Source organism: Aquarana catesbeiana, linkage group LG02 (assembly GCF_042186555.1).
Source record: "Aquarana catesbeiana isolate 2022-GZ linkage group LG02, ASM4218655v1, whole genome shotgun sequence".
Lineage (NCBI taxonomy): Eukaryota > Metazoa > Chordata > Amphibia > Anura > Ranidae > Aquarana > Aquarana catesbeiana.
In genome coordinates, this window is record NC_133325.1 from 546,880,268 (window position 1) to 547,092,885 (window position 212,618).

Sequence of the window (212,618 nt, forward strand, 5' to 3'; positions counted from 1 at the left end):
TAAAACTTTTTTTTGCATTGATACATGTCCCCTGGGGCAGGACCCAGGTCCCCAAACACTTTTTATGACAATAACTTGCATATAAGCCTTTAAAATGAGCACTTTTGATTTTTCATGTTCGTGTCCCATAGACTAACGGTGTTCGTGTGTTCTGCCGAATTTTTTGCCTGTTCCGATGTTCTGGTGCATCCTTAGAGGTGATCAAATACCACCAAAAGAAAGCTCTATTTGTGGGGAAAAGAGGATATCAATTGTATTTGGGTATAGCGTCACACGACTGCGCAATTGTTGCAAAAAATGGCCTGGTCATCAAGGATATAAAACCTTCTGGGGCTGAAGTGGTTAAAGGGGTTGTAAAGGAAGTTTTTTTTATCTTAATGCATTCTACAGTATGCATTAAGATTAACCACTTGAGGTCTGGGCCATAGCCGAATGACGGCTACAGCGCGGACCTCAATCTCCGGGAGGCTGTCATAGGACGTCCTCCCCTTTCCTTGTTCCCCGTGCGCTCTCACGAGCGCGCATCGGGGAAATTCTGTGCTGGCCGTGTCCCTTGGACACAGCCAGTCACAGATCGTGGTAAACGGCCAATCACAGCGGCCGTTTACAGCGTGATCGGCGGTGCCAATGAGAGATGATCTCAAATGTAAACATATGAGATCATCTCTCATTGCCGTCTCTCTCTCCTCACACAGAGACCGCATGTGAGGAGAGAGAGGATAGCTGCAGCGATCTGTGCCTTCAGTGAGTGAAAAAACATTTTTTACTGTGATAAAAGTGCCCAATCAGTGCCCAAACAGTGCCCCATCAGTACAGTGGGATCTGTGTCAATCAGTGCCCACCTGTGCCAATCGGTGACCACCTGTGCCAATCGGTGCCCACCTGCGCCAATCTGTGCTCTCCTGTGCCATTGGTGATCAGTGTCCGGACATCTGTGCAATCAGTGCCCACCTGTGCCACCTCATCGGTGCCCACCTGTGTCACCTAATCGGTGCCCACCTGTGCCAATCAGTGCCCATCTGTGCCGCCTCATCAGTGGCCATCTGTGCCGCCTCATCAGTGCCCATCTGTGCCGCCTCATCAGTGCCCCACTGTGCCGCCTCATCAGTGCCCATCTGTGCCGCCTCATCAGTGCCCATCTGTAGTGCCTCATCAGTGCACATCTGTGCCACCTCATCAGTGCACATCTGTGCAATCAGTGCACATCTGTTCCGCCTCTTCAGTGCCCATCTGTTCCACCTCACCAGTGCATATCTGTGCCATAAATCAGTGCCCATCTGTGCCACCTCAGTGCACATCTGTGCAATCAGTGCCCATCTGTGCAGCTTAATCAGTGCACATCTGTGTAGCCTCATCAGTGCACATCTGTTCCACCCCATCAGTGCCCCTCAGTGCCACCTCATCAGTGCCCCTCTGTGCCACCTCATCAGTACCGCCTCATCAGTGAACATCAGTGCAGGCTTAGCACACACCTGTGTAGTCGCATCACCACCAGCAAGCATATCCAAAAGAGGCTTTTCCGCCGAGGAGGCACACCAGATACTTTCCCAGGCCGACAAGAGCAACGGGGAGCTCTCATGGTCGGATTCCATTTCAAACTCCGATTCTGAGTCGGATGTAAATTATGAGCCAGTCCTCAGTAGTGGAACACTGAGTGACTCAGAGGAGAAAGATATTCGGCCCGCCAAACGAAGGCGTTCTAGTGAGGAGGCAGTGGCATCCACCAGCACCGCAGTGCCTTCCACCAGCACCGCAGTGCCTTCCACCAGCACCGCAGTGCCTTCCACCAACACCGCAGTGCCTCGGCAAGAAAGGCCAAGGACCCATGCCAGCCTTCCCTATGCCCTTCAAAACCCCTTGTGGCTTTCTCCTAATTCAGGAGAAGCCAACATTCCCCCTTTCACTGCCCAGCCAGTAGTCCAGGTGGACATGGAAAATTTTTCCCCAATCAATTTTTTTTATTTAATTTTTACGACATGCTATCAACAATTGTGGCCCAGTGCAACCTTTATGCACAGCAATTTATTTGAAATATTCCATTGTCCTATTATGCCCGTCCCTACGAGTGGAGAGACCTAACGGTGGAGGAGTTGAAGGTTTTTTTAGGCCTCACATTTTGTATGGGACTCATCAAAAAAACACCTTGATTTCCTATTGGTCAACCCACCCCATCTACCACATGCCATTCTTCTCCAAGGTAATGCCCAGAACCAGATACCAAATGATAATGAGGTTCCTTCATTTCAACGATAACACCCAGTGCCCACCCCGAAATGACCCAAATTATGACAGGCTTTTCAAAATTTCGGCCACTTCTAAATTATTTTTCTGAAGTATTCCCCCAGCTGTTTACCCCGGATCAACACATATGTGTGGATGAGTCCCTTGTTAAATTTAGTGGCAGGCTTAAAATCAAACAATTTATTCCCAGCAAAAGGGCCCGCAATGGGGTGAAGGTATACAAATTATGTGACCGAGTCACAGGGTACATGTATGCCTTCAAAGTGTACGAAGGGAAGGACACCCAGCTGCAACCCCCTAATTGCCCGGACTACTTGGGATCAAGCGGGAAAATTGTTTGGGACCTGATATACCCCCTACTGGAGAAAGGCTACCACCTGTATGTAGACAACTTTTACAAATCTCTGCCCCTGTTCCACAACCTTCACCGGAAGAAGACGCCAGCATGTGGCACCATAAAAAGGAACCGGAAGGGTTTTCCTCAAAGTCTTGTCAATAAGAGGTTGAGGAAAGGAGAAACGGCAAGTCTGCGGAACAAGGAGATTTTGGCAGTGAAGTGGAGGGACAGAAGAGATGTCTACATGTTGTCTTCAATCCACAATGATACCTTCGTAGAAATCCCTAAAAGAAATGGCCCCATCCAAAAACCAAAATGCATTTATGAATATAATTTGTTCATGGAGGGAGTCGACTTCAATGACCAAATGTTGGAACCATACCTTGCCACAAGAAGGACATACCATTGGTATAAGAAAGTCGCAATTTATTTTTTTCAATTGGCCATATACAACTATGTAATTTACCGCAACTCCACCCAAAACCCCAAACGCTCCCTTGGCTACCAGGAGGAAATTTACACTGCCCTTATATTCCCGAACAGCCCCCCAGAAAACATCCAATCAGATGTTCTTAGTAGACTCTCCGAACGCCACTTTCCAAATAGACTCCCTCCCAGACCAATAGGCCAACGGCGTAAAAAAAAATTTAAGGTAAGTACCAGAGCAGGAGTCAGAAGAGACACATCATATTACTGTGCCCAATGTCCTTCCGAACCAGGCCTCTGCATAGGTGAATGTTTTCGCCGTTACCATACCTCAATAAATTGTTAGTGAAGTATGGTAAACGTAATCCTCAGTTCCTGCCTTCACACCCCTTAAGTCACTGCCTGCTCTGTAACTGACCCTGGCTTGTTATTCGACCACGCTTCTGCCTGCTGATTCTGTACATACCGCTGCCTGATCTGGAACTGACCCTGGACTGTTATTCGACCATGCTTCTGCCTAACAATTCTGAACATAACGCTGCCTGATCTGGAACTGACCCTGGACTGTTATTCGACCATGCTTCTGCCTAACGATTCTGTACATACCTCTGCCTGATCTGGAACTGACCTTGGACTGCTTGACCATGATTTCTTTATCATACATCACGGGACACAGAGCACCATAGTAATGACTATCTGGGTTTATATGCTACCTTTAGGTGATTGGACACTGGCAACCAATAGTAAGAAGGTTCTTCCCATATAACCCCTCCTATACAGGAAGTACCTTAGTTTTTTGTCAGTGTCTTGAAGGTGATGGTCACAGCTGTGAAAGCTCTTTCTTCAGATAATGTCCCAGTGAGGATGTTATAATCGGATCCATTCGGATGGCATATCCTGCTAAAGTGGATGGTACCCGAGCCCTGGTTCAAGAACAGGGTCTTGCCTGTAATGTAATGTTTCCTTATGAAGCTGGACCCTTGTGATATGGTATTCCTGGTCTGTTATTTGCCCAAGGAAACCTAAAGGGTGCTTTACAGGTCCAGGGGTGTGGACCCTAAACAAAAGGGGACCCAGTCCCTGAAGGTCCTCAGTGGCGTTACCCGCAGTGATGGGGGAAGATTGGGCCTATCTCAGGCCCTGCTGCGAGGATTGGTGAGTGCTTCCTTTGGCGGCCTCATTTTTTACATTATTTCAAAGTAATGTTATGCAGATTGTCATGCCAGATTGTAGTGTCTGTTTGTGTCCACTGTGATGGTTCAAAGAGCAGTTGCACTCAGACTAAAGGTTCCCGCTGGGGACAGGGTCGCGGCGCGTGCACAAGGGTAGCGCGCACGTGCAGTCGGCGCGTGTGTGCACAGCCCGCTCCCTCCTGTGCACGCTCTAGCGTGCGCAATGGCGGCATCGCGGCCGCGTGTTACCCGCGGGCGTGCGTGTGCGCAGTAAGTCCCGGGCGTGCGTATGTCACGTGACGGCGCACGCACATATAGGGAAGTCAGGCCCCTGCGTATGTCAGTGCTGTTCTTTTTGGCTCAGATGAGCCAGGAGCCGGTCGCAGTGGGACACAGAGCTGGGCACGTGAGTCGGGCATTTGCAAATTTTGTAAGGAGGCTATAGTATTGGCTTTGGTACAACATATAGCACAGTGAATTTTCCTCAAAAATCTGTAAGCGATGTCTTCCAGAAAACGAGGTGTAGGGAACAGGGCTAATCCAGGGGTTAAAGTGACTCCTTCAAAAACAGGAGGAGATCAACCTCAGGCTACTACAGCACCTGTCTCCCCTGAAAGACCTGCGGCATTTGGCCTGGCTGAGCCATTGCATTTGTCAGGCGTTGTGGCCACCACCAATATCCCTGCTTCGGCTTATGTTACTAAGGATGACTTAAAGTCAGCTCTCGCTGGTCTTGAAGGCAAAATAGCAGGTATGATTGCCTCAGTAACACAGGGAGGGAAGAAACAAAATAGATCTCCCTCTCCTGAGCCTGGTCCCAGTGCTGAGTCACTTGAGCACCAGGACTCCCTCAGCCAATTGGGTCCTTGTGATTTGGATCCTGAATGTGCAGAGGATTTTGAGGAGGTGGCCATAGGGGATAAAGATGCTGAAGCAGAGGAGTCCTCAGAGGGGGACTCAGGTTCTGCGGAACCGTTGTCAGCTTTGCAATCCCAAAAGCTGTTTATCCAGTCTTTAACCGAAATGGTGAGAGCAGGTTTCAAGTTGCCCCCTGTACAAGGGCCAGAACTTTCCTGTTCTACATTGGGATCCTTGCGACCTCAGCAAGGTTCTCAGGCGTTTCCTGTGCATCCATTATTGGAGCAGTTGATTTACGCTGATTGGGAACATCCAGACAGAATATACTTACCTCCTAAAAGGTTTTCTTTTTTGTACCCGATGGAGGAAAAGTTCAAAAAAGGTAGGATACGCCTTTAGTGGATGCTGCTATTTCTTCAGTAAATAAAAGCTTAACCTGTCCAGTGGATAATGCCCAAGGATTTAAAGATCCAGCGGATAAAAAGCTGGAATCCTTGCTAAAGGCCTCCTTTGCGGTGGCCGGATCAGCAGTACAACCAGCTGTTGCGGCTATTGGGATCTGTCAATCCCTGAAGGACCGTTTTAAAAGACTGGTCAGGAACCTACCTGTTCAGGAGGAATATTCTGATGAATTAACAGAACTTCTTCGCGCTTTATGTTTTGCAGTAGACGCATTAAAAGACTCAATCCAGCAGATGTCTCGCTTTGCGCTACTCTCAATACATATGCGCAGAAGTTTGTGGCTAAAGAGCTGGTCAGCCGAGATGCCATGCAAGAGGCTACTCGCGGCTTTTCCCTTTCATGGGGAAAGTTTGTTTGAAGAAGATCTGGATAAGTATATCCACAAAATCTCAGGCGGGAAGAGCTCCTTGCTTCCTGTGAAAAGAAGGAATAAGCAGCCTTCCTTTAAAATTCCGAGCGCTCCTGGGCCAGGCGCATCTTCTCCCAAGAAGTATCGATGGCCTCAACCACCTGTCTTTAAAAGACCTCAAGGTCAGAAAAGAACTTGAACTCAGAAGCCAAATAAGGCCAATGCCAAGTCCTCCTTGTGAAGGGGCGCCCCCACTATTACAAGTGGGGGGCAGACTGCGGCAGTTCGCAGATGCTTGGGCAGGGTTGGTACAGGACAAGTGGGTTATCTCCACTATAACGCAAGGCTACAAAATAGAGTTCCGATATTTTCCCCCAAATCAGTTTCTGAGATCAAGAGTTCCTTCGGATCTAATGAAAAGAAAAGCCTATTCCTAGCCTTAGAACAGCAAAAAAGGCAGGGGGTGATTGTCAAGGTTCCACACAAAGAAAAGTTCAAGGGGTTTTATTCAAACCTATTCACAGTGCCGAAGCTAAATGGGGAAGTAAGGCCCATTCTGGACCTCAAATCCCTCAATTCCTTTCTAAAAGTGCGAACCTTCCGGATGGAATCAGTTTGTTCAGTAATGGCATCTCTAAGAAAAGGTGACTTTTTAGCATCCATAGACATCAAGGATGCATACCTGCATGTGCCGATTTTCGGCCAGCATCAAAGGTTTCTACGTTTCTCAGTAGAGGGGTGTCATTTCCAATTTGTAGCACTACCGTTCGGTCTGGCTACGGCCCCTCGAGTCTTCACAAAAGTGTTGGCTCCGGTATTGGCTTCTCTAAGGTCCCAAAAGATATTGGTGATAGGATATCTGGACGACCTTCTGTTGAAGGACCAGTCCTATTCCACCCTGTTAGAGAACGTTTCAACTACAGTTCATGTTCTGAGATGCCTAGGTTGGATTCTGAATATGGACAAATCAGCTCTTCATCCAGTTCAAATACTAATATATCTAGGCTTGATCCTGGATATGACCCAGGAAAAGGTGTTTTTACCCCCCTTGAAGGGCAGCTCAATAGTAGAGCTGGTCAGGAAAGTCAAAAGGGTAGAAAGACCCTCAATTCGATTGTGCATGAGACTGCTGGGGAAGATGGTGTCATCCTTCAGCGCAGTTCCTTATGCGCAGTTTCACTCCAGGTTGTTCCAGAGAACAATCCTGGAGGCTTGGGACAAGTCTGTCCTAGCCTTGGATCATCCAATGTCTCTATCCCCAAAGGTAAAGCAGGACCTCTCTTGGTGGTCAAAGACCAGCAATTTAAAAAATGGGAAGTCCTTTCCACCAGTAACTTGGAAGGTGGTAACTTCAGACGCCAGTCATCTCGGCTGGGGAGCGGTATTGGAAGAGGCCTCCGTACAGGGAAAATGGTCCCAGGTAGAAAAAACCTTGCCGATCAATCTGTTGGAAATTCGAGCAGCTCGCTTGGCCCTCGTATTCTGGACGGCCAGGCAGCGGGGGTCTCCGGTCAGAGTCCAGTCCAACAATTCCACAGTGGTGGCATACATCAACCACCAAGGGGGTACGCGGAGCTGGGCAGCCCAAAAGGAAATAAATAATATTCTGACTTGGGCAGAGAGACACGTGCCATATCTGTCGGCAGTCTATATTTCGGGGGTGGACAATTGGCAAGTCGTCGGCAGTTGTTACCAGGGGAATGGTCCCTTCACCCCGAAGTTTTCCATCAAATATGCCAGTGTTGGGGGATGCCAGAGGTGGATCTCCTGGCATCCAGGTTCAATGCCAAGGTGGACAGTTTTGTGTCCAGAACCAGGGATCCACTTGCCGTGGGGACGGCTGCATTGGTGGTTCCCTGGGATTGGTATTCTCTCATTTACGCCTTCCCTCCGATTCAGATGCTGCCGCACCTGTTACGCAGGGTACAGGTGGAGCAGAAAACGGTAATTCTGGTGGCCCCACGATGGCCAAGGAGGTCTTGGTACTCACAGATTGTGAGGTTGGCGGTAGGGGACCCATTGTGTCTTCCATTACGCCCAGACCTGCTGTCCCAAGGTCCCATATACCATCCTTCTTTACAGTCGCTGAATATGATGGCATGGCTATTGAGACCAAAGTACTGAGAGACCATGGTATCAGTGGTTCTGTTCTGGCTACTTTGATAAATGCTAGAAAGCCAGTGTCTAGAAAAATTTACCATAGAGTCTGGAAGTCATACATCTCATGGTATGAGAAGAGAAGATGGCACCCTCGCAAGTATACAATTGGAAGGGTTCTTGCCTTTCTGCAAGCAGGCATTGACTTAAACTTATCCTTAGGAACCATTAAGGGACAAATTTCGGCCTTATCGTTTTTTTTCCAGAGGCCAATCGCGTCTCATTCTTTAGTACGAACCTTTATCAAGGGAGTACTACATTTAAGGCCACCAATTAAACCGCCCTTGTGCCCATGGGACTTGAACTTAGTGCTTTCAGCTCTACAGAGTCAACCCTTTGAGCCTATTAAGCGTATTCCTTTGATCCTACTGACTAGGAAATTAGTCTTTTTGGTGGCTATAACCTCAGCAAGAAGGGTCTCTGAGTTGGCCGCCCTTTCTTGTGAGAAACCCTTTCTGTTTACTCATCAGGACAAGGTGGTAATGCGGCCACGCCCGGATTTTTTTACCCAAGGTGGTTTCCAGTTTTCACTTGAATCAGGATATCGTCTTACCTTCCTTCTTTCCTAACCCTAAGTCTAAGGAGGAAAGATTGCTCCATTCACTGGATGTGGTGAGAGCTATCAAGGTTTATTTGGATATGTCAGCCCCTTTTCGGAAGTCTGACTCTTTTTTTGTTCTGCCTGAAGGTCCTAAGAAAGGACAGGCAGAAGCTAGTTCTACAATCTCTAGGTGGATTCGTCAGGTCATTATCCAGGCCTGTGAGTTGAAACACAAGGTTCCACCTCGATATCTCAAGGCTCACTCTACCAGAGGAGTTAGTACGTCATGGGCAGTGCGCCAACAAGTGTCGATGGCTCAGATTTGCAAGGCGGCCGCTTGGTCTTCGGTTCATACATTCACCAGGTTTTACGGACTGGATGTTAGATCTCAAAAGGAGACGGTTTTTGGCCAGAGCGTGCTGCAAGCAGCTTTATAATTTGGAGCCTAAAATAAGGGGGATTTAGGTATGTTCCCTCCCCTCAAAAGCATTGCTTTAGGACATCCCAGATAGTCATTACTATGGTGCTCTGTGTCCCGTGATGTACGATAAAGAAAAATGGATTTTTAAAACAGCTTACCTGCAAAATCCTTTTCTTGGAGTACATCACGGGACTCAGAGGTCCCTACCCTCTTTTTCTGGGATCTTCATTGCTTGCTAAAAAACTAAGGTACTTCCTGTATAGGAGGGGTTATATGGGAGGAACCTTCTTACTATTGGTTGCCAGTGTCCAATCACCTAAAGGTAGCATATAAACCCAGATAGTCATTACTATGGTGCTCTGTGTCCCGTGATGTACTCCAAGAAAAGGATTTTACAGGTAAGCTGTTTTAAAAATCCATTTATTTGCCTGCCTCTTGGACTGATCTTGTACCCTGCAACTGGACTAGTGAGATTCAACACAGAGGTCTCACATATCTGAGGGGCTCCAGAATTGTTTTTCTGGATGAAGAAAACAATTTTTTTTGTTTTCTCATTCCTAGATTAGGGTCTGGAGACTTGGAGGCTTCAAAGAGATTTGGGTGGGAGAAGCCTCTACCCCTGTCCCCAGTCTGTCCTGAACGAGACCCTACTTCTGCCTGCTGCCTGTAGGACTTACTGCCATTATGTCCCTGCCTGTTGCACTGACCACACCACATGTTCCTGCCTACTACCAGGACCAATATTTATGGCACTTCTGACAATATCTCTGCCTGCACTAACCCTGGACTGTATATGGACATTATCCCTGCCCGCTGCCTGGACAATTGTGTTTGCTGTTGCTAACCAAGTCCCTACCTGCAGCCTGGACCAGTGCTATCCTCCTGTGTACAACTGCGCTACTACAACCACAGGTAATCTTTTGTTTACGCTTTGCTCAGCATAATGTATTTTGGGGTGTAATTCTTGGTATGTGCATGCTATGTGTCCCTGGAACACCTGACGGTGTTCCTTGCATGTTGGATTTCGGTATGTGGTCAGGCTGTGTAGAAGTCTGACACAAGTGGTATCGCCATACTCCGGAGGAGTAGCAGAATGTATTTTGGGGTGTCATTTTTGCTATCTAAATGCTATGTGTTGGAGATATCTTATAAAACGGACAACTTTGTGTAAAAAAAAAATGCGTGTTCATTTTTTTCCACATTTTCCAAAAACTTCTAGAAAAAACATGAACTGATCAAAAGACTTATTATGCCTCATATATTATACGTTGGGGTGTTAGCTTTCCAAAATGGTGTCATTTTGTGAGTGTTTAAAGTGTAATAGGTGGTGAGAAATGAGATGTGTAATTTATGCTCCTAGAACACCTGATGGCTCTCCCTGCATGTTGGGCCTCTGTATGTGGCCAGGGAGTGAAAAAATCCCACACATGTGGTATCGTTATACTCTGAAGGAGTAGCAGAATGTATTTTGGGGTGTCATTTGTGGTATGCACATGCCCTGTGAGAGAAATAAGCTATTGCAATGACAATTTTGTGAAAAAATAAAAATATAAAAATCTTAACATTACAAAGAATTGCGGGAAAAAATGACAACTTCAAATAACTCACCATGCCTCTTACTAAATACCTTGACATGTCTACTTTCCAAAAAGGGGTCATTTGTACTTTCCTGGCTTGTTAGGGTCTCAAGAAATGAGATAGGCCACCAATACATCAGATGTGATACATTTTTTATGATTTGCACCATAGCTTGTAGACTCTAAAACTTTCACACAGACCAAATAATTTCCACTAATTTGGGGTTATTTTTACCAAAAATATGTAGCAGTATAAATTGTGGCCAAAATTTATGAAGAAAAATTAACAATTTACAAAATTTTATCACAGAAATTAAGAAAAATTCGTTTTTTTTCAAAATTTTCGGTCTTTTTACATTTATAGCGCAAAAAATAGACAACCCAGAGGTGATCAAATACCACAAAAAGGAAGCTCTATTTGTATGGAAAAAAGGACAAAAAATCATTTGGATAGAGTGTTGCATGACTGAGTAATTGTCATTCAAAGTGTGAGAGCACTGAAAGCTGAAAATTGGTCTGGACAGGAGGGGGGTTTAAGTGCCCAGTAAGCAAGTGGTTAAAAGCCTTCTGTGGCGGAGCAGCTCCACCACCTATAACACCTGACTCACTTGAGCTCAATAGATTCAAGAACCCAAGAAAACAATTATAAAATTCTATCATGATGGTACAGGGTACCTACTACCCTGGCTAGAATTTTCCCCACTGCTTCCAACAGGTGCTGGAGAGGGTGTGGAATGAAGGGAACATTCCTCCACATTTGGTGGGAGTGCCCTGTGCTAATACCGTTTTGGACTATGGTTGGCAAACACATATATGATGTTCTGGGTATAGATATCCCAGCTCTGCTAAAACACTTTCTGCTCCAACCCATGCCCCTGTCTCGCTGCAAACGAAGTGACACGTACCTCGTATGTGAGCCTGACGTGCAGAGGTAGACCTCTCGTACAGCCCTTGTTCCCAGATCACTGGAGTTGAGGACAGTGACCGTAGGAGCACAGTGGGGTATGAGTGCCTGGTGGATTCTCTGGAATCAGAGATGACGTCCGCTGGGAGCCACTGGAACTGGCTGGAGTGCCGGGTGCAGATAAGCCGGATGCAGGTGAGCTGGATGCAGGTGATCTGGATGCAGGTCAGCAGGCTGCAGGTAAGCTGGATGCAGGTCAGCAGGGTGCAGGTAAGCCGGATACAGGTCAGCTGGATGCAGGTGAGCTGGTTGCAGGTGAGCTGGATGCAGGTCAGCAGGCTGCAGGTCAGCAGGCTGCAGGTAAGCTGGATGCAGGTCAGCAGGGTGCAGGTAAGCCGGATGCAGGTCAGCTGGATGCAGGTGAGCTGGATACAGGTCAGCAGGCTGCAGGTAAGCTGGATGCAGGTCAGCAGGGTGCAGGTACGCCAAGAAGCAGCAAACGCACATGGGTGTGCACAGCAGGCAGAAGCAAGGTCAGACAAGCTGGGTCATACACAGCGGATCAGATCAACAGAATTGGCAGGCAAGGAATGGTCAAGTTCAGGCTGGTTCTGGTAGCAGGAGATCAGGCAGGCAAGCAAACAGGATCAGGGTCAATGGAGAGCCAAGGTTCAGGATTGGAGACAGCAGCGTAGTCAGAGAGCCAGGTCAGAAGGTGATCAGATGCAGATTACAGGAACAGGAAACAGGTGAAGCTGCAGATCAAACAGCAAGAGCTGAATGGTGGAAGCCCCTCTTAAAGGCCACTGGGCGCCAAAGCCGCGTTACTGTGCGCGCCGCACGATCTCCGCGATCGGCGCACGTCTGTTCGTTACTGGGGACCTGTTGACGGGGATGCGCCTGAGCCCTGTTGCAGTTCTGGAAGTAGTGTGTCCATGACATTGCCCCCACTTAAGGGCAACCTCCGGGTTCCCAAAAGAGCTCTTTCCTGTGGATGTCTGCGGAAGAAGGCCTGGATTAAATCTTGGGCATGCACATTTTGCTTAAGTTCCCATGAGTTCTCCTCTGGTCCATACCCCTTCCACTTGATTAAAAATTGAAGTTGGTTACCTTTCCTACTGCAGTCTATGACAGCCTCCACTTAACTGGAAAAGGGCCAATGAATTTGGGTGCCAGCTTTTTTGAAGGGCAAGCCATCTTGAGGTTGGTGGTAGATAACCACACCTGATCACCTGGTTGGAGACGTAATTCACCTCTTCTCTTCCTGTCATAAAGCCTCTTGTTGGTTGCCTGCGCTTTGGCCATTGCTTCTTGCAACAACTTGTTGCTGCGACCCAGGAATTTGACAGTGCTTTGTACTGCTGGAACTGGAGATTCCGGGATAATGTTAGGCAGGAAGACAGGCTGGAACCCATAGTTTGCAAAGAATGGTGACTGACCTGTGGCTGAATGGCTGGCATTGTTGAAAGCGAATTCCGCTAGAGGCAAAAGTGCTACCCAATCATCCTGGACAAACGAGGTAAAGCAACGCATGTACTGTTCCAGGGTTTGGTTCGTCCTCTCAGTTTGTCCGTTAGTCTGGGGGTGAAAAGCAGATGACATGGAAAGCTCAATTTTCAGGATTTGGCATAGTGACCTCCAGAAGCGGGAGGTGAACTGGACTCCCCTGTCAGATACAATGTTGGTTGGTACCCCGTGCAGCCTTACGATCTCCCTGACAAACACCCAGGCGGTTTCCAAAGCAGACGGAGTACTCTTTAGGGGTATGAAGTGGGCCATCTTAGACAAACGGTCAACCACTACAAAGATAGCTGTATGTCCTTCAGAAGGGGGTAGTTCCACTACAAAGTCCATGGAAATCATGCTCCAGGGTCTGTCAGGAATTGGTAGTGGTCTGAGGAGACCCCAGGATTTGGTCCTGGCAGACTTGCTTTGGGTACAGGTGACACATGATTTGACATAGTCCTTGCAATCTTCCTCACGCTTCGGCCACCAAAACATGCGCTGGATTAGTTCACGAGTTTTGTGAACCCCAAAATGTCCAGCCAGTGGATGGTCGTGACACAGGCTCAGAACTTCTGTCTGGTAACTTTCTGGCACAAAAATTTTGCTGTCCTTCCAAAGCATCCCATCCCTGGGTATCAAGGTTGATCCTGGAGGACCGGACACCCCCTCTGAGGCTTGTTTTAGACCGGACATCAGGTCCGGCCCTCAGATAAAGCCCTCAGATAAAATGGTGTCAGGGACTGAAGTTTCCTTGGGGTCATCGTACATCCGAGAGAGAGCGTCAGGCTTGATGTTCTTTGATCCTGGCCAGTAGGTGATGTGAAATGAAAATCTGGAAACGAATAACGCCCATCGTGCTTGGCACGGCTTCAAACGTTTGGCAGTTCGTAAATATTCCAGATTTTTATGATCCGTGTAGGTAAGTATGGGATGTGCAGCTCCCTCTAGCATATATCGCCTGTTAGGTACCTGGAAGTTGAGCCCGACTGGTAGAAGAAGACCTCTCTTAAGCGCTGGTTCAGGAGCCACTGGAGTGGGAACAGTGGTCTCTTGAGCACAGTGGGTAGGAGTGCCTGGTGCGGGTTCTTGCGGTGGCCGACACAGGAGCTGGGAAGACGTCCCTCTGGGATGGCTGAGCTGCGGATGCTGGCAGGCTGCAGCTGATCAGTAAGCAGGCAGGTAGATGATATGGCAGCAGCAGAACCTGGAGCTGGAAGAGCAGGTTGGAAGCAGCGTCACAGGACACAGGCAAAGCAGAGTCAGACAGTCCGTTTGGCAGGAGATCAGGCAGGTATATGGCAGGAGGAATGATCACAGAATAGTCAGGCAGGTGTTTGGCAACAGGTCACAAGATATAAGCAAAGTCAGGCAAGCCGGGTCGGGTTGGAGATAGAAGAATGGTCAGGCGTAGCCGGGTCAATAGCAGATAACAACAGGCAGGATACAGGAACTCAGGTGCAGAGCTGCAGACGAACAGCACCTGATGGAAGCATCTGACAACCTTTTAAAGAGTCCTTGGCGCCAAATAGCCCTAGCGCGCACGGGCACGCACCGGCGCCCCCCAGTGGGGAATTCAGCTGAACTGCCTTGGAAAAGCCCCTCGTGCGCACGCATTTTCGCCCGACGGGCACCGGCACGTCCCTGACATTGCCCCCTCCCAACGGGCAGCCTCCGGATGCCCAGACAACTCTTCTTTTCAGGATGAGCAGAGAATTAGGCATGGATCAAACGTTTAGCGTGAATATTGCTGTCAGGTTCCCATGAATTATACTCTGGACCATACCCTTTCCATTTAATCAAAAACTGTACTTGCCCCAGTCTCTTTCTGTAATCGAGGATGGCCTCCACCTCGTATTCCTCATTTCCGTCCACCAAGACAGGTTCAGGGACCCTGGTGCCCCTATCAGGAAAGGGATCAGTCACAGCAGGCTTCAATAGCGACACATGAAATACAGGGTGGATTTTAAGTGAGTCAGGTAAACACAGTTCATAGGATACTTCATTAATCTTCCTTTTCACCGGGAAGGGCCCAATAAACTTAGGAGCAAACTTTTTAGAAGGACAAGTTAATTTAATGTTATTGGTAGACAGCCATACCTTATCACCAAGCTGAAGGTTTAGATCTCCTCTTCTCTTTTGATCGAAGATCCTTTTACTGTCTGCTTGTGCCTTGGATACCGCTTCCTGTAACATCTGATTATTGTGACTGAGAAACTGTAATGTGTCTTGGACCGCTGGAACTGAGGATTCTGGAAGAAAATCAGGTAAAAAAAGATACATGAAAACCATAATTGGCAAAGAAAGGAGACTGACCAGTGGCAGAGTGGCTGGCATTATTATAAGCGAATTCCGCTAGGGGCAGCAGGGACACCCAATCATCTTGTACAAAAGATGTAAAACACCTAATGTACTGCTCCAACATCTGATTTGTCCTTTCTGTTTGTCCGTTAGTTTGGGGATGGTATGCTGAGGACAGGGCTAGTTCAATCTTCAAGATCTCACACAGGGCCTTCCAGAAGTAAACTGCACCCCCCTATCAGACACTATATTTGCAGGGACTCCGTGCAGCCTGACAATCTCCTTGATGAACACACGGGCCGTCTCTACAGCAGAAGGCGTCCCCTTTAAGGGCACGAAATGGGCATGGTAGCTCAACTATAAAGTCCATTGCTATCATCCTCCAGGGTCTATCTGGTATGGGCAATGGCCTCAACAGTCCCCAGGCTCGGTTCCTGGAGGTTTTATTCTGGATGCAAACAGAACAAGAGCTGACGTACTTCCTGCAAAAGTCTTTCAGATTAGGCCACCAGAACGTGCGTTGCACGAGTTCAAGGGTCTTACGAACCCCAAAATGTCCTGCAAGTGGATGGTCGTGAAGCAAAGTCAGCACCTTGACTCGGACGTTCTCCGGTACAAATATTTGACTTCCTCTCCATAATAACCCATCTCGAGGTGTTAAAGTGATTCCCTGGAGACTTTATGGTTCTGGCGATGCTTCTCTGATCAAAGACAGAAGATCCATCTGAAGAAGTAAGAAGTTATTTGCCAGCAGAATGGTGTCAGGTACGGAAAGGTCTTTAGGGTTATCGAACATGCGCGTTAGCACGTCTGGTTTTATGTTCTTAGTTCCTGGCCGGTAAGTGATGTGGAAACAGAAACGTGTAAAGAATAAGGCCCATCGAGCTTGTCGGGGTTTCAGTCTCTTAGCAGATCTTAAGTATTCTAGATTTTTGTGATTGGTATATATTAGAACCGGGTGAACTGCGCCCTCCAACAGATACCTCCACTCTTCCAATGCTGTCTTGATAGTGAGTCATTCCCGATCACCCACGTCATAATTCCGCTCAGCCGGCGAGAGTTTCCTAGAGAAGAATCCCACGGGATGCATCAGGTCCTTGTTGCCCTGCCGTTGAGAGATGACTGCACCCACGGCCACTTCGGAAGCATCAACCTCCAGGATAAAGGGTAAAGATGGGTCAGGGTGACTGAGGATCGGAGCTGAAGTGAAGCGCCTTTTCAATTCTTCAAAGGCCTCCTGAGCCTCCGGACTCCAGTGAAAATGACAGTTCTGCTTGGTTAGCTGCGTGATGGGTGAAATGATGGCAGAAAATCCCTTAATGAATTTCCTATAGAAATTTGCGAATCCAATTAAGCGCTGCCCAAGAACATGTTCCCGATGTTAAGTGAACTGGAGAAAATTAAAATGTCATCCAAGTAGACGATTACAAAGATGTCCAGGAAGTCTCTGAATACATTGTTGACAAGATACTGGAATGTGGCAGGGGCATTGCAAAACGGGTCCGGAAAGCCGTCTTCCATTCATCCCCGGTCCGGATGCGGACCAGGTTGTAGGCTCCTCTTAAATCCAGTTTGATGAAGATGATGGCAGACCTCAACTTCTGAAACAATTCAGGTATCGGGCAAACGGGTAGCGGTTTTTAACCGTGACTTTGTTTAACTCCCGATAGTCCACACATGGACGAAGAGTCTGATCTTTTTTGGAGACGAAAAATATTCCGGTACCAGCTGGGGAGGTAGAAGGTCGAATAAAGCCCTTTTCGAGATTCTCATTAATGTATAGCTTAAGTGCTTCTTGCTCTTTTTCAGATAACGGAAAGATGCGCCCGAAAGGAATCTCGGCCCCAGGGAGCAGCTCAATTGGCAATCATAAGGACGATGGGGTGGCAGGGAGTCTGCTCCCTTCTTACTAAATACATCCGCAAACTCCCGGTAGACCTCTGGTATGGTTTGAAGCAGATCTTGGTCAACATCCATGCAAAGTAAGGTGGTAGCAGATTTGGAGGGTTCAGGTAAACAATGTCTTTGGAAATAGGGTGACAAAAACTTGACTTCACCGGTAGTCCAATTAATGTGGGGGTTATGGGCCTGGAGCCAGGGCATGCCCAAAATGATCGGGAATAATGGAGAGGAGATAACGTCCAGAGTTAGGATTTCTTTATGCTGGGATAAACAGGTGGCAGACAGAGGAAGGGTTTCTTGAGAGACTTGTCCCGATCTTATGTGGGACCCATCGGCCAGAAAAACTGAGAGTTTATGAGTCTTGTCTTTCAGGGGAAGATCTTGTTGAGTAGCAAAGGCAGAGTCAATAAAGCAGCTACATGCTCCAGAACCAATGATGGCGTTGACTTGAATTGTTCTTCCCTGGAGCTGTAACGAGAGATGGAGAGCAAGTTGAGTTGCATTGGCGGTCAAAGCGGATAGACTGGCCAGGGTAGAAAAAAAAACACTTACGGGTCTTGACCGGGCAGTTGTTCACGTAGTGGCCTGCTCCACCACAGTAGAGGCAGAGGTTTAGCTGGCGTCTGCACGCCCGTTCTTCTGGGGGAAGAGTAGAACGTATTAGTCCTAGCTGCATTGGTTCAGGAGCATCAGGTGTTGGGGTGGCTGGGTTGGTGCAGGCGGAAGGTAGGTATCGGGAGGCAGGACCCGGAACCCTTGCAGTCATCCACATTGGGCGTGCTTGCTGGGAGGAACGTTCAGACCGGCGTTCACGAAGGCGTCGGTCAATCTGGATTGTTAGAGCAATAAGCTCCTCAAGGGTATCGGGCATCCCAACCCGAGCAAGCTCATCCTTTAGACTCTCGGATAACCCCATGCGGAATTGATGGCGTAAAGTTGCATTGTTCCATTGAGTGTCCACGCTTCAGCGACGAAAGTCCGTGACATAGTCCTCGGCCGGTCTGCGGCCTTGCTGGAGCGCGAACAGAGCTGACTCAGCGGTGGCAGTCCGCTGAGGATCCTCGTACAACTGGGCCATGGCTTCGAAGAAAGAGGGCAAGGACTGGATCTGTACAGAGTCAGTTTCAAGCAGGCGGTGGGCCCAGGTCTGAGGTTCTCCTTGTAGGAGGGATATAACAAATCCCACTTTGGTAGCCTCTAAGGAAAAAGTCCGTGGCTGTAGGGCAAAGTAGAGTTGACATGCGCTGCGGAAGGCCAGGAACTTGGTTCGATCACCAGAAAACCTTTCTGGGATGGGGACCCTTGGTTCGGGTGGGAGCATGACCACAGAGGGAGAAGAAACAGCCTGTGCTGGGGCAGCTGCTGAGGCAGAAGCCATCCCTCCAGGGCCACTGAGGTTCAGGACTTGACCCTCCAGTCATGTAGCTTTCTTGCAAAGTCTTCACGGCCTGGGTGAGTGCCGCTAAGTGCGTACAGATCTCCTTAATGGGAGAGGTCTCTCCTGCAGGCTCAGTCATGGCTTTTTGTACTGTTAGGTACCTGGTAGTTGAGCCCGACTGGTAGAAGAAGACCTCTCTTAAGCGCTGGTTCAGGAGCCACTGGAGTGGGAACAGTGGTCTCTTGAGCACAGTGGGTAGGAGTGCCTGGTGCGGGTTCTTTGTCAGGCGTAGCTGGGTCAATAGCAGATAACAACAGGCAGGATACAGGAACTCAGGTGCAGAGCTGCAGACGAACAGCATCTGACAACCTGATGGAAGCATCTGACAACCTTTTAAAGAGTCCTTGGCACCAAACAGCGCTAGCGCACGGGCGCGCGCGAAAGCGCGCCGGCGCCCCCCAGTGGGGAATTCAGCTGAACTGCCCTGGAAAAGCCCCTCGCGCACGCATGTTCGCCGACGGGCACCGGCACGTCCCTGACAACGCCATTCTTTGAGCGCGGCCTTAATGGCCAGAAATTCACGGTCACCTACATCGTAATTCTTCTCGGCAGGCGAAAGCTTCCGGGAGAAGAAAGCTATGGCGTGCATGAGGTCCTTGAGTCCTTGACACTGAGAAATAACTGCCCCCACGGCTGTTTCTGAGGCATCAACCTCAAGTAGGTAAGGAAGAGAAGGATCCGGGTGGCTCAAGATGGGGGCAGAGGTAAAAAGTCCCTTTAGGGTAGAAAAGGCGGCTTGAACCTGGGGATTCCACTGGAATCGGATGTTTTGTCTTGTTAGCTGGGTGATCGGGGAGATAATTGCAGAAAATCCCTTGATAAACCTTCTGTAAAAATTGGCGAAGCCAACAAAACGTTGCACCCTCTTCTTATCCGAGGGTGCAGGCCAGTCCAGGACAGCTATAACCTTTTGTGGGTCCATCTTGAACCCCTCTGTGGAAATTACCAGGCCCAGGAATTGGATACTCTGCTGCTCGAACTCGCATTTTTCTGGTTTGGCATATAGCCCATGCTGACGGAGTCGGCAGAGTACCATCTTGACGTGTTTCCGATGCTGATCCAAGGATGAGGAAAAGATCAGGATATCGTCTAAGTAGGCTATGACGAAGATGTCCAGATAGTCTCTGAAGATACAATTTATCAGGTGCTGGAAGGTAGCAGGGGCATTACACAGGCCGAAGGGCATCACTAGGTATTCATAGTGGCCAAACCTGGTATGGAAGGCCGTCTTCCACTCGTCCCCTGCACGAATGCGAACCAAATTGTAGGCCCCACGAACATTGAGTTTGGTGAACACAACAGTAGTTCTCAGCCTCTAAAAAAGTTCAGGAACCAGGGGTAAGGGATGCTGGTTCTTGACCGTGACCTTGTTCAGCTCCCGGTAGTCCACACAAGGACGCAATGAGTGGTCCTTCTCCACAAAAAAGATCCCTGCCCCAGCCGGAGAGGTGGATGGCCGGATGAACCCCCTCTTAAGGTTTTCATTAACATATTCCTTTAACACTTCCAACTCCGGCTCAGACAGGGGGAAAATCCGCCCGAAGGGGATTTCAGCTCCGGGCAGTAACTCAATCGGGCAATCGTAGGAACGATGAGGAGGAAGTGTCTCTGCCCCTCGTTTACTAAAAACGTCCAAGAACTTGTGGTACTATTCGGGTACCGCTGAGCGTAATTCTGAGTCAGCTTCCAGACCCAGCAAAGGGCCAGACAACTTGGGAGGTAATGGCAGACAGTGTCCTTGGCAGTAGAGAGACTGAAACTTGATTTCTCGGGAGCCCCAACCAATCAGCGGGTTGTGGGCCTGAAGCCACGGTAGACCCAAGATGACCGGGAACAAAGGGGAAGCAATTGCATCAAACTTAAGCAGCTCTTTGTGGTTTGAGACAGTAACTACAAGCAGTGGAGGAGTCTCTTGAGTCACCTGGCCAGATTTAATTCGGGATCCATCCGCCAAGAAAATGGAAAGTCCTTGAGCCCTGTGTTGGAGTGGAATGTGTTGTTGATTGGCAAAGTTTAAATCAATAAAACAACTGCATTCACCAGAGTCTATTATTGCAGTAACAGACACAGTCTTTCCGGACAACTGAAGGGTGATGGGAATCGCCAGGTGAGTAGAGGGAGCTGGTTGACTGTGTGATGGGATGGGTGAAGATTTACGATACTTGGCAGGACATGAATGTACATAGTGGCCAGGTCCCCCGCAGTACAAGCAAAGGTTGAGCTGTTGCCGATGCAGATGCTCTTCAGCGGATAATGCGGTTCTCATTAGTCCGACCTTCCCAGATTTATGAAAGTCCGGTGTTAGTTTGGTTGGTGCAGGATTAACTGGGACCGGTCTGAGAGGAACAGGACGAAAGGTTGTTGGCACTTGGGGTAACAACCAAGTTGGTTGAGTCTGCTGGGTCACCCTCTCCATCTTGCGTTCCCGAAGACGACGGTCTATCTGAATAGTTAGGGTAATCAAGGATTCCAGAGAATTTGGTACACCGACCCGAGCCAGTTCATCTTTTAATTCTTCTGACAAGCCTAGGCGAAACTGGTGCCATAAAGCTGCACAATTCCAGTGGGTATCTGCGCTCCAGCGCCTAAAGTCTGTTACATAGTCCTCTACCACTCTGCGGCCTTGCAGGAGTGTACTAAGAGCAGCCTCGGCAGTGGAAGTTCGTTGGGGGTCATCATAAAGAAGTGACATTGCGTTGAAGAAAGATGACAAAGAGTCCAGAGAAACATGGTGTTCTTCCAGCAGGTGATGAGCCCAGGCTTGTGGATCTCCCAGCAGAAGTGAGACAACAAACCCCACCTTGGTGCTTTCCCGTGAAAAGGTTAAGGGTAGTAAGGAAAAGTACAGCTCGCATGCATTGCGGAAAGTCCGAAACTTGCTTCGATCCCCAGAAAACTTCTCCGGAATTGGGACCCTAGGTTCTGGAGATGACATCATTACAGGGTGTGTGGGGGAAGCCTCTGACGACAACCCACTGAAAGGAAGGTTTGTAATACTCGTCCGGGACTGCACTTGTCTCTCAAGGTGTTCATAGCTGTCCTGGAGGGATTTCACCTCTTGAGTGAGGACAGAGAGCAATTGGCAGATTTCATCAGTAGCGGAGGTCCCTCTTGCAGGCTCAGGCATGGCTGTTTGATACTGACACGTACCTCGTATGTGAGCCTGACGTGCAGAGGGAGACCTCTCGTACAGCCCTGGTTTCCAGATCACTGGAGTTGAGGACAGTGACCGTAGGAGCACAGTGGGGTATGAGTGCCTGGTGGATTCTCTGGAACCGGAGATTACGTTCGCTGGGAGGCACTGGAACTGGCTGGAGTGCCGAGTGCAGGTAAGCTGGATGCAGGTCAGCAGGCTGCAGGTAAGCTGGATGCAGGTCAGCAGGGTGCAGGTAAGCCGGATGCAGGTCAGCTGGATGCAGGTGAGCTGGATTGGATGCAGGTCAGCTGGATGCAGGTAAGCTGGATGCAGGTCAGCAGGGTGCAGGTAAGCCGGATGCAGGTCAGCCGGATGCAGGTCAGCTGGATACAGGTCAGTAGGCTGCAGGTCAACGGGGTGCAGGTACACCAAGAAGCAGCAAATGCACGTGGGTGTGCACAGCAGGCAGAAGCAAGGTCAGACAAGCCGGGTCATACACAGCGGATCAGATCAACAGAATCGGCAGGCAAGGAATGGTTAAATTCAGGCTGGTTCTGGTAGCAGGAGATCAGGCAGGCAAGCAAACAGGATCAGGGTCAATGGAGAGCCAAGGTTCAGGATTGGAGACAGCAGGGTAGTCAGAGAGCCAGGTCAGGTGATCGGATGCAGATTACAGGAACAGGAAAGAGGTGAAGCTGCAGATCAAACAGCAAGAGCTGAATGGTGGAAGCCCCTCTTAAAAGCCACTGGGCGCCAAAGCCGCGTTACTGTGCGCGCGCACGATCGGCGCATGCGCATTGGCACACGCCTGTTCGTTACTGGGGACCTGTTGGCGGGGATGCGCCTGAGCCCTGTTGCAGTTCTGGAAGTAGTGTGTCCATGACACGAAGTGCCCTTCCCCACCTCCTCAATGCAGCATAATGCCTTATACCAATACACTGGAAAAGCTTGCATATTCCAAGCGAGCTCGATTAAGGAAGGTGGGGGAAATCATGGAAGTAGAGAACTGGCTCACTACCTGTAGAGATACCCGTGAGTGATTCAACCTTACATGGGTAGCCTGGAAAACCCACGTACATGACACAACTATAGCCTCATCTAGTTTAGACGTTGCATTACTTACTTTAGCGGATCCTTCCTTTGGGAGACTTGTCCAGGCGAACCATCCTTCAACAACTACAGGCTCTACATAAAAGTAGACCCAACACATCAACGAATCCGGTGAGAACTATTTCACTTACTTTCTTCTCCTTCCCTATCTATTTTCTACTATCTTTCTTCCCCCCTCTTTTCTGATTGTTATGTTTTTTACCTTATTACATTCTTAGGATACCTGTGTATCCACTTTTTGAGCTACCTAGACGGTCGACTGGCCTAGGCACCTCGAGTTCTCTTATGACTTTTACATTATGGGAGCTATGTATGCAATGACTCTAGGTCTAATGCTTGTGAACACCCTACCCCCTTCCATTTTGGAAGAGAGGTCTGTCCATATAGATCGAATGTCTGGGACAGGAAGGGTGCTCTTATGGTTATTACAAGTAGATATGTCTCCCTGTTGATACGGTTGTCCGCATTTAGACCATGCTAAATGTATACCCCCGTATCCCCCATTCCCCTTTGCTCATATCCCTATTTCATTTCCCTCCCTTCCTTTCCCCACAACCCCCCCCTCTCCCTTTCCCTATCTAAGTTACTTTGTTGTGATAACAAACTGTTTATAAAATTTAAATATTAAAATAAAGATTATATAAAAAAAAAAGCCTTCTGTGTGCAGCAGCCCCCCTCAGCTCCCCTAATACTTACCTGAGCCCCATATCTTCCCAGCGATGTTCACGAATCCCTCGGCCATCCAGGACTCTCCCTCCTGATTGGCTGAGACTGGCTTGTTAATTGGCTTGTTAATATAGCTAAAAAAAAATTGGGGATTTTTTTTTTATTCTCCTCCGCTATGTGTCTCTCAGTCTTTTTTAGCCGTCCGTGTTCTTACACTTCTTATTGCATTCGTTGTAGTGTTGAAATGCTGAAGATGATCTATCCCCTTTATATTTTTTCAAGGCCATTTTTTTCTCTTTAACCCGTACGTCATATGGCATCCTTGAATTTGAGCAGTAATATCTGAATTATGCCTGCAGTTACAGACATCATTCAGATATCTTCTGTTTCAGCCAGCGATTCCCTACACCATAAGAATGATCATAGCTGCTGTTCAGCCGCTTGATCGTTCTTACAGGTGGCAACAGGGGACTCCCCCCCTCCCGCCGCCCTCCGGTGGTTTTCCGGGCTCGCCACTGCCATCGCCGAACCGGAGAAGAGATCCGCCAGCCCCGGATGCTGACCATAGAGATTTCCAGCAGACCAGATGGTCCCCAGAGTCTCTATGATTGTTCGGAGGCCGGGCGTGATCTTATGACGTCACGCACGGCCTCTGCATTCTAAAAAATGGCACCCGCCTCGGCTGGGAAGCCGAGATCATTTTATTTTTTTATTGATTTCAGGCTTCCCAGCCTAGAGGTGAGATGTGGGGACTTATTGACCCCATATCTCACTGTAAAGAGGACCTGTCATGGTTATTCCTAATACAAGGGATGTTTGCATTCCTCGTAATAGGAATAAAAGTGATTAAAAAAAATGTATAAAGCAAGTGTCAAACTAGGAAAAAAAAGTAAAAATTTAAAGTGCCCCTGTCCCCGTGCTTGCATGCTGAAGCGAACGCATACGTAAGTCGCAGCCACATATGTAAATGGGGTTCAAATCACACATGTGAGGTAGCACAGCGAATGTTAGAGCAAGAGCAATAATTATAGCCCTAGACCTCCTCTGTAACTCAAAACATGTAACCAAAATTTTTAAAGCGTCACCTATGGGGATTTTTACATACCGAAGATTCATTCCGCGAGCGTGTGCAATTTTGAAGCATGACATCTTAGGTATCTATTTACTCAGCATAACATCATCTTTCACATGATGTCTATGGACCTCAAGTCACATCAAAGTCGGACCAAAGTAGTGCAGGGTCTTTGCGACTTGAAGTTGCACAGATATGAACGGTACTCATTGGAAATCATGGGGGGTACGACTTGTCAGGTGACCTTGCAGCACCAAGTCGCTGGACAAGTCGCACAAGTGTGAAAGGGGCCTAAGACCTTTAAGAAATTATGGGCCTTTCATGAGTGTGCTGTCCCCTCTGCCCAGTCAATATCAGGATGAAGTCCCCAATTATAATGACATTTCCCTGCCCTGCTGCCATTTCTAACTGAGATAAAAGGCCCAGCTCCTCCTCTCTTCAGGTTAGGGGGCCTGTAACATACTCCCACTATTGTGAAAAATTGTGCACTTAAGCGCTGTGAACCAAAAATATTAAAAAGATAAATAAATGATTAAAGCTGCAGCTATTTCAAAAGTGTACTGATATCAACATATAGTGCTAGATTAATAAATAATGCACTAAAATCAACCTTCCAATATTACATAAATTTATACACATTCTCATGGCATAAAAACAATAAATGTAAAATATAAAATAGCAGCCGTGAAAGTCCAATATGTGAACAATTAGTCACCACCACCAGTTAGTGGGTGTACTGCTCACCTAACGGTTAATTAGTTGATTGCCAAGAGGAAGGAAAAAACACACGCATCTATTTTGATTGATAGAGGGATCCCTGGAGTATTATCCAGATAGAAGCTCACATCAGAGACTGACAATCTTCATATATAGTGGATAATTATATCATGACTTCTCCGAATACAGTGATTCTCAAAGAAAAATTACGACATCATCATTGCACAAGTTTGCTATGGGATAGTAGAACAAGAGCTTTGGATAGCTACACTCACATTTAACTTGATAGTGTAACGCTTATAGAGCGGTCAGTGCAGACAGCAGAATCCTTCTCCCTCCACATCCAGCACATTCAAGCACTGTGGGTAGTGTCACTGGCTCCTCCCGACCGGTTTCATCACCTGTCATGTGATTTTTTACAGGTTCACAGGTTGCCACTGGAGTCCTCTTCCACTCCTCCATAACGACATCACGGAGCTGGTGGATGTTAGAGACCTTGCACTCCCCCACCTTCTGTTTGAGGATGCCCACAAATGCTCAACAGGGTTTAGGTCTGGAGACATGCTTGGCCAGTCCATCACCTTTACCCTCAGCTTCTTTAGCAAGGCAGTGGTCGTCTTGGAGGTGTGTTTGGGGTTGTTATGTCGGAATACTGCCCTGCAGCCCAGTCTCCGAAGGGAGGGGATCATGCTCTGCTTCAGTATGTCACAGTACATGTTGGCATTCATGGTTCCCTCAATGAACTGTAGCTCCCCAGTGCCAGCAGCACTTATGCAGCCCCACACCATGACACTCCCACCACCATGCTTGACTGTAGGCAAGACACATTTGTCTTTGTACTCCTCGCCTGGTTGCTGCCACACACGCTTGACACCATCTGAACCAAATACTTTTATCTTGATCTCATCAGACCACAGGACATGGTTCCAGTAATCCATGTCCTTAGTCTGCTTGTCTTAAGCAAACTGCGGGCTTTCTTGTGCATCATCTTTAGAAGAGGCTTCCTTCTGGGACGACAGCCATGCAGACAAATTTGATGCAGTGTGCGGGGTATGGTCTGAGCACTGACAGGCTGACCCCCCCCCACCCCTTCAACCTCTACAGCAGGGATGTCAAACTGGTGGCCCTCCAGATGTTGCAAAACTACAAGTCCCATCATGCCTCTGCCTGTGGCAGTCGTGCTTGTAACTGTCAGCTTTGCAATGCCTCATGGGACTTGTAGTTTTGCAACAGCTGGAGGGCCGCCAGTTTGAGATCCCTGCTCTACAGTAATGCTGGCAGCACTCATACGTCTATTTCCCAAAGACAACCTCTGGATATGACGCTGAGCACGTGCACTCAACTTCTTTGGTCAACCATGGCGAGGCCTGTTCTGAGTGGAACCTGTCCTTTTAAACCGCTGTATGGTCTTGGCCACAGTGCTGCAGCTTAGTTTCAGGGTCTTGGCAATCTTCTTATAGCCTAGGCCATCTTATTTAGAGCAACAATTCTTTTTTTCAGATCATCAGAGAGTTCTTTGCCATGAGGTGCAATGTAGAACTTCCATTGACCAGTATGAGAAATTGAGAGCGATAACACCAAATTTAATACACCTGCTCCCCATTCACACTGAGACCTTGTAACATTAATGGTTGTGGGAAAAGTTTGGGACTTTAATTGAGGCCATAGACATGGTGGAGATAGATTCAATAAAGGTACACATTTATTGTCATAAAATCATGAAACAAATCAATAACAGAAACCACATAGGTAAAACACATTATAATAAATGTCATTTCATGTTTGTTCATACACACTATTGAAAGTATGCATGCAATACAGGCAACTGGGGGTACATCCGAGTATAGTAGCCAAGTGCCCCACAGTGGTCTGATTGATCAGTAATACATTCTAATGAGTTCATAATGGTACAAAATTGTGTTAACAATACTTGCAAATGAGACAGTGAGACCAAACATTGCATAATCAGAACAAAAAAAGAAATTGTGAGGAATTTCATCGGGGTGTGGAGAGACATCCCAAGACCACCCAAAATGCCCAAAACAGATGGTAAAGGGGGGCTTTGTATCTGCATCCCAAAATAGTAATGCCCGACGCGTTTCGTGTGTTTCACACTCATCAGGGGCGGGTGCTGATAATATATCTACAAGATATAATAAAATATTATTAGTGGAATATAGTGGAACCTATCCAAGGGGGGATAGAGAGGTGTATCCCGAAATACTTACAAGGACTCACTGTAAATGAGGTATAGTACGTATGGCACTGGGGTCAACCAATCTATGCCGGGAGCTGAGGTGATCAAAAACAGCGTGCTGGCAGGGCATACATCCAGAACTCCCCAAAAGAACACGGGACACAGCAAGGGGGTGTGCGTGGTAAGTCAGAAAAATGGAACCAAAGTGGCCACCAAAAAGCATCTGAAAGGATAAGTAGTATTGAGATGTCATGAGTCTACAAAGATACATGGTATCAGGATATCATGATGTTCATACATATTGGAAAGTGATATCTAATTTGTGGGGTGGTCACCCAGGTGTGAGATCATTCAGCCCGGCATATTCAATCATTATGTCTGGACTTATGCTCTAGAGACACTGGTCTCCTTTGCATATCAGTGAGAGAATTCAGCACAGATTTCTGTGCTTTGAATCCCTCTCCATTTGAGGTGTATGTCCTGGGTCTGTTTCCGTCTTTTGCCGGGAGCTGCGATGCGCTCTGCGGGCCTATGTCCCCTCCCTCCCCCTGTGCTTTGCCTTGGGGGGAGGGGGCTCCCCCACAGCGCATCGGCGCCACGCCTCCTGCTTCCCGTGTGCCGTCTGGTGTTGACGCCCACACGTCAAGCATGTGACGTTGCTATCTTAGCCGGCTTGGCGGGGGAAGTGAGCGTCTGTCAAGGGCGGTCTTTACCGCCGGCGTCGGAGCTCCTCCTCTCTCTAGCCGTGCCTGCGTGACGCTGGTGGCGGGCAGCGTGCACGTGTGTGGAGCGGTATATCTGGCTTCCCCAGGCACAGCTCCCCATTGCCTTCCAAACATCTGACGCTGCAGTTCACCTTACCATTCTCCAGCAGTGGCCTTGGTAAGCTATTTTGGACGATTGTTCACCACCCCACAAATTAGATATCACTTTCCAATATGTATGAACATCATGATATCCTGATACCATGTATCTTTGTAGACTCATGACATCTCAATACTACTTATCCTTTCAGATGCTTTTTGGTGGCCACTTTGGTTCCATTTTTCTGACTTACAACGCACACCCCCTTGCTGTGTCCCGTGTTCTTTTGGGGAGTTCTGGATGTATGCCCTGCCAGCACGCTGTTTTTGATCACCTCAGCTCCCGGCATAGATTGGTTGACCCCAGTGCCATACGTACTATACCTCATTTACAGTGAGTCCTTGTAAGTATTTCGGGATACACCTCTCTATCCCCCCTTGGATAGGTTCCACTAATAATATTTTATTATATCTTGTAGATATATTATCAGCACCCGCCCCTGATGAGTGTGAAACACACGAAACGCGTCGGGCATTACTATTTTGGGATGCAGATACAAAGCCCCCCTTTACCATCTGTTTTGGGCATTTTGGGTGGTCTTGGGATGTCTCTCCACACCCCGATGAAATTCCTCACAATTTCTTTTTTTGTTCTGATTATGCAATGTTTGGTCTCACTGTCTCATTTGCAAGTATTGTTAACACAATTTTGTACCATTATGAACTCATTAGAATGTATTACTGATCAATCAGACCACTGTGGGGCACTTGGCTACTATACTCGGATGTACCCCAGTTGCCTGTATTGCATGCATACTTTCAATAGTGTGTATGAACAAACATGAAATGACATTTATTATAATGTGTTTTACCTATGTGGTTTCTGTTATTGATTTGTTTCATGATTTTATGACAATAAATGTGTACCTTTATTGAATCTATCTCCACCATGTCTATGGCCTCAATTAAAGTCCCAAACTTTTCCCACAACCTCCAAATAGGGATGGAGGCCCATTCTATATGTGCCTCATATAAAGTCCCAAACCTTCCCATTGCTTCCTTACATTAGGGATGGAGGTCCATAGACTGGACTGACAGCCCCCCTCTTTTTCCCTGTCACCCAGGTGTGAGATCATTCAGCCCGGCATATTTAATCATTATGTCTGGACTTATGCTCTAGAGACACTGGTCTCCTTTGCATATCAGGGAGAGAATTCAGCACAGATTTCTGTGCTTTGAATCCCTCTCCATTTGAGGTGTATGTCCTGGGTCTGTTTCCGTCTTTTGCCGGGAGCTGCGATGCGCTCTGCGGGCCTATGTCCCCTCCCTCCCCCTGTGCTTTGCCTTGGGGGGAGGGGGCTCCCCCACAGCGCATCGGCGCCACGCCTCCTGCTTTCCGTGTGCCGTCTGGTGTTGACGCCCACACGTCAAGCATGTGACGTTGCTATCTTAGCCGGCTTGGCGGGGGAAGTGAGCGTCTGTCAAGGGCGGTCTTTACCGCCGGCGTCGGAGCTCCTCCCCTCTCTAGCCGTGCCTGCGTGACGCTGGTGGCGGGCAGCGTGCACGTGTGTGGAGCGGTATATCTGGCTTCCCCAGGCACAGCTCCCCATTGCCTTCCAAACATCTGACGCTGCAGTTCACCTTACCATTCTCCAGCAGTGGCCTTGGTAAGCTATTTTGGACGATTGTTCACCACCCCACAAATTAGATATCACTTTCCAATATGTATGATCATGATATCCTGATACCATGTATCTTTGTAGACTCATGACATCTCAATACTACTTATCCTTTCAGATGCTTTTTGGTGGCCACTTTGGTTCCATTTTTCTGACTTACCACGCACACCCCCTTGCTGTGTCCCGTGTTCTTTTGGGGAGTTCTGGATGTATGCCCTGCCAGCACGCTGTTTTTGATCACCTCAGCTCCCGGCATAGATTGGTTGACCCCAGTGCCATACGTACTATACCTCATTTACAGTGAGTCCTTGTAAGTATTTCGGGATACACCTCTCTATCCCCCCTTGGATAGGTTCCACTATATTCCACTAATAATATTTTATTATATCTTGTAGATATATTATCAGCACCCGCCCCTGATGAGTGTGAAACACACGAAACGCGTTGGGCATTACTATTTTGGGATGCAGATACAAAGCCCCCCTTTACCATCTGTTTTGGGCATTTTGGGTGGTCTTGGGATGTCTCTCCACACCCCGATGAAATTCCTCACAATTTCTTTTTTTGTTCTGATTATGCAATGTTTGGTCTCACTGTCTCATTTGCAAGTATTGTTAACACAATTTTGTACCATTATGAACTCATTAGAATGTATTACTGATCAATCAGACCACTGTGGGGCACTTGGCTACTATACTCGGATGTACCCCAGTTGCCTGTATTGCATGCATACTTTCAATAGTGTGTATGAACAAACATGAAATGACATTTATTATAATGTGTTTTACCTATGTGGTTTCTGTTATTGATTTGTTTCATGATTTTATGACAATAAATGTGTACCTTTATTGAATCTATCTCCACCATGTCTATGGCCTCAATTAAAGTCCCAAACTTTTCCCACAACCTCCAAATAGGGATGGAGGCCCATTCTATATGTGCCTCATATAAAGTCCCAAACCTTCCCATTGCTTGTAACACTAATGAGTCACATGACATCGGGGAGGAAAAATGGCTAACTGGGCCCAATTTGGACATTTTTTTACTTAGGGGTGTACTCACTTTTGTTGCCAGCGGTTTAGACATTAATGGCTGTGTGTTGAGTTATTTTGAGGGGACAGCAAATTTACACTGTTATACAAGATGTACACTTACTACTTTACATTGTAGCAAAGTGTCATTTCTTCAGTGTTGTCACATGAAAAGATAGAATAAAATATTTACAAAAATGTGAGGGGTGTACTCACTTTTGTGAGATACTGTATTATCACTATTGCCTCCACTAGTACCCTCTCTGTCCTCCACTCACTGCTGGCTATTGCAAACCCCCCCCCCCCACCTAGTTTAAAAGCCCCTCCAACTTCTTGGCCCTCATCACCCCCCTCCCTAAGCTTCTGCTGCCTCTTTGGTGTGGCTCGAGGCACAGGAAGTATTTCTGAGAAAACCACCTGGAGAGGTCCCTCTCTTCAATTTATTCTCTAACATGTACATTGTTTTTTTTTTTTTTAATTTTATCTTCAAGGTGTGTATTGTGTGAAATGTCATTTTCTATTTAGTTTCTTATGATCATAAGCACAATGTAGTGGCTACAGTATTTTATTGAAATACTGCAATCAGGAAAAAAAAAACACATTATGGCCACTAGATGAAACTGACGTTCACAGGAAATAAGTGGAAATTGACATTTCACACACAGTGGACATATTATGGGGATTATTTGTGACACCTGTGTGAACTTTAAGACATTAGCACAGCTAATTTAAATAAATAGACCCCAAGAGCTGAAGAGGTGTTCTACCCTGCGCATTAAACATCTGTCAATCTTATATCCGATTTATGATTGAAGCCTGCAGATGAATACCAGTGAACTAAATCTTACCAGCCTACACACATACTTTCACATTTACACATAGGGGATTTAAACAAGAAGAAATCATGGGGCATGCACAGTACACACATTAAGGTTGATGTTCAAGTGGGGTGGTTATGTTTTCAATGTATTTTTGGAATTCTACAGTAAAGTCCTGAATCCATGAAAATGGAAAAAGGTAGACTAGCATGCTGCCTTGTCATTGCTACTAGAAAAAGTCTGCTTCGTATGTGGGCAATAATCCCAGAATATAAAATAGAGTATTTTAAAACATTAATGAAACACTTCAAGAAAAAGCGTTGCTTATCCGATTTACGAAGTTTTTATATTCCATATTTTACCAAATCAATTTGGTTATTGTCCACTGTCCCCGGTTATAGAAATTTTCAAATAGACATCATTTCTTTACCTACAAACACCACCAATGAGTGGCTCAGAAATCCTGTTATGAGAGAAAAATGTAAACTACTATTGCTGACCCTTCCTTCTGGATACAGTATGCTAGTTGCCCAGCTTTAATTCTTAACTATTTGATTAACTTTGAGTCATTAAACCAGAATCTGTTCTTGGCCGATGATATTTCTCAGTTAGTGATTACACTAGCAGAAAAGCTAGGGCCATGTAAGCCTGACCTACTGTAAGTCTTACAGATGCAAGTAAAAAAAAAAAAAAAAAAACTCTGCTACATTTCAACTAAACACATACCAAAGATTTATCTTTTTTTTAATTTAATCTTTTTAATTTGGGCCGCCCAAGTACCAGTATTTTTTAGGATGTGTAGTGCTAAAGTATTCAAGACCATTGATCGTCTTTTGCACAGCAACACTAATAAGAAATCAATTTTATCTATATACATTTTTTTTAGTTTTGGATAGAGTAGGAAAGGGTTAAAGCCCAAAAGATTTTTATTGCTGTCTGTTTCCCTATTAGGAAGGTGCACACTCTCTATTTGTACTGGTGACCACAGGCTGGGACTGAAAGTGAGGGAAAACCCCACCAGAAAATCACCAGGACAATAAATGGGAAATCTTAGGGCCACTTTTTCCAGTGACAACTGTCTGTTGCATGTACAGGAAAGCATAAATGAGGGGAAATTTCTTGAAAATATTACCCATGGAAGAAAAAAAAAACCGGAGTTTTCAAAGTGTCAGTAAATCCTGTTGTAAACCCAAAACTGGTACCACATTAACAAAGCAGACAGCTCCTGTGCTCCTCTGACCCTGCAGTTATAACACGGCATAAGCAAAGCCTGCAGGGTTAATAACCCTCCTTCCCCGTCCTGATCGCAACTGAGTGGGCAGATGGCTTGAGCATGCAGTGCCAGCTGAACTGTTCTCTGTGCTGTGTCTGACATAAGCATGACATAGAACACTGAGCAGTTTACTCCTAGATAAAAAAGGTGCTTGCACCTTTTTTGTTAATTATGGATGAAATACACAGATCAGCCATAACATTATGATGACTCACCTAATATTGAGTATGTCCCTCCTTTGCTGGCAAAACAGTCCTGACCCATTGCGGCATTGAGGCCACTAGACCTTTAAAATGTATGCTGTGGTATCTGGTACCAAGCTGTCATTAGCACATTCTTTAAGTCCAGTAAAGTTACGAGGTGGGTCCTCCTTGGTCCTCCTTGGATTGGACTTGTTTTTTCAGCACATATCATAGATGCTCAGTGGACTGAGATCTGGGGAACATGGACGCCATGTTAGCATCTCAGACTCGTTGTTTTCCTCAAACCATTCTTGCAGTTTGGCAGGGCGCATTATCCTGCCATCAAAGAATACTGTTTACTTGAAGGGGTTCACTTGGTCAGCAACAATGTTTAGGTAGGTGGTACATGTCAAAGTGACATCCGCATGAATGGTAGATCCAAGGTTTTCCAGCCATCAACAAAATTTAAAAGAAAATGTTATTCATCAGACCAGGCCACCTTCTTCCATTGTTTCATGGTCCAGTTCTGATGCTCAGGTTCCTATTTTAGGCGTTTGTGGACAAGGATCAGCATGGGCAACCTAACCGGTCTGCAACACCATACACAACATACCGCGATGGCCATTTTTTCTGCTTTCAAAACCAACTTCATGGACAACATGTTTACTTGCTTCCTTCTATATCCCACCAACTTTCAGATGGCATTGTGATGAGATAACCAAATGTTATTTATTTAACCTGTCAGTGATCTTAATGTTATGGCTGATCGGTGTATGTTACCAGCACAATGGCAAGCTTAATTTAAAGTGCAAAACTCTTTATTCTTGTTTGAGAACACAGAAGAGCAACATTTCGGGACCACATAGGGAGACCTCCTCAGGTATGAGATGATTTTTGTTAATTGGGAGCAAAAACTGCACCACATTCCTAGCTTAGAAAAGTCACACAGGCATAAAACCTGTTTCACACTTTGTTAACTGCACCCCCACAACATCCCTAAAACCATGTCCTATAGCTGTGTATGCAGAAGACTGGATGACCACCTGGTAAACTTTGAAATGCTATAAACAGAGGACCAGGTGGCGGCCTTATACTGCTGGGCTACAGAGGCCTGGTGCCATACTGTAAATGCTCAGGAAACTACCACAACCTGATAGAGTGGCCCATAAAAGTGCAGATAAGTTAGTCCTTGAGAGTGTAAGCTCTAGCAATTCGATTTATTATCCATTGAACAATAGTGAACATGGAAGCAGGATTTCCCTTGTGAGGTCCTGAGGACAGGGCAAATAAGAAATCCACCTTGATCAAATCTTTTGCTTTGAGGTAGAGTCTTATGGGTCTATGTCCAGGCAATGAAGAGTGGTATCCTTCGGGTGCTTTGGAGGAGAGCATAAGAATGGCAAGTCTATGTCATCTAAGGGCATATCCCTAAAGGGTTCAAAGGATGATTTGTGCAGGGAGTGGTAAAAACCAAGTTGAGATCTCAAGGAAACACAAAGTGCCGCAAGGGGGGCTTGGTGAGAGCTACACATTGAATAAAGGGTTTTAACCACTTGCTTACTGGGCACTTAAACCCCCCTCCTGCCCAGACCAATTTTCAGCTCTGACGCAATTTGAATGGCAACACTGAACCCAAATGAAATTTTTATCATTTTTTTTCCCACAAATAGAGCTTTCTTTTGGTGGTATTTAATCACAGCTGGGATTTTTATTTTTTGCTAAACAAACAAAAAAAATGGAAAATTTTGAAAAAAAAAAAAAAAACATGTTTCATAGTTTGTTATAAAATTTTGCAAACAGGTAATTTTTCTCCATTGATATGCACTGATGAGGCGGCACTGGTGGGCACTGATAGGCTCTGATAAGCACAGTTAAGGCGGCACTGATGGGGACAGATAAGGCAGTACTGATGGGCACTGTTAAGATGGCACTGATGGGTCCTGATGGGTGGCAATGATGGGCGGCACTGATAGGTACCACTGATAGGTGGCACTGATGGGCACTACTGTTGTTGAGGCACTGATAGGTGGCACTGGTGGGCACTGGTAGGCGGCAGTGTTACCTACTGCTAGATGGCACTGGCAGGGGGCACTGAGGAGCTGGCAGCAGCTCGCCGTGATTGGGACTGATGTCCCTCTTACAGCTGCCGGTGAGCAGCTTTTTTTTTTCTCCTCACGCTGTCAGCACAAGGAGAAAAAATAGCCGATTACTGTCTCTTTTGACATCACATGATCATCTGTCATTGGCTGACAGCTGATCACCTGGTAAGGGGTCGGGATCAACCCCTTACTCCGATCTGTGATCCAGCGAGTCTCATAGACTCACTGATCACAGAGCGCGCCCTGCATGGGGCGCGCAGGCCGCTCGGGCACGGGAGGACGTCAATAGACGTACTCCCGGCAAAGCAGGTCCGCGCTGTAGCCGTCATTCAGCTATAACGCGGATCTGAAGAAGTTAAACAAGGAAGATTAAGGCCAGAGGTTTTTGAAAAAGAATGGTCCAAGGCCAAATAGAAAACTTCCATATAACAGTATACAATCCTATACCAACAGCTGATCCAGGGAAAGGCAAAAAAATAAATAAAATAAAGCTTAACCAAAATTTGCTTCTGCAGGGGAAAAGAATCCTTCTTAATTTCCCTGGATCAGTTATTCCTGGTGCTAATACCAATAAATATAAGTATCCAGTTATATTTTGTGCATTGAAGAAAGAATCCAGGTCTTATTTAAAACAATCTACTGAGTTGGCCAGAACCAGCTCTTGAGGGAGTCTATTCCACATTTTCATAGCTCTTACTGTAAAGAAGCCTTTTTTTTATTTGGAGGTTAAATCTCTTTTGCTCCAGATGTAAAGAATACCTCCTTTTACTTTGTGATGACCTTAAGCCCAGGTTCACACTGAGCTGCGGGAATGAAGCCGTGCGAGTTCAGCTGAACTTACGCGATTTCACTCCCACTCGTCAGTCCCGATTTTGGGCGTGATTTCAGAGACATCTGTGCAGGTTTCTGCACAGATAATGTAAAATCTCAGCCCGAAATCCCAAAAAGTAGTACAGAAACGACTTTTTGAAATGCAAATGCAGTGTTGCCGGCAATTGCCGCCAATTTGACATGTGATTTGACATGTCAAATCGTACCAATGGGAACCAGGACTTAAGCAGAGTTCCACCCATTTAAAAGTCAGCAGCTACAAAAAGAGTAGCTGCTGACTTTTAATAATCAGACACTCACTTGTCCCACGGTCCAGCGATGCGGGTGCAGGAAGCCTTGCTCCCCTCCCCCTCCTTTCGCGGTGCCAGCATTTTAACTGTGGGCGCCCAGCTGTTGCTTCACAGCCGGGCGCACACTGCGCATGCACAAGCCGTGCTGTAAATGGCAGGGCAATCTTCTGGAACCTGTGACGTTTCCATCTTGATTAGTAAAGCTGTCCCTTGCACCATACACTAGGTGTTCTCCGACCCGGGAGGTCGATATGTGGCTGTGGTACAGGACGTCTTTCACCGTAAAATGTCGATTGTAAATATATATTTACCCCCTCCTATCCAAGTATAAGTGCTTTATGATTTAATGGTGAAATGTGCCCCTTTTTCTAGTCTACCTATGCTACTCATGGGAGATTTCAATCTCATTCTAGACCCTACACTAGAATCCAAATAGGCCTGCCTCGGCTGACTTTGCTCTTGGATGTCTATGTCTGGTCTCTCTGAGCTATGGCGCTGGAAGCACCCTAATGTTACGTCTTATTCTCATTTATCTTCCACCCATAGATCCTCAGCTAGAATTGATTTGGCGTTTGGCAATCCTCCTCTGTTAATGTATGTTCATGACTCTGAATATCTGACCACTGTCCTCTGTCGGTTACCCTGACTCTCCAGTTAGGGGGAAGGAGGGGTGGCTGGAGGTTGTCGCCAGACTGGTTGCAGGATGACCAGGTAACTTCCCAGGTACAGCGCTCTATTATGACATACTGGTCTACAAACGTTGGCACGGCAGAGCCAGTATTGGTCTGGGATGCATTTAAAGTTGTGGCGAGGGGAGAATGTATTTCTGCAATTAAAGCAGCTAGGAAAGATCAGGACGCAGAGTGCGAGATTCTTCTAGCCAAAGAAAGGGAGTGTGCCAGTGTACATGCAAACTCTCCATCAGAGACCACCTATACATCTCTGCTGAAGACACGGCGACTTTTGTCAGTGCACTTCTCCGATCTGGCCCGCACTGAAACTGGGAAGAGGGCTGAGTCCCTTTTTGCTCAAGGGGACAAAAACGGCAAACTGCTGGCCCTTTTGGCGGCGGATCAAACAACGCCTGTCAGTATCCCTGTTATTAAAAACATTGGGGGGGGGGGTCCCTGGTCACGGACCCTGCCGGTATTCTGGAGGAATTTGTGCTTTACTACACTGCTCTTTATTCCCCTATACCGTCATATGACATCAATGACCTAGACAAGTTGTTCAATGAACTCTCCCTCCCTAAATTATCAGACTCAGACCAGGGGCGGATCCAGAGCCTAGTCTCGGGAGGGGCACTGCCAGAACATTTTGCGGGCAATTTGTTGGGGCAATGGCTGGTGTTGGCGCTTCAATCATCACAGCGCCATGGTTGATATGGTGTCAGGGTGATTGAAGCGTATTATTTCTATTATTACATTGTAATATAAAATTAAATAGTTCAACTCACCATAATGCAGAATCAGTGGGAGCCCTGAGAGTGTCACTTGCTACTGTCGCCTGATACCAGATGCAGCGTGTCACTTGCCACTGTCGGCTGCCACCAAATGTGGATTTTCACTTGCCATGTCACTTGCCACATCCCCTGCCACCAGATGAGATTTGTCACTTGCCAATGTCGCCTACCACAAGATGTGGATTGTCACTTGCCAATGTCGCCTGCCACAAGATGTGGATTGTCACTTGCCAATGTCGCCTGCCACAAGATGCGGATTGTCACTTGCCAATGTCGCCTGCCACAAGATGCGGATTGCCACTTGCCAGTGGCTGTGTACCAGAGTCAGGGCGGGCAGTGAGAGATAATGTAATCTCTCTGCTGCCCACGCCTGCACAGCGATGGCGGTGTTCTGTCAGAAGCTGAGCTGTGATGATGGCGATGCAGGTTGAGAGATGATATCAGAAAGTCGTTACTCATCAGAATATACAACCAAAGTGATGTTGCATTGCGCCCATCTTGGTACACCCCCACTTGTCAGCAGTAAGTTAGAAGTAGGCAAGCAGACATCTTTATACACCCACCAGAGTCTTGCTTTTCACAGTTATTTTTAACAGTAAACTCAGCTTATTTAGTTAAATATAAGTTGCGTTTACTGTTAACAATAACTGTGAAAAGCAAGACTTGTGTGTATAAAGATGTCTGCTTGCCGACTTATAACACTAGGCTTACTGTGGACGAGTGCGGGAGTACCAAGATGGCCGCGACGCAACATCCCTTCATTCACATATTCAGAAGGGGAGCGGCTTCCTGACAACACCTGCCTGCTTGCCTCGCTCAGTCACATGCCAGCCCGCCGGCATGATTGCTCACTCACCAGCCTGCACATGCGCTCGCGAGCCAGCCTGCTCAGTCACCCACTCATTATTTTCTCAGGGGGAGCAATTGCCCTGTTGCCTCCCCCCCCCCCGATCCGCCCCTGACATTACCCTTCTAGATGCTATTATTTCAGATACTAAGTCCCTGAAAAAAGTCATAGTTTCTATAGGCATAGAAAAGGCCTTTGACTCTGTGACTGGCGGTATATACACAGAGTATTGGAGAGTATGGGATTTGGGCCTAATTTCCGGCGATGGGTCACTTTATTGTATAGCGGCCCTCGGACGGCAATTCAGTTGGGGCTCTCGGTTTCTGATCCCTTCGAAATCAGTAAGGGTACTAGGCAAGGATGCTCCCTTATCCCCTTTCCTGTTTTCCTTAATGATGGAGCTTATGGCGAGAGCGCTATGTCAATGTAGTGAAGTGGGTCCAATCCAGGTGGGAACTATACAGGAAAGCCTTGCACTATATGCTGATGACTTGCTCCTTTTCCTCAGAGACCCGGGACTGTTCCTTCAAGCGGCTTGCAAATACTCGACCAGTTTGCCTCCTTCTCGGGTCTTCGGGTGAATTGGAGCGAGTCTTCCATATTACCGCTAGGTCCGGAGGCATGGAGTGCAGCGGATAAAAATCTGCTGCGGTGGGTTTCCTCTATAACCTACTTGGGGGTAAAAATTACAGCTCATATTCAGGATTACATGTCCCCAAACTTTCATCCATTAGTCACACAGCTTAACCAAAAATCAAAAATGTGGAAACAGCTGCCCCTGTCCTTACTAGGGCATATAAATCCTCTAAAAATTAAGTTCCTGGCGGTAGTTTTATATTTAAAACACTCACTCCCCAGTGTGGGTTCCCAAATAATTTTTCCACAAATTAAATAGTATTATTGGATCCTTTCTGTGGTCTCCCCAATCATCTCCCATAGGAATAAAGGTATTAGAAGAACCCTGGGGGCAGGGAGGGGTTAGCACTGCAAGAAGTATTACCTAGCTGGTCAGATGGTTTTTGCTAGACGCTGGCTGTTAGCAGATGACGGGGATAGTCACGCTTGGCTTTATACAGAGGCCCGAAATCCAAAATTACCATTAACTGTGTCAATGAAAGCGACCATAAAAGCTTGGGAAGTAGCTACGAACGTGACCTCCCCCAGCTTTATCGGTGTTACACCCTCTGCTCCATTATGGATGAATCCTAACCTACCCAATTCTACTCCCTGCCTGACCCCATAATTTGGGCTAGTAGGGCTGTTAAGGTGCTAGGGGACATTACAAGGGAGGGTGAACTCATAACGTTTGATCAACTAAAGGCAAGACATGACCATCCTAACTCATATTTTTTTCGATACATACAATGCGCCATGCATTTCAGACACAATTCTCCACTGGGAAAGTAGAGGCGTTACCCTCTGCCCTCGAGGATTTGTTAACGGATGAAGAACTAGTTAAACCTTTGATAAAGTGTCCTTCGCGCTAAATGGATAATAAAGTGTAAAATAATAATATTATTAAATAATTGCAGCAAAATCTAGGTGTTCACAACAACACAATGTGATAATATTCTAAAAAGAAGTGATTTTGCGCAATATTCTAGTGTATAAAAAATAAAATTGATCTAAATGGCATGCATACAGTGCACTAGAAATAAAAAATCTATAAATAACAATAGTGAACTATGTGATATGTGAACATTCAGTGCAGGGACAATATAGTCTCACATGAATAGTAAATTATTATTATTATTATACAGTATTTATATAGCGCCAACAGTTTACGTAGCGCTTTACAACTTGAGGGTAAACAGTACAAATACAATACAATTTGATACAGTAGGAATCAGAGGGCCCTGCTCCTTAGAGCTTACAATCTAAGAGGGAAGGTCAAGAGATACAAGAGGTAATAACTATGGGTGATGTGCTGATTGAGAAGATAAATGTACAGTTGTTAGGTGGGGGCCAGATAGGCTTCTCTGAAGAGATGAGTTTTCAGGGATCGTCTGAAAGTGGATAAAGTAGGAGAAAATCGGACGGATTGGGGTAGAGCATTCCAGAGGATGGGGGAGGCTCTGGAGAAGTCCTGAAGGCCAGCATGGGATGAGGTGACAAGGGAGTTTGAGAGCAGGAGGTCTTGGGAGGAGTGAAGAGAACGATTAGGTTGGTATTTTGTGACTAGGTTAGAGATGTAGCTGGGGGCCAGGTTGTGGATGGCTTTGTAAGTTATAGTTAGTATCTTGAATTTAAATTGGTGACTGAGTGGCAGCCAATGGAGAGATTGGCAGAGAGGTGTGGCAGACGCTGAGCGGTTTGTGTGGTGGATGAGCCTGGCAGCAGCGTTCATGATGGACTGAAGTGGGGATAGCCTATTTAGAGGTAAACCAATGAGGAAGGAGTTGCAGTAATCGAGGCGGGAGATGACCAGGGAGCGGATTAGAAGCTTTGTGGTGTCATTGGTTAGGAAGGGGCGTATCTTGAAGATGATGCGAAGACTGAGGCGGCAAGCTTTGGATAGTGATAGAATGTGGGGTCGAAAGGTTCATTCAGAGTCCAGGATTACACCTAGGACCTTGGCGTGGGGAGATGGGTTGATAGTTGAGCCGTTGATCTTGACAGGGAAATCAGGGGAAGTGGCACCTGAGGGAGGAAATATCATGAGCTCAGTTTTGGATAGGTTGAGTTTGAGAAAGTGATGTGACATCCAGGCTGATATGTCTGCTAGTAAGTTGGTAATGTGTGAGGAGACAGATGGAGAGAGCTGGGGGGTGGAGAGATAGATTTGGGTGTCATCAGCGTAGAGATGATATTTAAAGCCGTGGGAGGCAATCAACTGACCCAAGGAGGTGGTGTAAATTGAGAAAAGGAGAGGTCCAAGAACAGAACCTTGGGGGACCCCAACGGAAAAGGAAGAGGAGAGGAGGAAGTAGAGTTGTAAGTGACACTGAAGGAGCGGTGGGATAGGTAGGATGAGAACCAGCGAAGAGTACAGTCACGGAGACCGAAGGAGTGGAGTTTTTTTTTTTGAGGAGGGGGTGGTCCACTGTGTCAAAGGCAGCAGAGAGATCCAGGAGAAGTAGTACAGAATAGTGTCCATTGGCTTTGGCCATTAGTAGATCATTTGAGAGTTTAAGGAGAGCAGTTTCCGTGGAGTGTTGAGGGCGAAAACCGGACTGAAGGGGATCAAGAAGTTTATTCATGGTCAGATGGTCGCTTAGTCGGTTGTAGACCAGTCTTTCAAGAAGTTTGGAGGAGAAGGAGAGTAAGGAGATGGGACGTAAGTTGTTGAGATTGGTGGGATCCAGTGAGGGCTTTTTTAGTATGGGGGTGACTAGCGCATGTTTTAGAGAGTTTGGGAAGATGCCACAAGAGAGGGAGAGGTTGAAAATGTGAGTTAGAGAGCGTAGAATCGAGTCAGAGGGTGAGCGTAGCATTTGCGAGGGAACAGGATCCAGGGGGAAAGTGGTTAGATGAGTGCTAGATAAAAGTTTAGCAACCTCAGTAATAGTAGCAGGGTTGAATAAGGGAAGTAATGATTGTGTCTGTGGACATGGGGTGTTGCATGGGGGAGGTTTTTGCGCATTGGTGATCTCCTCATGAATTGTATCAATCTTAGTTTTGAAGTGATTGGCAATCTCCTGGGCAGTGAGTGAGTTGGTGGGTGGAGGCAGTGGAGGACAGAGTAGAGTGTTGAAGGTAGAGAAGAGTTGACGTGGACTGGATGAGAAAGCGTTAATGAGTGTGATAAAGTAGGTCTGTTTGGCAGTGTGAAGGCAGGAGTAGTATTTTAGGAGGGCAGATTTATATTGTGTGAAGTCTTCCTGGGTCTTAGTCTTATGCCACAGGCGCTCAAGAGCGCGGCTACATTTTCTGAGACTTCTGGTGTCATCTGTTTGCCAGGGTTGTAGCAGTCGGGGCCTAATTCTGCGTGTAGTGAGGGGGGCAAGCTTGTCTAGGGAGGAAGACAGTGAGCTGTTGTAGATGAAAGTAGCTAGGTTGGGGCAGGACAGAGGTGAGATTTTGTCATAGAGGTGATCAGTAGCACAGTAGAGAAGAGAAGGGTTGAGGTGGCGAAGGTTTCTACGTGTAATTGTTAGGCGGTTGGAGGGAGAAGAGGTGGAAGACAAGGAGTGAGCAAAACTAATAAGGTGGTGATCAGAGAGTGGGAGTGGATTGTTGGAAAGGTTGCACGGAGTGCACAGATAGGAGAAGGCAAGGTCAAGGGTGTTGCCGTTGGAGTGGGTAGGAGTCTGTATCCATTGCTTCAGGACAAGCGATGAGGTTAGACTGAGAAGTTTAGAAGTAATAGTAGTGTTAGTGTTGACAGGGATGTTGAAGTCCCCTAGAATAATTGTGGGGATTTCAGAAGAGAGAAAGTAGGGTAGCCAGGCAGAGAAGTCATCAAGAAAGGCTGATACTGGTCCAGGGGGCCGGTAGATGACAGCAATTCTTAGAGAAATGGGAGAAAAAAGACGAATGCAATGTGCCTCAAAAGAGGAGAGTGTCAGAGAGGGAGGTGGGTGAAGAACCTGATAGGTGCTGCATGGGGCTAGAAGGATTCCCACTCCACCTCCCTTCCGTCCACTTGGTCTTGGGGAGTGAGTCCAGAGAAGGCCCCCATGGGAGAGGGAAGCAGGAGAAATAGTATCCGATTCACGAAGCCAGGTTTCAGTAATGGCAAGTAGGTTAAAGGAATTTGTGATAAAGAGGTCGTGAAGGGCAGTGAGTTTGTTGCAGACAGAACGTGCATTCCACAGGGCACAGGAAAAGGGGGGGCTGGTTTTGGAAAGAGGAATAGAGACCAAGTTCTGTGGGTTACGGCTCCTGCCAGAGGGTGTAGGGGGATGGGAGCAATGGGCAAAGACAGATGATGGTGGTCCAGGGTTTGGGTTTTATCAGTGTATGGATGTAGAATGAGCGAGAGTTGGTAGGAGCAGTAGTAGGGAGAAGACAGAAGGCAGGGTGATATGTATAAGCAGGCGGGTGGAGAGGGGGGGTGAAGGTAAGAGAGTTTGAGGAGAGAGGAGAGGAGTGTCAGAAGCAGTGGTAGAGAGTGCATGTTACAGAGCGGAAGGAGAGCCTATTAGAGAGACAGGGTCACCTGCAGTCTGTTAGCTGCTTTCCAGTGCAGATTGCTGTATTTGTTTGCTTTGTGCAATCGCTGAAGTGCAGAGATTGAAGTGCATATCACTTGTAGAAAGAATCACTTAGAGAAAGAAGCCTTAACGATAGAAGCCCCTGCAATGTGCTCCCCGAGCAATGTGCTCACCCCTTAAGGATGCTCAAATATATACTGTTATAAGGCTGGGGTTGAAGTTTGTTAATTAATCATGAGTGACTATAAGAATGCCTAACAATCAAAGTGGACTTTTTGCTTCAAAAGTCAGAATAGCGAGAGGCCAAGATAAGATCAACACATAAAACTTAGGTAAGAAAGTCCAGAGCAACAAATAATGTCATAGTTGTGCGCACAGGGCAACAGATAGAGAAGGCCACATACCAGAGACACACACATACAGACAGCAGGCAGATCCCAATTTCAGTTAACGGTGGAAGATGTGGGTGAGCTGACACATACCAGAGACACACACATACAGACAGCAGACAGATCCCAATTTCAGTTAACGGTAGAAGATGTGGGTGAGCTGACACATACCAGAGACACACACATACAGACAGCAGGCAGATCCCAATTTCAGTTAACGGTGGAAGATGTGGGTGAGCTGACACATACCAGAGACACACACATACAGACAGCAGGCAGATCCCAATTTCAGTTAACGGTGGAAGGTGTGGGTGAGCTGACACATACCAGAGACACACACATACAGACAGCAGGCAGATCCCAATTTCAGTTAACGGTGGAAGATGTGGGTGAGCTGACACATACCTGTAAGAGGCAGAGAAGGAATGATCAGGTGAGGCAGAACTTGAAGCAGAGATTGAAGTGCATATCACTTGTAGAAAGAATCACTTAGAGAAAGAAGCCTTAACGATAGAAGCCACTGCAATGTGCTCCCCGAGCAATGATCACTTGACTACTAAATGCTAAAGATCATCACTTAATTAAGGTTAAAAGGCTAAAATGTGTGCAAAAAAGTTCACTAATACCATATGTGATGATAAAAGAGCAGTGAAGGAATAAATCAAAAACAATCAAAGTGAATAAAAATATATAAATGTGAATATTAGAAACTAGTTTAGTCCATATAAAAATCAATCAATAATTCATAAAAAGTCTCTTATGTGTGGGATTTTGAATAATTGAAGATCATCTACTGGTGATGTAATATGGTTAAATCACCCATAAAGATTCCATATAATGACTTCTAAGTGTGGTCTCACAGAACTCTCACCTTCAAGCTGGTAAATATTAGCATTAAGGATAAGTTGATGTAATTGCTGATGGGTTCTGTCAGTGAAGCCCGTGGGTCTCTCCCTTAAATTCCTCCGTCGATATCTCCTGTGAATGCTCCGATATTGCAACTCCAGTGGCGGGAGAGAAAAGAGGAAAAAAAAAAAGAGAGGCCTTCACTAGTGTAATAGCGTATAAACAGTAGGGGGATGTTTATTAAGTGTCTAAAAATTGGACTCTTACACTGTGACAGCTACAAGAGGCAAAGTGAATAAAATGACAGTCTGGCGTTCTCAGCGCCCTCTCACTGGTCTTCCTGATGTGCGTATCGCTCCAGCCACTCCCTACACGTTACGACACGGTCAGTTAAACCTTTAAACCTTTAAACAGTTTAGTCATTTCCTGCTTATGTGAGGTTCTCAGTATTCCAGTGCCTATGAATCAAAGAGTTTGTCTCCTACGTTTTATTGGAAGCAATTGTTCCTTCTCTAGCTCATCGTACCTTACTCAATATAGGGTTGTTTTATGGTAGGAAAGCCATCTTATTGCATTGGAAGAAACCAAGTGCTCCTACTGTGTCATGCTGGAAGGGTCTGATGAACTCTGTAATCCACCTATATAAAGCCACATATGCCTCCAGGGGCTGTAAGAATTTTTTTTACAAAGTTTGGCAGGCATGGCTGGACTCCTTTACTACTGTGGGATGACTTGCCTTTTTCAACTAGAGGATTACACAGTCCCATAAAATAGGAGATGGGCGGTGGTAATTATTATTAACTCTATGACTGTCTTGAGATCTATGTATATCCAGTTATCCTAAAAAGCTATATCCTGAATTCAATTGAAAAAGTGACATTATAAGAACATTGTTGCGGTTGATTGGTGTTCTATATCTCCTGGACTTGAGCTGATGGCAAGAGTTAGGAGGGGGTGGGGAATGTTTGCTGCTCCTTGGGTTAGTTGAACTATGTTAGTTCCATTTTTGGCCCTGTGAGGCTTATGGGACAGAGTGGGTATGTTGCCTTCTCTGTTCCTAGTGTTTTGTTATTGTTGCTGTATAACATGAAAAATTGAATATAAAGAATTTAAAAAAAAATAGTAACTGATGTACCCCAGTGCATGTTTTTTTTTTTTTTTTTTAAAAGCAGATATATACCTTATTTTATAGTGCCACCTCTCTCCTCTCCAGGTCTGACATCTACAGCAGGGGGGGCTAAGAATCCCCCGCTGACGTCAGCTAGGACAGGAAAGAAGAAGAGAGGCGTTCACGTGAGCGCTGCTAAGAAATATGGTATACAGCTGCTTATTGTTTCAAAAAAACATGCACGGGGGAAATAGTTAACTATAACAGAGGGGATTTTAACACACGCTCAGTATTTTACCAGCAGAAGGGGAGGGCCGGGGAGTGATCGGAGCTGATGGACAGGGATGGAGGGGGATGAAGAGGACAGAGGAGAGCTGCGGATGACGGAGGCACGTAAACTGACCACAGTGTCAAGGCTCAGCAGCCATGATAAACCGTGGTCAGTTTACAGAGGGGAGGGCAGAACCAGGCAGGATCAGCCATGGATTTCACTTTCATTTACTTTCTTTTTTTTTTTTTTTTAAGGGTTACAAACACTTTAATTCAAGAAAGTATTTTGAATGCTTTGAAAAAAATAATTTGGTATTGCATGATATTATTAAAAGCCAAGTTCACCTTTGATAAAAAGAAAATGCAGATCTTAGGTGCAATGCCAGGATCCTGTGGACTCTCAGCACACTGTTTGCCCTACCTCCAATACAGGCAGGCAGTTACTGAATGGCAGCAAGAATCAATGGACTATGAGAGCACTCACCAGTGCCCTCGCAGCTCATTGAGAGCTACAAGCCATTGGCCACATAGGCTGACAATAGTTGTAGTTCATTTATTCACAGACCTCTGACTGAATGACGTAGCCAAGTGGGCAGAGCCTGCACAGCCGCGCTCTTTTTAAATTGTGACGCCGATGAGGGGAGAGGATCCCCCTCCCACTGTCACAGGAAGAGGGTAGTAGGAGGAGAGGAGGAAGGAGCAGGAATGTGTTATATGGTCCTGCTCCAATGCAAGGAAAGCATCGAATATTGTGCAAGTCTTCGGCAGGAAGAATGTTCACCTGAGATTTTGTTGTCACTGCCTTTGACCTGGTTTCTGCCATAGCTATGGGTGAGGGAGTTCCCCTGTGGAATACTCAAAGATTAGGGTGTGGAATTTATGGTAGGTGTGTCCAGGAGTAAACAGCAACCCAAGTGTAGACCATCTTGTAGCGAGATCCTCAAGGCGAAATAACAGGGGGGGGGACGCCTTATAAGGACCCTAGGTGGAAGTGGCGGTAACATGTGCAATGAGCTGTGTGATGTAACACCTGGTCACTCAGCTCTGGGTCACTGAATTTTAGTGCCAAGTTTGAAAAGTTTACACTGTAAAGTGTAAAACATTCTAAACCTAATCCATTTTTACAGTATCGATCAGAAATACCAGGTAACCCTGTCTTATCTGTCTAGAACATATATAGAGTACAGGCTTTGCCCATCATAGTGGGCATACCCTCAAAGGCATCTTCAGGGTCTGGGTTTCATAGGGATGGACCACAACACAGGACCTGTATAGCACCTTGTGGCTGACTACAAGCACTGCACAAGGTAGTGCCAAGGGTAAGCCCGCAGGATCCAGTGCCTGAAGCAACATTACAAGTTATGCTGAAGTTACACTGATCCAGATGCACTGCTTCAATTGTGGTGTTATAAGACAGTGAAGGAGTTAATTGAAGAGTTTATTGAAACATCTGAGGTTAAAAAATAAACTATAAAAGCCAGTGGAGAGATTTCTCCATAAGATGAGGCCAAGCACCTTATGACCCTAGCAAAAAACTCAGGACTCAGTGTCCAATCAGCTAAAGATAGCAGCCTATAACCCAGGGTGTATGAATATTCAGCTTGTGACCTATACTGTATGGTTAAGACAATGGCATTTTGATATATTATTTGATATATTATAAAGTGATATATAGATTGTTAAATGTTTGTATTATCTTATAATACAAACAAAAATGTTTGAATGGGTTTATTCATTAACCATCCTCTAAAGGCTGGCACACACTGGTTAAATATTGTCCGGTTCAACAGAAACCGGCCTACATTCGGACAGTGTGTACAGCAGCCTGTCCAACAGAAGCCAGTCTAGCGACCGACTTTTGTCAAATGGGCATGCTGGAAAACCAACATCCAATCAGCACTCACAGCCTGTGTTAGTACAGCAATGTATCAGTTCCTTTTAGCTAGCTGGGATAAACAAAGAAAAAAACTGACTATGCACCTAGCATAACCAGAAAAGACAGAATTTAATTCTGCAATCTATCTTATTAGCTGGTCAATTTTTAGCAACTACTGAACTGTTATCACGCTTTTGATAGACTTGTTGTTTGAATTGCATATCTAGACTTTAATAATCGAACCATATTATAGATAGGATTTCAGGCCCTGTTAAGGCAATTGCCACTAATAATAATGTGGAATTTAATTTCTCAAATTAAGTTTTTGTATTGAAAAGGACTTTTAGTCTCTAGAATATATACTAATTATTTTCTATTATGCATAGTTTATTTTTCTTATGCAGATGGCTAATTGCAAAGGTATAATGATCAACAATAATCATGTCTTAAGAAGATGGTTAGGCTATAAAACATTTACAGCTTTGGTGTTTCTGTTTTGGTGGTGTAGGGATACTAATCATTACAGTACAATAAAATATAAATGTATATCTTCATTTTGTCTATAAAAACTTACATTTCATGGACTGGCAGACATGTCTTCTTCATCTCATAAAGACACAAACAAATATAAGGAATGGAATTTGACAGAGTTTTATTTTGTTGCCAACACAAATGCAAATACATGATTAACAAAAATGCTAGTAATAGACATAATAAATATGAAATACCCCTACCAGTGAGACAATACATAATGTAGCCTTTTTTACATTCCAAAAAACTTGCTTGAAAATCACAGTACTGTTCAGAACTACACACCAATGTGCACACAAAGTTCAATATCCCTGAGTTTTAAAACACAAGACATAAGTTACATCTACGCATGTGTGCCTGGTTATACAAATATACAGTACTTCTCTCTGAGATTTGACCATGTGTATACAGTTTCATTAGCACAGAGAACTGCTTAAAAATGCTCTTCTGTTGCATAAAAGTCAGTATATAAAACAAATACACATAAAACTGTTTTAACAGTGCTTTCATTATACCCGGAGCTGAAGCTGAAGTTTAATTTGCTTATATTTTGCTACATGCTAATAAAATAAAAATACCCAATATGAAACCCAATGATATGTGTTTTTTTTTTATTTTTACTGGGTTTCTGTTCAGTACCAGATCATACAGGCAGGGTGTAGCACATAGCTTCCTGTACTCCTCTCAAGAATCAGCTTTCATGAAAGCACTGAGTCGGCTCCTAGGAGGAGTCACACAATCATCAAAAAAGCCTTTATGGGTGGATGTCAGTCTGAAGCAGTTGAAGTTCCTAGGCAGCCTGTATTTACATGCAGACTTCCCTAGGCAAAGCTCAAATGTGCTGCTGAGGCTCCCATGACTGAAAAGACTAATACAAAAAATGATGATGCCAAATTTCCTCCATCCCGGTAATAAGGTTAGCTCTGACTTGTTGCATCTTCTAATGCACACTGTATGAAACTCACAATGTGAAACGAGATGAGAGTAAGCAATTACAATACAGGAAAGGAACCATGTACAACTAAAAAGTAAGCCTGGAGTTCAGCCTTAATATAATGTGTAACACAGGCGTTGACAAATTGTCAGTCGTGGGCACGTGACTGGTAAATCATAACCATATCTGCCATTCCACCAGGTCTGGAGCAAGTCCATAGCAGTACCCTATCCACTCACTCGGAAGCGCGCAGCTCTAAGCCAGCAGTCCCACCTATATTTTCTTAAAGTGTTACTAAACCCAGGACCCTGCATTCACTATATCTGATCTCCCACAGAACATGTAAATGCAATAGGTTTAGTGAATATAAACTGATAAATACCTTTTTCATCAGCAGTTAGAGCAGACTTCTACCAGTGTCTTGTTAAAGCTTGTAGGAGTTTTCATTCAGCCTCGACTGTCCTATAAGGCTGCAGGACCCCTGACCCTCTGTCTGGACAGTGCTGATTGGCCCTGTGCTGATCACATGCACTCTTCCAAAAGAAGAAAAAAACTCTTTAGCAACACACACTGAGCAGGTGCAGCTTGTCCCCTAGCCTCTGTTCCATCAGGAGACGGTTTGGGGACTGTGGAAGGAGGAAGAGGAGGAAGAGGATGAACAGAGATGACAGGATCAAACAGCCTTTTTACACAATTCAGAGGATTAACCCTTTAGGTTCCTCAGTGAGTATAACAAGTATGCTTTAACTGCATATACAGACTGATTTTACTGTTGTGGGTTTAGTAACACTTTAAAGGGGTTTTAAAGGCAGAAGGTTTTTTATCTTAATGCATTCTATGCTCTAAGATAAAAAAAACCTTCTGTGTGCAGCAGTCTCTTTCAGCCCCTCTAACACTTACCTGAGGTCCCTCAGTCCAGCGATGTCCACAAGTGTCTCAGGCGTCCGAGATTCTCCTTCCTGATTGGCTGAGACACAGCGACGGCGCCATTGGCTCCAGCTGCTGTCAAAGTCAGCTAGCCAATCAGGGGAGAGAGGGGGTGGCTGGGTAGGGGCTCCATGTCTGAATGGACACAGGGAGCTGTGTCATGGCTGTGCTCATCCCTCCCTTCTCAGTACTCAGCTGTCGGTTAATTGACAGCACCCACAGTGCCTCACCTGGTGATCATTTCCTGCTCATTAGCCAGCCCCTTCTGGCTATTTAAACTGCCTGGTTCATTTCTCCTATGCCTTCGGCTTGGTCAACATATTTGAAGATTGTCTGCTGTGTTCCTGTTAAAGACTCGCCTGGCTGATGTCCCTTCTGGTTCCTGATCCTGTTTGCTGTCTCCGACTACGCTGATCTCTGGCTTCTGGATTTACTGGCTTGCACAGACTATCTGCTTTGATTGCTGAACCCTGGCTATGTTTTGATTACATTTACTATTTGTACCATTTTTACCACTATATTAAAAGGTGTGATTTTTACTGCATTTTCTGTCTCCATCTGATTCATGGTTCCTGACAAGCTGTGACTCAGCTCGGGTGCCCCCATAGCAAGCTGCTTGCTGTGCAGGCACTGAAAAGGAGGGAGAGGCCAGGATCACAGAAGAGGGACCCGAGAAGAGGAAGATCCGAGCTGCTCTGTGCAAATCCACTGCAACAAAGCAGGTAAGTAGAACATGTTTATTATTTTTATAGGAAAAAAAAAAAAACAAGACTTTATAATCACTTTAAGCCTATGCTTTCTGCCCCCTCTTTCTCCCTGTAACATTCAGGGTTGCTGAGTAGCGGCAAAATGTGTACTGGGGGATATCATGGCAAAGCAACACTGGGAAGCCATGCTGGCTGCTGTGTGTGTGCAGACCCCCATTCAACCACACACCCAGATTCCGCTCACCCTGTGAATGAGAGGCAGAATAAAAGGACAAACTTTACTTGGCCAGCTACAGGGAGGACTGAGGTGTGAAAACTTCCCTTACACTTCCTTATAAGGTAGACAAAGGTAGAATCTCCATCTAGGCAGCAAGCACTGTGCTATTACATGATTTGGAGATGTATTATCTTCCTTACTTAAGCCTTTAACTGCCTTGTAAATTTTAAGTGACAAACAACAACATGAGCACCAAATTATGAAAGTTAACACTGCTAATATATCCCCAGGATTTTACTAGTTAAAGTTCTGACCTGGAACTAGCTTGATTTCCTGGATTCCAGATGTTTCCCCAACTCCTGAGTATCCCCATGGCAGCCTCCCACCATTTTGACGTGCAGCACACAGTCTTGCCTATCTTTTCTCGAGCGTGGCACTGTGTTCCAAGTGTGGTGCCTATAGCAGATTGTGTAGATGGGAGTAACAGGCAAGTAATGGACCAGGAATGGCAGGCACAGGGGAATGCTGGAAGCTGGGCACAAAGGGCATATCAGGGTACACACAGGTCTACATCAGTTCATACACGCAAGGTGCCATTGTGTGAACTCTGCTTTACATACTGCTGACTCCTGCCTTCTGCACTACAGTATTCTTGACTTCTGCATTAAATGCTATTAGCCTCTGAACTCTGCATTACAAACTACAGATCTTTGCAATGTTTTATATTTCACTGACCTTTGAAGTCTGCATTACTAATTAACAGAACTTTGTTCTACTGTCTATAAACTCCTAAATTCTTCAAATCTTCACAAATTGTTAATGGAGCCTTCATAGGTTATCTTCTTAAGAGATCTTTGATCTCTTCATATTATTTAGGTAGATCGCCACCTCTTTAAGGTTGCCTTTCCTTGGTGTAACATAACGTAATGTCAACTTTGTTAAATATTTTACCAAGTGTCATTTTGTACACATCTCTGTACCTTTTTTTGTATATATTCTATACATCTCCCCTTAAATAATTAAAACAATAAAATGATACAAATAAAAATTACAATTATGGGATCCATTGCTTTGAAAATGGCTAAATCTGTAAATTACATAACTGTAACAGTTAAAAAAACATATTCTGATAATATAGGATGACTGCTACCAGCTTGCCTTTTTAAACAATATATAAAAAATTATATAAAAGTGCCCATTGGTGTGCAATAATATCCGTGTCCAAATGATGAACACTGTAACACAAGCAAGTCTGTAATAAGAAAAAAAATGGAGACCGGTATTGCTGGCCCTCCATTGCAAATGCTAGTTGCCTAGCTTCAACACGTTTGAATCACAGATTTGGAACAATAATGTTTTTTTTCCTGATTTCTATACTTGTTCCAGGTCAGTGATTCATAAAGTCTTAAAGACACAGCATTAAAGGTAAATCCCCCCACACACACCTTCCTTAAAAAAACCTAACTACACTAAAGCAAACTATTTACTAAAACTAAAAATTAGTAGCATTTACCTGACTCCTTCTCGTACCTGTTTCCCTTCTCTGTGCCCAACCCCCCACCCCCTGTGCTTTTGCCATACAGCATAACACTTAACTTTTAAAAAGTTGCCAGGGTGCATCTGCGAGGCCATGGCTATGTCAACAGTGCATCAGGGAAACAGGAAGTGGGTGGGGGGTTAAGTTTAAAACCAAAGTTTTCCTTGTTGCTAGAACTTTAGGATCTCTAAGGCTGATAATGCAGAGCTGAATGATCCACAATATTATGTTTGGGGTGGAAAGGTCTCCTTTAACATGACAGCCAGGCAACTATCAACAGCCTCCATATATTTCTTGTGACAGAGTCACTTTGGAGTTGCTTAATCAGATCCATTCAGGGCAGAAACACAGAGTTAAGCTAACTAAAAACATGACATGGTGGTCAAAAAAAAAAAAATGATCAAAGATATTTTCATAAACGTGCACATGCACTGGGCACACATACCTGGCACTGGCAAAATCCCTGCAAAGCCAACATATTCAATTTTTGGATATGTCTACCATCCATAGACTGCCCGCTGAAGAACATCTGCACAGCTTGCCTTCCGTCTAAATGAATACATTTTTTTTGATCCAATGATTATGAACTGATTTAGGTCATGCTGACCTCATGTCTATAGATAAACTTAGTATTTCAGCAGCATCTATGAAAAAATCCACCTCAGACAGTACATTAATGAAACATTAATATTTACCCTACATTCATTATAGACATTAGTCAAGTATCCTTATTCAGATTCAGTGCGAATAAAATATATTTAAGACATTGACACAAATATAAATTAATATACATAACACGGTCTACTAAAACCACAAACAAAAAAACAAACAAAAACAAAGCAAAGCACACTGGAGTATGGATTTCATAAACTGTCATAAAGGTTGGTTATTGGTTAAACTAGATAGACTTGTGTCTTTTTTCAACCAGACTAACTATGTAACTATATATATAAACGAACATAGGAGCTGTTAAAGCTCATCTTAAGACAGAAATAAAAAGGTGTACATGAATGCTGCTCTGTATTCATTAATATACATTTGTTTTACAAATCAAGCAATGTACAGAAAGTACATTTTTTAGACTTGGTTTTAGCTTTTTGAGCTCCCTGTACAGCAGAGTTAAAACTGGTTGAGGAAAGAGCAACATAAGCAGACATAGTGCTGTAGTGCTTATTTGCTAACAAGTGCTAACAAAGACATGCTGAAGAGAGTGGGGTGACAAAGAGATTGGTAATCCGTCTTCTGCTTCTCTTTTTACTGCCTAGTCACAGGCTGAAAAGGCACAAAATCAGTAAGTTTTACTGCAGTAGCAAAAAATCAGGTCTCCTGCCCTAACAGACAGATGTGCGACAGAGCTGTGAAAATTCTAGAATTGATTAGACAGAAATACAAATTCTAAGGCAGGTAAAACATCTTCAACGTATGTATTTAACTGTCAGGTTTAAACCACAAATCCAAACCATTTTTGTTTGGGCAATTCCACATTTTACAGTACTGTAGCATGAAATTGTAAAATAAAGAAAATCAGAAAAAAGCAATATCAAAGAATAACAGACGATACTTGTTCTTCTGTGTTTGTTATTAACAATGACATTTAAGGTTGCTGGAGCTTGAACTAGGATATTCACGTTTGACTTTTCCTCTTTGGTAAGTATATGTCCAATACTTGATTCATGATCACTAATGCAGGGTAGAGAGGCAAGACAAGGCAAACATACCATGCAGGCCCCTTGATTTGAGCCTGAAACCAGTCTGAATACAAACCTAGAAGAACAGTGGTTGTTGCAAGTAGATATACCAAAAGGCCACAAGTGGCATGGTAGAGCTTGAGACGGGATACTGCAGTCACCCGGGCCAGTCGTGGACAGAGTAGACCAAACCCACACACAGCCTGACAACATGTGGCTATCAAGGTAATTAGACCAAGGATGCTGTGCCATGAGGTTAAGTGTGGCTGTTCACTGCGGTTTTTACTGCATACTATAAAGGATATTCCTGTTCCTGCCAGGACAGGCACACACAGCTGTAGGAGCCAATGGAGTCGAGTCTTAGACTTTCGAGATAAAGGGCAGAGAGGTGAAGTCTCTGGGGATAACAGCAACACAGCTTCTGTCATACAGAGGCAATACTATAAAGAAAGGAGAGATAAATAATATAATAAATGACATTCATGTCAAGATCAGCATTTTTTTCTACCACACATCTACTAAAATGAAGGAGTAAGAAAAACATGGTCTGTCTTTCATATTTCAAAATTACCTGAATGTGATTCTAAATGCAGAACATTACACAGATCATCTGCTCTAAATATAACTTCATTCTTATTATTGTCTTTTTTTTTTCTTCTAGGACAGCAAACCGGAAACGTAACTCTGTTGACCTGGCCTCTACTGGGCTGCGTAAGGAAGCACAAACAAGCGTAAAATGGCTCTTCCTTCTTAAACCATAAAACAAAACAGAGGGTGCACCGGCCGTACAATATCCTCAACAATTATCCTTAATAAAAAAAAAGTGGTAAGTATTATACTCACAAACTGACAGATACATCAGAGCTTGTCATATAAAAACAGAAACTTCATCATTATGTATCGTGGACTTGAAGTTGCTGTTTTTATAGTTTAAGCTCTGATGTATCTGTCAGTTTGTGTGTATAAAACTTACCACTTTTTATATATTAAAGAGAATTGTTAAGCATAATGCACTAGGCTGTTTTGTTTTCTGGGCCCACTCAAGAGCGCAGGAGATTTTTGTTTTTGCTCTTTCTTCTTACCCTCAGTGCATACACAACTCTGAAAACTCTAACAGGATAAGCTAAGGATGTCAGTGCTGTTCTGGGAGATTCCTGGAAAATGTTTTTCTGGTTTGACTGATTAATCTTCAGGACAGCACACAACAGTATACACCAGATAATAATTAGAGAGGACAAAAACAGAGCTCTTTGGATTAAAGGCAAATACTGAATTCTTTGGTAGGTTTTTGTTGCTGTAAGGACAGAAAATAGAAAATATTTCTAACTGGGATAGAGATAAAAAACCTATATATATATATATATATTTTTTTTTTTTTTTTACTTACTAGCAAAATCCTTTTTTTGGAGTACATTACTGGACACAATGCAGGCTATTATTCATGACTACCTGGGGGATATATATATATATATATATATATATATATATATATATATATACACAGATATAGAGATAGATATATATACATATATATATATATATATATATATATACACACACACACACACACACAGTGGGGATGGAAAGTATTCAGACCCCCTAAATTTTTCACTCTTTATTATATTGCAGCCATTTGCTAAAATCATTTAAGTTCATTTTTTTCCTAATTAATGTACACAAAGCACCCCATATTGACAGAAAAATACAGAATTGTTGACATTTTTGCAGATTTATTAAAAAAGAAAAACTGAAATATCACATGGTCCTAAGTATTCAGACCCTTTGCTTAGTATTTAGTAGAAGCACCCTTTTGATCTAATACAGCCATGAGTCTTTTTGGGAAAGATGCAACAAGTTTTTCACACCTGGATTTGGGAATCCTCTGCCATTCCTCCTTGCAGATCCTCTCCAGTTCTATCAGGTTGGATGGTAAACGTTGGTGGACAGCCATTTTTAGGTCTCTCCAGAGATGCTCAATTGGGTTTAAGTCAGGGCTCTGGCTGGGCCATTCAAGAACAGTCACGGAGTTGTTGTGAAGCCACTCCTTCGTTATTTTAGCTGTGTGCTTAGGGTCATTGTCTTGTTGGAAGGTAAACCTTCAGCCCAGTCTGAGGTCCTGAGCACTCTGGAGAAGTTTTCGTCCAGGATATCCCTGTACTTGGCCGCATTCATCTTTCCCTCGATTGCAACCAGTCGTCCTATCCCTGCAGCTGAAAAACACCCCCACAGCATGATGCTGCCACCACCATGCTTCACTGTTGGGACTGTATTGGACAGGTGATGAGCAGTGCCTGGTTTTCTCCACACATACCGCTTAGAATTAAGGCCAAAAAGTTCTATCTTGGTCTCATCAGACCAAAGAGTCTTATTTCTCACCATCTTGGAGTATCTTGGAGTCTTTCAGGTGTTTTGTTAGCAAACTCCATGTGGGCTTTCATGTGTCTTGCACTGAGGAGAGGCTTCCGTCGGGCCACTCTGCCATAAAGCCCCGACTGGTGGAGGGCTGCAGTGATGGTTGACTTTCTACAACTTTTTCCCATTTCCCGACTGCATCTCTGGAGCTTAGCCACAGTGATCTTTGGGTTCTTCTTTACCTCTCTCACCAAGGCTCTTCTCCCCCGATAGCTCAGTTTGGCCGGACGGCCAGCTCTAGGAAGGGTTCTGGTCATCCCAAACTCTTCCATTTAAGGATTATGGAGGCAACTGTGCTCTTAGGAACCTTAAGTGCAGCAGAATTTTTTTTGTAACCTTGGCCACAATTCTGTCTCTGAGCTCTTCAGGCAGTTCCTTTGCCCCATGATTCTCATCTGCTCTGACATGCACTGTGAGCTGTAAGGTCTCATATAGACAGGTGTGTGGCTTTCCTAATCAAGTCCAATCAGTATAATCAAACACAGCTGGACTCAAATGAAGGTGTAGAACCATCTCAAGGATGATCAGAAGAAATGGACAGCACCTGAGTTAAATATATGAGTGTCACAGCAAAGGGTCTGAATACGTAGGACCATGTGATATTTCAGTTTTTCTTTTTTAATAAATCTGTAAAAATGTTAACAATTCTGTGTTTTTCTGTCAATATGAGGTGCTGTGTGTACATTAATGAGGAAAAAAAATGAACTTAAATGACTTTAGCAAATGGCTGCAATAAAACAAAGAGTGAAAAATTTAAGGGGGTCTGAATACTTTCCGTCCGCACTGTGTGTATGTATATATGTATATATATAGTCTGGTCAAAAAAAAGACAAGAGGGAAAAAAAAGTCCATTTAGTTCAACCAATAAAAGGGAAAAAAAAAAAGCATACAATCCTATACCCACAGTTGATCCAGAGGATGGCAAAAAAAAAAAACCCAGCAAAGCATGATCCAATTTGCCCCAGCAGGGGAAACGATTCCTTCCTGATCCCCCAAGAGGTAATCGGATATTCCCTGGATCAACTTTACATATAAATGTTAGTATCCAGTTATGTTATGAACAATTTGGAAATAATCCAGGTCTTTTTTTAAAGCAATCCATTGAACTGAACAGAACCAGCACTTGAGCGAGTCTATTTCACATTGCTCTTTTTGTGAAAAAACCTTTCTGTATTTGGAGATTACAGTAAATCTTTTTTACTCCAGACTCACTGTATGAACCACCTATGAATTTATACATGTTAATCATATCCTCGCTTAATCTCTTCTCAAGATAGAATACATTAATTTCCTCATAGCTGAGCTCCTCCATGCCTCCTATTAGTTTGGTTGCCCTGCTCTGTACTTTCTCCAGTTCCCCGATATCGTTTTTGTGAATTGGTGCCAAAAACTGAGCTGCGTTTTTTAGATGAGGTCTTACTAATGATTTGTACAGGGGTCAAATAATATCTCTCTCTCTGGAGTCTATACCTCTCTTAATATAAGAAAGGATTTTGCTTGCTTTGGAAACCATCCTTCTCCACAATTGATTGCCCCAGTTGTACTCCTCTTAGTATATAGGATGCATGCATATTCTTAGCCTCCAAGTGCATAACTTTACATTTATCAACATTAAACTTAATTTGTCACATAGTTGCCCAAATAAACAGTGCATTGAGGTCGGCTTGTAAGTTGGAGAGGTTCTGTAAGGATTTTATTCACTGCATAGTAAAACGTTACTTTTTAATATATTTATAAATGATATAGGGTCTTGGATTAAAAGGGTCCCAACACTGAACCTTGGGGTACACCTATAACAACCCTAGACCATTCAGAGTATAAATATAAATCATTAACTACTCTTTGAATACAGTCTTTTAGCCCTAACAATTAGAAACAATGGCTTTGAAATGACAGAGCTAAATTCTTTTAGGCTCTCCGGGTGTAAGCCTTCTGGTCCAGGTGCAATATCCACCTTAATGCCTTCTAAATATTTGTGGACCATATCAATTTTAAGCCATTTTGGATCATTTGGGGCTGTATCAATACCATCCTCATTATGGACATTTTTTTTTTAAAATATATTTTTATTGAAAAACAGGTTGTTCAAAACAGTACATCGGATAGTCATACTGTATACAAATACTTCAAACATTGACAAAATTACAATCCAGGGAAAGGGTCATCTGAATAAAATGAGTACCTCATCACAAAACCCATGTGATCTAATAAAGTAATAACCCTGATTGAGAACATCAAATCCTGTCACATTATTGGTATAAATAACAGAAAAAAGAAAAAAGAAAGAAATTAACAAAGAAAAAGCAGTGGGTATAGTTAGGAGGGGGTGGGAAGGGAAGGCTGTCTGCCTCTGGCGGATTTAAGCCACGTTAAGACTTATCATAAATAGTTTACGTGTTCGAAGCCATAATTTCCGCATAAGCGGCAGTATATTTAAAGGCGAACCAACAGGACCACATTTTCTTCTTCAGGTCAGATTTTTTTTTACTGGAGTAAGTTAAATCTTCCATATATTATAAATGATCCACTTCACTCAGCCATTGGCGTAAGGAAGGTATCTTGGGAGTTTTCCAAAACCTAGGAATGAGAGCTTTAGCAGCGTTTAATAGATGTGGGGTAACCGATTTTTTATATGATCCTGTTGACTCCCCTGTACAATGTAAGAGTACATACCAGGGGTCATTGGGGACTTCAGAACCCTGAATCTCCTTAATCCAATATAAGATAGTAAGCCAAAAAGGTCTGATCAGAGGACAATACCACCAAATGTGAGCATGCGATGCAATTTCCACGCAGCCACGCCAGCATAGTGGTGACTTTTGAGGGAAAATTTTGTGTAGAACTGCAGGCGTGTAATGCCATCTAGTCAAAAGTTTGTAATTGACCTCTGCAACCTTAGAGGCTATCGAGGATGAATGAGACAGTAGGAAGATAGAAGTCTTCTGATGGTCTGTCAGATTCCTTTTTAATTCCTTTTCCCAGTTATGAAGAAACTTGGGGTAGCTAGTGGGCGTAAGTGATCCTAATGCTTGGTAAAAATAAGAAAGAGGCCTTTCCACCGGGAGGTCATCCACAAATGCTGATTCAATCGGTGTTAAGCTGGCTGTAGTGCGCAAGGGTTTTGGAAGGGCCTGAATGAAATCTGATAATTGAAGATATCTCCACTGATCCATTAGCGACATAGTCAGTGTTGAAGTGAGCATAGATAGTGGCACAATATCCGAGTCTTTGACAACCTGGTGTAATAAAACATCGTTCCCAAGGTTCCAAGAGTGGAGTCTAGGATCAATATTCCCCGGTGGGAAATAATTGTGACCAGTCAGAGGCATAAGGGGGGAGTTGTATTGCCACTGCTGAGTTTTGTATAACAAGTCCCAGCATGTTAAAGTAGAACGCGTGAGTCGGGACGTAGTAGAAGATAGGGATCTAAATTTCCTTGGAATCCAGATTAGTGTGTAAAGGTCAGTACCCCCGAGTGCTATCTCCAGTGACACCCAGAGTTTCGAGTCCTTGTGGTATCTCCAATCTGAGATCCTAGATAGAATTGTTGCCAAATAGTATCGTTTAATGTCCGGTAAAGCTAAACCTCCTGTACTTTTAGATCTAAAAAGGATTGATCTGTCAATTCTTGGGTTACGTCTATTACATATATATCTACTTATAATAGTTGTTACACGTTTAAAACAACCTGCTGGAATTTGGAAAGGTATCATTTGGAACAGAAATAGCAACCTGGGCAATATGTTCATTTTGACCACACTGATCTTCCCCAACCAAGAGTGTGCAAGGTGCGACCATTTTTGTAGATCCGTTTTAAGTGTATTTAATAGTGGCATAAGATTAGCACAAAATAGGGATGATAGATTAGGGGTAAGAAATATACCTAAGTATCTCATAGCCCCTCTCTGCCAGCTGAATGGGAAAGACTTCTGCAGAATGCTAGTTGTCTCTTGGGGAACTGAAATATTCAAAATTTCGGATTTGGACATGTTGATCTGGAAGTTTGAAACTTGGTTATATGTGGAAAAGGCTTGCATTAAATTGGGTAAGGTAATTTTGGGTTGTTGAACGTAAAATAAAATGTTGTCCGCATATGCGGCATATTTATGTTCAAAGTTACCTATCGTGATACCATGAATGTTTGGATTATGTCGTATTGTCGATAGGAAAGGTTCAAGTGAGAGGGCGAATAAAATAGGCGAGAGGGGACAGCCCTGACGTGTACCGTTGTGTAGGACAAATGGTTCACTTAAAGTACCATTTATTCTCAATTGTGCCGAAGGGTAGTTATATAGGGCTGATATCTGACTTAAAAGAGAGGGGCTAATACCCAAATGGGCTAGGGTCGCTAATAGGAACCCCCAGTCCACCCTGTCAAACGCTTTCTCAGCATCTGTTGATAACAACAGGGTGGGCTGGGAGATCCCGCGAACATGTGCAATCAATTAAAGGGTACATAAAGAATTGTCCCGTGCTTCTCTACCCGGGATAAAGCCTGTTTGCTCCGTGGAGACCCATTTCGGTACTAGAGGGAGGAGTCTATTCGCTTTAAGTTTTGCATAAAGTTTAGCGTCCAAATTCAAACGGGAGATGGGGCGATAGCTACTACAAGCGCTTGGGTCCTTCCCTGCCTTCGGAATAACGGTAATGTGAGCATGAAGGGTTTCTGTCCTAAGGGAGCCACCTGAGGGAATCGAGTTAGCATATTTGGCTAAGCCCGGAAGTAAAATGTCAGCAAAGGAGCGGTAGTATGTAACTGTTAAGCCATCTGGGCCCGGCGCCTTGCCAGTGGCCATGGTCTTAAGTGCTCTACGTAGCTCTTCAATGGTAAATTCCCCGTCTAGGGTAGCTAAAATATCCTCAGGCAACTTAGGCAGATCGGCCTGCTGCAGGCAATCCTGTATAAACCGATTATCCAAAACAAAACTAAGTGGGGGTGATCCCATCACACAGATTAGAAGTACGCCTTCTGTATCTCAGCACCTCAGTAAAATAAGCTATAAATTCAAAAAAAAAAAAAAAAAAAGAAAAAAGGTAAAACAACACTTGCTCCATAATTGTGGATAAAGTGTGCAATCATAACATAACCTATAAAAGTATACTTGCGGGTGCTATGAAAATGAGAAGTCATCTGGGTACAATGTAAGTGAAATCAGAACAGAAGTCACCCAAGTTGGGAGGAAGATCCAGGGGAGCCAGATCTGCGATTGTGCTGTACTTTTTGCCAGCGTGAATCAGAAGGGACATTGAGTGAAGGGATGGATTCTTGCCAACCTGGAAGATCCGGGGGAGAGATGTTAAGCTCCGAACAGAATTTTTCCAGATCCTCAGGGAAGCGGAGAATTGCTGTCTTGCCATCCTTGTGGGCGATGAGGGCTGATGGAAAACCCCAACGATAATTAATAGAGGCTGTGCGAAGCTGTTCAATAAGGGGACGCAGGGCCCTGCGTCGTTCCAATGTTTCCCTAGCAAGGTCAGGGAAGAACAGAAGGGATGCGCCATCAAAATCCAGTGGTGTTTTTTCCCGGGCCTTCTTCATAATTCTCTCTTTTTCATCATAGTAATGTAGCCTGCAGATAACATCTCGGGGAATATCAGAAGACAGGTTGCGAGGGCGCAGAGCTCTATGTGCTCTATCAATTTTCAGGGGAAAGTCTGCTGGCTGGCCTAGCAGGCCGTTAAATATACCACGGAGGGAAGGCAGATCATCGTCACCTGTGGCCTCCGGCAGACCTCTTATCCGTACGTTGTTCCGCCGATTGCGGTTCTCCTGGTCCTCGATCTTATAGAGAGCCATCCTGTGCGAGATGGAGAGGTTGCGGGTAGTAGTCCGCAAAGACTGTATGGCGGCCGCGTGACGATAGAGGCGCAACTCTGACTCCTCCACACGTTCCAACACGTGTGCTAGGTCTGACCGGACAGCTGAAAGTTCTTTTTTGATAGAGCGTTGCAGGCTAGAAAACAGGGTGGCCAACTCCGTTTTAGTGGGAAGATCGCTAACTTGCTAACTTCGGAGTGTTGCAACCTCCGAATTCCTGGAAGTGCTTTGTTCCCCTTCCGAACAGGCCGAGATCGCCGGAGAGTGTCTCCTGGTTGCAGATCTGTGGCGGGAGGAGGAGCTCGAGCCAAGTGGAGAGCGGCCTAGTCCATCCATGCCAAGAATGTCCTCTGATTCCGCGGCTAGGTAGCGCTTTATGGAACCAGAGGGGGTTCCTTTTTGAGGCAGGGATTTGCCTGTCCTTTTCCCCATATTGTATTGGGTTGGAGCAGGGTGAATTCCTGGGTTGAAGCGGTTATATGCGATGCCGCCGCCGGAGCTCAAGGAGAACACGTCTTCACCGCTGCATACCGAAACCACGCCCCCTCCCTCATTATGGACATGAGCACCCTCATACTCCTTTGTATACATAGAAGTGAAGAAGGTATTTAATAAATTTGCCTACTCATTGTTCAGAGTTAAACAAATTTTGTAAAGGGCATATATGCTCAGATCTGACCTTTTTACTATTAATATATTTGAAGAATTTTTGGGGTTTGTCATACTCTCTTTTGCAATCTGTCGTTTGTTTTGAATTTTTGTGGCCTTGATTTCCTTTTTACATATTCAGTTATATTCGTTGTAACATTTAAACGATTATAGTGTTCCTTCATTTTTATATTTTTAAGGGTCTTTTCTTATTATTTATAGCTTTTTTTAACTTTGGCATGAGGAACATAGGTTTTATTTTTAACCTTTTAAACTTATTGCCCATGAGAATATATTTTGCAGTGTGTTCACATACAGCATTTTTGAAGAATTGCCATTTCTGTTCATCGATGCCAATATTCCCTCCCAGTTTAAGACTTGGAGAGCAGCCCTCATCCTTGGAAAATTTGCTCTCTTAAGCCTCGTACACATGATCAGATTTTTCGCACACAAAACTTTGGACTTTTGTCTGAAGGGCGTTGGCCCCAAACTTGTCTTGTATACAAACGGCACACAATCGTCAGCCAATAAACCCGAACGTAGTGACGTACTAGACGTACTACAAGCCGATAAAGAGGAAGTTCAATTCTCATGCGCCACCCATTGGGCTCCTTCTGCTAATTTTGTGTTAGTAGAAGTCTGGCGAGTGTCGATCCCTGTTTTTCAGTTCGTGCTTGTCAGTTCATTTCTAAACGGCCGTTCATCAAACAGACATTGCAGAATCGGAGGAGATAACGTGTTATTTATTATTGGCCTTGGAGTTATTGCTTAGACCCAAGTCCAGCCCAGGAACAGGAGGAGGGGGATTTCTTGCACCAAAAATTGGTTGCTTTATTAATCGTGACCAATTATGTCATATGCCATTGCTGCGGGAGCTCCAGGAGAATAATCCGGATGATTTTCGGAATTATCTCCGGATGGCGGACCCCTGCTTTCACCAACTCTTGGCATTGTTGACCCCCTATATTAAGAAGCAGACACATGCATGAGGCTTTTATTTTATTTTTTGGTTGAATAATGATTTTATTTGGTATATTTTCTATATTTTTGGATGCATAGAATGGACTTTTTGGTTCTATTGGCAGATAGCATGTCTAATTTTGTTTTCTTTTTTAACCGCTTCAATACTGGGCCAATTCTGACACTTTGCTCCTACATGTAAAAATCATCATTTTTTTGCTAGAAAATTACATAGAACCCCCAAACATTATATATGTTTTTTTAGCAAAGACCCTAGAGAATACAATGGCGGTTGTTGCAACTTTTTATCTCACACAGTATTTGCGCAGGAATTTTTCGAACGCGTTTTTTTTGGGGAAAAAAACTGTTTTGTGTTTAAAAAAAAAACAAAACAGTAAAGTTAGCCCAATGTTTTTGCATTTTGTGAAAGATGAAGTTACGCCGAGTAAATAGATACCTAACATGTCACGCTTCAAAATTGCACACGCTCGTGGAATGGCGCCAATGTTCGGTATTTAAAAATCCCCATAGGCGACGCTTGAAATTTTTTTACTGGTTACATGTTTTGAGTTACAGAGGAGGTCTAGGGCCAAAATTATTGCTCTCGCTCCAACGTTCACGGCGATACCTCACATGTATGGTTTGAACACCGTTTTCATATGTGGGCGGGACTTACGTATGCGTTCGTTTCTGCGTGCGAGCACACGGGGACAGCGGCGCTTTAAAAAAAAAATTTTTTTTTTATTGTTAATTATATATATATATTTTTTTTTTATTTTGACACTTTTTTGAAGAAAAAAAAAAAAATTTATCACTTTTATTCCTATTACAAGGAATGTAAACATCCCTTGTAATAGCAATATGACATGACAGGTCCTCTTAATAGTGAGATATGGGGTCAATAAAACCCCATATCTCACCACTAGGCTGGGAAGCCTGAAATAAAAAAAAAAAAATAAAACGATCGCCGCTTCCAAGCCGAAGCGGTGCCGTTTTTTTGAATGGAGAGGCCGGGCATGACGTCATAACATCGCGCCCGGCCTCCGACGATCATCCCCCAGATGAAGGCACGCTATCCCTGTGCCGAAGACGCGTAGGGGAGGGGCAGGAGGAGCTACACAGACAAGCAGAGGATTATATACCACACCGCACGCCAGACGTTTGTTCCTGTATCCCTGTGTATTATACTATGGATAGGATGGTGCACTGACGCACCAATACCTTGTGAGTACCCTCCTGGTGGGAAGTGGTTTTAATTTTAATACATTTTTGATGGTATTACACTATGGAGTTTCTTTCTTTCCCACATATGTTACCATTGATGATTATCTGAGAGAGGTGCAGATCATTCCCAACAGATCCCATATGAGCCCAGGAGTGGCTCTACTGCGTGTATAGACACTGTTTAATCACTGTGTCACACGCTCAGAGGTGAGCGCATGAGCTATTGGGGGTCACTGGAGGGCACCAAAGCATGCCGTATTTGCACACCATATAGGAAGAACACGAGGAATGCCTATATATAATTTATTTGGACACTAATGCCTGCACTTTATATATCATTTTTTTTTTGATTATTTTTGGACATTTAAAAATTTTTTTTATCATCACCTGGATTTTTTCACGTTTTGCATGTCGCATGTTATATTTATTCACTGTTTTTCATAAATGAATGGCACTGATTACTATTGAATACTTTTAACGTGATTTACAGATAATTTATATATAATTTATATATTTATATTCACTGGTTTTCATTAATGAATGGCACTGATTAATGGCACTGAATATTATTATTTTTATTTTTAACGTGATTTATAAATTTTTCGCTACAATATTATTTTAGGTGTTATCTATACTTTTATCACGTTATTTTTACCTAGCACATACACAATTATTTATTTTAATTTTATCACACAATTCTCGTTTGAAAATCTGATCGTGTGTACGAGGCTTTAGTGTTTTTATCTTTCCGGTATACGCTTGTTGTTTACAGATAACATTAAATCAAATCATGTTACGATCACTGCTACCCAGATGTTACATAGTTACATAGTAGGTGAGGTCGAAAAAAGACACAAGTCCAACCTATGTGTGTGATTATATGTCAGTATTACCTTGTATATCCCTGTATGTTGTGGTTGTTCAGGTGCTTATCTAAAAGTTTCTTGAAACTATCGATGCTCCCTGCTGAGACCACTGCCTGTGGAAGGGAATTTAACATCCTTCCCTCTCTTACAGTAAAGAACCCTATACGTAGTTTAAGGTTGAACTTCTTTTCTTCTAATTTTAATGAGTGGCCACGAGTCTTGTTAAACTCCCTTCCGCGAAAAAGTTTTATCCCTATTGTGGGGTCACCAGTACGGTATTTGTAAATTGAAATCATATCCCCTCTCAAGCGTCTCTTCTCCAGAGAGAATAAGTTCAGTGCTCGCAACCTTTCCTCATAACGAATATCCTCCAGACCCTTTATTGGCTTTGTTGCTGTCAGGAAATGTTCCATCCGCTGGTAATATCTGTCATTTGGCATGCAGTACTGAGGTCCACCAGCAGGTGTCTCCTGGCAGTTTGGAACTGTCAGGAGAGCTTTTCCCTGCTGATGTTATGTCATCTTTGGGCCGCAGTACTGGCGTCCACCAGCGGATGGATCCTGGCAGTGTGGAGCAGACAGTACCTCCTACAATTATCCAAAAAAAGGGGATGGTGATTGCGCTGTGATGAAAGGGGAATAGGAAAAGGGAGAGTCATAGTGTGCGGTATAAAAAACGGAAAGCGCACATAGCGTGATCCCATATAAAAATACAGTTTATTGAGTAGAAAAAAAAGTCCCATAAACTTACATTTAAAAACCGGCTGGGGGGTAATACATCCACGAGGATCACGCTATGTGCGCTATATGCACTTCTATTTTTTAGTGTCTTTATATGTTTTTACATATATCCTTACATTTATATATCTGCATCCGTGAGTCCTTTTTTTGATGTATCTGACTCATGTACTCAGGTTATTTGGCATTTACTGTGTATGCACTTTAGTATAGTCCCCCTCTCCCTTTTCCTATTCCCCTTTCATCACAGCGCAATCACCATCCCCTTTTTTTGGATATTTTTTTTGCCTGTTTGGAGCAGTCTTTAGGTGTTGCAGCAGTGTCCCTTTAGAATAGGCCTTCGTTGACAGCGCAGGAGTTATCACTTTCACACCTCCTACAATTAGGTGTCACTTGAGGCCAGTCACAGGCCTATAAATACCCAGCAAGCACTCACATGTTTGCCTTGGTTTCTTTCTTGTGTCCTGACCTGCTAGCTTGTGATCTGATCCTGATTCTGAATCTGTTCCTGAGCCCTGAACCTGTGACCCGTGTATCTGATCCTGTCTCCCTGTCCTGATCCTTGTCCTGTCCCACCTGTTACCTTGCATTCCTGTCTGCAGTCCGATCCATCCATCCTCTCCCTGTCCCGTGTTCCTTACCCCATCTGCTGATCTTCCTGTGTATGACCTTGGCCTGGCTTACGTTTATGTTTCTGGAACATCCCCTGTCCATCTGCTGATCTGCTGTGTATGATCCTGGCCTGACTACTGTTTATGATCCTGGCATTTCCCATTTATTGTACTTATCTGTCTGTTATTTGTGGGTCTCTGTCTGTTGGTTGGTTTTTGCACTGTGTCATATTGGAGGTGGTTGTACTTATATTATTCACTTACTTTAATAAACCATTTATATTTTCACTTACAAGTGTTTGGTGTTCCTCTGTAGCTAGCCACGCAGTTCTGGTCACACCTGGTACATGACAGTTGCCCTTCTTTGTACTTGCTCCATTTCCAGTACATCCTTCCTGAGGACTGGTGCCCAGAATTGGACAGCATACTCTAGGTGCGGCCGGACCAGAGTCTTGTAGAGCGGGAGAATTATCGTTTTATCGCTGGAGTTGATCGGCACTAATTGGGACTCTGTTCACTTATATCAATCAATGCCCGATGTTCAAAGGCTGGTATCAATCTCCCTACCTACGCTGTCTGACGCTGGAAGGCTGATGTCGGATGCCTGATGTCCGACACTTGATGTACGGCGTAGCCCGGGCGGTCTGTTCGGGGATGTTCTCTGGCATTCATTGGCATTCATCTGGCGTTCATCTGCTCATCTGTTCATCTGAGCTCATTTGCTGCTATTGCTGACATCGGATACTGGTCAAATGTCTGCCTTTACCTGTTAAATCCATCCACCTCTGACTTCTCTGATCGTCCCGCTGTGATCTGCGCTCTGCGGTGCTATCCCCGGCTATCCTCGGCTTCCCCTGACATCGGGTACATCGGATGCCTGTCAGTACCTGCAAGTACCTGATAAGTCACGTGTTTACGTTTTCTGCCGTGTGCTTTGTGCTGTGTGCTATGTACTGAGGTGGTACGGGATCGCAGTGACTGCCGATACTGACACTGCCTGCTGTGGAAGCGGAGCGGGTACGGGGGGTGCTTTCTGCCTCCTGTCTCTTGCCTCCTGTATATGGTGCTTTGCTACATAATACATGATACACGATACATGCCATATGATAAATGCCATACAATATCCTGTGTGACCTGGACTGGATTGCTAACTGCTAATTGCTAACTGCTAAACTAGTGCTAACCAGTGCTAACCGTCTGCCAACCGTCTGCTAGCCAGTGCCATATATTTGCCATACGATATTTTGTGCCACCTGGACTGGACCGGGCTGCTAACTAGTGCTAATTAGTACTAACTGCTAACCGTCTGCCAATCAGTGCCATATATTTGCCATACGATCTCCTGTGCCACCTGGACTAGACTGGGCTGTTAACTTATGCTGACTAGCACTAACTGCTAACTGCTAACCAGTGCTGTAAATTTGTTGTATAGTTTTTTTTCTCCCGTTTTCTTTTTGGAACGATCTCTTTACACCTCTTTTTGCTGCAACGGAAGGAGATGCCAAGGGGCTCTCGAGCAGCCAGGAAGGCGTTTGGCACAGGTCCTGTCACACGAAGTGATCTGCTCACTGGTTTCTACCTTGTGCAACTGCTGGCAGGCTCTGTATCCCAAAGCCCTGCGATACCCGTGGCTCTGGTACTGCGTGGGCTGCCCTCAAAGCCCCTTGAGCCTCACCAGGGGTCAAGTCTCGTAGATAGTCGAGAGCCGCGAGAACCACGAGAGCCGTTGAGCAAAGTTGAACTCCGCAGTCAGGTTCTGACCACCATGGGGGACAGAGAGGGGGTGTTGCAGCCTTCTGGATTGTTGAACGCAGCTCCCCGGGGCCCGCATCCTTCGGCCGAAGCTGGGGACGTGGGGATACCAGACCTGGGCTCACAGATCTTCATACAGACTATCTGCTATCAAGGACAGGAGATCGAGACAGGTGAGCTTGCTGGGGTGTCTACTGCCGGGTCTAGTCAAAAAGAAATCCCACCTGTACACCAACCAGCACAACTAGCACATAAGGCAGACACAAGTGTCACTAAGGGAGCTAACAGGACTAATAATATTATATCTATGAATACAGATACCAATATGCAGACGGGGTTAATACTTGACGGATCTTCAGGTCAGGAAAACCAGTCTCCATACAGCAATCTGCATATTGTGCTCGGGAGACTACACCAATAGTATCTAAAGAAATATTGGAGACAACTGGTACAATTGGTGCAATTAGTATAGCTGGACCTATTAGATCTGCTGTCCCGGCTGTGCTGTCTATGCTGGTTGAACATAGTACAAACGCTTTTTTATCCACACTCTCTACCAAGGCAGATATGGACCGCATGACTGCCACGCTACAGCAAGTACTTAGAGATGAGTTCAAGGAGATCAAAGAGTCATTGCACAGCCTGACCTCTAGGGTAGATTCCATTGAACAAACCCAGACTGCAGCTGAGCAAAAAATTGAAATCTTGGAAGCTAAGTTAACAGCACAATCACATCTTTTACACACTATGCAACTCCAACAGGACAATTTAGAAAACAGGAGTAGAAGAAATAACCTTAAAATCCGGGGAATACCTGAGTCCATAATTGCTAAAAATCTTCGCCCTACGGTCATTGCCATATTAAACAAAATTTTAGGGAAGGAGCCGACAGCGGACATTGAGCTGGACAGAGTTCATCGGACACAGGGTATGGCCCCTCTGACAGATGGCAGACCGAGAGATACCCTATGTAGGGCACTTCTATAGTATCAAAGAAGAGGTTATCCGTAAGGCATGGTCTTTGGGTACTATCGATTACGAAGGAGCAACTATACAGATTCTACCGGATCTTTCAAGATACACCTTACAGATGCGTCAGAATATGAAGCCCCTTCTAGAAAAATTAGAAGAAGAAGGTGCTACATATAGATGGGGTTTTCCTTTTTCCCTGCACATACAGAAAAAGACCAACAACAATTTTTCGTACTACGTACACATACCCAATTGCCCGATATGTTCGCTAAGCTGTCTATGACACCGATTTTGCTTTCTGATTGGACTCATACTGACACTGGTCTGATATAGTAATGCTGAATTCAGTTTAAAATGATATGTTGTCTTATATCATTAGCCATGATATCTAACTAATGCCCCCACCCCCCCTCCAGGCTCCCCCCCTGCACTCCCCCGTCCCCTTCACCCCTCCCCGCCCACCCCCTCCTCCTCCTCTCCTTTTTGGGGGGGGGGGAGAGGAGGGGGAAAATGCTTCTAGATGGTTTGGAAGCGATATTCCTATTTTAGAGGGGGGGAGTGAGGTGGAGAGTGGGGAAGTGAACCTTTTTCTCCCCCCCCCCTCCTCTTAGGGGGGGCCGGGGGCGGGGATGAGCCATGGAGGGTATCCGATATTATTTAAATATGAAGGGTAAACACTATGAAAATGTTGCCTTAAAGAGACGGGAGTACTGTGGGATGGATGGTGGTGGGGGGGAAGGGAGGGAAGACAAATGCAAATAATAACTGCTGTAAATGGAGTATAAGGTATGAATATTCAGGAGTCTGTTCTCCATCTTTACGGACAAAAGGGAAGGAAGGGGGAAAAGGGGAAGGAAATGATGGAGGGTCTTTTTCTCCTTTTTTTTTTTGTTGTGCTGTTGGTATATAAGCATCTTTGAATGTTTAACGCATTAGCTATTTTATTCCTGCTCTGCCCACTTTTTGTTATGTCTGCGATTTTGGATTTTAATCTTATTTTTTAATAAAGATGTTTTTGCATGGAGTGCGGCAGTCTAGGATTTTTCTATGTCCGCAGACTTGAGCATAGCCAGCACCCAGCACTGTGCAGTAGGGCGGGAGTACTTACGAAAGCACGAAGACTACACAAAGCGGCATTTCCTTTGTATTATACTGCCAGACAGTAGACTGTCTGAAAAAATTGGGGAAAAATGGTCTGGCAATTACTTGAATGAGTTCCCTAAGTACTCTCGGTGCAAACCATCTGGTCCCGGTGATTTATTAATGTTAAGTTTCCCAAGTCTAATGAGGATAAACACTGCAGTTTTGGTTACAGAAGCCCCCCGATTCCTTCATGAAGACTGAGGAGAAGAATAAATTCAATAGCTTCGCTATCTCCCCATCCTTTGTATTCAGATTTCCTTCCTCATACTTTATGGGGCCAATATGGTCTGTCCTCCCTTTTTTACTGTTTACATACTTTAAAAAATTTCTTGGGATTTTTTTTGGCTCTCCTCCGCTATGTGTCTTTCATGTTCTATTTTAGCCGTCCTTATTACACCCTTACATTTCTTGTTGCATTCTTTATAACGTCTGAATGCTGAGGATGATGCCTCAACCTTGTATTTTTTGAAGGCCTTTTCCTTTGCTTTTATATGCACTTTTACATTGGAGTTAAGCCATCCAGGACTTTTGTTCGCTCTTTTAAATTTATTACCCAATGATACATTGGCTAATGCCCTTATTTAATATGCTCTTAAAGCAAACCCATCTCTCCTCCGTGTTCTTTGTTCCTAAGATTTTATCCCAATTTATGTCTTCTAGCAAGGTTCATAGTTTAGGGAAGTCGGCTCTTTTGAAATTCAGTGTGTTTGTATTCCCCTTATGTTTCCTATTTGTGATTTATACTGAAGCCAATTGACCTGTGATATTCTTCTATATGAACATTAATAATAAGCTCTGCCTGGTTTGAGATTACCAGATCCAGCAGAGCATCATGCCTAGTCGGGGCCTCTATGAACTGTACCATAAAATTGTCTAGTAATACTATAGGTTTATAATTTTAACTTTTACTGTTCCTGCAGTACCATTACTCCAGTTCCGGGTAGTTAAAAATGCACATTTTTATCACTGTCCCAGCCCTTTCTATCTGTGCAAGGAGCCAAGTCTCCACCTCCTCATGAACACTGGGTGTCCTTTAAAAAACGTCAATGATTATCTTTGTAGGCGAAGGGACACTGGCAAAAAAAAAACAGACAGGAAGTCCTCCTACATAACCCCTTCTACTCAGGAAAACATGACTTTACCGAAAGTGATGCAACGCGCTTCCGATCGTGCGCACTGTTGATGGAGAGGACAGGCATGCTCCTTTCTCAAAAATTGAGCATAAGAAAGTAGCGTGAGAAAGTGCACACACTTGAGAAAAGCGTTGCATCACTTCCGTTGACGCCACACGCCACTGCAGTCCATGTGCGTTCCAGCCCTCCTTCCTGTACTGATCCACACAGAGTCGGGGAACAGCTCCCACAGGAGACACAAGCGAAACAGTACCCGGACTAGCATGCACAGAGACTCGCTGCTGCAGAACCATTCTGTCATGCTGACATATACTTGCCTCCAAGTGAGTGTTTTTAATCTTTGCTTCATTAAATGCTTATTGTCTACAATTTTTCTACATGTTTTGGAGTGTGCTTCCGCTTCCCTCATGAGGCCAGCCCTGAGCTGTAGGCTGTGTATTTTTCCTGCTGGATACCATCATCCGCTTAAACCCATCATATGATTCCCTTGTGCCATATTCATCCCCTCTGTCATTATTTATGTCTACCTGGGATTGTCCCAAAGCAATGCACATGAGGGGAGGAACACAGCAGCAATGGTGAGGCCCAAAGAAACTATTCAGCAGTGCGCAACACACTGCTGGCAGTACCCTCAGTGGCCTTTATGTCAACCTGGTAAAACCCTGTAGAGGTATGTAAACAGGTTGCGACCTTGCAAACCTGAGCCACTGACGCCTGATGACGGATAGCCAACACTTCTGCTAGAGGGAGCAGTCAGTCAGTTGAAATGGTGGGCGTAGGCCATAGGCTTGGGAAAATAAGCTGATGAATCCAACATGAAGTAGTCAGTTTAGTACCCTTCCTTGGACCTTTAGGAAAAAACAAACAATGAATCTGACTGCCTGATTGCAGCAATTTCAAATACATCTTGACATTTCACATCTTGACATTTCGCACCACATCCAGTGTATGAAGACTTTTATCTCCCAGCGACTGAGGCATGGAAAAAAGGCAAAATAATGTCCTGATTAAGATGAAAGTTTGAAACTACCTTCCGCAAAAATAACAGTTGAGATTAAAGGACTACTTTGTCATGATGGAGTTCCAAAAACGGCTCCTTGCAGGAAACAGCCACAAATTTGGATACCCTTCTTGCTGAACTAATAGCCACCAGAAAAAACTTTTGAGTCAAAAGAACCAACAGGAGATCCTGGATTGGCTCAAAAGGTGGTCCCTGTAAAACAGACAAGACCAAATTTAGATCCCATGGAGGTAAAGGTGATCTGACAGAACCCTACGGGGCACTCCCTTAACAAAAGTATGTACTAAAGAATGGGATGAAATCGGTCTTTGGATAAAACTGCCAAGACCGAAATCTGTCCCTTGATGGTACTCAAAGCTAAACTCAATTCAACTCCTGATTGGATAAATGCAAAACCCAGTCAATCACATATTTACAAGGATGACATTTTTTAGCCTCACACCAGGACACATAAGACTTCCAGGTCTTATTATAACTCTTCTTGGAAGAAGCCTTCCTGACTCTCCATAACGTAGGAATGACCTTGTCAGAAACTCCTCTCCTTTCAATAGCCAAGCCGTTAAATCCAGAGACTGTAAACAAGGAGTTCCTTCCACTTGAATCCTGCACAATAGACACAGAAGAAGCTGGATCGGAAGGGAAAGCATATAATGAGAGAACTGATCCCACAGTTTCACTAGGGCAGCTACTGCAAAAGTCTGCGGGCCCTTGTCCTGGAAACAAAACAGAAGATCCACATGCCCGTGCCCAATTGCTAACAAAGAGTCCTTAATACCTCCAGGGTGGAGAGACCACTCCCCCAGTGACAAATGCCAGTGACTGAGGAAGCCTGTCTGGCAATTAGCCACTCTGAGGGATGTGGCCTGCTGACAGGGTCAGAGAATGAAACTGCGCCCAAGCAAGGATTAGATTAGCCTCTTTCTGGACAGCACAACTCAGGGTGCCCGCCTGATGACTGATGTATGCCACGTTCATTGCATTGTTTCACTTGATTCTGACCAAAGGCCCCTGTAGTTTAACTGCCTAGTCTAACACAGCAAAGCTGATAGCTCAAAACTCTTGAATGGTGATGTGGGTAACAACCTTTCTTAAGTAGACCAAGTCCCCTGAACTGAAACGTGACCCAGAACAATTCCCCATCCTGTCCGGCTGTCATCTGTTGTCTGAACCTTCCAGGAAGATGGGAAAAAAAAAAAAACTTTCCTTCATCCCAAATTCAGAGGAGACATCCACCAGTTCAGCGCCCATACCATACAATACTAGGACGCACAAAGTGGCCAATTAGGCCTGATTGGCGACTTCGTATCCAGGGCCTACAGCTCGGCTTCCTCATGTTGATTCCCCGATTGCAGCCCAGCTCCCTGCTTTCTTACTGCGGTGGGTCCGTCTCCACTGCTACTCCAGCACAGACTGGAATCCCCTGAGCGGTTTCACACCGAGATAATATATGCCTGTCACCCTGGACATTTTTTTGCGAGGGCATAATCATTGTTTTTACTTGTCCATTGTTCAGTAAACAGTGCTACACCATTGGCAAATTGCAACCTATTCCTCCCCATTCCTTTTCTCCGTTTCAGTGTTCGGGTTCCCCTGCCTGCTCCAGGGGCAACCTTGCTCATACCAGCAGTGTCAGACAAAGACTTTTTAATTTTATTCATCCAAGTGTACAGCTCACTCCTGGACTTTTACTTTTCATCTTTATACATGTGTTTACACAAATCCCAGATTACAATATATATTAGAGGTCGACCGTTTATCAGCGGCCGGTATCGCTAACAAACTTACCGATATTGCTCCAAGTGGTTGTACCGGGGTGATACTTGCAGCTGCAGGCATCACCCTGGTACTATTCTTTTGAGCGGCGGTCGGCTTTCTTGTAATAACAACCGATGCGGCTAAGCAGCAGCTCGGCCGTTATCACAAGTAGCAGGAGGGGACATCCCCCCCACCCGCCGCCCAGCTCGGGTGTCCCGTCCCAGCAGGCTGGCCAGAGACCTGAAAAAAGTAATCCGCTTTGTTCGGGTCTCCGAGCTAGTAACCCAGAAGCGATGTCATGACATTACTTAAGGATTACCCTCATCTTAAAGGCTCCAGTTTTAAAAAATAGAAAGTATTTATAAATGTGATCTTGGCGTTTTGAACACTTAAGTGATGTGGAGGAGCTTGGGGTCGATAAACTCCATGGGCACAATTCAAAATCCCTGCAATCAAGCAAGTTCATCTGTGATATGAACTGTGTGTGTTAGTGCATGAGACTGCACAGTCTGAGTACAGACGAGAGGCTGCAAGAGAAAAAGTAATGTGCTTTAAAAAACTAACAAAAAATATATAATTTTTTTTTTTTGGTGGACTGCAAAGCTGTGCAGAGTGGAGTGACCACGAGTATGGAGAGTCCACCAATGTTTGAATTTGCAGTGGATTGGTGCAAGTGGTGCCTGGCAGCACTGAACCAAGTTAAAGAGGAGAGCAAGCCAACCCTTAGGCTACTTTCACACGGAGGCGCTCTAGCGCTAAAAATAGCACCAGTAAAGTGCGTCACCAGTGTGAATACACCGCTCCTAAGCCGCCCCTGCCCACTGAAATGAATGGGCACAGCTGCTGAAGCACCTGCAAAGTGCAGCAGCGCTACAGGGGCGGTAATAACCATTTCTTCGTTCGTAAGGGGGAGTTAAAAGCACCCGGCTAGCGGACAAAAAGCGCTGCTAAAAATATGGTAAAGCGCCGTTAAAACCAGCAGTGCTTTACCGCCCCAGTGTGAAACTGCCCTTAGTGCAAGGAGAGAGCGGCTGGATTTTTAAACCTGGGAGAGAGGTGGTGTTGCCCTTGGCCAAGTAGGCCAGCTATTAAGGTGCAAAGTGCTAAGTTTGAAAGAGGATGCAGTCTTGGAGGCTCTCTCAAGACTCTGAGGCCAGAAGGCTGTTTGCAGTGCAGTGAGTGGGGGCATGCTGTTTCCAAGTACCCTTTGTCACAGCTTCCAGTACAAAGTGACATGGCCAAAGGTTTGCAACAATGTTTGGGAAGCCTGATTTTAGTGTCAGAAGTGACCGACAGGCTGACTGGAGTTTGGAGAGGTACAGTGGCTTGCGAAAGTATTCGGCCCCCTTGAACTTTTCAACCTTTTGCCACATTTCAGGCTTCAAACATAAAGATATAAAATTTTAATTTTTTGTGAAGAATCACCAACAAGTGGGACACAATTGTGAAGTGGAACGAAATCTATTGGATATTTTAAACTTTTTTAGCAATTAAAAAACTGAAAAGTGTTGCGTGCAAAATTATTCGGCCCCTTTACTTTCAGTGCAGCAAACTCACTCCAGAAGTTCAGCGAGGATCTCTGAATGATCCAATGTTGTCCTAAATGACTGATGGTGATAAATAGAATCCACCTGTGTGTAATCAAGTCTCTGTATAAATGCACCTGCTCTGTGATAGTCTCAGGGTTCTGTTGAAAGCGCAGAGAGCATCATGAAGACCAAGGAACACACCGGGCAGGTCCGTAATACTGTTGTAGAGAAGTTTAAAACGGGATTTGGATACAAAAAGATTTCCCAAGCTTTAAACATCCCAAGGAGCACTGTGCAAGTGATCATTTTGAAATGGAAGGAGTATCAGACCACTACAAATCTACCAAGACCTGGCTGTCCCTCTAAACTTTCAGCTCAGACAAGGAGAAGACTGATCAGAGATGCAGCCAAGAGGCCCATGATCACTCTGGATGAACTGCAGAGAACTACAGCTGAGGTGGGAGAGTCTGTCCATAGGACAACAATCAGTCGTACACTGCACAAATCTGGCCTTTATGGAAGAGTGGCAAGAAGAAAGCCATTTCTCAAAGATATCCATAAAAAGTCTCGTCTAAAGTTTGCCACAAGCCACCTGGGAGACACACCAAACATGTGGAAGAAGGTGCTCTGGTCCGATGAAACCAAAATCAAACTTTTTGGCCACAATGCAAAACGATATGTTTGGCGTAAAAGCAACACAGCTCATCACACTCAACACACCATCCCCACTGTCAAACATGGTGGTGGCAGCATCATGGTTTGGGCCTGCTTTTCTTCAGCAGGGACAGGGAAGATGGTTAAAATTGAGGGGAAGATGGATGCAGCCAAATACAGGACCATTCTGGATGAAAACCTGTTGGAGTCTGCAAAAGACCTGAAACTGGGACGGATATTTATCTTCCAACAAGACAATGATCCCAAACATACAGCAAAATCTACAAAGGAATGGTTCACAAATAAACGTATCCAGGTGTTAGAATGGCCAAGTCAAAGTCCAGACCTGAATCCAATCGAGAATCTGTGGAAAGAGCTGAAAACTGCTGTTTACAAACGCTCTCCATCCAACCTCACTGAGCTCGAGCTGTTTTGCCAGGAAGAATGGGCAAGAATTTCAGTCTCTCGATGTGCAAAACTGATAGAGACTTACCCCAAGCGAATTGCAGCTGTAAGCGCAGCAAAAGGTGGCTCTACAAAGTATTAATGTAAGGGGGCCGAATAATTTTGCACGCCCCACTTTTCATTTTTTTATTAGTTAAAAAATTTCAAAAATCCAAAAGATTTCGTTCCACTTCACAATTGTGTCCCACTTGTTGGTGATTCTTCACAAAAAATAAAAATTTTATATCTTTATGTTTGAAGCCTGAAATGTGGCAAAAGGTTAAAAAGTTCAAGGGGGCTGAATACTTTCGCATGCCACTGTATGTGGTTGCCCGTAGCAACGGCGGTGATGTCAAGTCTGCGGACCACGTGAGAAAAGTATTGTTCCCAGAGGGTCGTGGCAAGTTGAAAGCCACAATGCATCTAAGAGTTTGGGTGAATCAGCAAAGTAAATGCATGGAAGAGACTATGTGACTGATGCCCCAGTTGAAGTCCATGTGGACGAAACGCGTCGGCCGAGCCTTACTCTTCCCTACACTTGTAAAAATGAGAAAAAAAAAAGAGGAAAAAGGTACCACAGCCCATGGAAACAAATACCTGTTAACTGAAGGCTACATTTATTCGTCAATTCTGTGGTATAGTGGCTGAGACTAATCAAACATTAGTAGACAATATTCATTTCCTCCAGCCACCCACTCCAAACTTTGTCGAATTTCAGCTGGCAGCCTCTATTAAGATAAGTATCTTTATATAATGGAAGACTATCATTAACCAAACGTTTCCACTGAGCACTTGAGGGGGGATAGGATTTTTTCCATTGAAGTGCTATGGTTTTCCTAGCATAAAATAGAAGCAGGCCAATCATCGTGCGTTTAGCTGTAACAGGAACTAGGTTTTTTATTAGGCCCAACATACAAATCTCCATTGACAGTGGTAAATTAGTCAGTGCAATTTTATTGATTAGAGCAAGGACCTCCCTCCAAAATTGTTGTATCTTTAGGCAATACCAAAAGATGTGAGAAAAATCTCCTGGGGTGGTTCTACATCTCCAACACTCAGGAGAATGTGCGGGATTTATCAAATGAAGTCTATGTGGGGTAAAATACGCCCGGTGTACTATTTTAAATTGCACTAATTTATCACGTATAGAAACTAGCGAGCTAAAGGGGAAGTCCCAAACATTATCCCAATCGTCGCTATTCAAAGCTGGAATGTCACGCTGCCAACGGGACAAAAGGCCGTCCAACGGTGGCAAGGACACATAGATTAGATGCTCATATAAGTGAGATGTAGGTTTTTTAGTACAACCGGATCTAAGAATGATCTCCAGTTTAGACTGTGTTAGTATACAGGACGAACGTGGGAATTGGGCTTCAAATGCGTGCAAAAGTTGAAAATAGCGGAACTGATAATGTTGCGGAAGGTTATACTGAGAGGAAAGCTGGCGAAAAGAGAGCAATGAAGTGCAAGACACCACTTGTGAGATTAGTATTATACCGTACCTAGTCCATGCCTGAGGGTCTATAAATTTATAAAAATGTGGTAAATTAGGGTTTAACCATAGGGGAGCATTAGGGGAAATTTCAGTCTTGATGTATTTTTCAATGACTAAACCCATTTTCCAGGCCCGTAGGGTAGTAAGCATAGAGGGAGTTAATAGGTATGGGGCACATGGGCCTCTATAAATTAAATATCGAAGGGATTCCCAGGAGCCCGCCACCGTGGCCTCCAAAACGGAGGCCACGTTGGTTTTATCAGGATTTAACCACCAGGCCACTGTCACAAGCTGTGTCGCCAAGAAATACTTGTAGCAATCCGGAAAAGCCATGCCAACCCGCGACAGTGGCCTCATCAATGTCGATAACTTATATCTGGGTGGTGAAGGGCCCCAGAGAAACTCCGAGAAACGTTGATTTAGTTTAGTAAAAAAGGATTTAGGAATCCACTGCGGGGAATGGCGGAATAAATAGATGAATTTGGGAATGACCTTCATTTTAAGCAAGTTAACCCTTCCCCAAACCGACAGGGGCAGGTTATTCCATGCCTTGAGTTTAACTTTCATGTCCCCCACTACCGGGTCTAAATTTAGTTTAAGAAAATCTGAAGCTTGTGCGGAGACATAGACCCCAAGATATTTAAAGGAGTCAACCCACTTCAATGGGCTGTCTGGGGAGGATGTAGCTTTGGCTGCCTGATCTATTGGAAATAAAGTAGATTTTGATCAGTTGACCCGAAGGCCGTTACTGTGGAAAATGTATTGAGGAGTGACAAGGCACCCTGAAGGATGGACCCGCATCCCCGAGAAACAGAACCATATCATCAGCGTACAGGGCTACCCTCTCCTCTAGCATGCCAATACGGAGCCCCTTAATATGAGGCGATGTACGAAGGGCCTCTGCAACCGGCTCCATGGCTAAAGCAAATAAAGCCGGAGAAAGAGGGCAACCCTGTCTAGTTCCCCGAAACAGTCGCAATGGAGTTGAAAGTCTGGAACCCAAGCGAATCGATGAGGTGGGACACCTATAGATCACCTGCAACCATGATATAAACCGTAGTGGAAAACCCATTCTACGTAGAGTCTCCCACAAGAAGGGCCACTCTACTGTATCAAACGCCTTTTCTATATCTAATAAGGCAATAGCCCTTTTACCAGAGTTATTGTGTTGAGCATGAATATTGGTAAAAAGTCTCCTAAGATTGACATCAGTGGACCTTTTGGGCATAAATCCTGTTTGATCGGGGTTAATGACCGAAGGTAGTAGTGGGTATAGACGGGTAGCCAGCAGTTTGGTTAAAATTTTTAAGTCATTATTTAATAAGGCTATTGGTCTGTATGAGGCACATAGCTCTGGGTCCTTGAGGTCCTTATGGATCAAAGTAAGATAGGCCTGATGCATTGAAAGGGGCAAATCACCCTTAGATAAACAGATAGTGTACAATTGGGCTAATATGGGTGCTAAAAGTGCTGCGTGTGCTCTATAGAAATCTATTGGAAGGCCATCCGGCCCTGGCGCCTTTCCCATAGGGAAGGACCGTATGACCTTTAAAACCTCTGAAGCCGTGAAAGGGCGTACCAACGACTCTCGTTCCTCATCCGACAGCCAGCCAAGTGCCAACGGATCTAAAAGATTTTGCAACGACTCTGGCTGGAAGTCGGGGGGAAGAGCAGAGGTATAAAGAGTTTGATAGAAGGTATTAAACATTTGTAGAATTTCTACCTGAGAGGTCACCGTATCCCCTGTTGGAGATCGCAGACCCGAGACCACTGTGGATGGGTATTCATGCTGCGCCATCATAGCCAGGAAACGACCATTTTTGTCTCCCTGTTCAAATAGCCGCTGCCTTCCTTTGTGCATATCCAATCGCGTAACCTCCGTCAAATGTAAATTTAGTGAGCTCCGGGCAGCATTTAATGCATCGAAATGAGCTATTGTAGGATCTGCACTGTAGATTACTGTTTGATCCTCTACCATCTGTTGTAACCTATAAGTTTCCCGGCCTTGCTGCTTCTTGACACTTGCGATAGTTGAAATATATTGCCCTCTAGTATAGGCCTTGAATGTATCCCAGACCATCTGTGGAGTTGAGGAGCCTTCATTAAGATCCCAAAACTCCGCTAATCTAAGTGGGATAGTGTCAGCTACCTCGGGGTGGGAAATCCACTGTACCCCCAGCCTCCACAGGGCCGCATCACGACATACAGACGAGCGAAACTCAATTACCAATGGGCTATGATCCGACAGCCCGCTAGGTAAGTACTTGGCCCCTATTACATCTGTCAGCAAGGCTGAGTTGGAGAAGGCCAGGTCAATTCGTGAGGCAGTCCTGTGGGAGGCCGAAAAGCATGAATATGCCCTAGTGGCCGGGTGTTTCCATCTCCATATCTCCTGCAGCCCCATTGCCTGTGCCCATGTAGATAGCTCAGAACTATAGTTTTTAGATGGGACTGGTCTATCCAAATCTGGGGAGATAGTAGAGTTAAAGTCGCCCATCACCAGTAATTTCGCTGGATAAAAGGAAGCAGCTTTTTCCAAGACCTTATATAGCAAATCGTGTGTAAAGGGTGGGGGAATATAGATGTTTATAATTATGTATCTTTGAGACCAGTGTGAAAATACCACAATTGCAAACTTGCCCTGAGGGTCCGTACAGACATCCTCAACCACACAGGGAAATTTCTTATGTATTAGAATTGAGACCCCTCTAGCATAAGAGGAGTAAGTCGCATGGATAGCCCTCTGAATCCAGGGTTTTTTAAGGGTTAAAACCTTGCTACCTGTGAGGTGGGTTTCCTGTAAAAGAATGAGATGTGGAGAGTGGGTTTTTAAGTATCTTATCAGCAGTGCCCGTTTGAATCAGGAATTAAGGCCTCTGACGTTCCATGAAAGGACCGAAAATTTTTCAGCTAGGGGAGTAGCCATATAGGTTTAAAGAACCATGACCAAATAAAATGACAGGAGGAACACCATTTAGGGTAACTCACAAGCAGCAAAGTCTCTACATTATACCAACATGTACCAGCAATGTTAAATTTTTGAAACAAATTTATACAAACTAAAACAACAACAAAAAACAACATAAAACAAAAAATACCCAAGCACGGAGTGCTTATCCTACTAAGTCCCATCTCCTCTCCAGAAAAAAAAAAAAAAAAAGAAAGGGAGGAGAATTAGGAATAGTTTTACCCAAAAAAAAAAAACAAAAAAAAACACAAACTACAACTATATATTGCAGATATACCCCTAAAAGGGGATATCGTACTACGGTTTGTTCAGGCACCCTACAGCTAAGTGGGTGTGGGTGTAGGCCCATCCAAAAAAAAAAAAAAAGAGGAAAAGAAGAACGGGGAAAGTGGAAAGGCGGGGAGGGTGGAAAGGCGGGGAGGGTGGGAGGGTGGGGGGGAGAAGGGGGGGGGGGAGAAATTCAAATAAGTCAATAAATCAAAATGAAAATAAAGGATTTGGGTTATGGCTTGACTCTCGGAATAAGAGGCAGTCCAAATCCAAGAGGCTGAGCAGTCCAACTCCAAATAGAGTGCATTTATTTAAGCATTCATTAAAACCGCAAAATAAAGAAGGGATTTTAGACTTGTATAGATGAACTATAATGGTAGGAATATTACCCACAGCACATATGTCACCCACGACCATCTAGCCAGGATGTAGCGGCCTCCGGATTAGTAAAAAAATGTGCTCGGTCACCGTCTACAACTCGGAGCTTGCTGGGATATAATAAGCTAAATTTGAGACCCTTATCTTTTAGACGTCTTCTGACCTCGGTAAAGGCCCGGCGTCGCTGCTGGACTTCAGGAGAATAATCAGGAAACAGCATAATTTTTGCATTGTTGAACCGCAGTTCTTGTTTGTCTCTAGCTGCAGCCAGTATCCCATCTCTGTCCCTGAAATTCAGAAGTCTTAGTAGAAGCGGCCTAGGAGGGTTTCCAGGGATTGGAGGGGTTGGTGGAATTCTGTGTGCCCTTTCTACCACAAATGTAGGAGGCATGGCAGGTAGATCTAACAATGATATGAGGAAGGACTCCACAAATTCAGCTGGTTTATTACCTTCTGTTTTTTCAGGAAGACCTATATCCTTAGGTTGTTTCTCCTCATGCGATTTTCTGTGTCCACCGACTTCTCCTGTAAAGCCTTTACCTGCAATTGCAGAGCACGAAGGTTCCTGGAATCTGCTCTGGTGTCATCCTCTAGCTGTGAGATCCGACTCTCAGCCTCTGCAAAACGGGATCTAAATTTATCCATGTCGTGCCGAACTAAGCTGATATCAGAAGCCAAATGGTCTATTTTGACCATTACTTGGTCATTCCCTGCTTTAATTGCTGCCAGCAGCTCAGCGTGAGAGGCTGCGTGAGAGGCTGCAGATGAGACAGGATCAGAGAGCGTCTGTGTGCCGACCGACATGTTCCCTGTGGAGAGTCTCGTAGATAGTATCGTGGCGGCAGCAGCAGTAGGCTTAGCAGGCTTAGCGGTGCTGAATGCAGTGGAGGCGGAGGCGGTGGAGGCGGCGGAAGCGGTGGAAGCAGTGGAGGACCGGAGCCTGCCCGGAGATATGGTAGGACCTCGCGGTGCACCGAGGGCCTTTTTCTTTCCCAGGGTGCCTAGGTACAGCCGAGTCTAAGGAGAATCGGAGCTGAAGGTCAGCCCTGTCAGCCCTGTCAGCGCTGGAGAAATTTCAGGATGGATGTTGGAGCGGAGCTCAGCCCGCACGCGTCCTCTCGCTCTCTCTTACATCACTTGTTTTTACCTTTTTTACGTGATCACGCTTTTTATATTGTTTGTTGATTATTGGTGATACCCAATAAACATACGTCATTTGATCTACACTATTGGCGTTTTTTACATCTTTTTGGGAACCACCCATACTCTGGAGACTCTCCTGTGGCCGTGACCCTTCCTCAGTCCTTGGAATTGGCATCTACGACAGTGATTACAGAGGAAAGATCCCCTCGAGATCCGTGGTTCCTGCGAACAACCATCGTCCTTCAAGGATCTCTGAGCCCGTTTGATTCGGTGTCACCGGCATCCGAATCCACTTCCTCTGGTAAGCGTATTTCATCTATACCCATTATATGATCATATTATCTATGAGACACAGAGGAGAAGATTCCTGCACCAGTGCAACATTCTGTATACAGTTTATTCTTGGACTTTTCATTGTCTGACCCATGGCCACACATTGGGACATTATTATATCTTATTCACCTTATACCACGTCAAGCCATGGGCCTTTACTAATGGCTACCATTACTGATGTGTTTTTTATTATTGGTTACTTTCATTAGCGCTACATTTCATTTCTATTTTCGTGTATAATATTGGTCATATTTATGTAGCTACTTTTCTTCGGTGATTGGGTTAGCGCAGTGTTACTTTTATTTTCCTTGAGATATGTGACTGTGCACACTGGAGTGGAAGTGACCCCAAATGGGAGATCCGCTGTGTGTGTGGAAAAGGACTTGCCTTGCTGCAGTATCCTGTCCAGTGAGGAGGCAAGTGTTAAACTTGAATGTGACATTGGGATGTTTAAAACTGCTGATGTTGTGTTGGCTAAAGTTGATGGCCCAGTTGCTAATGGGTTAGTGCAGCTCACTAGAGATAAAAACGTTGCTGTAAATGGAGTTAAGGATGTGCTATCTCCCCTAGCAACTGAGACGAAGGCCACAGAGGTGTCCCTAGAAACCCACAGGGAGCTCTGCGTTTTGGAGCCGGAGGTTGCCCGGGACAACTATGGTGCCGCTCTGAGAAATACGAGGGTACCTGAACCTGGCGATAACAAAATATTAAATACTGAAATGTTTAAAAATAATCATGATGGAAATGGGCTGATGCAGTCTGGCAATGACAGTTGTGAAAGTGTTCATGCGTTTACTGAAGCGCCACCCAAGCAAGGTAGTGAAGTTATGGCATTGCACCCTGCTGTGTTTAAAAATGTATTGCCAAGGTTTAGTTTAACCACTTGAGCCCCAGAAGTTTTGGCTGCTCAATGACCAGGACATTTTTTGGGTTACGGCACTGCGTCACTTTAACTAACAATTGCGCGGTCGTGCGACGTTGTACCCAAACAAAATTGATGTCCTTTTTTTTCCACAAATAGAGCTTTCTTTTGGTGGTATTTGATCACCCTCTGCGTTTTTTTATTTTTTGCGCTATAAACAAAAGAAGACCGACAATTGTGAAAAAACACACAATATCTTTTACTTTTTGCTATAATAAATATTCCAAATTAAAAAAAAAACAAAAAACAAACAATTTTTTTCCTCAATTTAGGCCGATATGTATTCTACATATTTTTTGGTGAAAAAAAAAATCACAATAAGCGTATATTGATTGGTTTGCGCAAAATTTATAACGTCTACAAAATAGGGGATAGATTTATGGCATTTTTATTATTTTATTTTTACTAGTAATGGCGGTGATCAGCGTTTTTTATCAGGACTGCGATATTGCAGCGGACATATTGGACACTTTTGACACATTTTTAGGACCAGTGACAATTATACAGCGATCAGTGCTATAAAAATGCACTGATTACTGTATAAATGTCACTGACAGGGAAGGGGTTAACACTACGGGGTGATCAAGGGGTAAATGTGTTCCCTAGTGTGTGTTCTAACTGTGGGGGGAGTGGGACTGACTAGGAGGAGACAGAGATCGGCGTTCATACATAGTATGAACACACAATCTCTGTCCTCTCCCCTGAGAGAACCGGGATCTGTGTGTTTATACACACAGATCCTGATTCTCGTTCTGTCACGAACGATCGCGGGTGCCCGGGCGGTCACTCGCATCTGCCCCGGTGGAGAGCTGTGGGCGCGTGCCCCCTAGTGGCCAAAAGACGAAGCAATGTAAGGCAACGTCGTTTTGCCCAGGGGAGCCAACCTGCCACAATACAACTGCGGCGGCTGGTCGGGAAGGGGTTAAACAAAAGAGATATGTGCAACATGTCTGCTGTGGAGCCACTCTGTCCTGTGTCTCCTTGGACAGGTGGAGTGGTACTGCGTGGTACCTCTGATGGGAGCACAAAGATAACAGACTGGGACAAATGAGCAAAAAGCCTGTTGGCTTTGCAGGAAAAGGCCTCTGTTGGTAAGCATGGAGGAGACATGATTTCTGTGGTGACAGATGAAGGACCTGCAGAGCAACTTATATGCAAGGGTGCACTTGCTACTGCAGATAATGTTGCTCACGAGATGGAAGCGCCAAGTAAGGGCGAATGCACAGAATATCCACAAAAGACCCTGATGATATGGTAATGAGTGACGTGCTGCCAAACAAGTTGATGTTGGTGGAAGTGCCTGATGGCACAAGTACAAATTAAGTGATTGGGTTCACAAACCCGAATATGGAATTATGTAGCGATGGTCAGTTGTCAGGACAGTTGCTAGAAGAGAGTCATGGGCCAGGGGAGTTGGTGGATAGTGAAGTTGCCATGGGAAACAACCACTCCGCTTTGTGCGATTACCCTCCAGACAATGCCTTGCAGAACACAGGGGAAATTAGTCCTGAAATGTGTGGATATTTCTGACATTGAGGAAAAATGCAAGGCACTGGTACATGCTGATGGTACCTTGGGTGACAACACAAATTTTGGTAGACTAGAAGGTCAAGTTGGAATGGTTGCTGATAACCCTGATAAATGTGTTGAGATGTGTAATGATATGACAGGCACAGCAGATGCTGACTCTGCGCAGTAGACAAAGGCCCCCTACCAGTTCAGGAGAGAAATAACCTAAAGCTTAATAAGGTGTCAGTAAAAGGGTTTGATCCCCAAATAAAAGAACCCACGTCTATTGCTAAAGTATTTAAAGGGTAAAAGGAAAATGGGCAGACAGCGCTTTTGGAAGCACACCCGCAAAAAGTCACAGGGGTGTCTTTGTAGTACCCAAGTCAGTGAAGTAGGGGGACACAGAAAAAGTCACCTGATAAGACTGGTTTTGGCCCTAGTGGGTGAGAGCTGGCACAGAGGTGCCAAGTGGAAGAGAATGGGTTGGTGTGTTATGCCCCCTCCGGGGTCGAAACGGGGGAGGGATATGTAGCAGGGCGATACCCTGCCAGGGTCCAGGTCTAGTAAACAGCCAGTTCACTAATGAGTCAGCTGTGTTCTGGGCTTTAAGTAATGACCAGACCAAGGCTCTTGGCTCCCAGTTGGAGATGACTCCACCCTGCAGACAGGAGATCTGGGCATCGGAGTTAGTAGGGCTTCACCTAGGAGAGAGGGGTGGGAGCCAGTGTAGCACAAGGCTACTTGCTGTATGCACGGAGGTGCTGAGCGTCCGATCTGTGGGAGACAGACCAAGGCCCTAAAGTGTAAGGCCTGAGCAGGAGAGCTGTGTTTATAAGCCAGGAGGGCTGAATATCGTTTGTATCGGTAGCAGGACTGAAATGCTGAACACCCCTGCAAGGGAATCTACGGCGTTTGTTTTGAACTTTCTTTTAAATAAAAGTTGGCAAAACCAGCCCTGAAAACGGAGAAAAGCGAGTGGTGGAAGTCATTAAAAGCTCTACACTTGAAGTGAACCCCTTACAAGGATTAAAAAAAAATATGACAAATAACACTCCTCAGTTTAGTATTACTTTAAACGCTTCCCGACCAGCCACCGCAGCTATACTGCGGCAGAATGGCAGGGGCAGGCAAATCGCCAATATGTTACGTTGGGGCCCTCGGCGGCCGCGATGATCGGATTCGATCCAGAACCGATCAATCTCCAGGCCCAGGCCAATGAGATCCTTCCCCTGTCATGTAACTGTAAACACTGACAGGGGAAGTGACGTCATCTCTCCTCGTGTCAGTCTTTTCCGTTCCAGACCGAGGAGAGATAACATCTAATATTAAGTGCACAACACTACACTGACACCAGGTCACGTAGGAACACAACTCACCCCCCGAGCACGCCCCCAGTTAACCCCTTCACCTCCTGTTACTGTGTCAACCAGTGCAGCATTCAGGTTTTTTTGGATTGCTGTACTGGTGTCATTAGTGACACTAATCAGTGTTAGGGTAATTAGTCTTAGGCTCAGATAGGTCTAGTTAGGTTTTAGCGTCAGATAGGGTCTGTGTCACCCCAGGCAGCGTCATATCAGTGCCAGTAGCACTAAAATCCATGCACGCACCATACGCCTCCCGTAGTAGTATAGTGTCTGAACAGATCAATATATGAGCTGAACAGAACGATATTAGCATCCCCAGCAGTTTAGGGTTCCCAAGAATGCAGTGTTAGTGGGATCAGCCCAGATACCTGCTAGCACCTGTGTTTCGCCCCTCCGCCCAGCCCAGCCCACCCAAGTGCAGTATCAATCGATCACTGTCACTTAAAAAACACAAAACACATAACTGCAGCATTCGCAGAGTCAGGCCTGATCCCTGCGAACGCTAACAGTTTTTTTGGTAGCGTTTGAATCAGTCGCTCACAGTCAGGTGCTTTTTTTCTTGTGAGTCTCACTACTGTACCAGTAAATTTAGAGACCAAAATGCCAATTCGAAGGAACAGTAGTAAACAGGCCTACACGTTTCTGAGCATGACAGATAGTGAAGAGGAATTCACTCATCTGTCAGATTAAAGCTCAGAATACAAACCTGTAGACAACAGCGGCACCCTGACAGACAGCTCTGACAACGGTTTTGTGGTCCTTGCCACAGTCTGGCGTACCAGACCCTGTTCTTCTGTGGTCGTTGAGGTGCAAGAACCGCAGGTCCCTCCTATGGAGCAGAGAGTCAGTACTAGCGCTGCTCATCCTTCTGGTGAACTGGCAAGCACCAGTGGCCTAGTACATCCTGGTCGTACATCCAGCACTGCAGTAACACTTGGTGACGTGGCGAGTCCCATAAGAGCAGTTCAAGCTGGCGAGGTGGCAAGCACCAGTAGTGTCCCGCTGCCACCAAGAAGAAGACAAAGACAGGCCTGTCGATCCCATAGTGCCCTTCCTGTTGCATTTGCCAATCCTAATTGGGAACCCACCACTTCTGCAGCACCCATACTTCCCCCATTCACTGGCCAACCCAGAATCCAGGTGGAAACAGTTGATTTTACATCACTTGATTTTTATTCACTGTTTTTCACTGAAGCTCTCTATAGATTGTGGACCAAAGCAATTTATATGCTGGTCAATAAATCACCACTAATCCCCAATTACGGTTTTCGAATTTAAGACCTTCCTGGGCCTATCCCTCCTCATGGGCATAACTAAAAAGAGTGAGTTGTGGTCATATTGGTATATTTGATCGGCTCTACAAAATTCGGCCCCTCGTAAACCACTTCAACTAACGCTTTGCAGCCTTGTTTACACCCCATCAAGTTGTCTGCATTGATGAGTCCCTGATTACGTTTTTTGGCCGCTTGTCATTCAAACAGTATCTTCCCAGCAAGCGTGCCAGATACAGGGTCAAGATGTATAAGCTCTGTGACAGGACCACAGGCTATACATATAGTTTTATGGTTTACGAGGGAAGAGATAGTTACGTAGAGCCGGAGAACTGCCCAGACTACATAGGGAGCGTTGGTAAGATTGTTTGACTTGGTGTCACCCTTATTCGGAAAGGGGTACCACTTGTATGTGGACAATTATTACACAAGCGTGCCACTTTTTAGTCACTTGTTTGATCACCAAATTGGCGCATGTGGCACTGCGTGATCTAATCGCCGGGGCTTACCCCAGCGGCTTGTAGATTCCCGTCTTAGGCTGGGGGAGAGAGCCTGCTTGAAATGTAATAATTTGCTCGCTGTGAAGTGGAGGGATAATAAGAATGTTTTCGTTCGGTCCTCCCCTCACACAGACACGATGGTCCAAATTTCTACGGCAACTGGTGTTGTGGAGAAACTCCTCTGTGTCCACGAACATATCCTTAACATGGGAGGGGTGGACCTCAATGACCAGTTGTTGGCGCCGTACCTCATTTCCGTAAGGCCAGACGCTGGTACAAAAAAAAAGTGTCTGTAGATTTATTCCAATTTGCTCTGCTGAATGCTTTTGTGCTATACACAGCAGGACGAACTGGATCCTTCCTTAAATTCCAGGAAGAGATCATCACAGCCCTTCTGTTTCCAGACGGTGCTGTGGACCAAACTTCCCAATCCAAATGCAGTAAGCCGGCTGCATGAGAGGCATTTTCCGCATGTCCTCTCTGGTACTCCTACCCAAAGAAACCCCAAAAGAAGATGTTGTCTCTGTAGAGAGCGCGGATATAGGCGTGACACCCGCTTTTATGGTCCCTCCTGACCAAATTGGTCTTTGCATTGGTGACTGTTTCTAACGCTACCACACACTAGTTGAGTATTAGTGTAAGGTACAGCACCACACAGTCCTAGGCACACGTACACAGGGTCTTGAAAGATGTGATGGCCATCACATTATAAGAGACCCTAATCTGCAACATTCAGTTTACAGTTTTTTTACAGTTTTTATGAAAGTGAAAAAAAAAAAAACCCACAAAAACATACAATAAAAAATCCAAAAATAGTTGTGGTTGTATTTTTCTTCTCTCTCTTTTTCTTCTATCTATTGTTCTCTCTCTTATGTTCACTCTCTACTGTCCGCTCAATATTGTTCTATATCTTTCATTCTCTTTCTGTTTTATTTTTACTATGTTTTATTTTATTTGCTTTGCGGGTATGGTATGTTATACGGTAATGATTGTTTTATTGTTAACCATCATTTGCTTAGCAGGTACGCCATTCAGCTGCAGCACGGGTTTATCTTGACAGCAACAGCGTTTGCTCCCATGATACATAAAGCCGTGACTCCAGTGTTGTCGGTGGTGATTTCACCACCACAGTTAAAAAAAAAAAAAAATGGTGCATGTATGCCCATCATTAGAAGTGGGTGGATGAAGGGCGGTATTCTAATGGTGGGCATACCCACCAATCAATCTCTTTTTTTCGTTCAGCCCACGGGCTGCATGAAAAAAAGAACATTGCAATGTATGCCCAACAAGGACCAGCAACGTACGGGTATGTTGCTGGACTTTGAGTGGTTATACCAGAATGATGCCTCAGGGTTTAGGTATCATCTTGGTATCATTCTTTTCAGCCAGCGGCCGGCTTTCATGTAAAAGCAATCCTAGCAGCTAATTAGCCTCTAGACTGCTTTTATAAGCAGTGGGAGGGAACGTTCCCCTCCACCATCTTCCATGGTTTTCTCGGGCTCTCCTGTCCCAACAGGGAACCCGAGAATGCAGCCGGTGGTTCCGCTAGCTGACCATAGAGCTGATTAGAGACCAGAATGGCTCTAATCATCATTTAGAGACAAAAATGTCAAATCGAAGGAACAGTAGTGAAGAGGCCTACACATTTCTGAGCATGACAAATAGTGAAGAGGAAGTCACTCATCTGTCAGATTCAGGCTCAGAATACGAACCTGTAGACAACAGTGGCACCCTGACAGATCGCCCTGCCAAGGTCAGGGGTACCAGACCCCGTTCTTCTGCTGTCGTTGAGGTGCAAGAACCACAGGTCCCTCGTATGGAGCAGAGAGCCAGTACTAGCGCCACTCATCCTTCTGGTGAACTGGCAAGCACCAGCGGCCTAGTACATCCTGGTCGCACATCCAGCACTGCAGTAACACTTGGTGACTTTGCAAGTCCCATAAGTGCAGTTCAAGCTGGCGAGGTGGCAAGCACCAGTAGTGTCACTCTGCCACCAAGAAGAAGACAAAGACAGGCCCGTCGATCCCATAGTGCCCTTCCTGCTGCATTTGCTGCATTTGCTAATCCTAATTGGGAACCCACAACTTCTGCAGCACCCATACTGCCCCCATTCACTGGCCACTGGAAACAGTTGATTTTACATCACTTGATTTTAATGCGCTGTTTTTCACCGAAGATCTCTATAGATCTATTGTGGACCAAAGCAATGCCTGCAGGTTTAGGTATCATCTTGGTAACATTCTTTTCAGCCAGCCTCTAGACTGCTTTTATAAGCAGTGGGAGTTAACGTATCCCCCCCCCCCCACTGTCTTCCATGGTTTTCTCGGGCTCTCCTGTCCCAACAGGGAACCCGAGAATGCAGCCGGTGGTTCCGCCAGCTGACCATAGAGCTGATCAGAGACCAGAACAGCTCCAATCATCTCTATTGCCTAAGAAACCGGCAGCTACGAGCATTTAGCGCCATTTAGCTACGTTTCGTTTTTTTTTTTTTTTTTTACAAAGTTGTCACTAAATGATATATTGTTCAAACATGGCATGGCTATATGATACAGGATATAGGATATAGGATACCACATGTGTGGGACTTTTTGGGAGCTTAGCCGCGTACAAGACCCCAAAAACCAAGCACCGCCTTCAGGCTTTCTAAAGGCGTAAAATTGTGATTTTACTCCTCACTACCTATCACAGTAAGGCCCCTTTCACACTGGGGCGGTGGGGGCGTCGGCGGTACAACAGCGCTATTTTTAGCGCTGCTGTACAGTCGTTCTTGCAGCTGTATTCGGCCGCTAGCGGTGCAGTTTTAACCCCCGCTGGCGGCCGAAAAAGGGTTAAAATCACTCGTACAGCGCGGCTATAGCCGCGGTATTGCCGCGGTATTGCCGCGCTGTTCCATTGATTTCAATGGGCAGGAGCGGTGAAGGAGCGGTGAATACACCGCTCCTTCACCGCTCCAAACAGCGGAGGCTGCTTAGGGGCGGTTTGCAGGCGGTATTTTTAGCGCAATACCGCCTGCAAACCGCCCCAGTGTGAAAGGGGTCTTACGGAGGCCCTGAAATGTCCAGATAGCACAACCCCCCCCCCAAATGACCCCATTTTGGAAAGTAGACACCCCAAGGTATTTGCTAAGAGGCATGGTGAGTATTTTGCAGATCTCATTTATTTTTGAAAATGAAGAAAGAAAAGAAAAATGTATTTTTTTTTCTTTTTTCAATTTTCAAAACTTTGTGACAAAAAGCGAGATCTGCAAAATACTCAACATGCCTCTCAGCAGATAGCTTGGGGTGTCTACTTTCCAAAATTGGGTCATTTGGAGGGGTTTGTGCTATCTGGGCATTTCATGGCTTCCGAAACTGTGCTAGGCAGTGACTGCGGTTAGACTGCCAAAAAGTTCCACACATGTGGTATCCCCGTACTCAGAAGAAGCAGCAGGATGTATTTTGGGGTGTAATTCCACATATAACCATGCCATGTTTGAACAATATATCATTTAGTGACAATGTTGTGTAAAAAAAAAAAAAAAATTGTAATTTTCACGAAACTTGTGTCAAAATCTAAAATATTCCATGGACTCAACATGCCTATCAGTAAGGATGAGCTCTGGCGTGTTCGCACAGCTCACGTGCAGAGCCCGCCAGGAAGTCGGCAGTGCGCTGCGCTAATCAAAGGAGGTGAGACATTTCCCGATCTCTGTGATTAGTGTAGTGCCGACTTCCTGGCGAGCTCTGCACATGGGCTGTGCGAACACACCTGAGCTCATTCATACCCATCAGCAAATAGCATGGGGTGTCTACTTTCCAAAATGGGGTCATTTGGGGGATGGTCTGTGCTATCTCGGCATTTTATGGCCTTCAAAAAATATTCAATGGGCTCAACATGCCTCGCAATTTCCTTGGGGTCATTTGGGGGGTTTGTACTGCCCTGCCATTTTAGAACCTCAAGAAATGAGATTGGTAGTCATAAACTAAAAGTTGCATAAATTCCAGAAAATGTACCCTAGTTTGTAGATGCTATAACTTTTGCACAAACCAATAAATTGACTTTTTTTTAACAAAGACATGTGGCTGAATACATTTTGGCCTGAATGTATGATTAAAATTGAGTTTATTAATTTTTTTTATAACAAAAAGTAGAAAATATTTTTTTTTTTTTTAAATTGTCGTCTTTTTTCTGTTTATATCGCAAAATATAAAAATCGCAGAGGCAATCAAATACCATCAAAAGAAAGTTCTATTTGTGGGAAAAAAAGGACACAAATTTTGTTTGGGTACAGCATTGCATGACCGCGCAATTACCGGTTAAAGCAGCGCAGTGCCAAATTGTAAAAAGTGCTCTGGTCGTTGAAAAGCCAAATCCTCCGGGGCTGAAGTGGTTGAGGGATCTCTTGGGGCCCCCCAGGTCACCAGAACTAGTGTCCCCATTGGAAGATTTTCCCTATTCATCTCAATTACTTTTCTGGGGACAACACAAAATTAGTGATTTTTTTTTTTTACTTTTAATGATAATGATAAACATGACAAATAGAGAGGGTGAATCTCCCTTAACCTCCCTGACGGTAATCCCGAGTGTGGCTCGGGGTTAAATTTCAGTCCCATTAGCGGTAACCCCGAGCCACACTCGGGATTACATTGCAGGATCCTGGTGCGGCTTTACTTACCTTGTGACCAGGATCCTGCGATGTCCCCCGCTGTGTCTGCGGGCTCTGTCTCCTCCGAAGCCTTTCTGTGCCTGGCTCCGTTCCCTGCGAGTGGCGCGACGCATGGGGCGGAGCCTGGCGGCAAATTCAAAACATGTAAAAATCATAACACATACAGTACTGTAATCTTACAGATTACAGTACTGTATGAAATCATTTCACATCCCTTTTGTCCCCAGTGCTTTGGCCCATGCCCTGTATGCAGTTTTATATGATATATACTGTTCTTTCTGCCTGGAAACTGGAGATTGTCCATAGCAACCAAAAAGTGTTCCTTTATGTCAAAAGTGCCTTTAGATCAGCTAGAAAACAGCAATAGTAAATTAGAACACTTGCAGAATTGAGTGATAGTGAATCGTGGGGAAATTTATTTTATTATTATTATATTTTTTTTAAATTATTTATATTTATTTATTATATTATAATTTATGTTTTTGTGTTTCAAAATTCATCATATCCGGGATATCTACTAGACTCTTGTTTGGACAAATTTAAGTGTGTTATTGTTAAGAATTACAGGCCTACAATATAAAACGCCAAATTTCCATGCAAAATAATTGTACCGCTTTCAGCACCTAAAATCCGAAATAATCATACCGCCAGGGAGGTTAAGGGGACACAGAAAGCAATAAAAACGGAGTTATTTTAAGCCCTCTTCCCTATCCAAAACTAAATAAAAAGTTTTACATTTAGTTATATTTACACATTACACACTGGATTGATAGTTAAACAAGGTAAATATACCCATTGAATGTAGCTTTACCTATATAGACATATGTTATAAACTTCTATACATATGTATACGCCCGTTGGAAATTTATATCCCCCAGGTGATGAATTTAATCTTGGAAATACATTCCTTCAGCATAAAGCACAGGTTTTGCATCAGTGCATAAGATATCCTTACAAAAATAATAAAAAAAGTTGAAGGTATTTCATCCCTAGATATTATATACATCATATGCACATTTGTGTCTCCTCCCACCCGTGCACGTCTAATTAAGTATGACCTCTTGTAGACAGAATTGGACTCCCTGGCCACTTTCTGGATGGTGGACCAGAGTGAGCATATCCTGATGTGTGTGACGTTTTGTCTTTTTGCTCTTGCTATTTAAATATTTCTCGTATCAAAGGACCCTTTGTAATTTTTGAATTCCTGCATATACAGGCTCTTTATTCTCAAGGATGATGATGTTATTGATGTCAATATTGCTAATATTCTGTATTAATATATGTTATAGATATCTGTATCTCCCTGAAGAAGATCATATACAAAATTATGATTGAAACTCTTTACTCTAAACAGTAATATCCACAGATATACCATTTGTGGATTTCTTTTTGTAAAATGTTACTGCAACTAACGATTATTTTCATGATCGATTAGTTGGCCAATTATTGTTTTGATTAATCGGTTAATACCCTTAAAGTGTGGTGTATAATTTAGTAATTATGTAAAGTTTAAAAAAAAGGAAATTTATTCTTAAATATCTCTATGAAGTGGTAAATATAAGTAACCAACTATATGGTTAGGGAGAAAAATATCTAATCCACTCTGAGAATAACAGACAGAAGAGATATACTATTAGAGGAGAAATACTGTATATACTATTAGAGGAGATATACTGTATATACTATTAGAAGAGATATACTGTATATACTATTAGAGGAGAGATATACTGTATATACTATTAAAGGATGAATCTGGTAAATATCATCAGACTTAGAGGTCAATTTTTTTTATTCAAAAGAAAAACAAAACAATGTCTGCCTTCAAAAAAAATTTCATTTTAAGAACGTTCGTTCGATTTTCTAATCGTTAGTGGAGTCAAATCGACATTAATTTTCAACCACAGTGATGGGAAAATTTGGAAATAAAAAACTTCATGGTCGAAGGAATTTTTAGACAGTGTGTGTATGTGGTTTTCATTCAGAAATTACATTCATTTTAAAAACAGAATGTTAAAAACAAGTGAAAATTTCAAACAACATTCTTTCATTCAGCATAAGGCTTGGTACACACCTATGCAGTTTGCTTTTGATCTGTTTCTGCAGTGCTTTTTGCTTTGCGTTTTGATTTTTGTGCACGTGATTTTGCTGCGATTTGCGTTTTTGCACTTTTTTTGGCCAAATTGTTAGGCACATTAAAAACATAAATTGCTGCAAATACGCAGTACATGCTTTTCTACAGCTTCTCCATTGAAGTATATTGAACCAAAAAAGCACCATTTTGCATTAAAAAAGTCCCTGACCCTTTCCAAATACACAGCAGCTGAAAAAAGCATAGATATGAACGTGTCCCATAGGAAACCATGTAAATGAACTGTAGTGCGTTTCTGCAAAAAGCACCAAAAAACACATAGATGTGAACCAGGTCTAAGACGTTTAGTAACATAATGGGGTTAAAAAAACTAAAATTAGCCCTTTATAGTACAAAAAAAGCAAATCACTACTGTAAGGGGTTCATTTTTTTACTGTAGAACTGTGAAAGTAGCATTTACAGTAGCGATTTTCTCTTTTTTGTACTATAAAGGGCTCATTTTAGTTTTTTTAACCCCATTATGTTACTGGCCGAATAATCGATTATAAAAATAGCAATTGATAAATTTCATAATCGATTAGTTGTCGATTAATCGATTAGTTGTTTCAGCCCTAGTTATATAGACATCTAATATGTTTATTTTTGTGTACACCAGAGCTCTTGTTGTTGTTCCTCCTTTTCCACATGCTCCCCTTCCCATCCCCTTTCCTTTTTGTTATTGCTGCTTTTATTAATGCAATTTTACACATTGAAAATAAAAACAATATTTTTACATAATACAAGTATTTTTCATTACTTGTAAGCTGCGTATAAGCCATAAGGAGTACTTTTTGTTACATACATTATTGGGCTAGCAGCACGATGTTTATAATCAGGAGAGGTGGGTTCCATATTTTTAGTTATATTTTAAGCCATTTTTCCTCTATTTTTACAGATGAAAAAGATGGGTTTGAGTGTTTTAAGCCAGCCATAGATGGATCAAATCTTGGCCGGTTCAGCAGGGACCGGCCATGATTCAATCCATCTATGATTCTATGGGGAGTCTGTCAGATTTTTTGCAAGCAATTACTGTCCGCGGCTATGGCTGCTAGCAGTAATCATGTTCTGCCGGCCAGGAAGGTTCCCCACTGGCAGAACTTTCTTTCCTTCCACCCATGGTGGAAAGCAAGAAAATCAGATTATCTATAGCTTGCCTAAATGGTAACAATAATGATGTTTCATCAAAGGTACCTCTGTGGTTAACAACCATGTTTAAAAAAGAAACTACAGAAACTTAAAGTATAACTAAAGGCAACCCTTTTTTTAAGCTTGGGATAGAGTGCAGAGGGATTAGAATGCTTGTCAGCTTTTATGCTTTCTGTGTCCCCGTTAAGGAGATTCACCCTCTCTATTTGTCCTTGTAACCATCATCATTGAAAGTGAAAGAAAAAGAAAATCCCAAATTTTGGGTTGTCCCCAAAAAAGTAATAGAGGGAGAATCCTCCAATGGGGACACCAGCTCTGGTGATCTAGGGGTCCCCAGGGGAATCTGTTAACTTGGGGTGATGCCTGCACCGTTTTTTAGAGGCAAAGGTTGGCTTTTTAGTGACGACAACCGATGCGGCTAAAAGCCGCTCAGCTGTTATCCAAAAAGATAAGGAGTGGATGTGTCGTCCCCCCCCCCCCCTCGCCGTTTTTCCCAGGCCTCCCATCCCACCTGGAGACCTGAGCCACCACTCCGCGCTTCCGCTGCCTAAGCTGAGACCCGGACAAGGCTGAATTTGGCTTTGATCAGGTCTCCGATGTAAAATACCGGCAGCAATGTCACTTCCAGTTTACTTGGCTGCCAACGGCGCCGATTTTAATAAAACAAATTATAGTATTCAGAATCGCCAATTTTGGCGATCTGAATACTTTTAAGTGCAAAGGAGGGATCGGGGGTCTTTTAGATCCCTGATCCTTCCATAAAGAGTGCCTGTCACCACCTATTACTGTCACAAGGGATGTTTACATCCCTTGTGACAGCAATTAAAGTAATAAGATTTTTTCTTTTTTTTAAAGGGACAATGTAAAAAAAAAGTAAATAAGAAAAAAATAAAATTTAAAGAGGGGGCTGCTCGCGCAGCAAAGAAAACGCATACGCAAGTTGCACCCGCAAACGGAAACGGTGTTCAAATCACACATGTGAGGTATCACCGCGATTGGCAGAGTGAGAGCAATAATTCCAGCAAAAGACCTCCTCTGTAACCGGTAATTTTTTTTAAAGCGTTGCCCACGGAGATTTTTAGGTACCATTTTTGTCGCCATTCTACGAGTATGTGCAATTTCAAAACATAACATGTTAGGTCTCTATTTACTCGGTGTAACATCTTCCACATTATACAAAAAAATTGGGCTAACTTTACAGTTTAATTTTTTTAAATTCATGAAAGTGTCTTTTTTTTTCCCCAGAAAATTGCGTTTGAAAGACCGTGTGACATAAAATATTGCAACAATCGCCATTTTATTCTCTAGGGTCTCTGCTAAAAAAATATATATATGTAAAATGTTTGGGGGTTCTTTAATTAGTAATTTTCTAGCAAAAAATATGGATTTTAGCGTGTAAGCAACAAATGTCAGAAATGGTCTTAGACATGAAAGGGTTAATTTGCAGGGTTTTTTTCTCACTTTTTGTTTGGCTAAGGGGCAGGAAGCGTCGGGAAATCTCTGCAATGGGACAGAGATGGCGAATAAAAATCTGACAGGGGTTATAACCCTCACTTGCTCTATCCAAAATGAAAAAAAAAAAGTTTTGCCTAGAAATCGACTTTAATGTGAACACATCTCCAGGTGGCTTACACCCAAGAGTCCTTAGGGAACTTAGCTCAGTTACACCCAAGCAGCTATTTGTAATTTTTAACAGCTTATTGAGTGGAATGGTACCATCTGATTGGGGTAGAGCAAATGTGGTACCAATTTCCAAAAAGGGAATGAGAGGTACAGTATACCAAAAAACTACAGACCAGTCACCATACTGTCAATAGTATGTAAGGTAATGATAAGGAACTCTATACAGAAATTTGTTTGCCATAAAGGTATCATAAGTGACAACAGTCAAACAGGATTTATGAAAGATCGTTCTTGTCAGGCCAACCTGTTATCATTTATGAGGAAGTAAGTGAGAAATTAAATGGTGGAAGTCCAGTGGACATAGTCTATCTAGAGTTTGCTAAAGCCTTTTATACTGTACCTCATAAAGGTTTATTCTATTTAATCCATAAAATAAGGTCATGTTGAAGTTGATGAAATTTTATGAACATTGATAGAAAACGAGTTACATGGTCCTGAGAGTAGTGATAAATGACTCATCTCTGAATGGTCTAAAGTTGTGAGTGGCGTGCCTCAGGGTTCTCTATCGGGGTCAATGCCATTCAATTTGTTTACTAAAGATATAGAGAGTTTGGAATCAAGAGCTCAATTTCAGTGTCTGCTAATGATATCAATTACACAGGGAAAACTCCAGCATTATTACATCATCACGACTTTGAAAAAAAAAAAGGGGGTTTGGGCAGCTACATGACAGATGAGGTGCTATACTGAGACATGTAAATTTATGCAATTGGGTGTCAAATACATTAGGAGAGGCTCTCCTTAGAGAATTAGTGATGGAAAAGGATCTGGGTTGCTTGCAGATCACAAAATTAGCAATAGCATGCAATTCCAAGCCGCAGCTAGCAAAATACTGTCATGCATTAAAAAGGAGATACATTCAATAAATGAATAATTCAACCCATTTACAAGACACTGGTACAGCCTCCTCTCCAGTTTAGTTTTGGTCACCAATCCTCTGGAACGATGTTGCTAAATTAGAAAAAGTTCAGCGAAAGGGAACAAAATTTAAAGGTGAAGTATAGCCAAAGCTATATTGGCTATACTTCTGTGGATCACAAGGAGTGCAGTTCGTTCTACACTCCTGTGATCCATTTTCATGAAGCTGAAGCCTGCAGTTGGCTGACATCACAGGGCCGGTCCAAGTTCTGGAAAGATCCCAACCAATTGGCTGACTGACAGTCACTGCTCTCTGCTCAGAGCAGAGGGGGGAAATTGAGTAATCAGCTGTGTTTGATCACTCAGTTCTGACTACAGGGGCAGCAGGTAACAGATGAAACCTTAGGGGAAAGGAGGACCTCGGCTATGGGGATGGATTACACAGATAACAAGTATTCACTCTAGAGAAGAGGTGCTTAAGAGGTATATGCTTACAATGTATAAATATATCAAAGGTGACTTCATTAACTGTATTAAACCATTACTCTGTGGTGCCTGAATGGGAGGCGTGGCCATGATTTGAAGCTAGAAGAAAGGAGGTCAGATCATAGATTCCAAAAAGGGTTTTTACTGTTAAGTAGTAAAAATGTGGAGCTCCATCCCCAGGAAGTGGTACTAGCTGAGAGTGTCCACAACTACAAAAAACTTTTAGATGTCTTTCTCAGGAAACAAAATATACAGGGCTATGGAAATTGTTAGAGAATAGGAATCACACATAGATTAAACTGGATGGAGTAGTGGCTTTTTTTCAATCATATAAAATGTAATGTGAGATACTGCTATCATGCAAGAAAAATATTACAACAAAATCAGAATGATAAACTGTATACATAATACTTACAGCAATAGCCATGAACAAAGGATGCCATGAGAAGAGACCTGCAAGTAGACAACATAAGGCAAAAAGTGAAAGGTATATTCCCCTATTTTTTTATTTTTTTTATTCACTTACATTACATATTTCATAACTAAATGGACACACTCTTTATGAAGTAAGACAACCTTGGCTAAGTCAGAGATAACGATCCAACGGTGGTCATATATGAAGCTATGAACAAACTGTAAATCAGCCTTTCTCAACTGGGGTGCCGTGGGATTATGGTAGAGAAAGGCTGTCAGATGAGCCTGAGCTCCCGATTCCCAGTCGAACTGTAAATCAGCACCGGGAGGGAGTTTGGTCAGACTCAGCAAAGTGAAAGCAAAAGGGAGGGGGGGGGGGGAGTGTGCTGTGCTCTCTACCTCCCCCTACAGTGCAGTACCCGGCATTGTGAAGGAAGGTACTGTACTAGAACTTTTAAAGGTGTTTGTGCGAGTGTGTACATTTATCTGCATGTGTGCGTCTTTCATGTGTCTGCTTGTATGTACATGTGTCTGTATGCATGTGTCTGTGTGTGTACAAGTGTCTGTATGTGTGTACGTGTGTGTGTCTGTGTACATGTGTCTGCATATGTGTGTGCACATATCTGTACGTGTGTGTATGTGCATTTGTACATGTGTTTGTATGTATGTTTGTGTTGATATGTGTGTATGTATGTTACTTTTAATCCTGACCCCCCTATTCCTCTACTGTTAGAACTGATTTTTTTATGGCTTGTTCATAACATCAAGGACTGCTGCTCCTCTGAAAAGCAATCCATGCGCAAATCGCTTTTCAGGGGCATTTGACAGGCAGTAACGTGGCAAGATGTTGCCTCCTCACCACCTGTTTTAACCCAGTAAATGCAGCATCACTACACCGCAACCGCATGCAATGCACACAGTTGGGAGTGGTTGCGGTGCAGCCCCATTCACCCTGGGTATAACTACAGCTGTAGGCACAACATGTGTACACCCTAAGCTGCTACTTTTGCAACTAAAGAGGGAGCAGTTGGGGGCGGTAAAAACAGCTCAAGCACATGCTTTTATTGCCCCTCCAACCTCACATGTAAACAAACCCTTGGTACGTGCTGTGTTTAGGGCAGCCCATTCATTTCAATGGGCTGCCCTACCCGCAGAAATGCAAGGAAAGAAGTCCCTGACCCTTTTTAAAATTGTGCGGCATCAAAAACACCCCACGTTTGCAAATGTGTGGGGTACCATTAAATGGGTTGTATAGGCAGAAGGATTTTTATTTTAATGCATTAAGATAAAAACCCTTCTGTGTGCAGCAGCCCCCCCCCCCCCCCCCCCCAATACTTACCTGAGGTCCCTCTCTGTCCAGCGATGTCTGCGAGTCTCAGCCATCCGAGATTATCCCTCCTGATTGTCTGAGACACAGCAGCGGTACCATTGGCTGCTGTGTCTCAGGCTGTCAAAGTCAGCTAGCCAAACAGGCGAGAGAGGGGGCGGAGCCAGGTAGGGGCTCAGTGTCTGAATGGACACAGGGAGCTGTGACTCAGCTCGGGTGCCCCTATAGCAAGCTGCTTGCTGTTGGGGCACTTAACAGGAAAGAGGGGCCAGGATCACAGAAGAGGGACCCGAGAAGAGGAGGATCCAGGCTGCTCTGTGCAAATCCACTGCAACAGAGCAGAAAAGTATAACAAGTTTGTTATTTTTATAGGAAAAAAAAAAAGACTTTACAATCACCTTCACCTTAAGAACTAATGGCACCCCTTAAGAGCAGAGCATTTGTCTTTGTGTCAGGAACAAGCACACTTTTGCACACATTCTGCAACACACAATAACGTGAACCAAGCCTTGGACAGGGGTGCCTCAAGACCGAAAATACTAGGGATGCACCGAAATTTCGGCCACCGAAACATATCGGCTGAAAATGGCCCTTTTGGCAAAAAGCTGAAGAGAATTTTCGCCGATACTGGCGCCGAAAAAAGGGGCAGGGCCATCCCGCTGGGTGCCGCACATGTTTCATCCCACGCGCCCCTAAGAGTCTCCAATCCCTCCTCCTCCTCCTCTCACTCCTGTCCTACACAGCCTCCCTAGTGCCTGGTAATGAATGTCAGACTCACACGCTGTGTGTCAGAGATCTGAATCGCCCTGCAGCCGATGTCCCGCCTCCTAGACTGCCTCTTCTGATAGATGGCAATCTGATCCAATGCTAGGAATCATTGTGCCGTGTGTCATAGGAGGCTGGACATCAGCTGCACGGCGATTCAGATCCAGCCCTGACACAGTGTGTGAGTGCGATATTCATTACCAGGCACTGGGGAGGCTGTGGGGGAGGGAGGGAGGGGGGGAGGGGGAGGGGGAGGAAGAGGAAGAGGAAGAGGAAGAGGAAGAGGAAGAGGAAGAGGAAGAGGAAGAGGAGGAGGAGGGAGGAGGAGGAGGAGGAGGAGGAGGAGGAGGAGGAGGAGGAGGAGGAAAGACTGAGGGGCGTACCGGGATGAAATTGGCTGCACAGCGATCTGACACACATCGTGACATAGCATTACCAGGCACTGGGAAGGCTGTACATGATGGGCACTGGCAGGCTGCAGAACATGGGCACTGGCAGGCTGTACTCGATGGGCACTGGCAGGCTGTAGAACATGGGCACTGGCAGGCTGTAGAACATGGGCACTGGCAGGCTGTAGAACATGGGCACTGGCAGGCTGTAGAACATGGGCACTGGCAGGCTGTAGCACATGGGCACTGGCAGGCTGTAGCACATGGGCACTGGCAGGCTGTAGCACATGGGCACTGGCAGGCAGGACGCGATGGGCACTGGCAGGCTGTACGTGATGGGCACTGGCAGGCTGCATAACATGGGCAATGGCAGGCTGCATAACATGGGCACTAGCAGGCTGTACATGATGGGCACTGGCAGGCTGCATAACATGGGCACTGGCAGGCTGTAGATGATGTGCACTGGCAGGCTGCATGTCTCTGACCATCTCCTGTACCATGTGCCCAGTCTCTGAACATCTCCTGTAATGTGTCTGCAGTCTCTGACCATCTCCTGTACCATGTCCCCAGTCTCTGACCATCTTTTGTAGCATGTCTGCAGTCTCTGACCATCTTTTGTACCATGTACCCAGTCTCTGACCATCTCCTGTACCATGTCCCCAGTCTCTGACCATCTCCTGTACCATGTCCCCAGTCTATGACCATCTCCTGTACCATGTCCCCAGTCTCTGACAATCTCCTGTACCATGTCCCCAGTCCCTGACAATCTCCTGTACCATGTCCCCAGTCTCTGACCATCTCCTGTATAAAAATATTTTTAAAAAACAGTCACTTTCGGTTTCGGTGCTGTTTCGGTATCGGTTTCGGTTTACGGGATCAAGGAAGATTTATTTTCGGTATCGGTTTCGGCCCCAAAAAACCCATTCGGTGCATCCCTAGAAAATACTTTTCAAGTTCACCACGACTGGAAAAAGGTTGAGAAACACTGCTGTAGATCACTGATTAACTCATTTCAAATGATCTTTTGTTCAAAACAAGCATCTGATCATATTTTTTCCCATTAGATGATTTTTTTATTGTTCAAATCTAATATATAGTTTCACTGATTTCTGAACAATAAAATTATTTCACGAAAATGTCATGTATATTGTATATTTGCTTCATTATGTTAATGGCCTGCATTACACGTGAGGCAAATGTGCAGTTTTAGAGCGCTAAAAGGATTAAGCAAACGGGTGGGATATTAGATGAATGAAAGGGGAGAAATTACACAGACATCAAACTAAACAGAGGAAAGTTATGGGGATTGGAAAAAAGTGGAGGTGGACCAGAAAATGTACAGTAAAGAAGTTAGGCAGGAACACAGAAGAAAAAAAAAATGTAGGTCAGCCTTATCAGAGGGATGAATTAGTCAAAGGGACAGGGATGATGCTGCAAGGGCAGTCAGTTTGGAAGGAAAGAAGTCATAAATGCAGCACAAAGACACATGGCTTAGACATCCTAACAACAAACAAAAGGTTTAGACATTGATAGTGAAAAGCAACAAGGAGATCAGACAAAAGGGGGTAAAGTTATTTTGGATTTTGGGGGTGGAAGTAAGCCAGCAGTTTTGGAAAAAAGTTCTGTATATGTGGGATAGGAATTTCAGGTGTCCTGACTTTTTAAAACTGGTGTGTATATTCATCATTAGAGAAACTAGCGATATCCATTCTCTGGATAATGGGAATTAAAAAAAAAAAAAGAAGTGCTGAAATATACATATACCAGGTAACTACACTTGTTTTAATGAAAAAAACTGCCACCTGCATTTTTTCTAACTTGAAGAATTCTTGAGAAGAATCAGCTTCAAGTAGCTTTGTATTTTTAACCACTTCATACCGGGCACTTAGACACCTTCCCGCCCAGGCCAATTTTCAGCTTTCAGCGCTGTCGCAATTTGAATGACAATTTTTTTATCATTTTGTTCCCACAAATAGAGCTTTCTTTTGGTGGTATTTGATCACCTCTGCGGTTTTTATTTTTTGCGCAACAAATAAAAAAAGACCGAAAATTTTGAAAAAAAACAAGCTTTTCTTTGTTTCTGTTAAAAATTTTTGTAAATAAGTACGTTTTCTTCTTCAATGACGGGCACTGATATGGCTGCACTGACGGGCACTGATACAGCGCCACTCATGGGCACCAATGAGGTGGCACTGATGATGGGCACTGATAGGTGGCACTGATGGGCACTCATAGGTGGCACCGATGGGCACTCATAGGCGGCACTGATGGGCACTCGTAGGTGGCATTGATTGGTACATATGGGTGGCACTGATGGGTACTTATGGGTGGCACTGATGTGTGGCACTGATAGATGGGCACTGACAGGTGGCACCGATGGGCAATGACAGGTGGCACCGATGGGCAATGACAGAGGGGCACTCATAAAACATATTGGGGGCATTGCTGGAACATAATGGTGCCAATCAGTGCCCATTTGTGGGAACTGATTGGCACAGATTGGGCACATGTGGATGGCCATGGGGTACATACCTGGCCATGCACATGTTGCCCCTTCCCTGGTGGTCCTAGTGGCGATCCCTGGTGGTCCAGTGTGGTGATCTGAGGGGGGACTGCGCTGATAAACAATCAGCGCAGACCCCCCCTGTCAGGAGAACCGCCGATCGACTCTCCTCTACTCGCGTCTGTCAGACGCGAGTGAGGAAAAGCCGATCAACGGCTCTTCCCATTGACAGCGTGATCAGCCGTGATTGGACACGGCTGATCACGTGGTAAAGAGCCTCCGCTGGAGGCTCTTTACCAAGATCGGTGGAGCGGTGTGTCAGGCTGACACACCGCTCCACCGATCGCCGCGATGCTCGCCCCCGGGGGTGCGCGGCGGCATGTTATCCTGCTGGACGTCATATGACGCCCAGTCAGGATAACGGAACCACTTCCCGGACGTCAATCCGCTATAGGGCGGGCGGGAAGTGGTTAAAAGAACCCACAGCAGGGAGCCCACTTTTACTTACTTGCAGCACATTCAACAGGAAAGAGAAGACTTCCTGCATTTTCTGCTACCCTCTAATGTTATGTTGTTAACATTACATCTTAACTGTCAATTACAAACAATGAGATCATACATGCTAGTTAATTTATTTCTTTTTTGAAGCAAAATGTTTTTTTTAACATGTTTTATAGATGTTCCCCATTTCCAACTGCTACCACCTCTTCCCCATACTTTCCTTCTCCCTCATTCTCTCCCCCAACAAACAACTGAACAATACTAGGTTGCTTTGCTTTCTTAATGGGATCCAAATAACCTTTTTGCAATGGCGTACAAGACACCACAGGAGAGACAACTTACGGTAAATGTTGGTATCAATTATGGAATGAAGCAAAAGCAACTTATCCCCTTGTCTGCATTATGGGCCTATGGAAATTAAACTGTAACCTGTACTGGAGGTTAAGTAAACAGTGTGGGTAGGTATAGCCCAAAACCATTAGTTTTGCACATCAGATCCAGAGCCTAAAAGGTAATGAAATGCCTTAGATCTTGTCCCACTTGGCTCTGCTGCCCACTTTGAATTTAATCAGTTAGCCTAGGCAAGAAGGCAAGGCATTAACAGGATCAAGAGAGCCACCACAAACAAGGGTCTTATTTAAGTATTATGCTGTTATACTGCTTCATTGTAATGGTCTATGTGTCATAAGGGGGGCTAGCGTTGGTACTTCCAGTCATTTCTCCCATCATTTTTCACATTCAGATAGACGCGCACTGCATCTATAGGTTATATTTTACCGTCATTAGAATCTATCCACATTTTTGTGGTTGTTGGAAACATACGCAAATTACTTAGTAAAAGGGCTATGTGTCAAGAAAAAGGACCTGTATTGGAATTTTCAGGAAGTCAGCTCTTTAATTTGAAAAATAACAGCATCTTCTCTGCCAAGGAGGTGTTACAGCAGGGCACGGCATCAGTGAAAATAAATATGGAGGAGTAGTAGTGCCCCTATTAGTAGGAGGTATAGTATCCCATCATTGGTATCGGTGGAAGCGATAGTGCCCCCTTGTTGGTATCTATGGAAGAAATAGTATCTCCTTGTTGGTGTCAGTGGGAGGATAAAGGGCCAGATAAAGGCTAGCAAAGGTCCACAGTTTGGAGACCCATGCTCTATACTATAATGAAACCACACTTCCCATCATGCTTTGTGAATTGCAGTGAATGTGGGAGGGTACACTAGGCCTGTACATGTTAAATGTGAACAAGCCCACTTCAACATAAATCACACCACCTCATTCTGCAGCCATACTACTACTACTAATACAGCAACACACAGCAGGATAGATAGGTTACAGCCTTATAAATGCAAAGCATGCATTTTCAAAATGTTTAGTCCATTCTATCCTCTGATCTATTCTATCTCCCTCCTCTAGGTTTTTTGTTACGGTTTCTGCTGCTATCTTCACATGAGATCTCTCCCCTCCAGCCACAATAGGAGATAAACAGATTGCCCTTACTTGCTTCATGTAATCATTACTGAGTGTAGACACATGCCCATAATTGTAGATTTTACCCACTGTACTCTGCTGTGATTCAGTATTCTAAATATTGCTCCTTCTGTTGTAGCTTTGAGATCTAACTTTAATCAGAGCTTGTATGGTGTATATGAGCACATCCCTAGCCGCAACACAAAAGAGCCAGGACATGCTGCTTTACATCAGCATGTGGCTGTCAGGGCTGGGCTCAGCTGTTGGCTAATTGCCAGCTCCCATCTCTCTCCACAGTTACCCAGCTGTTGTTGATTCTGCTCGTCAGTCCTGCCTACTTAAAGTCGTCCAGCTCACTTTATCTCTGCCTTCGCCTTTGTCAACATCACAGAGACTTTTCTCCTGCATTCCTGTTTGAAGACTTGCTCGGCTGACGTTCCTTCTGGCTCCTGAACCTGCTTGCTGTACTACTACGTTTATCTCTGGCTCTCTGACATTTGCTTGGCTGACTACGCCATACGGTTACTGAACTCTGGCTTGTTTTGACTACACTTACTCTGTTTACCTTATTATTATTATTATTATTAAACAAGTGTGATTTAACTATACTTCTGTCTCGGTCTGATTCATTGGTTCCTGATAGTGGCACAAGTAAATGTCGGCATGAGAAAAAAACAAAAAACTGCAGCTCTAACTTAATTATTAATAGCACAATAATGGTAAAACCCTCTAATGTATGGAAATCTCAATAGACTTCAATACCACCACAATACTGGTCTCTGTGATAAGCAACGTCACATATAATACACATCAAAATGAAAATAAAAGACATAAAAAATGACTCTTCAGGGATGGTGGAAACCCCCCCCAGTAGATATTTGGTAGTGGACGGTGTCCACTGCAGCCTCATCAGTGCAGCCTCATTAATGCCAATAAGTTCCACCTCATCAGTGCAGCCTCATCAATGCCAATCAGTGCACCCCCATCAGTGTAGCCCCATCGGTGCAGAATATAAGTGCAGCTTCATCAGTTCCCGTCAGTGAAGCTTATCAGTGCAGCCTATCAGCACTGCCTCATCAGTGCTCATAAGTAAAGCTCATCAGCGCCCACAAGCACAGTCTCATCAGTGCAGCATAATCAGTGCCCATAAGTGCAACTTATTAGTGCCCATCGGTGTAGCCTCCTCAGTGCCCATCGGTGTAGCCTCCTCAGTGCCCATCGGTGTAGCCTCCTCAGTGCCCATCGGTGTAGCCTCCTCAGTGCCCATCAGTGTAGCCTCCTCAGTGCCCATCAGTGTAGCCTCCTCAGTGCCCATCAGTGTAGCCTCCTCAGTGCCCATCAGTGTAGCCTCCTCAGTGCCCATCAGTGTAGCCTCCTCAGTGCCCATCAGTGTAGCCTCCTCAGTGCCCATCAGTGTAGACTCCTCAGTGCCCATCAGTGTAGCCTCCTCAGTACCCATCAGGGCAGCTTATCAGTGCCCATAGGTTCAGCCTCATCAGTGCCCATAAGTTCAGCCTCATCAGTGCCCATAGGTTCAGCCTCATCAGTGCCCATAGGTTCAGCCTCATCAGTGCCCATAGGTTCAGCCTCATCAGTGCCCATAGGTTCAGCCTCATCAGTGCCCATAGGTTCAGCCTCATCAGTGCCCATAGGTTCAGCCTCATCAGTGCCCATAGGTTCAGCCTCATCAGTGCCCATAGGTTCAGCCTCATGCGTGCCCAGAAGTGCAGCAGGGATCTTTAGGAGAGTCAGCCGGATCACACAGAGCAGGGATCTCTCGCTGTGACACATCTTGTGATGTGAAACGCCAGCCGCTGTCAAACAATGTCCCGCCTCCTGCACCGGCATTGGACCACTATCCTGTCTATCACAGGAGCCGGTCCAGGAGATGGGATTGTTTTACAGCGGTTGGCCTTTCAACTCCAAGACGTGTCACAGCGGGAGATTCCCGCTCTGTGTGATCCAACCGGCTTTCGTCTGTGAGCCCAGTGCAGTTTTATTTAGTTGGTATGACTTTGGGAGGCAGAGTTGATGCTGGCAGGGAACAGGAAAGGAGGAAAGAGGAGGACACCACCTCCAATGGGTGGTACAGACCAGGGGTCTGTGAGTCCCGTCCTCCCACTACAGCAAGCAGGGACGGAACCACAAATGGGCTGTGCCAAGATTAGTGGCTGGGGGAATAGGAGGAATAGCAGCCACCGGTCTAACAGGAGATCAATGGCAAGTAACAGTTTTATTTGAAAATCATCAAGCTATTACAGAAGAATTAGAGAGAAAACACAGCGCCTCAAAGTGTATCATGCATGAACCATTTAATTAATAGTCCGCGCCCCTGGGGTCCAGCCGGCGGCTCGCACGGGTGGCTTCCAGCACTTTTCGCAAGATGTGGGTAGTAAGGATGCTGGAGTCTTGGGGATTACGTCACTTCCGGGTGTGGAGCGAAAGAGGCGGCTTCCTGTTCAGCGAATGCGTGCAAACTAATAAAGATTACAATGCGCTTACTTTTTATCTACTTGTGAGTAGCCCATTTAAACTCTTACTACTGATTAAATAGTCCATGTATGCTGCACTTAGAGGGCTGCGCTTTCTCTCTCTTGTCTGCAACAGAGATTGCTTCTGGCTCTCCTACACTGTCTGCCCATAGTGCTGGCTTTTGGACCTACTCATCTGTTTAAAGACCATTACCTAGGACTATATTTGCTTATGGACATTATTCCTCATGCTGAATGTCTCTATAATATCCCCTTCCCTTTACCTCTACACATTTTTTATAGATTGTGTTATTAAATCTTAGTGTCATGTACACTGCAAGGGTTGGGCACATTACTTTTTCAGGGTCCTTTCCCCAAATCAGGGCACTGAGTGTTTTTCACGTTTTATTACAGAGGAACTACTGACCTAAGAAGACGAGGATGGATGGCATATTCGGTGAAGGTAGGAGATCAGCAACAAGGACATGGAAAAAAAAATTGCCCGGAGTTCTCCTTTAATGGGATTCTTACCAAAATGACAGAACCCACACAGAGATCATTAAAGTGTTAATAAATCCAAGCAATTATTTTAGCAAATATAAATTGCTAAATACCCTTTCTCATCGGCTGTATATAGCAGTCTTACAACTTATATCAGTGTCTGGTTAAAGCTTGTAGGTGGAGTTTTCATACTACTCTTACTGTCCTATGAGTCTGCAGGACCCCTCACCCTCTGTCTGGACAGAGCTAATTGGCCCTGTGCCAATCACATGCACCGACCCAAGAAAAATAAACTCTAGCAATACACTGAGCATGTGCAGAGTACCCCCAAGGCTCTGTACTGTCAGGAGATGGATTGGGGACTGTGGAAGAAAGGGAGGATCACAGAAGTCAGGATCAAACAGCCTTTTTACGCAATAGGCAGAATTAACCCCTTAGGTTCTACAGTGAGTATGCACAAGCATGCTTCACTGCATATACAGACAGATTTTACTGTTGTGGGTTTATAACACTTTAAGCGTGATCCGAAACACACCGGTAAGTCCACCTCTGAATGGCTCAAAATTAAGATTTTGGAGTGGCCTAGTCAAAGTCCAGACATAAATCCAATTTAAATGCTGTGGCATGACCTTAAACAGACCATTTATGTTTAAAAGCCTCCAATGTGGCTGAATTTAAAATATTCTGCAAAAAAGAGTGGGCCAAAATTCCTCCACAGCGATGCAATTGCCAGTTATGGCAAACGCTTGATTGCAGTTGTTGCCACCAAGAGTGGCACAATCAGTTATTAGTAAAAATCATCATTTTTTTGCTATAAAATTATTTAGAACCCCCAAACATTATATATTTTTTTTTAGCAGAGACTCTAGGGAATAAAATGGCAGTTGCTGCAACTTTTTATGTCACACGGTATTTGCGCAGCAATTTTTCAAACGCATTTTTTTTTGGGGAGAACAGTTTAATGAATTAAAAAAACAAAAACAAAAAACAAACACTAAAGTTAGACCAATTTTTGTATAATGTGAAAGATGATGTTACGCCGAGTAAATAGATACCCAACATGTCACGCTTTAAAATCGCGCACACTCGTGGAATGGCGCTAAACTTCGGTACTTAAAACTCTCCAGAGCAACGCTTGAAAAAAATGTACAGGTTACCCGTTTAGAGTTACAGAGGAGGTCTTGGGATAGAACTGTTGCTCTCACTAACGTTCACGGTGATACCTCTCATGTGTGGATTGAACGTCTTTTACATATGTGGGCACGGCGTAGGTATGCGTTCGCTTCTGTGTGCGAGCACGCGGGGAAAGGGGCACTTAAAAAAAAAAAAAAATTATTGTTTTTTTTTATTATTATTTTTACACTTTTCCTTTTATTTTTTTATTTTTTTTAATCACTTTTATTCCTATTACAAGGAATGCAAACAACCCTTGTAATAGGAATAGTGCATGGCAGGCAGGCTTTATGGAGGGATCTGGGATCTATAAGATTCCACATCTCTCCTCCAGGCTGGAAAGCCTGAGATTAAAAAAAAAAAAAAATGATCTTGACTTTCCAGCCGAGTACACGGCAGTGTTTACAACTGCCAGGGCGGCAGGAGGGGGTTAGGGGTTATCCCCTCCCATCACCTGTAAGAACAATCATAGCGGCAGAAAAGCTGCTATGATTGTTCTTACTGTGCAGGGAATCGATGGTGGAAAAAATTATATCTGAATGACGCCTGCAGCTGCAGGCATCATTCAGATATCCCCACTCAAAGCCCAAGATGTCATATGATGTACTGCGAGTGGGAAGTGGTTAAAATTTGTTTGATGATAGGAATTAAGTGTGATAGAAAAAAAAAAAAAAAAAAGAAAGGGGGCAAATACTTTTTCACAGTACTGTATATAGCTGTGTTTTATATCTTTTTCTGTTCTTTCTCATATAAAATGCATAGTGAGCTGCATATGTTGCAATTATCAACTTAAGTATATTTGATTTTACCAAATTGTTTTTCTATGTTTAGAGATTATTAGTATCCCCTCACATGATCCTCAGGTTACCTTGAAGAGGGTTTTTGAGAAACGTGTTGACTTAAGGGGATCAATCATCACAAGGCCACAGGATATTTGATTATTGCATATGCCAGTAATTAGGCCAGGACTGTGTATGATAATAGATAGTACACTCTGATAGTTATGAGGTAAATTTGCTAAAGAATAGCTTATATGTGATTTGAGGATAATGTTTTTTTAACTTCCATATTATAAGGTGTAATAAAGTGACGTGTATAATTCTTTAAATGTAAAGCGGGATCTCATTTGCGCCAATGAAGTCCAATTAATCGTTGCCATTTGTTTGATTTTTAGACTGGAATAAGCAAATAAAACGTGATGTTAACGCATTGTTCATATTATTTCCTAGGAATTGCTATGAGCAAGCCATAATTTCTGCAATTACTTCTATGCTTATTTTCAGAAAACACATGCTGAATTGTTGGGCCTAACACCTCCAACTATATAGAGCACTAAAAACTGTGGGCAGCAAGGTTGCTAAGCAGCACAGGGTGCATGGTTTGAGTCCTATTAATGGCACCATCTGCATAATGTTTGCATGTTCTTCCCATGTGTGGGTTTCCTCCGAGTGTTCTGGTTTCCTCCTATGATCCAAAATTACACAGATAGGTTTGCCTTGCATCTGAACAAACCATTTCTAACGTCTGTAAGCCTGTGCAATTGTGTGTGGCTGCACAACCTTTAGACTAGGTTTGCATCTGTGCATGTGGTTTCCACTGCAGGTCCCCACCTGCTCCTGCAGTCACAGCCACTTACACAGAAAAAACAAGCTGGATATGTGGGAGCTATTAATGGCACGCCGCACACACTGGAATCGCACTTGCACTGGGAACCTCATTGCACTTGCAGTTCCTTTGCAGGTTACGATGTCTAAAATGCTACAGGGACCTTTTCCTTGCGTTTCAGAAAGCACAGCAGCCCATTTAAATGAATGGGCTGCCATGCCCATGCAAAACGTGGCTTGCAGAGCTGCATCTGTGTTAACCTAGCCTCAGGGCCGTGTACCTGTCCCTAGGAACCTACTGTATATGTACAGCTAATGCATATCCCATTCAGTGCCCGAACCCTTCTACACACTAGTACAAAAATATGAACACATGGCTCTTCATGCTGTACAGTTCTTTGCGCCTGTATGAATGAGCCCTTAAAGGGTAATGCCCCTTTTGTGGAAAAATAAATAAATAAAAACATAGCATATACAATTGCTATACAATCCATGTTGTAATTTAATGTTATTGAAAATGACATTTCCTTTTCAAGCTGCAGTGCTGTAATTTTCTGTAAAATTCAATGCAATATGGCAACTTGGAGATGTTCTGTAGTTGGTGTACAGTACACCTCCAAAGATGTCATTTCCTGTTTGTGTCACTTGCACTCTTATTTTTCCAGAAGACTACACGAATATAAAAATCTGATTTTAGGCATCCACTGCCATAGAAATGTAAGCTTTGGTGAGATATTCCCCAAGAATTAATCACTTCTAAAATGGATGCAGATACTGCAGCTTTCCTCATTAGAACACAGAAAGTGCATCAGTTGTTTAATAATGAAACAGACCCTCCCATTCACAATGTGTATGCGGTCAGTCTGATAAAAAGAAAGAACTATTTCTTCACAGCAACAAAAGCTAGAAATCTACTACAAAGTTTGTTAATATCCCTGCAATATACATCGATCACCCTGAGGGGATTGTTGTTTTTTTTTCTCAACAAAAGTAGAGTAATTCTTTAAAGGGTGTGTTCACACTATAACAGAGAGATGCTATAGTGTTAACAGGCCCTTTAAAGTATTTTATTTCTTATTTCTGACTAATGATCCTAGCAATTATTTGTACTTTTGTATAATATATGAAATTCTCCTGGGAAAGTGACAGGTTGCCAAACTGACCAAGATAAAAACTTAGAGTTGTGCAATCTCCAGGAGGTCCCAGTGAGCAGGAAGTAGCTGGACAGGAACTGAGAGCAGCAGACAGTACAGATGATGCTCTCCAGGATCCTCTCTCCTACCACAAGGCATGCCATGGCCTGAGCCCTGCTATTTTCCTGAACAGGTGAACTGAAAAAGCCCTTCAAGAAAAAGCCCAGATGAACCTCCTATCACAATTTGGATTAGCAACAAGGATGGGAAGTGTCAGCATAATGGGGGATTTTAATTATCTAGACATAGACTGGGCGGAGGGAACCACACATTCGTCAGTTCCTAAATGTCTTGCAGGACAATTTCATGTGTCAGATGGTAGACGTACCAACTAGAAACAAAGCATTACTAGACCTACTGATTACCAACAATACAGACCTGATCACGGATGTGAAAATAAGGGGCAATTTAGCAAACAGAGATCACAGGTCAATTAGCTTCAGTATAAATCACACAAATAGGAAACATATGGGGAATACAAAGACATTGAATTTCAAAAGAGCCAACTTCCCTAAACTACGAACCTTGCTAGAAGATATAAATTTGGACAGAATCTTAGGAACAAAGAACATGAAGGAGAGATGGGTTTGCTTTAAGAGCATATTAAATAAGAGCATGACGCAGTGCATCCCATTGGGAAATAAAAATTTAAAAGAGTGAACATCAATCCTGGATGGCTTAACACCAATGGAAAAATGCATATAAAAGCAAAGGAGAAGGCCTTAAAAAAATACAAGGCTGAGGAATCATCAGCCTTCAGACTTTAAAAAGAATGCAACAAGAAATTTAAGGGTGCAATTAGGGTGGCTAAGACAGAAAACGAAAGACACATAGCGGAGGAGAGCAAAAAAAAAAAAACCCCAAGAAATTCTTTACGTATATAAACAGTAAAAAAGGGAGGACAGACCATACTGGCCCCATAAAGAATGAGGAAGGAAATCGGATTACAAAGGATGGGGAGATGGCGAAGGTATTGAATTTATTCTTCTTCTCAGTCTTCACAAAGGAACTGGGGGGCTTCAGTAACCAAAACTGCAGTGTTTATTTTCATGACACATCACAGGAAGCACCCTCATGGCTAACAGAGGACAAAATTAGAGATAGACTTGGAAAACTTAACATTATTAAGTCACCGGAACCAGATGGGTTTCACCCGAGGGTCCTTAGGGAACTTAGTCAAGTAATTGCCAGACCATTGTTCCTAATTTTTCCTGACAGTCTACTAATGGGAATGGTACCAGCTGATTGGAGAAAAGCCAATGTAGCACCAATATTTTAAAAAGGGCCAAAATACATCCCTGGGAATTACAGACCAGTCAGCCTAACATCAATAGTATGCAAGCTCCTGGAGGGGATAATAAGGGATTATATACAAGATTTTAGTAATGAAATTAGCAGTAATCAGCATGGATTAATGAAGAATTTTTCTTGCAAAACCAATCTATTAACCCTCTACGAGGAGGTGAGCTGCCATCTAGATAAAGGAAGGCCCATAGAAGTAGTGCATCTGTTTTTTTTTAAAGCATTTGACACAGTTCCCCATAAATGTTAACTGTACAAAGTAAGGTCCATTGGCATGGACCATAGGGTGAGTACATGGATTGAAAACTGGCCACAAGGGAGAGTTCAGAGGGTAGTTATAAATGGGGAGTACTCGGAATGGTCAGGGGTGGAAAGTGGGGTCCCCCGGGGTTCTGTGCTGGGACCAATCCTATTTAATATGTTCATAAACGACCTGGGAGGATGGGATAAACAGTTCAAACTCTACATTTGCGAACTATACTAAGCTAAGCAGGGCAATAACTTCTCCGCAGGATGTGGAAACCTTGCAAGAAGATCTGAACAAATTAATGGGGTGGGCAACTACATTGCAAATGAGTTTAATGTGGAAAAATGAAAAATAATGCATTTGGGTGGCAAAAATATGAATGCAATCTATTCACTGGGGGGAGGAGAACCACTGGGGTAATCTAGGATGGAAAAGGACTGTGAGTCCTAGTAGATTACAGGCTCATTAATGCCAAGCTGCTGCTAAGAAAGCAAACAGAATATTGGCATGCATTAAAAAGGGGATTAGCTCAAGGGATAAAGCGGTAATTCTCCCACTCTACAAGACTCTGGTCCGGCCTCACCCGGAGTATGCTGTGTCAAGTTCTGGGCACCAGTCCTCAGGAAGGATATATTGGAAATGGAGCAAGTACAGAGAAGGGCAACAAAGCTAATAAAGGTAATATAATAAAGTAAATATCTGCGCAAACCTATACGAGAACGGTGTGCTCGTAAATAGCCTAAATACTGAAGCTCAAAACATGGATTACAAAAAAAAAAAAAACCCACAAGCGTGCATCCACTACTATTCAATTAAGAAAAGTGAATAAGTGAAAAATCACAATTAAAAGGAAGTACCAAACAGTTGTTTGCAAGTGAAATATCTCAAAAAGGACATTCATATAAAATGCCAAAACACAAGAAAAATACATATATAAACGATTAGTGAACTGATCAGTATAAAAAGTGAACAAAAAATAGTCAATATAAGTGAAATGACTGCGATATGAGACACCGTACATCTTCCAATATTCTGAAGTTAGGAAATAATGTCAATGCCGCTTACCAGATTCGTAGGATCTCAAATTAGAGAGATCAAGGACGCCTGTGCACAAGCATGCCGGCAGGAATACGATCCTCCTGTGGTTCTTTTCAGGGGCAAATATTCCTTCTGTTGTAGAGGTATATCCAATTTTAGAGAGTAAACTTTCGGACAAGATTCATCCTATATTTTTCAAATAATCCTGGATGGTCTCATTCAATAGAGGATAGAAGAAAAGACTTCATGGTGTAGTATGTCCAAAATTTTATTTTAAAAATGCAGCAAACCCTTACATCAAAGGGTTCTTTACTGTAAGAGCGGCAAGGATGTGGAATTCCCTTCCACAGGCAGTGGTCTCAGCGGGGAGCATTGATAGCTTCAAGAAACTATTAGATAATCACCTGAATGACCGCAATATACAGGGATATGTAATGTAATACTGACACATAATCACACACATAGGTTGGACTTGATGGACTTGTGTCTTTTTTCAACCTCACCTACTATGTAGAACTATGTAGAACACGATAAGAAGATTTAAAAAACAGCCGTGGCTCAGGTCAGCTGACTGTTAGCGTGATGACATCAAGGGCTAGTGCTCCACCGATGCGTTTCCCCATACAAGGCATCAACTGGGAACGGAGGCTGTACCAGGACGTCATTCACTACACTTAAATAGTCGTAAGGCAGGAGAGACACTGGAAGAGACATATCTAGCTCTTCCGAATGTTGTCATCTATTTTACTGGATTCTAATAATTAAAATCTATAAACTAATCATGCTCACATGATATATATACAGTATCTCACAAAAGTGAGTACACCCCTCACATTTTTGTAAATATTTTATTATATCTTTTCATGTGACAGCACTGAAGAAATTACACTTTTGCTACAATGTAAAGTAGGGAGTGTACAGCTTGGATAACAGTGTAAATTTGCTGTTCCCTCAAAATAACTCAACACACAGCCATTAATGTCTAAACCGCTGGCAACAAGAGTGATTACACCCCTAAGTGAAAATGTCCAAATTGGGCCCAATTAGCCATTTTCCCTCCTCGGTGTCATGTGACTCGTTAGTGTTACAAGGTCTCAGGTGTGAATGAGAAAACCATGTGTGTTAAATTTGAGGTTAACGCTTTCACTCTCTCATACTGGTCACTGAAAGTTCAACATGGCACCTCATGGCAAAGAACTCTCTGAGGATCTGAAAAAAAGAATTGTTGCTCTACATAAAGATGGCCTAGGCTATAAGAAGATTGTCAAGACCCTGAAACTGAGCTGCAGCATGGTGGCAAAGACCATACAGCGGTTTATCCAGAGGTTGTCTTTGGAAAATAGACGTATGAGAGAGGTCAGCATTGCTGCAGAGGTTGAATGGGTCGGGGGGTCAGCCTGTCAGTGCTCAAACCATATGCCACACGCTGCATCAAATTGGTCTGCATGGCTGTCGTCCCAGAAGGAAGCCTCTTCTAAAGATGATGCACTAGGAAGCCTGCAGTTTGCTGAAGACAAGCAGACTAAGGACATGGATTACTGGAACCATGTCCTGTGGTCTGATGAGACCAAGATAAACTTATTTGGTTCAGATGGTGTTAAGCGTGTGTGGCAGCAACCAGGTGAGGAGTACAAAGACAAGTGTGCCTTGCCTACAGTCAAGCATGGTGGTGGGAATGTCATGGTCTGGGGCTGCATTAGTGCTGCTGGCACTGGAGAGCTACAGTTCATTGAGGGAACCATGAATGCCAACATGTACTGTGACATACTGAAGCAGAGCATGAATCCCCTCCCTTCGGGGACTGGGCCGCAGGGCAGTATTCCAACATAACGACCCCAAACACACCTCCAAGACGACCACTGCCTTGCTAAAGAAGTTGCGGGTAAAGGTGATGGACTGGCCAAGTATGTCTTTAGACCTAAACCCTATTGAGCATCTGTGGGGCATCTTCAAACGTAAGGTGGAGGAGCAGAAGGTCTCTTAACATCCACCAGCTCCGTGATGTCATCATGGAGGAGTGGAAGGGGACTCTAGTGGCAACCTGTGAAGCTCTGGTGAACTCCATGCCCAAGAGGGTTAAAGCAGTGCTGGAAAATAATGGTGGCCACACAACATATTGACACTTTGGGCCCAATTTGGACATTTCCACTTAGGGGTGTACTCACTTTTGTTGCCAGTGGTTTAGACATTAATGGCTGTGTGTTGAGTTATTTTGAGGGGACAGCTAATTTACACTTTTATACAAGCTGTACAGTCACTACATTACATTGTAGCAAAGGGTCATTTCTACATTGTTGTCACATGAAAAGATATACCGTATTTATCGGCGTATAACACGCACTTTTTTCCCCTTAAAATCAGGGGAAAATCGCGGGTGCGTGTTATACGCCGATCCCCTGCCAGATTTTCAAAATCGCCGACCGCGTTTTGAAAATGGCGCCGCCGGCGCCGAAATACACAGTGCCGGTCCCCGGCTCTTCTCGGCCACTTTCGTCTTCACTCGAGCGCCGCCCGAACCTAGCCGAGTGTACTCGGCTAGGTTCGGATAGCTCCGCTCGGGACTACGAGTGGAGCCGAAAGTAAACGAGAGCTGCCGAGAAGAGCCGAGGACCGGCTCTGTGTATTTCGGCGCCGGCGGCACCATTTTCAAATCGCGGTCGGCGATTTTGAAAGACAGGATGGCAGGGGTCCGGGATCACAGGATGCGAGGCTGCACTGGGGAAGGCTGCACTGACAAGGCTGCACTGACAAAGGCTGCACTGGGGAAGGCTGCACTGACAAGGCTGCACTGGGAAGGGCTGCACTGACAAGGCTGCACTGGGGAAGGCTGCACTGACAAGGCTGCACTGGGGAAGGCTGCACTGACAAGGCTGCACTGGGGAAGGCTGCACTGACAAGGCTGCACTGACATGGCTGCACTGGGGAAGGCTGCACTGACAAGGCTGCACTGGCAAGGCTGCACTGGCAAGGCTGCACTGGGGCAAGGCTGCACTGAGAAGGCTGCAATGATGGGCATTTAAATGTAAGTTTTTTTTCCTTCAACTTCCCTCCTAAAAGTTTTTTTTTCCTTAAAATTCCCTCCTAAATTGGAGTGCGTGTTATACGCCGATAAATACGGTAATAAAAAAATTACAAAAATGCGAGGGTGTACTCATTTTTGTGAGATACTGTAATCAATCATTCATATGTAACTGGATATGCATGTAAAAAACAGAAATAATTACAATTCTCTTTAACCGCTTGCCGACCGGTTCACGCTGATATACATCAGCAGAAGGGAACGTACAGGCAGATTAATGTACCTGTACATTGCCCTTTAAGAAGCGGTTTGCGGACGCCCACGCGTGCCGCCCGCTGCAACCTCTGTGAGTGTGATCGCGGGTCCCGCGGACTCTATGTCCGCAGAGATACCCACGATCGTCTCACGGAGAGGAAGAACGGGGAAATACTGATGTAAACGAGCATTTCCCCGTTCTGCCTAGTGACAGGACACTGATCACAGCTCCCTGTAATCGGGAGCGGTGATCAGTGTCATGTCAGATATAGCCCCTCCCCCCCACAGTTAGAATCACTCCCTAGGACACACTTAACCCCTACAGCGCCACCTAGTGGTTAACCCCTTCACTGCCAGTCACATTTACACAGTAATCAATGCATTTTTTATTGCACTGATCGCTGTATAAATGTGAGTGGTCCCAAAATCGCGGCAAAAGTGTCCGATCTGTCTGCCTTAATGTCGCAGTCAAGATAAAAATCGCTAATTGTCGCCATTACTAGTAAAAAAAAAAAAAAATTAATAAAAATGCCATAAAACTATCCCCTATTTTGTAGACGCTATAACTTTTGCGCAAACCAAACGCTTATTGCGATTTTTTGATGGCGAAAATGTTTGGACACACTGTGTCCTATGAACCCCCTGCAAATGTTGGCTAAGTGTTCCCCTATCCTGATATATAAAGCCCTTGTGGTCCTCCCAACGTATTGTAACCCACAGGGGCACATGAGCAGGTATATGACCTCTATAGTTCCACAAGTGATAAAATCTTTGATATTGTGTGTCTTAGAGGTAACCTGGGAAGTTAAGGAAGAAGTCCTAAGAGTTTTGGAAGTCTTACATACCTTACACTTTCTGCAAGGAAAAAACCTTTCAAATTCCCAAACGGGGCACATGAGCAAGTATATGACCCCTATAGTTCCACAAGTGACAAAATCTTTGATACTGTACAGGTGATACTCGAAAAATTAGAATATCGTGCAAAAGTTTATTTCTTTCACCAATGCAACTTAAAAGGTGAAACTGATATATGAGATAGACTCATTACATGCAAAGCAAGATATTTCAAGCCGTGATTTGTCATAATTGTGATGATTATGGCTTACAGCTCATGAAAACCCCAAATCCACAATCTCAGAAAATTAGAATATTGTGAATAGGTGCAATATTCTAGGCTCAAATTGTCCCACCCTAATCAGCTAATTAAGCCATAACACCTGCAAAGGGTTCCTGAACCTTTAAATGGTCTCTCAGTCTGGTTCAGTAGGAATTACAATCATGGGAAAGACTGCTGGCCTGACAGTTGTGCAGAAACCATCATTGACAACCTCCATAAGGAGGCAAAGCCTCAAAAGGTAATTGCAAAAGAAGTTGGATGTTCCCAAAGTGCTGTATCAAAGCACATCAATAGAAAGTTATGTGGAAGGGAAAAGTGTGGAAGAAAGGTGCACAAGCAGCAGGGATGACCGCAGCCTGGAAAGGCCATTCAAAAGTGAAACAAAAGTGTTTCACAAGGAGTGGACTGAGGCTGGAGTCAGTGCATCAAGAGCCACCACACACAGACAGATCCTGGACATGGGTTTCATATGTCATATTCCTCGTCAAGTCACTCCTGAACAACAAACAACATCAGAAGTGTCTTACCTGGTCTGTTGCTCAGTGGTCCAAAGTCCTCTTTTCTGACGGGAGCAAATTTTGCATCTCATTTGGAAACCAAGGACCCAGAGTAGGGAGGAAGAATGGAGAGGCACACACTGCAAGATGATTGAAGTCCAGTGTGAAGTTTCCCCAGTCTGTGCTGATTTGGGGAACCATGTCATCTGCTGGTGTTGGTCCACTGTGCTTCATTAAGTCCAGGGTCAACGCAGCCGTCTACCAGGAGATTTTTGGAGCACTTCATGTTTCCTTCCACAGACGAGCTCTATGGGGATGCTGACTTCATTTTCCAGCAGGACGTGGCACCTGCCCACACAGCCAAAAGCACCAAAACCTGGTTCAATGACCGTGAGATGAATGCACTTGATTGGCCAGCAAACTCGCCTGACCTGAACCCCATAGAGAATCTATGGGGCATTGCCAAGAGAAAGATGAGAGACATGAGGCCGAACAATGCAGAAGAGCTGAAGGCCCCTATTGAAGCATTGCTGAAAGGGGCCCAAACCAAGTACTGAGTACATATGCATGCTTATATTTTTCAGAGGTCCGATATTGTTCTATGTACAATCCTTGTTTTATTGATTGCATGTAATATTCAAATTTTCTGAGATTGTGGATTTGGTGTTTTCACGAGCTGTAAGCCATAATCATCACAATTATGACAAATCACAGCTTGAACCATCTTGCTTTGCATGTAATGAGTCCATCTCATATATTAGTTTCACCTTTTAAGTTGCATTAGTTAACCACTCCAGCCCACGGACGTCATATGACGTCCTGGGCTTTGGGCGGGTATATCTGAATGATGCCTGTAGTTACAGACATCATTCAGATATTGCCGGTTTCAGCCAGCGAATCTCTACACCATAGGAACAATCATAGCGGCCGTTCCGCCGCTTGATTGTTCCTATGGGAGGCAAGAGGGGACATCCCCCCCCTCCCGCCGCCCTCCGGTGCTTGCTCCGACTCACCGTTACGATCGGTGAGGCGGAGAGTGGATCCGCCGGCGCCGGATGTAGATCATAGAGATTTCTGGCGGACCAGATGGCCCCCGGAGTCTCTATGATCGTCGGAGGGCGGGCACGATGTTATGATGTCACGCCAGGCCTCTCCATTCAAAAAAACGGCGCCGCTTCGGCTGGGAAGCGGTGATCGTTTTATTTTTTTTTTATTTCAGGCTTCCCAGCCTAGTGGTGAGATATGGAGTCTTATTGACCCCATATCTCACTATTAAGAGCACCTGACATGTCATATTGCTATTACAAGGGATGTTTACATTCCTTGTAATAGGAATAAAAGTGATCAATTTTTTTTTTTTTTCAAAAAAGTGTCAAAATAAAAAAATAAAATATAATTAACAATAAAAAAAAAAAAATTTTAAAGCGCCGCTGTCCCCGTGTGCTCGCACGCAGAAGCGAACGCATACGTAAGTCCCGCCCACATATGAAAACGGTGTTCAAACCATACATGTGAGGTATCGCCGCGAACGTTGGAGCGAGAGCAATAATTTTGGCCCTAGACCTCCTATGTAACTCAAAACATGTAACCAGTAAAAAAATTTCAAGCGTCGCCTATGGGGATTTTTAAGTACCGAACATTGGCACCATACCACGAGCGTGTGCAATTTTGAAGCGTAACATGTTAGGTATCTATTTACTCGGCGTAACTTCATCTTTCACAAAATGCAAAAACATTGGGCTAACTTTACTGTTTTGTTTTTTTTTTTTTAAACACAAAACAGTTTTTTTCCCAAAAAAAACGCGTTTGAGAAATTCCTGCGCAAATACTGTGTGAGATAAAAAGTTGCAACAACCGCCATTGTATTCTCTAGGGTCTTTGCTAAAAAAACATATATAATGTTTGGGGGGTTCTATGTAATTTTCTAGCAAAAAAATGATGATTTTTACATGTAGGAGCAAAGTGTCAGAATTGGCCTGGTATTGAAGTGGTTAAATAAATGAACTTTTGCACATTGTTCTAATTTTTCGAGTATCACCTGTATGTCTAAAGTCTCATACACACGATGGGACTTTGTACAAACTTTCCCTTGGATTTTTGTACAAAGGGCATTGGCCATAAGTTTGTATTGCATACACACGGCAGAACTTTTTCAGCCAACTTTCACCAAATCACGTGGTTTTTCAGCTCTTTACCACCACCCTTTGGTCAACCTATGTATTGTCTGATATTGTGTCAATCTCGCCGCTTTTATTGGCGAGATTGACACCTTGCAAGCCGGGTTCACACTGGTGCGGGGATCCGACTTGGATCCCCGCCCTAGCCAGGCACTTTGTTTGGTATGAATCTAGAGGGGGAACTCCACGCCAAATTTTAAATAAAAAAACAACATGGGTTCCCCTCCAGGAGCCTACCAGGCCCTTCGGTCTGGTATGGATTTTAAGGGGAACCCCTACGCCGAAAAAACAGCGTAGGGGTCCCCCCAAAATCCATACCAGACCCTTATCCAAGCATGCAGCCCGGCCCGTCAGGAAAGACGGTGGGGACGAGCGAGGGACCCCCCCTCCTGAACCGTACCAGGCCGCATGCCCTCAACATGGGGGGGTGGGTGCTTTGGGGGAGGGAGGCGCCCTGTGGCCCCCCCACCCCTAAGCACCTTGTCCCCATGTTGATGAGGGAAAGGGCCTTTTCCCGACATCCCTGGCCGTTGGTTGGAGTCTGCAGGCGAGGGGCTTATCGGAATCTGGGAGCCCCCTTTGGGGGCCCCCAGATCCCAGCCCCCCCACCCTATGTGAATGAGTATGGGGTACATCGTACCCCTACCCATTCACCTAGGGAAAAAAGTGTCAATAAACAAAATACACTACACAGGTTTTTTAAAGTAATTAGGCAGCTCCGGGGTCTTCTTACAACTTCGGGGGTCTCTCCGGCATCTTCTCCCGGTGTTCGGGTTTTCTCCGCTCCCTCTGGCGACTTCTCCCGGTGTCCGGTTCTTCTCCGCTCTCTCCGGCGTCTTCTTCCGGTGTCCGGTTCTTCTGCCGGCTCCTCCGCTATCTTCTGCCGCTCTTTTGCTAGCGGTGACCCGGACTTCTGCTTCGTCTTCTTCCCTCTTCTCTTCTTCCGATATTGACACAACGCTCCCTCCCGCAGTAATGCTGTGTGAGCACTCCGCAGTGACTTATATAGGCCGTGACCCCGCCCCTTTATAACGTCACAGTCCCTGGGCATGCTGCAACTGTGACGTCATAAGGGGGCGTGGTCAACATCACTTGTAGTCCTCCACATCTCTTAAATATTTCTTCAGTTTCTTAATTCTTTGTTCTTCTTCTTCCTCTATCATAATTTCTCTTAATTCTTTGGTGTAACCCTGGTACAAGCCCTCTTTACTAAAAAGGGATGAGTTTGTAATACTGACACATAATCACACATAGGTTGGACTTGATGGACTTGTGTCTTTTTTCAACTTCACCTACTATGTAACTATCTTTAATCTTACCAATTTCTTGCTGTAGTTTAGCAGCCTTGCTTTTTTTTTGGACACTAAAAAGTCATTCTGAATAGAGATCCCACAATTGGGTACAAGAGACAGCTGAACATCTTGATTCAGAATGGTTTCAGGAAAGATATTATAAATAAGAAACAAATTGAATTTGTGATTCCTTTGGCACCCAAAACGCCGAATATTTACCTAAAATATATAAAAACCCACTCCAACCACCGGGACAACCCATAGTGAGTGGTATAGATTCCCTCACTTCCCGGATAGGAAAATACATAGACTTTTTCTTACAACCCTTAGTGACTAAAACCCCAGCTTTTCTTAAAGACTCTATGCAAATAATTAATGAAATATCACATTTGAAAATAGAAGATGACGCGCTGCTGGTTACAGCAGAAGTCTCTTCTTTGTATACAATTATTCCCCATGCGTTGGGATATCAGGCAGCCAGATATTTGTTAATTAAAGATCAGTTAGTTGACAACCCCACTTTGAAATTTATTAGGTTAGGTTAGGTTATTGCAATTTGCTATAGGGCATAATTACTTCTATTATGGCGGAGATTATTATTTACAATGCACTGGCGATGGGGGAAAAATTTGCCCCCAGTCTTGCCAATCTTTTTATGGCACTGTGGGAAAACGACCATATTTTTTTTTTTGGAAATGTCCCTCCTCTTCTGGCGTCGCTACATAGACAACGCCTTTTTTATATGGAAAGGGGATGAGGAATATCTCAATTAATTGATGAATATGATAAATGTTAATCAGTGGCATTAGGTTGACTTATGAATACAGTAGGACCTCTGTCAATTTTTTAGATTTGGGTGTTATCTTTAAGGATCAAGGGCAGTTACTTACCAAAACTTAAAAAAAAAACCCACTGATAGAAATGGGTACATACCCATAGACAGTTGCCATCACCCCAGTTGCCTTAAAGCTATCCCCAAAGGCCAATTCCAACGTATTAGAAGAAACTGCTCCCGAATAGACGATTTCTAAGCCCAGGCCAAGATACTGCAAGATCGTTTTATTGCTAAAGGATGTGACCCCAATTCTTTAGGAAGAGATCTACGAGAAGTCACAACCACAGAAAGAGAAATTTCTAAAACCTAAAGAAAAGGACCCAGGGAATAACAATAATAATTGTGAGTGGGCTTTTATTACTACTTTCTCTTCTCAACACTAGTGGGTGAATAGAATAATGAAAAAGCATTGGAAAGTCCTAAAAGGTGATAGGATACTAGGCCCTGTACTCCCAAACAAACCTAATGCTGTTTATAGGAGAAAACAAACTCTAAAAGACATGCTGGCACCAAGTGCAATTGACTTTCCTCCCAAAATCATTATGTTTGGGAATTTTTTCCTTGCAAAAAGTGTAAGGTATGTAAGACTTTCAAAACTCTTAGGACTTCTTCCTTAACTTCCCATGTTACCTCTAAAACACATAATATCAAAGATTTTACCACTTGTGGAACTATAGGGGTCATATACCTGCTCATGTGCCCCTGTGGGTCACAATACGTTGGGGGGACCACAAGGGCATTAAATATCAGAATAGGGGAACACTTAGCCACCATTCGCAGGGGGTTCATAGGACACAGTGTGTCCAAACATTTTTGCCATCACCATGGAAGAAATTCTTCTTTACTAAAGGTGATAGCGATTGAAAAATACATTCCACATAGGAGGGGCAATAACCTGAAGAGACACATCTCTTGATGAGAAACCAGATGGATATATATGACGTACAGTGTTATAGTCCTCTGGGCCTCAACGTTGAATGGGATATCAATTGCTATATTGACAATAGATAAGTCTAGCCACTGATGTAGTTTTACTTTATATTTTTCCATCCTTTATAGCCTTCTGCAAGTTTGAAATAATTTGTCATTTTTTTGGTCTGTCTGGGAGTTAAGTGTGCAGCTACCCTTGAGAGACATTTATTATCCCCCGAGATTAGCAATGCACTCATCATCCCAATTATGTTTCCAAATAATGCTCATTTTATTATTAGTCGATTTCTGTATCAGTTTATATACTTCGATACTTTAGTAATTAAAAATGTATGATGGTCATTTTATTATTTATAATTCACAGTTAATTTTTAATATGCTAGTATAAAATTCAAAAGAATGTCATTATTTCTATTTTTTACATGCGTGTCCAGTTACATATGAATGATTAAATTAAAAAAAAAAATATATATATATATATATATATATATATATATATATATATATATATATATATATATTTGGAAGAGCTAGATATGTCTATTCCGGTGTCTCTCCTGTCTTATTTAAGCGTGGTGACGTCCAGGTACAGCCTCCGTTCCCAGTCGATGCCTTGTATGGGGAAACGCATCAGGTGGAGCACTAGCCATTGACGTCATCACGCTAACAGTCAGCTGGCCTGAAAATCTGTTTTTGAAATCCTATCTCCTTGTTTGATGTAAGCGTTTGTGCATTTTTAAAATAAAATTTTGGACATACTACACCATGAAGTCCTTTCTTCTATCCTCTATTGAATAAGACCATCCAGGATTATTTGAAAAATATAGGATGAATCGCGTTTGAAAGTTCTCTTTCTAAAATTGGAGATACCGCTGCAACAGAAGGAGTATTTGCCCCTAAAAAGAACCACAGGATAGTATTCCCCCCGGCAGGCTTGTGCACAGGCGTCTTTGATCCCTATAATATGAGATCCTACAAATCTGATAAGCGGCATTGATATTTCCTGACTTCAGAATATTGGAAGATGTACGGTGTCTCATATCACAGTCATTTCACTTATATGGACTATTTTTTAAGCATATGTCATAATTTCTTTGATCACTTTTTATACTGATCAGTTCACTAATCGTTATATATGTATTTTTCTTGTGTATTGGCATTTTATATGAATGTCCTTTTTTGAGATATTTCACTTGGAAACACCTGTTTGGTATTTCCTTTTAATTTAATTTTTTCACTTATTCACTTTTCAAAGCTAATAAAGGGACTGGAGGGTATAAGTTATGAAGAAAGGTTGTGAGCACTGAACTTATTCTCTCTGGAGAAGAGACGCTTGAGAGGGGATATGATTTCAATTTACAAATACCACACTAGTGACCCCACAATAGGGATAAAAAATTTCTGCGGAAGGGCATTTAATAAGACATGTGGCCACTCATTAAAATTATATTTAACCTTAAACCGCGTAGAGGGTTCTTTACTGTAAGAGTGGCAAGGATGTGGAATTCCCTTCCACAGGCGGTGGTTTCAGCGGGGAGCATCGATAGTTTCAAAAAATTATAAGATAAGCACCTGAAAGACCACAATACAGGGATATACAATGTAATAATGACACATAATCACACACACACACACATAGCTTGGACTTGATGGACTTTCAACCTCACCTAATTTGTAACTATGTAACACCAAACGATATGTCTGGCGGAAATACAATAAAGCTCATCATCCAAACACCATTCCTACAGTAAAGCATGGAGGTGGTAATATCCTGTTATAAGGGTGTTTCTCTGCAGCAGGGACTGGAGCACTTGTCAGGATAGAAGGAAAATTAGATGGGGTAAAAGATCATCAATTTCTTGAGGAAAATCTGCTGCCCTCTGCCAGAAAGTTGTCAATGGGAAGAAGGTTCATCTTCTAACAAAACAATGACCCAAAGCACACAACAAAAACGACTACACAGTTGTTGAAGGAGAAAAAGGGGAATTGTTATAGATGCCTGGGGAATTGGTTGAGTATGTTTGGGATTTGTCCATATATGCAAGACTATGGATTTTACTGCTACTTGTGTGCTTCAAAGTCAAACATGCTCTAACCTGCTCTTTTGGTTCATTCACACTTTCAGTCCTGACTGAATCAGGATTCTATGAAAAAAATCAGTGATTCACTTGAATATTTCTGTACACATTATGTCTTATGTGCAGAGAGTTATACAGGAAATTATGATTCATCTCTTAGATGATCCTCCCAAAACTGGAGGCCTCTGCATTAGTAAAGTTTAGGTGAAAATACAATTCGCCCAATTTGTTTATTGACTTGCTCATCCATAGTGACAATGTTTTCAACTACCGTATTTATCGGCGTATAACACGCACTTTTTTCCCCTTAAAATCAGGGGAAAGTCGCAGGTGCGTGTTATACGCCGATCCCCTGCGATCCCGTGGTGTCAAAACTTCAAAATCGCCGACCGCGATTTGAAAATGGCGCCGCTGGCGCCGAAATACACAGAGCCGGTCCTCGGCTCTTTCCGGCGGCTCTCGTTCACTTTCGGCTCCACTCGTAGTCCCGAGCGGAGCTATCCGAACCTACTCGGCTAGGTTCGGATAGCTCCGCTCGGGACTACGAGTGGAGCCGAAAATGAACGAGAGCCGCCGGAAAGACCCGAGGACCGGCTCTGTGTATTTCGGCGCCATTTTCAAATCGCGGTCGGCGATTTTGAAGCCCAATATGGCAGGGACAGGGGGTCGACGGCTGCAATGGGGCAAGGCTGCACTGGGGAAGGCTGCACTGGGGAAGGCTGCACTGGGGAAGGCTGCACTGGGGAAGGCTGCACTGGGGAAGGCTGCACTGACAAGGCTGCACTGGGGAAGGCTGCACTGACAAGGCTGCACTGACATGGCTGCACTGGGGCAAGGCTGCACTGAGAAGGCTGCAATGATGGGCATTTAAATGTAAGTTTTTTTCCCTTCAACTTCCCTCCTAAAAGTTTTTTTTCCTTAAAATTCCCTCCTAAATTGGGGTGCGTGTTATACGCCAGCGCGTGTTATACGCCGATAAATACGGTAAGTACATAGTATAGTGTAGATACCGTAGGAACCTTAGAGAAGAATGTTTTCTTGAAGGTAAACAATCTGTCTTGATCCAAATGCCATGCTAATAAGAAAGACACATAGATGATGTATCAAACATATATAGATACCACCTAATTTATTTCCAGGTGTCAATGGTCACTATGGGGAAGAGTTACTAAAATTGGAGCACTCGGAATCTGGTGCAGGTGTACATGGTAAGCAATTGGCTTCTAACTTCAGCTTGTTCAATTAAGCTTTGACAATGAGCCTACGTTCACATTGGGGCGATTTGACATGTCAAATCGCATGCCAAATCGGCGGCTATTGTCAGCAATAGCACCGTCCGAATCCGTGCGATACAGACTTTGCGGTGCCGCGCCGATTCCCAAAAGTAGTTCCGGTACTACTTTTGGCGACTTCAGGGACGATTTCAATAGACATCTGTACAGGAACACGCACAGAAGTCTCTGAAATCGCTCCCGAAGTCGGACTGACATGCAGGTTTGCAAAAGTGCGAGTTTAGCTGAACACATGATTTCTAACCCACAATCAGTGTGAACCTAGGCTAAGCCCCTGTTCTCAATCGGTGACTTTGTGGCACCGCACCATTTTCCAAAAGTAGTTCCTGCACTACTTTTGATAAATTTGGGGGGGATTTCAATAGACATCTGTGCATGAACCCGCACAAATGTCTTTCAAGTCGCTCCCGAAGTCGGACTGAAATGCGGCATTAAACTCGCACGATTTCAAAGCTGTGTTCTGTGTGAACGAGGGTTAAAACATGGAAGCTGATGGGTTTCTGTGCAGAGCTGCACAAGATTTTGCACGCTTCAGTTTTAGTAAATCTCTTCCTATGATACATGCAATAAAAAGGGAAAACTTGGGGGTGCATGCGCGGCGCAAAACTGGACAGAAGCAGGGGATAAGAGCTCCACAAGGACCGGAGACAAACGCAGATTCCCCGGGGCTATTAACAGCACTACGATCATTCAAAGACCCTGCACCCCTGGCGGAACACACAGCGCATGCCGGGCTCAAAGAACCGCCAAGGCAAACTGGCCCAAAGATCCCTAACCAACTATTTACTCCACGTAAGGGAGCAGGGAAGGATGTCCCAAGATGGCGCCCAGTTGGACACAGCTCCAGCGTGCACACAGGCTGCAGTCTCATCTCCAGAGCACTTAACAGGAGACAGTGAGTACAATACACAGCTCACAAAGACTGATCTTGATGACAGCCTCACATGTATGTATGACAAGCTAGCTAGGAAATTCCAATCTGAGCTTCACAAGTCCACAAACACCCTGTCCCTGGAGATAGCGGCCCTGGGTACTAGAACTGATCTGCTAGAAACTAAGCATGATGAGTTTACCCTCTCTCACTCAGAACTGAGGAAAGATCATGAGACCTTCTCTGAAACAGTACAGCTCTTACAAGCCCACCTGGAGGGCCTCAATAATAGAAATAGGAGGAATAACTTGAGCGTGAGGGGGGTCCCAGAAGCTGTGAAATAGTTTGTCACTTCTCCCCGAAACTCCTGCAGCACCTTTTACATGTGATAGAATTCACAGGGCCCTGCACCCTAAACCTCCCCCGGATAGACCTCCCAGAGATATTGTGTTATGCCTGAAGGATTTCTTAATAAAAGAGGAGATCCTCAGAGCCTCACGCAACACACCTAATATCAAGCTGGAGGGTATTATGATTCAGATTTACCCAGATCTGTCACCCACTACCCTTGACAAGCGAAGAATGAAGGAGATCACATCAGTGCTTCAAGCTGTCAGGATTAGGTACAGATGGGGTTTCCCTTTCAAGTTACAGGTCTCGCACAACGGCACCACCTACACGGTTACCACAATCCCAGAGGGGAAAGACGTGCTGGTATAGCTTGGTCTCATGGATGCTGCGGATCACCCAAGAATTCCTTCCACCCCACGCCTGTCGGCCATATGGGCCACAGCATCTCCCAGAAGGGATCGCCGCAATCAACATTAGACTTCCTTAGACCCACACTGGCAAAGGAGGTCGCCATATTACCCGCATGTACTGTGACCCACGTTTAGTCTCTACCCCAGGCAGAAGTTCTCTCGCGTCTGTTTGATTGTTCCCCCACTCCAATCAAGTCGGTTCATGCCCATAGCTCCTGAATGTGTTTTATTTTACAGTTAGGGTTTTTTTTCTTTTGGTTTTCTTTTTAGACCTGATTCCCCACGATTTTTCAAGGACAGGATTCCGAGCAGACGCCGGATTGGAGAGACCACTTGATTGGAGTTCTGGACCTACTGGTCCGAATTAGAAGTTTCCTTTTGGTCAGGGTGATTATGTCTACCCCGACCCCCATAGTTAAAAAGCTGCTTTTTGCAGTCATGACTGACTATTACAAGAATTTGCAGAAGTTGCTGCAAGAGTGTTTATTTTTTCTTCTGTGTTTTTTACTGCTGCTCACACAATTTTTTACAAGCAAGCTATTTGATAGAAACTCAGACATCTCATGTCTGCTTAAGGTGATACGTTATGATTCAAGTGCAATTTATCAAATCAGTCTCTCAATGCATAAGGTTACAGCAGAGGGGTTTGCTAGATATAAACTAAGGCTAGCAAGGTGTCCTGGATTTATATATAACTACGCGCCTCCCAATTCCTCTAAAATATGGGTCTTAAAGTAATTTCCCACAACCTGAAGGGTTTTAACTCCCCAAATAAAAGGAGGAAAGCCTTTCGAGCTTATAAGGGATTGGGGGCTGATGTCCTACTTCTTCAGGAGACGCATTTCTCCTCCCAAGGCCACCCACGCTATTTTGATAGGGCCTTTCAACAGGTATATTATACTACATACAGTGGGGCAAAAACGTATTTAGTCAGCCACCAACTGTGCAAGTTCTTCCACTTAAAAGGAGGAGAGAGGCCTGTAATTTTCATCATAGGTATACCTTAACTATGAGAGACAAAATGTGGAAACAAATCCAGACAATCACATTGTTTTGAAAGAATTTATTTGCAAATTATGGTGGAAAATAAGTATTTGGTCACCTACAAACAAGCAAGATTTCTGGCTCTCACAGACCTGTATCTTCTTTAAGAGGCTCCACTGTCCTCCACTCATTACCTGTATTAATGGCACCTGTTTGAACTTGTTATCAGTATAAAAGACACCTGTCCACAACCTCAAACAGTCACACTCCAAAATCCACTATGGTGAAGACCAAAGAGCTGTCGAAGGACACCAGAAACAAAATTGTAGACCTGCGCCAGGCTGGGAAAACAGAATCTGCAATAGGCAAGCAGTTTGGTGTGAAGAAATCAACTGTGGGAGCAATAATTAGAAAATGGAAGACATACAAGACGACTGATAATCTCCCTCGATCTGGGGCTCCACACAAGATCTCACTCCGTGGGGTCAAAATGATCACAAGAACGGTGAGCAAAAATACCAGAACCATATGGGGGGACCTAGTGAATGACCTGAAGAGAGCTGGGACCAATGTAACAAAGGCTACCATCAGTAACACACTACGTCGCCAGGGACTCAGATCCTGCAGCGCCAGGCGTGTCCCCCTGCTTAAGCCAGTACATGTCCGGGCCCGTCTGAGGTTTGCTAGAGAGCATTTGGATGATCCAGAAGAGGATTGGGAGAATGTCATATGGTCAGATGAAACCAAAGTAGAACTGTTTGGTAGAAACACAACTCGTCATTTGGAGGAGAGAGAATGCCGAGTTGCAACCAAAGAATACCATACCTACTGTGAAGCATGGGGGTGGCAACATCATGCTTTGGGGCTGTTACTCTAGAAAGGGAACAGGACGACTGATCTGTGTACATGAAAGAATGAATGGGGCCATGTATCGTGAGATTTTGAGTGCAAACCTCCTCCCATCAGCAAGGGCATTGAAGATGAAACGTGGCTGGGTCTTTCAGTATGACAATGATCCCAAACACACCGCCCGGGCAACGAAGGAGTGGCTTCGTAAGAAGCATTTCAAGGTCCTGGAGTGGCCTAGCCAGTCTCCAGATCTCAACCCCATAGAAAACCTTTGGAGGGAGTTGAAAGTCCGTGTTGCCCAGCGACAGCACCAAAACATCACTGCTCTAGAGGAGATCTGCATGGAGGAATGGGCCAACATACCAGCAACAGTGTGTGACAACCATGTGAAGTCTTACAGAAAACGTTTGACCTCTGTCATTGCCAAAGGATATATAACAAAGTATTGAGATTAACTTTTGATATCGACCAAATACTTATTTCCACCATAATTTGCAAATACATTCTTTCAAAAATCAGACAATGTGATTTTCTGGATTTGTTTCCACATTTTCTCTCTCATAGTTGAGGTATACCTATGATGACAATTACAGGCCTTTCTCATCTTTTTAGGTGGGAGAACTTGCACAATTGGTGGCTGATAGGGATGAGCTTCGAGTTCGAGTCGAACTCATGTTCGACTCGAACATTGGCTGTTCGCAAGTACGCTGAACAGCGAACAATTTGGGGTGTTCGTGGCAAATTCGAATGCCGCGGAACACCCTTTAAAAGTCTATGGGAGAAATCAAAAGTGCTAATTTTAAAGGCTTATATGCAAGTTATTGTCATAAAAAGTGTTTGGGGACCTGGGTCCTGCCCCAGGGGACATGGATCAATGCAAAAAAAAGTTTTAAAAACGGCCGTTTTTTCAGGAGCAGTGATTTTAATAATGCTTAAAGTCAAACAATAAAAGTGTAATATCCCTTTAAATTTCGTAGCTGGGGGGTGTCTATAGTATGCCTGTAAAGGGGTGCATGTTTCCCGTGTTTAGAACAGTCTGACAGCAAAATGACATTTCGAAGGAAAAAACCCATTTAAAACTACTCATAGAAGTTCATTGATAAAAACGGCATGGGAATTCCCCACAGGGGAACCCCGAACCAAAATTTTTTTAAAAAAATGACGTGGTAGTCCCCCTAAATTCCATACCAGGCCCTTCAGGTCTGGTATGGATTTTAAGGGGAACCCCGCGCCAAAAAAAAAACGGCGTGGGGTCCCCCCAAAAATCCATACCAGACCCTTATCCGAGCACGCAACCTGGCAGGCCGCAGGAAAAGAGGGAGGGCGAGAGCGCGGCCCCCCCCCCTCCTGAACCGTACCAGGCCACATGCCCTCAACATTGGGAGTACCCCTTTACCATTTCACACAGGGGGGCCGGGATCTGGGGGTCCCCTTGTTAAAGGGGGCTTTTAGATTCCAATAAGCCCCCCGCCCGCAGACCCCCACAACCACCGACCAGGGTTGTGGGGATGAGGCCCTTGTCCTCATCAACATGGGGACAAGGTGTTTTGGGGGGCTACCCCAAAGCACCCTCCCAATGTTGAGGGCATGTGGCCTGGTACGGTTCAGGGGGGGGGGGCGCACTCTCGTCCCCCCCTCTTTTCCTGCGGCCTGCCAGGTTGCATGCTCGGATTAGGGTCTGGTATGGATTTTTGGGGGGACCCCACGCCGTTTTTTTTTTGTTTTTTTTTGGCGCAGGGTTCCCCTGAAAATCCATACCAGACCTGACATCTGGAGAGCTAATAATGTGGGGGTCAGGGAGTACACTTTTTACTCCCACCCCCACAACAGCTACTCCAGGCTGGACTACATATTCTCCACAGCTGTATTGACAGCTAATTCCACCTCTGCTAGAATTCATTTATGTCCGTGGTCCGACCATCATATGGTGTCTTGTGTCTTTTCTCACATTGGTCTTTCCAGAGATGCGGGAGCCTGGAGGCTTAATGACTCCATGCTCACGGATCCAATAGCACTATCCCAGATAACAGGATACATTACAGAGTACTTTACGCACAATGATGTCGGAGAGATTTCCCCGGCGTCATTGTGGGCAGCACACAAGGCGGTACTGAGGGGAAGGCTTATGCAGCTCGCCTCGGAACATAAAAGACAAAAGCTCCTAGCTATTACCTCCCTTTCGACTGACCTAGATAAGCTATCAACATTGTCGGACCCCTACACAAGAATTGCTCAACCAGATTTATCAGAAAAGGAAAGCACTGGATACTCTTCTATCAGAGCACACTGAAAAATCACTTCCGTGGTCCAGGGCTCGTTTCCTACTTTATAGCAGTTCGGCTTTGACAATGTTCGCAAGGAGATTGAAACAATCACTACAACCCACACACACCTACAGGCTGCGGGACAAGACAGGAAACCTCACTTCCCACCCAAAGGAGGTGTTACAACTTTTTTCCACATACTATCAAACACTACTTGCCGATCCCCGGGTCCCCAGTGCTCCCGCGTCCCAATCCTGGTTGGATGCAATTTCTCTTCCTAAGATGACTGAGGAACAACAGCAGGTCCTTAATGTTCCTTGCACAGAAGAGGAGGTAGCCTCAATTATCTCCACTCTGTTTATCAGCGCAGCCCCCCCTCAGATGACCACACTGGACCACCAGGGATCTCCACTAGGACCACCAGGGAAGGGGGCAACATGTGGATGGCCAGGTATGCACCCCATGGCCATCCATGGGCACACAAATGGGCACTGATTGGCACCATTATATTGCAGTGATGCCCAGCAATGCCACTCTTAGGGGCATCAGTGCCACAATCAGTGTCAGTGCCACCCATCAGTGTCCATCGGTGCCACCTGTCAGTGCCCATCCGTGCCCACCTATCAGTGCCCATCAGTGCCACCTATCAGGGTCCCCAGTGCTCCCGCGTCCCAATCCTGGTTGGATGCAATTTCCCTTCCTAAGATGACTGAGGAACAACAGCAGGCCCTTAATGTTCCTTGCACAGAAGAGGAGGTAGCCTCAATTATCTCCACTCTGTTTATCAGCGCAGCCCCCCCTCAGATGACCACACTGGACCACCAGGGATCTCCACTAGGACCACCAGGGAAGGGGGCAACATGTGGATGGCCAGGTATGCACCCCATGGCCATCTATGGGCCCACAAATGGGCACTGATTGGCACCATTATATTGCAGTGATGCCCAGCAATGCCACCCTTAGGGGCATCAGTGCCACAATCAGTGTCAGTGCCACCCATCAGTGTCCATCGGTGCCACCTGTCAGTGCCCATCCGTGCCCACCTATCAGTGCCCATCAGTGCCACCCATAAGTACCTATCAATGCCACCCATAAGTACCCATCAATGCCACCTACAAGTGCCCATCAGTGGCGCCTATGAGTGCTCATCAGTGCCACCTATGAGTGCCCATCAGTGCCGCATATCAGTGCCACCTATCAGTGCCCATCAGTGCCACCTCATTTGTGCCCATCAGTGCCGCTGTATCAGTTCCCATCAGTGCAGCAATATCAGTGCCCGTCATTGAAGAAAACATACTTATTTACAAAACTTTTTAAAAGAAACAAAGAAAAACTTTTTTTTTTTAATTTTCTGTCTTTTTTTATTTGTTGCGCAAAAAATAAAAACCGCAGAGGTGATCAAATACCACCAAAAGAAAGCTCTATTTGTGGGAACAAAATGATAAAAAAATTGTTTGAATACAGTGTAGCATGACCGCGCAATTGTCATGCAAATTGCGACAGCGCTGAAAGCTGAAAATTGGCCTGGGCGGGAAGGTGTCTAAGTGCCTGGTATTGAAGTGGTTAACCTTGTGTTGGGTCTGGGAGTTAATCCCTGTATGTGGCTATGCCTATCAACTTACCGCATTCCTTATTATCTTCCCTAAAGAGCAATTTTGAGATCTCCTGGAATATGGAATCTCTACAATACCTGGGTATACGTCTAGCACCTTCTCTTAAACAAGTATACACCCATAATTATCCCCAGGCCTTCTCAAATATTAAAAAGTTATTGGCGCAATGGTCCCTATATCATATCTCATTTTTAGGCCAAATACAAGCCGTTAAAATGTCGGCCCTTCCAAAATTATTGTTCTACTTCAGGGCCCTACCACTGTATGTATCAAGATCTACCATATAAGCCATTCAAATTGCCCTACTGAAATTTATTTGGCAGGGGAAACAACCACGCATGGGTAGGTCATTGATGTTTAGGTCCCGGGATAGGGGGGGACTGGGATGCCTAAACTTATGGAAGTATTATTTATCTGCTAGATTGGTACAATTGGACCAATGGCACACCCCCCTGTCTCACATACCTTGGCTACAGTTCGAGAGAGCTTCAATTAGGCCTTATTATCTCCCAGGCCTTCTGTGGACTAATGCAGTGAGCTACAGCAGTATTTCCCAGCTAAACGAAATAGTTGGACAGTCCCTGTATCTCTGGACCTTATATAAAAGGAAAATTTGAACTTTTCACTAAGCCCTCCCGATTGGCATCCTTTTTGGGAGACCCTAACTTCCCTGTGGCATTTCATGCTGAAATAGATTTCGTATACTGATCCTCACAAGGTCTGGTGACGCTGCATTCACTGCTACAAGGCACCACATTCTGTTCTTTTGAACACTTGACCCAAAACTTTGCCATACCCAACTCGGATCTTTACAAATATTTACAGATACACTATTTTTTCCCAAAAGGCTATCTCCCAGATAGGGGATGAGGCTAGAACACCTTTTGAAAATCTATGCCATGGGGGGTCCAGAGATAAGGGGACGATCTCCACATTGTATATGTACCTTAATGACCATCACTCAGATGATAAATCCCAAGCAATGCTAGGTTGGGAATCTGAGGTGGGGCCTGGAGTTTTCAGTACAGGACTGGTGAGATATGGTCTCCAATATGCATAAATGTACCCGCTCAGTGACCATGTTTCAGAGACTGTAGAGAAAAGGGTACTCTCCTTCATACTTTCTGGAGCTGTAAGGTTCTGGAATCTCTCTGGCAGCAGACAGCTACGAAAATACTCCAAATAACGGCTTCAAGCATCACCTTGACATACCGGATGTGCATTCTGTTTGCTGACCTCCCTGAGGTCACTCCCTCAGAACAAAAACTGGTCGACACACTGTTTAGTGCTATACAGTGGGCAACAGCCCTGAACTGGCGTAAACCCTCAGTCCCATGGTCCCAGGTTCTTTTTTGCATGGAGTCCATAAAATTGATGGAAAGTATCCAACACACACTTAGGGATTCTATGAGAATATTTGAACGAAAATGGGGCCCCTGGCCAGCTTCCTAGCTGGCCCATGGTGCGCTTTTGCCCCATGGGTACCAAGTTGCACTTCTGACTCTAACTGCGGGACTTGTTCAGGGCTGGTTTTCATTAAAAACTTACATCAATAGTGCCTTGACTATACAGAAACGTATGCAGATATATTATACATGATAGTCAAACAATGTGTTTTATATGATACCTGTCGCACTAGTAGCAGTATTTAATTGTACTTTGAATTTTAGTTTTTTACAAAATTAATCAATAGTATTCCAAGAACTTGAACATTGTGAGTGCTCCTTATATAAGTTTTGAATTTCAGCATTATATTCTGATGAAAGATTGCATTTACAGTGATCCTATGTATAACACTCTCAATGCTGGTTAATGTGGTTGTTATACCTTTTCCCATGTACCTGATTGAATTCTTTTTTTCAATAAAGCTTTTGTAAACAAAAAAATAAAAAGGGAAAACTTTAGATACATTTACAGTTGGAAGGTGTGTCAATCACTTACCAGACTAGGTCTAGCTCTGAAGCCCAAGGAAACACCATCTACTTTACAGTAACGTCTGATAAACAGCATTTAAGTAATTAGTGTAATATTTACCCTTCTCTTTTTTTCTGTTTAATATTCTGCAATGCAAGATTAAGCCTTCGAGTGCCATCCTAGTGATAACTGAACACATTCATGAGGGCTGGATGATCCACAAGGTGCTGGGTGCCTAGGGCCTAGTCTCAGCCAGATATTTAAAGTGTTACTAAACCCAGTAATATGAAAATAGTTCATCCCCTCCCCCCCCACAGTGCCCACTGTTTATAAATCATCTTTTTTTACATTAAAATACTGCCACTATATAACTTTTTGGATGATCTGTATACCATGGTTACTTGATAAACTACAGAGTTTCTCCAGTGCTGAGAGTTCAGGAAGGAGGAGATTTCCACTGCAGCCTGTATATACGCCCACATGTGTAATGTCAATATCATGTGACCTGGCTATCTCTGAGAACAAGTAACTGTTCTCTCCAGCATAAAAGACACAACTGAGTATGTGCAGGTCAGCTACTCTGCCTGTGTTAGCTGGCCTTTCCCAAATAGACAGTGCAGGAAGGAAGAATCTGTGCATACAGGATAAAAAACAGCCTTTTTGCACAATGCAGAGGATTAACCCCTTAAGTACCACAGTGAGTATAACAAGCATGCTATTGCTGCATATACAGACTGATTTTACAGTTGTGGGTTTAGTAACACTTTAAGGGTCCCCGATTGAGAATGCTTTGCTAAATTCAGTAGAAGTGATGCAAGCAGCTAAAAAATCCACCTGATCACTTCTACATATGCAGGCAGGTGTAGTGTATAGCCAGCTTACCCCCACTCCTAACTCATCCGACTCTGGGCCACTTCAGGATGAAAGTGGAAATTAGGAAGTGTCCAAATCACTTCTGTTTAACCTTAACTGCCCAGCTCTGAGCACTTCCAGGTTCAGAACTGTCAAATCCCATGTCTGCATGGGCCAATGACACAGGGGTCGCTTTCAAGAGCACCTGTCTGTCCCTTTATATGGTCACGTAAAAAGGACACAAAAATGTTTCACATGTAGGCATTAGCTATATTTGGTCGTTTTTAACTTAACAAAAGTATTAGTTTATATTAATTGAAATATGTGAACAGGGTATGTATATGTGATGTAGTTTGAGAGAGCCCAGTGCTGTTGACCTGCCTAGTACCTTGTTTGTTCTGACATTAACAGCTACTATTCAAAGAAATAACAAAAAGTAACAGAAAACCTACAGTTACACTAACCGGTAACTGTGTTTCTACAAACCTTCCAGGATGGCACACCTGAAAGATCAGAGGCTCCACCCTACAGGAAACACAATCAATTGACAGCTGATTTAAGTCCCCACCATTTCCCTTGATCCTCAGTTTGTAACAAAGTAACTCCTGAAACTGGTTCATAAGGGGAATAATTCCACATAGGTACTCACCACCTAACGTTCAACACTTTTCCCTCCTCCAATGGGCAGTAAGTAGGCCTGCCGTCCTGGATGGTTTGTAGAAATACAGTAACCGATAAGTGCAACTGTAGGTTTTCTCCTCTCACCTTCCAGGACGGCACACCTGAGATAAGCAAGTAACCGCAGGCCAACCTTAGGGTGGCACCACAGCTTTTCAGACCTTCTTGCCAAATACCAGGTTCTGCAAGGAGTTTTACCTCCACTCCATAATACCTTTAACTGTATCATATGGCTGATCTGCAGGTCTGCTCCACCGATGTTCCTGCCTTCTCTGCTTAGGATGCAGAATCTAGGTGGAGTGTGCTCTAAAAGGTGTAATCAGAAAACATGTTAATTTTGTAGGTTAACAATGTTGACTGTCTCACCCATCTAGCAGTCATGGCCCATCAGCCTCTAACCGCTTCTTATGGCCCTCCCGATCACGTTACGGCTGTGTCCAATCACAGCCTTCACAGTGTAAACAGAGACGCTTGTCTCTGTGTCATTTCTCCCCACTGAACTCAGTGAGAGCTAAGTGGGGGGGGGGGGGGGGGGGAATCTGCAAGCTCATTGACAGCTCTATGTGTAAGAATTTTTTTTTTTTTTTTTTTACACACAGCTGTCAGATCCCCACACACAGTACACCAAGCACCACTGTCACTTTCTCCATAAACAGCTGTCACAGTGCCCCCATAAACATCTGTACCAGTGCACAAAACATCTGTCAGTGTCCCATCACATCTGTCACAGGGCACAAAATATTTGTCAGTGTCCCCATGAACAATTGTACCAGTGCACAAAAACATCTGCAATAGTGTTCCATTGTGACATCAACATCTGTCAGTGTCCGCCGGTGGACGATCTACACCTGTCAGTGTGCAAGTGCCCCCGTCCCCCTGTGCAAAGGCAAATGCACACGTTGGTCCTGTACACATACATAAACAGTGATCATACCACATATGTGAGGTATCGCCACGAACGTCAGAGCGAGAGCAATAATTCTAGCATCAGACCTCCCGAGCAACTCTACACTGGTAACCAATAAAGGCTTATAAAGCATCGCCTATGGAGATTTTTAAATACCGAAGTTTGTCGTCATTTCACAAGCGTGTTCAATTTTAAAGCGTGATATGTTTGGTAATCATTTACCCGCCGCAACACCATATTTTATATTTTACTAAATACAGGTATTATATTGTCTCTGTGTGCATTGAAACTCATTAAAATGTATTTATACGTTTGTATGTAAAACTGCGCTCAAAAAACTGCTGCACATGGGTGACATAAAAATTTGCAAAACCCACAATTTTATTCTCTAGGCCCTGGGCCTCTGCTACAAAAATATATCATGTCTGGGGGTCACTTTCTAGCAAAAATACAGGTTTGTACTTGTAAGCAAAAAGTATCGGAATAAGGTCTGGTCTTAAAGTGGATAATGCTTGAAAATGCTCCTTGGATGTTGGGCTTCTCTATGTGGCCAGGCTGTAAAAAAGTCTCACACATGTGTTATCGCAATACTCCGGACGAGTAGCAGAATGTGTTTTGGGGTGTAGTTGCAAGTATGCCTATGCCATGTGTGAGAAATATGAGATTTTTGTAAAAAATATAAAAACATTTAATTTCTTAATTTTTCCAAAGTATTGTGGGGGAAAAAAATACAACTTCAAGGTATTTAGTAAGAGGCAGGACAAGTTTTTTGGACTGTACTTTCCAAAAAGGGGTATTTTGGGGGAATTTGTACTGTCTTGACATGTTAGGGCCTCAAGAAATTAGATAAGTCATCAGTACTTCAAATGTGATCAATTTTTAATGATTGTATACTCTATAACTTTCACACAGACCAAATAATATACACTGATTTGGGTTATTACCAAAGAAATGTAGTAGTATAAATCTCGGTCAAAATGTATGAAGAAAATTTTCTTATTTGCAAAATTTTATAGCAGAAACTAAGAAAAACAATTTTTTTTCAAAATTTTCGGCATTTTTTTATTTGTAGCACAAAAAATAAAAACTCCAGTGGTGATTAAATACCAAAAAAAAAAAAATTTCTAAATCTATTTGTGTAATCAAAATGATAAAAATTTCATATGGGTACAGTGTTGCATGACTGAGTAATTAGTGGGACTGTTTCAGCAGTCCCACTATTGTTATTCCTTTTTATTTATTTTTAATTTTATTATTAGTGGGAATTTATTTATTTTTATTAATTTTAATTTTATTCCGTACGTTTTTTGGCTCTGCGTAACTTCTGCATACTTTCAGCTATTAAAACCATTCAACTTTTAAAATGTTCAGCTCTTTCAGCTGATGGGACTCTACTACTTATACTTTTTAAAATATTAAGCTATTTAACACTTTTTTTTAACATTGAAGTCAATGAGAGCATGCTTCAAATCCTTAAAATCTTCTTCCGCTCCCAAAAGTTTCAGCTCCTTCATACTTTCACCTACAGACGCCAAACTTTAAAATGTTCACAAAATAAGCTGTTTGTTTAGTGGACATTTCAGGAAATTTTATCGATTAAACAGAGTGTACTGGGCTGCTTTTGTTGCCATGGTTACCAAAGCTTCTGTTATACACAGTGATGGGCAGTGGGGGAGGCGGCTGGAGCATCTCAGCTCTGAATACAGAGCCCGGGGGAGGGGACAGACACACCATGTACTGATTTGTAATAGAGGAATATGATGGGGTAGTTTTGATGGGGCAATTCTGATGGGGCAGTTTTGATGGTGGCAATATGATGGCGAAGTATTGATGGGGCAATTCTGATGGGGCAGTTTTGATGGGGACAATTTTGATGGAGCAGTTTTGATGGTGGTAACATGATGGAGCAGTTTTGATGGGGCAATTCTGATGGGGCAATTTTGATGGTGGCAATATGATGGGGCAGGTTTGATGGGGACAATTTTGATGGAGCAGTTTTGATGGTGGCACTATGATGGGGCAGTTTTGATGGGGGAATTCTGATGGGGGCAGTTTTGATGGGGGAATTCTGATGGGGGCAGTTTTGATGGGGGCCGTTTTAGCAATTCAGCATTCCCACGCATTTTCTCCAGGAGATGCATTTTGTAGTTCCATAAGTTTTTTGGCTCTGCGTAACTTCTGCATACTTTCAGCTATTAAAACCATTCAACTTTTAAAATGTTCAGCTCTTTCAGCTAATGATGGAACTTCTTCAACTTTTTTTCTTCTATTTATACTTTTTAAAATATTAAGCTTTTTAACATTGACATGAATGAGAGCATGCTTCAAATCCTTAAAATCTTCTTCCGCTCCCAAAAGTTTCAGCTCCTTCATACTTTCACCTAGACACACCAAACAAACTTTAAAACGTTCACAAAATATTCAGCTATCTGTCTATATATTTTCAGTTTGATATCTTTTACAGTTTTTGTGAAAAAGCTGTTTAAGTTTAGTGATCATTTCAGGAAATTTTATCAATTAAACAGTGTGTATTGGGCTGCTTAGAGTGGATGATGTCATAGCTAGAGCACAGAGCCTTAAAAAATTATCTTAGTTCCTTCTCTATAAATTGCTCTCACGCCCACAAGATCTACTTGTCATACACAATTTATACATCAAAACGTAGGTATTTTTGCCTAGTTTTAGGCAATGGGCTCAGTTTTGTGATACACCTTTTACGTTTGGCTGGTTGAGCTTCCAAGTGACAAGAGTTCTAAACTTTCGTCCATTGACTGTCCTGTATAAAATTATTCACATTTCCCAGCGAAACCCACAGCCAACTTCTCTATTAAATCGCTGTCATGCCCACATTTTTAAGTTTATCAACATAAATTTTATACTGATACGTTCACAAAGGCCGCATGTCTCTAACGGTGAAGTCGCTGTTTCGATAGCATGTACTGTTGTGGATTTATTAATGCTTGTTTGAAGGGTTCTCTCACACTGTCTCTCACTCATTAGGTGTGGGGATTAATGATCAAAAAGCTTTTCAAAAAACCTTTAAATATTCCACATCTTTCATATATTAGTGGTGGTGTTAAACTTTTTTAATGAAATTCATGTTTATTTTAAAACCATTCCTACTTTTCCAACTATTCTCACTTCTTCAACTTTTCCTTACGGATTTAAGCTATTCATCCAGTTAGCTTTAGCAATTCAGCTATTCAGCATGCCCACTCATTTTCTCCAGGAAATGAATTTTCTAGTTATCAAAGTGTGAGAGTACTGAAAGCTGAAAATTGGTCTAGGCAGAAAGCGGTGAAAGTGCCCAGTACTGAGGTGGTTAAACACTACTCTGTTTAGGAGAACGATTCAGAAAAGGTTCCCTAACTGGCAACCCTTACAGGTCCCCTTTTGTATTAATTTATTATCACGTCAGTGAAGGCTAAAAGGGAAGCCCACTTAAGGGTAATTGATTAACTGAAGTCTTTTCCCGGGGCTCAGAAAGCACACCCAACCTATGGCTTTCCTCACAGCTGACAGCTGGCATGTAAGCTGTGAAAATGCTCTCTATAACCAAGTTCCCTATACATCAGCAGGTGAATGCATTAAAATTAAAGTGGAGTTCCACCCACTTTTACAACTCTTCAGCATCCCTCACTAAACTGTGCACTGTAAACGAATTGGATATTTTTACATTTTTTTTCTCAGCACCTACTGTATATCTGCTGTATTCATTTTTCACTTCCTCCTCCCTGGCCTTGGCCCATCGCACCATTTCATGTTTGCAATGCCTTCTGGGAAGGGGCGGCAACTTCCTCTGACGCTTCCTCTGCCATTGCTATGGAAACCTGACCTGAAACCTATTACACTGCTTGTGCTGCACTGAGCATGTGCGAGCTCTGCAAGGATGAGATCCAGGAAGAAATACAGTCTGGCTTCAGATGCCCACACTTAAGATGGCCACGGCCTGCTGTAAGTTTATAAAATAATAAACTACTACTATAAACTAACAAAACAGACCTTAGGTTTACAGACTAACTTTACTAGAATACATTAAGCTTGTGTATTTATAGGGGTATTTTTATTTAAAAAAGTATAATTTCGGCCAGACCACCACTTTAAGCAGATCCCAACTTCCGGAGATTAAGTCCATAGCAGGATCAGAACACTCATTGGCTTGCTACATCCACTTTTGCTAGGAGGGTGATATGAAGGCTACGTACAGAGCCATAAACCTACCAAGTCAGGTATACGGGTCAGGCGATAAGTTCTTACAGTGCCTTGAAAAAGTATTCATACCCCTTGAAACTTTCCACATTTTATTATGTTACAACCAAAAACGTAAATTTAATTTATTGGGATTTCATGTGATATACCAACACAAAGTGACATATTTGTGAAGTGAAAGGAAAATTATTGTTTTTACAAATAAATATGTGACAAAAGTGGCATGCATTTGTATTCAGCCCCCCTCCCCCCCCCCCCCCAAGTCAATACTTTGTAGAACCACCTTTCACTGCAATTACAGCTGCAAGTCCTTTTGGGGATGTCTCTAACAGCTTTGCGCATCTAGAGTGACATTTTTGCCCATTCTTCATTGCAAAATAGCTCAAGCTCTGTCAGATTGGATGGAGAGCATCTGAACAGCAATTTTCAAGTCTGGCCACAGATTCTCAATTGGATTTAGGTCTGGACTTTGACTGGGCCATTCTAACACATGAATATGCTTTGATCTAAACCATTCCATTGTAGCGCTGGCTGTATGTTTAGGGTTGTTGTCCTGCTGGAAGGTGAACCTCCGTTCCAGTCTCAAGTCTTTTGCAGACTCTAACAGGTTTTCTTTTAAGATTGCCCTGTATTTAAGCTCCATCCATCTTCCCATCAACTCTGTCCAGCTTCCCTGTCCCTGCTGAAGAAAAGCATCCCCACAACATGATGCTGCTACCACCATGTTTCACTGTGGGGGATGGTGTGTTCAGGGTAATGTGCAAGGTTAGTTTTGCGACACACAGCATTTTGCTTTTGGGCCAAGAAGTTTAATTTTAGTCTCATCTGACCAGAGCATCTTCTTCCACATGTTTGCTGTGTCCCCATTTGGTTCCTCCAAACGGGATCTTAACAATGGCTTTCTTCTTGCCACTCTTTCATAAAGACCAGATTTTTGGTGTGCACGACTAATCGTTGTCCTGTGGACAGATTCTCCCACCTGAGCTGTGGATCTCTGTAGCTCTTCCAGAGTTACCATGGGCCTCTTGGCTGCTTCTCTGATTAATGCTGTCCTTGCCTGGCCTGTCAGTTCAGGTGGACAGCCATGTCTTGGTAGGTTTGCAGTTGTGCCATTCGCTTTACATTTTCGGATGATGGATTGAACAGTGCTTCGTGAGATGTTCAAAGCTTGGGATATTTTTTTATAACCTAACCCTGCTTTAAACCTTTCCACAACTCTATCCCTGACCTGTCTGGTGTGTTCCTCCTTGGTCCTCATGATGCTGTTTGCTCACTAAGGTTCCCTAACAAACCTCTGCAGGCTTCACAGAACAGCTGTATTTATACTGAGATTAAATTACACACAGGTGGACTAATAACAGCGGATATAAAAAGTCTACACACTGTTAAAATGTCAAGTTTCTGTGATGTAAAAAAAATGAGACAAAGATAAATAATTTCATAACTTTTTCCACCTTTAATGTGACCTATAAACTGTACAACTCTGTTGAAAAACAAACTGAAATATTTGGGGGGGGGGAATAAAAAAACTAAAAAAAATGTGGTTGCATAAGTGTGCACACCCTCTTATAACTGGGCATGTAGCTGTGTTCATAATTAAGCAATCACATTCAAACGCATGTTAAATAGGAGTTAGTGCACACCTGTCATCATTTAAAGTGCTTCTGATTAACCCCAAATAAAGTTCCGCTGTTCCAGTAGGTCTTTCCTGACATTTTCCTTGTTGCATCCTACAGCAAAAGCCATGGTCCGCAGAGAGCTTCCAAAGCATCAAAGGGATCTCATTGTTAAAAGGTATAAGTCAGGAAAAGGGTACAAAATAATGTCCAAGGCATTAGATATACCATGGAACACAGTGAAGACAGTCATCATCAACCTTCTATGAGGAGGTGAGCTGCCATCTAGATAAAGAAAGGCCTGTAGATGTGGTGTATCTAGATTTTGCAAAAGCATTTGATAGTTCCCCATAAACGTTTACTGTACAAAGTAAGGTCCGTTGGCATGGACCATAGGGTGAGTACATGGATTGAAAACTGGCTATAGGGGCGAGTTCAGAGGGTGGGGGGTCCTGGGTGGAAAGTGGGGTCCCCCAGGGTTCTGTGCCAAGCTGCTGCAAGCAAAGCAAACAAATAATTGGCATGCATTAAAAAGGGGATTAACTCCAGAGATAAAACAATAATTCTCCCAGACTACAAGACTGGTCCAGCCGCAGTATGCTGTCCAGTTCTGGGCACAAGTCTTTAGGAAGGATGTGCTGGAACTGGAGAGAGTCCAGAGAAGGACAAAACTAATATGGGGACTGGAGGACATTAGTTATGAGGAAAGCTTACGAGCACTGAACTTATTCTCTCTGGAGAAGAGACACTTGAGAGAGGATATGATTTCAATGTACAAATACTGTACTGGTGACTAGAGATGTAAAATTTGAGATAATTTTGAAGCTCGGAAAAAAAAACGGTGTTTTTTGGGAAAAAAACTGAAATTTTCAGGGAAAATTGGAAAAAATGCTACATTAGCACTTTTTTGTCTTTTTAAGATTGAAAGTCATTCTCTTACGAGAACGTTGAGAAGAACTATGTGCATTGTCATCATTGTTGTCCTCTTCACTTCGATCCATGAAGGATTTTTTAATATCTACAAGATACTTGTTATAAACAAGAATGTGTTTTGTCATCCTGGTAGCATTTGGAAATGCATATTTCATCTGACAATATTTGCAAATCACATTTTTCTTTTCAGAAGAACTTGTAATCTGAAAATGCCTCCATATTTTAAATGTAGGTCTCACCATTTTTCTGAGGGGAGTAGGAAATAAAAACAAGAAAAAATGACTACTTTGCAAGAAGACACTAATCTATGGTTGTGTGTGGGGGTGGGGGAAGAGCCAGATTACTGGTAATTAAATTATAATTTACACAAAAGTTTATAAAGATAAACTAATGTAGCTAAATGATTCAGTTTTCTGGATCTAGAATCAGATAAATGTAAACTCTTACTTTTTTTAATTAAGTATATACTTTCAGGTCCTTTTTGTTGCTCTGTATTTTCTTCCAATGCTTTTGAGGCCTAGTGAAGAGGACAGAACAAACCAAACACACCCACTAACATGCAAATGCAAAACTGAAACCTTTTTTCTTGTTACAATAGCAGCACAGCACCTCCTAAAGGAAGAAATGCATACTGTTCTAGCATTGGAGGGTTTAGTTTGTTACCAAGAACTTGCTTGTCCTCAATCAGTGCACAGAAATTAGAATAATCTGATATCATACATTTTTTTTAGAAATGATTTGAAAATATTTGAACACCCTGTCTTAAAATATTTTATTCATCATGTTAAGATAAAATATTCCACAATTTTTTTTTCCTTTTTTAAATTTTTCCAATTTTTGGGTAAAAAAAAATGAAATAAAAAGTACTTTTTCCGGGCCTTCACATCTCTACTGGTGACCCCACAATAGGGATAAAGCTTTTCCGTGAAAGGGAATTTGATAAGACACTCGGCCATTCACTAAAATTAGAAGAAAAGTGGTTTAACCTTAAACTGCATAGAGGGTTCTTTACTGTAAGAGCGATTAGGATGTGGAATTCTCTTCCACAGGCAGTGGTTTCAGTGGGGAGCAGCGATAATTTTAAAAAACTATTAGATAGGCACCTGAACGACTATAACATACAGGGATATACAATGTAATGCTGACATAAAATCACACACATAGGTTGGACTTGGACTTTTTTCAACCTCGTCTATTATGCAACTACTGTGTAACTAAGTGGAGAAAATATGGCACAACAGTGACATTACCAAGAACTGTACGTCCCTCCAAAATTGATGAAAAGACGAGAAGAAAACTGGTCAGGGAGGCTGCCAAGAGGCCTACAGCAACATTAAAGGAGCTGCAGGAATATCTGGCAAGTACTGGCTGTTTTGGACATGTGACAACAATCTCCCGTATTCTTCATATGTCTGGGCCATGTTGTAGAGTGGCAAGATGGAAGCCTTTTTGTACAAAGAAAAACATCCAAGCCCGGCTAAATTTTGCAAAACCACATCTGACATCTCCCAAAAGCATGTAGGAAAACGTGTTATGGTCTGATGAAACCAAGGTTTAACTTTTTGGCCATAATTCCAAAAGATATGTTTGGCGCAAAAAAACAACACTGCACATCACCAAAAGAACACCATAATCATGCTTTGGGGCTGTTTTTCTTCAGCTGGAACAGGGGCCTTAGTCAAGGTAGAGGCAATTATGAACAGTTCCAAATACCAGTCAATATTGGCACAAAACCCTTCAGGCTTCTGCTAGAAAGCTTAACATGAAGAGGAACTTTATCTTTCAGCATGACAACGACCCAAAGCATACATCCAAATCAACAAAGGAATGGCTTCACCAGAAGAAGATTAAAGTTTTGGAATGGCCCAGCCAAAGCCCAGACCTGAATACGATTGAAAATCTGTAGGGTGATGCACAGGCGATGCCCTCGCAATCTGACAGATATGGAGTGTTTTTGGAAAGAAGAGTGGGCAAATATTGTCAAGTCAAGATGTGCCATGCTGATAGACTCGTACCCAAAAATGCTGTAATAAAATCAAAACGTGCTTCAACGGAGTATTCGTTTAAGGGTGTGCATACTTATGCAATCATATTATTTTCGTTTTTTATTTTTATTTTCCTCCACCTAAAAGATTTCAGTTTGTTGTTTAATTGAGTTGTACAGTTTATAGGTCACAATAAAGGTGGAAAAAGTTCTGAAATTATTTATCTTTGTCTAATTTTTTTTACATCACAGACACCTGACATTTAAACAGGGGCGTGTAGACTTTTATATCCACTGTAGGTGACTTCTGAAGGAAATTGGTTCCACTAGATTTTAGTTAGGGGTATCAGCATAAAGGGGGCTGAATATAAATGCATGACACAATTATCACATGTATGTTTGTAAAAAAAAAAAAATATATAATATTAAAACATTTTTCATTTTCCTACCACTTCACAATTATGTCCCACTTTGTGTTGGTCTATCACATAAAATCCCAATAAAATACATTTACGTTTCTGGTTGTAACATGACAAAATGTATAAAATTTCAAGGAGTATGAATACTTTGTCAAGGCACTGTATACACTGTATATAAGAACTCCCAGTTCTTACTAAAAAGGGTGATTTAATAACCTTCTTACAGTGTCCAACAACCCTGGCATCCCTGAATGTAAGGGGCTGAATCTTCTGCAGCCAGGACTCCTGGCTCCTCCCTGTACACAGAAAATAAGGTCTGAAATAGAAGTGATACAAATATGTGAAAGGTTGTTGTGAAAGATCATAAAATGTAGAATATAAAAGCTGTATATAGAGCATAGTACACGTAAGGAGTGTATTATGAGCAATGGGCATAAACATGTAATGCCCATAACTTCAGGACTTACTTGGGACTTTATTTCATAAAAGGATCCACATCATAGCGGTGGTTCATTCCCACAGGCACCCTTGTTTGTAGGTTGAACATCCACCAGACTTCACGTAAAAGAAGCGCACAGTGAATATCCCCCCCCCCCACCCCCCCACCCCCACACGAGGATAGTTTAGCTCTTTCTAAACCGGAATAAGAAAAAGGATGCCATATTACCATTGTGTATCACCCCTTTTGGAGAACGCAGGTCGTAAGAAGGGCACCATTTGTACTAGTAGCTTTAATGACAGGAAAACAATTTCAGTTACTTTTCTCTTTTTGCTTTCTCCTTGGAATTTAAAAAAAATAAAAATTATTATACACAAATACTTACCTATACTTTCCACGGACAGAGATTTGGCACCAATACTTATGGCAGGCTGTAGATTCTCCAGCCGCCGTGCCAAAACACTAAGAAGCCTTTTGTCACCCAGCTTGAGTCATGGCAACATCAAAAAACTTGGCTGAATACTGTGGGCTTCTACATCTGTGGAAATAATACATGCTGATTTTGCACTTGCAGTAGACACTCAAGTCAAAATAGGACAGTTGTTTCTTGTGCCACAGGATGGGAGTTAATGATCCGTGAATATATCAACTGTGGCACCAGCAATGTTGTTTATGTTGTAGAATGTAACAATTGCAACAAACAATATGTAGGTTGTACGATGAGACCATATAAAATATAAGTTAAAGATTAGTAATACTTACTAGTCCCAGGTCGAGCAAGAATTATTAGGAATAATGTAAACCCAAATGCTAAGATATGAGCAAGAAATCCACTGAACCTTCGCAGACATCGGTAAAGCCAAAAATCTGGAATCCTTGCTGAATCTACCCGAAGTGGGGTATATGGGATTGAAGCCTCAGGCATTACCTATAAAATATGTAGAGTAAAGGGTGAATCCACGCTCATTATAATATAAAGAAGAAAAATCACTACATTCTAAAAACCCAAGTTGAATCCTGTGGCTACCCCCAAGATTAAGGTCCAAGCAGAAACAAAACTATACTGCGAAAGTTAGAGCTGGCAAGGCTGTTTAATCAGCTGCTGCCTGTAAACAGTTGGTGCACTCATTTGTCTGGGTGCATCTCAGGGAACTTCTGTCAGTCAGGCAAAGGCTATGTTTACAAGCAGGTAGCTGATCACACACCACTTCACTCTACCCAAAACAGTCATGCATTTATTTACACTTTAAAGCCCAACTCCAGCCTATAGACAAATGACGGCCGAGCGGGAGCTTTTTCCATCCTGGGTGGACGTCATGACGTTCTCCCAGTCACAACAAAACAAACGGACCAGCGCTCAATGGGTTGGGGAGTAAAAACAGTCTCACAGCAAAGGACTGAACATAAATAGTCCTAGTTTATTCAGTGATGCATATAAACAAACAATACTGTTGTCAGACAAGAAGTGATATAAGGCAGGTAAAAAAGAAGTCAACAGCTTACAGTTTCACAGGAGATCCAGGGAACAAGGAGCCGACGGGATTGGGGTTTACAAAAGACCTTCTGCAGCATGGGGGGGGGGCAATAACCGCAGCTGCACTGCGGCCGAATGTGGAACACGCTCACCAGCGTGTGGAGGAGGGCTGGACATGCTGGAGGAGAGAGTGAAGATGATTGACAGCAGGAAAGTGGAGACCCGAACAGCAAGCTGCATGTGGCTGGGACGCCAAGTCCGCTGGCGTGCTGACAGGTGGAAGGGAAAAAGCTGCGATGCTGCAGTATGGATGACGCTATACGTTCCCAGCATGTGAAGCCCAATGGATGTGAAACCAGCTGCGTGGGAGTGTCCCAAAACGGTGTAGACCTCAGGGAGATGGAAAACCAGGGCTGGCTGGGCCGATATAGATGTCAGTCAGAGTTGCTGGGGTTCTAGGGGTGCTGGTCGTTGAAGCACCTCATGGACCTAAGTGACCTGTTGGTTGTGGTGGTTGCCTTGACTTCTTCTACTTGTTCTCCCAGTAACAGGCCACACTGTGGCACGATCGATCACCCGCTGTGTTCACCAAATACTGCGGATGACAGATCATTGTCATGGCCAGATCCCTGTGACTAATTAGTGATCACATGACAGTTGTACACAATGAATGTCTTTCATTCATAGCCAGTCATTGTAGAATAGCCATTGGTTGTGGACCATTGTGATGATATCACAGCTTTCACAATAGTACACAATGAATGCCATAAAAATGATTGCTTAGAACAGTGATCATCACTATTATAAGCAATCAGAGTGTAAAAAAAAAAAAAAAAAAAATCCTGATCACTCGCCCTGAGTAATACAGTATCACTATGGATCAAGCTGCAAAAATGATATTCCAAAAGCGCTTAGATCCAGATAGTGTAGTCTTAATTGGATGGGATGTGATGGTAACATAACCTAATGACACACCAACTTTTGTAAAATCCCATACATTAATTGCGGTATACACATGTTAAAAAGTTTCACCCAAGGCAAGTGTCAGATTTATAAACAAACACAGTGGCTGAGCCTGCTTACTATGAATCCACAGGAAAAGGTCCGAGATGTGTCTGATGGATGAGCCTCAGTGGTGGTAAGGGGCAATGAACCTGAACAATGGAGCCACCGAGCATACAGGAAGGGCTGTTGTGTGATCACAGCGCCAATGGATGAAACCAAGAGGATGTGAAGAAATGCTGTGAGACCGTGAAGGTTCCGCCCGTGTGCAGCGACTAGCGATGACGTCAATTACGGTGCCGAATCAACTACAGGCAGAAGTCACTAGTGTGTGGACACTCGGGGGGGCAAGCTGGTAGGTGAAGTCCTGTCACAATGATGACATGTTTCGCGCCTGCACCTTGTCAAGTCATGTGACAGAATAATGGTCTCACCTAGCTCAGGGAAATAGGTCTCCCCAGGACCCTTAATAGTGTCTGGAACTTCTGCTTTACTAATGAGACTCGGAAATATAAAAAAGAATTGCTCCTATAGTGCAGTACTTTAGAAAAACTGAATTTAATAAAATACGTGGGTTGCACTTACAAGATAAAAGCCTTTGCAGGCAGAACAGTATATTGTATGGTAAGAACCGCAGCGTCTCCACAGGCTTTGCTTCACTTCTTGGTTGGCTTGTCCATCAACCTCCTGAGAGGAAACACGTGATGACATCACCTTCGCAAGCCCCACCCTATGCGTTTCGTCACTACCGGACGTCGTCTGGGAATTGGCCAGGTCCATTATTCTAGTGGTCACGGAGGGTTGGTAAGCAGGCTACTTACTCACATGGGTGCGGAGCTGGATGCACATTGTGTTAAGGATTTTCACCTTTCCCTCTTCTACAGCTTATCATCTATACTAAGCACGGATGGTTGTTGTCATTTTTCACCTATGGACTGAAATTTTGAGACTCTGCTTTAGTCTTTTATTTTTAGCCTCTTTTCACTTGTAAATTCTGTAATTTTGCAATATCACTAACGCTGCATCTATCTTATTGTTTAAAACGTATTTTAATGCCTGCTGATATTCAGGTAGAGGCTCTTTCTTTGGCTTTATTTAGGTATTATTATCTGAAGGAGGTGGTGCGCCTCTATTAGATAATCTTTTATCTTGGACCACTATACTACCTCCCTTATCGGTGGATTTTATGATAATATTTGCATTGGTTTCCATATCTTTCAGGGCTTTCCATTCTATGGACGTCAAATTTTTAGGCCCTAAAAATTTCGCTACAAACTCCTGTTATACAGCTCGAGAAATCCCGTCACATGACTTGACAAGGCACAGGCACACGAAACATGTCATTGTGATGTGACTTCCTTCACCTACCAGCTTGCCCTCCAAGCATCCACACGCTAGTGACTTTCACCAGTATTTGATTCAGCGCTGCGATTGACGTCATTGCTAGTCGCCGCACACGGGTGGCACCTCAACGGTCCCACAACCTGTCTTCACATCCTCTTGGTTTCATCCATCAGCGCTGTAATCCCACAACAGCCCTTCCTGTTTGCTGGGTGGCTTCGTTGTCCAGGTCCATTGCCCCATACCACCACTGAGGCTCATCCATCACACACATCTCAGACCGTTTCCTGTGGATTCATAGTAAGCAGGCTCAGCCACTGCGTTTGTTTATAAATCTGACACTTGCCTTGGGTGAAGCTTTTTAACATGTGTATACCACAATAAACGTATGGGTTTTTACAAAAGTTGGTTTGCCATCATATCCCATCCAATTAAGACTACACTAACTGGATCCAAGCGCTTTTGGAATAATAGGATTTTTTTAACAGCTTACCTGTAAAATCCTTTTCTCCTGAAGTACATAACGGAACACAGAGCCATAGTAGTTACTATGTGGGTTATAGGCCACCTTCAGGTGCTGGACACTGGCACACCCTAAACAGGAAGCTGCCTCCCTATATAACCCCTCCCACTACTGGGAGTACCTCAGTATTTGTAGAAAAGCAATACTTGTGTATACTAGAAAGAGGGGTGGGACCTCTGTGTCCCGTGATGTATTTCAAAAGAAAAGGATTTTACAGGTAAGCTCTTATAAAAATCCTATTTTCTTTAATCGTACATCACAGGACACAGAGCCATAGTAGTTACTATGTGGGATGTCCCATAGCAATGCCAACTGAGGGGAGAGAGACAACAGAATTAGGGCAACTTGAGACTAGAGGAGTTATACTGCTGCCTGCAGTACACTACACCCAAAAACAATATCCTCATGCCTTTTTACATCTACCTGATAGAATCTGGTAAATGTATGGATTGAAGACAAAGTTGCGGCCTTGCAGATTTGAGCCATAGAGGCTTAGTGATGCACTGCCCACGGAGCACTAACAGTCCTATAGGAGTGTGTTTTGATTTGAGAGGGTGGAATTTACCTCTTTAAACCATAAGCTTGAACGATTACTTGTGGAATCCATTTAGAAATAGTAGATTTCGATACTGCCTGTCCTCTTAGGACCTTCAGGCAAAACATCCGTTTTCCGAATCTGATCAGTCGCCTTTAAGAAGACTTTGCTCTCACCACATCAAGAGAATGTGGTGATTTTTCTTCCATAGAACAGGGTTCTGGAAAAAAATGAAGGTAAAAAGTTAGGATGAGGACGCAATACTACCTTATCCTTATGAACAATAATAATAAGGCCCTTTACAAAAAAGAGCAGCCAATTCTGATACGCTTCATGCAGCAGATATGGTTACCAGAAAAAATAGTTTCCTTGTCAAAAAGGACCAAGGGAATATGTCGTATCGGCTCAAAAAAAGGCTGTTTTTGTAATGCCGACAAAACTAAATTCAAGTCCCAAGGGTTCAGGGGTGACCTAACTAGAGATTAAGTTGTGTTACCCCCTGAATAAAGTTACGAACCAAAGAATGCGAAGCAAGTGGTTGTTGAAATAATACCGATAAGGACGAGACCTGTCCTTAGAAAGTACTCAAAGCCAGCTTTATATCTTACCCCATCTACAGAAAGTCAAGGATTCTACCTAGGACCTATTTCCTGGGGTGCGAACCCCTGGTTTCACACCAGGAGACATATGCTTCCCAGACTACATAATATATAATAATGGAGGACGGCTTCCTTGCATTTAACCAAGGTAGATACCACTGAACCTGACAGCCCACGCTTCTTCAGAGTGTGGGCCTCAATAACCAAGCTGTTAAATTTAGCGTTTGTAAGGTAAGATGGAATACCGGACCTTTGTGAGAGAAGGTCTGGATGTGGTGGTAGGGTCCATGGGACCCCTACCGACATCCTTATGATCTCTGCACACCAAGATCTTCTGGACTACACCGGGGCCACAAGAATAACCAACTTCCTTTCTTGCTTGATCCTGCGAAGAATTCGTGGACGCACGCAGAAAAGGAGGGAAAGCATAAATCAGTAAAACCGATTCAATGGGAACACCAAGGCACCTGTTCCGCATGCTAGCTAATCCTTTGGTCTTAACATAAAGATGTCGAACTCTCTGTTGAACCTGGATGCAAACAGATCTACGTCTGGGATCCCCCATCTTTGACCTATTGTCAGAAAGATATCGGGGTGAAGGAACCATTCTCCCGGGAACAACTGCTGGCGACTCAAAATAGACCGCCTGCCAAATTTCTATCCCTAGAATGAAAAACTGCCAATAGGCAAGGTACATTGTTTTCTGCCCAAGATAGGATATGACTGACCTTTCCCTGGGCCGCACAACGTCTTGTGCCCCCTTGGTGATTGATATAGGCCACTGCTGTGTTTAAATATTCATTCATACCCTTGTTTTCTACATCTTTACCTTCAACTCTTATGGATTTTCTGTCCTTCCCAGTTTATTACCCTCCTCTATGATGCCCCCAAATGGCCCTGCTTGTCCTTCCTCAACTATTGACGACTGTATTTTTGAAATTTTGAAGGTTGGTGCCGTGGTTAGAACATGCTTACTGTTCATTGTTTATCAGTCTATGATACTAAAATCTCTATGGATTTTTGTTTGCTGTTTTGTTTTTGTATGTTCTTTTTCTCAAATTGTGTTTATTGATTTGTATATTTCTCTATTATAGTGATCAGTCTATACACACAGAGTTTATTGTAACAGAATCTCCTGAAGAAGCCGTGAACGGCGAAACATGTAGAGAGACAATTTACTTCTGTTATTTGTTACTGATGTATTGTGGTTTTACTCCTTTTTTCACACATGTATTTTTAATTCAATAAATATTTTCTCTGTTTCTAAATTTTGTATGTGTGCACTTTAAAAGTCCTAAATTCTCTCTATGTTATTCTTGTAATAAGGCATGTGGCGCCTAAATTGAGTTTTTCCAACAGACTAGCTCCAAAACTATACTTCTCCTTTGTGAACTGATTGGATTGACTCCATGCGAAAAAGAGCAGATATCCAGGAACCGGTTTAGATTCTTGAGATCCAGAATGGGTTTGACATCTCCATGAATAAAACCTCAATCCCAGCTCTTTCATGGGGACCAGCATGACCACTCTTTGACAAAGGATGGTCCAATGCTAGAAAGAGAGACTTCTTTTTCTCTGGATCTTTAGGAACGTTTAATCTGAGAAAACAAGGAGACGGGAACTCTTGAAACCCCAGACTGTACTCTAGAGCTATTGAAGAAGCCACCCATCTTGACATTCTTTCTGCCAGACTCTTGAGAACTGCAGAAGTCTTCCCCCCCGCGAGCGGGGGTGCCCTCTCCTAAGGAGGCTTTAATATCTTGTTTGTAGGTTTCTTTTGTCCCTGGGCATGACCCTGAAGATTACCTCTTAATCTTGACGGCAGAAGCCGTCGTGACTGCCTGAAGGCTGATGCCCCTGGCACTGGGGAAGGAGCTTGTTTAAATTAAATACATTTACTCCTTTTTTTAAATGGCAAAGGGGTACCTTTCCAATAGAAATTGTTTGGATGAATTATCCAAGATATCCCAAACAGCCGTTCACCGCAAAAAAGAAAACCAGACATTTTTTTTTTTTTCTTTTTATGGCGCTTTGGCTGACCAATTTTTTCAACCATAGTATTCTATACATATATGTACCAGCCCAGCGAAAGGCATGAGGCCTGTAGATAGAATCTCTCATAGCGTCTATTGCCAACATAAAGCTACTGGAAGCTTGCCAGATCCTGGGCCTGCTGAACAGGGATAACCTTGAGCACCTGTTTAAACTGGTCCCTCAAGGATTTTGACATATACCAATTACTGTCAGCACAGGCCAAGACACTAAACCTGTCAGGAAAACAATATATGGTTTTTTTTTTTTTTTAATAGGAATTCCAACTTTTTATCCATTGGATCCCTAAGTATTTGAGCATTGTCTGCCGGACAAGATAAAGCAGCGTCAATTGCTGGTATCTTCCACCTTTAATACGTCTTTTCCTTCAAGGATAAAGCGTGAAAAACTTTTTAGAAGGGAAAAAATGCTTATCTGGGTGATCCCACTCAGAATACATAAACTTTCCCAACAATGAATGGACAGGAAAGGCATACACAGCTTTGAGAAGGCTTTAGCGAACCCAAAACAAGAAGTGGACACTCAGTTAAGGGTAGCATAAAAAGTGGAGCGGACCAATTTCAGTAAGGAATTGCACCCACAATGTGAAGCTGATCCTTCCGCATATGACCCCTCAGAGGTGGAGTCATCAGCCTGTTCACGGTCCCCTGAGAGAAAACTTCTTCTCCCGCCCCCAGATCCTCAGTTTGAGGGTCCTTGGGCAATGGAATGGAACCTGTCGCATTTTTATCCCAATCTGGGATGCGATTGAAACCACTAACCTTTTTCCCATGCTAGCATGGCTGAGGAAAAAAAATGGATTTTTAAAACAGCTTACCTGTAAAATCCTTTTCTTGGAGTACATCACGGGACACAGAGCACCATAATAATGACTATCTGGGTTATATTCTACCTTTAGATGATTGGACACTGGCAACCAATAATAAGAAGGTTCCTCCCATATAACCCCTCCCATACAGGAAGTACCTTTAGTTTTGTAGCAAACAATGAAGATCCCAGAAAAGAAGGGAGGGACCTCTGTGTCCCGTGATGTACTCCAAGAAAAGGATTTTACAGGTAAGCCGTTTTAAAAATCCATCTTTATCGTACATCACGGGACACAGAGCACCATAATAATGACTATCTGGGATGTCCTAAAGCAATGCATTTGAGGGGAAGGCATAGTACTCCTAAATCCCCTTCAGGCCCAGGACTTATAAAGCCAGTCGCAGCACACTGTGGCCAAAAATAGTGTCCTTTTGAGATCTAACGTCCAGCCAGTAAAACCTGGTGAGCGTATGAACTGAAGACCAAGCGGCCGCTTTGCAAACCTGAGCCATAGACACCTGTTGGAGCACTGCCCATGATGTACTAACTCCTCTAGTAGAATGAGCTTTGATATCGAGGTGGGACCCTGCATTTCAACAGATAAGCCTGGATAATGAGTTGGCGAATTCACCTAGAGATAGTAGAACTAGTTGCTGCCTGTCCCTCTGGCAGGACAAAAAGGAATCAGTTTTCCGAAAAGGAGCTGACATGTTTAAGTAAACCTTGACTGCTCTCACCACATCCAGTGAGTGAAGCGACTTTTCCTCTTTAGACTTAGGATTGGGAAAAAAGGAAGGTAAAATGATATCCTGATTCAAATGAAAATTGGAAACCACCTTAGGTACAAAATCTGGACGGAGGCGCATCACCACCTTGTCCTGATGAAAAAATAGAAAAGGTTCTTTACATGAAAGGGCGGCCAATTCAGACACCCTTCTGGCCGAAGTTATAGCCACCAGAAAAAACAATTTCCTGGTCAACAGAATTAAAGAAATATGCCTAATCGGTTCAAAGGGTTGAACCTGTAGAGCTGATAGCACCAAGTTAAAGTCCCAGGGGCATAAGGGAGGCTTAACCGGCAGTTTTAAGTGCAGTATCTCCTTGACGAAGGGTCGCACTAAAGAATGAGATGCAATCGGCCTCTGGAAAAAAACTGATAAGGCCGAAATTTGACCTTTAATGGTACCTAAAGATAAGTTTAAATCAATTCCTGATTGAAGAAAGGCAAAGATCCTCCCAATCGCATACTTGCGAGGATGCCGTCTTTTCCTCTCGCACCAGGAAATGTACGATTTCCAGACCCTATGGTAAATACTTCTAGAAACTGGCTTTCTAGCATTTATCAGAGTAGATAAGACTGAACCTCTGATACCACGGTCTTTCAGCACCCTGGTCTCAATAGCCATGCCATCAAATTCAGGGACCGTAAAGAAGGATGGTATATGGGACCTTGAGATAATAGATCTGGACGGTATGGGAGGGATAGTGGGTCTTCCACCGCCATCCTCAGAATCTCTGAGTACCAGGACCTTCTGGGCCACCAGGATCACTGTACTCTGCTCCTCCTGTATCCTGCGTAGCAGGTGCGGCAGCATCTGGATCGTAGGAAAAGCATAAATCAGGAAATACCGGTCCCAGGGAACCACCAATGTATCCGTTCCGACAGCGAGGGGATCCCTGGTCCTGGATACAAACCTGTCCACCTTGGCATTGAATCTGGATGCCAGAAGATCCACATCTGGCATCCCCCAGCGCTGGCAGATCTGAAGGAAAACTTCGGGGTGAAGAGACCACTCTCCCGGTAGTAGCTGCTGGTGACTTAGGTAGTCTGCCCGCCAATTGTCCACCCCTGGAATAAATACTGCCGACAGAAAAGGCACATGTCTCTCTGCCCAAGTCAATATGTGATTTACTTCTATTTGGGCCGCCTGGCTCCAGGTGCCCCCTTGGTGGTTGATGTATGCCACCACCGTGGAGTTGTCGGACTGGATTCGGACAGGAAACCCCCACAGTCTGGACGTCCAAAATAGGAGAGTCAAGCGAGCTGCCCGAATTTCCAGCAGATTGATGGGCAAGGTCTTCTCTACCCGAGACCATAATCCCTGGATGGAAGCCTCTTCCAGGACTGCTCCCCAGCCTAGACGACTGGCGTCCGTAGTTACTACCTTCCAGGTTACTGGTGGAAAGGTTTTTCCGCCGTTCAAGTTGCTGGTCTTTGACCACCAAGAGAGTTCCCTTTTCACCTGTAGGGATAGAGACATGGGATGATCCAAGGTTTGAACCGACTTGTCCCAAGCTTCCAGGATAGCTCTCTGCAACATCCTGGAGTGAAACTGCACATAGGAAACTGCGCTGAAGGATGACACCATCTTGCCCAATAGCCTCATGCACAGACGAATCGAAGGACCTTCTACCCCCTTGACTCCCTGATCTAGCTTCACTATAGAGTTGACTTTTAAAGGAGGTAGAATTACTCTTTCTTGGGTTGTGTCCAAGATCAGACCCAGATAAGACCTGAGCTGGATGAAGGGCCGATTTGTCCATATTTAGAATCCAGCCTAGGAACCTTAGGAAACGGACTGTAGTTGTAATGTTTTCTACCAAGGTGGAGTAAGCTTGGTCCCTTAACAGAAGGTCGTCCAGATATCCTACCACCGAGATCTTCTGGGACCTTAGGAATGCCAAAACTGGAGCCAGAACCTTTGCGAAGACCTGAGGGGCCGTGGCTAACCCTGAATTATGGTGGAAATAACCCACCTCTCCTGAACCAATTTCCCCCAAGCATCTGCGAACCACCGCAGTCTGCCCCCCTACCGCAAGAGTGGGGGCGCCCCTTCACAAGGAAGACTTGGAATTGGCTTTGGCTGGTTTCTGGGTCCAGGGTCTTTTTTGACCTTGAGGCTTCTTAAAAGAAGATGGCTGAGGCCGTCGATACCTCTTAGGGGAAGAGGCACTTGGCCCAGGAGCGTTGAGAATCTTAAAGGAAGGCTGCTTACTCCTCCTTTTAACCAGAAGTAAGGAACTTTTCCCTCCTGAGATCTATTGGATATATTTATCCTTCCCCAAATAGACACTCACCGTGAAAAGGAAAAGCCGCGAGTAGCCTCTTGCATGGTGTCTCGGCTGACCAGTTCTTCAACCACAGTACTCTGCGCATATGGATTGAGAGTAGCGCAAATCGAGACATCTGCTGGATCGAGGAAGTTCTGACAGTTCAGAAACTTCCTCTTGAACAGGCAGGTTCCTGACCATTTTCTTAAAATGGTCCTTCAACGCCTGACAAATACCGATAGCTGCAACTGCCGTTTGTACTGCTGACCCAAAGGAAGCTTTTAGTAAGGATTACAGTTTTTTATCTGCCGGATCCTTAAATCCCTGGGCATTATCCACTGGACAGGTTAGACTTTTATTCACTGAAGAAATGGCAGCATCAACCAAAGGTGTATCCCACTTCTTCCTGAATTTTTCCTCCATAGGATATAAAAAACAAAACCTTTTTGGAGGCAAGTATGTCCTGTCCGGGTGGTCCCAGTCAGCGTAAATTACCTGTTCCAATAAAGGATGCAAAGGAAACGCCTGGGAACCTGGTTGAGGACGCATGGATCCCAATGTAGAACAGGAGAGTCCTAGTCCCTGTACCGGAGGTAATTTAAATCCAGCTCTCATCATCTCAGCCAAGGACTGGATAAACAATTTCTGGGATTGAGAGGCCGAGGACTCTTCAGCGTCTCCTTCCTAATGGTCTTTAACGGCGTCCTTCTCCAAATCCTCTGCCCATTCTGGATCCAAATCACAGGGACCCATGTGGCAAAAAGAATCCTGGTGCTCAAGTGACTCACCACTGGGACCAGGCTCAGGGGAGGAAGATCTATGACGTTTCTTCCCTCCCTGTGTTATTGTAACAATCATACCCGCTATTTTGCCTTCAAGGCCAGCTAGGGCTGATGCTAAGTCATCCTTAGTAACGTAAGCCGATGCAGGGATATTGGTAGTGGCCACCAAGCCTGACAACTGCAATGGCTCAGCCACGCCAAATGCCGCAGGTCTTTCAGGGGAGACTGATGCTGCAGTAACCTGAGGTTGATCTCCTGTTTTTGAAGGAGTCCCTTTAACCCCTGGACTTGCCCTGCTCCCCGTACCTCGTTTCCTGGAAGACATTGCTTACAAGTTTTTGAGGAAAAAAAGGCACTCCATCTGAGTTATATGGCTGGATCCAGCGTACAGCCACTACCACAGCCTTTATCAGCCTGCAACTTGTTATAAATGTCCAAACTTACGTGCCCAGACCTCTGTGTCCCACCACACACTAGGCTTCTGTGAGCCTGACTGACAAGCAGCATTGAACATTCAGGTGTGTGACCTCCCAATATACTCGCGCGCCGCCACGTGACACGGCGCACACACAGGCATGCCACAACGCACGCGGCGACCATCACCCGCTTTTCTGTAACCTCTGCTACAACAGCTTACAGTGGGGACACAAGGCATACACTAAAACATATCATGTTAGCAACAATAGTAGTATTTTTAGGCCTCCCAGAGGGAGTACTCACCGGTCCTCGCTGCAGGGACTGATACAGGCCCAATCTTCTTCCATCACGGCGGGTAGTGCCACTGAGGACCTTCAAGGACCGGGTCCCCCTTTGTACGGGGTCCACACCCCTGGACCTGTAAAGCACCCTTCTGGTTCTCTTGGGCAAGTGAAGACCAGGGATACCATATAACAAGGGTCCAGAGCCTTAAAGGACACATTACAAGCAAAACCTTGTTCTTGAACTGAGGCTCGGTACCATTCACTTTAGCTTTTTATGCCATCCAAATGGATCCGATTATAACATCCTCACTGGGACATTTATTGAAGAAATTTGAAGAGCTTCCACAGCCGTGACCATCACCTTCAAGACACTGGCAAAAAAACTAAAGGTACTTCCTGTATGGGAGGGGTTATATGGGAGGAACCTTCTTAATATTGGTTGCCAGTGTCCAATCACCTAAAGGTAGCATATAACCCAGATAGTCATTATTATGGTGCTCTGTGTCCCGTGATGTACGATAAAGAAAAAACCTTTTATAGGCAGGGGCTGCAGTGTTGTAAACAGTTGCAAACATTCTATGGCCCCTGAAGGATCACTCTGACCAGCCATCCCCTCTCAGGGGAGGATGCCATTGTAGAGATGAGTTTTAGGCTTTCAGAGCTTAAAGGAGATCCCTTTAGCCCTCTTTTGGGGTGTTTCTACCTCCCCTTCTGACCATAGCCTGATGCATAAATGCAGAGGTACTACCAGAAGAATCACATCCACTGCTTTAAGCAATAGTCCAACCGCTGCTATTAACGCTCAGCCTGATGCGAATAGTAAATGTGTCAATAGGAATGCCTGTGTCACCAAACCTCTTACATGCCCCTCTTTGCTCTTGTGTCCCTCTGACAAATCACAGCAGCAAAAATGGAGCTTTTTTAAACACACTCCTGTGGCGAACGTTGGAGGACGCCAATGCTGCGATAAGCCCCACCCCCTCCATCGCATCACCCCCCCCTCTTTCAAAAGAGTTTTCCTGCGTGAGCGCAGGCTTCCAATCCGACGGGATCGGCTTGTGTGTGAGGGAGGGTTGGCGAGCAGGAGATGTAGACAAGCCGCCGTGCAGAGGCGGTAGGAAAAAACGGAGCGGCATGCCGATCGTTTTTAGCTTTTCCCTTTCTAGGCAGAGGGGAAGAGCTTTGTCCAGGATGGGGGTGTCTGGTGGAAGAACCCCCCCCCCCAAACTTACCGGAGGTCTGCCTGCCCCGTCGCAGGGTTTTCTGTGGTAAAACCAACAGACCCAATCTTCACCCTTCATGGTGGGTTCCATTAACAAACCTTCAGGAACTGAGGACCATCAGGGAACCCACACTCCTGGACCCGTAATAGCACCCCGCCAGTAAAACTTTATGGCTGAAAATACCAAAGCACTGGATCCCGGGGTCCAGCTCTCTAAAAAGAGAAGCGTTACAGGCAAAAACCTTGTTTCTTCGGACACGAGACCCGGGTACCATTCAATTCGGCCAAAAAGAATTTGAATGGATCCGGCTGCATAGCTAGCCCCAGCAAGGATTGCTCCAGTGGAGCTGAGGACAGCCCATCTTCACTCGTGAGCAACACCTTAGACACTGGCAAAAAAACCGAGGTACTCCCAGTAGTGGGAGGGGTTATATAGGGAGGCAACTTCCTGTTTAGGTTGTGCCAGTGTCCAGCACCTAAAGGTGGCCTATAACCCACATAGTAACTACTATGGCTCTGTGTCCCGCGATGTACGATTAAAGAAATAATTTTTGCAGCTTGATTTGTGTACTCTCTCCCCGGTCACAGTATGTAAAAGAAAAAAAAATGTTTTACAGAATGGAAAAAAAAAAAAAAAAAGTGATTTTTCCCCCCCCCCCACATACTGTCCTGTCACTAGTTAGTGTCCCTGATCACCACCACATCAGTCATATGATGACACTGTACTGCACATTTTGGGGATATTTGTATTGTCCTGGCATTTTAGGGCCTCAAGAAATAAAGACAGACATCAGTACATCAGGATTAATCGATTTTCAAAACATACAGTGGGGACGGAAAGTATTCAGACCCCCTTCAATTTTTCACTCTTTGTTATATTGCAGCCATTTACTAAAATCAAGGATGATCAGAAGAAATGGACAGCACCTGAGTTAAATATATGAGTGTCACAGCAAAAGGTCTGAATACTTAGGACCATGTGATATTTCAGTTTTTCTTTTTTAATAAATCTGCAAAAATGTCAACAATTTTGTGTTTTTCTGTCAATATGGGGTTCTGTGTGTACATTAATGAGGAAAAAAAATGAACTTAAATGATTTTAGCAAATGACTGCAATATAACAAAGAGTGAAAAGTTTTTTTGTTTAGAAACGATTTTTATTATGTAAAAGGTCAAGTTATAAAACAATTACAATGATGGTACAGGAATGTATACAAATATCTTTAACAGTAAATGTTGTACAGGAAATAAAGGAGGATTATGATTAGACAGATGAAAAAATGCACATTGTTATAATTAGGCCAGTCAAGAGTATTGTCGTGGAGGGAAGAAAGGAGGACAATTACGTATATGTAATAGAAATTTTTCTAAAGAGAGTGAAAAATTTAAGGGGGTCTGAATACTTTCCGTCCCCACTGTATATACCATAGTTTGTAGACACTATAAGTTTCTTACAGACTAAATAATATACACTGATTTGGGTTATTTTTACCAGAAATGTAGCTGAATACATTTTGGCCTAAATGTAAGAAGAAAGATTATTTGCAAAAATTGTATAACAGAAACAAGATAAACGCATGTTTTTTTTTTTGTTTTTGTTTTTTCAAAAAATGGTCTATGCAAAAAAAAACAAAAAAATAAAAACAAGAAAACTCGATCTTAAAAAATTATAAAAATTTCATTTGGGCACAATGTTGCATGACTGAGTAATTCAAGTCGACTGAGTCATTCAAAGTGTGACAGCGATGAAAGCTGAAAATTGGCCTGGCAGGAAGGGGGTGAAAGCGACCAGTATTGAAGTGGTTAATAACCTTGTGTGCATATTTATAAAGCAGTAAACCTGACTTTGACCAAACAAAAAGTGAATCTACATGGGGTTTGGTGAGGTTAGAAAAAATAAATTTGACTGCATCCAGAACCGATTTATTGCAGCTATCTGTACATAACTGCAGGTAATTGCAGTGTACTATTTCTCCTGCAGATAGCAGCAGCAACAAGGAAAGAAAAACAGGAAGCACATCAGAAATGGCAAGCATGTTCCAATGCAGCTAAACGGAGTCGCATGTAAACGCAGCTAATCGCAATGTACAACTGCAAGTGAACGCTGTGCCAGGATTCTCTGAATTTCAAAATAACAAAATATACTTTTAACGGCGGCAGAACAGCAGCCCGTGTGAAAGGGGCCTTACAGTTATTGCTACAGCATCTGTGACAGTTTGATAACAGAAATATCCACTGCTTTTTAAATATGCAACTAGCAAAATAGTACATACTTCTATTTGTAGCCCTGAGGGGAGATTGCACCTCACCTCCTGACAATGAGGGTAGAGCCTCTCAGTGGGATAGGAAGATACAGACAATAATAATAATAACCTCAACACCCCATACAGCAAGCTGTATAGTTGTGTGGTGACTTAAAATTAGAGGTCGACCGATATATCGGCCGATATTTGGCTTTTTTTACTTAATCGGCCGATTGTGCTGATAAAAAAAGCCGATTATAACTTCAGCGGGACTTGCAAATGACTTCTGTAATAGAAGTCAATTGCAAGTTGTCTGAAGGTTTCTTCTCTCCTCCTCTGGGCAGCCTGCCAAGTCTGATAAGAAGATACATTTGTATCTCTTCTTTTATCAATAGACTAAACTCCTTGTGTAGAAGTTCTCAGTTTAACCATTTAAAGACTAAATCTTTTTTGACATTTGTTGCTTACAAGTAAAAATTCTGTATTTTCTGCTAGAAAATCACTTGGAACCCCCAAACATTATATATATTTTTTTTAGCAGAGGCCCTAGGGAATAAAATAGCGGTTGTTGCAATATTTTATGCCACACGGTATTTGCGCAGCGGTCTTTCAAACGCAATTTTTTAAAATAAAATACACTAATTAAAAAAAAAAAAATAAGCAGTAAAGTTAGCCCATTTTTTTTCATCCAAAAGTTTTGGTTACCTGTTTTTGTGTATTTAATATTTAAGATATAGTTATTTTTTTTTTAATCTAAATTATACATACAAGTGAACTGATTGGAGGTTTGTTTTGTTCAATAAATGTTTAAATGTAAAAAATTTTCTGTATCACTTATTACTTAAGGTTGCTTTCACACTGGAGCGGGCAGGCGTTGACGGTAAAACGCTGTTAGTTTTAGCGGCGCTTTACCGTCATTTTAGCGGCGCTATTCGGCTGCTAGCGGTGCGCTTATAACCCAGCTAGCGGCCGAGGAAGGGGTTAAATGCGCCCCTGAAGTGCTGCTGCCGAAACGCTTTGCAGCCACTTCGGCAGCGGTGCGCATTCATTTCAATGGGCAGGAGTGGTGGAGGAGCGGTATACACCACTCCAAAGACATCCTGCCAGCGCATCGCCTCAGTGTGAAAGCACTCGGGATATCACACTGAGACTGTAGGGAAGCCGTTTTACAGGCACATTACAGGCGCTATTTGTAGCCCCAAAACGCCTAAAAAAACGCCCCAGTGTGAAAGGGGTCTAACTGTTAGATTTTATGAGATGAAGGGGGAAAAAAAAAGAAAAAAAAAAATCGGCCTAATATATCGGCCCAAAAAAATCGGCATCACATATCGGCCATCGGCTACCGCGATTTCTAAATATCGGCATCGGCCAGAGAAAAACCCATATCGGTCGACCTCTACTTAAAATGGAGTTCCACCCACTTTTACAACTCTTAAGCATCCCTCACTAAACTGTGCACTGTAAACGAATTGGATATTTAAAAAAAATTTTTCTCAGCACTTACTGTATATCAGCTGTATTCATTTTTCACTTCCTCCTCCCTGGCCGCAGCCCATCGCATCATTTCCTGTTTGCAATGCCTTCTGGGAAGGGGCGGAAACTTCCTGACACTGTCGTTGCTATGGAAACCTGACCTGAAACCTATTACACTGCTTGTGCTGCACTGAGCATGTGCAAGATCTGCAAGGATGAGATCCAGGAAGAAATACAGTCTGGCTTCAGATGCCCACACTTAAGATGGACACAGCCTGCTGTAAGTTTATAAAATAATAAATAAAATAAATAAATAACAAAACAGACCTTAGTTTACAGACTAACTTTACTAGAATACATTAAGCTTGTGTATTATAGGGGTATTTTTATTTAAAAAGTATAATTTCGGCCGGAACACCACTTTAAGCAGGCCATACATGGTCGAATTTCAAACTAATTTTCTTTTCAAAATCAGAAAGTTCGTTTTTTTTGTGATCCGATGATGCCACCATTGATTTTCAAAATTCGGCCGACCAAGCCTTCAATTTCACCTCATGTTGCTACAGAAAAGAATTCGTGGGCGGGAATCTTCTTTTCTCTCTGTAAATTTTCTTTTCTTATTACATTTCTCGCATGATTCTCCCATCATTGATTAGAAAATCGTTTGTTTTTCAAAAAATTTCCAACATGTTCGATTCCTCAATTTTAATTACCGCACGAAAATCGGCTGTTGTTGCAGCCCACTAATGGTGCGAAATTCGTACGAAAATTCTTTGATATGGTTTTCAAAAGAAAATTCTTTCAAAATTCGAACCGTGTATGGCCGGCATTAGGTGTAGTATTACTTTGGGAAGGATTGTTGCATTGGTAAGGGACAGGAAGATCATCCTGTGGTGGCTCGATTCTTAAAAAGTCTTTCTCAATTTTATCAGAAGTGCTAGTTGGGTGAGCAGCTCTAAAGGAAATGGTCAAAAGACTTTCAAAAATCCGTTGCTTTACTTAAAACTTAAAATTAACTTAAAAACAAAAAGCATTCATGGGGTTAACAGCATCCCCATTTTCAGGGCTTTGAATATGGGCTAATAAAATGACTGGAAGTGGGTCCAGTAAAGCCAGTAAAGTGGGTCCAGTAACATTTTTTTGTGGTGCTTAACCACTTACCGACCGCCTCCTGTACATATACATCGGCACTTTGAAGATGGATATCTCGGTAACGGCAGCAGCTGCTGCCACAACCGAGGTATCCATCTTTACAGGAGCCGGTTCTGTGTACGATAATGGTGGTCTCTGCGGCGGGTTCACCGCAAGATCACTGTTATCAGCGGCGGGAGAGGTGCCACCCCCCCTCCCGCCGCTCTCCCGCGCCCTCCGCCGCTTACCGGAGCAGTCGGTAGTGGCGGAGGAGATTGGGACCTCTCACTGCTTAGGTATGGAGACGAGTGAGGCTAAGATGGCCGCCACCTTTCTCCAGACCATAGGAGGGCGGAAGCGACGTCATGACGTCAGCTCCGCCCATATGTCTTAAAGGCATATTTTTTTATGTCATTTTTTTCAAACGACTTTTTTTTTTTTTTTTTTTTGCATTTTAGTCCACATATGAGATCTGAGGACTTTCTGACCCCAGATCTCATATTTAAGAGGACCTGTCATGCTTTTTTCTATTACAAGGGATGTTAATAGTGATCCAAATTTAAAAAAAAAAAAAAAAACAGTGCAAAAATATAATAAAAGTAAAATAATAAGAAAATAATTTTTTTTTTTTTTTTAAAGCGCCCTGTCCCGACGAGCTCGCGCACAGAAGCGAACGCATACGTGAGTAGCGCCCGCATATGAAAATGGTAGTCAAACCAGACGTGAGGTATTGCCGCGACCGGTAGAGCGAGAGCAATAATTCTAGCCCTAGACCTCCTCTGTAGCACAAAACATGCAACCTGTAGAATTTTTTAAACATCGCCTATGGAGATTTTTAAGGGTAAAAGTTTGACGCCATTCCACGAGCGGGCGCAATTTTGAAGCATGACATGTTGGGTATCAATTTACTTGGCGTAACATTATATTTCACAATATTAAAAAAAAATTGGGCTAACTTTACTGTTGTCTTATTTTTTTATTCAAAAAAGTGAATTTTTTCCAAAAAAAGTGCGCTTATATAAGACCGCTGCGCAAATACGGTGCAAAAAAAAGTATTGTTTTTTTAAAAAGTATGTGTTTTAAAAAACACATCAATGAGAAAACAGTGGCGTAACTCTTTCTTATCCTATAGAGAGAACATTATTGGCATCTCTCTACTCTGTACCCAAAATGACACGAATAAAGCTTACAGAGCAACCATTAGCCTAATAATGGCACAGTAGGCACAGTAGACCATAAGCTTAACCACTTGCCCACCGGCTCACGCCGCTATACGTCGGCCAAGTGGCACGGGTACGTAAAACACCGTACATCACTGCGTCTTCGGCAGCTAGTGGGCGCGCGTGCCCGCATGCTCGATGTCCGCTGGTGGCCCGCGATTTTGACATGGAGAGGCAGAACAGGGAGATGCTTATCAGGGGGGATCAGGAAGGAATTTTTCCACTGCTGTAGCAAATTGAATAATAAAAAACAAAAAAACCATGCGCTTACTCTCAATTGCAAGCAGCTAACAATGCAAATAGAAATTTTGCTAATAAATCAAATCTGTATAAAAATAGTTAGCGCTAATAATGACAAATAAATGTGAAATAAAATTATAATATTGACAAATACTTGAGACATTCAGTGCATATCCAAATAAGTTCATAGATCATTAAATAAAAAGTCCATCTTAGTGTAAACTATTATGATCACCACGTGAAAAAAAAAAGGCTGAAATCCTGACAGAAATGTCCCAAAATTGGATGAAGGTGTTCCAGAAACAATAGACCCAAGAGCTGATGCATACCACATGGGTCACCCAAGTTTAGCGGCACTCTGAGGTACACATATGTTCTTGAAAGCCTTCAAAAAGAATCCAGTGTGGGAAAACATAGGATTGTGCAGATACCACCACCAGAATGAATGGAGGCTTACCAGAGAGTTGGGACTCACAGAGCATATACTGTGCGAGTCAAACAGGCTTAGATTGCCAACTGGCAAGTACCAGGGGGGCCGCGAAGGCGAACTGTAGATAGAATCCTAGTGGTTCCTTTGCACAGGAATCTTCTCCATAAAGAATTCAAAAAGGTCCTCGGACACAACCCACATAGAATGAAGAAGGGGCCATATAGTGTAATTCCATAAAAAAACGTATAATTTATTCACAGAGAAACACTTACATTTCAGTTGTAAAAAGCGCTTATATGTAAAAAAATGGTGGCAGTGGAGTCCTCCAGACGTGTTTCGTCATACAGGACTTCATCGAAACGCGTCGGGAGGACTCCAACGCCGCCATTTTTTTACATATAAGCACTATTTTTATGCAAATTGAATAATGCTGTGCTGGGTTTTTTTGCCTTCCTCTGGATCAATTGTGGGTATAGGATTGTGTATATAGGATTGTAAAATATTTTTTTAATTTTTCCGTTTTATTGGTTAATTTTTTTTTTTCAACCAGACTACCCATATAATTATGTAACCATCTATGCTATCAGAATCATGTTTAATTAAAGTGGAGTTACACCCAAATGTGGAAGCTCCGCTCACTCATCTGCCTTCCCCCTCCCTCCTCCGATGCCACTTTTGGCACCTTTCGGGGAGGGTGGGGGTGGATACCTGTCAAAAACAGGTATCCACTCCCACTTCTATGTAAGGGCGCCGTGGCAACCTACGTCATTTGTGACCTCTCCTCCTTCCCCACTGTGCCTTCTGGGAGACACACACAGGTCTCAGAAGACAGCGGGACCATTCAAAAAACACAGCGTGACTCATGGATGCGCAGTAGGAAACAGGCTGTGAAGCTGAAACGCTTCACTTTCTGTTTCTTTTAGTACGGATGTTGGCGCCTGTACCCAGAGCCGATGGACGGGACAGCTTTGGGTGCCGACATCGCGGGCTCCCTGGACAGGTAAGTGTCCTTATATTAAAATTCAAAAGCTACAGTATTTGCTACAGGAATTGCTGACTTAAATTTTTCTCCCCCAGGCTGGAACTCCGCTCTAAGTAAATGGAAACACTGTGCATAAAAAGATGCAGTACAGTACACAAGGTTTAAAATGCAAACTACTTTCTTCCTTCAAACATATCCTTTAGGCTACATGGACACCTAGGTGATTTGAATTGCGGGCAGAATCACCACAATTCCATATCACGGCAAAACATGGGAAGCATTTGCAATGCCATTACTTCTTAGGGGCAGCCACAGACGCGGTGCAATTTTGCCACATAAATCGATAAATTGTTGCAAAATCGTGCAAACAAAATCACGGGACGCGTCGCCCAAAATAAGTTCTGGAACTTCTGTTTGCGCGATTTTTCACATAGCAATTGGGGTGCCATTAAGAAGTAATGGCATTGCAAACCCATCCCGCGTTTTGCCCCGATTTGGAATCAATTCTCATTGCCTAGGTGTGAACGGAGTCTAAGGCTGATCAGACAAAGTATGAAAAATCCATTGAAATTCTCTGTAGGACTTTACAGAGTTTTAATACATATGTTATTATTGTGAAATAGCAAAGTAAACATTATGCATATATCATTGTTTTAATTGTTTCTTTCTTCTTATTTAGCAAAGAATGGGCAAAAAATAAATTCTGCGCATATTTTGGGCGATTACCAGAACCAATAGGAAGTGGTTGGGACAGTCAGTCAGCAGTGCTTTGAGTTGGGGTCAGCAACCAGTAGATCGTGGACAGGTGACTGGTAGGTCGCATTCTGGGCTTGCTGACCCACTATTCGAGACCATCAAAGAGAGTACAATGCAGAGGAACTACTTGTAAAGTTGTAGCTGTAGTGTGGAGCAAGAGCCGCATAAGCCGATGCCTCCTCTGTAGTGCTGGCTCCTGTCCCATGCGGAGTGATACCAACTGCACTCCACCTCTTATCCCAGCTAGCGGTCTCCAGAGAATTCCTGCCAGCAAAAGATTGAGAGCAGGTTCTCTATTTTTCAATCGGAAAAAGTTCTTATCTGAAAATGCGATCGTCTGTATGCAATTCGGATGCGCAAAAAAAAAAAAAACACGCATGCTCAGAATCAAGTACAAGACGGAAGCGCTCGGTCTGGTAAAACTAGCGTTCGTAATGGAAATAGCATATTCGTCACGCTGCAATTTTTTAAATAGTTTATTATTTCTCGTGATCTCCTGAATAATCTTTATTGTTTTTAAAGCCTGATCTCTATAACAATGTTTAGAATTTTTTTTTTTTTTAAATCAAAAACTCCTTTTATTGTATTTTTTTTTAATTATTTTCTAGTGATCTCCATAATTTTTTTTCTTTGTGTGTCAAGTTTCCACAACAACATTATTAACTCGTATGTTTTAAAGTGGTGTTTTCCGGCCGAAATTATACTTTTTAAATAAAAATACCCCTATAATACACAAGCTTAATGTATTCTAGTAAAGTTAGTCTGTAAACTAAGGTCTGTTTTGTTAGTTTATAGCAGTAGTTTGTTATTTTATAAACTTACAGCAGGCCGTGGCCGTCTTAAGTCTGGGCATCTGAAGCCAGACTGTATTTCTTCCTGGATCTCATCCTTGCAGATCTCGCACATGCTCAGTGCAGCACAAGCAGTGTAATAGGTTTCAGGTCAGGTTTCCATAGCAACTAAAGTGTCAGAGGAAGTTGCCGCCCCTTCCCAGAAGGCATTGCAAACAGGAAATGATGCGATGGGCCGCGGCCAGGGAGGAGGAAGTGAAAAATGAATACAGCAGATATACAGTAAGTGCTGAGAAAAAAAATTTAAAAATATCCAATTTGTTTACAGGGCACAATTTAGTGAGGGATGCTGAAGAGTTGTAAAAGTGGGTGGAACTACACTTTAACCTCAGGGAGGTTGGCTGGTGTCCCTTGTTAATTATACATTGTATTTTTGAAATGTACCTGCCTACTCACAAACTGTCCTATTTGAAGAAAAACACATTGGCAAGTATTTTCATATCAAAAAAATCTCCATTTATTCTGGCTCATAACAAAATAAAGAGGAAGGCAACACTGGAGAAACGGCATGAATTTGCGAAGCCTTTGTACCCCAGGGCACACATCAACTCTTTGTAAGTAAAAATTGGTAGCCTGAGAAGTCCATATAATAGGGAGCACAATCTGGCCCAGGACTCCCAGAGATCAGGAACAGCAGCAGATGACATATATGTCCCCAGGCTGTGGTACTACAACAGCTTTCGTCTTCCGTCAGACCAGACTGAACCCAGGCCATCACTTTCTTGTCTTCCCTGCCTTCCTTGGAGGCTGTGGCTCTGGAGGTGGACTTGTGGCAGGAGGAGGAGGAGGAGGAGGAGGATGGGCGAGCGCACATAAGTGCATGTTATCACTCATTTGACCCTTCAACCCCTTCTGAAGGGCTTTAAAAATAATATTCTCACACATGAGGCGTTGGCCCTCCTCCATTTGCTGCAATTTTTGCAGCTATATAGCAGCCATAGGCCTCTTCAGCGTCGGGGGGTGTTTTCAGGGTAGCATTAGCCTCCTTAATGAGGCCCAGTGCTGCCTCCTTCACGTTACTCCCCTTCCTGGCCCTTTTTGTTGTAAGGCGGAGGGGAGGCCCCTGGGATTGGGTGAGGCTACTGGGCCTGGCCACCTCCTGGCTGCCACTTACCCCCACCTCCTGGCTGACACTTACCCCCACCTCCTCCTGTCTGCCACATTCCAGAGCCTCGTCCTGGCTGAGGTCTTCCTGTGTATGAAAAAGTTTAGTTTTCGGTTTATCAATCACACACAATTTTCAGCTCATGACTGTTGCAAATTGAATGTTAATAAATAGAAAAGACTATTATTCTGAGCCCAGCATTTTTCATTCTTGTCACAATCATTTTTGGCCCCTACTGTCTATTGATATGTAAAACACTTTTTGGTAAATCATTCATTTGTTATCAATAATAACATCTAGTTAACCACAATAATTTTCAGACAATAAATATGTTAAAAAATGCTATACCTGGCTCCAGCTGGGCTCCTCAACTTCTTCCAGGATGGAAGGCCCAGGTTGGTCCCCGGAAGCCTCAGCTGGGGTTGAGGGAAGGGTGGATGGAAGTGTAGAAAGTGATTCACTGGCTTCAATCTGGTCTTCCAGAAACTGCATCCTGTTGTAGTATCACAGACTGGGTACATACACATCCTTTGCTGCTGCTCCGGATTTCATGGAAGCCTGGACCTTATTAACCTCCTTCCTATACGTGCTTCTCAAGCTACCAATTTTCTTCTCCACAAACTCAATGTCTGCGTCGGGGACCTGCATCTTCACAAATTGCAGCAGTTTCTCCAGCGATGCCTTGCTAGCTGGTTTATTTTCGATATAAGGGGTTTTTAACCTCCCACAAATTTCTCATATCCCTGTACCTGTCTATGAACCGGCCCATGAAGTCAGGGTCTTTGAATTGTTTCATATTGTTTGCTGCAAGACAAAACACAAGACAAAAACTTTAATATCAGGATAAACTCTCCCAATCTTATCCCAATATAGGCCTCAATCTCGAATCAGTATAGGCCACTGATGTCCCAAGTTAAAACGTTACCTTCATTAGAATGCACACAGAACGTACGTACGACACACGCGTGTTAACTTTATATAAACTGCGCATGCGTGAAACTCCGCCCGCCCGACATTCTTTCTAGAATATTCCCCACCCCATCTCTTTCGTCGCAGTGGGAGAGAAACATAGCGGAGACACAGCAGGTGCGGAATAGCAGTAACGAGGAGAAGGAAAGCCCGGAGCAAGAAACGTCCTGATCCAGGAGGAGATTTAAGGCCTCAAATATGTCCTTTGGTGAGATGGTGGACATCTTGAAGAGGGCCGACTATGATGGTAAGTATGGACCGTGCCTAAACCAAAATGTGAGAAAGGCCAAGATCATGACTAAAGTTGTGAAGAGTCTGCGCCGGAATTTTGGGGTACGACGATCCAAGGAGCAAGAGGAAATGCTGGTGAGACCTGAAATTGAGGGAGCAGGATCAGTACAGAAGGATCAAGATAGTGCTTCTAAAAAGTATTTGTCGTGTGTTCCTATTATTATTACTTGCATGCTGCTCCATGTGCTTTTCTTTACTGTTGTACAGTTTTAAATGGCTACTTTCATGTTCGTGGGCACAGTAATCGTCGTAGTAAACCATGTTCGTTTGCCAACTAAATACAATGTTTTTGGTAGATACAGGGTTAACTACATTTGGTCATGCTAATTTGTATTAAAAGAAGTTTAGGACATTGTTGTCTAGATGTCTTTGAAACTAGAATGAATTGCAAACTTGATTCCGTGTAATGTAAGCAGAGGACACTCAGCAGCTGTTTACACATTTGGACTCAGGAGCACTAGTGTGGGACACCAGAACAAAATTTTTAGGGTGTCCCACACGTTTGCTCCAGTGGATACTTGGGTTGTCTCCATGTGTGAAACTTGTCCAAAAAAGGTAAGTATTCCAGCTTTGTTAAAGGAAAAAATCATGTCTTCAGCTTGGAACTCTGCCAAAACAGACAATTGTACCCCACTTCCAAGCATTGTTTCATATTCCTATTTCTGGCCTCAAATATTTGCATGCTAAGTATACCCTTTGTTTCATTCTCATAGGGGAGAAAAGACTTGGGCCGTCTGAGGACACCAGGAAACCCCCACGCCACCCAAGCCACCACTTTGGAAACGTCAGTAGAACTTGGTCTGGGCAAAGACTCCATCATCCGACATCCGGCCATTCTTCCCCACGTCCACATATAAAAATTCATATGTCGCCGACACCACTGCCATCAACACAATACTACTGAAACCCTTATAATTAAAATAGTATGACCCCGAGTGGGGTGGTGGGGCGATGTGGACAAGTTACCCATCGATTGCTAACTGCGGAGGGGCAAAGTCCCAATGCTCAGCAAAATGGGAGGCCATAGTCTGCCATTCCTGTGGCGTTGAAAGAAACTGTGGAGTCAAAAAAGAAACAAAAAAAAAAATAGTGCTTTTGCACATAACATTGCAAGCAAATTAGACGCAAACATTCTTGGCCAACATCAGTATAACATTTATTTTAAGGAGTATTTAAAGACAATAATATAAGCTCCACTTATCAGATTCCTCACCCCCCTCTGATGGTCCATTGGAAAAATTTTAGTGTGGGGGGTTATAAATGAGTTTGGGACCCCCCAAAAAAAGCCTCTGGCACTCTGCCTGGATTTAAGGACAACAATAACATTTGGACACATTTTAGGGGGTGTTTAGGGTAAAGCACTACAATGGCGCTGACAAAATACATTGTTAAGTGACTAAGCTAGGTGTATACGGGCCCAGGATAGCATGCTGGGGAGGTTAGTGAAGGCAAATATGCATGAAGGACAAAAATAGAGCATTAAAAGCATACAGCATGCATGAGGATAAAGAGGACATTAACAGCATATTCCAATCATGGTAATTAGGGAATGATGAAAGAAATATAAAACATTAGCATACATTAAATACATATAATGTGATGTTAAAGGAGAAAACTTACCTTAATATAGTCCTTCTGCAGGACCTGAATGATGGCAGAACAGGTCTCTGGAATAATGATCCCCAGTGCCTGGGGGGAGATGCCTAGTCAAGAACTTGAGGTCCTGCAGACTTCTCCCTGTCACCAAGTACCGCAACGTAGCGACTAGCCTCTGCTCGGGAGTGATGGCTTGCCACATACAGGTGTCCTTCTTCATAATATAAGGGGACAGCAAAGCCAACAGACGGTGAAAAACGGGGTCCGTCATCCAGAGAAAATTCCTGAAATCATCAGGGTTATTCTCCTGGATCTCCCGCAGCAAAGGCATATGAGAGAATTGGTCACGCTGGAGCAACCAATTCTTGGTCCATGAACTCCTCCCCACCCTGTTCATAGACTGGGCTTGGGTCAAAGCAAGAACCCCAACACCAAGCCCCCGCACAGCACAAACTCTATGACGAGGATGTACCCACAACATGGCTTCAAAATGGTCTGCTGATCAGAACGAAGTAACAGAACACACTGAAAAACAGCAAGGCCTGTGAAGAGCGAGCTGAAAATCAGAAACGAGCGGACAAGAACGCACTGGAAAACAGATACGAACTGACTACACGCACTGAAAACCAGATATAAACCCACAAGCACAAACTGAAGAGCAGTACCGATCGGAAAAGCACAAGTCTGAAAAGCGCGAGTCGTCTCTCACCAAACTTTTACTAACACAAGATTAGCAGAAGGAGCCCAATGGGTGGCGCACTGGGTATTGAACTTTCATTTTCTAGTCCCGTCGTACGTGTTCTTGACGGTCGGAATTTGGTGTGACCGTGTATATGCAAGAAAGCTTGAGTGGAATTCCGTCGGAAAAACATCCAAGGCTTTTCCGACGAAAATTCTGATCGTGTGTACGCGGCATAAGGGTCACACTACCGAATGCAACTAAGTGCTCATTCACAAGTGCAGCAGGCACTGCTGCGCCCCTGAAAAGCAATCTGAGTGTGTTTGACAGGTGTTGAAGAGGCGATATGTTGTTAGGTATCTATTTACTCGGCGTAACATCATATGCTATATTTTAACAAAAATTGGCTATTATATAGTGTTTGCGTGCAAAAAAAAAAAATCATTCAAATGTATTTTTTCCAAAAACATTGCATTTGAAAAACCGCTACGCAAATACTGTGTGACACAAGAATTTCCAAAACCACCATTTTATTCTCTAGGGTCTCTGCTTAAAATATAATGTTTGTGGGTTCTAAGTAATTTTCTAGCAAAAAAAAAAAATACAGATTTTTACATGTGGAATAAAAATGTCAGAATTGGCCTGGGTGGGAACTGGTTAACAAAAAGGAGGGAAGGAGTAGCATCATGCTAAATGCTCAGTTTTAGCGTGCAAGCAGCTGTTAGTTGTATGTATGAATGAGCCCTGACAGCTTCTGATACCTTCACTCTCTTACAGCTCCATGCTCTTCTGCAACCAACATGATTGGTTGTGGTGGTCATCCAGGGAATTGGTAACATTATTCCCCCTGTCATGTGACAGTGCTCAGGCAGGAAAGCTTTAGTGCTGTTGGAAGTGGAGGGGAGGTTGGTGTGTATGTGGGTCTGTGGTGCAGGAAGTTGTGCAAGAAAAAAATGTTTTTGACTCACCTGAAATGGGTGTTGCTAGGCAGTCTTCCTAATCTGCCTCTTCCTATGCTGCGGTGATCTTCAGTCTTCTCCTCCCCGCGTTGTCTTCTGGGGAATGGGGCGTGGTGTGTTATGGGAACTGTGTGTGTCCCACAACACATCGCATCCTATTCACAAATCGCTGCGCGACTCGCGCATGCGCAGTAGGAAACGGGCAGTGAAGCCGTAAGGCTCCACTGCCTGTTTCCCTTAGTTAGGATGGCGGTGCCGGTGTTCTGCCAAGAACTGTCGTCCTATCATATAGTGTCCGCCCCGTACTGCGCAGGCGCAGCGCCTGCGCAGTACGGAGGAGAAGGAGATGCCGAAAATGCCCGAAGTTGATCAGCTGACCATCAGCTGTACACGGCGCTCGGGCACTTGTTAGTGATGGCTTTGCAAGAGGGCCCCTCGCGGGCTCGCTTCGCTCGCCACGCTTCGGGCACGGCCTCGCTGCGCTCGGCAACTATTTATTCTTACTCTATGTCCACTTGGATAGCAGGGAATGAACCTGGACACAGGGTAAGAATAAAAGCGCAGGCGCCGTGTACAGCTGACGATCAGCTGTTGAACTTCGGAGACTTTCGGCGTCTCGTTTGTCCTCCGTACTGCGCCTGCGCAGTACAGGGCGGACACTTTTGGATAGGGGACTGTATTCGACAAGACACCGGGACCCAAGAGCCGAGGGACGGGTCGGCCTCGGGCGGCCGACATCGTGGGCACCCAGGACAGGTAAGTGTGCTTATTTAAAGTCACAACTACAGTGTTTGTAGCAGCTGACTTTTAAATTTTTTTTTTACCGGCCGGAATACCGCTTTAAAGCAGTATTAACCACTTCAATACCAGGCACTTAGACACCTTCCCGCCCAGGCCAATTTTCACCTTTCAGTGCTGTAGCAATTTGAATGACAATTGTTACACTGTACCCAAACAAATTTTTTATCATTTTGTTCCCACAAATAGAGCTTTCTTTTGGTGGTATTTGATCACCTCTGCGGTTTTTATTTTTTGCGCAACAAATAAAAAAAGAAACGAAAATTTCGAAAAAAGTTTTTCTTTGTTTCTGTTAAAATTTTTTGTAAATAAGTACGCTTTCTCCTTCAATGATGGGCACTGATACGGCAGCACTGATGGGCACCGATGAGGTGGCACCAATGAGGTGGCACTGATGAGGTGGCACTAACGGGCACTGATGATGGGCACTGATAGGCGGCACTGATGGGCACTGATAGGTGGCACCGATGGGCACTCGTAGGTGGCATTGATTGGTACATATGGGTGGCACTGATGGGTACTTATGGGTGGCACTGATGTGTGGCACTGATGGGCACAGATGGGCACTGACAGGTGGCACCGATGGGCAACTGATAAAACATTGCTGGGCAGATCTGGGCATTGCTGGGCAGATCAGTGACATAATGGTGCCAATCAGTGCCCATTTGTGGGCACTGATTGGCACAGATTGGGCACATGTGGATGGCCATGGGGTACATACCTGGCCATCCACGTTGCCCCTTCCCTGGTGGTCCTAGTGGCATCCCTGGTGGTCCAGTGTAGTGATCTGAGGGGGGGCTGTGCTGATAAACAATCAGCGCAGACCCCCCCCTGCCAGGAGAGCCGCCGATCGGCTCTCCTCTACTCGTGTCTGTCAGACGTGAGTGAGGAAGAGCCGATCAATGGCTCTTCCCATTGACAGCGTGATCAGCCGTGATTGGACACGGCTGATCACGTGGTAAAGAGCCTCCGCCGGAGGCTCTTTACCAAGATCGGTGGAGCGGTGTGTCAGGCTGACACACCGCTCCACCGATCACCGCGATGCGCGCCTCGGGGGCGCGCGGCGGCATGTTATCCTGCTGGACGTCATATGACGTCCAGACAGGATAACAGAACCACTTCCCGGACGTCAATCCGCTATAGGGCAGGCGGGAAGTGATTAAACCCAAAAGCAAACATTTATTATATTTCAGCTTACCAATTCCTAGATGTGATGGCTGCATAGTTTTTTTTTTTTTAGACCAACATTTATTATATTGCAGCTTACCAATTCCTAGACATGATGGCTGCATAGTTTTCTTTTTTAGACCTTCTTTCTTCTATTTTCATCTGGTGATCCAAAAGCTGTCTTTCAAAAGAAAACTCTCTCTTCCAGAAGTATCAGTTTACAGCAGTTCGTGCCCAAACGCTGGCCCGCCTCCAGCTCTGGGACAGCGGGTCGGCAAGCCCAGATCATGCCATCCCCGAGCATCAGTGTAAAGAATGGAGCCGGCGATAGAGGAAGCAGACCCAATGCTTCCTGTATACCGAATGTACTCCACCTGTGACAGGAGGATACTCTGTTTTCTACTGCAGCCGCATGCTTCCTCTAGCGCCGGCTTCTGTCACGCTGATGGGATGGTGGGTTGGGAACCAAGCAACGGTACCCGCCAGCAGTACCAGCTACAGGAATGCTGAGGAAGACGTGAAGATTGCTGTCAGTTGAGGTGCAGGTACCACAGTGTGAAAGCAGCCTTAGGTCCCTTTCACATGATTGGTCCGATCGGGTCTGCCTGTCTGTTTTTCAGGTGGACCCAATTCGACCCTCCATTCACCTCTACAGAGCAGCGGATGTAAACGGACTTGTGTCCGTTTACAACCGCCTATCTCCGTTTCGATCAACTTAAAAAAACAGAAGGGGATCTCCCCCCTTCTGTCTGGGTGGATCAGATCAGAGGACCCATAGAGCGGGCTTTCTGTGTCTGCTCTGCATATGCAGAGTGGACACAGACCTGTCATACGCCTGCTCAGCTCATTGTGGCCCACGACCGGTTACCAAGTCACTAAAGTGCCCCTTACTCCTCAAATGATTGGGCACCCCTGGTGTACAGGGATGTAAGAAACGATTTAACACTGACATGAGTGCTTACAATGGTCAGCTTTTCTTTATGTAAAAGCTTTATCCTAAAAGGATAAAAATGTTTGCTGTAACTGATTATAAAGTGTGAAGTGAAGTTTGCCTTCAATTTGTTAGTGTATCTAAATCTGCTAATATATTTAACACTACCCCCCCCCACCAACACACACACACACACTAACAATGCTGATGTCTACTATGTCCCCTGTGTGCCTTCATCCAGAGTGGAGACACTAACACACAAGAGATGTGTTACTGGCCAGATCACCAAGTAAAAACAAAGGGGAAAAAGCCTTAAAAAAGAAAAAAAAAAATCAGTCACCACATCTAATGACTGGTAAGCTGCAATACATTACATTTTGGCTTTGGGTTTAATACCGCCTTAAAGCTAACCTCCGGGAAAATGTTTATTTTAAAAACTGCACTAGTTAAGTAAGTATCTTAAAGTGATTGTAAAGAAAGGAAAAATATTTAAAAAAAAAAAAAACACAACAAACAAGTTATACTTACTCTGTGCAGTGGTTTTGACCAGAGCAGCCCCGATCCTATCTTTTCACGTCCCCTGCTGGCACTCTTGCTGAGTGCCTCCATAGCAAGCCGCTTGCTGTGGGGGCACTTGTGCGTGCTCGTTCCCGAGCTGGCTTTCTGCATCCATACTGGCTGTGATTGACAGCAGTGGGAGCCAATGGCTCCTGCATCTCAGCCAACCAGGAGTAAGGGGTCTGGGAGAGCCTCAGGTCCCGTGCACATCGCTGAATTGAGATCAGGCTTAGGTAACTATTAGGGGTGGGCTGGGGGGGAGTTGCACACTGAAGGTTCTTTAACCACTTCCCTACCCGCCTATAGTCAAATGACGTCCACAGATGGGATCTCCCATCCTGGGTGGACGTCATATGACGGCCTCGGGTTCCCGGCCGCCTAGGGGGCGCACGCCCGCCGCGTTGCTCGGGACCCGGTGCGTGTGCCCGGCGGCCGCGATGTCTGCCGGGCACCCGCGATTGCCCATTAACCGGGCCGGACCGTGGATCTGTGTGTGTAAACACACAGATCCACGTCCTGTCAGTTCAGAAGAGAGCGATCTGTGTTCCCAGAACAGCGGAACACTGATCGGTCTCCTCCCCTTGTGCGTCCCCTACAGTTAGAAGCATTCCCTAGGAAACACATTTAACCCCTCCCCGCCCCCTAGTGGTTAACCCCTTCACTGCCTGTCACATTTACACAGTAATCAATGCAATTTTATAGCATTGATCGCTGTATAAATGTGAATGGTCCAAAAAATGTGTCAAAAGTGTCCGATGTGTCCGCCATAATGTCGCAGTGACGAAAAAAAAAAAAAAAAAAAATCGCTGATCGCCGCTATTACTAGTAAAAAAAATAAATAATTTTTTTTTAAAAATGCCATAAATCTATCTCATATTTTATAGACGCTATAACTTTTGCGCAAACCAATCAATATACGCTTATTGCGATTTTTTTTACCAAAAATATGTAGAAGAATACGTATCGGGCTAAACTGAGGAAAAAAATTTGTTTTTTTTTTTTTAAAATTGGGATATTTATTATAGCAAAAAGTAAAAAATATTGTGTTTTTTTCAAAATTGTCGCTCTTCTTTTGTTTATAGCGCAAAAAATAAAAACCACAGAGGTGATCAAATACCACCAAAAGAAAGCTCTATTTGTGGGGAAAAAAGGACGTCAATTTTGTTTGGGTACAACGTCGCACAACCGCGCAATTGTCGTTTGAAGTGCGACAGCGCTGAAAACTAAAAATTGGTCTGGGAAGGAAGGGGGTGAAAATGCCCGGTACTGAACCGGTTAACCTTCAGTCTTTACAACCACTTTAAATCATGTATTATAGCCACCTCTCTGCTCCCCTCTCCTCCTCTATTCACAGAACACCTTGTATTCTGTGAAAAAATAAAAGGCTTTTTGTGAATGGGCAAGGAGAGAGGAGGAGGTGGGGGGGGGGGGTGCAATTGGAGCCCTTTACTGCTGCTGCCTCTGCTCTAATCTCTGCATTACCTGGAAATACAGGGCTCTGTGTAGGAGCCGCCTTGTGGCAGGGTATGAACTTTACCCTAAGCAGCAGCCATCCACATATAGCAAGGGTAGGCAACCTTAAAGAGGTGAAGATCTACTTGAACAACATGGGAGAAGCCACAGATCACCGGGCACAGTGTTGCTTCCTCACACCTGATTTAAACCTTTAATTGTCATAGTACCATGTAGCAATTGCGTGCATTGCATGGCAATCATGGGTTTAAATCAGGTGGTGAGGAGGCATTCAGCAGTGGCACCCTTAATGCTCATTCACACAAAGTTGGGGGGTGGTAAAACCTTGCGGTTGAATTACGTTTTTACTGTGCCCAATCCCTCCCCCCTTTAGCTGTTGAAGCAATAGCCAAAGATGTACACATGCCACAGCAGGAATTAAAGCCCCTGTTGCTTTTGATGGGTGCTACCGCCTGCCAATCACGACACATTCAAGTAAAAGGGGTCGCTCTGCAAGTGCCCACCAACTGCATGCTTCAGTAGGGTCCAAGAGGTTAAAGCAGGTAGTGAGAAAGTAACATAAACCTGCCTGCTTTAACCCCTTGTTGCTGTACTCATAAATTTGCAGGGCACTTGCAGAGTGGCCTATTCACTTGAATGGGTCGTGCTTGGCAGGTGCTACACCCACCAACCATGACAGGGTGTATAACTCCTGCTGCAGCTACGACATGTGTACACCTCTGGCCACTTCACCTAAATGGGATGCGGTTGGGGCAGGGTGATAAAAACACGTTTTAGCTATGGGTTTTTTCCATCCCCAAACTGCAAATGTAAATGAAACCTTACTTTCCTGAGCCTCCTATAAGGTTGCTTTCACACTGATGCACTGCAGTTTACCTGCACCGCGGGTGCAGAATAGTGCATCTGCAACTTTTATGGGTTAGCTGCGCTTTGCCATAGACTTCTATAATATACTGTAGGTGTGGTGTGCTTTCAGAAAGTGCACCACACCTGCAGGATATAATAGAAGTCTATGGCTTCTAAGTGCAGCAAAATGGCAAGAAAGCTGCAGGTACCTTGCACTGCACCTACGGTGTGGGTAAACAGCAGCGGATCATTGTGAAAGCAGCCCTATACTATTATGCCCAGTGTATTGCTTCACGCTGACATGAAAATCTCTTCTTTCCTGCTTCTGCCACAACTCTGAAGACCGCTAGCTGGGATAGGAGATGGAGAGGAGTGCAGTTGTTATTACTCTGCATGGGACAGGAGCCAGAACTACAGAGGAGGCATCGGCTTATGTGGCTCTTGTTCCCTACTACAGCTCCAACTTTACAAGTAGTCCATATGCATTGCACTGTTTGATGCTCTGGAATGGCAGGTCAGCAAGTCCAGACCGCGATCTACCAGTCACCTGTCCCCGATCTACTGGTTGCTGATTAGAGATGGGCTTGGGCGTGTTCGAAATCCCACATGCCCGATCCCTCCAGGAAGCTGACACTGCACATTGCTAATCACAGGCAGTGAGACATTTCCCAGTCCGCAGCTGCACAGATAAGGAAATGTCTCACTGCCTGTGATTAGCGATGTGCAGTGTCTGCTTCCTGGTGGGATTTCGAACATGCCCAAACCCTTCTCTATTGCTGACCCCCATCCTGAACTGTGCAGGTTTAGGAGATATTTACTGCACCTACCGGTAAGCCTTATTATAGGCTAACCTGTAAATACAAGTTCAATAAAAAGGTTTACTTCCAACTTAACCACTTGCCGCCTGCCATATAGCAATATGACATCGGCAAAGTGGTTCTGTTATTATTATTAGTATAAAGGATTTATATAGCACCAACAGTTTGCACAGCGGTTTACAACTTGAGGGTAGACAGTACAAATACAATACATGTTAATAAAGTAGGAATCAGAGGCCCTGCTCCTTAGAGCTTACAATCTAAGAGGGAAGGTCAAGAAATACAAGAAGTAATAACTGTGGGGAATGTGCTGATGGAGAAGATAAATGTACAGTTGTTAGGTGGGGGACAGATAGGCTTCTCTGAAGAGATGAGTTTTCAGAGATCGTCTGAAAGTGGATAAAGTAGGAGAAAATTGGACAGATTGGGGTAGAGCATTCCAGAGGATGGGAGAGGCTCTGGAGAAGTCCTGAAGGTGACAAGGGAGTTAGAGAGTAGGAGGTCTTGGGAGGAGCAAAGAGAACGATTAGGTTGGTATATTGAGACTAGGTTAGTGATGTAGCTGGGGGGGCAGGTTGTGGATGGCTTTGTAAGTTATAGTTAGTATCTTGAATTTAATTTGTTGGCTGAGTGGCAGCCAATGGAGGGATTGGCAGAGGGGTGTAGCAGACGCTGAGCGGTTTGTGAGGTGGGTGAGCCTGGTACCAACGTTCATGATGGACTGAAGTGGGGATAGCCTATTTAGAGGTAAGCCAATGAGGAGGGAGATGATCAGGGAGTGGATTAGAAGCTTTGTGGTGACATTGGTTAGGAAAGGGGGTATCTTGGAGATGTTGTGATGGTTGAGCCGGCAAATTTTGGACAGCGATAGCATGTGGGGTCGAAAGGTTAGTTCAGAGACCAGGATTACACCTAGGACTTTGGCATGGGGGGAACAAGTTGAGCCATTAATATTGACAAATAAATCAGGGGAAGTGGCACCTGAGGGAGGAAATATCATGAGCTCGGTTTTGGATAGGTTGAGTTTGAGGAAATGATGTGACATCCAGGCTTATATGTCTGCTAGTAAGTTGGTAATGCGTGAGGAGACAGATGGAGAGAACGGGGGGTCGTGGAGAGATAGATTTAGGTGTCATCTGCATAGAGATGATATTAAAATCAACTGACCCAGGGAGGTGGTGTAAATTTATAAAAGGAGAGGTCCAAGAACAGAACCTTGGGGGACCCCAACAGAGAAAGGAAGAGGAGAGGAGGAAGTAGTTATCCTGACCGGACATCATATGACATGATCAGGATAACAAGCTGGTGCGCAGCGCGGTGATCGGGGGTGCTGTGTCTCAGTCTTACACATCGCATCTCTGATCGTGGTAAAGGAGCCTCTGACAAAGCTTCTTACCATGTGGTCAGCTGTGACCAATCACAGCTGATCATCACGTGAACCAGGAAGTGCCAGTAAACGGCTTTCTCAGTTAGCCGATCGGCGGCTCTGCTTGCGCTGATAATCAGCACATTGATTATCAGTGCAGCCCCCATCAGAGGTGCCCATCAGCTGCCAGCCTGTGCCCCATAAAGAACACCTGTCAGTGCCCAAAGTGCCACTCAGTGCCCTTCAGATACCACTCAGTAATGCCTGTCAGAAGCTCCTCATCAGTGATGCCTATCCAGTGCCATCCATCAGTGCCACCTATTAGTGCTCATCAGTTTTTTTGGTTTTTTTTTCAAAAAATTTGGTCTTTTTTAGTTTGTTTAGCAAAAAATATAAACTCCAGTGGTTATCAAATACCACCAAAAGAAAGCTATTTGTGGGAAGAAAATGATAAAAATTGAGTTTGGGTACGCTGTAGCATGACCGTGCAATTGTCATTCAAAGTGTGACAACGCTGAAAGCTGAAAATTATCCTGGGCAGGAAGGGGGGGTAAAGTGCCCGGTATTGAAGTGGTTAAGGTAAAAAAAAAAAAATAATAAAAAAAAACACTATTGCACACCCCATCTGTGCAACTTCAAGTCACAGTGACTTCAAAGTAGTCTCTGCACTACTTTGGTCCAACTTTGACGCAACTTGAGGTCCACAGACTACAAGATTACACAGGCATTGCTCCAAGTCTCACACGACTTTCAGGTCGCACAAATGTGAAAGGGGCCTTAGTTACATTCTACTTTCAATCATGATGACATTGACCATGGCCAAAATTGGGGTATGGGATCACGTGGAAACCAGTTTGAGATATTATTATGGCCTTTTCTTTCCACAACTCTGCACACTCAGCCAGCACTACAAGCCCCAGCACGCCCCAACAGGTTTTATTTGACAAGCAGCACACACTGACGACTCATTCAGCACTCTGCTATAAAAAGCCACAGGTCACCCTGTCTATATGTAAACAAATGAACGTACTTCAGACGATAAGAAATATAATGTAAAATGAGAACACGTACGTACGCCCCTCACATACTCCGCTACAACATGGACGAGTCCTCTCGGTTTCTATACCGGAACCGGCGTCCTCGGTGCAAGTCTGGAGATCGGTGATTGGCCGATCACTTCCGCGATGCTTCATTCCTAGCTTGTTCTGTCAGTTACTGACCTGCACCTACAGCGACACCTAGCGGGCCCCAAAGTAAGCACAGCCGTGCGAGCCGCTCAGGAACTGCAGCATAGAATATCTTGGAGACAGGGCAAGCTCCCCCACAGATGGTCAATCAAAAGGAGATTTGTTCAAATAACTAAAGAAACGAGGAAAATGCTATTTTGGCTAAATACTACCTATATGATCATATCTCCCAACATTCTGATATGGAAATAGGAACACATATTAGCATGAAGTGAAAGGCAAAATACACACCAATACCACACTATTCTGACCGCTAAAAATTCATACACCTGCCTGTGGACGGGGTCTGCTTTGCCCTACACGAGGGGGCAACTTTCACGCAGAGCCCACTCATCAATGCCGGTACCAAGACTGCGGTCATGTGAACAGTCTAACATTAACCACTTCAGCCCCGGACCATTTGGCTGGGCAAAGACCAGAGCACTTTTTGTAATTCGGCACTGCGTCGCTTTAACTAACAATTGCACGGTCGTGCGACGCGGCTCCCAAACAAAATTTGCGTCTTTTTTTCCCAGAAATAGAGCTTTCTTTTGGTGGTATTTGATCACCTCTGCGGTTTTTATTTTTTGTGCTATAAACAAAAAAAGAGTGACAATTTTGAAAAAAACGCATTATTTTTTACTTTTTGCTATTATAACCCCAAATAATATATAAAAAAACATTTTTTTTCCTCAGTTTAGGCCAATACGTATTCTTCTACATATGTTTAGTAAAAGAAATAGCAATAAGCGTATATTGATTGGTTTGTGCAAAAGTTATAGCATCTACAAAATAGGGGATAGTTTTATGGCATTTTTAATAATATTTTTTTTTTTTTACTAGTAATGGCGGCGATCAGTGATTTTTATCATGACTGCGACATTATGGCGGACACGTCGGACAATTTTGACACATTTTTGGGACCATTGGCATTAATATAGCAATCAGTGCGATTAAAAATGCATTGATTACTGTAAAAATGTCGCTGGCAGTGAAAGGGTTAACACTAGGGGCAGTGAAGGGGTTAATGTGTGTCCTAGTTTGTGTTCTAACTGAAGGGGGATGGGGACTGTGCAGGGAAGATAACAGATCGCTGTTCATATTCTGTATGAACAGACGATCTGTCAGTTCTCCCCTCAGAGAACCGGAAACTGTGTGTTTACACACACAGTTCCGGGTTCTCCATGTGCCCCAAGCGATCGCGGGAGCCCGGCGGTGATTGAGACCGCCGGGCACTCGCATTGGCTCGGGTGGCGCGCGTCCCCTAGTGGCCACAGGGCGAAGCGACGTTACATAACATTGTTTCGCCCAGCCGTACTATTCTGCCACAGTACAACTGCAGCGGCTGGTCGGCATGTGGTTAAAATAAAACTGTAGGCAAAACTTTGTATTTTTTATTTTGGATAGAGCAACCCCCTCGGCGCAGGAAGGGCTCAGCTCTGCCCCCTCCCTCTTGTCAATCATCTGGGACACATGACAGGTCCAAGATGATCGCGCGGCCAATCACGGCGCGCGGCGCCGCTCGCGCATGCTTAGTGGGTGCCCGGCTGTGAAACCACAGCCGGGCGCCCAAGGTTACAATGCCGGCGCCGCCGAACAGAGGAGGAGACGAGCGGGTCTTCAATCCCCCACATCGCTGGACCCTGGGACAGGTAAGTGTCCGATTATTAAAAGTCAGCAGCTGCAGTATTTGTAGCTGCTGACTTATTTTTTTTCATAATGGGAACACCACTTTAAAGGAATCCCTTGGGGACACCCAGGTCACCAGAACTACTGTTCTTATTGGAAGACTTCCCCTTTTTTACTTTTTTGGGGACAACCCAAAATTTGGGATTTTCTTTTACTTTCACTTTCAATGATTTTTTTTTTTTTTCTTTCACTTTCAATGATAATGGTAAACAGGACAGGACACATAGGGTGAATCTCTCTAACAGGGGCACAGACAGAACTAAAAACTGACAGGTGTTCTAATCCTTCTGCACTCTATTCTAAACTAAAAAAAAGTTTTGCCTTTAGGTATACTTTAGCCACTTCAGCCCCGGAAGGATTTACCCACTTTCTGACCAGGCCATTTTCCGCAATACAGCATTGCGTCGCTTTAACTGACAATTGCGTGGTCTTTCAACGCTGTACACAAACAAAATTGATGTCCTTTTTTTCCCACAAATAGAGCTTTCTTTTGGTGCGCTATAAACAAAAAAAAGAGGGACAAATTACAAAAAAAGTTTTTTTTTTTAATTTTTGCTATAATAAATATCCCAAAAAAAGAAAAAAAAAAGATATTCATCATCCGTTTGGGCCAATATGTATTTTACATATTTTTGGTAAAAAAAAAAATCGCAATAAGTGTATATTGAAGTTATAGCGTCCAGGGGCGGACTGACAACTCATGGGGTCCCCAGGCAATAGAAGATTATGGGGCCCCCAGGCTTACAGGTGGCCGCCATGCCAGGAGTAAGTAACAAACAAAACAACATTTAGAGTACAGCAATCAGGATGAGTGTCACGCTCACATCAGAGTGCTCCCTTATACCAAAGTCCCAACATTCTCCTTATACATCACAGTCCACAGAGTCCTACCGTATGGCAGAGCCCTCCCCCAGTGTGTCCCCTTCTATCAGTGTCCCCTTACACACACCTTTGCACCTTAGTGCTTCGTGTGGCAGGCAGCTGGCAGGAAAAGGCCTTTAAATTAGAAAAAAAAATCCACTTGTTGCAGGCTCTGAACTGCGCAAGTGAGTCTAATGCCGCGTACACACGGTCGGACTTTTCGTCTACAAAAGTCCGACAGCCTGTCCGACAGCCTGTCCGACAGACTTCCGGCGGACTTTCGGCGGACTTGCAGCAGACTTTCTAACGAACGGACTTGCCTACACACGATCACACAAAAGTCCGACGGATTCGTACGTGATGACGTACACCGGACTAAAATAAGGAAGTTCATAGCCAGTAGCCAATAGCTGCCCTAGCATGGGTTTTTGTCCGTCGGACTAGCACACAGACGAGCGGATTTCGGGGTCCGTCGTAGTTACGACGTAAAGATTTGAAGCATGTTTCAAATCTAAAGTCCGTCGGATTTGAGGCTGAAAAAGTCTGTTGAAAGTCCGGAGAAGCCCACACACGATCGGATTACCAGCCAGCTTTAGTCCGTCGGCGTCCGTTGGACTTTTGTAGACGAAAAGTCCAACCGTGTGTACGCGGCATTAGAGCCAGCAAAATAGTGAACTGCTGTGGTTGGACTCAGATCTGGCAGTGGGGCATGTGAATAAAAGCCATGCTTGATGTGTGCCATATCACCACACAGGCACGCACCGAGACCTGCCCTGCTGCCTGATCCGAGGCCAGGCTCAGCAGTTTACCATTCAGCTGCTTCCGAATGGCAACAAGTGGATTTTTCACAGGCATAGGATTGTTAGATCGACTTCTGTTTAGCAGCAGTAGGCACAAATTAAACATACAGTATACATACACACAGTATACATACACATAGACACACACACATTATACATATATACACATAGACACCAGTGGCGGCTGGTGCTCAAAATTTTTGGGGGGGCGCAAACAAACTGAAAAAAAAACCATCAATTGCAGCCACTGTGCCCCTCAAAGCAGCTACTGTGCCCCTCAAACGCAGCCACTGTGCCCATCAAGCGCAGCCACTGTGCCCATCAAACGCAGCCACTGTGCCCATCAAACGCAGCCACTGTGCCCATAAATTGCCGCCACTGTACCCATTAATTGCCGCCACTGTACCCATCAAACGCAGCTACTGTGCCCATCAATTGCCGCCACTGTGGACATCAAGCGCAGCCACTGTACCCATAAATTGCCACCACTGTGCCCATCAAACGGAGCCACTGTGCCCATCAAACGGAGCCACTGTGCCCATCAAACGCAGCCACTGTGCTTTCAAACGCAGCCACTGTGCCAACAAACGCAGCCACTGTGCCCATAAATTGTCGCCACTGTACCCATAAATTGCCGCCACTGTGCCCATCAAACGGAGCCACTGTACCCATCAAACGCAGCTACTGTGCCCATCAAACGCAGCTATTGTGCCCATCAATTGCCGCCACTGTGCCCATCAAGCACAGCCACTGTGCCCATAAACTGTCACCACTGTGCCCAACGGAGCCACTGTGCCCATCAAACGGAGCCACTGTGCCATCAAACGCAGCCACTGTGCCATCAAACGCAGCCACTGTGCCATCAAACGCAGTCACTGTACCCATAAATTGCCGCCACTGTACCCATAAAATGCCGCCACTGTACCCATCAAACGCAGCTACTGTGCCCATCAATTGCCGCCATTATGCCCATCAAGTGCAGCCACTGTGCCATCAAACGCAGCCACCGTGCAATCCAACGCAGCCACTGTACCCATAAATTGCTGCCACTGTGCCCATCAAACGCAGCCACTGTGCCCATCAAACGCAGCCACTGTGCCCATCAAACGCAGCCACTGTACCCATAAATTGCCACCACTATGCCCATCAAACGCAGCCACTGTGCCCATTATTGCTGCCAGTATGCCCATCAATTGTCGCTACTGTGCCCCATCAAATGCTGCCAGTGTTCCCATAAATTGCTGCTACTGTGCCCCATCAATTACTGCAAGTGTGCCCATCAATTACCGTTACTGTGCCCCATCAAATGCTGCCAGTGTGCCCATCAATTGCTGCTACTGTGCCCCATCGAATGCTGCCAGTGTGCCCATCAATTGCCGCTACTGTGTCCCATCAAATGCTGCCAGCGTGCCCATTAATTGCCACTACTGTGCCCCAACAAATGCTGCCAGTGTACATCGTCCGGCACTTACCTGTCTCGCGGCGGTGTCCTGCACGCTCCTCGATGTCTTCTTCTGTCCTCTCTATCAGGTGTTCAATCACAGCACCTGACGCTTCAGCCAATCAGGTGGCAGGTAACAAACCTGAGCACCTGTCTGGCTGAGAGGTGGTTTAGTGTTAGCAAAGTGAATTCCTTCTCTTTGCTAACACACAGCTGAGTGAACAGCGAATGCCCAGCATAGCGCCCGCTGTTCACCTTTTTGGGCACCTATTAAAGCCTATGGCTCTAATCAGGTGTTTCCCAAAAACACCTACCCACGGCTGTAATTCAGGTGCCCGGCGCCCAAAAAAGGGCCAGGCACCTGAACAGGGGGTGTCAGCAGCGACCATAGATTCATGCAATGCATGAATCTATCTATGGTAATAGAGAGGTGCCAGGAGAGAGGGGGCAGCGCCCATGTGCCCCTTATGGTCGCACCGCCACTGACAGACACACGGTATACATATACACATAGACATAGACACACAGTATACAGTGGAACCTCGGATTACAAGCATAATTCGTTCCAGGAGTATGTACGTAATCCAAAGTACTCGCATATCAAAGCAAGTTTTCCCATTGAAGTTAATAGAAACGAAAATAATTTGTTCCGCATTGACTTCAATAGGATGCAATACCGCATGTGGCTAGAGGCGAGGGGGCGCCGGAGATCCTCGGAAACAGCCGAAAAGGCCCGAGAACACTTCGGCTGACCTCGGCAAACCTCAGAAAGACTTCCTACCCGAGATTTGCCAAGGTCAGCCGTGCTGTACTCGGGCCTTTCCGTGCATTTCCGAACGTGATGTTCGGCTCTGCTTGGCTCCGGCGCCCCCCGAAATCAGGCCAAAAGCGGTACTGCACATCGCTTTGGCCTGAATCGTGCTCGTTTTGCGAGACAACACTCGCAAATCAAGTTACGATTTTTAAAAATACAGTGCTCGTATTGTGAAACCCTCGTGAACCGCGTTACTCGCATTCCGAGGTTCCACTGTACATATATACACATAGACACACAGTATACATATATACACATAGACACACAGTATACTGTATATATATATATATATATATATATATATATATATACACACAGACACACACCATACAAATATACATACACACACACCAGCACTTTTCACTCAAATCAGCCCAAAAGAAACACACTGCTGCCCCCAACTCCTGGCATGCTGGGACTTGTAGTGCTCCAGCAGCTCACAGACACTTTAGGTGGTAATGCAGGAGAGGAGGGGACTGTGTCTGTGTATTGGTGGGCAGGTAATGAGTAGGCAGGGTAGCAGAGATTGGGGGAGAAGTTCAGAACATCCTTCCTCCAGAAGCATGGCACTTCTCACACAGAAAATTGATCTAACAGCTTCAGAGACAGGAGGAGCCCTGCTCTAGGAAAAACACATCATCCTCCTACCTCCTGCTCACCAGGGTAAGCCACTGACAAAAATACAATCAGTTCAGCTCCACACTGCAGGCTGTGTCCCCTCCTCCCTCTCCTCTCCTCCAGCTGTCGGCAATCTCCTGCTCTGAATCAAATGAGCCGCGGTGAGGAAGGTGGCACGTACACTGTGTTCCCATTGGCTGAGGAGGTAGTACAGAGACGGGGCAGCTATAGACTCTTTTTTTACAGCAAAATGATGTTGGCAAGGGACATTTCAGGGACAGATGTAAAAAAAACACAGATTTTTACATACTGTCCCTGCTTTTAGTGAGGATGGCCACTCTGATGGGGCCCCCTAGTGGCATGGGGCCCTCGGTCCCTGCCCGAGGGCCCGAATGGTCAGTCCGCCCCTGATAGCGTCTACAAAATAGGGGATATATTTATTGCATTACTACTATTATTATTATTTTTTTTACTAGTAATGGCGGTGATCAACGATTTTTAGTGGGACTGTGACATTGTGGCGGACAGATCGGACATTTTTGAGACTTTTTTGGGACCAGTGACATTTATAGAGCTAAAAATAGCCACTGATTACTGTATAAATGTCACTGGCAGGGATAGAGTTAACACTAGGGGGCGATCAAGGGGTTAAGTGTTCCCTAGGGAGGTGTTTCTAACTGTGGGGGGATTGTACTGACAGGGAGTAGAGAGAGATCACTGTTCCTGATCACTAATATCATTAGTTCTCTCTCTACTTCCCTGACAGAATGGGGATATGTCTGTTTACATTGATAGATCCCGGTCTGGCTCTCTGAGGAGCGATAGCGTGTCACCAGTGGACATCGCAGACGCCAGCCACACGCATCAGCTCCGGCGGCATGCGCACGCCCCCCATAGCCCTTAAAGTGCCCGCCGTACAGCTACGGCAAGTCGGCAAGTCCATCCAAGTGGAAGTCCATGTAAAATCTAAAATCCCTGCATTTATAACCAGGTATCTAAAACTAACCTCTCTATCCCTGTAAAGAAAAGATGAATATACATACAGTACCTTTTTGGAAGCTGATCTGACCCGCTCCAACCCGATCTCCAGCGCTGGAAGCTCTGCAGAGGACACAGAGGACAACAGCTGTGAAATGAATGGGAAGTCACATCACCCATAGAGTTACTATAGGGCTTCTGTTGTCCTCCGTCTCCTCTGCACCCACCCACATAGAGAAGCCACGGGTGACAGCTTAGCGTGGGATCCGGTCTGAGCGGGTCACCAATTAATGGCACTTCTGTGTATCTGCTAAAGGGGAACATGTTTCTGTGGTGTCAGGAAAGCGATTTTGCATGTATTCCTGACACACACAAATGTGAATGCAAGCTAAATGTCTCAGTTACATTGGTGGTCAGTGTAAATCTTTTCATTACATTGGGGCTTGGTGTGCAATCCTTTCATTCACACTAGTAGTCAGTGTAAATCCCTCTTTACATTGGTGTTTACTGTGAATGCTCCTATTACATTAGTGGTCAGTGCAATATAGTTTTCTGTCAGCTTACCTGTCTCCATGAGTTCATCTCTAAAGACCAGATGCCTCTCACCTGACTGGTTTTATAACCTCTCCTCTAAGCATGGCCCCACCCCAGGCCCTATCAGGGAACCCTGTATTAACCTGTGCACTGCAAGCCAGCAGTGCTGATCAACCATTGTGTGTTAGTGGTCGTGTGTACTTGCTGTGGTTCCTACGGCTGATTCCAGTTACCGACTTTGGCCTGTTCTTAACTATTCCTGTCTGCTCGTGTCCCTGACCATCCCTGTTTGCCTGTGACCCTGAACCTTGGCGTGAACTCTGTTGTCCTTGTCTGCTTGTGGCCTTGACCTTGGCTTGTCCCTTACTTTCCTTGTTGTTCCAGCCTGCTGCCTCCTTCCTCTTCTCCTGTAGTCTACCGTGAGCTGTGAGACCCTGGGGGCCGCGACCTGGAGACAGACTGCAGCGCAGTCCATCCTCACCACTAGAGGCCCTGGTGAACACCTGCTGGCTCTTAGACTCCGCACCCTGGGGAATCTATGCTCTAGCTCTCAGTGGGATCTGTGTTATTGATCCAGTAGACCTGCTTCCTGAACCTCCCAGGGTTCAATCCGCAGCAGTCAGTCCTAGGGTCCACTACCTAGCGGTGCACTTCTGACTCCTACAGAGTGCATCTGTCACCTAGCCTCAAGGTGACCTGACACCCCTTTACATTGGTAGCCAGTGTAGAAACTCCTCTTTATATTGGTAATCATTAAAAAAATCCAAACTTGCATTTGTGGTCAGTTTCGAATCCTCCCTTAGATTGGGTCCATGTAGAAGCCCCCTTTAAATTGGTGGTGAGTGTAAATCCCTCTTATATTGGTGGACAGTGTAGAAATCCCCCTTTATTGGCTGTTGATGTAAAATCCCCCATTACATTGGTTGTCAGTGTAAATTCTTTATAACATTGGTGATCAGTGTACATTTCCCTTTGCAAAATTGCCCTTACACCGGTGGTCAGTTTAAATCTCCCTTTACATTGGTGGTCAGTCTAAATCCCCCCTAACATTGGTGGTCGGTGTAGAAGTGTAACCTTACATTGGTGATCAATACAAATCTCCTTGATAATGATTGTAAGTGTAAATTCCCTCTTACGTGGAGATCATTGTATATTCCCCCTTACACTGGTGGTTGGTGTAAATGCTTTTAATTACATTGGTGTCAGTGTAGAAATTCCTTTTTTTCTATTGGTGGGTGGTGTAAAATCCCCCGTTACATGGTGGTCAATGCAAATTCCCCCTCACATTGATGGTCAGTGTAAACAGAAACGTTTTTGTTTTTTTTCGGGGCGGCAGTGCGCAGGCGGCGTGATTGAAGATAGATTTACTTTGAGGGACACTGTTTTTTATTTTTATTTTTTAATAAAGGAATTGTTAAAAACTGTATCTGTGTTTTTATTACTTTTTTACACTTTTTTGGTGAATGGGTCGGGGTACTATGTACCCCATACTCATTCACATAAGGGAGAGCCAGGATCTGGGGAACACCTTCTTAAAAGGGGCTTCCAGATTCCAATAAGCCCCCTGCCCGAAGACCCCCACAACCACCAGCCACGATTGTGGGGATGAGGTTCTTTGGGGTAGGGAGGAAGAGTATCCATGTCCCAAAGCACCAACCCCATGTTGATGGCATATGGCTTGGTATGGTTCGGGGGGGTGCTCGCTTGTCCCTCCCCTTCCTGACCTGCCGGGCTGCATACTCGGAGAGGGGTCTGGTATGAATTTTGGGGGGAACCCCACGCTGTTTTTGTTTTTAATTTTGGCATGGGGTTCCTCTTAAAATCCATACCAGACCCTATGGGTTTTGTTTACATTCAGCTGATGAGTCATCTGTTGTTTAGGACTCTGCGGCGTGCTTCCTGGCCTGCTCCTTAGCAACCAGCTCAATGCTGTAAATTACTGCTAAATTGAACAAATGCTGCATTTGGTATTTAACGCAAAAAACACTTGCACAATTGTTATCGTATGTTGCATTTTACCACATTTTATTAGCTGTTATTTAACTCAGTAAATTGACCACTTAGGGATGATCCACTGCGTGCAGGAAAGAAAAACTAGTTTCTTTGAAAAGTGTCTTGTCCCATGTCTCCACGTACTACCTTGTATGTTGTATTAGGAGGGACTGCTCCCAGTCTAGTGTACCTTTGTTACCTCACTCCAAGTAACAGAATGGGGTCCTGCCGTGCACCTAGTGCAGACCTTATGCATGCACTTATTAACTCTTTCACCTCCCATACCTTGTGACCTGCCCATAAATCTCAGAAATGCATACTTACCAACTGTCCCGAATTTCTCGGCGCATTCCCCAGATTTAGACTCTTTTCCCGATTTCATTAATCCCGGGAAATGTCCCGAGAAATCCACTTTTTCCCATTTTTTCGAAAAGACCAGAAGTGGAGTGGAGCTGGGTGGCTTCAATAGAAACCGTGCTGCTGCTGCGGCGCCACCCACCCCCCGCGCTCCGCCCACCCCCGCCCCGCTCCGCTCCTCCCCGCTGCCAATCTGTTATGGAAAGGGGCGGGGGTGGGCGGTGGACATTATGTTGTTCCCCCTTGGCCTTCTGTAATCGCAGCGGATTCACCGCTGGGACTCCTGATGTGAGGGGAGGCTCCGCTGGGGACTCCTGGTGTGAGGGGGGGCTCCGCTGGGGACTCTTGATGTGAGGGGAGGCTCCGCTGGGGATTCCTGGTGTGAGGGGGGCTCCGCTGGGGACTCCTGATGTGAGGGGGGCTCCGCTGGGGACTCCTGGTGTGAGGGGGGCTCCGCTGGGGACTCCTGATGTGAGAGGGGGCTCCGCTGGGGACTCCTGATGTGAGGGGGGCTCCGCTGGGGACTCCTGATGTGAGGAGGGGCTCCGCTGGGGACACCTGATGTGAGGGGGGCTCCGCTGGGGACACCTCATGTAAAGAGGGGCTCTGCTGGGGACTCCTGATGTGAGTTGGGGCTCCGCTGGGGACATCTGATGTAAGGGGGGCTCCGCTGGGGACACCTGATGTAAGGGGGGCTGCGCTGGGGACACCTGATGTAAGGGGGTCTCCGCTGGGGACAGCTGATGTAAGGGGGGGCTCCGCTGGGGACACCTGATGTAAGGGGGGGCTCCGCTGGGGACATCTGATGTAAGGGGGGCTCCGCTGGGGACATCTGATGTAAGGGGGGCTCCGCTGGGGACACTTGATGTAAGGGGGGCTCCGCTGGGGACACCTGATGTAAGGGGGGCACAGCTGGAGACATCTGATGTAAGGGGGGCTCCACTGGGGACACCTGATGTAAGGGGGGCTCCGCTCAGGACACCTGATATAAGGGGGGCTCCGCTGGGGACACCTGATGTAAGGGGGGGCTTCGCTGGGGACATCTGATGTAAGGGGGGGGCTCCGATGGGGGCACCTGATGCAAGGACGGACTTCGCTGGGGGCACCTGATGCAAGGACGGACGCTCAGGGATCCCACTGATTCAGCATTATGGGGAGTTGAATGATTTCATTTTATATTACAATGTAATAATAGAAATAATGCACTTCAATCATCCTGACACCATAACAACCATGGTGCCGGGATGATTGAAGTGCTAACACCAGGTGTTTGGAGTATCTTTATCTGCTGATTATTAAAGGCATAAACTGGGATAAAATATTAGGAACAAAGAATACGGAGGAGAGATGGGTTTGCTTTAAAAGCATATTAAATAAGGGCATTAGCCAATGTATCCCACTGGGTAATAAATTTAAAAGAGCGAACAAAAGTCCTGGATGGCTTAACTCCAATGTAAAAATGCATATAAAAGCAAAGGAGAAGGCCTTCAAAAAATACAAGGTTGAGGGATCATCCTCAGCATTCAGACTTTATAAAGAATGCAACAGGAAATGTAAGGGTGCAATTAGGACGGCTAAGATAGAACATGAAAGACACATAGCGGAGGAGAGCAAAAAAAATCCCAAGAAATTCTTTAAGTATATAAACAGTAAAAAAGGGAGGACAGACCATATTGGCCCCATAAAGAATGAGGAAGGACATCTGGTTACAAAGGATGGGGAGATGGCGAAGGTATTGAATTTATTCTTCTCCTCAGTCTTCACGAGTGAATCAGGGGGCTTCAGTAACCAAAACTGCAGTGTTTATCCTCATGACACAACACAGGAAGCACCTCCATGGTTAACAGAGGACGGAATTAAAATTAGACTTGAGAAACTTAACATTAATAAATCACCGGGACCAGATGGCTTGCATCCGAGGGTACTTAGGGAACTCAGTCAAGTGATTGCCAGACCGTTGTTCCTAATTTTTACAGATAGTCTACTGACTGGAATGGTACCAGCTGATTGGAGAAAAGCCAATGTAGCACCTATATTTAAAAAGGGCCCAAAATACATCCCTGGGAATTACAGACCAGTTAGCCTAACATCGATAGTATGTAAACTCTTGGAGGGGATGATAAGGGACTATATACAGGATTTTAGTAATACGAACGATATCATTAGCAGTAATCAGCATGGATTCATGAAGAATCGTTCTTGCCAAACCAATCTATTAACCTTCTATGAGGAGGTGAGTTGCCATCTAGATAAAGGAAGGCCTGTAGACGTGGTGTATCTGGATTTTGCAAAAGCATTTGACACAGTTCCCCATAAACTTTTACTGTACAAAATAAGATCCGTTGGCATGGACCATAGGGTGAGTACATGGATTGAAAACTGGCTACAAGGGCGAGTTCAGAGGGTGGTGATAAATTGGGAGTACTCAGAATGGTCAGGGGTGGGTAGTGGGGTTCCCCAGGGTTCTGTGCTGGGACCAATCCTATTTAATTTGTTCATAAACGATCTGGAGGATGGGATAAACAGTTCAATCTCTGTATTTGCAGACGATACTAAGCTAAGCAGGGCAATAACTTCTCCGCAGGACGTGGAAACCTTGCAAAAAGACCTGAACAAATTAATGGGGTGGGCGACTACATGGCAAATGAGGTTCAATGTAGAAAAATGTAAAATAATGCATTTGGGTGGCAAAAATATGAATTCAATCTATACACTGGGGGGGAGAACCTCTGGGGGAATCTAGGATGGAAAAGGACCTGGGGGTCCTAGTAGATGATAGGCTCAGCAATGGCAGGCAATGCCAAGCTGCTGCTAACAAAGCAGAATATTGGCATGCATTAAAAGGGGGATCAACTCCAGAGATAAAACGATAATTCTCCCACTCTACAAGACTCTGGTCCGGCCGCACCTAGAGTATGCGGTCCAGTTCTGGGCACTAGTCCTCAGGAAGGATGTACTGGAAATGGAGCGAGTACAAAGAAGGGCAACAAAGCTAATAAAGGGTCTGGAGGATCTTAGTTATGAGGAAAGGTTGCGAGCACTGAACTTATTCTCTCTGGAGAAGAGACGCTTGAGAGGGGATATGATTTCAATTTACAAATACCGGACTGGTGACCCCACAATAGGGATAAAACTTTTTCGCAGAAGAGAGTTTACCAAGACTCGTGGCCACTCATTAAAATTAGAAGAAAAGAGGTTTAACCTTAAACTACGTAGAGGGTTCTTTACTGTAAGAACGGCAAGGATGTGGAATTCCCTTCCACAGGCGGTGGTCTCAGCGGGGAGCATTGATAGCTTCAAGAAACTATTAGATAAGCACCTGAATGACCACAACATACAGGGATATACAATGCAATACTGACACATAATCACACACATAGGTTGGACTTGATGGACTTGTGTCTTTTTTCAACCTCACCTACTATGTAACTATGTAAACTTTCTAGAATACACATATTTCCATTGTTGTGTAGGATCTAGGGCTGCTGTCCCTCCATCCCTCTCCCCCCCTTTCCCTCTCCATCCCTCATTCATCTCAGACTCTAACCACACCCCCTTTGAGCCACGCCCACTATTTCACGTAAATCACGTCCATTTTTGCTTTTTCCTATGCCACGCCCACAAACGCATGCCCGTCCCCCAATTATAACAAGACTCCGCCTACAGCCAAAAAAGTGTCCCTCAAATTTTTTTTACAATGTTGGCAACTATGGAAATGCAGGTTCGGATTTGGATGCTTTTGGATACCAACTGCTCGGGAGGGATCAGAACATCGACCAGGTACCATGTCTAACGACTGGTTGCATTGTGTCTTGAACTAGTGCTTGGTTACTTAGCAGCTACACTCCTCCTGTTTACTTCTTTGCTGAGTAGACCTTTGTTGTAGCCAAGCTTTATACCCCTTTGTGCTTTACAGACCCTGGTTCTTTAGATACGCAAGGACAAACATGCACCCCTTTGAATAGCTTCAGACCAGACTCAGAATGGTTAATACACTTTACTGAAGAAGTGTGGCATTACAGTTCAATATGAACAATGTCTTTCCCCTAATTCTAACAATAGTAGTGTGGCTGGCTGTCAAGGCTGTCTCTGAGGCAAGAGTCCATTATGGCATTGTCCATTAGCTGTCCCCAAAGTCCCGGAGTCTTCACTCTACACACAAACAGCTAGGAAGATCCAACCAAGCAGCGCAATCCCTAGAAGAGCCGACCAGAGCCCATGGGCCTCAGCTTTCCCTCTTTTTATATCATGGGGGCAGGGCTACCATCAGGGGGGTACATCCGTTACAACTGTAAGGGGCCCCGGGGCCCGTTCGGGCCAGAAGAAGGCAGGACGGGTGAAGGGGAGCCATGCTGTGCATTACAGAAACAATCTCACAGCGTGTGCTCTCTGTGGCATTGAGCTCAGACATCAAGCTCTTTACTGCCACCTCTGGCTACTATGTGCATGTGCACCCCTTGTGTACTGGGCTTTTCTGTGTCAGCAACATGTCAGCTTTGTGAAAACGAGCTGGGACCAGGTAGGAAGAAATTCTTTACAAGTAGGGGCTATGAAATGGAGGGGGGCTGTTTGTGTACAACAGGGAGGGGCTAGAGCCTTGTGTATTTACAGATTTGTGTATGTGTGGGGCTGACATATATATACAGGTGTGTGGGGGGGGCTGGCATATATAGAGGCAGTGGCGGTGTGCCCATTAATGGCGCACAGGCGCCGCCCCCTCTCTCCAGCCACCCCCCTCTATGTATCATGGATAGATTCATGCATTGCATTGCATGAATCTATCCATGGCTGCTGTAGCCACCCCTATTCAGGCGTCTGGCCCCTTTTCGGACACCAGGCACCTGAATTACAAAAAAGGCTTCAAAAAAGGTGAACTGCAAGCGCAGAGCATTGCAACACCCAAGTGTGTTAGAACAGCGAATGAATATTCACTTTTCTAACACTGAATCTCCTCTCCGCGAATCAGGAATGGCTGGTGTGTTATCCGTCGCCTGTTTGGCTAAAACGACAGGCGCTGTGATTGGATGACTATTAGGAGGAGGAGAGGAGACACATGGTGGACACAGCTTGCCGCCGTCACCCGCTGCCCCATCAAGATAGGGTAAGTGCCGGGCAGACAGCGAGTGGGCGGGGGGGGTCACAGTGTTAACCTTTAAATGGGCACAGTGGCTGCATTTGATGGGCACAGTGAGGCTGTAATTGATGTTTTTTTTTTTAATTTTTCAGTTTGTTTGCAAAAATTTTAAGCACCATCCGCCACTGTATACAGGTGTGTGTGTGTTTGGGGGGGGCTGGCATTTATACAGGTGTGTGTGGGGCGTGTGGGGGCTGACATATATACAGGGGTAAGGGGGGCTGACATATATTCAGGTGTGTGGGGGGACTGACATATATACAGGTGTGTGTGTGGGGGGGATGAAATATATACAGGTGTGTGTGAGGGGGCTGACATATATACAGGTGTGAGGAAGCCTGACATATATACAGGATTGAGGGGGGCTGAGTGAGTACAGGTAGGGTGGCTGGTGTGTGGATCCGGTAGGATGACCCGTGGGCACACCCTGGGAAATGTTGGAGGTCAGGCTCGGAGGGGGGGCCATGCCTAAAGCTGTGTAGGGGCCCAAAAATTTCTCATGGCTGCCCTGATCCTAACAGGAGAAGTGGAAGATAGGACAGAGGTGTGGGGTATCTGTGCTTTCCCTCCTCCTGTCATAACAGCGCTCCTCCATACAGCAGGTGACACAAGGAGTGGTGGTGGGGGGGGGGGGATTTGTGCTGGGAAAGGTTATGGGGGGAAGAATTTGTGCTAGAAGGGATGGGGGGGTATGTGTTGGGAGGCAGGATTGGGAAAGGTTTTTGCTAGGAGGAGGAATTGGGGGGAGGGCTTGTGCTAGAAGGGGGGAATAGTGCTAGGAGGGGAAATTGGGGGGGGTTTGTGCTAGGAGGGGGGATTGGGGGGGGGGCGGATTTGAAATAGGAAGGGGGATTTGGAGAAAGGATTTATGGCTGGAAGTGGGGATTGGGGAGAGGATTTGTGCTAGGTGGGGGAATTGGGGGGGATTTGTACTAGGAGGGGGGGGATTGGGAGGCGGGATTTTTACTAGAAGGGGGGATTTGGGGGAGGATTTTTACTAGAAAGGGGAGCTGGGGGAGAGGATTTGTACTAAGAAGGGGGAAGTATTTGTACTAGGTAGGAGTATTTGGGGAGAGGATTTACACTAGGAGTGGAGATTTCAGGGAGAGGATTTGTGCTAGGAGTGGGGATTTGGGGGGAGGAATTGTACTAGGAGGGCTGATTTGGGGAGAGAAATAGTACTAGGAGGGTGGATTTGGGGAGAGAATTTACGCTAGGAGTGGGGATTTGGGAGAGAGGATTTATGCTAGGAGAGGGAATTTGGGGGAAAGGATTTGTACTAGGAGGGGAGATTTGGGGAGAGACTTTGTACTAGGAGGGGGTATTTGTACCAGGAGGGTGGATTGGGGAGAGTATTTACGCTAGGAATGTTTGATTTGATTGGCAGCTGCAGTAGCCAGCTACACACTATGTGGAGGAATACCAATCTCAGCTATATGCTGTTTGGGGAGGAAGAGATCTCGAGTGCCCTGCCAGCAGTGACCCTATCCTCAAATCTGCTAACCACTGTCTTCCACCCTGCTGATCCCTGTACCCTGCCCTGCTGACCCCTGTCCTCTGCACTGCTGACCCCTGTACACTGCCTTGATAACCCACTGTACGCTGCCCTACAAACTAATGGCCTCTGTATACTTCCCTACAAACTACGACCCTATCCTCTGCTCTCCCTGACATGCACACCCAAACCAGACAGGCTAGATCCGGCCCCACTTGAAAAAGTGCAGATTGAACATCTCAAAGTCCAACATACAAGAAGGGGATTTGTCCTACGTCCCTACTCCTAAACTCAGGCTATGTGCTGCCCCAGCATACCTGCAAAGGTGGAGTCCATGTGTAGACAGGAGTCCATAAGTGGCATTTCTCAGTAGCTGGTATCTTCGGGAACAAGCCCCAGGTACAGAGTAACTTGTATGTTACGGCAGTAGCAGGCGACATTCTCCCGGGTGCGGCTTTCCGATCTTCTCCCTCACGGGGCTCTCTTACAGGCTCCCGGCTACCACTCGCCACTCTCCTTATTTTTTTTTCCCCTGGCTCTGGCCCAATGACCCTCTTTTATAACACAGGATCAGTGGGTCAAACCCAAGGATAACCCACCAAAACCAAAGAACCAGGAAAGGCACCAATCACTATCCTCCTGTCCGGGGCAGCACCTAACTAGTATGATTTGAAGCCGCTTACATGCTTATCCCTCCTAAATACATCAGTCATCATGGTGATGTACAGTAACCAGGGCTTTTTTTCTCGGAGAATAGGTGCAGAATCTCCCCCCGTCTGAGTCATACCCTTGTCTCTGCCCCCTACCCATCTCTGACCACCGTCCCTTGATTCCACCCACTTACCAGTACTGCCCCTTTTAGAGCATACAGAACCAAGTATCGTTTTGTGGTGCTAAATCATTTGTATGAAACATGTTGATGATAAAAAGAAAAGCAGTAAAATAGATCCCCTGCAGTCAGCAACAATAGAATCCCAGCAATAGATGCCCACACAACAATAGACTCCCCCAGCAACAATGGACTCCACCCCAACAACAATAGATTCCCTGCAGCAACAGTTAACTACCCACAACAAAATATCACACCCAGTAACAAAATATCCACCCAAGCAACATTAGACCCCCCCCCCCAGCAGCAACAACAGATCTCCCAGCAGCCAACATCAATAGATTCTCCAGCAGCCAGTAAAAATAGACCTCTCCCTCAACATAAGACCACCCAGCAACAATAGATTCCCCATCAGCAAAAATAGACCCTCACACAAAATCAGATCCCCACCAGTGACAATAGATCCCGCAGCAGCCAATATCAATAGACCCTCCAGCACACCCCACACCCCATGCTATTACATACATTCACTGCTGGAGGTGACGGAACTGCATTCCCCCGCGTTCTCACTGAAAAAAGCATTGTCAGTAACATCAAGAGAGTTTATTACAGACTAGCCATCTGTTCTAGTAAAGGTACCCCATGTGTAAGGCAAATTACCCTTAACCAAAGTGCCTAGTGTAGCCCAGAAGAAACCAACCTGGGGTAGGCCTCCGATGTGACCCACACTTGTAAGGAAGTGTTACCCGCCTATCCTTACATGACTTTAGAGTCAGGATCTCTTCAGAGCCTGGACTGGCTCAGTGACTTCAGCCGTCAACAGGCTTTAGCCTGCTGTTGGCTGAAAATGGGTCACAGGAGTGCAGACTGAAGAGCCATAACATGCACTCCTGTGATCCATAGGAGAAGTAGAGCCGAAAGAGCTCTGGCCCTACTTCTCTTTTAACATGCAAGCAGTGTAAGTACCAACATTTGGCCTAGTATTAGCCTCTTGCAGACTTTGTACAGTAGGACCGAATGTGAGAGGAAAAAGCAGCACAAGGGGTCAATCAGTTCAGGTGCTGGAAGGGGCATGCTGAGAGAAGGAGAAAGCAGAGTGATGGAGAGGTGAACTCATCACTGTGCTGCCAGGGCTAAAAAGAAATGAACTAAATGATTTTGCCATTTAAACAGGAAGACTGAGGGCATTTTGTGGAAAAATACTATACTACATGGGGACAGCTCGAACAAGATCAGTGATGGAACACTAAAGAGATTAAAAAGGAAAAGATTTTATCTGACAAATAATGCAATACAAAAGTAGTATCAGTGTAATGGAGGGAATATAAATTAATTTCCAGATTTATATTCTTAACGGCACTAGAGGGTGGCCTCTTCATCGTTTACTAGGAAGCTCATCAGTTTTGCGTCCTATCTATTACCAAAAAAATGCCTGTCATGATAGAAATATAGGGCTGCATTTGTGCCCTTGTTCTGAAGCAGAATTCCTTATGTATACTTGTTCTAGATCAATTACTCAGGCTGGGTTCACACATATGCGAATTGAATCACTGATCCTCAATCCGGCCAATCAGAAGCGGGTTTGAGACCCATTTTTCGATTGGCTGAAAAAGAGGAGGGAGGAAACAGAAGCCGCCGTGATGACCCGGAGACTGAGAGGCCACAGGAGAACGGGAGGCCGCCAAGCAGGGGAAGCCGCCACCGATGGGGTAAGTGCTACTGACTGACCGGGGGGGGGGTGTTATATTGTTTGGCGCCCCCCAAAGAAGAATTTTCACCGGCTGCCACTGCTGGTATTGCTATCTAAAGTACTGATGTTAATGTAAATGATCTGGTTCCCAGGCAGGCAGCTTCTACACCTCAGAGGATCTCAGCAGTCTCCTTGGCTTTTAGTGTAATGTAACAAAAGTTTAAACTGATGTCCCGCACCACTGCTAAGAGATGCAACTTTATCCCAATAAAAATCAGGGAGACAATACAAAAAGTCGCCAGCATGTTTCGGGGGTTCAAAAGTACCCCCATTTATCTGGGTTTAATTGAAAGTAGTGTGAATAGACTAGAAGGTCTTGTCAGCAGCTGGTTTGGCAGCCTGAATGCCCTCTGTACCCCCAGTCCAAATAGTGTCTAGAGCAGTGGTTCTCAACCTTACTAGTGTCATGACCCCTGTATAAAATTTCCCAAGTTGTGGGGACCCCTAACAGTAAAATTATTTTCATAGCGTGGGTTGTCAGCACCCAAGGCAAGACAAGTAATTTGCACCCCTAACCCACGGATATTTAGCGCTCCCCGATTCTCTACCACTCATACAGTATTAAAACCCCTTATGGTACATTTTAGGATGTACCACTCTTTCTCTTTGTTCTCTTTCTTTCCCTTCTATCTCTCACTATCCTAATTTCTTCCTCCCCATCTCTCTCTCTCTAGTCATCTTTCTTATTCTTTCTCTGATTCTTTCTCTCCCTTTTTCTTTGTTCCTCCCCCTCTTTTCCGCTCCCTTCCATGCATTCTATAATTTTATTCCTTCTCTTACTCCTTGGTGGGGGGGTTGGGATGAGTGGCAGTGCTGGTGGGGGGTTTGGGATGAGTGGCAGTGCTGGTGGGGAGTTGGAATGAGTGGGAATGCTGGTGGGGAGTTGGGATGAGTGGCAATGCTGGTGTGGAGTTGGGATAAGTGGCAATGCTGGCGGGGAGTTGGGATGAGTGGCAATGCTGGTGGGGAGTTGGGATGAGCGGCAGTGCTGGTGGGGGGGTGGGATCAGTGGCAGCGCTCAGGGGAGTTCTGATCATCCAACTTAGGTGCTCTTGATCAAGGTCATCTGCTGATCTGAGAACTGTAGTGGGGACTTTTAATGGCAACTATAATCACAGGTAGTGTTACTCACTGTGTCTCTGACTTTGTGGTGTCTCGCAGCAGTGACACCTATGCCGAAATCAGGAGATAGGGTCTCTGACCCCCAGCCATGCCATGAACTGAATGGGCGGCTGCGAAGAGGCTGGGTGGGCGACCACGGGCTCAACGAACAGCCTTGCTGGGCGGCCATGAAAAGTCTGGGAGAGCGGTGCAGGTTTCAGGAACAGCCCAGGATTCGGTGACCCCTGACAAATCGTCATTCGACCCCCAGGTTGAGAACCACTGGTCTAGAGGAAAGAAGAGAATCTTTCTGGAGTCTTCAGTAGCAGTCAGACAGGTAGCGAAGGATGTACCTTCCACTTGTCAACTGTTCTAGAGATAAACACTGTTCAGGTCTATGTGGCAGCAGCAGGGGGGGGGGGGGGGGGGCAGCACCCACCTGACTCACATTTAGTATAAAGGGGACCCTAAGTCCCAAGGTGCTTGTGCATACTCACACAATTGTTTTGCTTGCCTCTGCAAGGAAAAAATGGAATCAAGAGAAAAGGCAAAGATCCTAATATGATATGTGTGCGTTGGGATGCTATTAAAAATGAATGGCAATGCATTAATGTGCATAAGGTGCATTACCATACATTGCAG

The 212,618-nt window shown here is 44.4% G+C and overlaps 1 protein-coding gene across 2 annotated transcripts; it reads right to left on the reverse strand.

The window, feature by feature from the left end:
* Positions 1-49,015: 49,015 nt before the first annotated feature.
* On the reverse strand, positions 49,016-191,561 carry CYB561D1 (cytochrome b561 family member D1). Of its 2 annotated transcripts, none has more exons than XM_073615902.1 (4): positions 191,433-191,561; positions 154,149-154,314; positions 102,122-102,159; positions 49,016-55,368 (listed from the first exon to the last, which is right to left on the reverse strand). In XM_073615902.1, exons 2-4 carry the CDS (start codon positions 154,309-154,311, stop codon positions 54,865-54,867), a joined length of 705 nt encoding a protein of 234 aa, XP_073472003.1. In that variant the 5' UTR covers positions 154,312-154,314; positions 191,433-191,561; the 3' UTR covers positions 49,016-54,864. The 2 variants fall into 2 exon arrangements, with proteins under 2 accessions (XP_073472003.1, XP_073472002.1); XM_073615901.1 differs by having other exon boundaries at positions 191,429-191,561.
* Positions 191,562-212,618: the final 21,057 nt, after the last annotated feature.

Bases quoted from the DNA above. Each gene is read 5' to 3' on its own strand.
- CYB561D1 (XM_073615902.1), bottom strand. From the start codon at position 154,311: ATGCCTGAGGCTTCAATCCCATATACCCCACTTCGGGTAGATTCAGCA. The intron at 102,160-154,148 runs GTAAGTATTACT...GTCTACTTGCAG, and splicing joins TCTTGCTCGACCTGGGACTA to GTCTCTTCTCATGGCATCCT. The intron at 55,369-102,121 runs GTAAGTATTATG...CTTTCTTTATAG, and splicing joins CTTTGTTCATGGCTATTGCT to TATTGCCTCTGTATGACAGA.